The 243793-nt window shown below is 39.9% G+C and overlaps 1 protein-coding gene across 2 annotated transcripts; it reads right to left on the bottom strand.

Moving 5' to 3' along the window:
* Positions 1-957: 957 nt before the first annotated feature.
* UNC5D (unc-5 netrin receptor D) lies at positions 958-215884 on the bottom strand. 2 transcript variants are annotated; one of them, XM_080370205.1, is made up of 16 exons: positions 180400-215884; positions 101277-101495; positions 94385-94528; positions 89876-89979; positions 64809-64989; positions 63778-63945; positions 62322-62486; positions 50384-50569; positions 47951-48328; positions 46537-46621; positions 34514-34682; positions 32568-32795; positions 29607-29756; positions 24279-24443; positions 22213-22391; positions 958-19977 (listed from the first exon to the last, which is right to left on the bottom strand). In XM_080370205.1, exons 1-16 carry the CDS (start codon positions 180494-180496, stop codon positions 19773-19775), a joined length of 2823 nt encoding a protein of 940 aa, XP_080226331.1. In that variant the 5' UTR covers positions 180497-215884; the 3' UTR covers positions 958-19772. The 2 variants fall into 2 exon arrangements, with proteins under 2 accessions (XP_080226331.1, XP_080226332.1); XM_080370206.1 differs by having other exon boundaries at positions 50465-50569.
* Between the last annotated feature and the right edge of the window lie 27909 nt (positions 215885-243793).

Genomic DNA, 243793 nt, shown 5'->3' with positions numbered 1-243793 from the left:
TCAGTCATTGGGCCAGAAATGCCCTTCCAAATTGTCACGCTTAAGGGCACCACTCCGGGAAAATACAGACACAAATCATCCCCAAAATAAAAAGGTCAACTAGTATTGAATTAGTTCATTTACAGAACTCTGTGGAATTAGCAATGTACTCTTAAATGGCTTCTTGATTGAGGACTTTTGCCTCATTAATCCTAAAGAACCTATGAACACTGTTAAAGCCTAATAAAATAATGAATGAGACTTCAGAGGCCACGGACACATACTGCACTACAGAAGGCAACAGGCTACTTGTAATACGGAAATACACAAACAACAGTGGAGTGTCTGTCAAAGCAATGAGCCCTTTCTGTGATGAGAATGTCCCCTACTTTTGCTGTGATAAAGGCTCAGAGGCTCAAGTCGATGTTACCTCCAAATATCCAGAGTTCCCAGTTTTGCTAGTATAATCCAGGCAGTTGTGAGGCAGCTGTAGTAGGAGTAGGGTGTGTTAGCACAGACGTGGCCACGCACAACTTTGGGACCAGTCTGACCAATGCAAGGCAGTCATGCCCACAGATTTCTTCCGAGAGAAAATTAGTAGGATACAATATACTTTATCTCAGTGACTCCCTCCTCCTGTCACTGATGCAGTCGTTCCTCATCTAGTTTTCTCATGGCTTCTTACGTTTGCCCCAGTGGCTAGATCTTAAGCTGTATCATGGTCTTTTGACATTCACTATGAGCTATTTTAGTCTTCTCTTTGTTTCTCATTTCCCTTTCTTTCTTTCTTCCCTTTAATAAAGAAAGCCTGTTTTCGGTTTTGATCTTATTTATCAGAAGTCTGTCCTTGCTGATGTCTGTGTACTGTATCATTTGACCTCTTTCACTGGAAAAAGGACTCCAGGTAAACCTACTAGATTTTTCAAGTATTGGCCAGTTTAGAACTGCTGCCAGGTTAATATTGCATCTTAATATCAACATCTTCCTCCTCTCCCCTTCCCCCCACTCCCCTTACCTTCCTCACCTCTTTCAAAGAAGAAAGAGGTCTGTCTTGGGTGTCTAGATACCACCAGTTCAGCCGAATACTGCATCCAGTTTTGCACGTAAACCAGCATATTTACTGTGCGATGTTATTACTCTAATCTTTGTCTTTCCTCACTGTCTTCATAGATGCTGTTTGTGTGTGCATCTGACCTAGAGCTGCATGTGTAAATTAGACTGTAAACTCTTCAGCTCTGGGAGCAGGGCTTTTTTTTAAAAAAATTGCTCTGAAAATACCTCGGAAAATTTCTGGTGCCATTATGAATAATAATGAGGATAATGAGGCAATTTCCCTTGTCAGTGATAAAAAAAACCCTGAAAGTATTGGGAAGGATGGAGGGAGTTATTAGCGTCTTCTTGCAACTTATCCACAGTCAGCAGGAGCATTCACTTGACTTGTCAAGTAGTCAGGAAGGGCACTGTCCTGCTCCAGGTGCTCACTGCCTCCCACATTTCTGTGGCATCAACACAGCTGAGTGCATTGCTTCTCTATATATCTTCACAGGTAACACCCCCTGCCCCCCCCCCCCCCCCCTTTTTTTTTTTATTAATGTCAAAAGACATTTTCAGCCCTGCAGGGGACAGACAGCATTACCGTCTGGTCTCATGTTGAGTTATTAATTTAACCAAAAATTTCAATTTCAGATAGCCTGAGGTTAGTCTTCTGCATTGGCAGCCCCTCATCATTCCAATAGTGTCCCTAGTAATAACCTTTGCCTGCCTCATTACCTTTTTGCATGCATAATAGCACCATGTACTGTGGGATTAAAATAAGCATGGATAAAAATGGTGCATGGTTGTCTAGGTTATCTTATAGTGGTTTCTTCACCTGTTCAGAAAAATGACAGTCTGTTCAGCATGTAACTTATTCTTCAAGGAGTATCGGGGGTGGGGGGAGACACACTTTCAAAAGACTAACATCCTTTTTTTTTTTTTTTTTGTACACATCTGTAATCTCCGTAAACTGTATTGCAGGGTTTTAATGAGGCTGCTATTTGAAAAGATCTTTCTCCAAGTGTATTAGATGGCAAAGAGTATTAAAAAGAACAAGTAATTAGTGAAGGACAAAATGCAAGGAAAAAACTCACAGCATCTTTTCTGCAGTCAAAGTTTAATTGGATTTGTATCCAGCAAAACTGTTAAGTTCTTTTTCCCCATAAATGTTAAGTACAGAGGTTTCACCACTCTTATTACGTCCCCATAAATTAGTTTGATCGTAGCACACCCTTTAAAGAACAACTGTTGCTTCCTCAAAAAGTTTGTAAATCAAGCCTAAGCTTTATGTACTTTTTCTTCCCTTGAATTTTATTATTATTGATACTTTCATAAAACCAGGATCTGTGTGTCTTGTTTCTTACTACATCTCAGTTCTCTGAATCTGACACTTTTGTAGGTGGCTGTGATAAGCAGAAGATAGTGATAATGAGTAGTAAATAATTGCTAGATGTGGGCAAGCTTCTGAGAAGCAAACCCAAATGTTTCCAGGTAATGAGGGGGAAAATATATCTCTGTGTATGAGATGGGAATAAAGAAATTGAGGGTCCTACCTCCAAAAGTGTTCATCACCCAGAAATGGTATGAAATTTCTGAAAAGACCTCAGCTTCTAATTAGCACCTTTAGAAAGTCAGATTTTTTCAAAAGGCATGTGTGCCCCAGCAGAAGTGATGGTAACGTTTCATGTATTTTTCAGTTACGGCTGTTCCATGGGTGCAGACTTGGACGCTGTGCTTTTGGAAGGGGTGTAGCGCGTGCCTCGTGGGGCGCTAGGGAAAGCTGTGTTTTCCTAGGGGGGGAAGGGCAAATGTGGGTTTGAGGTATGTTTGTGTTTTTCCAGTTGCGATTTGCCTTAGGAGCCGCACGTAGCTTTGAGGATGCGATAGGATAAAATAAAGGGAGTTACAGCAGTCCAGTTGTGACTGCTTTAACGAGAAGAGTATTTGTGTGCGGAAGGGAATGCTGGGGGAAAAGTGTAAAATGGCTTTTGTTTTTCTTTGGTTTTAGAGGAGTCTGACCACTCTGGATGCATCGATAGTAAATAGCAAAGTCTGAGCATGTGCATTTCTTGGAAGAAGTTTGCTTTGGGGGAAAAGGTAAAATCAGAGCAGAAGGACAATGCCTGACTGGCAAGGAAACAGAGATAACAGGAGGAGGGAACTAATGGTATGACTGTGAGGATGAAAATGCCATGTTTTGTAGTGGGCTTCTCTTCCTAGGATATCCCCATGTATGTTAGGGAAATATTATAGTCATATATATGGAAGATAAGGAAAGACAGTGCAAGGAAGCAGCCTATTCCAAGAATCATAGATTTGAGAATTGATTTGATGTACATATTCCCAGGTTGGTAACTTCAGTATAAAACCAGCCTTCTCCTCCCTCTATGGGAGTTGCATAGGTCATGTAACGTATATCCATCTTAACGTGCTGTTATACAAAATCATGATTTTTCCATTCATATTTTATTTAAGGGATCATTCTCTTTTTGTATTTTTACTTCATTACAAAAGCATGATGTAAAATGACATTCTCATTTTTAACTCTCCTTTCAGTAATGGGTGTCCTTACTTTTCTAGCAACAGACCTCAATCTTTATGCAAATGTTATTCAGAAACAGTAAAACCAGTAGTGAAGACAGAAGAAGCAACAGCCCTGAAATGTGCACAAAGGAGAAACGTGTCTAAGTAGAATGATGCAGATTTTCAAATGCCTTCAACTCATTCCCGTATTAGAGAAGCTGCAGTGGTTTCCTTAGTTTTAAAGAGCAGTTCTTCGGTGTACATGGCTGTCAGTCGAGCAGCTCAGGCTACCTTGCACCTACCTGTAGCAAAAGGATCGAGCAGTTTGAACTGCTTTTGCCAGCAGTGTGTTGGATCCCCTCCTTTTCAGTTTGAGGAGAAAAGCAACTGCTTTGGTCCTTCTTGCAGACTATCATAAAGATGAGAAAATCGTGTATCTGCTGAGTCATTTTATATGGCTTAATCTTTAGAAAATCATATGGCTGCAGTCAAAAACAAATGAAAATATGAGGACAAGGTACAGGGGCACAGGAGTGATCTTAGACTCATTCTGCCTTTAACTTTTCTAAATTACTTTTTTTTCTGTTTTGCTTTGGAGTGCGCATGCAAGTGTCATGTCTATGTACAATGTAAATGCCAGCTGCTGAAATAGAAGTTATAGTGCACCAGAATACGGGTTGGGGGTGGGGTGGGGAGTGGGAAGGGAGCTGAGCAACACCACATAGAGCAAACACAGAGAGGACTTTGGATAAACATGCCAAGTGTGGTCAGCAGAGGAAGCTGAAGAGCTGGCAGGAAAGGTACTGATGAACAGTAACAGATTTGCCTCTCTGTGCTTGGGAATTTCTGTGCATCTGTCTTCAGTCCTCCAGCTTCTTTCCACTCTGCCTAAGAAATTTTAACTCCAGTCTTGCAGCCTCCAGCACTGGTGCATGGAAGTCTTTGAGGGGTCTGTGTTACTGAGTTGGAACTGGACGAAAGGAGAAATCCACTTAAGTATCTTTATTTTTCTTTTTAAATTGTTTTTATTTTACCCTGGTGTTGATTTAGGCATCTGCATCGGAAATTTGTCATAACCCAAAGATCAATAGTCAGTACTCAGCACTTTAAAGTGGATGTACATCATGTTTCATAGAAATACTTGGTTTCACTACATTCATTACATTCAAAACTAAACTAGTTGCAAAAACTCAGTTTTCTTACTACTTTAGAGTATGATTTTAGTTCTTGAAATCACCACAGGCAGCCTGGTGGCATAAGAAATAATGGTTTTAATGTGACTGAAGATACTTCTGCTGTTGTGATGGTAGAGATGCTCCCAGCCCTGCTGCTTTCACTGGTTTGCTGGAAAGTGTTGAATAATCAAATGGGTCCTTTCTGCTCAATTGCTGTAATTTATTGTCCCTCTGAATCCAGATTTTCTGAATGTTAATGAAAAAAATACCTACCACACCAGCTCATGCCATTCTTTTTTATGACCTTATTAAATCTTACACTTTCTTATCATGCAGTGACAATTACTGGAGTATAGGACAGAACTCCTTCTCTGCATCAGCCATGGCATGTACACTTTCTCTTGTCACTGGTACAGGCTGAATGATTTAGATCAAATGAGCAGTCTTGAGAGATATTTTTACACTCTTGACAGGATTATATAACAAGAGAAAGGCCATTAATAAATACAAAGGAATAAGCAGAAGGGAGAAGGCAGGTGAAGAATGGGGAAGTAAATCTTTAGATCTGTCACTTCATAATAAAATAACCTTCATGTTAAGATTTAATGAGCTGGTTATCCCACTAAAAATGGAGGAAAATACTGTCATCCTGCATATCCCAGGGATTTTTGGCACAAGACGTATCTGCTTACCAAGGCAAGACTGGAGGGGTTGGGGTGTGTGCGTGCACATACATACCCAGTGTAGTCTCTCTCCTTATTAGTGTGATATTTCTGCCTCTAAAATCAACCCAGCGCAGACATGTATGTCTGTGTCTGCAGGCAGAACAAAACTTACGCTCTCTACAGTGGTACAGTGAGACTAAAATACTTCAGTAAATGACAGTGTTTTATTTTTACATACTCCTAGAAAGCCAGTGTTACCTTCTTCCATCATGAGAATTTCTTGGCTCTTGTGTTGATTTCAGTAGTTACTTTTCACCTACTCTTTGCATTAATTCTGTAGAAAAATTATCCTTGTAGCAGGCATGATCAAGAACTAAGAGTCCTCATTCACAGTGAAGTATGCTTTACTACTAGATGATTCAAAACAAAACACTTTTAGTATTTCTGATATAAGGAACCAAACTTTTTAAAGGGCCTGCTTTAAAGCTTATTTTGAACTGTATATTCATCAAAAGGCATTTTTGAAGAGCTGAATGATTTATTCGTATGTAAAAGAGCCATGCAAACAATGTGCTTTGTCTATTACAATATGTAACTCACTGCCACGCTATAGAGGCACTTGTCAGGTGCTCCTATCTTATAAATGCAATCACAAACCAGTGTCTTAGCCATATTGGTTTTTTCAGCCTCCTTACCCCACTAAGAAAAATAGCACATAATTTTTTATGGCATGCCTGGCATAGCAGTGTTGGTAAATAATAAAGATCATCAGTGCTCTGAAGAGTGAAAATAATATGAGATAATATTTTTTTTTTCTCATTGTTCTGGAGGGTGGAGGAGTTAGAAGTATTGCTGTGTTCAGTTCGGAGTGAGAAATCGGAGGACCCCAAAATCAGGTTAACTGACATCACACACAAAACGTAGCGCAGAATTAGACCCAGCTGTCCTGAGTTCAGCTTGAGTAATTAGCGCTGTTTCTCTCTTACTCTCTCTTTTCCAGTAGGTTTTACTACCTTAAGCAAGGTCATTCTAATTTCTAGGCTAGCAGTATAATACCGTTCCACCGGGGAATTAAACATTAAACAGTATGGCACTTTGCAGCCACCAGCGCAGTATTGTGTTCAGGAAAGAGCTTTCAGCAATGCTCCATTAAAGAAAACAGCAGAGAATGCAGCAGTTCAAAGCGCTCGAGATGTGCCATCTGATCGGCCCTCTAGGTCCCTCCTCTCTGATCTCGAAGATTTTACACGGTGTGCTTTGAAGCCAGGTGGGGAGACCGCAGAGGCGGAGTGCTGTTTTCTTTATATTATCAATCACATGTTTTGAAATCAAGGCTAGGAGTCAAACAACATACTGTAGCAGAGTTCATGCTTCACTGTGTAGTACTTTTTCCTTCGAGAGGACAGAGGATCTTGATCAAACACTAACTGATATGCTGAATATTTCCAGCACAGCTTTTGGTGTCAGAGGATTTACCAATGTGATGGTGGCGGGGCTGTGTCTTACAAAGCCTGTCAGATTTTCTAGCACTCGTGAGAGGTTCACCCACACTGGAAAACCAAAATGCAGTTACTTCAGGGCAGATAGTTTTGATGCTACATTAAGTGTGAAGTTGATTGTAACAATTCCTAGTCCACAGACCTCTTCTTTAGAGGTGCAGCACAGTGAGAGGACCTTACCAGCCCTCTGACAGCTCTCGGTTTTCTGGGAGGGCAGTGCTTCCAAGAGCATCATGAAAGTTTTAATTGAAATGGGTATAGCAATAGATCTGTATCCTATAGTAATATTTTCTTTCCTTCTTGTCGCGTGAAGACAACCATGGGAAAAGTGGGATGTCCAATTGCTGGGTAATTGCAATGTCAAACATTGGTAATCTCTGCAAAATGTAGCCACGCGTCAGCGATTTGGCTTGCTTAGGGTGGGTTGGGTGGTTGGTTTGCCTTTTTTACCAACAACACTTTCTGTAGGACTGCAGGCATTGACCGTTACTTAAGGTTTGAATCTGCTAGTGGCTGCTGTTATTTAGTAAATAAAGCTGACAGGGGAAAAAGCAAACAAAAACAAAATAAGGGAAAATAGCCTTGAAGCCGTGGTAAATATTGGAATTCTAACTACATAAAATCAAACCAGTATCGCACAAGTAGAAGAGGAAAAAAAATGCAAAAAAGCACAAACCTCCTTAGCAGAGGACAGATTGGGATTTATTCAGTTTAGTTTAAATTAGTCTGTGGTGTTTGTAACCAGGAGTAGTTCTCTCCAGTGTTGCCTCCTGTCACAACAGAAGGGTTTGAGGATTTGAGTAAGCAACCAAATGGCCGTAAAACAAAACAAAAAATAAACACATGCAGGGAAAGAATCCATTTATCTCCTTATCTTTTCTCTTTCTACCAACCAAAGCCTCCTTCCTACCACATATTCTGTATCAGCTCCATGAACAGCTGTCGAGAACATACTGTACAAAATCTTTTGGTTTATACAGCAGGGCCCTGGGGAAATTTGATGTCACTACACAAGTCTGTGACCTGTTTGAGTGACCAGCCATGACTGTACTGTGAAAGCAGCTCATGGCTTCATTATTCCTCAACAGATTCCGTAATTATTCCTTCTCAGTTCTGTGAAGACAGAACAGGACTGAAAATTAGGCAATGGTATGCATTGTATGTTGAACTGAAGCACATTAGACTCTTTAGATGAGCTATCATACATTAAATGACCACATGCTCATTTTACTAGATAATGCTTCTCAAAAATAAAAAATAGTTTGTAGGAGGATGTTAAAAGTTAAGGAAATGATGTAACTTTGCAATTACATTAAACTTCATAATGCTACAATAGTTGAGTTGCAGGTGTTTTGGGGACTGGACAGCTAATTTCTTTTTTTATTTTGAAGTTGTCATTTAAGTGGTGTCACATGTTCAGTTATTGTTGGCATATTTAAGCTTGAAGTAGAATAAAAGTCTTTTGACGTGATACTTTGTTAAATGCAATCTTTGGGAATTGTTTGAAAATTGAATCCATTTTACATAAGGATTTCTGATATGCTTAACGATAGGCGAGTTTTGGTCCTTTGCGTTGAAAATGTTGCCTTAGTTTTTTGCATTTTCAGGATGGCTCCCCTTCCTGTAACGTCTTCCACACTTTTGTCAGTAGCAGAAAGGTGGGCATTAGGCTGGTGAAACGACAGGGACCGCCACTTTGTGCCTGGCGCTCTGCGGGAGCAAGGAGCATGTGTTCCTTGTGCTTCTCCGGGCGAACGCGGTGGGAAGGAGGCAGCAGGGTGAGCGGTCACGTGTGGGGGGTGGCAGCCTGCTTTGTGGAGTTGGAGAAGCAGTTCTTGCAAGACCAGTTTTTAGACCAACCCAATAGTTTTGCCTAGATCCTGTGATCTTCTGTAGGTGGAAATTCTGCCTAAATCTCATCTGTTAGGTGGTTTCAGAGCACAAAAACTTTCGTGTGTACAGTGGCTACGTAAATTCCTCTCGTTTTCTTGGTCTTCCCCATCTGAACTTGAGAGTGACACATTTTTGACGAAACATCCTCTAAGCCAGACTATGATTTCAGAGACCAAAATCACTTTACTAATCACAACAGGTGGGACCCTTGTTGTATTAAATAACATTTATTAGTCGTTTGAATTACAGTTTAGGTCTCCACCTTCTTTCAATTTTAGGTTTTGTCTTCTTCCAGCAGCACCACCCAGCTTTTACTACCTTCGAAGACAAATCAGTGCTTTATTATACTTGAGTTTGTGAGCTGACATTCTACCTGTGTTCAAACCAGGTATCTACAAACAGCATATGCTTTAATAAGCCCTAATTCTTCAAAAATCCTTAAGTATGTGCAAGATGAGGGGAACTGAGAGTAATTATTATTTTAATTGCATCAATAAAGATTACCTCCTGACGTTGGCAGGGGGAAGATACTGATTCTAAGAGTGAGTTAGGTAGCTGACTGTTTAAAAGAAAACGAATTCGTATAGTAACAGTAATACCGAGGTTCTTCGCTTATCTCAGAGTTCATCAAGAAACTGGCAGGGGAGGAAAGACGCTTGGGGGCAGGGGCGTACTTGGAGTCGTGTGGTGTTCTAAGTAGTTTGCACTAATGCAAAGGTGTGGGTTTGCGTGTGTTTTTTTTTTTTTAAGATTAGAGCTCTGCTAGGCTCAGTGCTCCGATGTGCTTTGTGCTCTAGTCCTCTACAGAGAAGATGGATAAAATGGGGGAGGAGAAGGTGAGCAGAGGGAAGCCGAGTATAGAGTTGGGAACAGAAGCTGCAGTGGAACACCAGTAGTCTCCAATCCCTTCCGTAACAGCTGTGTTACAGGTATGCTTAGCTGTGCTATAAATAAAGGGTACAATAAATAGGGTGTGTGTATTTTTCAGGACTAAGGAAGGGGGAAGATTTGTTTAATTTTAACCACACCTTTTCCTGAATTCTCCAGTGGTCATGCCTCATGGTTTCATTGTGAAGGTAGTTACAGTACAGGGCATGGAAGCAATGTGGATTAAAAATGGTGAAACCTGCATTCCAGTGGTTAGGGTTTTGGTATTTGTGGGTGTCAGAAGACATGTGGCGAGGACGCTTTTGTTGAAGTGTACTTTTCTAAGAATTAAGGCTTATTAAAACATGTGCTATCTGTAGACACCTGTTTTGATGCCAGTTTGGCTAGAAAAAGTTGGACCCTCAATGTATGGTCAGATGACTCTGTAATACCAGAAGAGGATGGTAGGAGGGGAGCTGGGGCTTTTTGCAAAGTGATAATCTGGTTCTCAAATAATCAAACCTTGTGAAAGAAGGAAAGCAATTTAATTTGCCCATCAAGAACAAAGAAGCCATATCTTATTACAGCAATTTTATAATTGAAGTAAAAAAGCAATTTCCTTTTAGGAATGCAAGATGCCCTTGTATTTTTGAGTACTGCCTCTATTTCTGATGTACGTGAGTGCAGCAGGGCACTAGGCGTGGACTGGGGACTATGGATGTGTGAGGGAATGTGGCATGTAAATAACGAGAATGCCACCCTGCTGCTGTGTTCAATGGAGACCGTAATTCTGTTCAGAAACACTCTGACAGCAGCCTCTACTTGCAGTATAATTTCTAAGTGGCTGTTCATTAAGTCACGATGCAGTGAACTTCTAACAATAACATACGTTATGTCTCTGCAAACATAATTAATCATGAATAATTTTACAATGAATGTCAAAGGCAGTTAACATGATAGTCCTATTTATTATAAAGGGTGGCCATTACATTATATGGTGTATGGTATCTGGGATGATAACAACTTAAATGCATGCAATAAAATGTTTGAAGGATATCTTGATTTATAACGTCTTGTCCTAGCATCCCTTGCTATGTATATATTAATCATACATTTTATAACATCTCACTTAAGGTGAGTGCCATATCCAGAGTCTCATTTTGTCATGCTAACATTATTTGTAGTTGATGCTTAGTTGTATGTGTTAACGTGACAGAGCGGTAACCAGCGTAGATCAAATCCATCCAGAAAAGGGCTATGTACTATGACTAGCAGAAAGCTAGGGTTTTGTTAAGATACTGGGATCTGGCTGGGATGGCTGTGGTGGGGGGTGTGACGAGGAGTGTGTCACTGTTCCTCAGACAGCGAAGCAAGGCTGACAAGTAGCTAAATTATAAAAACAAACCCAAAAGCCCACGGTGTTGTATTGGCTTGAGCCAAGGGACCGTTGTTCCCTGTGGCTTCTGCCAGCACTGGTGATGGCTGTGCATGCGAAGATAAGCACGGATGATACTTATATTCTTGCCACCTCCCTTGTCAGTTTGCGATGTATCGGTGATAGCTACTGAGAGGCTTCCTGATTGCTCTGTTGCTGACAGGGTATTTCCATTAAGTGGGATCTAAGGTTATGGGCACATCTGTATGGGGAGGATTAATCAAGACAATGAGTTCTTATCTGGTGCGTCTCAGTAAAGGGTATTACAAATCAAGAGAGTACATTGGCATGGTAAATGGAACAGGACACGTAGCTTTGTTGCCAGTGATCCAGCATTCAAGGTACAACCACTTACGGAATGTAGCAATGGAGTTACCTGCATTTCAGAGGGAATTGCCAGTGTATACACATACACAGGGAGGGTCTGTATCTTCCGTCTTGCAAAAAGCAGAATAATATATATTGCTTTTGCAGTGTGAAGGACAAAGATGTCCTCGTCCTGGAGTATTGTACATCTGTTCAGACAAATAAATAAGGCATTTTAGTGAAATACCTTTAATCACATTTTAGGTAGAATGTACTTGGCCTTCTTTGGGGCATAGTTCAGACTAGTATGAGAAAGCAGGATGATGTTCTTGAATTGTTTCAGTGTTGTCAGTAAACTTCACTTCTGGTCCTATTCCTGTAGCTTTTGCGGGTTTTCTGGAAAAAGGTGGCCAGTACATAGTTCTCCAGCATAAACTCCCATACAGCGCTCACTGTAAAACCAGTGAGGCATCCCAAAGCACTCATTTCAGAACATCTTGTTTTATCACTGAAATTAATGTGCCACTCGTACAGTAATCTAAGATGTCAGTAAAAGACTCTTTATTCATAAATAACTGATATGCAGTAGTTTACGTCTGTACATTTATCTTCAAAAGGCTACAGCCATACAGTTTTTGCAAACTCTACATAAAACATCCAAACTGTCCATTATTACTTTCTCAGTACAATATAACACAGCTGTTTGGCATTACCAAATATATATATGTATATATATTTATATATGTACATGTGCTGAAAAAAGAAGCCAGTGCAGCCTTTTCCAAGGAGTCTTTCCCAAGTATTTTACTGTACAACATTCAGAATTTACATTGATAGAACAAGGCACAGAAAGTGTGGTATGAAGCCAAGGCCATGCTTTTTATTTAATTATTTTTCTGTCTCTCTTCCCTACTCCTTCAGCTTCATACTAAAGAAAGCATTCAAACCTCTGCTCTTTTTTCAGTTCTAAACACACTGAAACCATGGGGAGGGAAGAATGCTCAGCCAAATGAGCAAGAACCAACATTTTCAGAACCTATTCACTGCGAAAATAAAGGAGCAGAAGAGAAAATAGGTCTCTCTAGAGGAATACTTGTGGTTTTCTCTTTTTTTAAAAATAATAATTTATTTTGTATTTCATTAGGTTGAAGTTCCCCCTCCCCTTTTCACCAAGAGGCTGGTCAAAACGTTGAAAATGCAATGGAAATCAAGTTAGCTCCAGTCCTGCGTAACACTTTAAGTCTCACCAGACTGACCAGCAACACATTTTACTTCATCCAAATTAACAGAAGGTGTACACGTAATGTTTTTGTACCCATGTATAAACAGAGATCAGCAGAGTCACAGTGGGCATGAATTTGATTAGAAGACGGGAGGAGGCAGCGACATCTCCCGAGTCACAAATTCTCTGAAGTCAGTTTGCTGTTCCCAAATATATATCAGAAGCATGTATATGCCACATCCCCGATGAGGCACATATATCTATCTGTGTGTGTGTGTGCATGTGTGTGTGTGTACTGCTTACTGATGCATCAGGGAACTTTGTGAGGTTCTGTAATGGTATCTGGGTTCTAGGCCAAAAGTGGAAAGAATGCAGAAGTCTACAGCTTAATTTAAAAAAAAAAAAAAATATTCCTCCCTCCCTCTCCAACTTCAGTGCATAAATGGGGAAAAACTGAAGGAGTTGCTTGAAAAGATACCATCACCGTAAGGTTAATATTCCAGATCTCAGTACGGGAAATACTAGGTCTTACTGTTTTTTTAAGCTGCAAAAACAAAGCTTCCGTCAGTTCTAAGGGAGTATTCGTTAGGAAACGTTCTTGTTTTCTATAGCAAATACACTTGCTGTTAGATCTGCCTTCCCCCTCCTGCTGTATCAGAAATAAACTTTAACCAGGCTCGGTGCAGAACACCCTTAACTTCATGTTGTGCTACACATTTCCTTTTGGGATTAGACAATAAGATTTATATACAGAGACCAGATAACACAGGGGTTTAACATCTTCTTAAATCTGCAGAAGTACATCCTTAACCAAGGTTATCACACCGGGGGCAGACAAACTAAGTAGCTGCTGACAAAACCACGGCTCTACAGTAGGTGAGTGTCTAATCTCATTAGATTACAGTACACCACATTACAGATCAGGGATGGGTCATCTAATCTCCCTATCCCTTAGCTAAATGTTCACAAGTGACTTCAGCTCTAGTTACCCTGTGACAGCAAGGCAAGGAGGCTACCCATTGAGTCCTGGCTCACCTGGATTCCCTTGGAAAGCACAAACCAGTTATTCAATACAACTGAACAGCTTATTTAAAAGCAGCTTTTGCAATAGCTTGAAAATTACAATACACCCCTACCCACCCAAGCCCCAGACAAGAAACACTAGTAGAATCTGTACTATTCACCTCTAATACAAAAAATATAGTGGCAAATTCCTAGACATTTATTTTATTTTTGGACAGAACAGTGAACATGGACAGCGACAGATTTTTCTTTTACTTGCAGCGATGAGTAGAACATCTGTTCAGTTTTCTGCATTGCGGACACTGTTACTATCAAATGATTTCGTAAGTGATTCTTTAATCTTAGAGTGATTTATTTATTTTTGTCCATTTTGGAAAGGAGATTTTTGCTACCATTTATGCTAGTATTGGCAATGAGAGAAAAGAGCTAGACTTTACTAGAAAATGATTAATGATCTTTTGCCAGCATATTGAGTTTTGTTTGTTGCTACAGGTATTGTGTGTTATATACCTAGTATTTTAAGTTACTGTCTTTGCTCAGGAATCCTTTATGTTTTAAGTAATTTCAAGTAGACAGCGATTATATAGCAAAGAAAGGATGTATGTGCCATTTTACGTGCTGCTGCGGAAGAACCGCCGGCCTCTTCTGAGGCAGGAATAGTGTCAAGGGAGTACTTTTACCAAGGCATGTACCACAAACGAACAACTGATAGAAAACATTCTTCACCGGGTTTAATGTGAAAAAGGTTCTTGGTGAATAATGTTAACTAGCTCTACTGCTGTGTAACAAGTGGGAGAACTTCCCAGGTACCATTCAAATCAGTAAAAGAAAGGATAGACAAATCTTCACATCATTCACAGTTGTTAAGAACTTGGAAATAATTTCTGGGTTTCCACTCAGTTAATTACCATACAAGAAATAATGCAGCCCTTTGCTTAAATCTATGTTTTACAGGCAGAAACACACTGGAGAAAAAAAAAATAAAAATCAAACCATGACCAGAAGTCCACAGCAGTTGCTCACTTGTTGTAGCTGCACTATATACATCAACTATATTTTTTGTAGTGAAAAATTTTATCTGGAATTGATCGGTTACTGCATGTTTTAAAACCCTCATATAGCACTATCTTTCAAGTGGAAAAAAAAAGAATGGACCTTTAGTATGGTGTTAATACCATGGAGTCCTATGACAAGATCCCTGTTCTAGTGATTTATGCTGAGTAAGCTTCTCTCTTAACCTACCGAGAGCAAGCTGTGCACAGGCCCACAGAGGAAGAGACCAGCTGTTGCCAGAGATAAAAATAATAACAAAAATAATTCCCTATATTTTAAGAAAATTGTGTCAATATCTTTTCATCTATTACAAAAAGCCCAATAAAATTTTTGTGGGAGTACATCTTGGGTTTATGGGACTTGCACTGGTAAATGAAGTTTGAATTTAAATCTACAGAGCAGGGTTCCTTTCCTTGTGGCTTAAAGGATTTTAATGTAAACTAGTAAGACTGCAAAAGCAGTGTTGTAAAAGCTGTACATTAGCTTTATGATGCTGCAGTCTGGCAGAGCTGTGAAGCACACCATTTTGGTGACAAAATTGTAAGTCATTTTTAAAACACAACTATTAGTCTTAAATGACTCACAGCACAGAAAATATCTGGGAAAGTGCTTAGGAAGATGAAAATATACTAGAGCAGATTCTTTGGTGATGTAAAATCAAAATGGCTATTTCACCATATCAGACTCGGGGCAGCTAGATGGAATCTTAAGTGTGTAACATTACATTTCTCTTCCTTTTACTTTCTAGTTTTTGAAGAGGTTTTAAAAATTATTTTTTGAAAGACAAAGTTTATAAAAGAGAGGAAAGGAATAGATTTTTAATTTCTGGCCTCTAATCCTTCTTCAGATGCTCCGACATCTGTGTTTTGGATCAAATCGTAGATAAATGTATCGAAATTTCCAAAAAATAGATGGTAAAAATGTGTTTCTGGAATTTTAAGATTCCTAATAATGATCAATATTATCTATTTATATAGCATTTGCATACAAATTGTAAATTATTCTGAGGGAATACCGTCTTGCAAACCATAGCTACAACATCCTGGGTCGGGGGAGCTGGCAAAAGTCAACTGCTTTCCTCTGTAGAAAATAGGAAGCAAACATTTAACATCTTTTACTTTTATTGTTTAGCTGTTTGTTGATATTAACAAAATCCATGTGGCTGCCTCATTTGTATGGTAGCAGATGCATTTACCTAAAAAACATTTTAATTTGTCCAACTCTAAAACCAGGACTGTGCATAATAAAGGGAGGAGAACTGGCATAAGCCTCTGTCAGTAGAAGTGCCAAGTACTATTGATATCCTCCCACGATGCTAATGTGAAACAACAGAAAGGGAGCACCTAAAACAGGCACGTCTGTACCCGACACGTCAGGTAATCAACAGGTGCAGTGGGGGAAAGGGAAAAGAAAAAACCCTGTAGCCTATTTTTCCACTCAAAAGTCTAACTTCATTTCTTATTGTCCAGCTTCTGCCTACCAATATTCATCGTTATCACAGAGAACAAATTATTTCCTTTTATGAATTTTTTTTCTTAATGATTTTTGACATCATCTCTGTCATCTCAGGTTTTTTTCAGCTACACATTTTTTCCTCACAGGTTTTATTTTCTGGCTGTTCGGTATGTATCAGCTCGAGTACTTTGCGTAGTGAAGTCCGTTACTGTATTCTCAGTTGTTCTGCACTCTCTCACGGGTGTTTCTTGTGGCTTTATGCTACAGCAAGATCTTAACTGATATTAATTGATATGTCTCTGATTTGATACTGAGTGTGGGAACAGCAAGAAATTGAGGAAATGGAGGAACTGCGTGATTTAGCCCGTATTCCTGTTGAAAAGCCAGTTATTGGTCACTCCATCTCCAAAAAGACACGGAACTAGAGGTGGTAGAATAACAGCAAGGATGTTCAAAGACTAGGATGGGCTAACCAGGGCTTTTCAGCCCAGACAAAGAGTGTGAGCAGAGATGAAAGGTGAGAGAAGCCTGTAAAGGCGTGTGTAATACGGACAAGGAGATTCCGTAGCAGTTCCTCAGCGTTCCTTCTTACAGGGAACCGGGGGAGCCCGGGCAATTGTCAGGCAGCACGTGTTAAACAAAAGGAAAGCTTGGGAAGGAAAGGCTGTTTGAAAAACGCAAAAGATGGTTGTGGCACTTGTGTCTCCCAGACATTGCACGTGAAGGCCAAGCTTTTCAGTGGGTTCCAAAGGGATCAGTCAGTTTTTGAAGGACGGTATCAGTGGATCTTAGCTACAGTGGTCAAGGTGCAGCCCCCTGCCGAGGAGGTCCTTTGGGACAGGGCACATTTCTTAACGCGGTTTCCCCAAACGTTCAGCCCTGGTCACCAGTAGATGCCACACACGGTGGCATTCCTGTATGACTCGGCTGTGCAGCCAGGTGAGCTCACATCAGCAATCAGGCTCGTTTGGTTACTGTTTCAAACCCCGTTTCAGTGGGAGAGAGGTAAGTAAGCAGCATTGTGGCATTTCTAGCCCACTTTTCAATACAAGAGTGTCAAAAAAGTAACAGGTTAGAAAAAGTCAGAGTTCTTGATTCAGATTCAGAAAAGTAAGACCAGTAACAAAGAAGCTGCTTTAGCAAAAGTGAAGAAAACTCAGGAAACAAGACCAGAAGGGAAACAACAATACTCCATTGAGCAATGTAAAATTAACATCTTACCTCTGGCCCAAAATTGAACAGCGTCTTTTCTGGCATTTTTTGCCAGTAGGTTAGCTCAGAGCCCAGACTTCATTGGATTCTGGGGTGCAGCCCAGGTACCTTCAGCCCGAGGACCCTGGCAGATGCACCTTGGGGGAAGTCAGCCCAGACAGCTGCTGGCTTCACCGACCATTCCCTGGGCAGAGTTGGGTGTCACTGTACACAGGGGTTTTTCAAAGCTACCCAAGTCTTGCTAGTAACCACTGTGTGTTTCCTGAGAAAAAGCTGTAAGTTCTGAGCTCCACAGAGCAGCTCTTCTTGACCCCGTATGCTGTGTGTAGCTCACATGTATGTAGAAAACAAGAGGAGAAAATACATAGAGCTCTTCAAATGACACGGCTGTGGTACAGCACCTGCAGGGTCATGCCTGCCCTCCGTTGTGGTGGCTAACCCAAGCTAGTTTGGAAATTAAACTGCGTCTGAGAAGCTGAGAACAAATTAACTGCTGGAGAGTGACTGTAGCTGGTTTCCCAGACAACAACAGCTCAATAAATCTCCACCGCTTTTCTGTGGATGCCATTCCTTTTTTTTTTTTTTTTTTTAATTCATGACATTTTGCCCAATGAAGAACAGGTTTCTGAGGAGGAGGACTGTAAGTCACTAGAAATATAATTCAAACACAGATAGAACCATGTGCTGCTGAAAACAGTGACAGCTTGCTGCCAAATAACCTGGTATTTTTGTCTCAGTCTTAAATATGCTTGCAGCCTTTATGATTTCCCATTGCAAACAGGAACTCGCATGTCAGGCTGCATGAAATACTAAAGTGCAGAAAATATTTGGGGAAGTCTAAGTATTTATAAAAGTCTTAAGACTATTCCAGCCTGCTGAGCTGGGAAAGCAATGAAATTTGCAATTTCAGATCAGCAAGAACAAGCAGTCTTACATCAAGCGCTGTTTGTCATACTTTTCCGAACTGGAATCCTGGGTGAATAAATAGTTTCAGGTTATTATAGATTTGCACACCAAGTACCTACCCTCAGCCAAAATGGGGTAATCCCGCCCCACCCCCAAATGCTTGTTTTCAATTTCTTGCTTTTCCATGAAGTTCCCAAACTCTTGTTTGTGTTCCTGCTTTGTACTGATTGTATTCCTATCACAAAAACTGATAGCCTAGGCACAGAGCTAACGAGCACCTTGGCTAATTTTAAAGAATATATGAGTAAAAACATTGGTTAAATTTGGCTCAGTACCAGTTCCACTAGGACACTCACAGTGACAGCTCTTTTTTTGGTTCAGTTGAAGTAATAAATTATTTTTGTATGAAATGGATAAAAAATGAGGATTCTCTAGCTAGATTCTGGGTTTGGTGGTGAATGCAATATGTTTGTAACTAAACCAAACGTAACATAGCCAGCTTTGTATCTTGTGAAGTTTCCAAATTGTACAATGAAATCAGGCCAATTTTTGGCAATACCATGTGGGGGTTATTGTTTCAATCTGAAACAAAACCAAAATTAAGCTGTGCTGATTGACTTCACCTTTACTTTTTAGATTAGCCCTAGAACATGGAGTAATAAAAAAATGTGTAAGCTTGCTAAAACAGGGCTGGCAATTTCCTGTGGTTTATTTGGTTATTTAAATCCACCCCCAAAGCAACATTTTTTGACTAAGTGAAAGTTTGCAGACCAAGTTAGAAAATTTATCTCTCACACACACTAATTTCACAGAGAAGGGTTCTGTTGTTTTGTTAACAGAATAGGCAGGAAAGCTCTGCAGCAAATGTACGTTCACTAAGTGATTAAATTTTTAAAAGAAATGTTTGGAATACACATGGATACCAATATAAATAGTTACGAGATCTAATTCCTCAAACATCTGAACAGGATAAGGCCAGATTTTCAGTTTTCCTGTAGAAAATGACAAAATGATGCTATGAAATGACATGTTAAAGCTACTCTTCAGGTGTGGTAAGTTAGAGATACAGGACAAAGGGGACTAACAGCCCCAAGATGACAATCCTTTAAACGAGGTTTAACCTCTAGTGGTTCTAAATATTCAATATCCTATTTGTTGATTTTCAGTAGGCATTACATTATCATTACAGTTTCCTAAATCCTTTACGTCATAATATTTACCTCCTATGGCTCTGTATCTCACTCCTTCCTGTCCCAGGAATGATAGCTGTGTAGTTGTGGTTTTGACATTAAAACGTGAATTTTAAGTGAGAGAGGACAGGGAGAAGCTTGTGTTTCCCTTATTAGGTGTAACAAGATGGTTTTTAATAGGGCTGCTTCTGCTCCTCCAACTGAAAACTGCATTGTGGAAATGAGTGTCTGCTTCCACACTCACGGTGCAGAAACCCTTATTTCCTCCCTGCTAAAGAGAATCTCTGGTGTAATAGTCAAAGCTGGCCATCAGTTCTTGAATGCAAAAAGGTGACTAAAGTCCGTTTTGTCTGCTGTAGTTGAAGTCAGGCTCCTCAATCTCAGTTTCTGTTATGTCTGAGATTTTGGAGTGTGTCCTTCCTATTTCTTCCAGGGCACAGGCTAGGGAGTCAAGGTCGCCGTCATGCTGATGTCGGGCTTCCCAGAGGTCCAGAATGACGGCAGACGGGCTGCTTTGTGTAGCAAAATAGGAGAGATTCCTGGAAGGAGGGGAGAAAAAGGTGAAACAAAAAAGCTGAGGAACAGTATCTACTGTAGCTACCTTGGATGTGAAAGTGCCCTCTGTTGTGGCTCGCACTACAGATGTGTTTTAAAAAACAAAAAACCTTCAGCAAGACCTAGATGAGATGAGTTGAGGGAACCCTCAAGGGGACACCCGGTGGTGCATCTATTCTTCACATGTCACTTGTTCAGTTTAGCAGGAGGAGAGTGAACAAGGACTTGAATATTCTGCTTTAGATAAAAGCTGGCCAGCAGTACCATCCTGTGTGATTTAGAAAGCAAGTCAGTTTTGGAAAGCATCATTAGTAAACTCTAGCAAGTATTTGGCAGGGAGAGGAATTATATAACTTTAATTCACGCTTGTGATTATGTGAAGATATGACATCTTTTAATTTTAAAATTTATATTTTATTAGCATGTAAATTCTAGGACTTTGCAGGGGTGATATTTGCAAAGGATTTGGTAAACCAAAGTGTTCATCTTAAACAGATTACACTATAATTCCTTCTATTTATGGGCTTTGGACATAATCATCCAAATAAATACATTAACTTCACATTCACAAGCATAAACATTATTTATAGCACATGCATTATGTATAGATACTTACACATAAATATGGGAAGAAACAGACAAGCCTGTAGCACAGAAAAGGGAATTTGGACTTGAATGCCATTGTTTGGTTTTTTAAACCAACTCCAAGATAATTAAATATTTGCTACTGACCATTTTTGGACTGTTACTCATCAATAAAAAACAGGCAGATACCACTTTTTTCCTCCAGCTTTGCTAATTACCCTTCCTCAGTACATTAACCTCTATTGGCGACAGAAAGTTAGCACCCCGTGAGGAGTTTGCACTCGCGTGTATGTGCAGGACAACTCCAGCTCTCAAGTTCCTTGTGGCGCTGACATGGATAGCTTCAGTGCACTGGAAGAAGTTTGCTGTCTGTCCTGAGGAGCCAGGCTGTTGCTCTGTGAAGTAGCACCTTGCCTTCGACAGAACTTTGGAATAGATGGGGGAAATAGGATGACACTAATGGATTACGCTGCACAGCAGCTACGTGCCAGTCTGTGAGGTCATGTATTTATGCTTTACCGTCTGGTTTTATAACTACATTTTGGGTTGTTTAAATGGCTCAGCTATCTATAAATTTGATTTTATATAAACAGATATTGCAAAGACCCTACCAGGTGTCTCCAACACAGACTCAAAAGGTAAAGGGCCATCACAGCTGTGGTCTTGCACCGGTCAGTGTAATCGCCTTAGCACGCTGCCCCGCAGTTCCCTGAGAAAGGGAAATCTCCAGCTTCCTCGACACGTGAGGAACAGAAACCAGAGATTGAAGTGCCTGACAATAGGTAGTAAACGCTGCTAAGTAAAGCAGAATTTTCTGACTCTTTCACTGCTGCAAGGCTATAAATTATTTTTCCTTTGGTTTGGGTGTGGTTTATTGAGATACCCTTGCATAGCAACAAGTCATTTTGCTTGACTTAAGTATTCCCCTACCCTCTTGGGAACATATTTGTGGCGATAGTGACAATTAGAAAATACAGAAAATATTTCTCTGAGTGAACTGCCTCCACCAATTTAATTTTGCGAAGCGGAAAGAGCAAAATAAGTAGTAAATTGGTTTTTACAGCATCTTTCAGTTTTAATAATCATAATATTATTACTCCTAAACATTAGAGCATGACTTTGTTTTTTTTTAAATATGCCTTTTCCTTAAAAAAAATAATGTGCAAAATATGCAATTCTTTTTGGAATACAAAATACATAGGTAGAAGCCCAAGCAACAGGCCATATGATTTTTTTTTTGAGAGAACATGCAACTCCTAAGTCCTTTAAACCACTGCTTTCATAGTACACAGCAGTGCCAAAATCCTTCTGCAGTCTTGTACTTTACCATGACCCCACTCTAGCGGGTGTTCAAAGAAAAGGTCCAGTCCAGAAGAAATAAAGCAACCTTAGTGGCAGGCATCAGGTGGGACAGGGCACATGTGTTTGTCCCAAGGAGAAAGCAGTTCCTGTTTTCAGCAGCTAGTTGTAAATAAAATAACGTATGAACTGCAGTTTATCCTTGAGAGTAAGTATGTTAATTACTATGCATACATCTTTAATACCAGCAAACAAACAAACAAAAAAACTGTAACGGCAACAAATTATTCCCCTTGCATATGTAAATGTTCACCTTTCAAAGTGCCTTCCATTACCTGTTAATGCTGTTTTTTTGTGCTAACATCTGCCAGTCTTTGCCTTTGGCGTTGGGTGTGTCAAATGTTGCACAGATTCGTTGTCTAATAGAGTAGGGGATTTTGAATGCTTTCGGACCCATCTGTGCAGGGAAGTTGCTGTCATCATGTGCAAAGAACGCAATGGTTTCTCGTTCATTCTACACGGAATAGAAAAGCAAAGAGTCAGTTGGGGCATCAGGCTTTTTGCCTGCCCGTGTTTGCAGGCAGCTCTTGCGGGCACCATGGCAGAGCAACACCAGGAGTCCTGCCGTATGCACCTGTGCAGGAACAGGGAACGGAGAGAAGGTTTCTGCACAGCCTCTTTGGAATGAGAAGAGCTGTGCGGGCAGACAGTTCTGTACTCTTTTTGCTGCCTTGTTATGCAGGGACCTACCTGCAGCGAGCCTGTCTACATACACCTATTGGTCTATCAAGTCTGCTTCTGGAGGAAGAAAGAATCAAACCTGAGATTCCAGCTATAGTTTGTAGAATTGATTGACAACAGACAATTAAATAGCTAAGAGGTATTTTTCTGATTTGTGAAGGAACTGCTAGAACATCACAAGCACTTCCATATAAAAACATTTTAAATAGTGTCATTTTCCTTCTACAAGTTTCCCCTTTTTGTTAATTTTTGTGTTACAGATGAAGTCCAATAGAGACTAGATCAAATGCCGCAAAAGCATATGGGTTCCTAAATTTTTAATTGCTTAAGCCTAAAATATGGACACGTAAATCTTTCATTCGTGACTTTTTTAAAAACACCTAAATTCTATAATTGTCTCAGTTCTTCCATATTAAGAAATCTCTTTGGAATCCAGGTTCTTCTGTAGACCTGGCCTATTCTCCTCCTATGAAATTATACCGGTCTTGTGTAGTAGTCACATTTCCATGCATTATTCGTTCCAGTGCAATGCAACATAAATATTAAACAACGATGCTATAGTCTCTTCATATAACATTTATGACACATCCCAAAAGTCATCTGCGCAAAGTAGTAGCAGTGCTCTAGATATATCGCGTGGTCTGACTTTTAAAATTAAATATGCAGAACAGTAGTAGATTTCCATACCCTGCACATGTGAGATAAGCTACTGCTACCTGGTTAGTTCAGGGAACTGTACAGCACTGAGCAATTCAAGTATTCAGTTGTTATTTTTATATTTATTTTACAGCCAAATAATCCTCACTCTTCAATCACTTTTTGAGATAGGCATGAGAAAGCCTTCTGCACTAGCAAATCCATTTTAAGACAGAACGGTAACATGCTCTGGGGACTTGTGGACAGATAGGTCCCTTTAAAAATATGGGGGGGGGGGGGGGGGGGGAGGCAGCTGCAACATTGCATTGAGAGAGAGATATAGATGGAATGACAGACATTTTTTATGAAGTAACAATAAAGAACCAGAAAAAAAGCTTGGCCATACTCTGAGGATATTTTTATACATAATGGTGTTTGTGGTTTTCTTACTCAGTTGCTGCATGCTCTGCGTAGTGCATTTAGCAATGGGCATATATCTTTAATCCAGAAGTATTAATCTGGATCAGTCAACAAAGATGCTCAATAATCTAAAAAGAGCTGCTGAAGCTTTCATTGCTGGCTGTAGGACACATCCCCAGCTTGCTTGACTCTGCTTTCTTTCGCCTGTGCGCAAGGCTGCAGTCCTTGCAAGACTGCGTGTCAGAAATGCTCCGATGGGTGAATCGCCCAGCCCAGCAGCACACCGGCCGCAGGCAAGCCCTCCGTCCGCATCTCAGCGCTCTGCAAACTATTAAAAAATGTTTTGCAAGAAAACTATTACCACCAGCTCAAATATAAATTATTTTTAGTGTTGTAGAATATCTGTGCTTTGATTTCTGCTGGAAATGAAATGTGTAAGGCTTTATATACTTGTTACGGTTTTGAACAGGCCATAAGAAACTACACAGAGATAGAAAGGCTAAAAATGGGGAGGGATCACGTCTCGTACTACTTGTACTCAATCATGTAACTCCTACTACTTAACAGCAACTTAACAAAGCAAAAAGGAGAGAGAACAGTTTACCTCTAGGATGGATGTCTGGATCTGCAGGATTTGCTCGTGGCCCTTGACTTGTCGGACACAGATCTTGCAGGACAGCTGCGTGGTCGCAGGGGTGTAGCGCTCCAGTGAGAAGGCACAGTGCAGTGGCTTCTGGCCGCTGCACCACACGCGGGAGAAGGGGACTTCCTGAGAGAGGAGCGTGTCCCACAGGAACGGGCAAGCAGGCGTGAGAGAGAGAGAAGTTGTGACAATCATAAAATAAGAAAAAAACTCCATGTTTTTTCTCTAATTGAGTTTTTACTAACATCCCTGCAAACTCAAAGCAGGACAAACTAGTAAATGACAATTCAATTGATAAACACTGAGATGTTACATTTACTGAAAACTTAGATTTCATTCAGTTACACTAATGACAAGAGACTCTCGTCATTAATGAAACTTAAGAAGGATGCACTTCGCTTACTCCTCCTAGGCAGGGACTAGAACTCTAATCTGTGTCTCCTTGCCATCAGCCTGTAACTACAGAATCCCAAAAATCCAGAACTTCCCATCAGAAACTGTACTCCCCCTGTAAGCTCATGCAGCCGGAGCTCGACAGCCTTTCTTCTGTATCAATGTTCCATCCATACTGAAACACACCCTGTAGTGTTTTTTATATATTTATACATAAATATTTTTTAATATATATATTTTTATATATTTATATATAAATATTTTTTAAATATATATATTTTTATAAAAATATATAAATTATTTACCACTGCATGTCACTGGGCAGTCCCAGTTTTACTTCTTACTTACTTCTTAGTTTCATCCTGTTATATTCTGTGACTACTTTCAGTGACTCCTCTACTTCAGCCAGAGGCAGTTTATGGGATGAATGCCCTCATCAAATGCTATATAGACAACTACAGCAATTAATCATCAGAGATTTCTGCTTTGGTTGCTTTGAGTTCCTAAAAATGTATGGAATAGACAGGAGAAGTACATAGGGGCAGCTAACTTCTGTCCTACGATTACTTCGTAAATACCAAACTTCTCTTACTGGTCTCCTCTCCTTACTGCTTTCAGAAAAATTCTTTTTTCTCTTTTTATTTCCAAACTGTCATCAGCTAAAAACCCACTATGGTGTTCCATATTGTAACCATGAAGGCATGTAAATAATAAAAAACATTAAACCAAACAAGTTCTCTATTAATTTCAAAATATTGGAAAATAGTGTAGAATTGGCAACCTATTAATATTTCATTTTATTACATCTTAGCATTCCTCCACATGATTATGGGACAGCATTAAACAGCTTCAATGAGCAATTTTTCTAACATGAGAAGAACTAGTTTAAAGATTTTTACGTTATTTTTTCTAGAGGATTATGAATTTTCAGATTGCTCTCTCCTTTTTTAATGCACTATTTTTAAATTTTAGAATTGATTTGAACAGCATGTGAAGCTGATTCTTCAAACAAAACGCACTAATTACTATATGCAGATTTAATCTGGGCATGCATTCTGCTTCCATTTTTCAGAGCTTTATAAAGGGTTAATAAATGACACAGACAAGGACATAAAAAGCGCTACCTGTAGGCATCTGTAATTCCTTCAGTATTTAACACTGGCAGTCATAACTGAGTGACCTACCAACTAGTCACTTGTCATAATTAGCTGTTTAGATCAAGTAAACCATGCACGTAACTCTCATGACCGGTTTATATACGGAAGCTCACCCAAGAGCTTACAGCTCAGAGAACATGCACGGCTTCATTCTTGCCTTCTACAAGCAACTTGTATTGCACCTGGGCTGTGACCTGTTCTCTGTCCCTGAAGAAACTCAGCATGCCCCGGTCATCTGAGAATATACAGCTTCAAAGATCAGCCTCATGCTACGGTTCAGTCTTGACTTTTTATCATTTATTTTTTTTTAACTAGGGAGAATATAGTCGTACTCGTAGCTGATGCGCAGTTTATGGTTTCTTAGGAGCATCTCAGACTATCGGTAATGTTGCACTAAGCGATAATGATAAACTCTGCATTTAGATCCTGAGGTGGTAGCAGTAGCAAGGTACCAACACTGATAAAGAAAACATTAGCAAAATATTAGAAGTAGAGGAAGTGTAATTAGATTTTTCCAGAGTAATCATCTCTGCTTTCAGTCACAGTGCAAGAATCACTCGGCTGAAAATTATATGAAACATAATACAGGGGGCAAAGCATGGCGGCACGATGAGTGCCTAAAGTATTCCAGAAATGCTTTCAGTTTTATTCTCCCTTTATAATTAAGTCCTAGCAGACTAGGGAATGTAAATCACCTCATAGCTACAGACAGACACGGGATCCTCCAAGAGACACAAGGTGCTAGGAGGACAGCTGCTTTTAACCCCCAAAGGTGCCCGTCTGGCTTAACATGCTTGTCGCAGCCTCCTCCTGCCCATAACCCAACCAGTTTTTAAGGGTTCCCCCCGGTTACTTGTGAACATGGTGGGAAGGATGCCAAGCACTCAGCATCTGCTCCTGCAGGACGGCCAGGACAAACAAAGGCACTTGGCGTAGTCTGGAGAAATTCTGACTTCCACCCAGCATTTACTGCTTTTATGCCACGGTTTTACGTGACTATTTATTCATCTATCTGTTCAAGCCTTGAAGCAGGATCTTTACTTATCCCACCCATTAACATGGAGCTTTCTTCATCATACTATCTGAGAGTGGTTTGATTTGGTGGACCAAACAGACAGTTACGGAATAGGCTCTTCAGTTGTTTGTGACAACCAGAAGCGCCAGCTTCTTTGTAAAGCATGGTATGTAGGAGACAAAGCAAGTACAACACTGGAAGAAGCTGCACATGAAAAACTATTGTTTTATACATAAAGAGGCTGGAACCAAATCCGAGCTGTCAATACAGCTGGGACATTTCACTGGGAGGGAAATACAAAGCCAGTGGAAGTTGTTCTGCAGTTTCTTTTAGAAACAATTATTATATTTCTCAGCTGTCCAAGTCATGCAAACTATACTCAATTATAAGATGTAAATACTTACTTGGCTTCAGTATCAGCACTGTGTGGGACATTTCTGTCAGCAGAGGTTTTGTACATACTTCTTTTTAACCCTGAGTGGCTGCTGGGAGGTGGTGTGCCTGCTACGATCAAAGCCTTCAGCAGGGCTGCCATGCTGCGCCTGCCTACAGCATGCGTGGCACTTGAGCATTCTTCTGTGGGTTATGGCTCCCTCATCTGACTTTTTATTTTTTGTTTTTATCTTGCAGCAATAAATTTAATAGCTGCTTTGGACTGCGCCACTTGCATTAGATTCAGTAAAGTGAGGTCCTTGCAACATGTGAAGATTAATAGAGAAATTTGCATTGGCTATCGTGTCTTGTTTTAACAGCACCCTGCAGTTCAGTTTTGACTGGAAAATCTAGACTATTACTTGCCAACAGAGAACAAAAATACCTGAGTTTAATAAACCACAAGCAATATATTTATTCATAGAAGTTATACACAGCATTAAGAAAAGTGCTGAACTGCACACAGAGTATTTCAAGGCCCCTGAGTCAGTCTCGGAACTTTGCACGCACCAGAGTCATAACCAGCAAACGAGGTAATTCCCCAAAGAAATAACAGCTTCGCAAAAATTATCAGGCAGAAGTAATCTTCCCTGAATCCTTAACTACAAAGAAACATGGAGGCTAGAGTAGCAAAACCTCTTTCTTTGGTTATCAGCAAAGTTGTTTGCACACAGCACGGTAAGTATTCTTTCCTGCGGGCCGTTTCCCTGCTTGATCACGCCATGGTGTTATTTGGGTTCTCAGGGGCTGTTCCTCCTTGGCTACTTGCAGCGCCTTCCTGCAGCAGTCGTGGCAAGTGCTACAGACAGGAATTTCTACTGCGTCCGATATAGGGGAGTGAAAGTGCTCAACTCTGAACCATTTCCTATTCTGTCGCTAGATCTGTTGAAAGAAGTTGCCTGGCTGCAAGAAAAGCATGGGGGATTTTTCACCAAAGCAGTCACCATGGCGAGAAAAGTTCGGTTAAAACTTCGCTGTTTTTTCCTCTGGTATGCTGGACATTTAACTAATTCTGCACAGGGGGCCTGCAGAAGGTGTTTTGTCTGCCTTCTAAAGAAGTCAGAAGAGACTGACATAAGATACTGCTACATATTTTTAGTTCAAATCCAGGTGATGTTTATTATGAAAGCAGTTTTCAGAAAACGGAGCCTTTCTAAATAGAGCTTTGAGGTTGAATTTTATACTATCATGCAGATTTATTCTCCAGGATTGGACAAGGGATCAAGAGACAGTAAAATAATCAAAGTATGGAGCTGTGTTAATAATAGGGTGTGAGGCAAAATTCCATTTGTTCTATAAGAGAAAACTCCCATGATTTTTTTTTTTTTTTTTTTTTTACTGCTTTGGAAGGTACTGGTTTTAATACAGTAGTGGGGCGTCCCACTGATCGGTTTGTCTTCTAAAATGAAGTTAAGGGAGTAGAATAAACAAAGCACTTAAAATCAAGCTGTTCTTCATATGAAGCTGAAAATGATGTGGTTTCCATAATTTCTTAAGCTGTAGCATAAATTATCCTTACATTCTTAATGATACAGTTATTTATCTGGATATAGATCAGGGTTTTAAGTTTCAGAGCCTGTTACACTCATGTTTTGGAGAACACAGCAACACATTTAAAACATCTTTTTTTGCCGAAATCCTGAATACTAGATCACTGTCTGTCTCTATGCTTCTATGAAAGGGGAGATTATATAGTCTAATTAAGTTCCATATTTTAAAAACCAGCCCAGTCTAAGTACCAGCACATTGCTTATAATTTCCAGAAACCCATATGCTTAGGAATTCTTCTTTTGTTTGATTTTTACTTTCCTGTTTTCAACAGCCTCTTTAATTAATATAGTACAGAAAAAAAAATTTGCTCCTCCTCAGTTCTAATTTTTAGTATATACATGCTGTAATTTGAACTCATGACATTTAAATGATTACATTTAAATGTCATTTTCAGCCATACGTTCACAGTTATACTGAAATCAGAATGACAAAAATCTTAAAAACCACCTTAATGGGTGATAAATTTTAACTGGAATATAGACCTTCCCTTGAAGGAAATTGAAATGGGGGAAAGTACAAGCTTGCATTTTTGTAAAATGAAAAATTCAAAGCATCCTGTTATATTTGAAATCTGTGTTTGTCAAAATCAGAAGGCAACGCTTTTCTGTTGCATACTCAAGAGAGTAAACCCACACCTTTCAAAAATAAAAGGGGCCGTTGTCTTATTTGGGTTATGCCTATACCAGTGAAAATTTTTACTTCCTCTGAATTCAAATTTAAACGGATAAAATTAAAAAGTACCTGACATGCAGTAAATGGTTTGATTCTCCAGAGGAAAGGAGGGATATCAAGGACAGATATCTGAAGACTGAAGGTGTTCCCTTTGAAATGCAAAAGTTTTGGTTCCTCCAGTAATTGTCCTCCTTGGAGCCTTTCATCCGAAACCACTTCCTGCAATGGCAGAGGAGGAAAGGATTTTTTCAGTATTAGGAACAAATAATATATCTAAAGGAAATTCATCTTCACGAGAGGTGCCTAGTTCACCTACAGCATATCGGGACACAGCAGTGGAGTCTTTCTCTTGTGGGCCAGATGGTGGGCATTGGCATTTATATTTCACCTCTGGAGTGAAAAGGTTGGTTAGGTGCCATCAGCTCTTACTGCCCGGGGTGTTGTGACAGTGGATGTTCTTTGGGCCACCTCGGTTCCGATACTCACAAGAACTTCGGACCAGAAGGAAACTTTACGGGACTGGCAACACAGGAGTGGCTGTCCTCACGTTTTGGGGTTTTGGGTCAAAGCCAGCAGTTTTTTTCTTGAAAGTTACTCATGTTTGATTATGACTTTTTTATTGTCCCACAGGATCACTGTTACAAAGGAGAACTCTACCAGAAGTTCATTACCCCGAGTCCTCTCTAACATCAGCACGGAGGGGGAAGCCTACGTCAGCCCATTTCCAGGTAAAGCTATTTCCCTCCAGAGGGAAAATGGAAACCAGTTAAACGGTGACATCATTGTAATTTAGCCCCTCGTCTGTTCTGGACAGAACAAAACTACCCTTGGTATATTATTTAAGCTTTTGAATAAAAAGCTCCTACAGGTTGTGTCTAGTAATCCTTAAACACTTGACGTACAAAGCTCAGTGAGATATTTACTTAATGGACTAAAAGGAAGATAGACAACATGAGGCAAGCTTGGTGAATAGTCTGAGCAGTTACAGATCGAGACGACAACAGTTTTGGTGAGAAAACAGTCTCAGGGTTTAAACAGCACTAGAAACACCACACCAAGGGTACACGTCAGACAAAATGTTTCAGATTCTCCTCTCTTGGACCTTTTCAGAATTACCGGACAAGACCCTGAGCAATCTTGGAAGGGCTGACTGAGCAAGAATTTACACTACAGCCCTCTAGAGTTCTGTTCCAACCTTAATTTTTATGTAATCCTGTGAATTTAAAACATCATAGTAAAAAAAATCACCCTTGCCTCTATTTACACAATATTTATCCCTGTACTGTTACAGTAAAAACACTAGTGAGGAAGGAAAGCTTGCAGAAGTCTTTAAAAATCAGCTAGCAAGCAGTCTTTCAAAATTACCTTTAGTCCACATAATTTATATAAAATCTGTGTATATCAAAGAGGTTTAGTGCTTGTCAGTAGCAAAGTTATTGTTAGAAGAGCTACAGGAATCATTGTGACCTTCTGAAAATATAATGACTGCTAGAGCTTTCTGAAACTGCAACAATGGATTTCTATTATAACCCAATTTACAGGCGTTCAGTTTGTGTTAACTCCCGATGGCTGGGTTTATATGGAAGAAGGAATAACAAGGGAGACTTTAGTTTTTTATTTTCAACTGCAAAGGGAGTAGCTTATTTCATATCTTTTCTCAAAATTCCCTGAATGTGTTGAATTCTTTTTTCTTAAATGTACCATAGTTCTATAAATACCGCTCTACCTTTAATAATGCATATGGTCCTCAATTCCACAAACATCAGCAGGACTACAGCAAAATACAAAGGACTTAGTTCTCTAACGTTTTTTGAGAGCCAAGAGATAGTTGCCCAGCACACTAGGAATTACAAAAAGGGCAAAGTCACCTATTGGAAAAGTAAGGAAAGTTTTTACACAGAGACAAGGTGAAATATGAAGGAATTTTGTATCTTGTATCAGACCGTACTGTAAAGGATTAACAGTGTCAAACAGAACTTGGTAAGCCCAACTCCAATACTTTATCCAAAAACATCTGTATTTTCCATGTTTACCATGTAATATTTACATTAGCATGAAGATGATGCAGCACACTTTAAGGGAAGTATAATTTCATAAATATACAGTTGTCTCATTATATACAAACACCCTGTTCTAATTTCTGTGAATGTGGAAATCTGGTAATTATGCTTCTAAGGATTTTCTACAGACTCATCCAGGAAAATACTGGTAGCCCACAAACCGTGTAAATGTTATAAGGGGTATAATTACAAAGCTATTGTAAGACTTCAACAATCCTTTTGGTGGCTTTGCTTTTATTAGAAGCACACAGACATTAGTGTGTACTTCATTAAGATTCATGTTTTATTCTGTTCGATAGGAATAGGAAGCAAAAATTCATCTGTAGCAACTGTCTTCATTTCCATTCCCAAAGGAAAATAATTTTGTTAAAGTGTCTGAGAATCAGCTAATTTTAATCACCACTTTGGGATTGTTTTGTGGTTTTGTTGTTGTTGTTGTTTTTTTAAAGGGGAAATGCACAATTATAATTTAATTTTTGTTTAAAAAGATGGCGAGGCAATCTTCCGTCTTGCTCAAATTGCAAACAGGAGAGGAAATCCTGAACTGACTAATGGCAATATAAGGGTAACGAGCGTGATAAATACTGTACACCAAATGATAATGACTTACATTTTCTGCCTGTAGCAGAGCAGCACTCAGTTCCAGACGCAAGCAAGCTCTGCCTGTGCCACGGAGCAGCCAAGGCACCGAGCCCAGCCTAGCGTCTTGGCCTGCTTTGTGCTGCATGAGTTTTGGTTAGGCTAGAATGTGGGCGGAGTGGGTTTCCATCTGACAGTCTGGCTGTCCTAAAGCTCTTGCAGTGTAAATCCACAAGTGAAACAGTGGGACTTGGAGCAAGTCACGCAGCAGCGAGATAACAAAAATGCATTCTCATCTGCGTGAGTTCCAGACTGCTGCTGTTGCCCAGGGACTATCCCCAGGAATAAAGGCATGTCAGTGTTCTATGGAAAAATAGATGAAACCATTTACCTGAAATGCACAAGGTGTGTTATCCATACAATATACTCTCAGATTGTAATCCAGAGAATTGCAAGACAGGCAGCCAAAAACCGCTACTTTCAGCTGTCGAACGGCACAGTCAGAGATCGGTTCTCCAATAAGAGCATAAGTTCCAAAGCTGTTTAAGAGAATGTGACAGGCATAAGGATCCAACAGGCAGTAGCAAGAAGTAGTTTCCTCTTCCACAGACATCACTTCCTGCAAAATGAAATTCAGGTTTAAAAAAAAAAAAAATAATCAATAGGCCTTGACAATAGGAGTCATGACATTATTTGTTTAATTTTATCCAGCTGGTATATGAAGTATTTCTGAGAGCCAGTCTGCACACTCTTTACTCATGCTGACCTCAGGGAAGGGGAGAAGGTAGACTTACCTATGGGAGTAACTGCTCCCAATTTAGCCCTGAGTCAGCAGTAGGACTTGGGGCAATATATTTTGCAGAATTCAATATGTACAGCATCTAATAATAATGATGATGCGTAAGCAATTTTAGCATGTTTTTTCAAGTGCTCTTGACTTTCTAGCCAATTTTCTTTCCCAATGTCAAGTTAAGAAATTACCTTGAAGACTAAAGTCAATAAGCAAACCTTGAACAATAGTTGGTATTTGACTTCCTTTCAGAACTTTCATTACAGTTGCATCTACCTTCATCAAAATCTACCTACCCCCTCTTCTGCCTTTCATGCTTAGTTCTGCATTACAGCATCATTAGATGAGGTCTTTGAGCAGTCTACAGCCTGGTGTTACCTCCTCATTAATTCAAGGGTGTTTGTAACCAACATTGATGGAGCTAAGGATTGAGTACATCTAAGTAGGAGAACTAAGCTGAACTTCAATTGGTTTAAATGAGAGCAACAAACAACGTAGTGGTTTAGGGGAGGAAAAGGATAGCGTGAGTTATGGTATCCATGAATATTTTAACAACTGTTTTTTCCCCTCACAATGCAATGAACCAAATAATTCCATCAGCAGCAGCGCAATAAACTCTGATTGACTATGGATTTGTGTCTAGTTACTGGGTTCGGCGGTTCTAATAACAGGTACAGCGAACACTTTACAGTTGGGAAATTCAGCACCTTTCCATCCTGTGTGGATTTCTGTAGTGCTTACTAACAGTTTGGTTCACGCTTTAGCTGTCCCTTTAGGAACATTATTAGTAGGCTGTCTCCCCAGATGATGCAGAAAGTTTAATACGTTTGAGACTGCTCCCTACCAAGCAGTTTAAGTCAAAGATGGCCAATGAGCTTAAAAAAAGTAGGTGGACAGACACAAATGCTAAAAGCCCATATCACAAATCTTTATTTCTCCAGTAAATCAGGATAAGAAAATACATGTTCAACTAAAAAAGCAAAATATTTTATTTAATGTACACTAATCCCTCAGAGGTTATGAGCACTGCATGATCACTGAATGCCTATTAAAATGATATGTACAAAGAGACTAGATTTTTAAATCAGAAGGATCCTTCTATATTATAATAAAAAAAAAAAAAGAAAGAAATTTCAAGTGTGTATTTTTAACTGGTTCCGGAACTTTCTTTATGTTATGATCAATTCCTGCATGGATATAATGATCTGTTCTGACTTGAGTCTCTTTGGGAGCTATGATCTATCTAAACAATATTTTTTAAAATAAATGGCTACTGGCTCCATTATCAAGTCATCTAAGAAAATAAATACTTTCTCATGTCACATGGGCTTGATCATACAGTTGACCCTTTTTTGCAGATGTTGGTAAAATAGTTGAAAACAGTTTAGCTGAATCTTAACAAAATGCAAAATATTTTGTTATAAAATTGTTTCTTTAAGATGTCTTTCTATCACTCACATAATCTTCGACCTGCACCTGCATGAGTAAGAGCAATCATGCTTCCATCATTAGTACAACCTTCCAAGTGGGAGCAAGGCTAAACGTACCTCCCATTTTCCTTGCTGGGTCCTTTTTTTCAAGTGAATATTCCAGTGCTCTGAACTGACTTCTGCGCAGTGTGGTATCGTCAAGGCAAAGGGGGTACTGACTGACAGATCCGAGGGGCCGCAGGTTACTTCTGGTCCTAGAAGAACATCTGTGCCTTCTGGCTGCAGGCTTTGTGCAGGGGAGAGACAAAAACAGCTGTCAGGCTCTTTTTAGCAAGGAGCGAAAACTTACTTTAACTGCAAATTTTAAAATATTTTAGTTAAAAGCTGAGTGCCTCGCTTATCTGTTACAGAAAAGGATAAGCAAGCCAATTACTGTGCTGTTTTCATGTAGAAGCAGTAACTGGACATGAAACAAAACTATTAGGCCACATCTACTCACATCGTTGGTTGGTCAGTTTAGGATTCTGGTCTTTACATTGAAATCTACTTAAATCAAATACAACACTAAAATTACTCTGTGCAAGTAAGCTTTGCTTTGTGCACCAGCTGGTAGTATTACCATCTAATTCTGCCTTCAAAGTCTGTCACGAACAATATTTTCACAGTAGCGAAGATAAAACAAATTATGGTTTAAAAACACAGTCTCATAAATTTTTCCAGATTGAGTGTGATCTCCCTGGTTTGAAAACACATTTATATTCTGCAGAATGAACCAGCTAGGTAGCTTATAGCAGACATCAGGGACAGGACTTCTTTGCTTAAATTTAGAAATCTGCAAAATAGATCTGTGCGTGTGGGCTCCATTACAGTCAGTGGAGATCCCATCAGCACAATTGAAGTCTGGGGATTCATCTAATCTGAATGTAATCGCCTGTGTTTGGTTAGATTAACTGCTTACTAAGGTATAAAGATGAAGTATCTGACAAGAATCTTCTTCTCTTTCATTCAAACCTAAATTTAACTCTGTCCCACATCACGTGTTTTCTGTACCTCTTACAATACCTGTGCAGAACCACTGACAAAACAGATGAGGCTCACTACTTCGACATTAAAACAAGCAATTGAAACATCTTCCCTGTTGGATGGGGTGGGGGTGTGTGTGTGTCAGGGTTTTTTTACACTGTAGTCCTTCATCTGGGTCATATGATCCCAATTTTTTGCTTCTAAATTAGTGAACATGTAGTTCACTCTTAAAATTAAAGCAAATGGTGCTTCCAGGATAAAAATAAGGGGAAGAACCTCAACCAAGATACAAATAAGAAGATACAAAAATAAAACCGAGATATAAATAAAAGGAAAATCCCTGCTTTTAAATTAGGATACACTTCCACTGCCATGCCACAAGCTAACAACAAGATAACAACCAAACCATCCTGTGCTGCCGAAGCCAAGCCCAGCACTTCATGGCTATGCTGTTAAATTCCAAGTCACCCAAGCTGGCCTGGATAATACATTTAAGTGAATGTAGCACTCATGTAGGCACACTTATGTGTAGCCCTGCGCTTAAATCAATCAGATTCCAATCCTGCAAATTGACTTTGCACATCTATCCGAGATCACCTGGGGGTAGCATTCTCAGTGGAACTGTAATGGTAGGTGGTCACAAAAGGCAGTTAAAAACCACCATGCTCGCTAAAGACCTTAAAAGTTCCAACAGCTTCAGTGACATCCCTTACAAAAGACTACATGTACAAGTATTTGTGAGATGCAGACTGGAATGAAAAAAAAAAAGACAAGATGCTAACAAAAAAAGGCCGATTCTGCTTTTGCTTTTTTCTTTTTCAAGTGTCATAATAAATGCTCCCCAAGCCTCAGTGCTTCTAAGTGCTTGTAGGATTCTTAGGCTAAAAAAAAAAAAAAAAAATCAAAGCACAAACACAGCCTCTTACTACAGCTGCCATGTTCCTCTTGAACAGCAGGTACAGTGAGGGGGAGGGAAGAGTGGAGAGCACAAAGCACATGGTGCTCACGCGCCTTGCTGCAGCAAAGTGTCTTGGCCGCGGCACTGACTGCCGCGTTCAGGCATGGGAGATTTGTTGAAGCGATACCAGAATGACTACTCTAAGCAAACAGTTCAAGCACAAAATGCTTTGCTTCTGCTTCTGCCTATGAATAACAATTTTTCACAACTCTTGCATTGCTAGGAAAACACTGGTTTTGCACAAAATACTGTCACTTAACACGAACCAGTGCTACCCTTTACAAATGGTATTTGATTTCCTTAAAACCCTTCCAGCAGTTACCCGGATCACCTCTCCTTCCGGTTAATCTAAGAAACCATTCAGTTATTTACAAATACAAAGAAAAATGTCTCAGGATTATCAGAAACCCTCAAGCCAACATCTATACGTATTTATTTTCCAGTAAGTTGTTCAGTTCATATGATTCCTCTCTGCTGTACCTTGGCAAAGGCTGGTGCCTTCCGTGCCTTATCTCTGTTCGATGGAGCCGCGGGAAGGGGGTAACAAAAGCACGTTTCCAGAGAGTCAGACCTTAGTTATTTAACTTGGTCGGTGCATTTCTATCCTATCTCTCTCCCAACACACACGTCCTTTGCCAGGTGGCTGCTGCTGACAAATGCATAAAATATGGGGAGGGTGGGGAGGTGGTGGTGGAGGGATTTTCCTAAAGTTACCTCCAGTACAAAGCTTGACACTTCATCTTCGATAACGGCAGCCAAGTAGAGATTATTTTGTTTACAGCATAACAGTCTTAGAGGATGTGAACCCAGAGCTTTAGATATGCCATGGTGATGAATCCCATCAGAAACAGCTCAAATTTTTCAAGCATCAAGAATGAAACAAAACAAATATACAAGACAAAAAAAGAAATTACGTCAATAGTGGTAGGAGAGTCCTGGTAGCAGCCTAGCAAAGCTGATGTGAAAGACAACTGGGAGGCACCCCACCCACCTCATTACAATAAATAAATTAAAAAAAAAATAAAATCCAGTCACAGAAATAGCATAGGCTCTGGTCACTCTGGTCCCAGCCGCTGCCAGCCTTCCTGTGTGCGATGGCTGGCTGCACGCATCATGGGGAGGAGAAGCGCACGGACGTGTGTGAGTGACCGACGACAAGCCCGTCTGAAAGGAGCTATTTAATTGCCTTGAGAGACTCATTCCCCATGTAGAACATATTGGACAAACATATGGGAGTTCTGGGAATTATTTAATGCCAAATGAACTGAAATCAGTTAATTAGATGAACTCTCACACTTGTTGCAAGTAGCAAGAGTCTTTCTGTGCAATAACTGACATGGCATTAAGACTCGCATGCAGTTCTGAGCCATTTATTAGGCAACACAGGCAAGAAGAACATCACCAAATGCGAGTGTTTAATATTCCCATTGTTGCAGGGCAAAACAAATCAATAACTAGCTCTGTCCCCTCAAATCCATCAAAATCAAAGGTCTGTAAGTTTTCCAGTAAAAGAAAGAGAAAATATTTGGTCACTGCTGCTGAGCAAGAATTAGTTGGTTTTTTTTTCTAAAAATACCGCACTGTAAGGAAACATTAGGAATTTCACTCCACAATATTCTGCCCTCTACAAAGTACTAGTAAAGAGGTTTCTTGCATTTAGAGCTTCATTTTCAGTTCAGAAATTGCTGCTAGAGGGACATTTGTACCTGAAGCCAGAACGCTGAGGAAATTCTCTGGGGAGGATCTAGTCCCTCCAGGAGAGGTCTCGTGCCACTCCAAGCCCCGCTCATGTCAGCTGCCAAAGCAGCTGCTTCTGCGTCTGTCAACCTGGCCTAAAGCAACAGCAACTGCTGCTACAGATGCTCCATGTTCTTGCCACTTTCTGCTGTGCACAGGCCCTAGCGTTGCAGGTGTGGGGGTACCAAGGCGTGTATTCCACCCCAAAGCGCTGCTCCATTAAAATTCTGTGTTGGGATACTGTGAGTGTTAACCAGAGAAGCAAGGAAGTGAAGAGGAAACAATGCTGAGTGTCCATTCTTCCCTCGACACAATGACTTTCAGAGAAGAATTTAATATTTGCCTTTCAATATTTACTCTCCCAGTGACTTATTACAAGCTTCTGCAGCAGGGACTGGCACATCCCACTCCTCTAAATGAACCGTGATACCTGTCTGGCAGCGAACACACCTCTGCCTGGCGTCTGGGTTTCTCATTGCAGTTCATCCCCGGATGGCAAAAATACCTGCTTTCAGACTGCCACAGACACTGAAACTCTGGTTTTCCCTCCCCTTTGCACTGACACTTACACACATGAATGCGACGTAAAACCAGCAAAATAAATGCATGGTTTAAAAAAATCAATTTGAAAGAGGAAGAGCATGATATTTAAACTATACACCCATCGAACCTGCAGTTTCCAGCTGAAATGGATTCTGTTGCTGTGGGTTGCATTTGTGAGATGAGAGCATTTTGCCTTCAGAAAATAAAGGTACATTATTTGTCACGTTCATATACCACATTGCTTGTAAATGCACACATTTATGAAACTTTCATTTTTCAAATTATGTAATTATGAAATATTTTAAGTCTGGGCAAGACCATCTGGATACATTCTGTGTACGCCACAGAACTCCAGTGTGTGAATAATATGTATAGGCCTTGGACACTGGGAGTTAGGTGTGCAGCAGAAATACATTCCGGTTTTCGTACGGTGCATCCAAACGTGTTCAGTTACCATTGAACCTTCACATTTCTGCTAAATTCCCACAAAACAAAAAGACAAAGAAAATGGGGGGAGTAGTAATATGAGACCTGGTCTTCACAGTCCTCTCAGTTTTCTTTTCTCCTATTTTTCCACTCTAATCTTCCAACTCTCATTTTGACCGTATAGCTGGAATCTCTGAAAATATTATTTTACAGTATTTTCATAGTCGTTGCTTCTCAATTAAAATTTTTTTACAAATATTTAGCATATAGCTGCATATTCACAATTTACAAAGTTTAGTCAATCTAAATTCACAAGTTTCTGTATGATACTAACCAACCACTAATATACAACTCCCAACTTTATGTTTGATGGCAGAATGCAGTGTGAGGGTTTTCTCTGTGTTCAGGGACCCAAATCCTTACAGTTTATACGAGCACATGTAAAGAAAAATATTTTTTTATACTATAGGTGACTAAATGGTCATCTTAATTAAGAATCACTTTGTTCTCATCTTTCCTTGCATTGCAGTGGGTATGGCATTGAAACATAATGTTAAAATGACAGCAGCACGTAGAGTGAAGTGTAAGAGAAAAAGTTTGCAATAAAGGAGAAACAGGAAAAAAAAAAAAAAGACAAACAGGAAAAATAGAGATATTTCAGGGCAGATTATGCCCTCTGTTACAGCTCCGTTAACCTTGTTTATGGAATACAGACCGCATTCAACACGGATACTGCGCTCTCTGGATAATTGCAGACCGACCTTTTTTCTCTGATACAGTTATCACACAGGGTATTTTAGAGAGCTTTACGTGCATTACAGGCATGTAAGAGAACTGCAACAAATCTGCCTACTGCTTCAAAGTGAATCGGTAACATAATTGGGACCAGAGCCCAGGATCCCAAATACTTGCCCATGCCTCGTACTGCCCGCCCCATCAGTAGGTTCTGTCATTAGACGATGGGATTATCAGCCCTCGGACTGGAATATCAAACCTTTCACTGCATCCAAGAACACCTACTTCTTCATTAGCACATGACTAGAAAGTGTAAAATCCAAACGCAGAACTAGATCAACCCTCCCCTGACTGCTGAAGTACACGACAAGGTTTCCCCCCCTTTACCTGAAGAGCATCAGGAAGTGGCAAGTTTTGGGGGGTAAAATACTGTCCCCAGTGTTGCTGACTTAGAAGAAATTATCTCTGCAGGGCTCAGCACATAAGAATCATAATTTGGCACCTTTCAGCCTGTCTCTCTTCAACACCTTCCTTTCTTACAATTCTATTTATATTTTTTTAAATAGAGTATTATGCTCCCTCTATAGAAAGGAAAGCTCAAAGCTGAATTGTCATGCAGAAGGTGTCAGTGCTTCTATTAATTTTGTTCCAGCTGTTCTCATCTTATTTCTAGACCCCAGTAAGACCAGTTACTCTGCCATAGCTGGCAAACATCTCTCTCTTTCGCAACAATCTAATTGGATTGCAGTATGTATTTTTATTTATTTTTCACTTCTGAAACCTCTTCAAGCATGTATTCTGGCAGCAGGTGGTTGTGCAGCACTAGGATTTTAAAGATGACAGCCACACACCAGACCTTCTGCTGGCTCTTCCATGAGGAACACGTGGGGCTCAGGAGTCAGCTGTTGCCAATGGATGTGCCATCTTTAGTAGAATCCTGAAGTATTTTGGTGCTGTCACCTGCGCAGAGCTGCTGTCACATCTGCTGAAACGCTGTTTTGCTTTTCTTGGAGAAATACACTTGACCTGCCTCCTTGGTGGGGAGAGTTCGAGATGGGGGGACGTGAACAATGGCCTGGGGGTGAGGAGTCCTTCCATGACAGTAACCTACAGGCTCTGGCTGGTTTGTGGTGGGACAGAACTAGCAAGAGGATCTCCCGGCCAACAGTACCAAAACTTAACATCCCCGTCCTGGTAACCAAGTGACAATTTCTGACTGCACAGAACCCCTCACAAGCTGCAATTCCCTGCAGCCTGTAACTAACCGCACTGATGCATCCTGAGGCATCTTGTTCAGAGAAGAAACCAGCAGACAGCGGTCTCTGGTCCAGCGGGGCTCTGCTTGGGCTTTCTGGCTTCAGTAGGAAGTCAGAATTATGCAAGGAGGCAAGAGACATTTCACTCTAATTCTTGCTTGGGCCAGAATCAATAGCTTTGTTGTTTCTTTCACAAACATCAATAAGCTGTACTTTCTGCCAGCATCAAAGCATGGACGTGGTGTTTGAAGGCTGAGCTTAGCTATTTTTCTCTGTAAGTAGTCCTTCAGAGATTCTTTAGGAAATTCTAGCTGCAAGAAGAGGATCTATGCAGTGAAGCCCCTATATGTGTCCCTAAAACTTTTTGGTTTGATGTCTTTTTGGTGGGACCACGAGTTCCATCACTGATCTGTTCAGTTACATGAGACGCTAAAGAATTTTCAAACCTGAATTTGATTTCTCTTTAGGGTAAATGAGTTTCTCATTCCACAGAGGATTGTATCAATTTACAGCAAAACCAGCTGATAATCTCATCACAGTATCTGTAGTGCACAGACAGGGATTTATTTTTTTTTTTCCCCACTACAAAGTGACAGGGAATTCAGCGTACCTCTGTCAGATCCCGTATCATCTCCATTCCTCTGCGTCTTTGAATGTGTATCTTACACCAGCCACCTCAATAGATAAATGAAGATTGGAAGTGACAGCTAACCCACTAGTCCTAAATAATCTAAATCTGACCAATTTGATCCTTATTCTGTCTCACACATTTAAGATCCATAAGGTACCTTTTACGGCGAGTTCAAATCTCTGCAAGAACAGTGGGCTTCCTTCTTCTGTGCACCTACTGATCTCGTTAACTTCCGTACTACATTCAATTCCATTGACCACCATACGACGTGGACAAGGTTTCATTCAGAAATTACAACTCAAGCAAATTAATTTTTAATGGGTGATACGTCTCTCATCTTCCCTACACGCGTACAAACCAGGCACTGGGGCTGAACGGCTGCACTCTGCCACCCTCAGTGCGCGGCGGCCGGTGGGCGACGCAGGGGAGGGCTCCCAGCTCGGCAGTGCCCGCGGCCCCCGCCAGGAAGGTCTGGTTTGTTCCACCCAGTTCAGGTGGGCAAAGGATACATCAGTCTTGTCTCAACTATGTAAAGAAAAATCCAAGTGTTTTGATGGAAAATGATGTTTGCTTTTGTCTCACTTGATAGAATTTCACTTTAAAGAAGGAAGGAAGGAAAAATCTCCCTGTGATAATCTTCAGTTGGGTTTGCTACCTCTGCTCCTGCCCACAAAAAAGGAAAACAGTAGGCAAAATTTGCTGCTTGTTTTTAATTAACCTATTTTAATTCATTTCTGCAGAACCCTCACGCATAAAACAGCTGGGGTGTTTTTTTCTTCCTTCCTTTTACATATTTTAATCTTTCATTGAAAATGATCAAAAACCTGTGGCAGCAGATGGGGATGGAATATAGAAGTTTTCACAAAGGACTGCAGATATCAGAGGAGAAAAAAAAAGATTTCACTTTAAGTTTCGAAAAATATTTATAGGCAGCTTTGTATCTTTCGGTTCTTAAAGGGCAATTCCAGCAATCATTCGACTATAAGTTATTGTAAGTAAATATTTACTGGATGTACAGTTATTTTCCTCTTTCCATGTCTCAGGTATACCCACCAATTTTTACAGAGCTTTTAGCTGAGTGTATATTTAAGATGAAGGAGATGAGAGAAATAACTGCTGTGGAGAACTATAACCAGCTCTCCCATCTCCAGTTGTTCCAGCCTGCCCTTGATTACTACTTCTGAAAAATGTCCCTCTCACAAGCACTCGAAATGAGGCTTCATCAGTGAACTGCTCCTCTCCTGAAATTATCCTTAATCAATTAAAGTATATACTACAGATTATTCATTTATCTCTATTTGGAATGTAAATTGTGAAAGGGTAGTTTGAGAAGGCTAGGAAAGTTTTTTAAGAACTTTCTTTTGGCAAAACCATTGTTGGAGTCACAGCTAAGTCTGGAAGTAAAGGTAGAACCAATAAATTCTGTCAGTGCACTTTAACTACAATTTGCCAGCCTCGTGCAGACTTAGGAGCAGCAGAAGGACCAAACATCAAAATAGATGACATTAATTCAGGAGAAGTTTAGATTAGAGAAAGGAAAAAAAAGGTCAGAAAATTTAACTGAAAAGCCTCAGTGGAACAAAGCTGCATTACAGAATTAACGAGCCCTGTTACAGAACCTGCACATAGCACGTTCTCAGCGAGTTTAACTTTTCACTAGGTGAAGACATGGTCTTGTACTTGCAGGGATGCACACAAGATGCAGAGATGCACACAAGATGCACCAACTGACTTGTGGCAACTGAAAAAGGGGGACTGCAGAGTGCATTTCAGTAGCTTATTTCAATTAAGTAAAGTTTGACTATCCCTGTCACTTGTCATCTGATAACCTCAAAAGATTTAGCAGTCATTTATGCCCCAGAGAAGGGCAGCAGAGAAGATTAATTTGTCCATGGCATGACAAATTAATGACATAAATAATGACAATAAAAAAAATGACATGAAACGTGGTCATTCGGAAGTGTGGAAGAGTAGTAGTACGTGACAGTTTAAAGACAAAGAACACCCTCCTGCTTCAGAAGCTGATCAGGTACCGAGATGTTCCTATAGGTTTCAAAGGGGACAGACTCTGCCTTAAATAATTTTTGTCTTTAAAACCATTCTTACATACCTTTAGTGAGTAGAGAAGTTTTGTTTAGCCTTTGAGGCTTACCTGCTGCAGTAGAGCTCTATCTAGCACAGAAAAGGGAGGGATGCCAAGGTGAGCAGTGCTGTAAAAAAGATGTAAATTGCAGTTTCTGCTGCCTGCAGTGTGAGTACATTCCTGAGAAGCCTCGTCCAGGCACTTGACTGACTCTACTTAGTCACAAAATGAAAACCCAATGTAAACAACAGGTCAAGAAGGTGAAGTATACTTAGTGGTAATGAAAACAAAGTCTTAAGTGATCCATACCACAGCCTAGTGGCACAACTTAAAGGCTGAGAAAAAGGTTTCTAAATGTTCTGTGTTTGCTGACACTTATAATTTCAAAGGCAACATCAAGGTTCCTTAAGCTGGGGCAGTGTGGGGAGGGAATATACCTGAACAAAGTACGTAAGCCAGAATGACTGTGGCTGGTTTTCCTGAGCATACCTCACTGAGAAGCTAAAAGGCAGGGTGTATTTACCTGTATTTTATCTTATTTTACCTGTATTTTACCTTATTTTACCTGCAGAAGGACAGAAATTCCTGGAAAACACAGGCAGGAAAGGGGGGAAAACCAGACTGATAGAGGGGTTCTGTTGTGTTGTCTGAACTCAGATGCTTGCGTGGGGAGAGGGACTGGGACAAGTACTTAAAACAGCAGGTGGAGGTTTGATGCAGACAGCACGACTAGTCATTAATAACACTAAAAGGTGTAGTAATTCGAGAGGTATCTTAAGTATTGCTTAGTGTCTAGACAGTAACTTGGGATCACGTTTCTGTTTTTCTTCCCTGTTCTTCTACTACTGTAATTTCAGACAAGATGTTTAAGAGGTTACTTCAAATCCCTTTTAGTTCTTCATGTGCAACTTGAGGCATACTGACCCAGTATTGGCACTGCTGGCCAGTCCTGCATCTCAGTCCAGCAACTAGACGCATGATTCAGTCAACAAAAGGTTGCACTTTTCACCCCAAGCTCTTCTAGTCCTTTTCACCTCGCCTCTTAAGAGAGTAGTGCAACCTGAGTATCTCTCAAGTCCCTCAAATTCACAGGGAACTTGCCAAGAACCAAATGCAATAGTTCTCTAAAGTCTTCACTTCAGAGTAAACTTACATATGAAACTAAATAACACATGCTTTCACCTCATGAAAAAAAAAAAACCACCACCACCAAAAAAAAAAATTGTCTTAGGGAAAAAAAAAGCAACCGTAGGTCTAAAAATGAAGAATATGTTCAACCAACCTTGACGGCTCAAGACTATGTCTAGCATTTCATAAGCTTTACGTTCCCTCTGAATCCAGGTATTAGTCTAGTGAGCATGCTACGCTCAGCCTGAACACACTCTCTTAATTTGCTGGATTATACTCAATTACATACCACTTTTTTAATTCTACTCTCTTGTAGGGTTTGATCAGTTTGCAGCTGAAAGCGAATGAACCAAGCAGGCACAGAGAGCCGAGCCTGGGCTCTGCTGCTGGGTGGTCTGTCAGGCTCAAAGACACAGGGAGCGCAGAGCACTGTGGTTCTTTATAATCCATGTTGTCTGAAAATTAAAGCCACTAGGAAGTCTTTTTATGGAAACAGCTATCAAAATCTACTAAACTCATCTCTTTCTCTGGCCACGTTTAGTCATAAAAATAAAGGGGAAGATCCACCCTAAAGCAAGTGACTTCGAGCCAAATCCCATTGTCTTTCCCATGCAGAATGAAGGCAGCCTGAAGTGATTACAGTGGAACCGATGACAATACCCACTTGTGCAGCTGGCAACAGAATTTAGTGCCCTGCATCTAACAGAACATTTTTGAAAGTTTTAAAAGCATCTAGAAATGAGCTAGGATTCTTTTGTACGACAGACATTTGCAACATACATAATGCACCAACATATAAAAAGCCACCCCTATGACCTCCATTTGCCAAACCATAGTTGTTCTCTTTGTTTCTTTTTTCCTTCTTGTCTTTGAAATAAATATGACAGAGCTGAAACCTTGCGAACATCAGTGAATATTAACTTGTCTATTTATGGAAGACCACCAGTATTTCAAACATCACCTTCCTGCCCCACTAGATGCAATGTTGAAAATACCCTAAGGATAAAAGTACAGTTTAATTTCTGCTTACAGCTGCTGGTGCTGGCAAATCCAGCTGGGGGAACAGATTTATAAACCAAAATATTTTTAGAAATGGTCCTGAGCATTCACTTACACACATCATCTAGGCTACCAAACATCTGTCATGATGTAACAACAATTCAGTACTTGCAGACCATAGGGTCATTCAAAGCGATGACCTGGATAGTGCATTTTAACCTCCTGCCTGCATATTATGAGAGTCTATAGACCCAAAGGTTCTAAGTAATTAATGAAGGCACCTGTGCTGTTAGTACACCTGTGACATAAGTCTGCAAATCAAAAATGATAAAATCATTGACTCAGTATTTAGCACTTCTACATCAGTCTCCTTGAGGTATCCCATCCTTTAACAGCATATGCAATAATTCCATGTGATTTCACAAAAGCATCACACAAAGATCATTTTTGCTGTCATTTATACAGATCGAGCATGTCTCAACAGTGTGGTCACAACCAGTAACAGGGAAGATGGAGTGACTCTTGCACATTCCATGCTTTAGACAGTGTTGGCAAGAAATTCATTAAATGAGGCAGTTCCACAGATAGCGCACACACATGTGTGTGGTTTTATGTCCTCACCTGGACTCCTTTTGAGTGATGGCAAGGTAGATTTCCCACGAACTCTCTTCAGGAATTGCTCCATGTGGTATCAGCAAACTGACTCCTACAAAAGAGCAAAGGCAGAACTTACCTTTGGGAAAGGCACTAGGTGTCAAGAACAATGCGCAACTGGCCTCTGATTTACAAGACCCAGAAAGGCCATCTACTAGAGCAGAAGAACGCTCCTCTGAAATAGTGGTTCTGACTACAACGTTATCAGAAGAAAGGAAAAAAAGGTTATTAATATGGTCCAAATAGTTATTAACATTTAACTGTCTTAGAGCCTGGAATTCTATAGATTCATAAGCCTAAAAACTTCTTGCTCCAACAGAGCTCTTAAGCGGTTACTTCCCATTCTTTTGTGTCCCTAAATGACACTCGATTCATAGTCAAGATATTACTGAAGGCTTCTCTTCGTCCTTGGGTACAGGCAGACTTCTTTGTCTACTTCACCACTTGCACAAAAAGGAATAATGTATGGAAACAAAAGGTAACATCAGCTGCTTAGTTAAGGCTCCCAGCAAAAGTATCCAACATCAGGAATTTTATTTAGCGTGATATGAACACAGTAATGTAGTGCAATATCCTGCAGGACTATGATTTTAACATCTTTTATTTGATTCTAATTTCATGCCATATGTTTTCGGCTAATTTAACAAACAATTTCTTAAGTCTAAAATATCTCTCCCGAAACTCTGAAGTCACAAAACAAACTCTACTTCTTACAGAATGCAAATTGAGCTTCTCTGCTGTGATGTTTCAGTGCATAGCCCAATCTTGAAATGCCAGTTGACTTTGAAGTGCCCCACTATGGAAATCTGTCAAGCTATTAAGCTAAAAGAAAGAGAAAACCAGAAAGCCAGGAGTAAATGCTAATGAGAGCCACACCAGAGTTTTCACGGAGAGCGGAAGCTATTCTCCAGAGACGTCTGTTTGTTAGATGCTGCAGACTTCAGTAACATAATGAAGTCTGACAATGTTAACGCAGTCAGACGTTGATGCATGTAGATTCTGCTTTGAATATGACCCCATTATATAAGATGCTGATCCAATATCAACCTCCTTCCTGGGGAGCCCTTCTTTTGGATCAGGATCCAAGTAAGCAAAAGCTTTGATTAATATGACTTTCATGCTGAAGACATCAAGAGAGGCAGCAATTTATAACAGTTCAAATAGGCATAATGCCTCTTCACTACTCATCCCAAGCTTTCTTCTGATCAGTCATCTCCTGTGTGGGCAACATGCTCTACTTCCCAAAATTTGTATTAAGGGAGACCTATTTTTTCTCCCCCCCCCCCCTTTTTTTTTAAAAACTTATAGAACACTACATCAGAAAAGATAAGTTTAATCTAGAATTATTTTATATGCTTTTAATGAGAAAGGATCTACCCACCTGTGTTTGGAACCACTAAACGGCCACCCAGGTGTCCAAAAATGGCAGTTGTCTTCAGCTCACTTGTTGTTGAAATAGAAGACAGGTTCTGAATATACGTCGCCTTGTTTCTAGCCTGTATCGTACCAAAAGCTCTATTATTCCCATGAGGAAAAGTTCCAGAATGCGCCTTTCCATGATACTCAGCCCTCTCTGTCACCCCTAGGGACACCATGAATGAACTCTGAACTTTGACTTTGATGTCTGACAGTGGGTTGAACAGTGAAGACTCTGTCATCAGCTCCTTGTCCATGGGATCCTGCAGGCAGATGGGCCCGCTGTACGTTCTGCTCACGGTCAGGTCAGGCTGCATGGAGGAGTTCAAAAGCAGGGAGTTACCTGGCAGAACGAAGCAGATCAGGGCGTCAATTACGGCACTGAGATGTTAAATCAGAAATCTCTTTCTGACCTCTGCACCGTCTTCTTTTTGACTTGCTCTTCCTGATAGCTCAGGGCTCAAAATCACAGAAGGCAATGTTGAAAAACTGGATGAAATGATGCTCTAGAACTAACGGGTACTTGATCACTATGTTTTCACACTTCAGGCAACTCCAGAGTGCACGAATCCAGGAATGAACTTGATTTTTGTTTTGGACTCAGGTTTGTGTGTATGCCTTTTTTTTTTTTTTTTTTAACATTATAACCCATTGGGTGAATACACGTCTTCCTGCAGACTTTCCTTGAGCTTACACAAAACGATAGCTTCGTGCCTGAGGGAAACCAGCTTGAAAAGAAAGTGGGACAAGAATAATGTAGGAAAAAATATCCATTTTGGAGCATTTTAGCTCAGAAAACACTCTAAAAAAACCAAAGGAATGGATATCAGATTTAGGGCCTGAATCCTTTAGCTGGTTTGACCTTTTTTTTGTTTGTTTTTGTGGTTGTTGTTTTTTTTTTTTGGTGGTGTTAGTTTTGTTTGTTTGGTTCTTAGTAAATAAAAGCTTTCTGAAGTAACTAATTTTCTGGAAATTATCTGTGCTGTATCCTTGAAAATCTGATCACTTTAAGGGACTGCAGGCTGGGTTGCTAACATTATAAATATACTTCTCTGAAGAACAAAATTTGGGTCACACTAATCCGTTGTTCATATGTCAGGATTGTGCTCTCTTTTCTCAGCAAACTGAACAGAGAAATGGCCTTTTTTTCAGCTGAATTGTTTTGTTTACAAATGCTTTTACTTAGAAAACCCACAGACAGAGAACCCAAAGTGAGTGAAACTGAGCTAACAGCATCCTGGCATGAGAGAAGTTAGCCTGCTCAGGCATTTTCAGAGCATCCAGAACTAACGTTTTTGAACCATTAAGTCAAACAAACAATTCTCCAGACTCAAAACAAGACTTTCAAGGCAAACTGAACAGCAAAGGAAAAAGTTGCTATTTGAGGCAGTCATTGAGAATTACATGACTCTGATTGAAGGCTTAGATTTTTAAATGAATGAGTAAACATCCTTCGAACATCCTTGTCTACCAAGCCCTTTTTCCAATTTCTTGCAACTTATGCCTGGCAAGGAACGTCTCCCAGAAAATAAAGTCACTGTCAAAACAACAACAACAAAAAACTTGCACAAAACAAACTCTGCAACATATTTTACTTCTCTGAAGAGAGAAGAGACATGGGGATACTTCCACACTCCACCAACACACCCATCCACTCACAGTAAGGCAGGTCTCTATGTTAGAATGTCAGTACAGGATTAAAGAGACGTATCATTTAAAGGTAATCAACATTTGTATCCCTCCCCACCTTTCTGACCAAAGGAAATAATATTCCAGAAAACATCTGAGTGCTGCTTTTATTAAAAATAATTATTTCTTCCATATTTTATTGTATTGTGACTTTTTGAAGTTTGGGGTTGTTTTTTTTTTTAAAAAAAATCAATACACATTTACACACATTTATTTCCCACAGACCTCAGAACGCGGGTGTTTGCACGCTAACAGCAGCTTATAAAAATACTTAAAAGTTGTGTTTGTCAAATTAACAGTTAAAAACTAATCACTTTTACTGCAGCAAAGAAAATAGGAGATCTGTAACTGAATAGGAAGGAACTACAGGCATGCGCTCTGGGTTTCTTTGAATTTGGTTGAGCTTTTTCTAAGTCACAAACGTCAGCGTGGAAGAAGCTAGTGACAGTATTTCTAAAGCACTTAGAGTGTGGTCAGGAAAGATTATGTGTTTGTCCAAGTTGCCATGAGAGATCAGTAGCAGAGACAGTACGAGACAGCTCTAACCACCAGATCGTGCTCCGTGCACTGCGGCTGCCCCTTCCCTGGCTGCCAACGCATCTGCTCAGCAATAAGCTGCGATGCCTTCCCACCGCCAGGCAGAGCAGGGGCTCAGTATCTCTGGGCAGTAGGAGCTCTGGAGAGAAGAAAATGAAATCACAACACTAACCTTGTCTGACTGTTTTAAAATTAAATGTCTGGAAGCCTCCTGTCAGTGCAGATGAATCAATCACATCGACGCCGTACTCACTCTGACTCCGTCTGTAAAGGGTGACGCCAACCACCAGCACAGCCACAGCAATGACTGCTGCTCCCAGGCCGGAGTACAGGGCAATGTCACTGGCGGTCTCGATATCTGAAAGGAGAGAGAGCGGGTACCACGTCAGCAGCGCTCACGAGGCCGTTCTGGCTGGCCGTGAGCAGAGGTGATTGTATGAGGCCCCAGATGTGGCCAGGGAAGTAACGCTTGGAACAGAAATGTGGAGCAGATCACAGCAGGATAGTGGAGCACAAAGGAACACTGAAAAGCAAGCACTGAAAGCATGAGCAAATTTCCTGCTGCATCACTCCGTACAGGCGAGCATACGTTGTTTCAGGGATTGCATCACGGTCTTTACAGTTGTTTGGTTTTTGTTTTTTTTTGGGGGGGGGGGGGTGTTCGTTTTTGTTTTGTTTTGTTTTTTTTTTAAATGGGGGAGTTGGACTGGTAGCAGTCAGGAGCAGAGCACTTGCCACTGAACCGCCTTCTGTCTCAGCAGCACACCCTGCTAGCTCGGGCTCCTTGCAGAGATGCGCCATCATTTCCCATTCCAGCCTGGTGGAGATCGTCACGGTCCCTTAAAGGGAGGACATGGGACAACTGCCGCTAGGGAGGGCTGCTTTGACTATCGGCACAAGTCTCAGCTATTGCCAGCTTCCAGGGACATGCAAGGTTTAAGTCTAAATTCTGGAGCTAAATCCAGGAGACCATGAATCCCCTGAAAAAATCGTAGTGAAGGTTTCCATGCCCCCCTCTTTATTTTCTGTGTGAGCTTTAGTATAAGAAGAAACAGTCCATCCTCTCCGCTCAGAGAGGGGCCAATTAGATCCCATGTACTTTCTCAGACTCCTCAAGCATCTTCAGTCTTTAAAAACAAGTTGGAAACCAAACCTTCCCCGTGACTGCACCCATGCATGCATTAAGCTTACAACCCAGTTTTCCAAGACTTCAGACTTTTACAGCAGAGAAAAAGAATTCATTGCTTTGAAAGAATGAATCCAAATGAAACCTGCAATATTATGTAATTGAATTATCCAGTCCCGCTATTCTAGATCTTCAGGGACTTGGGACCACGTACCATGAAATTAAATTACTTGGCAAGTACACTTAGTGGGTCCTTAGATAGTTCCCTTAATGCCAACCTCCAGTTTAGAGGAAGAGATAATCATGTACTCACCCTATACATCATCTGTTATCCTACTATGCGGTGCTTCTGCTGTCAAGTGAGAAGCACTTGGTACAGAGAGTGCATTTATTTATAATGAATGACAGTGACAAAAAATAACTAGGAAATCCAGACTACTCAATATCGGTAAATAAACTGCAATGTACAGAAACAGGGTAAGAAGTTAAATTCGGCATTTAATAAATAGCCAATTACTGAAATTACTTAATTAGTATTTGAGAGGAGGCTTCTGTTGTGCGTATGTTTTTCTGCAGAATTTCAGATAACTTAATTTTAGCTGAATTTTTAAAATGAACGTGAAACTTCAGACCATTGAGATGAAAGAAATGAGTACCTATGGGCAGCATCAGAAAAGCTAATTTTCCTGGCTCACCAGTTTCTTACGTAAATGAGATGTCTGGCAAGTAACAATCCCAGCAGCTGAACTGCCCAGGAGGGCGTGCGGGCTGCCAGCGGCGGTGGCCGAGTACCAACTGCTCTGACAGGAGCGCGATGCCGTATGAATTGCGGCGACGAGGAAACCCAGCGTGCAAACACTGCTTTAAGTGGGCTGGAGCACATGGGAGATTTGCTGAGAATAAGGCAATGTCACTGGTTTTTGTTGTGTGTTGTTTTTTTTTGTTTCTTTGTTTTTTTTTTTTTTTTTGTAGTTGGGCAGTTGAATCAAAATTAAAATAAACAGTTTGGCTCAAACATCCCTAATAGAAAACACCCTTTCCATCCCCATTCTCTAACCGCTCCCAGTCAACCCCAAATACAACAACACTCCAACAGCACATTCAACCCCAAACAGACATTTTGAAATCTATGCTAGAACCACTGTTTAGCCCAGAAAATACTTCTACAAAATTCTGTTGAATTTTCAAATAACCTCATACTGCAAAAGTTTTCCATTTTTAACATGTTTAGGATGTGCTGAGAAGGAGAGAAAAAAATAAATCACAAAGTTTCCATGCAAATACCAGCTTTCAGAAGAAATCCATCTTCTGTGGCATGTCACAAGTAATCACAACAGAATACACTTGTAAGTAGCTCTTATCCAACTTCTTAGAACATTACGATTGCCGCACAGTTCTACTAAAGAAATTACTAGAGAAAAAGACTTTCTGAAGCTTCCCCCCCTGATTTTTCCATGAGATGCCCCCTTGAAAAATGTTGTAAAGAGAATTGCAAGCATTTGAGGTTCAGATTTAGGAATTCTACAAAGCACGCCAGTAGCTGACAACGTAAATGCACTAGACCAACCATGGGAGATGCCCATGTTCTCCCACGCCAGATGGAAGAAGCAAACGCAAAGACAGGCCAGGCAGGCGGCCGGGCCGTGCCACCACCAGCCTGGGACAACCCGCCCCACTGCCCAAGGGCCTCTGGCACACAGGGCTCCCTCCAGCCTACTCTCGGATCAGGTGCAGAAGGAAAAGTACAGACATTAATGGCATTTCTCTTTCTTCCAATTGTCTGTTCCCAAGCTATATCGTTGTTACAGGGAATAAATTATCAAACTCTGCTGTTAACTTAATTTTTGTGGGTAATTAGTACAATGAGTAAGTCAAGAGGAGGAATGTTCTGTATCTCTGGTGGTAGAGGAAACCTAAGAGCAAGTGGGTTCTTCTCCTTTCCAGAGGGCTGTAGTGAGCTGATAGTTACTTCACCATAAACCACCTTTAGGTCTTCCATTTTGATCACTACTTTAAAACAGAAAAGTGCTGCAAATTTGAATTACCTCTTCTACCTTCCTCAGAAAATAAATTATGAAGTCTGAAACATGCAGAAATAACCTTTCAGTAAAAAATTAATGCATAGTGGCAACAGGTAGGAAATATAGGAGTTGATCTTTCCCTATCAAAACCAGAACATAAAACACACCTCAAGTTCTCAACTGTAACTGCAATGTATTACTCTAAATCTGCTTAAATAGTTTAGCTTCTTCTTTTCAATTGCTTCAGGTGTCAGGTAATTTAAGTTTCATACTTTTACAAATGTACAACACTTGCACACAGGGGTACAAGATGAGAGCAAGAATACAGAATTTAAAAAAATGAGAACAGTCCAACTCAAGCAAAATTTTTCTGGAGAGAATTTTGTTTTCAGTGACTACACTTAAGTATCCCTAGAACTTGAATTTGACACTTTTCTATAAATCGTATTATTAAAAACTCTTACAGTAATTCTTTCCAAATTATCTTTAATAAAACGGTCATTGTTCTGTTTCCTAGAAGAACTGGAAGAGTTATTCAAGTGCTCCCATAACTATTCCATTGCACGGGGAAAAAAATCGCCCACAAACCCAAAGTAACTATTTGAGAGGAAAAGGATATCCTTTTCAGAATTCAGGAGATTTTTAAATAGCTTTATTTTAAAAGAGTAAAACAAGAGTGACATGGTGTTCCTTTTCCTTTGAATTGTGCCTATGGAATACAACTGCTTAAGAAAGTGGACTTGCATTTTTTTTTAGGATGTTAGTATTTCTTTAGAAGCAAATACTGGGTTTTTTGAAGTAATTTTAATCTTGTCACCTTTCTGTCTTTTCTTATGGATAATTCCTCTTATGGAAGACTAAAAGAAAGTAAGAAAAGCATGGCAGATTTGGAGAACGGGGTAATTTTCTGCTTTTGTTTTTTCCCAGAAGGGAACAAAGTGAAAAACAAACAAACTAAAAAAGAAAACATTTATAGTCAACCAATTACTATTTAATGAACTGTATCCTCCCAGCCCAGAGGAGGTAGGGACTCTCATAAAGCACTACGATTTTTATACATTTCAGTTACAGGATACATGTTTGTGGTAACTGTAGCCTATATTTCACTCCACCTCCTGACACTGTTACACAACATTTATTGAAAGCACATTTGATGGTAATGAAGTTTCTATTAACTATGATTAAGTTTCATAAAGCACCTGAAGATAATTTAAGATGTGCAGGAGCAGAAAATGAAACATTTGGTTTAGTACATTAGGAAACATAATTGATTAAATTATCTCATTTACAGTAAGTGCTTTCCAGGAGCTATGCAGGGCATACATTTCCCCCCATCTGCCATCAGAGTTTGCTCGGAGATTTCAAAGATTTTTCCAGCTTCCCATCCTCCCCCATGTCCCTGTCACTCTCACTTTCGGTACCCCTTAGCAACTTGAAGTCCATTTCTTCATATCGCCAGTCTTTGAGAACAAGGATCAAAAGTCAGGGAATCATGTAAGAGGTTATTTAGTAGAACAGGCTGTTTCTCAATTATCGTCATAATTGACTTTGATTTTGCATCAGTGATGATTCATGCAGTCTTAAACTAAGTTCCTGTTTTGCTGAGCAGCAACAAGCTGTATTATATGTTTCTAGCCCCACAGTTATAAAGAAACCCTTTAATTCTCCTAGGTATCTCATATGCTTAAATCAATCCCAATAAAGTTACTTTTTTAATAAATCAGAAAATAAAGCGATTTGACTGATACTTTTTCAAGATTCTCTAATTAAATGGAAACTGCACAGATAAACTAAACGATACCAATTGCCTGAGCTAAGTTACGACACACACCAGTTGTATGTGACCAGTTAGGGATGATTCCAGTAAGACAAAGACAAGACAAAATTAAAAACGCTTAAGCAGGCAAGACAGCCACAGCACCTTTTTAAGTATCTACATTTGATTCTGTCTATCCTTAGAAATACTTAAGAACTGGAAATGTAAAGGACAAATACTCTCATGCAAGCGTTCTGTGCGTTTGTAGCTGTTAATGGGTGGTTATCATGCACCTACATGACTACACCGTTTCAGAGCCGAGAGCCTCTAAAAAGTCATGTGCGTTTCACTCACCAAGAGCTGTAGCCACCTGGGACAATAACTATGCTCCTCTACAATTACTATTTTCATTGCATCCCAATTTCGCTGCAATTTGGTTACGTTCCTTTGTAACTAGTTATGGAATTGTCTGTGGATTACACGGATTTCAACCTGACCAGTTCCTTTATGAGCCTTTACAGAGAGCGGAGGTCGCTGGGATCTGATAACCAGCCAGGCTCCCTCTGAGCCAGTACGAAATTCTGCTGCAGAGCGGTTTGACGCTGCAGCCTGCAGCGTGTGAGCTCCAAGGAAATACAGTTCAGATTAGGATCTCCAAATGTTTTTCTAATGATTTAGGGCCCAAGTTCCATAAAATTTCAAATAATCTGATCACCGTATGCCCCTATATCCTGGAGGAGTACGACTTAAACCCTACATATTTTATAATACATAATAGGAGATTCTGTCTTCAAAGACGATACAACCAATTGCATGCATTACTTCTCAGTACAGGTGGATTTCTTGTTTTAAGTCGTTCAAAGGAATTAAGCCAAAGAGTCAAAAATCCTCAAATCCTCAAAACTTTGTGTACTGTTTATGAAAAAAAAAAGCAATGTCTTTGCTTTAAAACAGAAAGGCCTCACAGAAATTGTGGTTTTGATGAGATTGTCTTTTTTTTTTAAACAAAACCCAAAATCTTTCAGTTAGTTAGTTCACTCCAAATGTGCTGCTCTAAGCTAAAATTCCACTGAAATCAATCTAAGACTAAGAAACAAAGAGTGCAGGATAGAAGCCCCCCCAGGCAGGATAAAACCAGTAACTATATGCTCTTTACAGGGTAAAAGAATAGAAACACCCTTTACCCGTTGATAAATGGAGGCCAAAGTGAGCTGAACAAGATCAGAGCGAGCTAGTCCTGGAAACAGATTTGAACCAAGAAAGCCAAACTCCTATATTATATTCTTTTTTTCTAATTACAGGTTCTCAAGAGATCAATTTCAAGGTAAGCATGCCTTACAGGGCTCCCAGTCAGACACAAATTACTAAAGAATGGTCACTTTTCTATTTTTAGTCTAAAACTTACGATCACAAAGTTGCTATGAAGATGCTTTCAGTAGATGTGAAAGCCTTTCATATAACCTTCGGTTTCATTTATCTCCTAAACAAATAAAACAGAATGGCAGAGAAGATGAGAAAAATCATATTTACAAGAGAAAAAAAAAACCAAACGAACTTACTGTGGGATTTTATTTCATGAAGAGGTTTTTTATCTGAGAGAGAGAAAGAGAGAAAGAGAGAGAGAGAGAGTTGCACTTAATAAATTTACATGGAGCATATCTATTTCCCATATCGCTTCTGTCTAGCTCTATAAATGAAACATTTTCTCCTTGTTTGCTGACAATATGAATATTTTATGTTGTCCATATTTTTCCCCTTCATCTTTTTTTTGCCCCCCTAAATCTCTTTCAGGATGCTTCTTTGCAGTAATTTCTCACTTGGTTAATTCAAGTATTTGTTAGCTTTGTTGGACACTTCTATTTAGAATATTACACATCTCAGCAATAAGGACAATACTTTGAAGTGGATCACTTGGCAGTTAGGAATTAATTATTTCTTTGTAAGATGGATATACGGAAAGGACACTTAAAAAGTAATTTATAAAATATGAAAATGTACTATATATTCACATCTATGTATCTAAATGTACACCAATAATGACATATGTGTGTGCATATAAAGAATGTACAGCATCAATATACTATGATAGATATACAAATATATTATTAAAAAGTTTTTCTACAGTAGTGCATCTCTCAAAAATGATGCTTCTCTGTCTCCCCCGCAATAAGCATTGGGGTTATCGTTATAACCCGGTACCTGAAAAAGCCCCCCCGTAGCCAAGGGGAGCTGGGGCTGGTGCAGCCCCGCAGCGGGCCCGCGCAGGCTCCATGTAACGAGCCACTCTCCGCGCCCGTCGGCCCCACGGTCCGGGGGGAACATGCCTGCCGTGCCCGAGACCCTGCACATGAACCCAGGTCCAAGCGGGGCTGTCCCCCCGCTGCTCCCCGCTACCCCCCGCGCTGGCGGCTCAGGCTCAGGCGTGGGCAGCCTGACTGGGAACTTCCCAGCGCCGTTCGGTGAAAGGTGGTCTGAAGAAAACAACACAACACTAAACTTATTTCTATAAAATTCGACAAAGGCTAGCAGTTCGGCAGAATTATACTAGTCTATTAGACAGAATAAAATGCAGAATATAAATCCTTAAGCAGATAGACTATATCAGTTTGTAGGGGCTTTGTGTTGTAACGAAAATCCCTTTGAGCTGTTCCCTGATTTATCTTTTGGATTTCTTAATGTACGAAGGAGCTGGTACTGGCTACCTCTGGAGGGGTGTGTGCAGGGAGGGTTCTTCTTGAGGTGGTTTTTATTTCTGCTAGGAAATTATGTACATAAACACCAATAGTGTCAGACTTGAGCTCTGCAATAGAAACAGACACTTCCATGCTGCTGACATAGTGCTATCTACAGAAAACTGCAACAGGATTGAAACGTGTCCGCCACATAAACTGGCGGCATTGCCAGATCCAGCAGCCTCTGGGCAATATTCAGTGTCACGGCTGGTTGAAAAATGGAAAACAAAATTATTTGTGATTTATGATGCATTAGTAAAAACATATTTATAGTTCATCTGCTTCTGGCCTACTTGTTTGTTTCTTTTGGGGGCACTGGAAAAAGAAATCAATAGGTTTTGAAGTTATTACAAAATAACTTTAAAGCAAGGAGATAAAAGTAAAACAAAAACCTCTACAAACCCCTCTCTTTTATTAAGCAAAGAAAAAGCTTTCACCTCTGCAAGACAGAGAGAAATCCACCATGGAAAAAGAGTACTACCGAGATTACTGGTAGGGAATAAACGATGGAAGAGCAAATAAGCAAGGATCTAGTACATTATTATGATTTGGGAATAAAGAACCTGAAAGTAGACCCTGTTTTATCACCATGCCATTTACTGTCTCCAAATTTGAAAATTCAAGCTAATGATTAGTACTTTTTCTGCTAGCTCTGAATCAGGCCTGAGCTTTCCATCCTGGTGTATTACATTCTCACCTTTACTTTCATTTAAGTTCTTATTTGTTAACCGAAGAAATGTTTTGTTTCTATGTTTGCCTCACAAAAGGAACAAAGTTAACAAGTTCTGCCTGACAAATAACCTCCAAGAGATTAGTTTTCTGTAGCACAGTACTGCATTTCCCTCACAATTCCCCATGGGATGAGAAGCAGAGCAGAAAAGGCACGTATTGGAAGGTGAACAGGGGAAAAAGATTTTTAAAAAATAGGGTAATTGCATCAATTCTTATTAGCTGAGAAAGCTATTACAGTCCTAAAAATAATTTGACACAAGTATATACATACAGCACAACCTGTAAAGGAGCTATAGTATCGCACTCCAGGACGAAAGAAACAAGAGGAACTTAATACTTCAGTCGATCTGAGTGCCTATGGAAATCCTCCTGCCAGAACCCACGCGCTGCCTGTCCCTGCCCGCCGCAGCAGCAGCAGGAGACGAGCTTATCTCAAACGTAAAGAACCCGCAGCTGGCTGGCTAACGGGGGCAGCGTCCCTGTCGCCAGCCTCGAGCATCCCCTGCTTAGCGCGGCGCGTTCCCTTCCACCCGGTGCTGTTACCTGGGAAGGGTAACACTGACAACATGCTCAACTTCAAATGACACTGGAGTAGATAATTTTTCCACGAAATACCTGGAGATCAGTTTCTGATCGCAACATTAAGTGAAAAATCGCTGGCGTGTGCAGCAGAGCGAAACCGTCCATTATATATGTCATTGAATTAATTGTAGAGTTCAGAGTTTCCCTGTCTCCCATCTCGCCTTGTAAAAGGAACAGAAATGCCTCACCCGGTGAGATTTCTGCAGGGAAAATCCAGCAGCAGCAGATTCCATGCCCCACCCCCCCCACATTCAGCATAAACTGAGAATTATTTTTTTTTTTATTTTAAATAGTATCAGTTTGATGTCAACATATGGATCCCTAGTAGGTTTAGAAGTTAAATGGCTTTTCGCTTCAGTCATAAAATGTGGGGTTTATTACTTATGCCACTTATCCTTTGTAAAATGATTTTGATAGTTCATTTTCAACACAGAAGTTATGTTTTACAGACTATGTGTTTCGCAGTTGACACTAAGATGATTAAATCTGTGTAAAATTTACTCATATTTTAAAAACTGCTTTTTGTATCTTTTTACCCATAATGATCCATTTCTTTGTTTTACAGGCGGCAAGTTCTTCACACGCATTGTATTAAGAACATTTAAAGTCTATTAAAAGCATTTTAAGTCCCATGTGTAGAAAAGTGATTTGCTTCTGAAAGAGAAAGTTTTTGCTATTCCAGACATTTGTTTTCAGACATACACATCACTTCTGTTTGCACATGGTTGTGCAGAATAGTTATTTTCTTAAAATGGCATCTATAAAGTGATTCTAAATATTGATGAAGAAATTTTTTTTTTTTTTCAGAAAAGACAATGATGAAATCTCATGCTAGTTCAATCGATTTCAACTTGTTGGGGCATTTTTCTTTTTTACTGCAGTGCCATTAGGTAAGTTAGTGGTTCATTACTAACAATATTCTTTGCTCCAGTAGCTGTACAAACTCAAAGCAGAGGGACAGCACCTGATCCAAAGAGCTTGATTTTGCACAAAGCATATGACAGACAATGAAAATAAGGATTAAAAATTTAGGTAGTTATTAAAACTCAGTTAGTTGCCATGTTGTAACTATTCCGATAGCTCATCTATCAAATAATTAGCCCATGTGATACAATAGCTTGTTGTTGGTACAACAGTGCTCAGAGATGAGACTGTACCTGAAAGCAGCTGTGCTACAAGGACTCGAGGAGTGTCAGTGGTTTCCCCCATGGAACGAAGCCATCGCCATCAAAGTGAAATGCACATCATCGACTCTCAGTGCTTAAACCACCACAGCTCTTCCCCAGGCCGTGCGCTCCCTTCAGGCTACCAAAATAACCATCACACTGTATTTGTTCCTCTACCTCTAAAGCGCAAGTGCAGCGTGGAAGGTGACAGCACTGAGATGCAACTACCCGACAGGAAAGGCTGCTGCTCTCCAGGGTGGACAGGTGATCTTTACCGTTTTTTTTCGTGGAAGCAGTGCCCTGAATAGGGCCACCTCTCATTAACTGCTGAGAACCACAGAAGGAGCCAACTAGATGGTAAGTCAACCCATGGCTGTCACAAGTAACGGTGACTGTGCAGACATCAGCTGCATCTTGTCATGCCCCTTTCAGCATATCCTTCTGACTGCCTTCCAACGGATATGCTAATCTGCACACATGAATGGATTCTGGATTTATCAAACCATCTGCAGGGAAGGGTGTTCATTTAATGTATAGGAAGGAGAAAGACCTCACAAAACATCATGTGATCACCACATTGGTCCTCAAAAGCGGAATGAATCGCAGCGCTTACAAATTCTCACTAGTTTTTCTTGTCCTTTTGAATACTGAGGCTTGTCTGCCCGACACCTTGGAGCTGGAGAGCTGGTGCTGTTAACCCTGGAAACTTTTAAGTAGTTAGAGCCATATAGCAAGGCTGCTGGGTATCCCCTCCCTCCAAACCCAAACAAAGTCTTACTTAATGTCTCAGCTGAGGTACACATGTTTCTGAAGCCTGAATAAATATACAGGATACTGTCTGCCATTAAGAATGCCTTTAAATCTCAGGGCAAAGAAGGGAGTTCATTTTGTTTAGAAAATTATTTTCCTCATCTCACCAGATGTACTCCACTGAGGAACTGGCTGGGCACAGTGGCTGCTCCTTCCTCTCTGAAGCTGGCAGCCAGTGTGAGGAGGGTGCACGTGGGGGAAGGCCAGAGGCACGCACACCCCTGTGAACGCCTGCGTGGTGGTTAGGAGCACAAGGCTTGGGATTTATAGCCATATTCCTCTGTTGCGTGCACCATGGTGGAAGAAGAAAACGACTGCTGGGCATAACATGAACACATATATGCAAAAGATCATGAAGGAAGGGTAATGCAGTACTGTGGAAACAAACAAAGAGGACCACTTAAACAGAAGATTAAAGTAGACATGTCAGTTTACATCTCTCAGCCCCAGCATTCCTGATTGCTCCCGTGGCTGCTATTTCATCGCTAAAAAACGATGAGTGGACGGTATCACTCTATGAACAGGGAGCAGCATTCAGTGCAGGAACAAACTTGCAAATTTCTTGTTCCTTTTGAGATTCTGCAGCCGTCCCGGGTATTCTGCGACTGTGCAGCTGCAGGGCTGATTTTCTTGGCTCCTGGTTTTTCGCTTATAGTAGCAACTACCAAATGCCAGATGCTTTCCAGACATTTATGATGGGCAAATCCTTTCACAGGGAACTCACCACGAAGTAGATTTGCCTTTATTTAACTTCTGTGTTCAAGACAAGAAATGCAGCAAACTTCCATCTTAAAAACCTCTTGCACCAAGAATATCTTTGTGTTGGTGCTTTGCCAGTTTACTTGGAAGAAAAGGTAGAAGGCTAAGTAGTACATTCTGTGAAATATGTTGCAGCAGATGGCCGTAATTACACATTGCAAAAAAACCTTTATTTGGATTTTTAGAATCATCTGATAATTAATAGGTAAAGTATGTGCTACACAAATCCAGTGACTCAGAAACCACTGTGAATTTCAAACTTCACATATGCAACCCTCTGAAAAAGATTATTTTTTCCACAGTAACATTTTGGCCAGAAGAGCTCTCCTCACATGGCTGTGTGGCCGATATGCCACATTACCTGGATTACAGTACACGTTTTAGGCTGTACCTCCTAAATCCAGTTCAGTGCTACCTGTTACTCACCTTGAATGCAAAGCCCTTCAGTGCAATTCTCTGACTCTTGACTCAAGCCCTCGCAGTACTTTCCTCCGTTTCTTGGAGGCGGCGCGATACATTCCCGAACTCTCAGATGCTCGCATTCTGGGCTGCACACAGACCACTCGCTCCACACCTCCCAGTTTCCATCCACTAAATGGGGAGGAAGGAAACACAAGCATCATCACTCACGTCAGCTGGTGTAGCGAAGAGGTCCTACCAACAACGCTTGTTTCATGTTCCTCCTCAGGTCCCAGCAAGTAAAACAAAGTATAATTCCCAGGAGAAATAACTACAGTTTTATCAGATGTGAAGTTAAAATCTAGCATTAGAACATACCACCTCAGGCATGCAATATGCAAGCTTTTAAAATAGCACCAGGATAGAACATTCTACAAATACAGTCAATTAAAACTGCAGGAGGAAACACTTCCTTTGCCACCCAGTCATTAGCTCCTAATGTTTCAACACAAATTCTACCTTAAAACAGGCTGATGTAGAGAGCCCACACATTTTCCTACCAGAGAAATGATGCTGACATTTAAAAAAGCAGGAGCATAGCTGGCCTTGTAGGCTGCTGGCTAATGCCCTGAGCAACACAGCGGATCGGTATGTTGCTTTGCTGACTGGTATTTACAGCTGTCTCTGACCCCGTCCCAAATGAGAAGGGTTCCCACAGTTCCCTTTCTTTTTCATGCATAAATCTGATTGAAGGACAGCGAGATGAACACAGAGACATATAAATGTAATACTAAGTTCTTTAAATCCCAGTTCAGGACACGTTGCGTCTAAAAACTAATAAAAGCTAGAAGAGAGATTTGCCAGAATCCAGACAAGTTACGCAGTGACCACAGGCAAATGTAAGTCTCTTAAAACATACATACATACAATCCTCCTGTTTTCAGCTGTATATGCAAAACACCAATTCCAAATCAGGTAAGGGAGGTTTCAGGTGAACAAAGGAAATGTACAGCGTCCATGGATGTAACACCAGCCTCCACAAATACCATAAGCTCGCTTTCCAAAGGTTAATCTACTTGCAAGCTAAAGAGCACCTTTTAAGTCAAGTTCTCAGCTTAGGCTTCTATGTTTCTCTTTCTAGCGTTACTAACATCACCTCCCCTCTCCCCATACCCCCACCCACTTAGATGATTTTTCACATTACATCGGTTGCTGTTTTGTTATGAGTATTTCATTAGCTTCAGTGTAAGTGAAAGCACCGACAAAGCGCTGGCAGATGAGGCCGCAGGTGCTTGTCCCTGCTGCTCAGGCCCTGCACAAGGCTCTGAGCTGTAGACTCAACAAGGATGCGAAGTATTTCCAATTTCCTTTTTGACCTCAGTGGGCTCTTCAAAGCACAATTGTCTACCTGGCATGTCAAACTGAAAGAGCTCTCCCTTAAGCGTGACATCCAGAGTTATTCCTTAGACTGTGCGTATCTCACCAGGGCAAAGAGAAGTGCAGGTAATTTTCTGCACTGACATTCCTTCACAAAACGCGCCTCCGTTGAGTGGAGCAGGGTTGGTGCAGGTCCGCGATCGCTTCTGCCAGCCCCGACCGCACCGCGCGTTGCAGTTTGACCACTCGGTCCACGATGACCAGCCTCCGTTAACTGCAAAACACAAACATGCTTGAGGTTGCGGTGGGTGTGCTGAAAGACATCAGCGAGTCTGACCAGATCATTTCATTCAAAGGCAGAATTTAGTTTTTACATTCTACAGGTAAATTCCAAGCTGAAGTAGAAGCATTGCTGCCTATCAGTACACACCTGCCTAAAGGCTGCGGTGTCGAAGAACACGAATGTTTGTTTTGGAAGAGTAATATGCTGAGAAGTGCAATGACTGATAGAGTCTGGGAGGGAGGTAAAAGCAGGCATCTCAATTCTCATAAAATACGTTTTATAGAAATAAAGCTTTATATAAACTTTATTATAATAAAACTTTATATAAAAGATCATAAACAACACCTATTCATTTTTTAAAGGGTGATTTAGTAATGCTCTGCCTCCACCAATAGAACGTCACACGCGGTAATAACCGTGGCGAGCAGCAGCGGCTGGTAATAAAGCAGCGGTTCCGCTCCTTTGTCCTTTGCCACGTAACACCCAGTAGTCACCGCAGAAGGAGAAGGGCAGCCCTTCAGGTACCTCCTTCAGGTAACCCCTGGGGACGTGCTTCAGGGCTTCCTGCTACACGCGCGGCTTATTTAGGCGGGTCAGCGTATCATTGGATCTTCTTAATAGCTGAAGCAAGGATTGTTACTGTTGCCATAACTTCTGGGAATCCACCCCAAACAAAGTCGTAATTCTAACCACTCTAAAAGCAGGCGTGACCTCAGCCCTGAACAGCAGAACTGAAATTCATTGCAGCAGGAAGGAGGTTAGCCATTTGATTTTGTACCAGGTGTATGTTAAAAATATAAAGTACTCCAGCAATAAAAACACACACATGGATTTTTTCCATAATTATCACTGACCATACACCACAACTGTTGCAGACATGCTCCTTCTCTTGGCAACAATGTTGGCAGCCATGCAGGTGTAGTTCCCAGAGTCAGACAGACGTGCCTGTCGAATGATGAGGTTGTGGTCTGCTCTGGTGTCAATGTTCTCATCCAGGTTGGAATCTATGGGCTCCTCATTCTTTAGCCATTCCACCTGGGGAGGGATGGAGCAGAGAAGAACATGAAGTAGGATGAGATGGAAATCTGCAAAATCGTATTTCAGTGATTTTATTATAATTATCTTTATTATAAACATTAAGGAGAAAACATTTGGCTAGGAAGGGATTCCCAAAAGGTAGACATTCACAAATTCAGAAAAGAAACTAGTCCCCTTCTGAAGACCCTGGAGCTTATTAACAGAGGCACACCAAATGAAATGCTAGGACATAGTAAAATAACCTTAAAAGTACAAAAAGAAACTGGCAAAGAGCACGTTCAGAGTTGCAAGGGTGAGGATCATAAGGAAAATACTATTTTTGTTCTACTGGGAGGAAAGGAAAAGGAGATGAGAAAGAAGAGGACAGGAGAAAAAAGGAGGAGAACAATTAATCACACTTTTCCTTGTGCAGTAGGCTTCAATATTTAATCCAAGGAATCAAGAAGTGCTCATAAAAAATACTGGATCATTCTAGTTGAATGCATTTCATTTACCTCCTGGTTCTCATCACCGTAAGTATTTAAGCTTAAAGCTGAAATAATTTTTCTAAAATAATTTGCATCTTATTATTTCCTCTGTATCTGTTCTTGAATCTATACCGTGTGATTTGGTTTTATTGTAAATATTCATCTATTCAATTGTTGTCCTAATTAGGAGAGCCCTTTCGGCTTCCCTAAGAGAATGAAATAACAGGGGTAGAAGTTTGTAAACCTGTAAAGCTAAATGAAGGCACTTGATGTCTTGGGCTAATGACCTCATTAATCTGCTAGGGAAATACTTCCTTCGACTCAAGGAGCAGGAGGAGAGACAGGACCAGCGGAGATTAGCAGTCCAAGTGAAAGTCAGCTAATGATTGCCACTTCCCCCCCCCCCCCCCCCCCCCCCAAACCTCTTCACAGTTATGCCCTCTAATGGATTAGGGTAACACGTAATAAGAATTAATTCCACTTTTTTGAGAGAGAGAAACAGAAGGATGAAATTGCTTGACATCCCACACAGTGGAAGAACCAAGTCATCATAAAAGATTCCCAGTTTACATAAACATTAAACCAGAGACCACTGGTATTTGTTGTCAAGGTACATAACAGCCATGAAATGCCATGTACAATACGTGTCAATACATCTTCTCTAGTTGACCATCCAACCCATCTCTGAGTAGACCCAAGAGTTATCTGCAAGGCATTTCTCTACTTGAAACATTAAAAAAAACCCCCAAAACAGTTAAGGCACGCTAAGGTGCTGTTACAAAAGTGAAAAATTAAAAACAGAAGGGGAATCCACAGATTCTATTAAAAGACTGAATAAATATGAGTTATTTTAATAGCTTTTCTAGACCTGAAGGAGGTATGGCTGTACCCTGAAGTCAAATACACTTCTCAGTACAGATGAATAACCTCGTTTAGGAACTTGTGGAAGGGCTCGGAACTTTGTGGTAATAAGCTTATGGATTTGTTAGCTACAGGCATTCATTAGCACACTGCTCTGCGCAGATGGTCTGCAATTTGTAGATTTTCCAGTTTATAAACAAATCTGCAAAAGCTGACCATCAAAGCCAATTAGATTTCATGCCAGACAGCAGGTTCCCCTTCCAGCAGCATCAGTCATTTTGGTTAGCTGGGGACAGGAGGTGTGTGACCGACACATCCATAGCTTCTCACGTCCCGGCACTGCAGCGGTCAACTGGGAGCTTACCTTGAAAAGAGTCTGCAGCTGTGGCACTCTTATCCTACCTACACGGTGGCTATGGAATTCAACAGATTATTTTACACATCTATCAAAAGAGGCTTTACCTGAGAATGAAGTACTCGTATTTCATACTGGAAGTAGTTAAAAGATTTTAGCTCTTTATACCCTTTTTCCCAAACCACAGTTAACCAGAAACGGTAACAGAGACAGAACATCGCCGTCCAAGCAGCCAGGCACACCTGTCCTTTCTGTATTCTTACAAGGCTCTGCCAGAACGCCACTTTGGTTTTCCTCTCAAACCTTTTTAATGATTTTTCACACAGTCTCCATCACTAAAGTTTAAAGCACTTTTGTACGCTGCAGTGCACATCAGAATAAACATTTAGAGTGAAGCTGCAAGGCAGTGAGTTTCTAAGGTGTGCCCACGGCATCACAGGAGGCAGCGCCTGGCACAGGTACGCTTATTTAGGCAAACCCTGAGGAGACTTTTCACCTCTCTGTGCACCTCTGTCTCACTGTGCATTTGCTTTCCTTAGTATTAGGAGATGCAAGCATGCTTTGTTACGGATTTAACACACCCAGTAGCTTAGGCATCCGAATTTCCATTGCTGGACAAGCACCCTAGGCAGTCCCGCGGCTAGCTCTCATACTCACCGCCTCTCATCCCCCAAGCTAAGTGACACGGCTGACACTTCCAGCTGCATTGACCGCAGGTGGCCAGGCACAGCCCTGGAGAAGTAACCAAACTGCCTTACTAAATCCAGTAACGCTAACCTCTTCCCTTAGTAACAGCGATTTGAATGCATTACATTTTCCTTTGGTCTTAGTAAGATGAGGAATAACAGACCAGTCCGGGTTGGAAGGGACCTTTAAAGATATCCAGTTCCAGCCCCACTGCCATGGGCAGGGACCCCTCCCACGGGCAGGGACCCCTCCCAGCAGCCCAGGCTGCCCCCAGCCCCGTCCAGCCTGGCCTGGTACCCTGCCAGGGATGGGGCACCCACAGCTGTTCTGGGCAACCGGTTCCAATCAAGTAATCCATTTATCATTCAGTTTCCCTTTTCTGCAGTTAACTTTAATACTAATTATCAGAGGGGGTTTCAGCAAAGAAACTAGGAATGCAATTTAAATTATGGAACAGCAGCAGTAGTATAAATCAAGTGACAGAAATTCAATGGTCGCAGTCAGAATTAAACTCACTTTACATGCTGTGTAATGACAAACACAGTAATGTCCAAAGAAATGACTAACATCTAATATCACCAGAGTTCATAATTTCACAAGTATATTTACAAATTTTGCATTTTGACACTCATCAGGTCAGAGGCTTTTGCAGGGTGGCAAGGTGGGGCACAGAAGTGTTTGGGGTCCTCATCACACGAGCACCGTGGGCTATTTTTCCTGTGGACAACTTTTCCAGGGGGGAGTGCACACTGATCTGTTGTGCGCCGAGCCTAGGACTGCAAGGCTTGGTGAATGAAAAACATTTACATTAAAGCAAAGCATTTAAAAGAATGATGATCACAGCGAAGGGAGAACATTAAACAGACAGAACACAAACATGAAAGTGTTGAGAGATGCACGATCAAAAGATGATTTATAAGTGAGGGCATGCATTGCCTTTTGCTTCTTATCTGGAGGCTTGACGACACCGTGAAAACTCATCTCTAATTCCAGCCTCCCCCTCCCTTGAAGGAAAAACAGACTTATTCGAACTCATTCACTGCCTTTGCCTCAGCAGACAAATGCTTTCAAAGATGGAGAACTAAGGGATGAATTTATAGGAAGAAACTGATAGAGTCACGATGACAAAAGGTTGTTGTTGCTTGCAGTGATGGAACCTTTGGAAAAATTCAGTGCACACACAAATACACACCCCCACCCACCCCCAACCAGGCAAAATAAAGGCAAGAAAGAAACCTAAAATGTCTCTGTGCTTAAATGAGAATTGCCAGCCTGCAGTGGATGAAGAGTAGACTCAGAACTCATTAGCATTTAACTTCCCTCGCTTTATCATCAGTGGAGGTCATACAGTTGCTTGTAACACAATGAAATACATTTCTTTTTAAAATACAGGCTGTCTGATGATCTTAAATCTTGAACAAGACTTGAAAACTGCTATAATATGCCATAAGTTTATATAAAGATATCTGATTTTTCCCCCTGACATTAAATCTGCTTGGAATTAAAATACCCCCATCAATTTCTAACAAAGGCTAATCACGTAATGATCTACCAAAGAAATGCAGAGGCAGATATGGATTAACTCAGCGACTGCATATTGGGTGGCAGCAGATGAATTAGCATAATCATAAATTTGTTCCAATTACAGAAAGCAATTATCAAAGACCAGCTTACAGCATTATCAAAGTAAAATCAGTTAAATACACCATGTCCTAGGTAGATTATGATGGGAGTTACCAAACTCTTTTTCTTTAAAAATGAAGCTTATCACACCTCATCCGTATTTCTGTCTCCTGTATACACATCAGAGCAGCCTGTCAGCCTCACATCGCAGGAACACAACTGCTGTTTGAGCTGCTGCAGGTGATGGAGTCGCACTGTGCTTAGCATGTGCAAAATAATCTGTATGCATACAGATACTACGGACATACATCTTCTAGTTGCCATGTAGCAAATTCAAACACTCTAGGGAGTCACAAATATCTGTGAGAATATTGATGAAGGCAGAGCCGAGCTAGAGACTGTAGGAAAGCCCTGGCAGAAGTTGCTACGATGCCCTTAAAACTGCCCACTTTATGGCATCTGCGGGAGCAGAATGCTACGCCCCAGAATCTCAGCTGCTCTTGAGCCTGATGGCAGTACCACCAGGAGCACTTTACTCCATGCTGACAGGCATGGTGTTAGGCCTTACACAGACATCACCTGTCTAATTCAAGACAAAAGCTGAGTAACTCCAGATGAGGAAATACCATTCTTCTGGCTACGCATTACTCCTCCTTTGCCAGATTGGAGAGGGAAGCCATACAGCTGTTAAAGCTTTTGTAAGACTAAAGAATATTCCTACCTGCAGTAACAGAAATTACTTTTTTCATTTGGTTGATTTTAATACCAGACTTACTATTTAAATCTTAGAGATCAGAATAGGTCAGGTGTTAGTTACAGACCTTTAATGATCTGATGCACTAAGAGTTCTTCATCAGTTGCTCAATCTAATTTAAACATCCTGGAGCTGGCTGCCCATGACCTAATTTTCTGTTCTTTCTTGCGTATCTTGTTTGAGACTATAAAGAGATTTAATACCCAACAATACACCTCAGAGTTCTTGTGGGCACACATGATAATTTTGTAGGTCAGAAGACAAAAGACCTTAGTACTCCTGCTTTTAAATTATACTATCCTGCCCTTTAAACACATCTGACTTTCTCAGGTGGTCAATAAATAGAGTACATATATATCAAAGATAATACAGTTAGAACGTCAGCTTCTCTTGAAGAAAGAATCAATTTCTTTCTCGATTCATGATAAACGGTTCAGGATTTTAAGATGGGAAAGGTGAACACCTGACTTACAGCAGCACAACTGTCTCTTATAGCATTGCCAATTTACAGATTTTAAATTCCGTCACAGATGGAGAAAGTAGTACACAAATCCTCACCCCTCCTTTAAGCCAAAACCACTGTTCGTTATGTTCTTAGAGAACAAGCCAACGTTCGTATCTTTTGGATAAAACTGTTTTGTCAATCCCAGATTCACGTAATATTTTACATGCGCGTACAACAGACCAGTGTTCAGCGCTTCGGGCAGGGCGTGCAGCACAGAAGCAGGTATGCTGCTGCTCGCCAGGGTGCAGCCGACACCCCAAGGGCAGCTCGCGCCCCGACACCCTCTGTTTCCCTGCAGGGACCGTCTTTCAGCAAACCAGACACAACCAGAAGCAGCACACCAAGGAGGATGACCAAACAGCGAGTTTACAAGTGACAATGACAGTAAATATTTCTCAGATATTTGGTCACACCTGACTAGACGTTAATTTAAAACCAGTGATCTGAGATGAAGTGCTTTGTAACCCCACATTTTGTCACTGCCTCATATATTTTTCAGGCATTTTTTTTTGTTCTGATTTCTTTATTCGCAAATTTCTCCCCCTCCATACATCTGCCTACTGTAGCTGATTGTCTTGTCATTACTAACAATAGCTTTAACTTTGCAAGGGTCAGACCCCTGGATCTGGTAAGAAATATGATCCAAAAGACATGTTTAGTGTGAAACTGTTAAAAATACCTGCATATGTTAAAGATAAATGCAAAGATTCCTGCTGCAGAGGACAAAAAAAGTGTGGGGGGCAGAAAGGGTTGGTGGTGGGGAGATACCTTGACACGTAGACCATTTAAAGAAAATGTAACAAGAAATGGAATGTAGGTGCATTTTTACGTGTGTCCTTTGTCAATAATACCTGTTTCACATACCCATCATCTCTTTTTTAATTAAACAATCCTCCCCCACAACTTTCAACATATAGAGAGGAATAAAGTTTGCACATCAAACTTTGACCTGACAGAACCAAGCTACCCCAGACTGACAAAGAATCATTAAAATAGGTAAAACTTGGAGACACCTCTTTGAACGTTAATTCTGCTTGCACTGCTGTAATGGCAACTGCAGAACGGTGAAAAATTACCTCAGTGTTGATTCCAGTACCAGTTTTGCTGTTGCCCGTGAAGATACTTATTAATTCAATATAAATAATAAAGAAGGCATCTCTACTTGAGCTTTTAGCTCCCCAAGAACAAAACCAACAGTGCTGTATATACAAAAGAACCAGGCAATACCATATTTTCCCCTCTGGAACATGACTTCGCATTAAAAAAGGAGAAAGAAAAAGGCCGAGAACTTCTAAAACTCGGAACTATCTAATTTCTAGCTGAAAGCTTTTTTTTTTTTTTTTTGTAACTGCAGAAGAAAACATGATTGAAGCCAATTTCTTTTCTACAAAAAGGTTTATTTTCATAGGAAATGTTTGCAATAGATTCTCCTCCAAATCACGATTAACAGCAGGTATATCAGGCTCTGACACTCTCGACTGCCTCGGGAGCAGGCAGACAGCATCACTGGGGTAACGGTACCTTTTATGAATATTCCCTCCCACACTAATCAGCTCAGGCCTCTGGCTAGAAAAAGTTCTTTCTATCTTATCATTGATTGAGGTCTCATATTCCCCAATCTTTAAAAGACTTATTAAAAATGGCTTTTTCAATGACCTATAATGTTTAGTGGAAGACAGCAAGATACATTCCTTTTAATTCCTTTCAGATCTAGCATGAAACTCCTGTTTCTGAAAATTCAAGTGTGTCTAAGCTGGAGAAATCTTCCTTAATGTTACAGTTAGAATGGATGAATATAATTGGAGCACCTGCACTGCCTACAGTGATGCATTAGGATGGCAGCATATCTTTGTTACAGTTTTATTTTGCTTTCTGCTCTAAGACTCAAACAAATAAGTAGCAGAAGCCACCATCAGCATAAATCATCATGGGAGATTAATATAAAAAACAAAGGCCAGTTTGCTGCATACAAACCATTCATTTCTACCTTTATAATCACATAGTTATTTTATAGACACAATCAAAAAACATTAATCTTCCTTGCTAGGAGCCTATCGCTAGCAACACACAAGATGCAGGTCAACTGTACCTGCTGCATTTTTTTAAATTAATCCACTGAGGGAATACTGTTGCCGAATCGTTTAATCACAGTGCTGTCATACTGTTCTGGTAAGCATATTTTTCCTTCATTAGGTTGAATATATAATCTCATTACATAAATCTGACACAATAACTAACTCATAAATCAGCCTGGGCTTTTACTGGTTGTAGTGTGGAAAGCAGCGCAGGAATCTTCTCTCTGACAAGATGCACTCAGTTGTTGCAAGAGGGATCACCTGAAAACTCAAGTGCTGCATGCTGCTAATACACATTTTCTTTCTTATTATTTCCCTTTATGTGGCATGTAGCTAGTGTATTTGCTGCACAAACCTCCAACAGCAGGGAAGCCAAGAGCGATGATGCTCGCTCACGGCACCCTCTATGCCACAGCTCACACTACGAGCTGTGTCCAGTTCACAATGACGTTGGCATTTTTTGTGTGCTTTAAAATCACAACCAAAAATTCACATTGCTGAAAAATGCAGAGGAGGGGAATAAACACAGGATGGGGTGAGTCAAAATGAAATTAAAATATGCTTTTGAGTAGGTATAATGGGAGAGGTGACAGCCTGTGTGTATACGTCAATTTATAATGCTAAAGGTGGGCAAGGAGTTGACTCAGACATGCTATTTTAAACAAATTGTTATAAAGATACATTGCTAAATATGCCATTACTAATGGTACACTGCCTGATTGTCAAAGATATAATCAGATCCCCTAATAAATTTAATCTTTATTCCTATTTTGGGAGGAATAAGTATCTAACATTCATTGGAATACTGTTTTTTTTACCTACCTGCAAAAATTATGAATGAATCAGCATTAAATAAAACCAAAGGTTATTATGTGGGCTTACATGGTAGTTTTCCAGTGGGACAGTGCACACAAATGACTTGACTTCAATTATTTTATGGTAAGCAGAAATAATCTAGTTGAAACTCAAATCCTAGTCCCTTGACTATAAAGCTCAGAAATATGGGTAAACAGATGAGACTCATTTTAGGGCTTTTCTTTTTCTAAAGAACTCAGAATCTAAGGCTATACGGTAATCCACAAATCTTGTTTTTAAAGTATGCAATGCACACCCAGTACTGTGAACAAGGATGGTTAGCAAGAAACAAACAGCTAAAGGCTCCAGGGATAGCATCATGGTGCCACACAAGTGAGGCTGTACTTGTTTTTCAATGCACAGACAATACAAAAGCAATTATAAGCGTGGTTGACACTGAAAAACCATTTTTAGATAAGATTATTGGAAATTATGTTGACAGTGTTTTGCTAACATGGCATCCTCATAGGCAGAATCACATTTAGACAAAATTCTTAGAGATAAGAAAATAATCACAGAAACCTTACAGTAATTGAAAACAGCACAAACGGAGATCTCTCTTCTTGCATTTCTAACTGCTTCTGATGAAACAGCACCACACGGCACTGCAAGAACCCAGTACTGTCCCTACCCACACTTCAGGTTGTTGCTCTCAAGAAAACTTAGAAGAAAGGCCCAGGTCTTTGAAAACTGAATGTCAGGAGCATTGCTCAGGTAGTGTGAATATGATCCTGCCTAGAAGTACAGTCTCTATTTGCTTTCCGTAATCACACCTGAGGTTAGCTGGTTAGTTGTCATTAGTTTGGCCGGTTGCATGGCCTCCTCACCTTGATTGTCACAGCAAGCTCTGTACTCCTGTTCCAACTGTTACAGCAAACAAGGCTATAATTTTACTGTTCTCAAGAGTTATGGTGAATCATCAATACATAACGTTGCTCTTTTTTTGTTAGTAGCCTTCAGATATGATAATTTCAAGAATATAACTGATAAGACCAGCTAACAGAAATATCCTTTAGATCCATTAATGAATCATCTTTTCCTACATATTGGAAAAAATATTCAAACTCTATATTTAAAGAAATACAATGGTTAGTTAGCTAATGTGTAACATTTATGCTGCATCACTAGATGCATACTAAATGCAACTGAGCACCAGATTCACAGCTTCCTGCTTTCTCTTGTAACATTTTTTGCAATTAAAAAAGGTGTTGATCTATGTCCAGACAGGTACAACATTCCCTAAACATTTAACATTATGGCATTTTCACAGTACCCTAAAGGTATTTATTCCAGATTATAAAAGGACCAGGCCAGGTATATTGCATCAGCAGAATCTGAACAGAGAGAACCCTCCCTACATTAGACACAAAATGCATGTTGTATAAAGAAACACAATTTGAATAGGAACAGGGAAGCGATAAGAATCTTGGAAAAAAACTGAACATAAGGGCATATACACATCTCCCTTGCTTCTGGGAGAAGACAAGCGGTTGGTCAGAAAGATCAACATATTTGGGGATTCCTGGTCTTGAGAGGGAGACAACTTGGTAGAGGAGCTTCCTTAGCCATAGAAAGGAAAATTCAGTTGCACAGAAATTACAAAAATAAAAAGGAAAAGCAAGAACAGCTTCAAGGGTGATTTAAAGAAAAAATACTACAAGGACATGGCTTCACCACAAGATACTTTCTAGCAGAAGACATTTGAATCTGCACTACAGTGTAGTAAATACGGAAACACTTTACTCCAAGGACATGCTGCATTTTCTCCTCTCACCTCTCCCCTCCTCGATTAGAGCACTTGTCACAGGTGACAGTAAACCGGCTGCTCTTGCTATAACTGTGAGGTGCCATTTAGCAAAATGGGCGCTGATGTGACAGGATCAAAAATCGCTAATGCAGTCTGGTTTACTTCGTGCAAGCTATGCCCAGGAGACGTTTTTGTCCGGGTGAGTAGCAGTGCTCTCCCAGAACCCGCACTCAGTCTAGAACTGACTCCTAGCAGGTTTGTCCCACTCTCACTCGATCCTCCCTGCAGTTCTTCATGCACCTTCCTTCCTTTGCTCCAACACAAACCGTACTTGGCATCTGTTCCTGACATCTTGAATGACTTTGGCTAGGAAAAACAGAACCAACTCTAAAGAGAAGCTTTCTCTGTAGCTTTGAAGACGTCCTATATCCTTCCTGCCTGTTTCCGAATGTATAAAATAGGGAAGGTTTGAGGAACGCTCTGCCATGCTTCTCTTTCACTGGCCCTTGCATCTTGTCCTTTCACAACAGCCCGCTCCCCAAGCAAAAGATAGCAAATTACTGAATTCTAGTTGCCCACGTGAGATCGTCAAGACTTTGTTAAAGTACATAAATAAACCGACAATCAGAAGATAATACAGCTTTCTACCAAATAGATTTGATCCTCACAAACCTTTGCTTTCAGCATTCAGATTCAGAAGTTTGAATCCCATTGAAAAGGGAATAAAAGCAGCTGCGCATGAAAGTATTGTGCAAAACGTTCTATATGCTCTTCACAGACTCGAGATACAGCAGGTTTGTTGCATCAGAAAGTTATAAGTATCAGAAGCCTGCCAAACATGTTGAAAATCTAATCTTCAGAAATCAGGGACAAAAAACCCAACCACCAAACAAACCTCTAGGCACTGCCACAGCGCTAATAAATAATCCCAGCACTCAGTCCTCTTGCTGACCACAACAACAGGCCAGTATTGATAAAGCCTCCAACTATCTTGTTCAGTCAAAACATACAGTATAGTTTCCAGATGCTTGTAGACTCTCACGCAATTACCTTTATTATTTAGAATTACAAACATAATGATAAAGTCTTGTAACTCATCCTTTCATGTTCAAGCATTCAAAATTAAGAACATTTCTGAAAACAGTACCAGAAAAATATATGCCACTGCAAAACAGCATGTCAAAGAAAGAAAAGCCCCAAAGCACATCTCTTTATAAAAAGGAATTATCTATTCAGGGGAACTACAAAGTTATCTCACACCCCCACCCCCCACCCCTCATTTTAGCAATCTAATTCAGAAATGTTTTGCTCCATCATTTTTATTTCACAGCCTCAGTACCTCCTGGGTATACTGATTCACTTAGAACAAGTCAAATCTCAGAAGAAAAACAAACATTTTTTCTACTGGAGGAAAACACAGTACACAGTTTGCTTGCTCGCATGAAATCCATCACATATACTCATTTTGGAGAGAACATCCAAGGGTTTTTTTCAAATAAAGAGTGTATGTGCAGGGGCTAAGATGCTTCCAATAGCTGCAAAATGTACAAAATCAGCAAAAGAGGCACCTGGAGATATCACTAGGGAGACAAGAAGTGAGCTGACAAATGCCATTGTTTCAAATAATTGGTACCGGTAAAAAAAGGGGCACAAGGTAAAAAATGAAGTGACACATTCCGTGCTTTCAAGCAGCACAGTGGCAGAATAACGGAAAGAAGTATAATCTCAAACTGCATATTAGGATGGCAGAAGGCAACAAACACGGTGTAAGTGTTCCTCCTCTCCCTAGCAGCTGGTCTAAACGGGAACGCCGAGGCTGCAGCGGCTCCTAAAGGAACAGCTCTCAGTCAACTCGGCAGCATTCCGCATACTCGTGGTAAAGTACATGGGTTGAAACCATGCTAAGTATCTATGGATTCCAAGACGAACCATAGCTGGAACCTAATTATCTTTTTTACTAAATGATAAACATGTATCAGAAGCAGTTTGCACAACACTGGTATACTGGGTATCTCTTCTGGCCAGCAGACGTACCAGTGCTGAACAGACAGACTGCATTTAGGCACAGCCATGAAAACTGGAATTCGGTGACATCTGTGTTACAGAGCGAGAACAACTGTTGATCTAACGCATACAGAGCACACATCAATAGGTGAGTTTTATGCAGCTTTTATACAGTCTGTGACTCCCTGAGATCGCTTGCATAGAACGCAGTGCATTCTGTATATGAGGCCATGGAGATTGGGGGGTCTTTTATGATAAGCTTGAACGATGGGTCACAACCCAGGATACATGAAAAGTGCTCAGGGCATCCCTAAAAAAAGCCACTTAGAAATTCCTCTTGACTCAAATACTCAGAAGGCATTACTTTATCTGCCCATGATGTCACTTTGTTAACACTGCAGTTTAAAACAATGTAAGACAGTCAAAGTCTTAAAATACATTATTATATGCAGAGGCTCAATAGCCAGCTATGTGTGACTCGCAGCACACCTGGCCGACCTTGTTTGCTCATTCAAGTACGTTTTAAAGGAGATGTTTGTTTGCTACTCAGCTGTCTGCAGTGGAAACAAGGATAAACATGAGAAAAAAAAAAGCATTGTGGGCCCTCTAACATTTCAGAGTTGCCAACATCCAAAAAAGAGTATCCAAAATATGTTCAATGTTAAATAGCTCATCAATACAATTTTTTAAAAAAAGTGATTGTAACAAAAAACCAGGGAAAAAAATAAACTCACCATTAATCTAAGTGGCACCACCAGATATCCAAATTTATGTAACTGGCTGTGTTACCCTGAAAGGCATAGAGCTAACAAAACCCACTAAAATGTGTGTAATGTATTTAAAAGACTGCCAGTTCTATGCAAGACCACATCCTTTTTATTCCCCACTTACACAGAATAACTGAAATCTAAGGCTTTTTATTTTAGCATATTGAGCAATAGCATTAAAGTGCTTTTTACAAGCCCTGATAATCACAAGCCTTTTGGCTTTGAAACCTGTTCTTTGTTTGAACCTCTACAGAGTATTACTCCAGGCTCTATACTGTGTGTATTACAGCTGCTGTTGTAATACCTAATCCATGATCTAGGTTGAGTTAAAAAAAAAAAACACAAAACACAAAAACAAAAAAAACCACACACCAAAGTTCAGGGTGTTGAAGATGAAGTACTTCAGGAAAAAAAGACAGAAATGTAACGCTGAAGCAGACATTTCTCTCTAAGAAGACAGGTGATGAAGGGGAAGGAAGGATACTAGATTTGACCAAAGATGAAACAGCATATAAAATAAACTGAATCTTGATTCTGGTTGTCTGTTGTCCACGCTTCTGTGAAGTAGTCACAGGCTTAAACAAGAAGTCTTTAATTAAGCAGATGTTTTATAGAATAAAGCCCTACATATTATTCAATTGTCATGTTCTGAACACAGTCCGTCCACACCAGCATGTCATGCATTATCCATAATAACTGCACACTTCTCAGTCTTTGCTAGATGTGAAAATAAGCAAAATCAAAATCATGGAGTTGCTCTTAAAAGCAGCTAAAAATCTGAACAGGGCCCATCTGCGTGTGTGCAACGGAGAGAAATGGCAGACTTTTAAAATGCAGAGCAAATAACATTGGAGAAGAAATTACTAGAATAATTGAGCAATTACGAGTAAGTTGCCACATGGTTTTGGTAGAGCAGAATCAACATTTAGAGGTTGTTCTGTTGCATTCGGTAAGGTATGCTGAGAACTGATAAACGGAGATTAAAGGGAAGGTAATAAGGTACTTCTAAAACCTGTAAGGACTCTCCAATAGAATTTTATGTTCAAAGTGGGTTCAAAACTGCTTTGTCCACACACTCAGCCATTCAGTTTCATTAGCCTAGTAACCGCTGCTTTAATCTGTGGTATTTTTCACTGCACATACTGTGTTGGATAATGTCTAATAATAAAAAAAAAAAAAAAACCAAAAAAAACCCCCGATTTTTTTTGGATCCTTGGAGGAGTAACAGAAAAGAGGCAGGAATGATGTACATACCTGGAAGAAATGCCTATTTCCCCCAGCTAAATGAATAACTGGGCTTCAGTCTGCAAGTGGTGCTGCAGTTACCAGAACCTTCACTCCTCAAAGACACAGGCAAATTAAGTCTATGAAAAATCACAATCTGTTCAAGGACTCACAAAATGTGATTTGCCTCTGGAAACGTTCCTTACACTCAGATGTGTGTAGTGACTTCCAAAGTGATACCTGTACCTCACAGTTCTTTACTACTTTATGCCAAAACTGATCTTACATATGAGTGTTTTCCATGTAGAATTTTAAGTTAATTATTTGTGCATTCTCAACATCTCCAGAAGATTTTGTGGGAGATATATATATACTGTCATTAAAATGTTTTCTAGAATAGGGGATTTCCCCCCCCGACATATGAGCACTGTAAAGGTATACTTCATATAGAACACCACCATAGAGCATACATACCAATTCGACCATAACGTTGAGATCTTGTATGTGCCACCTGGTTGTCACCCAAATAGCCCGAAGGTTACACGTGGCTACTCTTAAGTGTAGCGCCTCAGAAGACCTTATTGATCATTTTAATACCTTCGTATCCTGTAAGGCTGACCTACTAACCAGCCATCACAACATAGCATGGACTATTTCAAGGTGAATGCATCTGTTTAGAGCCACGGAATCGGTTAGGTTGGAGAAGACCTTTAAGATCAAGTCCAGCCGTTAACCCAGCACTGCCGAGCCCACCACTAAGCCATCCCCTAAGCACCATGTCTACGCGTCTTTTAAAGATCTCCAAGGATGGTGACCCCTCTGCTGCCCAGGAAGCCTGTTGAGACATTAACAATTACAATTAAACTTGGATTTGTCATACAACCAGCTTCTTTTCCAGAAACAATGCTCCTCATTAACAGTTTGGAATAATGCCTCGGTAGCAGGCTGAAGATCTGAAGCGTAAGACGACATTCCCTCCCACGGAGAGGGGGTGCTTTGGAGACCGCAGTGCATTAATGGCATGTGTGCTGCCAGCCCGCTACAGAGAAACAGCCAGGGGTTCTGAGATGTTGAAACCTACTTTTTGTTACTAACAGTAAGAGTTAAGAGTTTGCATAATTCCTTCGCAAAGCAAAAGGAATATATTTCTTTCACTGTTGCAAATGCAATGACATCTAGTTTTGTCGTGTCTAAGTTAACTTAAATTTCTTACAGCTTCCCATAACTTTGTGATTTTAGAAATGTGAATGTTGGCTGCAGTGGTTGCTTAAAAATACAACCAGTCCACAGAAGAGCTTGCCACGTAGATAAATAATAATTGAGGCATATTGCACATACCTGAGCTCCGTCCTGAAAGTGAAATGTTTTCAGTGAAAAATGAAACACTTTTACTGTATTTGCAACTAATATACCTTAAAAGTAAAGCAAATATTGATATTCCAGACACAAGACCCAGGATCTATAACTAACTATATAAAATGCATGCTGTTTGCATTTAGTAATCATACTCTGTTTTCTATAACTAGAAACAAGATTCATCGAGGACTATAATTCACCAGCCTTTTTTGCCATAGTGTTTTACTACAATACCATTATCCTGCCATATTACATTTTACTGTATGTATACAAGTCCCATAAATACACAAGCCTATGTAAAATAGGCAGCAATGACTCTCAGTACTTTTGGAATACTTGCAGCTTTTGAATTTTATGTGGGTTTCACATTTTGTTGATATGTTTGCAATGGAGTATGTACTGCCCAGAAGAGAAATGATTTTTGCATTTCCATTAAAAGCTATAGCAGTAAATAAACCATTGGAACTCATGCAGATATTCACTGGAACATCTACAGCAGTCCATTAAAATGTCAAAATCTGTGTTAAACATTTGAAAAAGTAGCACTGGATGCAGCACATTTAAAACTTAAATATATGCATATATTAAATGATAAAGATATTTTAGAGTATTCCACAAACCTCTGCAGAGCACTCAACACAAGTTTACACTCATCAGTAATAGTTTAGCACAACAGCTGCCATTTTATTGAGAAAAAAACCCACCCCAAAACCAAAAACAAAATCAGACAGTTGATGCAGAAAGAGCTGCAAGTTGCTAATAATGCTCAAATATGAGCTATTCAGAGATTTACACTCAGAGAGTATTCATTTATAATAAAAGGGATTTAGAATAAATTTTAAGGTCAACTTCTGCTCAGATTTGCACCTCATGCATCACAATGGACTTCAATACTGTTACAAATCAGGCATTTCTAGTTGGGAATTGGCTCCCTGGAACCAATACCGTATTCAGCACAAAGCCGCAGGTCCACATTAAGCACCGCAGCATCGGCCCAGTAAAGATAAGCAGAGTCTAGTAAGCTAAAGATGTTGTGGTTTGGTTCTATTTATTTGAAAGCCTGAGGTTTATGAATGCTTACCTCTAATTATCATGGCTTAGATGCCACTTCAATACAAAGGGACTGGCATTTCCAAGCAACAGTATAGGTCTACACTACCAATGACGACAGAATCTATCAAATTCACCACAGGCCAGCTGTGCACATTTCAGTGGCTGCTCCAGAAGGTGCTCCATTTTACAGGACTATCAGTTTCACACTCTTCCTCAAATTTAAGACATACTAAGTTCACATTAAACCCAGGTCTCGGGAAGGTGATAGAAACTCCCTCTGATGGTTAATTTCAGCACAGAACGCAGACGTTCGCTATCAAATCAAAGAAGCATTTAAAACTCTGATTATCAAGTCCACTGAATTCAACAGGACCAACCCTATGACAGCTTGAGAAATTTAAAGCCCTTTTGTCACTGGTGGAAAATTCAGCAGTAACATGCCTCCAGCATACCGCAACACCTGTCTAAGATTACTAGCTACAAAAGCAAGCACTTTTTTTTTTTTTTTTTGGCTCTTGCACCAAAAATCATTACTATTTTACTCTCTGAAGCACTAATAAGGTTGAACATAAGGAACAGAGATTACCCTAAACTTAATTAAATGGATATTAGTTGAGTATTATCCAGGTTACAGTTCAAGATTGGTTTAACAACAGTCATGGAGTGCAACATTATGACTATTAAGAACCAGAGAGTAAGAAGGAATTACCGTCAGCGAACTGGAGAGGATGTTATAATTTATCCTGTTTGTTGACTCTGTCCCAAACCATCAGGATCTATTAGTCATATTGATTCCAGATGCTACACCTAAGCAGGTACAAAGCTGCTCAAAATGACAGAATCAAGTTGTCCACATTCTTCATTGTTTCACTTTGAAAGTAAATGATTGTGTCACTGAGAGGCAGTGACTCCAGTGCTCAGTATGTTCTTAAAATTAATAGAAAGAAAAATATCCTTTGGCAAGAGTACAGGAAAACACTCCGGTGTGATTAGGGTTACCAGCCTGCCAGCATTACAGATATGAAATCATACCAAAGCCGCTTTTTATAGTCAAGGTAATAGGTATGAACAGCACTATATCACGTTAATGGCAGGACTGTAATACATAGAAAATAGCAGTACAACATGTATTCCTCAAGGATGAGGGCTTAATACCTGTTTAGAATCTCACGGCTTGCATCTCCATTGCTTTGCACTTTGCCTATCAATTTAAATCTGAAATTTGTAAAAAGTGGCTGGGTGAACTCGACTGGCTGAGGCCCCAGATGTCTTTAACTCCTTTAAACGTCTTTGTGATCTTAATGCAAAGGGTCACAGAACCTTACGTAATGTGGTAGCACCCAGAACTCTTCCCATCAGACTGTACATGGTGTCAAGCACAAAGATCCCACCACGGTTCCCTGGCCCTGCCACCCGACCCACGCAAACGCTGTTTTACACCCGTAGGGGCCCCAGGGGAAGCCAGATTTATGCTGAAGGTGAACAAAAGAAAAAAAGACCTGGAAGAGTATTCGCTTTAGAGCAGAATGACTCAAACACAGGAGGAGGAAGGAGGAGAAAGTATTAGAATGAAGAGGAGACTGAAAATGCTGATACTCGGCATATACAGAAAAAGCAGCAAGCTTGTCAAATGCAGCAAAACCAAGGATCTGTTTTTTAAGTCTTCCTCCACCCCCATTCCACCAAAAGAGGAGTTTCAAGAAACTGAACAGAACAAAGACTAGAGAAAAACTATTTAAAGGAAAACTAAAAGGTCAGCTGAGAAGATAAGGAAAGAATATGTCAGGAAATTCACTTGAGAAGATGTACAGGAGAAGAAACAAAAGGTTTATATATTGTACTCCACAAACCAGCCCTGCCTAAGCAACACCAGAATTACATGGACAGAAAGCAAAATCGAGCTGTACCACTTGCCGACTGAACCACACACCGAAGCTCTGACTTCAGCGCATTACTACTTGCACGATCCCAAGACGGAGCACACAACTGCCTCTTGATAAACCTTTTCCAGGATTGTGATAAACGAAAACGCCTGAGAACTTGAGAAGCAGGGGTGGGGAAGTGAACAGAGACTCCCGAGCTCCGTTAGGCACCATGCAACTCATTCCCTGTTTATAAACGCGCTCAGCTATGCCTCATTGCCTCCAGCCAGTCTTCATTTCACATTTTCAAGGCTGAACTGTAGCTGTTTATAAGCCACACACAGGACATGAGAACCTGGCTAAAGCTGAATGTGAAGTATATTTTATGCAAGGCTATAGGTTAAGGATATGCTCTAGAAGTCATCTGAAACCCAAGTAATACTTTGTTGGTGTGAGACAAAGAACTGCGCCATGAAAAACTGCTGTGTCTTCCTAGGAACAATGTAAAGTAATAAACTAAACTTACCCAACAACAACAACCACCAAGCGCAAAACACACACAGAGAAAACTTAGCACTGTGCACTGGGAAAAAATAATATAAATCAAGCACTGTACCTCAATAACAAAGCACTTTTTATAGCACCTGAGGTCAATGGTCCATGGGGCTGGCTGCCCACTAGGACCTGCAGCGGTATCCGAGCGATGGGCTGTCCCAGCCACAGAGCCCGGCGCATGCCGTGCGCGAGCCCAGCGTGCCGCGAGGACTGGACAGGCTGGTGCACCTCACCTCAGCTAAGCTGCTCTGCGCAGACCCTGCAAGCTGCAGCAAAGGTTTCCAGGAACAGACGCTGGCGTGTGAAGGAAGGCTACCGCAAAGGCGGGCCAGCAGGTAGCGCAGCTTGAAGAAATGCATCATGTATTATGTCACTGTCAAATGCGCCGCTTTTAAAAATGTCTTTTTAATAGAGAGAAGCCATTCTTCCCTTCACAAATTTCTTCAAAATGTTCCCAAAACAGCAAGCTGTGTATAATGAGCAAGGTTAGTCTTGTGAAAAGATGCAGATAATCAGCAGCAGCAAGGCTAAAGATGTTCTGGCAAACTCAGTATTCAACTCCATGTTTCCCGAGCGGAGAACTGAGCCCTCCCTTTCCTCTCATTTTCATCATGCCAATGAAAATCAGAAATACTTTCTCTGATATCCACGGAGTGAAACAGTCTTGGCAATACAGGAACTGGGCCCAGAGATCCAAGCCCAAGGCACCCACCTGGCAGCCCAACAAAAATGACCAGCAGACGAGGATTCATCAGGGAGTTTAGCTGATTTGTACACCGTGCCGCAACTGCCTCTCCGCATACACTCCAAGCTAAATGAGGCCTCTATTGCATACAATTAATAAACATATCTATGCGGAGAATCTGTTGTGGGATTGAAAGCCAGAACTGACTCTTCCCTTGGCCAACTCTGCATCAATAGTGAAAGAAATGGCTCCGGTCCCATCAAGCCTGTGCCAGCAGAGACTCTGTTATATTTAAATCAACATTTGCCACAGCAGGGAATTATCAGATGCTCTACTTAAATTCAGTTTTTTATGAGTTAAACAGCAAAATAAAAAAGAAAATCCAGCATTTATTTGGGTTGGGTGCTGATGCCTGCAAGCACAGCTGCTCACCAGCTCTGTTTCGCTTGCCATGTGAATGCATAACAAGAGGATTTTAAACCTTTTTCCAGTTTGCCTAGCATCAGGATTTGGGTTTTCTTACTCTTACTGCTGTAGCAATGCACCCAGAACGCCCCAGCCCCTCAGCAACCTTGCAAAGCAGAGATGTGCACAATTTTCTCATGTTCCCTTCTTTGCAGAGGCAAACTCTAGAGCTGGAAACCTGCAGACAAAGGCTGCAGAGACAGAACTACAGGGTGGGCTACAGCGTGAGGGCGGCTGACCTGGACCTGCACATAAACTGAAAGGCAGCACGTTCCAGGAGCCGAGCCATGGTGCTCCAAGAGATGGTATGAGGTCTTACCACATTCAGAGGTAAGGGGCCTGTCCTGCCCATACAGAATTCAAAGCAGTTTCAGAATTTGCCAAGGCTTCTGAACGATTTGAGAGGGTCAAACAACGGGGAACACCTCAGCTACTCTGTTTCCTTGACTGCTGTTCCCACATGAGGTTTCGTTATCGGTAAAATCAGGTACCTTCAACAGTGTTTCATGCACAAGAGATGGACTTTGGCTCCATGAACTGTGTAATCAGATTCTTGGAAAAAGAACGTAGATCAAGAGAGATGCTCCTTTATGTCTTTTACTTAAGACCTAGCAATGACACAAGCAATGAAATTTGCTGCTAATGGTGCTCCCGATTTGTGCCTGTACAACATTAAAGCTGAATTAGAACACTGCCGTTCTTTATTTGTAATCTTCCTTGTTTGCTTTCACTAATGTGCTATTCGGCTTAAAGACTATTTACTAAAACTGAGCTGTATAAAGACCATTGACAATGTCACATGAGCTTCCATTATTTGTAAATTAATTTACACAAGCCAAGTTTTAAGCCATATACAGTTTAGATACATTTAAACTGTGGATCCAAACCTTTAATCTATATCCTCCTAACTCCTTTTATACATATTGTGTGTGGAAATTAATGCATATAAGCAAACTTAATCTCCGTATTTTCATTGCTACTGGTGACGAGATACAGAAACTTTACTCGTTCTGGAACAGATGGTAGAAACAGAAATTTCTCCCAATGAAATTAAACTTGATCTAGAGCAAGTTGCTTTAAAGAACCTCTCTGTGAGGTGTGGTCTTGATCTCTGTCTCATCCCTGCTGTCCCACCCCAAAAATAAATAAAAAATAAAAATATTAGTACTGAGAGGCACCACTGGCAAAAACGCTTACTGTGATGACAGCTCAGGAATTCTCAGATGCTGCCACTCAGTTAAATGCTTTTTTTCTGTGATAAGAGGTTGCCACTGATGGCACATAATGGCATAAATACGCCTGGGAAACGCTGATCTATTTAGTAACGAGTTCCTCTGCCTACTAAGAACTGCTGAGATCCACTCACGCAGTTTTAAACAAGCACCAGCAGTGACTAAAGCCACTTAGGTGAAATATTTGAGAAGTGACTAGATATGTGGAAAGGAATAGTGGGGAAGAAGGGCTCGCCCATTCCTGGCGATTCTGAAGATACTATTTTGTCAGCCATCACTAAAAAATATCCCTGCTTTCCACATCTTGTAGGACTAAGGACAGGATTTTTCATTAAGAACATTTACTTTTAATGCTTCTATCCTTGGATTTAAGAAATCTTCAGCACCTCTAAGATGCAGAAAAACAATTCCAGAGATGAAGATTTATATTCTTGGTAATGGGGCAGACTCACATAAATAATTGGGCTGAATCTGAAATTTCATTCCAGTTGTAAAGTGTCTGTCTCTTATTAAGCTGCAGTGCATGATTAGAGGTTTGACTGTATCAGTCAGTCACAGCCATTGTCAGAAATAAATCGCTAGATTAACTTGTGACTATGGCAAGCACAGGAAATGTGTGCTCTTCAGGAAAATAATGTTCCTGAACTTCTGCACTTGATAGCATAATCAAAATCTTCCCAAGGGATTCAGACAAATATTGGCATGATAACATTAAAGGGGCTGGAGTCTCCTATCCATTTTGTTTTCAGTTTGCATTTCCAGGTCCAGGCAGAGAATGGATTAAACAGACAAACAAACAAAAAACAATGCCACAATTAGCATCTATTTTGCATCTAATGAAACAGAAGACGAGCTTCTTTGTCCGTAGTTATTTCAAGCCTTATGTTTTCATCTAGGGCTTCATCCAAACTCTAATGAAATCAGTTCTTGGATCAGAACCATAGATTTGTTGCCAGCACAGGGTCTACACTTCTCAGTACCCACAAAACAATTATTGAGCAAGACTTGCTGGCTATCTCAGTTATTTCTCATCCACATGTTCTACAGAACAGGTCATTTTTAACTTGAAAACAACAAAAAGAGTTTATAACCTCAAGCTTACTGCCACAGACCAGAACCATTACTTATTTGAATCTGGTACCCAGTTTCTGAAACACTGAATTATTTCCAGTAGACTGTTTACCTTGACGAACACAGAATTAGCCTTGTATCCTGAGCCTTTATGTGAAATTTAATTGTCCAAAGCAAATATGACCTGTTAAGATTTACAGGCTTTATTAGCAGCAATAACAATTTTACAAATCAACATCAGTAAATCAGGGTTTATTGAGAACTCCACAATTTTTATCTGTAGAAAGCAATTAAAATGTCAGTTTTTCATTGGATACAATTCCTAACTTTCACAAAAGACAGATATCCTGTTTAAACATTGAGTGTAAAGCAGTGTATTTTGAATAATTCTAAAATTCTCAGTAAAAACCAAGCAGTGCTGACTGAGAATTACCATTTTTTCCCCAAATGGCTGAATTCCAACAAAGACAGCATTTTTGGCTACTTAACTATACAGAAATTGGAAAACAGTCAAAATGTATGCAACCAGTTCAGCAAACCAGACTTGTTGGGTAGAAGTGTACATATCATTATTTGTTTCTTCAGGTCTCAAAGAAAACAGATTTTATACAGTTTTTCCACTTTTAGCTCACCTTTAAATGCTGTATTTTTAGAATTAGCAAGAAACCCAAACTGACAGACACGGTAGCATGCTCTTCAGACCATGAAAACAGTCAATGTAGGAAAATGCACTCAAATCTCCTAAGGAAGGTACTAGGATCCTTATCACATCAAGGAACATTCCTTCAGTGACCATACAGCGCAATGCAAGTCACAAGGGGTACTTCAGCCTACAAAGCTTTGAGAGAGTAGATTAGGCAACTGAACAGAAGAAAATTAAACGGTGGTGTGTGAAAGGGGAAGGGAAAGAAGAGGAAGACGACCAGAATATGAAGGTGCTGGACAAGGCAGAGTTCCCCCATGAAAACTGGGCTGCCAGCTCCCAAGGCTGACACACCGCCAGGACTGCAGGGCAGATACATTTCCACAGCTAAGAGATCTTTTGCAGTCCAGCAGAGGCCATATCACACCTCATTTCACTTCGTAACTGCTTGTTTCCAGCCTTTTTCCTACAACTCTGCTCTTGATTTGGGGCGTTTTAGTAATAAACATTCACTTCTTTTACTATAAAGTCTGTCTAGTTTTGTGGAACAACGTTAACCAGGGTGAAAGGAATAAGCATAGCGGAAGGTTTTACCCGAGAGATAGCAAACTTATCTGAGAGAGGATACGCTGGCAATCTGGAGGGACATGCATTCAGAAAACCTCGTTTAGCAACGTACAGCGTTCGAGAGAAAAAGGTCACCGAGGTTGCCAGCTGGTGGCTTTGGGGAATCTCCACAGGCAGTGATTACCATCCCTTCTGCAGAGAGCATGGGCAGGGAATCCTTCACAGACCAAAGATGTTTAGGCAATTACACTTTTGGAAATTTGTCGTCGACAAAATAGATATATTTACCAAAATACAAATTTCAATAATGTTGGCAATTCTCTGTAACGCAGCATCCATTTTTTGAGTAACATAGGAATAAAAATAATGCATAGCTGCAGAAATCTGAGTGACAAGAGTAATGCACATTAGATGCCTAGAATCAAATTCATCTGCTCACCATTCTTACTTCTAACTCATTTTCCTTTTGGTCTTTAACACTTTTACCTGATTTTCAGTGGCTTTAGCACCCTAGTTTGCTGCATTTCTCCTCTCTTTATTTTCAATGGCATCTGCTCAACATGCTTCTCCTTAACTGAAAGGACACATTTGGAGCTTATTTTTCCCTACTTTTTTTGTTCTTTCAATCAGAACATTCCACAGCAATTGTGGAAATAAGGGGCAAAAATAACCTCTGAGTGATACTATTTCTCTTACTCATCAGCACATGCTGACGAGCACGCTGCAGTGTGCAATTAGGAACAGGCACAGTGTTCCCGGGGCTGCACTGCAGCCTGCACGTGGTGACTGCAGCACACCCAGGTACGCAGGAGATTGGAACTACAGGTCTCAGCTTTGCCATGGCAGCACTGGCTCCAGACTACCACCACCAGTCTGCTTTTGATGGGTAAGAACAGTGTGATGCCATGCTAGCTTCTACCGGATTATTTTTTTCTTTAATGCCTCCCTAGCAGATTTTTTAAACACAACCCACTTCCTCCAAGAATAGTCTGGCTATTATCATTTTAAGGCATCCCTATTAGTTTCCTGTTAAGATTCCGCTCTGTTGACAAAAAGCATGTTTAGAGCTAAGCAAAAAAACCCCAAATTATTATTTGCAGCCGATTTTCTCTCTCCAGCAACGATTTATCATAATATTTTCAGTTTTAATTTGTTTCATCTTTCAATGAGAAAAGTAATTTCTGAGATAATAAGTAACAATCTGTTTTTGGTTTGTAAACATAAAACTTGCAAATTGTATCAAAACTAGGATTTTTTTCAGCAAACATTCCTGAATTTTGATAATAAGCTGTACTTCTTTAAAACATATCATCAAAAAAACCCGTATTTAAAGCAGGCTGCGAGAGAAGAACACGGTAACCAACACAGGAGCTTGAAAACCACATGGTAGCAAAGCCCTTTTGCTTCCCTGCTGGCTTGTCACCAGCCCGGAGGCATCAGCCACCAGCAGTGACTTGCCCGAAGCCTCACCTCAGCTGCAGGGACTCCCTCGGGTGGCCGACAGTGGAGAACGATCATCCCTTCGATAGGAACCTCCTTCCCTTGTGGGTCTTGCTCAAAGTTTTTCCGTAAATCTGCAGAGTTTAATGCAATAATTCATTATACCTCCAGAAGCCATTACTCCCCAAGCAGTACTACACAGGCTGCAGAATCGAGCAGCAATCCCGCTTTGCCATATTCTCCTCTTAAGTGCGTGCAGAAAGCGATGGGCAACAGAGAGCTACACATTTTTCCCTAGGCGAGGGGCTGGGGGACCCCATCATGTTTAGCTGTGTTTCCATTTCTGCACCTTTAGAAACGATGTGCGTGTGACTACAGAGACAATTTCAGAACCCACAGCCCCGGTGGCTGCAGTTGTACATTCCATCCCTCCAGCTCCTGCCTTTCCAGAACAGGACAATCAAATGCAAGAACAACCACGTGGCGCTGTCAGGGTGCTGTTAGGGCCAGCTGAATGAACCCCAGACTGGGTGAAAAATTTTCCTGGTGTATGCTACTTCAGAAGAGTGCCAGGGTATTTTATACAACGTTCTAAGCTAGGTGTTTCGTTTAGATCGCCGACGCACTGCACACTGTAGGGGAAGGAAAGGAAGGGCTGAGCCATTCCACACGTGCTGAACTGGCCGATCACAAGGTTGCTTCGTTTCAGATAGGCGGCCCAGCCAGGCATTCCGGGTAAAAACAGGGTGAATTGTCTCAGAGTCACACTGGTGTGGCCACAGCACTCCTGTGTACAAGTGCCTGGGCAAACCAGAAGACACAAAAAGGAAACCTGTGTCCGATGCCACTGACCTACCCCAGGTACACCAGGAATATGTAAAGTTTTGCTTGCTACGCGCTACGCGTGCTTTGAGAGTTAGGAAGTTTCCATTGGACACACTCATTTTCTTCAAACAGTGTCTCAGATTCCACAGTGTGGATTTACTGATTTAATTTTCTCCATTGGTTACATTTCAAGAAATAAAACCCCTTAAACAGCAGAGGCTCTGGATCAGTTACACTTCAATATATTTTACAAAATACATTAAGACTTATTTTAGCAAGCTGGTCACTGGAGAAAGATGCACACGGTGCACGTATTCTCCTTTTTATGATTCCTTGCTAATGTTGATTTTTTTTTTTCCTCAGAGATAACCAATATCTTTTCCAGTACTCTATTTAAAAAGTCATTCATTAACAGTCAGGCTGCAGTTGTGCCTACAAATGCCTTTATTAGGATGAAAAATGGAGTAAGATCCATCTTCTCATTTTCTCTGCATTCCACTCTATCATAAAGAAATACTTACCTGCTTTTTCAGAGAAATATAAAGTGCTGAAATGCTTTGGACTTGACTCACAATTCAGAAACTCTATGCTTTAAGCACACACACACAAAAAAAAAAAAAAAAAAAAAAAAGAATAAAAAAGTCGACACTACCACAGCATGCATCACAGTGATAGGTGCTGTGAAAAGTTATGGCTTCTGTGTGCCATCACGGGTTAGACCTACACATCCTCATCTCTGGTCCTCTACAGGGTACTCCCTCACACCGAAATCCACGCCCCAGATTAAGTAGCCGGGGTGTTCAGCACGGGCAGGATGACAGAGGTCCATGAAACGCTCTGCCCTGGGAACAGTGCGGGAAGTTTACGGGTGATGGTTGGCAGCTACGATTTTTTTCTGTCTGGGGTACTAACAAGTCCCATCATCTCTGCACTCGAGAATTGCTGTTCTTTTCATTAAAAAAAACCAAACCAACTAGGCTTCAAGTAGAAGTAGCAGAGCAAATGGCCAGTACAGGAACGCAGTTCTCAGGTGAAACATTGAGCCCCGCTCAGCACCGTCCATAAAGCAGAAATGAAGAGCGCTCTCTGGAGCGCCCGCTAGGTTAATGTGATATCTGCCGTTATGGATGGCAGCTGGGGAAGTGGTTTGCGGAAGAACTGGTACCACAGCGATGGGTTTAAAAGTCCCAGCACACTGCTCCACCTGCTTCTGCTCATTCTGATTTTTACTCGTATTGCCATATTATGGGGTTGGGAAATCACAGTGCAGAGAAAAGTCAATAAAAATTCAATTCAGAATAATAGTCCTTTGCAGCTTAGTAATACAGGGGAATTATTAGCTCATTCAGTGTTATGACAGTTAATGCAGTAAAATAAAAAAATTGAATTTACACATATTTACACATTTAAACTAAGTCAGCCAACAAAAAGATCTGTCATTTATAAAATCAAGGAGTTGTTACATTGTCCTATTACTTACCTCAAATGTTTATTTTAAGTTACCCTCTTAAAAGAGCATAATTTTAGAAAGATTTATCAAGAATTGCTAGAACACTGCCTGATACAGTTACCATTCAGAGTTTCTTGCTTGAACTTCCCTGACCCACTCCTCCACCCCCTCATCTCCTTCAAGAAGTATTTCTCCCAGTTCTTTGCAGGTTGTTGCCATCATTTCCTTGGACACGTTCTTTAAAGACCTGAACTGGTGATTTAAAGGAAAAGGGTTCACAACAGACTGGGGGGAAGTAATTTCCTGAATTCTCTGCTAGTGCAAAAAGATGGTTTCAGGCTCTGATTCTGCTATAAAAATGTAGCAGATCTAATTGCAAGGTAAAAATTGGATGAGGCTTTGAGTATCTCCACAGCCTCATAGTAACAATTGTATTTGGGTTCTGTCTTTTTTATGTCCCTTCTGCTATGATGGCATTTATTGCATTTTCCATTTTTTGCGTCTTTCCAATAACGATCTGTTGATTGTGAGTTGTAACACTCCAGCACACTATTTCAGATTTGAAGAACAGAGATAACAGAGTCTGAACGCTTCCTCTGAGGACAACGGTTGTCCTCTGCTCCCCACTGTATTAAAAATTCTGGAATGAGTCTCCTATGCTCAAACAGATAAAACCAAATAACCCCCCTTCCCTCATAACTCTTTAATTAATCTACAGTGCTGTTACTTAAACATTTGTCAGCCTAAAAGACCAGAGTTACTCCCTTTGTGTAAAGTAGCAAGTAATGGTGCCCCCTAAGCCAACAGCGACGGCAGCTGCCGTAACCACGTGGCCTTCTTCAGAACCACTGCTGGTAATAATGACCATCCCTGTTTGGTGTGACTAGAAAGACGTACATTTTAACTGAGTAATTCACAGTTCTGCACGGTGGAATTCCTTTTGAATCCCATTATGGCAAGCAGCAGGCACATAGAATCCTAAGTAGCTTAACAGCACAGTGTAACTATACAGGGTCCAGTTTTTAATACCAGATGTCACATGCAACTGGCTCTGAAGTCAAAGCACAAGGCCTGGTGGAAGGATATGAAAAAGCAGATGTTAGCACCTGGGAACATACACCAGCCTCAAATCCACCTCTGTCTCCCTCCAGTAACCTTCGGTCACAATGGGGTTGGCAGTGAGATGGAGCAACCCCACCACCCAGAGGTTCCCAAAGAGGACTGCTGTCAGCTGTCTTCCCACACCAGAAGGGCTGATCCTGTGTGATGTCCAACATGGGAAGCACATGCTGGGCTGGTCGTTTCTTCATTATGACACAGGCAATATTATGGGCTGATTTTGAAAAGCTGTTGTCCAGTTTTCCAGTCCAAGGATGAGGCAATAATACTTTCACCTTGTTACAAGAAGGAAGTTTTTCCGAAGCCACGTTAACTTGTCTGAATGACAGATTCCACCATCTGATGTAGATTTCACATCAGCTACATAGTTAAAGAAGTGGAAGACTACCTGCCTTGCTTATGAACAATTCTTCTATCTTCACTAGTGGCTCTTGTAAATGCCTATATGAACAGCATTTAAAATTATTCTTTTCTAAAGAATGTATGCTTAGTTCCATTGAGGAATGACGGTGTTTCTGAAGCAGTCTTACTTCTGTTTAAGATGTTTGGATCTCATGTCCTCAGAAAAAGGAGGGAAGATATTTTTTCCTCTACTGATTGGAATTATTCTGTTTTTCCTACTTTTATCTCATTTCCCCCACAGCTTATCATACCTGAAGACCAGCGATATGTTTCGATATTGAAAGCCAGATTTAAAATACTATATGACAAAAGCTTCTAATGTATTCTTGCCTTTTTTTTTTTTAAAACGAAGTGTAGCAGGCAAACATGGTCAAATAGTTTTTCTTTTTTTTTTTTTTTTTTTTAGATCAAATGGGAACAAAAGGGCACTTCTAAGGGGATTTTCAATTTGCATTAACCTTTTCTATTATATTGCACTGTTGTGACACTGTGCACAATCCAGAATCTCTGAAACAGATTTACCGAGTGTAAATGCAAATCAATCAATACACATTAAAATAAAAGAGAGCTCTGAAAACCCCCCAAAACATGCATGCTTCCCATGATACTCCTACAGCAAGTCATAGGGAGGGCTTGCAAATACAGCACTACCTTACCAGTATCCATTTATATTTAATCCTAAAGGAACAGTGTGTTTCCATACCTTACAAAACCTGGAATAGCAGAACATTTACTCTACTCACACGCTATGCGGACAGATGCCTTCCTACTCTTCGAGGTCCCTAGATGGCTCCACGCAACACATTGACACCAGTAATCTTCTGGCCCATGAAAATCTTCCACCTGCTGTCTCGTCACGTTGATGAAAACCTCTCGAACTTTCAATCCTGAAGGGGAAAGATACAGAAAATTAGCTGATACAGGCTATCGTACTTGGGCATAAAGCTAAGGTTAACCAAACCTTTTCTTTTAATTAAACAATCCCATTTTTAATCAAGGCAAAGCTTTAATTACTTTGACAATAATATATCGCCACTAATTAAACTCTAAAAGCTGAGTAGGTCATAGTGCATTGCGTTATAAGAATTACCCACCCACTGTGGTGTTTGCAAGAACTTAACGCCTCCCCCTGAAACCTTGTCTCTTCTGCCTTTTTCACCCAGAATGTTTATCTGGAATTTTATAGTATAACATACAGTAAAAATGTCTCCTGTTCTAACATCTCAGTGCCCTTGAAAACCATTCTGAAGCACCCTGGTAGGCCCCCAATCAAGTCAAACAGGCAGAACTATGCACGTATGACAGGAACTAATCAAATGCCCCACTGAATTCAGCCTGTTCCAGCCGCTGCTGCCGCGGTTCTGTCCAGCAGGCATCTCCTTGCACGTGGGTCATGCTGCAGCAGCCCCCTCCCCCCAAAAGCTAAGCTCAAGCCATTACAGCCTGGAAGGAGGAGAAAAGAAAGAGAGGGGAATAAATTTCACAGCTCACAAATGGGAGATGGTCCCCTTTGCCACCCCGTCCTTCTGGGAAGCAAGTGAAGCAGCTACAAACCTGGAAGTCTTGCCTTTCTTAACACTCACAAACAGAAGCGTGTATTACATCGGACAGATATCTTGCTTATTTTATGCAGTTTCCCAAAGATAACCTTGCTAAATTCATCTGCAGTGCAATGTTGCTGCTGTCTACTTCAAATTTGCTTGTTGTCTATCAAAATGGATGCTTAACCCTTTCCTGGGGTAGGAATCAGTCACACCTAAAGAGCTGACAAAGTATCTAAGGGAATAATCAAGGCTAGCCAGGAGTAAAGATGGGAATTTTTCTTAGCCTGCTACCAGTTTTGTAATTGCCTGGGCACAGGTGGAGTTGGGCAGCGTTGCCCCTCAGACAAAGCTTGAAGGTACATCAGTACAAGACACCAAGAAGCCTTGTAAACCTGACACCTCATTTTATACACTTGGGATGTTTGTCCTATCTGCAACTACCTTTGCATGAGAACCTCGGGGAGAGGAAATATACTCCAAGCCTGGGTTAAAAGGCATTAGGAATCATTTGAAAGAGCTAGTCAGAAAAACATTAATTTGAAAATAGAAAACATTCATGCCTACTACTTTCTTCTTTCTTCTCCTGTGCAGTCCCAAGATACTTATTTCCTCTTCACTAGAAATGAATGAAAACTCAATCTTAAAATATTTCATGCCTGTGAAGTTTATAAAGCAGCAAGAAATTTCTAAGCCTGAACTCCATAAAAATTGGCTTCCACTTAATCTCAGGCATCATTAACAGCTGGGTATTTCACTTCTGAAAGGCACTAGGAAGTCAGCGCGTTCCTCTGGTAAACAGGAGAGATGCGGCCCACTGGGGATGCTCACTGAAGGGGCAGGGAAGGTCAGACAAGCTTTAAGTACTATAAAGCAATACAAAATTTTTGCTGCCTTTCCAGCAACAGGCGAAGGGAATTTTTAGTTCTTTCCATTTAGCCTGTTTGGCTTGCTATATTTCACAACAATACCTGAAGACATGGACAAACGTGGGACACCTTCCCTAAGTTGTAGCCATAATTATTTTAGTCACTCTAAATATTTATTCACTCTGTAATAAACAAACAGAGGTTTCCTTGTTGGTTTTATTTGCATTTTGGTTTTTTAAAATATGTCGATGCAGTCTTCAACAAAACTGTTTACAAAACGTCCCTTTATTTTCTGACACGGTGAAAACAAGCCATTATGAAATAAACACAGCACATGGAACTCAGCAGTTCTGTCAGAAACTCCCCTCCTTGCTGACATACTGACTGTAGAATGCACGACGAAAATGCATCATCTCAAACTGAACATCCAGGCTGCTCCGCCAGCGATGACTCCTTGGATTCTTCAGTCACACAACCATTCTGTAGAGGGATCTTCACAGGTTAAGGATAAGAGCAGCTACAGTTAATTTCCATTAGAGACCATGAGTCCTGGTGACCTGACGCAGCAGGTCTTGACTGGCTGAAGATTTGGCACCCCACCATGCTATAGGACAGTGACAGACATACACTTTCTTCTTAATTACCTACGGCACATCAAGCTGTGTGCCTGAACGACTGCAACCCAAGCTACAGCGCACCAAGCTCCAGAGCCTCCAAATCCCAGCTAACCTGCACCCTTGTCCAACACGGCTGCAACCCGCCTACGGACAGATTTCTTCGACACAGGTGTAAACGCATCAAGCCCTTGACAAGCACCGACCTTTCCAAGCTGGCCCGTCTCCAGTCAGGAATCCCTGCTCCGGCACCCCGTGAGCCGACACGCACTGCTGTGCAGCCATGCACATCGCATCTGCCTGCGTGTCTCTGCTGCCTGTACACACAGCGCTGCTCTGTGTGTTGCTGTGAAGGTACAGCCGCTTGCTCTACCCAAGTACCTCTAGCTATTGTGCCATCCCATCATCAGCTTGTTCCCACCGTGACCTCTAAGTAGCATCTTCCAAGGCAGAGCATACTCCTCGTCACCAGCCGCTAACTGCAGCCTTGCTGACAGCGCTGGTTCTGCTACACCGTCTTCTCAACTCTCCATTTCTGAGCTACTCTAGGAATCTTTGGAAGCAGCAAATAGTAAGGAAGGTACGAGAACTGTGTATCATACAGCTTACTGGTGCATCCATGCTTACAATGACAGAATCTTTACTGATACCAGACAAAAACAATCATCACATGATGATGATTTTCTTGCGAAGCAGAAGCCATTTCTGGTCTTACTGGTTCTGAGTAGTCATCAGTGAATACAGGCATCTACAGCTTCAGATTGGTTAAGGTAGAAAATTCTCCAACTGAGTTCTGCCATTCATTGACACCTTATCTAATTAATCTATATAGTAGCCTGTATTTTCTGAGGCAGCATTTAATGTGGTTTGAATCAGGCAAGCGAACAGCACATGCTTCTGAGAAGCTGGAGGTTCAGCATTTTGAGAATAGGACAGGTAGGAATTCAGGTCCTTTTAAAGGTCTCTCAATTTGGCAATAGACAAAATAAATGTATCCAAAATAGCAGAATCACAGAATTGTTGAGGTTGGAAGGGACCCTCTGGAGAACATTTCATCTTTGGGGAAAGTTATGTTTTGTTTATGGAGAAAGTACACCCATTTTCATTTGTTTTAGAAACAACTACAGAAAGCAAACCTATTGGGAACAGAGACATATTCTTCATTTATCATCCCTATATTTCACCAACAAATATACTCACCTACCCTCTGCATCCCAAGAAATGCCAGAAAAATTGTTCATAGAAAATGACACAGAATGAAAAATCCATGCAAATAAAACCAGGCATATAATAAACAAGAGCAACATTTTACCTGTGACTTGTATAACTCTAATAAGCACTGCAAGTCCAACCCTTTAAATTATTGTGCAAATTATAACCATCATCTTTTGTTATACAGTACAGCCTTACAGAATATAAAATTATGACTATGGTACTGATATGCTAATAAGCTTTCTGCACTGTTGGATGGTTTAGCTGCAGATAGACTAATGCTGGCAGCAGATGAATAATTGCTCTCCATGTACTAAACATAACAGAGCTGCACAGAACTTCAGCATTTGTCAGCTTTATTTGTTTAAATGAGAAAAACACTGACAGCAGTTATTGTTGTAATCCTTTTATTTATCAGACAAGAAAACTCTAGTTAAGTCTTAGCAGGTCTGATCCTCTGGTGAAACTGAAAAGTTGAAATATTTGCAGACTAATTCTGGGGTGCATGCTGCAACGTTCAGGCAAGAACAATAAATCTGAAGGAAATTAATCAAACCATAATTATTATATTTTTATCACAGTAGCATCTACTAGCTCAGGCTCTCACTTTATGAAGCAGAGTACTCGGAGAGCGCCAAGCTCCTGCTCTGCCACGTTTACAGAATAAACAGAAAAGGCAGGCTACGGATCACTATCTTTTCTGCAACTCAGGAAATAAGGCAGGAGAGGATGAAATAACTTGGTCTCTAACTGACCGACTGCGGCAGCGCAGAGATGGGAACCTGCGCCCATCGCAGCTGCAGCACGTGTTTTCTTGCCTGCACTGATTTTCTGCTCAAACAGCAGCAAATCCACAACAGCAGAGACTTCAGCACTAACTCTTTGAGCCCACCTGGACCCCCTGCATTCTCAGGCAGCCAGCACGTGCTGCAGCCTGTAACTGCAAAGCTTAGAAAGCCACAAAAATCCTTCCTCTCTGGCTGCTCCTCCTCTTCAAATTAACAGTGACTCCTGTGTTACTCATAAGATTTTTATTTCTGTCCTATAAAAACAAAATCATGCAAATTGGATTCCATGTTCATCACACTGACAAAATACACCCGTTGTCTACCAACAGCTGTCCTTCCTGTCCTTTTCTGTGTACACAACACAGTGCTGTAGGTAAAATCCATCAGAACAGCGTGCCTTCAAGTGCCATTGCCAAGTACTTCTTGCATATGCCTGGCTAAGAGCTTGCTGGCAGGGATTTATAGAGATGCTAAGATACATTTCTTGTATTCAGCACTAAATTCCCTCTTGTTTGGGTTTCTTGTTGCTGTGTTTCACCACTTTTCTACACATCTCGGGATTTTAATCCCATAACAAATAGTGGAAGGATGGAAAAGGACAGACCCATTTTAATGTAGTGTAGCCTCCCTTCAGTGAGCACGCCAGAATCACACCCTGAACCAGAGGCACCATTCCTGGCATAAATTCTAGTGCAGTTATTCACAGATGGAGCCCACGCAGTACGCAGAACGCTCTGCATGCTTGGTAACAGACATGTTTATGCCCCAGATTTGACTCCAGAAATGAGGGCACTGCCAGGATGCACATTAATTCTAAAAAACCCCAATAGTCTGCTATTTACTGAAGGCTAAGAAAGAGTTCCAAAATAATTTATGGGTATGGATACACCATGGTGAGAGAATATCCATGTCTGTCCTTCAACATTACACTGTATATAGCCTTTACTTACATTTTTGTGTCCTGAGGACCATTTTGGCAGGTTTTGGAATACACACACACTGCACTATCTGGACCGCACTTGTGTTTCGAGAACAATACTTTTAGGTTTAGCTCTGTCCCTGGGCTAAATTCAGATCTGCAACATTTATATTCCAGATCTCACTTGCTAAGCCTGTGCCTCCATGTCCCAAACCTCAATGTACCTGGTGTTATTTAAAAAAACCCACCTAATGTTACTTTATCTTTTTTTTTTCCTGTTATTAATCCACGGCTTAGAAAACATAATTGCAGTATTCACAAGACAGATTTTCATTAACCATATGGAAGAAAAACATTTAGGGACGACATTTCTTCTACATTGATTCAGCAGTGCCTTTAGAAGTAAAGGTTATGCCTATTAAATTATTTTCGAAAAGGTAACTGTAAAAATTAAAATTCATCCAGATTAGCATTTACAAAAAACCTTTAGTATGAAATTTCTTCAGAATGTGTCACTTAAAGAATGCCAAACACCACTTTAGGAGACTAACTTCTTTTTAAATGGCATTTTTTTCCTCTAAAAAGGAAATTCTTGTATTGATAGAGAGGATGTTATGCATACACTGCTATTTCCAAGACATGGAGTTGCCTAGCAATCCTGGAATTTAAGAAGGAGAGAAAAGCAATAACAAAACAGAATTGTGAAATTACAGGACGGTGCAGCATTAAATTGGTTTGCAATACTTACCGAGATGCTTCTAAATGAGAAAAGATATAGGGTGTGCTGGGAGCATGATAAAATCTGTTGATCATTTTCAACTTTCCCCCTTCTCATTCTCCTCTTTTAACTACACACTTTCACAGAATGGATTTCTCCTACCTACCAAATAGCTATCATGCTTGGGGGTGAAGGCAAATTTCAACCACCACATTGGTGATTCTTCATGGTTCATCCTGACAGAAATTTCATAAAAGCATATGTTCCCTGGTTTCTAGTTCCCACTTTAAATTACGCCATTGAAATACAGAGAACTACCTTCCCCTCCACAACTGTTATTTTCTTTCAGAAAGCTCACTGTCTGTAGTTAGTGTTCCATCGGGCCCTACATCTCCCCTTGGAAAAGTTGTTGGTGCATATCCAGTTTGTTACAGTCCCTGTGTAACACCTCTGACATCTACAGTCATTGTAATTCCCTTTGCTCTCCCCATTTACACTACGCTGCTTCTGCCAGGATCTGCATTCCCCCTCTCTGCCTGTCACCTCTGTCCTTTTCTTACCCCCCTCCATCCACTGCTTTCCCTTTTGCATTTTGGCAAACTGCTTCTCCCAGCTCTGCAGAGCCACGTCTACGTGGTACATCACAACCAGATGAGCTGGTTTTACAGACACACCAAGCCAACCAAAGCACGCTGCCACAGCTGCCCAGCAAGAGGCTTGTGCTGGTACACTGTGCCCTCCTGCCATGGCTTACTGGGTGCACTCAGGGCAGAGCGGACACTGGCGCGTGACCCTTGAACGGGAGCCAGCTCCTGCTCCTTTAGCTCAGTGCAAGCCTGCAACCATCCGCTCAGTCGCATGACTCTCCCGCCTGTGCACCTCTGAACGCCATCTCCTGTTCTTTGCTCGGTTTTGTACGCTGCTGACAGACACTGCCTTCAGATACATCTCCCGAAGGACAACTTAGCCCTTACCTGTAGTCTCATCCATGCTTTCCTCAGACACGTGCTCATTTTGATGGACCCATTCACCATTGCACTTGAAGAAAATCTGCATAGCTGGCATAGCTTTACAGCGTAAGACAATGGGGTTGCTTTTTATAATGTAGGCATCATCTGGTTCCTCCATAAAATGAGGCAGTGTTCCAGGAGCAGATGGGATAGACTCTGGAAGGGCTTCACTGTTATCATTTCCTGAAAGGGAAGGAAAGGAAAATACACATTTTTCATATTGTTGCACCCTTTGTATCATCTCATGTAATTGATTAAACACCATTTTGGATTTTACTGTGAACTAATTTTACTAGAGAAACACCTGTAGAACTCAACAGCTGTCAGGATTGTGCTTTGCAAGGAACCTGACACACATACACACACAAAAATATCAACTAATTTAAGAGTAAGAACCATCAAGGAAATGGACAGAAAAAAAAACAGTTTTCTGATGATTCTGAAGCATCATCGCTATTGTCGATTTTATAGATGGAGAACCGAGGCACAGAAAGATTACATGAGTCACCTGAGGTCACACAGATAGCCTGTGGAAGAAGTAGAAACTAAACCTTGCTCTCGAGTGACTGCCCAGTGCCTTAACTACCAAATCTTCCTTCCTTTCATGAAATTTATTTTCCTTCAGACAGTTGCTGCAGATTTAACTACAGAGAAATATATTGATACGAACAGCATTACTGTAGCACTCCAACACTGGAATAAGTAAACTGTGATTTCATACCCACTTAGAGGAAGTTTTCAATATGCTTTTACACTGTTCCCATTTACCGCAGCCCCTTTTAAGGTGATACAGAAGTGGAAAAGTGGTTTCTGTAGGGCCAGAAACTGCAAGACAGTGAGCGTTCTCAGCTTGTATCGCAGGCAGTAGGATCCAAGGGCATTTGTTCCGCAAGGCATAACCCTAGGTGTCTTATTTTCTGAATTCCTGTGCTTAGACATGAATTTAGAAGCACTGAAGTACAAGATTTTCCTTTACTGCAGCTCTTCTAATTGAGTCAAATCCTAGCTGCTGCTCTCAGAACTGGGAAATTCCCATTGATTTTTAGCAATGCTGGGATTTATTTTAGTAGTTTTTTGAGAAAATTCAGAGAACAACAAAAAAATAAGTCAGAAGGGATCAGTGTATGAAGGAAGATTAGAAAGTACTGAATACACACAGCGTAGTCAAATGATAACAGGAGGACATGGTCTATATGCAGATGAAAGGGATGCAGAGGAAGAGGAATAGCTGAGGGCAATATGTGTGATTTAACCAAAAATGATGAAAGATAAGTTGTGATGATATGAAGTAAGCCTAAGAACCTTCACAGGCCTAGTAGATTACGGAATAATGAAAACATACTTTGTCTGTATTAAAAACAGGTATCACTTAACACTCAGTATATCTGCGTATGCAAATAAGGCACTGTGTGTGTGCTGTGAAATCATTACGATTTTCAAATGAATTCAATGCTTTAAACTGCATTCATAGTGTATTTTATAAAATATTATCATAATTTTTAGTATTTTACTACTAAACATTTATGCCAATTTTCACCTTGTCAATCTTCAGTAATACTGTGTCCCTGCAGGCTTTATTAAGTCCATGCTTTATAGGAAATAACAAAAATGTCATTAGAAGACTTTGGAAAGTCTTGAAATCCCATGCTCCCATCAATGCTTTGAGTGCTTCACAAGGCAGCAACACGCTGGTGTTGAGGAAGAACAGTGGACAATCGTTCAGGCAGAGAACTTAGAAGAACCCATTGTTATTCCACCAAGTTTGCAATTCTGGGCAAGAAGCAAAGGACGAAATCCCAGCCCCAATGAAATTAAGGGCACAATTCTCCTTGCAAGTGGCATCCAGATTTAATGTTATGGCTTTACATTATTTTAAAGTGTTATTGATGAGAACCTGAAAACCACAGATTCTTCACCTCTTGTAGGATTGCCAAGCTGTTTTCCAGCTCACCTCACCAACAGATAAATTGAGGGAAGCACAAAATATTTTATGTTATCACCAGCAGAGCGGTTTTGGGCTGTGGAAGTGGCTTGCTCCTAAAGAAACATTTAACATGAAGAGGTAAGTCAAGGTGCATCTTTCACTTAAGTGTAACTGGCAATACATTAACTGCCCTTGAAAACCAAGCCAACAAAGACCACAGTATACAAGAGGAATGATTTTCTATAGCCTACCCCCAACAGGCTCACAGATAGTTATTACTGTATATTTGCATGCTGTACAAATGTAATTGCTTGAATTCCCTGTTGCACGACATTTTATAATCCAGATGAAATCAGTATTTGGCAGGAATTTACTTCACTGAGCACAAGTTTGTGCAGCTGTTAGCAGGGGTAAGCAAAGCAACTCGGTAGCCTGTCCTGCGTGAGGTCAGGCTGGAAGGCAACTCTGTGCCTGTAAGAAAATTCACAAAGGATTTGCATTCCCTGCTTGTTGTTTATGGAGATACTGCTTTTCTCCATATGGCTACCTAATCAGACAGGGACCGCAAGGACACCCATTCAATGTGCTGCGATATTTGGGAGTTTTGCATCATAAATATTTAGTGTGATTTATGATACACAAGACTTACTTTATTGGCCCCTTTATCATGCTTAAAGGTAAGAGTCACGCAGCCATATTTCAGATACATTAAAATAAATACTCTTCTGCATTTAAATGTTGCACTCTAACCCTAATTAAGATGCCATTTCTTGCCATGCACACTCTAACCCTAATTAAGATGCCATTTCTTGCCATGCACACTCTAACCCTAATTAAGATGCCATTTCTTGCCATGCACACTCTAACCCTAATTAAGATGCCATTTCTTGCCACGCACACTACCAAAATGTTTGATGACGAGACAAGATGCAGTGTCTACAGCTCCCTGGGACTGGAACAGGTATGACCACACTCTGAACAACTGCCAGTGTCTACTTAAGCCACAGCTAGAAGAGGGAATTCATCACTGAATTGAGAATGCATACTCATGTCCATTTTCAACAGTTTCCTGATGCCAAGAGTGAAGTTAGATTAAGAAATGAGGTATTTTTTCCTTCACTTTCAAAGGCCACCCTTTTCTTTAGCCTTACTTTTTTTTCATCCATGCTGCATCTTCTACTAGCAAGGACTCCTTTCCAGCCTTGGAGTCTTTCCAGCTTTTATTTCAAAGCTATATGTTCTTACCAGTCTGTATAAGTGTGTCCTGCTAAAGAAATGATAGACCTGTACAGAACTTCTCTCTGCGAAGGCTCTCCGAGTGCTTTACAAATCTTAAAAACCACAGAATAAACTAGAATACTTTGCTATAGCAGAAATGTATTTGTTTCACACACGACCATATCAAATGCATTTAAAAACAATGTTAAGTCTTACCTCTGAAACATTCCTGTTCAATGACCATAGTACAACAATTAGTAGGGAAAAAAAACCCCAAAACATTAGCCCTTGTACAAGCTATCCACCATGAGATGCTTACGCAGTGGTGTTCTGCAATTACCTTAAATTGCTTTGGTGACAAACACTGGTAAGATGTACTTTCTCTTCTGGTATCACCTACCAGATTAACAGACTCCATATGTGCATGCAGGCATGACAGAGCTGAAAAACGTAAAATGTTCTTGTTCTAGGGGATACTTCTCTCATCCCACTATTCCACTAGTTGGTATGTTGCAGTAAACCTAGAACTCCTCCCCTCAGTACACTGAAGTTCATTCAGTCTTACTGCAGTATCAACAAAATTCAAATTTGCTACATCCTTCTTCCTGGATTTTTGCAAGTGTTGAAGGGCAACCTCTGACACACTGGTACCGCTCTGTGCTGACCATCACTTTTCTGAGCTGATGGGCCATTTCCTCAAGACCACAGGAAGAACTGGTCTCATGACTTCAAACTGCACGGGCTAGCGTACTGCTCATCTCGATGCTACTGCAATCGGAGGTCATGCAGCAGATTTGTACAAGCTTCAGGGAAGGGTAAAATTATGTGAACAAAGAGACTAAAGAAAGGAGTATTTGGCCCAAAACATGTCATGGTCAAGTCCTAAGCAATCTGGCCACTGCCCTCGATAGCAGAGCAAGATCAGACTATTACGAGGCATTTCAGTTCTCTCTAAAAACAATCCAGAAGTACTTAGCTGAAACAGGAAGATTTATTGAGCCAGCCAAGTCTGTATGATGGAACTCGCCTCCCTCACTGATCATGTGAACCGAATGCAGTGCATTGTTTCAGAGGCACACTTCTCAGAGATACACTACAGAATCTGAGCACTCCTGAATATAAAATAAAGAAGCCATATTTACATCTCTATGACTATACATGATTAAATATGTAAATCACAGGAGCTGTCACAGACCATAATCGCATCAGTGCCAATTAGATAAACTGTAGGAAGATAACATCTAGACTGATGTTCTGACATTCTAAGGACCAGATACTGCCCTAAGCAGATAGAAAAAAATCCCAGGGTCAAATCCTAAAAAATATTATTCAGAAGGCTATTACTGATGTTATATAAATATACACACGTTTCATGATAAATTGTATTTTAGCTGAGATAACTACAGTAGCTGCTGACCAAGGCAAAGCCTCTCCTAAGGTATACTTAATACTTGGAAACTTAATGCATCTCTCTTTTGTGCATCATGTTTTTTGTAGCCTAACTTGTATTCAAATTCATCTGAAAGCCTACTGGAACTTTGCAAGGATTCTGATTTCAGCTTATTAAGGTTTTCATTTATAACTGTCACTTTTCAAGATTCAGACCATTCATAGTTATAGAAAAATGGCTGGTTTAATTCAACAGTGAATGACAGAAGACCAAACCATCAAACAATCCTTGTATTTTTCATTCCTGGAAAATTACCTTTCAGGAAGTGCTTTGTGTTTTATGTTCCGCACACTAGTCCAATAGGGACTTTAAATCTTTTTATGACAATAATAGAAACAAAAAATAAAGGAGAAAAAAACCTTAGGAACAAACACTGGATTCTTCTATGAAATAAATATACTGCTGTTAGTTGTCAGATCACATTAGAAAATCTTCATAGCATCAGACCTGAAACCTTCAGTATTTCAAAACTGATCAGGCCATAATTTAGAAGTTAAAGTGAGATTTTAAAACAATGAGAAAATCCTGAGTTCAAAACTTTTTTTTTTCAAATTAAGAATTATTAATAATAAGTAAGTAGCATTACTTTCTATATTTTTTAAAAAAAAAAGTCAGAAAACTTGCTGGAAATAAATGTGAATAATCCTTTTGTAACAATCATCCTCATAAGGCAACTGCATCCCTCAGTGCGACCCATCGTGGCAGATTCCATTATCACCACCATCACCATTCACATTATAGACCCCAGTACAAAGTGAAGTATTCTCTAACCCCGTTATCGCTCCACCTCCTTCCTCCCACCCTTGCAAGAAAGAACACAGAGTTGTCTTCGGGTTGGAAGCACAGATACAAAGACTTCTCCTAAGTTTCTAAACACAGGCCCTTTTAAAATTTGGTGGTACAAGAAAAACAAAGCTCTAGACAGAGTACCAAACCTGATTATTTTCCTACCTTAGCTTCCTCCCACTTCTAATTAATCATTCCTAAGATCAGAGGATCCCTGCTTTCCCTTTCTGCCTGTGGGAATTTTTCTTTGGGTTTTTTTTTTTTTTTTTTCTAATTTATGTAACTGCCCTGAAGACTATTTCCTTTATTAGCTGTGCCCACAAGGAGACAAGAGCCATTTTGACATAAAAGCATTCCCTCTGACTCCCTTGTCTTGTTCAAAAGTTTTTTGCCCTTTGCTTCCTTTTTCCAAGTCTGCTACATTTATAGATCTTGGCATTAGCATTTTATTTCTTTGTCAGTCTTTTGGATATTTTCTGCACTCCAAGGCTCACTCCCCTACAGACAATTTGTTAGGAAAAAAAAAAGCCTTTCCCCGGATGTAACATCCTAACCACTCCTTTTGCACAGGTCTGTCCACTAATTGAAAGACAGCTGGTGATAACCGAAGTTCTGGACACGCTTTCTGCCCTTTCCATGCATCTGATGCTGCTGATGCCTGTTGAACTCTGAACCACCTGCAGTCATCATTTTCTACAAAACTAAATAATGTCGTATTCTACACGTAAGCTTGTTTTCACAAGGAAGTCAGTAGATAAAAACCCTCATATTACAGAATATGTAAATTCTTTATGCGTGGAATGGTTTCATAATGGATTTTGGGTCATTGTTTAGTCAGAAAAGCAACTTAGTGCGATTTGTCTGTGTTCTTTTAATCAGATGACCCTGTCCCATTGCAACAACGGGGGTTTTTTGGAAGTCACTCAGATATTGATGGAAATATGGGATTTTGTTGCCCACATAAAATCCTTTAATGCCTTTGTTATTTCCTCTAGTACACGGATTTACTAAAGCCTGTAGGGACACATTTAGCAAAGATTGACAATACAGGAACAGTAAGAATGGTCAGTAATATAACAGGCACGCTGATGAGTTTCACTGCCTGAATTCTTTTAAACTCTATACATCGAAGGGGAATCCAATTACTACTTATTCAGCACTCCTGGTAAATGATACAGAACTGCTTAATTGGTATGACGGCCATAGAGCACCTACTGTACAGCCATTTCCATTTGCTGCCGAATCTGTACCAATATATGACAGATCTGTGGCCAGGCAAAGAGGCAACAACTGACGTTCTGTTCCAGACCCTGCAATCTCAGAGTTGGTGTCTCCTCAGTGCTTCCTGCTTTTTCTACTTCAGTATATTCCCCAAAGATATAATCTTTAAATGTAAGAGGAGTGCCTTAATTTTTTTTAAAATGTTTTTAACTGCATTCCTGTTTTTTCTGGCTACTGTATAGCACAACGCCAGATCTAGTTTTATTAATGCATATGTCTGCATGCACCTTCAGTGCCTGCAGCAATGCACAGATTTCTATATATATTATCTATGTACTGTGATCACTACTATGCTGATACTACATTTGTGGTACACATTATATGCCTCTTTCAATGCACTCCATTTTATCTGTGCAACCTGACACATAATGGCACACAAATGGAAAACTACCATGCAAATTGGTTCTCCCCTTCTCCAAAGATACATACTTTTCAGCAAATTCCAGAAAAACTTCATAAGACTAGGAAAGGGAAAGAACAAAATATTTAATTCACTGCATTGGGGATTAGGAAAAATAATCTTTCATATTCTAAGAATATTTGATATTTAGTTATGTCCTGTGCTGCATGAAGTTATATGTAATATGCTGAGGAAGAAAAATGTCCTATATCTGTTTGGTGAGCATGTGTGAATGATGCAAAACTATGGCATCCAGTGAGGAAATTCTTGAAAACTGTTAACTACATATGGCAAAAGCTAAAAAACTTTCTTCCTCCTGCTCCTCAACATTTAAGATCACAGTCAATGTGGGAAGGCTATACTACAGTCATCTCTTTTACCAGCATGTGATCCTGTTGAGGGACTCACTCATGAGACACAGACTAAAATTTTCAAAATTGTTCCAGTAACTCGGCCTTCAAAGTAATTTCTGTTACCAAAGGAACTACCAAGACTTTATCCTTGATGCCTTTAAATATTTGTACCAACATCTCAGCCACTGGTGACTCTCATCATACATGTCAGAAATAGTCCTCATGCGTTCCTAGTCCTGTTGGGAAAGACAGGCTGGAGCTGGGAATGAAGAATCCACACCGTTACCAGTTAGTGGTTTTCACTAAACGAAAGCAGAAGACACGGTATGAATATGCTACAGCAAAACAATGAGTAAAGAAATCAGTACTGCTTATGTTCAGACACATTCAATACCCCGTGTTATTTTCCAGCAGATTCCACATGACAATGATTTGCTTAAATGAAGAATATTTAATTCAGTAAATAAATATATTAAAAGCAGCTTGGGAAGAATATTTTCAGAAAGAAAATGTGCTTATACACCTGTAAGTACACTATGCATTCACAAGTAAGAACTACAATGTGTGTAAACCTTTTCTCATTAAAAATTTTCCCACAATGCCTATAAAATTTCCATATAAGGTTTAATGGATTAATAAAATCTGGATTTAATTTAATCAGTAATTGATTCAGGGGACTCTATGGCATTAAATTTTACTGTCGGTATGATCTGATTAAGCATAGCTGTATTCGCTTACATTTGTGCTACTATGAATTACGTCTACTTTGTTTTGGTACATGAACCACGTTATAAAAAACTGGACAGTTTTAGAAGGAAACGTCACTGTGTGTGAAAGGTATGGAAGCGAGAACCCTTCTTAATGTGACTTCTGTGCCTAACCAAAGGTTATAAGATACCTGAAGCACCTCCAGGCATATGGAACAGGTAATTAGCACTGAAGCATGTACATATATCATAAATATATATTTAGGGTCATTTTTCTTCCCCCCCTGAGATGTTTGTTCACTTCTCAATTCAGTAGGGCCTGAAATCATAATTAGACAATATCCCACAAGTATAAGGTAATAATAAAGCATCAAAGTGGAAAAACATAAAGTGTCACTGATGTTTGAGCTGAAATGACTTTCTGATAGGAAAACAGAACAATGTCAGTGTAAGCCTGTAGAGACAATACACCAGTAATGCAAACCCGGCGCTGCTAACAGACATCTGCATCGACAACAATCTCCTCTGCAGGAAACACCACAATGCCAGTGGAAATGAATGTGATGTCGGTAAAAGCATCTGTCACCTATGCACTCCGCTTCACTGGTGCCTTGGCGCAGGGCGCAGCTGAGCAGGTGTGTACAGCACATGAAGGGAAATCTTCCAGAGGAAGACCTGGAGATTCAGCCTCATCCCGACATTCCAGTGTAGGACAGTGCACTTAAGGAAACCTCCCACTACCATGTGGCAACTGCCCACCAGGGCTCCGCTAAAGAATAATGCTTAACGTACCAAACACAAAAATAATTACCGGCTATATGTGAGATACACGTGACCTAAGAGTATTCTGGGTTTGCTGTGACACCGAGGCAGAGACAACTGGAGAATTGTCAAGCAGATGAACTTGCTTTGGAATAAAAAAAAAACAACTCTGCAAGCAGCAGACATCAAAATAACGTATATTTGCACTGGTTCTCTCTGTTTCTGTGTATTCTAACTGTAGCTTTTACAGTTGTGAAACACAAATAACCTAAACCCCAAAGAAATTAAAACCCAGGATCATCTTCCATGATCAACTCTGCTTTTTTGAAAAAAACCTGGCTAATAGCACAGTGAAGATTCTAAGCTGATAAAATCATATTACAGTTCAATTATATCTACTCAGTTTCCAAAACGGACTGAACCTTGCGGCAAAACTTATGGCTTAAGTGTTAAGTACCTACCAAAAATGTTGTGAGGAAAAACCCTCTTTTTGATGATGTTTTTATACCCAGGAGCAAGGAAGACTATGAACAGTTTCAGAGCATTCTGCAAAGCAGAGAGAATTTGGAAATGCCTTTGAAATCAAATAATAAGCTGCCTTTTTTTTTTTTTTTTTTTTAACTGGATATTCACTCTACCTTCCAAGGAGAGGGTATTTCTCCTGTTTCCCAGTTCACATGTAAGGTAGTTGCCACTTACCTTTTTAAATGGGTCTGAAACCTATCCCTGCTTGAAAAACTTGAGCGTGGCAGTGAAAACCCACATGCCTCCGTAACTAAGTCAGGCACTTAAAAGGATGGGTGTTCCTCTGAACAAAAGGATTGCCTAAAAACACACTACTTTCTGTAAAAAGTAAAAAAACACATGATGACTTCTGTATTTCACATCTTACCAAAGCCTCCTAAATTTTCAACACATGTTGAAAGTCACAAGTGCTGTATATACATCTCAGCAAGCCAACTTTTGATATCAGTATATTAGTTTCATCAGACCCTCTTGCTTCCTATGGATATAAAGTATAAACTTCCAGCAGCTGTACCATAATCCTTCTCATCAAATATTTGGGCGACAGGTGGAAAATTGTTCTGCCAGCTGAGGAAGACAAAATCCATTCCTCCTGGCAATTTTCTGCAATGAAAACTCCAAAAAATGAATGTGCAATAAGTTGTGGAAATAAACCTAAAATATTATCACACAAAAGCAGTGTGCTCAGAATCTTTAGCTGCAAACTAACCCTGCTTATCTGAATTTTAAAGAATCTCATTTCTTCTTCTGTGTGCATAGGACTAGATATTAAGCTGGATGCTTCTACTTGAAACTATTAGTTATCTACCTGGTGGATTTTTTTATTTTTTTTTCATTTTGCTTTCCTTTGAAATGCACTGTGGCTTCTCTGATCATTAGGTGGGGTTTTGGGGTGGTTTTTTTGCATGCATCAAGGAAGTCTGACAACAAATCTGGGAAGCACATATTATCAGTTTCATTTTACAGACGGGTAAGCAGTCAAGTCTGAAAATGAACTATGTGACTACGAGCAAGCCATGAAAACAGGAAGCAAATGCCACAGAGCTGTTCCAGTACACAGTAAACCCATGCTAAGCTGCAGACACTATTCCCCTGTTACTTGGAAGGCTTCGGATGACATTGTCTCTAGCTTGTTAGCAGGAAAGAGGAGTGAAAGTCAATATATAATCATGGAAATAAGCTGTCGCAATAGGATTAAAAATCAAGACAACTGTGAAGTATACGATGCATACTTTTAAATGCCTGGTCCTCTATTCACTTCAACAGTCCTTTCCTACGTAACCAACTTCACCTCTACAAAGCCGTGAAAGGTTAAATGCTTTTTCAAGAGTGATAAAACAGACATGCAAGGGAAAGGCACAGTGCACAAAAGACTACCCACAGACTCACAAGCAGCAAGTGGAACTATCTGGAGAATGACAGAATGACCTGCCACAGTAGTGAGCAACTGAGTGAGCCTGCTTTAATAATTCACTGCTCCTTGGCCAAAACCCCATGAGAGCTAACCATGTACACACTGCTTGCCCATTACAAGGCAAGGCAACGTGTTAGTCTGACCACTGATTCCTCTCACTGACAAGGAACACACATGGAGCCCCTTAACTGGAACTGAGCAGAAAAGCTGTACATCCTTCATACAGTCCGATTTCTAGTATTTCTCTGAACAAACCCTTCCCCCCCTTCACCAAACAGCGGCAACAACATTACCATCCAAATGTCTCCTCACACAGAATCCATTGGAGAAAGACCCTATGAAGTCAACACAATTTTGCTGTGACTATTCTTTAAGAATACAAAGCATTACTCCTTTCACGAGCAGGACTTCTTCCACGGAAAGGATTTTTATGCTAATATATGTGAGGCCATTTTCTAAGTCCTCATTTATTCCATTTTCCTTACTTTTTAATATCTTATGAGCTTTAGCTAAGGGCTCTATACTTTTGACAGAAAGCAAAATTTAGTTACATTTATTTATATAAAATGGAATAAAGTTTAAGAGCAGCACACCTTTATACACAAATTCTAGCCTCAATTCTCTGATTCTGTCAAACAACCCAAATAAAAAGTACTTCTGCAGCTGTACACAGGGCTACACTTCCAGGTGTTTAAGTGACTGTGACAAAGCTGATACCTACAATTGATCACATCACCTGCACTGATCAAGAATGAAAGCAGTCACCTTCCACCATCTCCACCGACTCTTAACACTGACCATAAACCACCAGCTCACTTCATACTGCCAGGTCCTGGCGGGTTTATCCAGCAGTTTTGGCAGAGAACCAAGGAAAGAATGGTACGTGGAGAGCAGCTCCCATTCACACAGCTAGAGTGGGCCCTTTTTATTAAAAACAAAAAAAAATAAATGGAAAAGAAAAAAATAAAAGCAACACTTCAGCAGCACCACCTTCCCTCTAGAATTTAATATTCGGCTGACATTGCTGTGCCCTCTCTTTAGCCATTTCATGAGAAACCTACAGCTCAATGAAATTCATAGAAGTAACTTTCCATAAACCACACTGTTAATGGGTTGCAGGAGGGTAGGGCATTTATTTTCACCAATGAAGATTAATACGTTCATAAAATATTAGTGGTCTTTCCTATGCCAACAAAGATGAATGTGTTATCCTATTGTAATCGCTTATGTATTCTAAATCTATTTATATCTAAGTTATACATATTTATAAAAATGATATATTGCATTTATTAAATATTAAGTGGATTACAAACTTGAAGAATCTTTCATATATTCATACATTTATTTAACATCTAGATTTTTTCCTTAAGCAGTACACAAGCAATATAAATCTTTAAAGGAAAAAAGATTCTCCAGCATTCTAAATAGATGAATCTGTAACAGTCTTCCAGCACGCAATGTGTGAAGAGTATTAAGCTAGAAGAAAAAAAACAAAACACACTACTTTAAAAATTCTATGAGAAAATATGTGGTAATATCAGACTTGTACATGTAAAGAGGATCAACTGGATGAGGACGACAATGTGTATCTGGCTAACAAACAGGACTGAAAAGACCAAAGCCTCAAGGGATTACTGAACGACCTCAAAACAACCCTGTAATTCTCAGTACATATCAAACACCTACTATCACATGCCAGCTACACAGGGTTTGTCTTCAATGGCAATAGCATTAGTTATACAAATTTTAACAATGGTTCCCTGGAAATATGTCATATTTATCAGGTGGTTGTAGGGAGAGAGGGGGGAAGCTTTGTTATCCCACTGTACAGCCGCGTATTTCCAGATGGTGTAGTAAGACCACCAGATGCGTCACCTTTGGGGCTGATCACCTTTGGGATCAACAAATTGCCTTGAAGATTCAGGCTTTGTTGTTGCCTAGGATACTTGGCCTGTTTAAGGTGACAAGAAATGAACTCTGAATAAATTAACCAGTATCATTTCGCTAACTGATGTTCCATGTGCCTCAAAGGGCTGCCAGCTATAACGGTTGCCATTGAAAAGTCAAATATTTATTTACAGTTTCTACACTATGAGACAGGTCTTGCATGCAGCTGGAGACAGTCTCTACTACAATTCAGCACAGAAGCACAAGATAAAGCAGGCGATATAAAAGCGAGGGAAGGCTTCCCTGGAGTGCTCTACTTGGATTTTCTGTAGATTTAGAAGATAGCTCACATTTACATTGAAAGCTATACATGTAATTCTTCCGCACAGAAAGGCAAATAAACTGTCTTGCTAAAGTCTACATTTTAGGGTGTTTTAGCCTAAGGACATTTTTAGAACTTTAATTTTTCAGTTTACATATTAAAAAGTACCTTTGAACTTCAAGCGTTTATGACCCAGAAAGGGAATGAATTAGAACCAAACTACAGCAAGGCTAAAATGCTCATTTTGGTCCTCAACAATGAAAGAAAAATAGTGGATTTTTTCCACCTGTAAGAACATTAGGAAAAAAAAAACAACCAACGATTATTTTACTAATGATACTAAGAGTGCAGCAAATAAAATATGAAACTGCTTGGATTCCTTTCAACAATAACAAATAATTCACCAACAGAAAGTGAATTACGTTAGGATAAAGTTAATGTGTTTATTAACGTAAAAGCCAAGGGGAAATGATCATAATGTAACTTATTTTTAAATATCACCAACTCATTTTTATTAGTACCCAGCAATCTGCAGAATGCATTTGAGCCCAAATCTAATCAGATACGCGCTAACAGCTCTAATCTGCTGCTCTCCTTCCACGTTCCCACCCCCCAAAGACTGAAATCAACTTTGAAATTATGAGGATGGGATTCTTCAGCTGCTAGTACTGCTTGAAAGACACTCCACCTTGATTGCTCTCCCTTGATCGGCAAGACTGTAATACTAATTTGGATCAGCTGCACTGCGATACAGCAAAGAGAATAACTTCCATGGGCAAAATTAACCTGAAGTAAACTAAAAACGCCGATTTCTCTATAAGTGATGAGTGTAAACTAGGATTTCTCCCAAGTACAATTACTGACTTTATGTCTCCTCTTACTAAACCCTGGGCCAAAATACAGTACCTGCTGATGCAAGTACTTCTAGCTCAGCAACAAAGCAATAATAAATATAATGAATTCATACCCAATTCATACTTGCACCTGTGCTACAATGCTTCGCTACAGCAGCATTTTATTTACTGAATGAGCCACAGAGCTCTTTCCTCCAACTTAATTCACAAATCAGTTGTTGTTATTAAGGCTAAAGGCTTTGATATGCCCAACTACCAATTCAACTGCTGGAGGAGATGCTGACTACAGAGCTATTCTCATTCTGCTTCAAACTGGACTACAGACAAATTGTTGTGTTGTTTGCAAGCAAGTGATAAGGCTGCTGTTCAACTGCTGATAATGTATTAAAAAAGAGGGGGCAAAAATAAACCACACATATGCCAGACTGTTCTTCTCTTAAAACTACTGCAGCATCAAAGCTGTTCTGCAGACAAATGTCAGTTTAATTTCTTTTGCAAATGTTTGAGGGGGAAAAAATCCCCACCTTTCTTCCTCCACCACCAATTGATAATGCATACAATTCTTGACAACAGATGTTGCACAACAAGCCACATCAAGTTTTTTTCTTGGCTGCCAGCACAAGAAAGCTAGGCAGTACTTGTTTAATGCTATGCTCACAATCTCAGCAGAGATCTTCCCAGCCTGTCCATTTAAACTCCTCAAAGCCCTGCATCCCTGTAAGAAAGGCAGGTATTGATGACCCATTATTCTCAAACACCGTGGGCACGCGAATGCATTGGAGCCAAGAACAGCGAGTAGCATACAACATCCTTTGAAACAGAAAACCAGAAAGATCAGGGAATCCTTATTTGTCAAGACTGATGTTTGCATGAATAAAGTAGGATTTGTCTCGAGACAGTTTCTAAATATGCAAACATTAACAACTAGCCTTATTATTTCTAAACTCAGATAAAAATACTGTTCTTCTACAAAAATGTATGGAGATCCTACTGGAGATTTTCAAAGCGTTCTAGAATTGGATGTTTTCATAACTTAAGTTTCATATTAATAAATACTATCCTTTATCTTCTGTTCCTTTAAGAAAGAGCATAGAAACCTCAGGTTCTGTGCCGAATGAAAGTTAAAAAGCCTTCCCTTGTAATTCATATTTAGATAAAACCTGCATTAATACTATGAGAAAAGCCTTGAAAATAGGTGAATTGGTTGAATATAAGTTGCTATGAAACCAGCTCAAACCTACTTAGTCAAAAGGCTCATTTTAGTACTTGTCGGCCCTAAGATTACTTAAGCTTCACCAGTGTGGAGGCGATGCCTGATTTGGCATTAAAACCTGGCAAGATCATGGTTTGATCCCAAGTAACTCAAGGCAGCCATCCCATCCAAACCCATGTGGGTTATCACATACGTAGGAGCTGTGATAACTAGGGATAAGACAACAGAGATCCTGAGCGGTATGCCTATAGTGATTTAGGCATACTGACCTCATTCTGTTCAGATACCACTCTTATACCTGCACGCACTACTACTAATATCAGCAAAAATATTGTTCCCACTTGAAAAGTTGGCATTTTTCATTTATTTTCTTCTTTTGCCTTGTACAGTAACCTTGCTGTGAATCAAGCAGCAAAAACAAATACCAGCCACTGTCACAAGGACACTACAGCATGGAAAAAAGTGGTATGGTGTTTAAATTGTTAACATCTGAATAGACAACAGCACAATTCCAAATACAAAAGGAACTTTCCCTCCCACACATTCCCTTTTTTAGCTATAGCCAGCTACCAAATACATGAGTAATGTGGAACAAAACGTTAATCACAGAGCTTCTTTGGGTTTATTTAAAGGTACTGTTTTATAAAGGTATAAAGTAAATTAAAACTGGGTCCTGACCTGAGAAGAAACAGATACAGGGACTTTTCTGCCAAGTAAAATACATAACAAGGAACAGAAGTAAGAGGAGGTTGTATTTCTTTCCTGGCACGTACAAACAGCTCTCTCCATCTCCTCCTTAGCTAACATAGTCTCATATAGTCCACTGTGTCCAAAGGTATGCTAATAATTTTAATTACATGCAGTTATTATGTAATAATATATTATTACCATCTTTTGTTAAAATTCCTGCAGTTCTCACTGAATAAGCCAATCTGTTACTGTTAATTCCTTCCAGGAAAGTAAAAGAGGTTTTCTTTTCAGAAGTCATAACAAATTCCCTAAAACATAACAGTAAATACAGCATTTTCAGCGCACAGCGTTCACCAGCAAACATTCACCCTGTTATTTTACTAGTCGTAATGCTATTAAATAACAAGTATGTTCCTACGACTGACAAATACAACTTCCAGAAGAAATGGATTAAAGAGAAAAAGATGATGCCCTAAATTAACTCATCTGCTACTGAAACTTCTAGGTTTCTCCTGATAAAGTAATGTTCCTTCCTACTGTGTTCACAGAAGACAGTATTGTGCCTGTGAAGAGATCTGGGTTCAGTTAATCTTAATTACTGAGGCAATGATATGGAAATGGTAATTTGAAAAAAACACAAGCTAAGAGAGAAATACAGTTTTGTTTCTTCTAGCCTAAAGTGAGAAAACAAGCTCTTAAAAGATATGGCCTTTATTTTATTTTAATGCTGATAGCTTTTGAGACCACTGCAGCAATGCATGCATCAAAACACAATTTAGGTACACTCAGTATCCGAGAGTAAGACATCACAGTGTGATTCTCATCAACTGAGTCTTAAATCCCTAATGATCTAATTAAAGTTGGACTAAAGAATGCTGTAGTTATTTTTGCTTCTTGAGGTAACTCAACCTTTATAAGAAATTAGGTATTAAAATACATCATCCTAACTATAATATACAGTGCACAATTTAGATAGGGTTTAGATGAGAAGAACACCAGATTTCCACACTCCTATAAAATACAGAATGGCAAATCTCGTTAGCTGTATTTGCAAGCACTTCCATTTCTTGTTGCACTTCACACAAATTAAACAGAGAGATGAATTAGATTTAATGATGGATCCTGAGATTCTGAAATTTTATTTTATTGTGATTAGGGAAAAAGCTTTATCTGCAGCTAAGTAATACCAGTTTTGGAAGCAAACATTCCCAATGCTTTTTTCTTACCAAAAAATGAGGTATTTTAAATACTATCCAGTTTATGAAGTATACAGTATCCCTCATAACGGGAAAGACCCAATTAACAGATGTTTTCTACATATGGAGAGACCTGAATTTTTTAGATCTTTCTGTAAATTCCAATCACAGCAACAAGTGATATTTCAAATATTCTAACGTGCAGCAACTGAACATAATACGACAAAGGCGGGGTGGGTGCGTGGGCGTGGAGGGAAGCCAGTGCTATGGGCAATCTTAGCGCTTTCACTCTAACGGATAAGCCTGTACTGGCTATTAGTTTTATATCTAAATACTTTTTCAAGGTATCCCCCCTGCTTCAAATATTGTATGAAATAGACACATGAGTGTCTGCACCAGCTAAATGAACTAGACACAAAGAGAGAAGCAGGACAAGGACATAGTACAATACACATCTTTTACAGTTTATTGGTATAGTGGCACTGCAGACTGGTCAGTTCTTCATTAACCCACCTGCCATGTACTGGTCAGCCTTCATCCAGAGCATTGCTACCCTTGGCTGTCACGTACATAACCCAATCTGTCTAGGTACTATAATTCAAATTCTGAAAGAGCAGTTCAGATGAAAACTCAAAGGACAATCCAGAAACAACCACATTCACATATTCCTGTGCTCCCTCTCCAATTAAACGAATGAATTCACCAAGTCAGACATAACAGGGGAGGAAAGATAAGGCAACACAAGGAAAAAGAAAAAACAGGAAAATTGCTCCAGAAGGAACACTGGACACAGTTACCATTAATGTTCCAAATCAGCACAAGTTATCTCCATCCAATTGTACTCCTGACACATGCTGCAAGTGAGAAATAATACAATACCTTCTTCAAAACCAGATTGGCTTGCCATATCCACATCTGCTGAAATACCTTTTCAGGAGCATCTGCCAGGTTCTTCTCAAGCCCCAGAGGAAATGGAACCCAATTAACGTGTGGTCTTTACTCTTAGTATTTCCTATTGACTATGCCAACTTAATCTGGAGTTGAAAGCTTGGATCCATTACATCCTTCCTTCTGGCTCCTAAGTATCATGGAACCTCTTCTCTCAAGACAGACAGCATTTAAATTCACACGCTTCCTAACAAGTGGTAACCAATTAATAGGTTGAAAACTGAAGGCATTAAAAGCCAGGAGAATAGCTGTGCTTACTCACCTTAATATCACTATTTTCAAAGCATAATCTTAAATCAATCTGGGTTTTACTATTATTCCGCTGAAAATGTCCTGTAGCTTTATTGGCCAGCTTGATTAAGCCAATACATCTGCAGTGTCACAGCCTACAGTAAGCAGATGTGCTCTACAGATTCAAGATTTACTGCAAAGAGTATTTTCAACTTTAATACCTTAGTGAATTTCAAGGTATGACTGGGGCTATTTTCCCACCCAGTATAGCCTAAAATTTGCAATACATACTAGTAAAAGATCTAACCTCCACAGAACGTGTACTATCTATACACGTATATAATTAAATAAGAAAAAGCTTATAAAACACACCTTATAATGTATTGTATATAATAACAGTGGTCGTTTAAAAAAAAACAAACAAAAAAACCACCCCCAATAAACCAAAAAACAACCCACACACAGAAAAGATGAAAAAGATGCATTTATGAGAATACAATGCATTAGCATTGCCCTCCTTTTCAGATTTAATTGCTATCCTAACCTCCATGCAATTAAAATTGAAATAGTAAAACATTCTAGCATACTGTAATATTATACACATAGCCCTGTGAGGCATTTCAATTTATTTATGTTACTGTAGTTCTCATAAGCTGTTTTCTGCACTACAACATGGTAAGATTTCTGTAGTGCCCTCCAGTTAATTGTTTGAACAAATAAATATTTTGCAATTCTACTTTAAGTCTTCTTACAATGAGGTATCTTTTCCTAAACCCTGGAAAAAATTAAGGAAAGATACCCTACCTGAAATGAGAGAGTAAATACTTTCAGTTTTCTTGAGCGTGCCAATCTTAAAGATCCTTCAAACAGAAAACCTAAAAAACTCATTCCGCAACAGCCATAATGATCATGCAACACAGCCTAGAAATACCTGACAGATCCCAAGCCCAAGGAAGCGGAGTTACTGGCGGATCGGTAACACAACCCTAGTGGGAACACCTCTGTCCTCAGCTCACACGATGCTCACCGCGCACCGCGTGGCTGCTCTGCTCGAAGCACCAGCCCCTGATGTACCTGGTTGGGAACGGAGAGCAAGCTTCCCTGCAAAGAGCTGTTCCTGTGGTCAACGGGATACACCTCGAAGGAATGCTTCCTACTGTGGGCCTTGACAGCGACTGGAACCATTTCACCTTTTTGACAGGCTAAAGCAAATTCGAATTCAGATAAGCTTGTACAGAAACCATCCCCTATCAGCAGAAAAGAACAATCTAAGGCGTTCCAGATCACAGCCATGGCAGACAGCTAGCTTAGCATCTCTTACCAAAATGAAATTTCTGTAATAACTTGGCACAGAATGATTTCTCATTCAGTTGCTTACTGATTTCTTAAATAATTTCACACACACACACACCCCCCAGCTTACATTTCCTTTAGGATGACTCAGAATCCAGGGGCGGTAACACTCCCGTGTGATTCCAGTGAGCCATAACTAACTTGCCTCAGTTTCCTGTAACTTTTGCTACCTGGCAGCTACTGTCCTAACCATGAAGTTAAACTACCTCTGTATTCAGCTACCAGTGGCGGAAGAAACAAAAGAACCCCAAAACAAAACAAAAGAGAAAAAGAAAAGAAAAAAAAAATCCATTTGAAAATACTCTCTCGAGAACCTCCTACACTAAACGCCCCTACAGCTGACAGTTCTGTGCAGCACAAAGATTAATAATTTTCAAAACCTGACATTTTCCATCTGAATCGCATGCTACTTTGTGAAAAATCTTTTCTATATCCTGCTCCATGCTGCTTTTCAAAGAGAAGGGCATTTTAGGCTTTGACTGCTTTTGTCATGTTAAAGACCTAAAAAGATTTACAGCTGTTGGCTCTGCAGCAAGTTGCTCGTGCTGCAAACATGCACTTTTGGGTAATACTGGCAATCTCTATTTGAATAGATTATCCACTGATGATGTTCGCTTGTACTGAAATCTTCGGACTGGCAGATACACACCCGAATTAATAAAACTCACCCACCTTTTTCCCCTTCTTCCACGCAAATGACTTCAGGCATTCACCAGCACTGCAGCTTACCCTTGGATGAATTTCATTGTTTTCTACTTGGTCTACCCATGTGGTTTCAAGCAATTTTACCAAATGCTGTGTGTTCTGATCTTTTACAGTGCAGAATGCCTTACAAAGAAGCCTACGGCCAGCTGCTCTCTAATGCAAGCTCTGGACCCCAGACCATTTAGCGACATTACAAATTCCTGCATTTTGAGTAAGGAAGCATTTCCGAAAGTGCCAGGCCAGCCTCCTGAGAGCATTTATCCTCTAAGCAAGACTGGAAGAAACTTTGAGGTGGGCTTTTTGGTTGATGTTTAAAGGAATATTTTTGCTTTTTCTTTTTTTGGATTCCATGAAAGTAGAACCTCATCTGCTCTTACTCAGTTAACAACCTCTATTTCTTTACTGCATGGGAAAAGCAGCACTATGACCCAAACAGCTTTTCTCACAGATAGAAGGCTCTCGGGAAAGAAGCCACAGAGCGGTGATTTTCCTTAAGTCTTGGTAAGGATTGTACTACTTCTTCTTGCAGAGGACAATGCAGTCCCTTCAGATTCCAATTCACAGTTCAGTTTTTCTAAGCTGTATTACTTCTCGTCCAATAATACAAGACATCACATTCTTCTTCATAACTTACCCCAAAATTGCTCGTAATCTTTACGCAGAACAAGCCAAATGAGTAAACAAAGCACCCATTGTACAGGGGTTTTCATGCCATTAGGAGCTGGACTATTTCAATTTTGAAGCAGAGGCTACCTGATGGCTTGAGAGGCAGTGTCATTATATGTAATGCAACCTACAAACTAAAGTACTGGACTAAATCAAGAACAGGTCAGAAATACAGACTCTGGTACTGAATGCTGTATCATTTATAATGCCCATGATAGGCCTGTATAACCCATAGCTAGAAACCACACCTGATAAGAAAAATACTTCCCCCCCCCGCCCCCCCCCGGGGAGGTGAAGAGGGCTAAATGGCCACCTTTGTGCACTCCCAACTCAAGCCCCACTCTCAAAACAAAAAGCAGCAATAACATCCCAGAATACTTCCATTTTTTCCCCAGCATGTCAAAAATTATGGAGTATGACATTAAAATCCATCTCCTTCAAACTCTACAAACATGATATTAAAGTTCAACTTCTCAACGTTAAAAGGCATGATGCTTTATTAGCTATAATAAATGTCAATTTTCAGTTAGCAATTTGATGAGTAAGACACAAATTACATTGACAGCTGAACCCACTTAAGTCCAGTATAGTTGGGGTTTTGTCACACCTCACCTGCCAAGACTTTCACTCGCAGGTAGAGCAACGTCCTGGTGAGGGACACAGTGAAAAATGGGAAGTTGATCCAATATATGCCCCTAATTCCTTCATTTACCATTTAAAGCAGCACATATTTATACCCTGCAAACCCTGTTTGTATTTCTATTCAAGTACTGTTTATCTGATGACCTCTAATTATCAGTCTGCAAAAGGAGAAGAGATGCCACACTTCCAAGAGAAATATCAGCACAAAAATCTTAAAAGTGACGTTGGTTAGTTTCTTCATCATTATGAAGACACTAAGTGTCTAGAACCTTGTTTTCCTGGTACTATGTGAACAGCTAAAAATAAATTCAAACTGATGACAGTGAAACAGCATTAAGTTTCCAATTTAGCACAGAACAGCACTCATATCACTTTTAAAAAGTCAATGAGATTTAAGCACATGCTTGACTTACAGCTTATGCTTAACTCATTTGCCAAGTCTAGTTAATCTGAAGAATTGCATTCTATCAGTGACTGATACATCTGACCTTCCTGAAGCTGGTATCAATTTATAACAGAATATTTAACTCTTAAATAGGAAGTTATTTAGATACATGAATGAGAGTTTGAGTCAGTATCATCCCTCTATACGCCTCCGCCTTAAAACACTTAGGATCAGCAGCATGGAAAATTGCACTGATGAAACAGACTCCCTGCAACTTGTCTGTGCTGTAATACTGGAATTTTTTATTGCTTCCCAGCTTGATCCCATTGATCTATATCACAGGAAACAGAGAGAAACACAATACTATATATATACACACACACACACACACAAATACAATATATAATACACAACATATTAAAAAAGACAAGTACCTATTACAAAAGCATGGCAAATCTATTCTGATTTGCCTCAAACCTCAGCAGGTTTGTCATACACCTAGAAGTAGCTCTGCTAAATCAACAAATACGCATTTCACATTGGGAACTGAGAACAGAAAGAAATTATACTGATGACAATCTTTTTATTAATAATGTACAAAGCCCTTCCTCAAAAATCTTCCATAGCATGTCAAAGTCAAGTAAGCATTTTCAGTCTTTTTTTTAAAAAGCAGAACAGAACAAAGCACAGAGGTTTTTATCTTCCCTTCCAAATGCCAACTGATCCTAGAAAGTCTTGCAAACGCTACTGTTGCCTTACCTTTAATAAGTTAATGATGTTGAACAAAAACACTGCCACAGATAAATGACTCGCTGAACTAAGTCAGAAGAGATGACATTGACAGCTAATCCCAACACACTGACTACATCCATCTATTCATTTATGTGGTCTCCGATAATGTGGTAGCTGACTACCTTCCAAAAGAGCGACTGCAGTGAAACTTCCCTCTTCCCACTTCCGCAGCAGGAGGCAAGCCTGATTAATATTATTCCAATTATTATTATTAAATTTTAGGAAGAAAAAGGAAGTAAAATAGCCATAAAGCCCTCTATTCAAATAGTGGCAAGTTCTTAAAAAAAAAAAAAAAGTCATGCAATTATAGGAAAAAGAATGCTATGTTAAAAAAAAAAAAGTAATAATTCCACTGGGATTCTGATCAATTCTTTTTGTACTTAACATCACAAAGTTTTCCAAGACTGTGAAGAAAACAAGGTTTTTAACTTCCTAAAGTCTGCATATTTGATTCCTATTTGATTTTTGCTTTAAGCTTCAGTAACGTTTGCTTCTTTCTGTATTTTCCCAGTGTTGGAAAACCCCATAAATATATATGTATAAATATATACATATATAAGAAAAAGAAAAAAATTGTAGCTAACACTGGCCCTGTGCATGAGGCAAAGAGATTAGGTTTCAGTTTCTGGCTTGCCAGAGAGAAAGTGAATGTGGGTTTGAGCAAGTACCTTGTTTCCGAGCTTCAGTTTCTGATCCGTAAAATAGCACTTCGTTCTCTGTGCTTTTTCTGTTGCAATCTCTTCACAGGAAAGCTCTCTTGTCAGTACAATGACTTGCATTGCTTAACACAGCATACTGTAATTTAATTATGTTTGGAAACTGCAGCATACCAAATAAGAAAGCCATTATAGCAGTACGAAAGGAAATGAGCACCACAGAGAGAACAGAACAATAATAAGTAGAAGTGCAAAAAGCACGTATTTTGAAAAATAAGGATTTGAGTGGGGATTTTCATTGTGTTTTTTTAAAGTTGGGAATCTGCAGCCAGCTCTCTAATTAATGCTTGCATTGGTGCTGCTTGTGAACTATGAACATAGATACAATGGTTGGATCACACAGCTGCCAACATTCTATTACTTCCTCCAACAGTTTCTGCAAGTACCTAATATCCTCAGACATAAACAACAAGAATTCAATATAGAAGTATTTTGGGCCTCTTCACCAAAGCAATAAGCTAAGTAAGAAAAAGAACTTGCATTTCAATTCAGAGATGACAACTTCTCTGGTGAAAGTAAATCGATGCATACAATACAATTCCAGACTATGAACTGTGTTTTCAAACAGAAGTTCTTGACACCACCTGCAGCACAAGATACGCACACAGCCCAAGCGCTGCACCACTGAGTCACACGTCACTGTACATGCTACGTGAACTGTGGAATGAAAGAGAAATTGCAGGGAGGTGAATGGGATTTCACACAAACCTCAGCACAACACCACAGCCTTTTTGGAAAAGTCATAAAATTAAGGATTTTGTGCAGGGGAAAAAAAAAAAAAAAAAAAAAAAAAAAAAAAAGCATCGCTGTATTGGGTTTGCACAACAACATTTTGATAGCGGGGGAATACAGGGGTGGCTTCTGTGAGGAGCTGCCAGCAGCTTCCCCCACGCCCGATGGAGCTGATGCCACCGGCTCCGAGACGGACCCACTGCTGGCCAAGGCCGAGCGCGTCAGCAGCCACGGCAGCGCCTCAGGGATAACGGATCTAAGGAGGGAAAAGCTGCTGCACAACGGCAACGGCAGCTGAGGACCGGGGTGAGAGTATGTGAGGGGAGCAGCTCTGCAGCCCCCAGGTCAGTGCAGGGGGAGGCAGGAGGGGCTCCAGGCGCCGGAGCAGAGATGCCGCAGCAGCCCACGGTAAAACCCATGGCGAGGCAGCCTGTCCCGCTCAGCCCATGGAGCCCACGGGGGAGCAGATACCCACCCGCAGCCCCTGGAGGACCCCATGCTGGGGCAGGGGGATGCCCGAAGGAGGCTGTGACCCCATGGGAAGCCTGCGCCGGAGCAAGGGAAGAGTATGGAAGCCCTCCGCGAGAAGGAAAGAGCAGCAGAGACAATGTGATGAACTGACCGAAGCCCCCATTCCCCGTCCCCCTGTGCAGGAGAGGTGGGCGGGAAGGTGTTTTAAGATTCAGGTTTATTTATTTTTATTGTACTCTGATTTGATTAGTAATGAATTAAATTATTTTTTTCCCCAAGGTGAGTCTGTTTTGCCCATGACAGTCATCAGCAACCCATCTCTCCCCATCCTTCTCTTCACCCATGAGCCTTTGGTTGTATTTTCTCTGCCCTGTCCAGCTGAGGAGGGCAGTGACAGGGTGGCTTTGGTGGGCACCCAGCCTCCAGCCAGGGTCAATCTGCCACAGTAGTTTTTGTACGTTTGACCAACTAGATGAAAACACGTGCCACTCCAAACTAAACTATTAACTTTTAGCCAGTTTCCACATTAGGAGGAAAGAAATAGTATATCCCAGAATCTGCCAGCCTACAGTTACCCTCACCTATTTAAAAACATACACACACGCACACATAACATTGCACCTGACACCTCGTATCTAGTAAATGATCACAAACTGGATCTAGAGTGCCCCAAGCCCCAGCAGCCACATCCTTTCCTCATCTTTTACAAGAAGCACTGGGAAGAATATGGAATTATTCAGGAACTATGTTCAAATGCTCTGTTAGCAATATTCTTTTCATATCTGCAAGATGATAAAAATCACTTGTTACTTCATTGCTGTTTGAGTCATCTTCTCCCTATGAAAAGCAGCATTATTAATCTAGTAATGTTTATCGCCAGCTCCGTGATTGAAAGCCCCTTTGTTCCAAGACTTGAAGATTTATTTGTCAAGTCTGACAGCTCTGATGTGGCCTTGCAGTGAACATCAGTGTTTGAAAAGGAATTTATAAAATCATGAACTATAAGAAATAGCCAAAATCATGGTGAAGCATGGTATTTGAAATAAGGAGACAAACTAGATACCTAGATAAAAATCTGCATTTCCATTAAAGACTCATTAAGATGACATGAAAGCATTATGGAACACTGAAATGCTAGATCTCACATGTGTTTAACATATATCTCATAGATTTTTATAGAAGATATATGTATCTCTCTAAGTTCCATCTAGAAATCGTCCATTCTAGATCCTGAAAAATCAACAGATATAAATGGGACATAGACGCTTAGTGTAAAAGATAAGATACAGTCTTTGCTCTTGCCTGTGTAGTAAAATTAGTGGTGTTATCTTAGGCTGAATTTAAATACATGGGTTTGGATAATAAGCCCTTGATATGATTAACCTTATCACATTTTCACAGTGCAGTATTCTGACATATTTTAAATAATTTTCTTAATCTGAAAACTCCATAATATCTTGTGAGAAATCTAACCTATGGGCACAGCCAAGCCCATAACCATTCAGTTACATCAGAATCTAATCAAAAGCAAATAAGCCAACTTCAGTAGATTCACAACACACAAAAGTCAATGCATACATCCAAAGGAGTGTTACACACTGGATACTCTTAAGAAGTAATATTTAGGCAACATTTGGTAATGTATTCCCATACATAATTGCATATAACATAAGCACAGAAATTATGAGCCACCAGATCCCTCTCTGGTATGAAGTTGCATAGCTTCATTTAAGTCAGGAACTGAATATACAAATCTTTTTATTATCCACAGACAGGCTTATAGATTTATATACATCTATAATTGGCTTTAAGACTGGACTTGACGTTAAATCTGAATCTGTCAGAATCTCCATTATGAGACATACACAAGCTTGAGTGTAATACAGCAATAAGAGAAGCTGCCAGGACTCTGCGTATCTAGCTGGACTTGGACACTCTCCAATTCCACCAAAAGCTGTTTTGTCAATGCAAGAAGAATAAATCAGAGAAGATGTATTTCACCTTTCCGAAAGCCAAGCAATCAGCTCATCCATCATCTTCCATCAGTAAGAACTTTAGTAAATAGAAGCAGAATAGGAGTCGATAAAATATGCTTAAATACCACCCAGGCCTTTACTTGCTGTGCTTTTAATTTGGTAAATAAATGCCTTCCGTTGGGCACGCACCCTAGAGTCTTTGCCGTGACGTAGATTAAGTGCTCTGTTAGCATTGCATTGCTGAATGGATCTCAGAGGTATAGCTAACTATAATGGCCTTGAAACATTCAGCCTAAATCTCCCTGCTGCTTAATTTCAAACATTAAAAGGTGCATGTGGGGGTAAGAAAACTCTGGAGTTAAAAATATAACCCTTTTTATGGTTTTATTTAATCTGTTAACTACACAAACAAGAAACGTGAGTCTTACAGGCAAGAAGCAGAAGTGTAGTAATATCCAAGAAATCTGGTAAAATATATTGTTAATTAAATTGAGTTTAGCCCCAAAAGACACGTTTTGTCTCTTTTTTTCAGGCTTAATTAAGAATAATATCAAGGGGGGGGGGGGGGGGGGGGGGGGGAGGGAAATTCACCATGAAGTCACCATGTATGAATTAAGCAGGACGGGCAAGAAAAGGGGCTTTCTGTCGTGAGAGTTCTTGCATGACTGTGAGGACTTCTCTTTCTGAACATCTGTTAATTGATCTGTTTTTAAAGAAATGCATACTAAATGCTGAATATTTAGTTAAGTTTTTATTATGTTTATACAAAATCTAGTGCCCTGTCCATAAAGCGTAGTGAAAGAAGGAAAAAGAATGCACAAAGTCTTGATTTTCAAAAGCACTCAGCATCCGTGGCCATAACTGCATTTCAGAAGGATCAGTACCAACTTGGAAAAAAAACCAAGCAAGTGACAATCGACAGCGTCAGGTATAGGCAATATTTGGACCCAATCAGCCAAGAGGCTGGTAGCAAACCACCAGGTTCTGAACATTTAGGCCAGTAAATGAAATCATAGTTGCTATGATCATGAAACCTATTCACACTTCGGTTGACTGAATCGTAAAAATGTTCGCGTGTGTTGCTGCTTTGATTTTTTTCAGACTTTTTTCCAGTTAGGCAAGTGAAGGATTTTTACAAGAAAGGACTGATGTTATTAGCCATCTCTGAGGGACTGGTGACCAGAACAATGCTGCACTCCCTCCATTTCCAGGACAATCAACGGTAGCAGTGAGCTCCTTTAGATCACGCTAGAAGCCATCATCAGTTGATGGTAGAGTAAGAAGAAGCAGAGAAGCCCAGAAATTAAAATGGAAAATGGTAAATAGAAAATTCACTTTAACCTCTATCTACCAAAACAAAACAGCAACTACAGTCTCTTGAGTAAAATGATTTCTTTGAATAAAGAAAGGATGATGGAGACAGGATGGTAAAGGAGAAAGAATTTATTTATAGTTAAACCAAAATACAGTAAGTAAAGGGGAGATGCTGACAAGTGAAAGCATCTCTTTTAGTAGATGCATGTGATTGTTTCTAATGTACTGTTGCACTTCAGAAGAAATACAGGCCATCACGTAAAGAAGACAGCACACAGTGACAATACCTACATAGTCAATGAGGAATTTTTCACAGTGAATTCACAGATTTTGATGGACATCCAGTGGGCTTTTAACACCAATTTATTTTGAGATGGGGCTTAGCAAAGCTGTGCCAGACATATGCTATTTGTAGAATCTTGTTTTCTGCCATTTAAATGACCTTTACTTCACTACTGTTTGCCTGTAATCCATACCTGGCATAATACTGAATTATTAATCGCAATGCCTGAAGTCTGGGCAAAGGCTATGTGAATGCCAGGATGCACCACAATGCATGCTCAAGGAGGGAGGCTCAGAAGAGGTCAGATCCCATGAAGGCCACTGGTACAGGGCTCACACTATTGCAAGAACAGTAAAACACTTTGGATACGGGAGGACAGAATGCACTACTTCATTTTGTCTCTGGACATGCAGGGATCCATTAGCTATGCCACTTCTCCAATTAAGAATTTTACAGAGGTGAAGAGTAACCTTTTGGATTTCATTGTAAAGACTGGGCATAAGAGCTTCCTGGTATTAAACAGCATAACTGCAACTTGTTCCTAGGGTAGGAAGAGTTTTATTTGCAAAATCACATTCTAACTGTCATAGGGTGGAGGTTGTAAAGCATTGTGGGGTTTAGTATTAGCCAACAGGGCTGCATGCCCTAGGAAAGCATATAGGCATTGAAACATCAGCGAAGGGCATTTAGCACAGCATGAGACAGAATGCCAAAGAAATAGGTCAAAGGAGGAAACTACAACACTATCAAGACCAGGATTTATCTAAGGGATTTCTACAGTTGATTGGCATCACCCACCACAGTATAAGTGTTCTTTCCGTTCTCCTTACTACCACACTGCAGCTGCTTCTGGCTCTGCCAAGCAATGAGCTGAAAGATTTCTTTCTGGAATTGCATAACCAAAATGCCTAAGTGTCTTTGAAAACACACAACTGCTTAGTTTCTTTATATTGCTGGCAGATTTCATACATAAATTACCTGATGTTATGGATGCTTCAAGAGTCACTTCTTTTTGTTCCCCACATGCTTTCCTATTATGCTTAGTAATGCACTAACACAAAACACACGCATTGTGAAGCACCATAGGGAAAAGTAATAAAAGTATCAGTAGGGAAGTAGCAAAATGAGGAAGGGCGGGGGAAACATTCAGCAATCTTTAATGAGGTCCTTCTGGTCTCTAGCCACGGCTTCTAAGAGTAAAGCAGGGTTTTTTTTTTTTTAATTAAAAATCCTTAAATATAAACTTGATCAAACCTCAGTTTTTTAAGGCAACAATACACTGCTTCTTTTGCAAGTGATTTTGATGTCAAAGAGCAGTGTACGTAACAAATCCCATCTTTCTCATTTTTATTAGATTTCAATATGTAATTCTGAATTTTAAATTAGTCTTATGTCTGGAATAGACAGTCATAACCTTGTTTGTCCTTTTTTTCTGGTTCAAGAACAGAAATTTTCACCTGAGTACAACTTTCTAACCGGCAGTGGCTTCTTCTATAGGGTGAGAAACGTGTATTTCAAAGACAAAAAGCATAAAAAGAGGACCATAATCACAGTCTCCTGGCTGAGTAAATTTCTCTATCTCGATAACCATGCCCACCAAACTGAGCAAACGCTTAGTCTGTTTTTCAAAGGACAAGTCAAGAGAATAGCTGAGGCTACAAAACCCAATGTAGAAGATCAGGTCAAAAAAAAAAGTAAGTTGCACCCCTGTCTCTTGGGTCACTGGGGACAAGTGACTATAAAGTGCACATGAGCTTGCTGGGGAATTTCTGTCTGAAAATGCTAATTTGTTGAAGCTGCAACTGGAATTGCTCAGGGATTTGCTCTTCTTTCCCCTTGCCTGTTGGACCTGCTCCAGTGGAACCTGTTCCATGTTATATGGTTAATAAAATATGAATTGAGCAAGAGAAAGACGAGGCTATTCCAGGTGAGGCAAGTAGGAGAAAAATTCAGCTTCCCCACACTGCCAGATAATATCCCACCCCCTGAACTTTTCACTACGTTGCAGTGACAGCGTGGCTTTTTGCGCTTTTGGTTTGTAACACGATCTCAGATGAAGCCCTCTAGACACTGCTGTGATCCCACCAAATGCCAGGCATTTCAGGCCAAGCAAAAGACAGTAGGTAAGAGTTATCAAGTATTTCTTGCACTTAAAACAGGATTCATTGCTTCCTGTACAGAAGGCGAATACCCTTTGCAAAACACAGACTTGATTCAGCAATACAGGCTCAGCATCTGCACATGCAGCTCAATGACAGATTTTCTCCCCATACACACCAGAAGTTCTCTCCCTCCCTCAACACCACCTCTCCTGATGCTCCGTTGAGCCATTCCTCCTCTCCTGCTGTTCCACAGAACTTTCCTCTTTGCCATCAGTTGGTTCTTCCATAACCTGAAACTCTTGTTACTGCCCCTTTTCCTTGTCCCCAGAAAGTAGTCACACTCACGGTACTTTTTATCTCTTTTTAAAACCAACATAAAAACTTATCCCTTCCTCCGTAGCGATATAAACAGGAAAAGCTAAACATGGATGCTCTTAGGAGAATTCAGATGGCCTGGCCGAGTTTGTTTCCTAAAAGTCACATTTTATGGGAACTATATTATGACTGTGAAATATCACCTCCTGGTGATGACACAGCAGGTAACAAACTGCCTCCTACTGCCAGGATAACAGCTGGGAGCTATTAAGGAACAAGGGACACAGAAAGGATAGGAGTGCAGCAGAAAAAGCATGCAAGAATTGCTGCCTTTTAATACTCATTAGTACAAGACTGAGACAAAGAAAGGCATTTTTCAACTTCATAAATACTTCTGACAAGATGCATCTGGAATAAAATAATCCACAGTTCTGTGAAACTGCTGCCAGTAGCAGGCAGGTCTGTGATGGCAGCATTCCCCCTTCCAGGCACCAAGACCAGCTGCATGGACAGGGCAGTCCTATACCGAAATCCCGAGACACGTTGGGTACAGCCATGGAGCGTGAGCAACAGAACAGGAGTAACAGAAGGGAAAATAAATGCAAGGCATGAAAGAGGAGCTGACAGCAGGATAGCTTGCTAGGGTCTCCTTCTCATATGCTCCTCTTCAGAGTGCCAGGTCCCACAAAACCTACCGAGACCCTGTTCAAACCCGCTTTTTTAAGGATGCATTGCAACAGCTATCAGAAATCTGGCCTTACTTTGCTCAGTATCAAGAGCCCCCAAGCGCATCGAGTCAGAACTTTATTATGCCAGGATTAGGAGAAAAGGCCAACAGAACACTCGGCTGCAGTATCTACATCTGGATCTATCCTCTACAGTAATGTTTTCCCTAGAGTCCACGTGCTTGATTAAAATTTTGAAACCTGACATTTAATGCTCGATGAAAAACTGAATTCTCTCCCCTGAATAAAGGAGCTTCTTAAAAGGAAACAGCTAATTTGAAATTATATTTTATTTTCTTCAATGTAAACTGTTACAGGTTTTCAAGTGGCTTCTGATAGCTGCTGCTTATATATCAAGAGAATTTCTCACCATGTTACAGTGGTTTCCCTTCCAAAACAAGAACAATTATTCTGCTTGCAGCACACAAAAACTGTTCTAATTGGTTCTGTCATCTTTTTTCCTTATTACAATCCTTTTCTAAATATCAGTGTTGTTAATATTTTTCTACACCTCTTACTAAGTGTCCTCTGATTTCATGGGCCTCTTCATGTCCCTGTCACCTGGTTTAGAAGCAACGTCTTCCATGTACGCCAAAGGACTTGCCCATCAAGAAACCAGATTTTCCCACCTGTGGAATGGCAACACCCATCAGGAAGACAGAACAGGTCGGAGCAGGTGGGACTGGCCCCTTCCTCTGCTGGAATCTGTCATCATGGACCTGCTGGAGCCCTGATTTCAGGCTCTGAGTTAGGAAGTATCTTTTTTAGAATTGGCACGCTTTCACCTCTGCTGATTCCATGTGGGATGGTAGTGTTTAGCAGAAGCACAGAACAGCCTGTTTAAGTTTTCTAGCAAGATTCAGAGTTAACCTAACAAAGCTTTCAATGCTGTCGGCACCTGCAAAATATGACTTGTCTGGAAATTATATTCTATTTAGCACATTACCAGGTATAGCAGGCTACAGATTTTTATCTCAGCATGCCTTTCCTTATTTTATGTTGTCCTATTATTTGTGACTGGGTAAAAGTGTCATGTCTTTATTTTAAAGATGTCATGCTATGGGAAAAACCAAGGTCGACAGCTAAACTCAAGAATTAGAACACCAAGTTTTGTTTTTGAAAGCTCTCAGTCAGCTGCATGCACAAATCACCCACTGTTCAGCACCAGCTTTATGTTGACCTTACATCTGAAGAACACTGAAACACAACAAACCAACTCCATGTATTATAAACACTCCCTAATGTATTACAGTTACTGTGAACTTATTTAAATCGCACTTTGTTTATAGTTGAAGAAAAATTAGTATTTTCCTATGTATTTAAGAACCACCCTGTACTTTGTACCTTGAAGTCTCTCTATCACTCAGCATCTTATCCAGCTCAAAAATCACCAAAGCCTTTGCAGCTTCTTAGAAATGAAAAGCACTGATCTCCTAATATTAAAAGTTTATTCAGATGAAAAATTTGCTCATTTGCCAGAATTTACCATCAGCTTGGTATTCATGGGAATAAAGTATCTGCAGACAGCAAATTCTCAGATATTTCACATTTCACAATGAGTGTAAACAGTAGCCTTTTGAACAAAGTATACTCTGGACACTTCAAGATTCCATTTATTTTTCCTCATCCAGGACATGACAATCAATTATATAATCTACTCCATAATTTACTACAACCCCAACCCCTTGTGCCTGTGCTGCAAAAATGGGTTCTATGAATTGTAAAGAGTACAGAACAATTGACAATTTGCTCATAATACTTGACATGTTTGAAGGTTTGGAAAATTTTGAATTAGACATGTTGTATGTGCGTCCCCCCTTTAGCATATCCAACTTCCAATGGAGAAAACGAACAATAAAGTTCAGTCTAGCACTGAAAGTTGCTAAAATGATATTTACATGAAACAACACCCCTCCTTACTCTCAAAGGTACATATGATTCAGCCACATTTATCTGTATGAGGAAAAATATTGAATGGTAGTGTTCTATTTCCAGAAAATACTCTTAATAGTAGGTATCACACCTCAAGAGCAGAGTGCTCGCTCTGTTTGGTGCAGTAGCTCCCAGTTGCTCCCCCTCAGCCCCTGGAGACCTTCCCCAGCACTACGCTGATTATAGCCTTTTCAGCCCATTTAACTGTCGAGCCTGCTTCCCGACAAAGCAGTGCTCGCATCTGTATTTTTTGTAATGAGGTGATCCTATACTAGGTTCCGGACAGACCTATAAAGGCTACCGAACAACAATTAACAGGATAATGACTATGAGTTACCAGTTTACACCAGCAAAGAAAATAATCCTATTTTGGGAAAGCCAAATGACTCCCCGAATGATTTTGACTAACGACACTGTAATTTACTGTAACCTCCAAGTTTAAAATTTTATTCCATTCACATGTTTCCAAATTACACCAGAATTGTGTTGTTTGCACTTTTAATCTTGTAAAAACTCTCTGGCAGCCATACACATTCCATGGGGGAGGATTCCTAATTTATGTAAAGTATTACAGAAGATGATCTATATGACAGTTTGGTATAAAATGCTAAATGCAAGTCATTACTCACTGAAGATAATTTGAGAGTATTGTGTCAGGGGAGACATTAGATTACAGCGGATAAAAAGTAGGAATAGGTATTCACATATTTATTCATATTTGCATAATCAACTGAAGGAGATAGTGGATGTTCTCTTGGGCCCAACTAGCATACAATGAACTGAACAACAGTTTGGAAACTTTCTATCATTTTTCACACTATCAACACAATACTACTTTTTTTTTTTTCCTGGTCTTGCAAAGAGAGATGCAGTTCTTATCCCAGAAATCAGTGCACTCCTAGATTCTGTTATTGCTTGCAACTAGCAAAAGACACGGTGTAAGCTGGATGCTGACTAAGGAGATGTAAGTGGTGCAAGGCCATTTTGGTAGCCTGCATGATTAAAGTTTCTTTCTTTATTGCTTCAAATCTACAGTTGTAGGATTTACCTCATTCTCCACCATGGGGAAAGGGTACCCCACATCTCCTTTCAAGCGTTAGAAGAAAGGGTAGCAACACAATAAAACTAAGCAATACTTATTTATGTGTCTATCCATGAAATTCATGGCTGTTTCTGTGCTTTATGACACACAACCCAGGGACTTTTGCTGAAGTGGCTAATGAACATATCTGAAGAGTTTGTCTCTACCAGCTGGAAACTTTATCATCTTCCTCTTCAAACAGAAGCTATTTATTTTATACTTCAGAATGCGACATTCAAAATTACAAATGTCCCACTGCAAATTATTCCTTTTCTTCCCCCCCCCCAGACTAACATACAAGCTCAAATGCATTACAAACCAATTCTATTCACCAGCTGCACAGCTGGGTTTACAGTAGTGAACATCAGCATTTTACCTAGGCAGTAGTTAATGAGATATCTGGAAATGGCACCCACACATCAGCAGATTTAGAGCAATTTCTCCCAAATTAACGACCTGTCAGAACCTCACAAAAACCCAGAAAGCTATTCTTTCCAGTTCTGTTAACCAGCCAAGAAGAACTACGTGGCTCCCTGTCCCTCCACTCTTTCCCAGTTCTCCCTATGCTTATTCCAGCTTCCACAGCCTGAGGGTTTATTTTCCCGTGGAGTTTCTGTACTCAGAGCTCTGTTATTTTAATGATTCTGTCTCCTGTTGTGCCCTCTGTCACAGCATACAGTTTATACAACTCTTTTTCAAATGTCTTCTAGAAAAGGAAGGCTAGTAGAGCTGATGGTGTTTTGCCTTTCTTGGTTCCTTCTGGTTGTGATTACCCCAGATACACAAGCAGCTCCATACTTCCAGTGCTCTAATAAGCAAGTTTAATTGAAGTGACAATGCTCTTATTGGGGCACATTACTGTTCCCTGCATCTCCAAACTTAGGACTACATTGGTCAATATATAATTGGGGTAGGGAGGAGTCAAAGGGGGTCCTGTGTACATCCCTCTAAGACAGCAGGATCCCTCTGCAATGCATTAAAAAAGATTTAGAAGGAAGAACTAAATCCTCTGTGCAATTGCAATGATGCTTTGGTGCATATAGGTACTCCCAATAGGTATTTCTTACTGTTTGATAGGACAATGTATCTATCTGGCCCAAAGAGACCCTTGTGCCACTAACATGCTTCTTCCTGAGCAAATAAGTCATTTAATAATACACTGAACTTCGTCATCACAATGCCAATTGTAGATTTCATTAAAAAAAAAAAAAAATCAACAATAACATGCAGTTCATCTTGCAGATCTAATGGCCAGACTGCAACTGCAGAAAAAGAACCAACCTCCTAATGGTGAAAAAACCTACTTCATTACCCTCCCTTGGCTATTTAAATACAGGACTCTGTATTTAAATCCACTTAAAAGGAAATAAGAATTCCATTCATAATGTGTAAACTACTATTCCAACATGAAATGCTTAGGCAAGAATGTAATTGATTTTCCAAAGATAGAGGATTTGGTTGGGGAGAAGAAAGCCCCAAAACCCTATCCACTACTGGAAATGTTTCAGAGAAACACCAGCAACTGTAGGCTTCTTTTCCAAACCTGTTGGTTACACATAACACCTCAAGAGGAGGTTTTGGGGAACTTTTCCTTAACTTTTCACCCTACTGAGTGACTGAATCACTTTCAATATAGTTTCTAATATATAAGCAACCTTTTTGGTCCAGTTGTTGCCAAGAAATTAATGAGGCACACACCCCACACACCCCAACTGAATGACTTTCTTATGCAATTCAAACATGAACCTTCTTTAACATAACATCTCTCAATAGTTTTATTTGTAATTTAAACAAAATACACCAAAGCCAAATACATTTTAAAGTGTCAAACCTAGAATGCTGGCAAAGCATTCTACATACATACTACAGTGTATGCATGTAGAACGTTGGCAGCAAAGTGCACATCTCACATTTTTAAAAAGTTGCACACCACGCGTACAATCTGACCAACATCTTTGCTTCAGCACTTGTTACACGCATGCTAATATAAAAAGTCATCAGACAGATTTACAAGCTTGTATTGATATACCCTTAGATAAGCCAAGTTTGAAGTCTTATGACAACACTAGTGTATAAATAGATTATCTTCTGTAGAAGACAGGGCTCCATGCTTTCCCCAAGACAAACCCCTCTGAACGCTCCGGAGCCATCCTGCTGCTCTCTCTGTCACATAGGAAGTGCCACAGCCACCCTTGCAATTTCTCGCTGGCATGCATACATTCAAACATAAAACATTATCCACAGTAGTAAATGTCATTTGCAATATTGGCTTTATTTTTGTTTTTAAAATCCATACGTCTAGAGGATGATATACTGACAAGCGGATATTTTTTAGTTAGGTCACATTTCCATTCCATGATTTCACACCAATTCATAGATAACTTAGGATAAGTTAGGATTTAGACTTCAGCCTGGTGAACTTCCTTAAATTACCCTTTCACTTTTTTAAAATAATGTAGGCTGCAGAGGGTTAAAAGCTACAGTTTTCAGCATCTAAAAAGCCTACAAACATGCAGCTTAACAGAGTGTTTCTTGGGTAGGTGGTTGAGCATACTGAGGAAGCACAGATGGTGTCTGGTGAATAGTGCAAATTCGGATATCTGTGAGCCAAAATAGACACAACCTGAATTTCACTTATGTTTTCACTGATTCCATTGGGCCTTGCTGTCTATGAAAAACACTGGGACAGAAATTCTTCCATTCTTACTGGTCCAGCATAGAGTATAGGAAGAGGCACCACTACTGCTGCAGAGCTCCCACTGCAGGAAGACTTGATATGGAACCTCATCAATCTCAAGGAGATTTTCAATCCGCTATTCAAGGCTATGCAGGACAAGACAGAGCTGTCACGGACAGTTTGCAATAATGCGTTCTCCAGTATTTTTTCCAATGCTGCCCAGAAAAATCTAGAAATGTTTTGTATATCATTTTAGTACGTTTAAAAAAAATAATCTTTAAGTCAAATTTACTTCAGATTTATTTTGACCTTATATGAATTTATATTAGTGCAAAGAAATGCAGCGAGTTAGGGATTGTGGGTTGAATCTGCTTTTACCTCCTGATTTTAAGATCTGTTTGCTAACTTCTCCCATATTGTTACTAGACAAACGTGAGAAAAGAATATTGAACACTGTCATTGACAAATCATTGAACACTGTGTATTTTTTCCCAATATATCACAATAAACATCTGTGATAAGTAATACTATACCAGCAGCAGGCTGTTAATACACACACACAACACATTACTACTACAGGTTTAATGTTTCAGTATTTCTCAAGCATTGACGGTAGCATGGGAGGCAACACACTGAGATGAACTTGAAAGACTACTTGAAAAAAATGCTTGAATGAATGGCGCTTTCTTAAAAAAGTAAAAAAAAAATAAAGAAACAAACAAGAAAAATAATCCAAGCACAAGCTACCTGCAGTGCACACCCGTGTTTCCTTTCTGGAACCACAGCAAGTGGCTTGAATCACTCACAGACTGAACAGAAATCATTTTCAGACATATTACATCCACATAGCTTCCCTGTCAGTCTTCCTTCTTGTCCCGTCTTTTTCCAAGCCCACTGCTTTTGCCATCCCTTACCAGTCTTTTGTATTATAAAATAAAATTAAAAAAAGAAAGAAGTGCTCCTTCAAACATCATAGAGCTCCTTAAAGAAATCTCTGCCTACTTACACTGTTCCAAGGTGAGCATTCCTACCATGTTTGAGAGAATTAAATGTAACTTCTTAAATTTTGTTTTACTTGGAATAGCTGCTGTCCGCACACCAGAAGGACTGCGGACAACCTCGGCTGGAATGACATTCAGAGCTCAGGACAAGTCCACCCACCAGATGGGAGATTAAAGTAATTGCTCAAATCCAGTTTTGAGTGTCTGGCTTTTGGACACAGTATCAGCTGCTTAAGGCTTTGTGATTTCACTGGGATGAAAAGCAATAGTTCTATAATTTTGTAAATGAAAAGTATAGACAGATCTGAACTAATTTCTCCAACATCAGTTCTGTAAGAGTATTGTTTTCTAGGAGCATTTTGGAATAAAATTTGCACTCCTGCTCTTACGTCTGTTAGTTTACAGCTCCAGGGAATGTTTTACCCAGGTTTTTCCCTGGTTTCATTCAACTGCAGCAGATGAGGTTTATACATGAAGGTCCCAGTACTCTCAGACCCTCATACACACAGAAATTTTTCACTGGTGTTTGGTCCCAGTGAACTCACAAGACGGTAGTGCAATCATTCTCAAACAGTAATGCAGACATTATGGTGAGATAAGATACACAACCCAAAAAAGGCAGATTAGCTAAACCCATTACGGTTATACAAAACCCAGTGCGATGGGGAACACTGACAATGGTCCCAAATGCAGCTTGGTTACTATGGCTGGTTGAGCTGCTGGCCTAGGACTGGGATTAAAACGTTTCATTTTATTTCTAACTTCTTTACTGTCATAGGCAAGGGTTTTCCTTACGATGCCTCCTTTCTCTTCTGTTCTTTCCTCTTCCATACTTTGGCAAGCTGATGAGCAAGTCTGTTTTCAAGCTTGCAAAGGCTTAAATGCCATTTCACATTTCAGAGAAATTTTGAAACATTTTATGTTTTCAAATTGGAGAACAAGTGAAGCACTTCAACTTGTTTTCTCTTTTTGTAAACAAACTGCCTAGAAAACTCAGCTTAGAAGTTTTGCTAATTAAAGAGTTAAACCTTTGTTTCCTGCACTAATATATTTAGTATTCCTTGGAAACTCAATAGCAGAGAATGCAAGTTACATCATGCCTGTTTCCACCCAGAGGCACTTGGTAATTTTAATGCATTCAGAGTACGGACTTAATTGCATCTTTCACAAAACACATTAGGTTTTGTTTTAATATTATTACTGTTGCAAGAAGTTCTGTAATATTTGAGCTTTTTCCAGCAGACAAAAATCTAGTATTTGAGAAGTTTTCTAAATTCTTTAACATCCAAGTTAAAATTAATTCAGGAGGAAATGCTGGCAGGACAATTTATTTGCAAGGAAAAAATTTTAACTCTGATAAACTCAGTTTGAAATATTTCTGACTCTCAACACAGTATTTTCAAGAGCTTGATTTCATTTTCTAGACGGCAGAAGCATACATTCTACAAAACAACCAAAGGAATATCAAACTTATTTCATAGCCAAGAAACAAAAGTATCTCAAAGCTACTTCATATGCTCTGGTGGTCTGGGGGTTTTTGTTGTTTTGGGTTGGTTTTTTTTTTTCACACGGGCTATATCCATTTGCCTGTTATTTACTGGCAGTCAAAAAAAACCCCAACAAACCAAACGCAAACCAGCTATAAAAATAGTTTGGGTTTTTTCCTTACAAGAACACTCTGAACAGCAAATACGCATCAAAATTTCAGTGAAATTACTTTTCTTCATATTCTAATGACTGTCTAATTTTAACCACTCAGTATTCATATGCAATTTCTAGACAACTGTATTGGAAAGGCATCATATATTTTAAGAGTATGACAGAACAGTTAGTTAAATGTTGTATGAAAGATTCATTGTAAATTAAAAATTAAAAAGTATTCAACAGCTCAAAAAAGACCCATCTGTTACTATAAATTACTCTTTTTTTCTTTATCTTAATGTAACCATATGCCATGGGATAGTAACCAACATTAAAGCATTCTCTTCAAATCTCTGTTTAGGATTAGAGCATACATAGCTAACTCTGAACATTTAGCACAGTAAAACACATATTCTGCATTTTTTTCTAAAGGTCTATGACGGAAGCCTCAGGATGACTTCATGACAAGAACATAAATCAGAAACAGTTCATAATTACTGTACAGGGGACATGTGGAGAGCGCTGTTCAGCCTTCAGCCCCAGAAGCTACAGTTGGGTATGGCAGGGCAGGAACACTGGTCGCCAGAACGACTCTCCCAGCCTTCCAGAGCTTCTAAAGCTTAAACCCTTTAAAGGCACGTCTGAAACACAACTTTGTAAAGATCTGCATATTAGGATTATGCAAAATCTGCAAAGATTAAAAGGGATACTCAGAGCAAAGGGAAGCACAGTCAAAACAGAAACAGAAAAAAGCTCATGAACTACTTCTCAGAAAAACTTCTCCAGTCGAGATCTTTCCTGCAGAAAAAGATTTTCTGCATGTGCTTAGTGTTTCATGAAGTAGAACTATTGCCAAAACTTGCAGCAGACTACATCAAAGAAAAAGAAAAGGCAAACTATGCTTAGCCTTGAGCTATCAGACAAAAAGACAAGCTTTTCAAAATAGCACCCATCCTCCAACTGTTAGTATTTAAAGTATGCACCACTGCTTCTTCACTGTCACTTTTACTTCTTCTAACCACATTCAATTAATATAACTGCACTATCCTGCACTACAGTTACATCTCCATTTTATTATGTAGGCTTAGAGTTTTGTATCTTCAAAGGATGATGGGACAAGCACTACCTCTTAGCTTTCAAGAGGTAAAGGAAGTTAGAGATACAAAACAAAACCAAAAACCAAAACCACAAAAAAACAAATAAAACCCCCCACATGCAAAGGAAGACCATCTGGATATCTTGTTTTATAAGCATCATGTTTTAGATTTCTGACATCATTTTAGGTAAGATAAAAAAAGTCCATTCTGCTACCACATGACTATTATTCTTACCACTGTTTCAAAAATGTCAGCAGAAAAATAAGAAATATTATTTTGTTTCACAGGAAACTCATACTCTGTCACACTTTCATTACCGTATAAGTAAAGGCACTATCACTGTGGTGTCAAGCAGGCAATCTTAATGTCTTACATTAGTTATTACATATAGTTATCCTCTCTGGTATGTGATAAAGCAAGAATGCATGACTGCTGATATTCACTGTTATGACGAGTTGAGAAAATAATTTCCATTAATCTGAAGTGATTAAAGTTCATTTTGCTTCTGTCTGCTGCACATCACAGAAGAACATATAATATGCCTGAAGTTTCTCCAACACCCTGTAATAAACCTGCGCTGAGTTCAGTTTGTTTAAACAGTGCTGTAAACGTTCACATATAGCCATGCAGTGTTTTCCCAAGTAACTGAAATTAAATAGACAAAAATTCCCTTTGGACGAATGTGAAACAGTACACCCTTAAAAGACTGCCACTGTTAGAAATGCAGATACACAGACAGGACAATCTTCTTGCCTAGCAATGACTAGAAATGAACCGACATTGTACTAAACAAGGCAAATTGTAGAATATGGGCACAGCCAGCATTCTAGAAGAATGCAAACACCACCACATCCACCTAGGCAGTAACTGTAGCCAAGTACAAAACCACATACCATGCCTTCCACAGCATCAATTTAAGAAATAATACTAAAAAACCTTTCAAAAAACAGAAACAAGACCCAGGGATTTGACCAACTTCCAGTTTTGCTGTTTTTTTTAAATTTAAAACCCACATGAAAGCTCTTAAACAAGAAAAAGATGAGCTTGATAAGCTAAGTACAAACTGATCCAACATTTTTCCTGAAGAACGCATTTGAATCCTAGTAGTGTTAAAGCCTGACAGTGAAGGATCGGTACAGACAGAAAGGAACATGTCCCTCCCTCCTTAATCTCTCCATAAAGATTTATCTTGTCATGTCACCATGAGGCTGGACGATCTCAAAAGCCAAGTCACCGCTCACCAGCCCGGCCAGGGTAACAAGTGACGAGATTACAGACTGAAACCTACCGAACCAGGAACCACCGCTGTCACTGTGCGGTCTGTGAGCAACTTTGACACTTACTACGCCCAGAACTATCATGGGCCAATTATCACTCTTGTCGTATTTTAAGTCATATTTTTTACCTGAAAGCATGACAATAACCAGCCTTAACGACATCAAAAATATTACAGGAATAAAACACCTTAATACACACCCACCCGTAAAATCCCAAACCACCCCAGTCCCCCAAAACCCCTACAACCCATCAACCCAAAGAAACCCGTCAAAAAACCTTTATTCCTATCATTCAGCTCGGTGATATCTAGTAACATTTTAAACTTTTAATTTTACATACAATTGATAAAGCTGAACACCCTATATTTTACTCCTAAGTATGAATGAAAACCAACACAAGGTCATCTCCACAGAGGTCCCCATCCATTCTTGTTAGCTTAAACGACAGCAATTCCACACCTGCATACTCATGACTTCTTACTTAAAATCCTAAATTAAGATTTAATACTTCTTGCCAGTGAAGATGCATATACTGGGCTAAAGAGAAAATAAGACAACAGTCCTGCCTCCTCTGCAAGGTCAGGTCATATGGAAAGACTCCTCTTTCAGGGAAATAACATTTACAGCAAGCCCTGACTGCCCTTCAAAGAAAAGGAGGAGAATTACTGGAAGGAATATGTCTGTGTGTTTGTATAGTAATCCACGATGAGGGTGATATAAACACACAAGCCTCAGTTAGGCTCTGTTTATGCTCATCAGAAGTCTTCACAACACTACATGTACAATTTAAAAATAACCTGCCAGTGATGGGAAAGAAGAAAGCTGACAGGGGTAAAGATGAGTTGAAGACATAAATGTTCACTTCCAAGTGTTAATGCAACACATGTACTACACACTTACATACAGCTTGTCTCAGATAAGTATGATGTGTATTTTAAATTACCCAAGTTTTTGTTTTTCTACTCAGGAGAACACTGCAGTAAGACTTCACAGGGCAGACCCGGCAATATAAAAAAAAAAAACTTGACTGTTTTGCAAGATGTCCAAACAAAGTTTACCATGGATTTACTGTACTGCTCATGCCAACAGAGCAGACAACTGAAGGCAGAAGCAAACACCACAGTCTCTTTCCAATGGAAAGAAGCAAACTTTCTTAAAAAAAAATTTCAGATTAACAGGAGGAAAAGCTTTCTTGACAGTGAGAACTGAGAATGGGGAAGTTTCTCTATGGAAAAGTGGTGGGGACATCACCGGAGACTGTTGATGCTACTCTAGATACCTTAGAAAGGGTTCTGTAAGGAACAATTCTGCACCGACAGCCAGCATGAACTAAGGTAAATTACAGGTGGAGCCTGAAACTACAGCTCTCCAGCTAAAAGTTATGTGTATGTACACACCAAATTGCACATCTTGAGGAAGGATCATCTAAAGCAGACATGAAGTGATGTAGGCTTTATGAAATTCAGATCATTCATATTCATTAATGTAACAATAACAAGTAATATTAAACCTGCTTCTCAAAAATGCATCCAGTTAGGAAAGGTCAGCAATGAAAGTGAATATGCAGGTGGAACTGTAACATCGTTACTATTAAGATCAGAGATACAACAGCTTTGTGTCCACTCTCACAGCTGTATTATTCCCTAGTACAAAAAATGGTCAGCACTGTAATTTTTTAAAACATTTTACTATTAAAGTCTAAACTATATTCAAAGCATCAAATGACACCTCCACAAAATGTGCTTTTCCAGCCCCCAACACAGTTTAAAAATAAATTTTGCATCTGTTAGCATTCTATTTCTGCATTATAAAAATAGCAGGAAAAATCCTCAAAATTTTAAAGATAAAATGTTCAATTGAAGATAATGCTATTGCATCAGTGCTAGATAACTGTTCACAGAAGCTGAAGATTCAATGTTGTAAACCTCTTTATGAGGCTTTAGTACTTAGAAATGAAATTGTAAATGGGGAAGCTTAGATTGCTTTGCTTTAGAAAATTGTTGCCATTAAACAGTTTACAAAGAGCCTAGTGTTTCAGCATCATTATCCCCAATGTGTCAAAGTAAGCGGTTTCACAATATTTAAAGCACTCCCGACTTCCTCATAAATATCATTTATATTCCAAGGCTGCTATTCAGTGTATCAAGAAATATCATTTACATTCCTCTATAGTTACATAGCATGATTACCTGAACAGATATACCCTTACCTGACATAAATAATGAAAAAACAAAAGGCCACAGCTGTTTAAAAGGTTTAATAACTAACATAGTATTGAGTGTTGCACTGCAGTTTGCTTGTTTTATAAGCACAGAAAATATCTCAGTGTATATAATCTGAAAAAAATTGTTCAAGTTCTTTGGTCACTGTGTTTACAACTAACTTCTAGTTGTATACATAGGACTAGTACATACTGCAAGGGATGGTCAATAACATGTAGTGTGTTATTTTCTACCTTTCTAGAATTTCAGCTAAGATTTGCTGCATAAACTAAACTGACACTTCCTTTACTTAATTCTATTATAGCTGAGCACCATTTGCCACCCAACCTAATATCAAAAGATGCTGTTGGTTTCTGTGCATCACACCACTGCAAGTACATGTGCCTGGATATGCACACATCTTGGAATTTAGATTTGGATTTATCCTTCAGCTTCCCTATCATCCATTCCCAAATCTACATTTCATTCTTTGGACTGCTGACATTCAGATGACAGTGTTGGGTAATCAACAGCCATACTGACAGATCATCAGAATGGCAGGTTACAGTACAGGATACACAGTGAATACAAGGTTAAACTCTGAAGAACTGGGACAGGAGGGAAGGGCGAGAGCATCATGTGAACCACCGTCACAGCAGCATCTGCACACATTAACCCACTGGCAGGGAGGAAGCCAAAATCCCTGTTCCAAGACATCAGTGTGTCTGTAGTAGGTCTGTAGTAAAAACTGTCACTTTACATCAGTGACCTCATGATCCGGGGAAGGGAGAGAGAGAGAAAGACATCAGTTATATTCCAATTAGAGAAAAAAAGCTCTATTTGGAGCACACAGGATACTAGAGTCTTTAAGTTGATGAACCAGACTTCACAAATCCCCGTGTGCATGGAACTACTAATTTCAATTTGCTCTCTGCCTCTCGCGTGGACAACTGGTATAGAAGCAAAGGCAGGAACAGGCACTGACAGAAAAGGGCTATCTGTTAGCCATAAATCGAGAGGCACCTTTAAGTAGACACTCATCTTCTTAATACAAGCAAATGAATACTACAAGGAGCAAACCAGATGGTTTAAGTAAACTGTTATTGCTACGGAAAAGGCTGCTTGCTGAGAAAATCTTGACACAGGTCAGATAAATTCTTCCAGAACGTATTAAGGAATCTAAATGCATCAAATAAGGATAGACAATCTGCTATCTAAGTTGTTTTACAGGCCATTTCTCATGAGCTACATTGCTGACCCAATAATTCACTTTCAAATGGTGACAAAGGGAAAGGAAAAGCACCATCACATACAGCCTAGAACAGGAAAGATGAGGTTGAAAGGGAAAAATATTAGGGAATGAAGAGAGGCATAATGACAGAAATACAAATGTAGAAGATATTTCCCAGAAAACTTCCAGAAGTAAAAATAACTACAGGAGATTTCTTCACTGAGAAAGTGAAGCTTCCTTGCCCACAAACATCTCAAAGAAACTGATGTGAAACAAGCAAAATTCATAGCTCAAGTTGCTGCACTGGGACGGTCCTCTAAGACAAAGTAACAACATAGCATTTGTGTCACAACGTGGTCCAAGCAGGCTTGTCGCACTCAAAAAAGAAAATTCTGCGTTGCTTATTGCATCTGTTCCACTGTGCTTGCTTTAACACGACTGAAGTCAGATGCAGGCTGCCATGTAGGAAGCTTTGCTAACAGGTTGTGCTGTTACGTTTCTCCTGATCCTACTAAAATTTGTGAAGCATCCCATGAAAACTACCACCTCCCTGGGCAAAGCATTTTACCACCAACTATGGCTAAGAGATGCCTTCTGAGCAAGAACAGCATTGAACAGTCAAGAATATAAATAAAACTTATTTGTTGATCCACTGTGCAGCGAACATTTTATGTCATAGTCTTGTTTGATCTCATTCTCAAAGACTACTCCATAGCCAGTTGTTCCTACAGTCTTATTTGCAGAACTTACTATATTTAAACTGTTCTGAAAAGGTTTGTATGTATGGCAAAATAAACAACACTCAGATCGGGATGACAACCACAGATCAGTCTGGAGTGGATTCTTCAGCTACAGGACCAACTGAGGATTAAGAAAGACTAACTAGTTTGTCTTATAACAGCTTGTTAAAGTACATCTACCTGGAAATAATTTTGTATCATTTTTTAATATAAACTCCATTTATTTCTACCATGCCTGTTGGTAAGTTTTGCTAAGGGTAACAGAATATGGCGTTCTGCTTTAACAATGGAAAGAAGCATGGATTTAAGGAAAAAAAACAACCAAACAAAAGAAAACTAAGGAAGTAAACTGATTTTTGCAAAGAACTATGAGAAAAGCTGCAAAACTCACAGGACAGTTTAACATGGTAAAAATTAAGCTGTAGTCCATTCAGGCTTTTAAAAGGTATCACTGTTTTACAAACAATTTATTATCTTTCCACTAGCCCCCTTTTCAGCTTTTCCTTTCTTGTATAATCACTAGAATAACACAGGAAAGAAGCCAAATCGTTTTCCTGTTTCATATATTACATGTTAAAGCTTCTGTGAAATTATGAGGGGGGAAAAAAAACAAAACCAAAAATGCAAAAACAAAACCAAACCACAACAGATTTGTAGTCTTTAAGGAACTTTTTAGCTCCTTTGGTTTTTCGTTTTAAAAAGTTAAATCATACCAGCATATGATATATTTAAACTTCAAATAACAATTATCTTTCTAATAAGGTGATTTTTGTTATATTACCTTAAAATTTTGGACTCACATGGTTCGTAACATCCCATAAATCATTATTAAATCACAGCATAATACAGAAGTCACTTTCTCCATGTTTCAGGGAATAAATTTAATTATTTTACTCTAAAATTTACGCCCACATATTTTCATCCAAGTCTAAGGAGACAAGTGAACCTCAACTAGTGCGTCACACAAGGAACGATGCGTGCCTGATTAGGGACAAGCATTAGAACTCTGCTGAAAATGATTCTGGAAATGGCCACCTCTGCTTTAGAGAAGCAGCACTGCTCCATCTTAACATACAGGTCCTTTCCCTCCCATCACCCTTCAAAGGCAAAGTCTCCTCCTTCAATTCTCCAAGCGTTGACCTGTGCATTTTACAACTGCCATGCTTTATGAAACATTTTAAGGCAGTACAGCCTCCCTGTGCAAATGCAAACACAGTAAGAAATGCTTCTATCAGTTCACTCCCTCAATTACACCTGCAATAGCACACTGCATAGCATCAAAAGCATCACCTATGTCATAAATATATAAATAGTGTCTGCATGAAAGAAGATAGGACAGAAACACAGATATTGCTTTATTTTCCAGCATTCATGACTTCTCTCCCTACACTCTCCCGACTGAGATAAAAAGAAAAAAAAAAAAAAAAAATCACATGGCTAACCCTGTGAGTGTCCAGCTCCTCCTTCCTTTCCATGTCTTTGCTACTATTCTACTTGATTTTGCCAGGAGCAAAAACAACCTGGGGAGTAGCTACAGAAAAAGATATTTGTCCCATTTTATTTCTTTACAAGACGACATCCAAGAGAAATCCAGCAGTTTTATATGTTTGAGGGGAGAAACCCATCTTTCTGCACAGATGTGCATCTTTTGTCATTTGGCAGAGCTGAGGCAATTCAAGTCCTATGACTCTGCAGAGAAACTCAATTGCTATGACATCCCAAGGCAGTTTCAATTTACAATTAAATTGTTACAATACAGAGGTTTGTTTCACTGCATCACTGATGCAAATTCCTGCGCACTGGTTAGTTTAGGGGGTGAGCCTTCTATACAATTCTTCCTGTTCTTGCCCATCTGCTTAGCCTGGTTTTCCACCTTATCACACCTGCCACGCTCAGTCCCACAGGGCTTACACAGGAATTCTTCTCCTACTTCTCTATACAGCAACTGCTTAGGAATAGCGTGGTTTGGACCCAGTGCTATAAAGGATAAAACAGTATGGCAGCTTTATAAAATCAGTCAAGATTCTCAAATTTATCCATTAACAGCACAGAAACCCTAATCGCTGCTCAACAGGAGCACAGTGTTTTACTTCCAAGCATTCGCAGAACACCACATCTTTCTAGACTCTGAATGCTTCTTTGTGCAACAGTGACACTGACTACCTGATGGAAAGCACAGCGCTTGCATTCCAGGGAACTCACTTCCCACAGTGATACTAGTTTATTTTGTAATCTGAACCAAATGATGCCCTTTCAGGTTCCCCATTTTAAAGGGGGTCACACTCTCCTGATAATAATCTGCTGCGTAACACCAACACGTTACACAAGCTACATTGCGCATGTAAGTAATTAATTTATTAACAGTCACTGTTACTACAGTGTGTAACCTTCTCCAAGAGCAGCAGCTGTGCTATCTCTGCTTTCCAGTTGAGAAGTTACCATTGTCTGAAAACCAAGTCCTTTAAGAGAGTACTTCAGAAGGTCAACACCTACAGCTTCTAATCAAACTCTGAAAACATTATATTACTTTATAGAGGCTGGACTGAAAAGAAAAGCAATTGGTATTGACCTTTCAATAGCATACTAAACTTTACCCAGGCCTCTTAGGACAACCTTACAACTGACCTGGTTTTGCTCAATTTCTCTTGAAAAGCAACAAACATTACATAAGCAAAGTGAAAACCACACAGTTTCTTCTGTAACATCGAAGTAGATTAAGTAAAACAAACACATAAAAGGCTCAGAAGAGTTGTCATAATTCTAATAAAGTACTGTTTTAATAATCCAAACTTGGGTATGTCTATAGCTACAGATGAGCAATGTACACGGCCAATTATGATCACATGGAACAGTTCGTAAGATTTGCCTTCAGTGGGCAAGAACTTATATACATTCCCAAGAATGTTGTTGTTCCATATACATTAAAAAAAAAAAAACCCAAAACCAAAAACACTAAACAGCCAAAAAATGAAAACCCAGCCTGCTGAAGACAGGGCACTTCAGTCTTACTCTCTGTTCAATTAGGTGAGTGCAGCCACACTGGAGAACAGAGCAGTACAGTGCTGACCACTACAGTTACCCAGTGCTAAGAAGTAAGCAACGCATACCCTCACATTCTTGACACCACTAATACCATTCAGCATTTGACAGCCCACTCAAAAAAGTAAAATGAAAGAAACACTCATGTATCACTGGACAAACACAGTATTTATATTCTGTGAAAGATCTGGAAATTTAAAAAAAACAAACCAACATTATACAGGTATTAGATTTTCACAATTGACCTACAAATCAACATTCCATGTTTCTAAGCCAATCTTCACTTCCAATTAGCTATTTTATATAAGATGGGTTGGATTAAGTGTTTTCACAAATTCTCATCTGTTCTTAGGAGCTACTGGATGCCAAATAGGTCTTGAAAAAAACCTGATTGATAGCACTTAACTTACTCAAAACCACTTACAGTAATGCAGTCCTTGATTCTATTACTTCTCATCTTCATGTTCCTCAAAATCCAGGTGGAATAAGGGGGAAAAAAAATCTAGCTTCTGAATAAGTATCAGAAGACTTAAATAAAGTAAAAGAAAAGTACACAGAAGCTAGAGGAAGCCCTAGATGTCCTAAAATCTACTTTTTAATCATTAGTGTATTAGCCAATATACCAAAGGGTGTGGCCTACAAGACCAAATAATTTGATCAATTTTTATGAACCAATGAGGCCTTACAAATGCTGAGAATCTAATTCATTATTTGATCTTTCTCACCTTACTGAAGGTTGTGTTTCAATAAACAGACTAATAGGGAGATACCTTTCATCATATAGTAAATACACAAAAACTAGAAAAGCACAGTTGAAAAAATCAAGCATAATGAAGTAATTAAAATTATAATCCTTCATGTAACTCTTACTCTTTATAGAACAGACCACATATGTTTTCAGTGATTCCCTATTTATTCATCCTACCTATGCTGTATCATCAGAGCTCATACAGTGACAGTGGAATATACAAAGAGGATGCTTCATCTAAATCCAAACAAGATTAGAAATACAAACCATCAACGAGATACATTTTTATCAGCAAATTCTTTCACACAGACTCTGTAATTTTCTCCCGTTTGATCCTTTAATATTAAAGATGCTTTGTGCTTCAAAGATATTAAGTCAAGGACTTTGTTTCTAGGCTTCTAACAAACCTTTACTGCCAGAGTGCTATATCATAGTGAGTTTCCTACCAGAATGAAACCTCAGTGCTTCAAGAGGGTTGTTTTGTTTCTTAATACCACCATCAGTTATAGAGCTCTAAAATCTAAACTTGGATTAACACTGATTGAGTTTTGAAATGTTATTGATGAAACCACTGTTTCATGCAACTTAGTCTTACAAACATTATTTAAATTACACGGTTTTGATGGTAATTTAAATAGTTACAAATGAATAACAATTTAAGAGATCAACAAGTACCTCAATTGTTTTTAATTTGTACATGACAAATATCTTCTCAGAACAAACAGAAGAAAACAGACAGGCACAAATGTGAATTTTCAAGAATAGATGTTACCAGGTCAGGTTTTCACTATTCTGATACTGTCCAGATTCAATTTCATCTTGAATTGAGTAATTGGTTCATACCACAAATAAATTGAAAGGCATGTACAAGCACTCAATTTCTAAATAGTCAGCCCTTCTTTTAATCTTCTTTAAGGACAATAATTATTTTTATCCTCAGAATTGTGTTTATCCTCCTCTTTCCAGCTCACAATGTAACAGTATTTTGAATAGGAAGAAGGAGACAAACAACAGCAGAGACTTCAAGGAAAGAGCAGCTGCAGAAAACAGGCACTTTCAAGGGATGGAACAACAAACACCAAGCTACATACCATTCCCCCCAGGGTAAATGCTTTACTGTATGACAGTGTGCTGCACCTACACAGTAATTTTTAACCAGACATCACTTCACCCCCATTTTGTATAAAATACTGAAAAAAACCCCTAGAAAGCTCAAGCATCAGCACATTAAACAGGCCTGTCATGGTTCATATCAAGTTCAGTTTCACAGGTCTTTATATTAAAGCCCCCAGCACTATCACTATACGGTAATCAAAAAGCTAAACTGATCCTTTCTTCTATATATATTTCAAATCTTCAAAACACAGGTTAGAAATCTAGACATATAATTTGTGGCCTTCTCTACACAACATACGGAGCTTGAAAACAATTTCAGATTAGATCTTAATGGAATTACACCACTTTAGTTACTGTTGAAGCAATAAATGCAGTAATCCTGGACAGCATCTCTTCACCCGGCAGTTGCTGTGCAAATGACGGGGCTGCCATTTGCATACACCGTGCTTTAAAGGCCTTAAGGCTCCTTCGGAACAATCCAAATTGAGCTCCCAAAGTTCTCTGCTACATTTAGATGGTTTCAATTACTGTATATACCCCATGGGCTGCAATTGTGTTTTCTTTTCTCCTTGCAACTCCTAAATCGGTGATAATGTAACGTATTCTCTCACTCTGAAAAAGGATCAGCTTTTGGTATGAGGGGATTTTACCTGAGCTAACGTTCATTGCACCCATATTTAAAAGCAGCTCTGGAGCTCTTATGCTCTTACTCAGGAACGCGCAGCCGTTCTTGAAACAGGATTCACGACAGCCATTTGTTTAAGTGTGGCCTAGAATCAGAACTTAAGACGCCTTTCTAAATAGAAGAGAAATAACAATATAGAACGGGTAAGGAAAGATTTTGTTTGCTCTGATCATAAATATTTGTTAGCACAGAAGTTTTCACCTGCCATCCTAGCAATCACCTGGTCATCATCATTCGAGAGAGAGAGTTCTATTTACAGATGTTTTATGCATACATCATGCTATCAATAATGGAAGATTTTACAGCACATTTGTACATAAATCAAGACTCTGGCAAAGGTTCTATTCGTAACTCTCAAATACACAGCCTACCCTTAGCTACTACAATGTAAAACAGGCAAATATTTTATAAAAAGAACACCGCTATAAATTGCCGAATTTCCAGCTTTCTAAACATTTTGCTACCATAGCTCTCCTGAGAAGCTGACTGTATGGATTCTTCAGGACAGCTTCCAAGAGCTTAAGCTTAAATAAAGAAGAATAAAAAACGATGTTACATGCATTTGCAAGAGCTTGCAAAAATGCAGTCATCATCATCGTCTATAAAACATTTTAACTGAACACTAATTTAAACAAAACCTTTGGCAACAAGCAGCTTTACACCCAACTCACTGAAATAGTGCTTCTAAAGCCAGATTTATCACTGAGTTGAGTGATGGCACATGCCAGAAAGATTTACCTTTTTTAGATTAATCAAGTCATGGAACAGGAAAGTTTCTTGCCTAAGGTCATCGTTAAAATCTATAAAAGCAGAGCCAAGCCTCCTGCATTTCAGTCAGAGCCAAACCTCCTGCATTTCAGTCCAGTGCTTTAACCAAATAACAATGGATCCTTCTACATATATAAGCCAAAAACTATACCGTAAAGTAGCATTTTTGCATAGATTATTTTTAAGGTCTACCTGAAAATGCCACTTGCATACCAGTAAAAAGAGAAGAAAAAGTCGTAAGAGAAAAAAAATCCAACTTTTTGAGCAAAGTGGAAAAGGAGGCATTTCTATGGTTGCTACCATGTTTGTGTCTCAATGCACTTCAAAGTAGCAGTGGTAGGTGTGGATATACACAGCTAGTTAAAATAGCAGAGAACCACCACTTAGACGAAGCTGGCTGGCAGTTCTGATTATCTTCCCCTCAAAGTAAAATCACATATTGTAAAGAACAGCTCCTTGATTTTAACCTGATGCGTTCCACCTCATACTTCCATGAACACTAAACCCTTCTTCAAACTACCAATTCCACACCCTTCCTCTCTAAGGTACCGCAGCACTCTTCACGCTACTTCCATCAGGTTGTCTTTCAATCTCTCTCCAGAGAATAGGTGTCTGCGCACTCAACAGGTGCAAAGGTGCGGAGCAAGAAGTGCTGCGTAATACCAATTCACACCAGCTGAGTAGCACTATTTCACTTTCAAAAACTCAATACAGATATTAAAGGCAGCAGTCAGGAGTGTCTCTTCCCTATCCAGGATGAAAAGAAAGCACTCTTGTTTTGCAACGAGAACCTATTTTGAAAGAGAAAACTTCCTACGTTACCTAAAACAAGCACTTCAGCTTGACTCTAGGAAGAAGGAGGGGGGAAAAAATCAGACAGACATAAGAAAAAAAAGAGGAAAACCCCTGTGCTGCTAAGTTTAGCTACTCCTTTTCACTTGACTAGATTATGGAAAAACGACTGTCAAAGCCCAGACAGGGACTTGGGTATTTCTTAACCTGCCATTTAGAACTCTTTTGTCTCACATCAGCATTCCTGCTTTCAAAGAGAGCGGTACTCAGAAAATGTATTTTTGAAAGACAGCGCTGAATGGCACAGCTGTCAACAGTTATGTTTTCACAAATTTCTAACCAGCATACAGACTTCCAGACATCATTCCACACAGAGCTATACCATATATTTTTGCACCTAGGGATGCTAGTAGGTTTGAAGGGACAAACTCCAGAAGACAAAACGTAGGCAGGGGATTGCCAGAGTTGAAAAAGACTGCCTTCTGGATTTACTGCCCACAGCAGCACACACTCACCTCTCACACTTGGTGCTTTCCCCCTCCTGACACGGGTTGTGTCAGAGCTCAGCCTTAGCAGGGTGAACGAAGCAGCAAGACTTCAAACAGCCCCAACCAAAAGAACAGGAAAATAGCACAGGGGTTGTGTCATTTTCTTCTACAGACTTTTCAAGACTCCGCGCTAAAGGGGTGTGAACTGTAAGGCCACTTTCATCAAAGCTGAATAGTAAAGACAATACTTAAAAAACAAGATGAAAGGAAAATTTTCAGGACAAGAAAAACCCGAGAGGAAACACTTAAGGAGTTAAATACATGGGTAGGCAGAGGGCAACAGAGCGATACCGGCAATCCTGAGCTCTGGCTGCTTCCCAAAATACAAACCTTTGGAAAGTCTCCCCATTGTTAGCTCATATAGGTTCATTTGAAATATTGTAGTTGTCGTGAGACACTGAAGACTTCTTCAAGCAGATGGACTCTTAGAAGTGAAGCTTCTAACAAAATAACAAAAATTACCCAAGTATCAAGCTTAATACGGACAAACAGCTCACAGAAAAATGAAGAAAAAAAGGTGGGGGGGGGGGGGGGTGTGTGTGTGCACGCGTGTGCATGCGCGTGTGCGTGTGGAGAACAACAACAATATTCCAGGTAGGTTTTCTCTCCTCTGAAGAACACAAGTTACCCATACCAATTATTACAAGTGCACGTTACCTCTAGCACTCGCTTTCCTGCTCTGTAACCTGGTAACAATATTCCTGGCTGGAGCTTACAAAGCAAAAAAGTTACTGTGGAGGTTTGAGTTCACTGACAATAAATGGGACGTTTAGGGCATTCCAGAATGCTTCGATCTGTCTGTAAGAAATGACGATGTGTTAGCAGTGTATGTTTCCTATCTGTAACAGTAAAATCTGTTTCCAAAAACAGGTTTTGAATGTCCTTTTTTCGTAACAACAGTGACTGACTTGACCTCAGTAAACAATCTACTTCTCATTAACACGGACACTTAAAAGAGCAATTCCAGTATCAGTTCACATCAGGTTAGGTGCACCCACGGAGCAAACTGGTACCGGACTGTAACAGTGTCTGTTAACATGCCGTCGTGATTCATGTGTACAATGAGAAACTAGGAAATTATTTCCAACTTTGGAGCATTTGGCAGATTTTTGTTTCTAGTTGCATATTATGACAGGTCCTATGCTGAATTCTTTTTAAAGGATTCTAAATCCAATTCTATCCAATGAATCAGAGCTCTGTACTTTATTCAGAGGCTTTGTAGATGAAATCTAAAATGATCTCCAGCCATCAGGAAGCATGCACTAGTACACAAGGCATTGAAATTATTTTTCATCAAGCGAAGAATATCCTATGGACAGATACTTAAATGACTGCGTAGCCTATGGTCATAGTTTCTGACATTTTCAAGCGACAGCGAGTGCTACAGGCAGTCAAAGCACAATTACGTATCTGACAATTATGTCATCATGGTTAAGCAGCTTGGATATTTTTGCAAGCCTTTGAGAGGAGGTTGCAGAGCAGAGGTCATAGTTTATGAAATTCATTGACAGCAGTAATCCTTCTAAAAAACCCTTAATTCACATGCAATTAAATCATTCTTTAAATGGGAAAAAGCAAAACAATGCTCTTCTAGCAAATGCTTCTGTAATTCACTTCTGAGGCCAAGTGCCCTCATCTTTCCACTTCTCCTGGTCTGCAGATGGCCTGTAACCATCCTCCAGCAGTAGAATCTGGGGTTTGTACCTTAAAGGCCCATCGCTGAACCTTTCTACTAGCCCGTGGGGAGGCAGCTGTCACACTGCTGTACCTGGCTGGACACAACAGTGATTTCAAGAGGTCAGACAGCAGCACCGTTAGCATTCTCAACGATTTCAGTGAAACTACATGAAAAATCTTCACTGCGTTGGTCAGACTCTCTTTGTATTCCAAGCAATAGCAACAGAGCCACCAGAAAATTCAAGATTCTGTTTTTTTTTTTTCCTGCCAAGGTATCCTATTCCACAGCTACTGGAAGACACATTGCCAGTCACAGGGAGATACTGTGAAATACCTAGCAAGGTATCATCCTAGGGCCGTGTACAAAGAGCAAGAGAAGCACGACTGAGTTCTCAGGCAGCAAAGCCACAGACCACAGCCCTTCTACTTTAAAATTTCTTCCATTAACAGGCTGTAGCCAGGAATGCTTCTCCCAAACTGCCTGAAAAATTGCCAAGCTATCAGAATTAAAACATTTTACGTCTTAGCAGGCACATACATGGCCTAAGACATTCCCTCAGGACAAAGCTCAACTACTTTCTGTTCTGGCAGTCTTACAAGCGTCACCTTGGGCACAGAGAGAATGAACCCCTTGCAGTATGTCTGGTGTATTCACACTGCTACCAAGTATGCTCACACAGGCTGCTGGGAGACAGTCTGACGAACGGAAGGGGAACAGAATGCAAATACATTCAGCTGCTCCATCGGCCAAACACTCAGAATGGTACAGACTTACGCAATGATACATTCCAAAATGATTTGGTGAAAAGTGACAAAGTTCCAGATCAATACAGCTAGTATGATGGCTTCCAATAAGGCCAACTATTCCCAAGGCACTAAACTAAAGCTGGTAATTCCAAGCAATACTCTTCATGACTACAAACCCAAGCTACACTTATTCAGCTGACCTAGTAACAAAAAAAAACCAAGACAAAACAACACCCAAAAAAAGAGATACCCAATTCCCTTAACTTCTATAATCCTATTTAAGCATATGCTGGATACTGGAAACATACAGTCTTCTACAGTCAAGACACAAAAGTCTCATTTTATGGATTTCAGAAGAACTCCGAGAACAAGCAGATTAATCAGGAACATGGTTTGGAACATTCTAATAAAAATTCCTGCAGCTCTTCCCTCATGTCACCCATGTTTTTATCTTTGACAGTAAATCAATACTGGCTGTTAATTCAAAGCATAGCATTTATGTGTTTGCACACGTTTACATAGAAAATGAGGGGCAGTGATTTCCCAAAAGCTATACTGCTTTTTACGAAAAGCAAGAAGTTAGATTTGTGGGACTAATTAAGCATAAGATGACTTCTTTTTTGATCCCCTTACACTGTATGCTAGCCTTCAGAATGTTATTGTCAGCACTGAGGCATAACTCAGGAACTCAAAGCCACCTTATAATCAACTATGGAAGTAATATGGAATAGATCTTATTCTGAGTGTATGTAAAAAAATGCAAGATCAATCATCTTCAGGTAAAGTAGCACTATTGTGCCAATTACATAAAGTATAATTAACCACAGAGGATAGCTGTCTTCACAGCATTTTGTAAATAAAGGTTTACTTCTCATCTGCCAAACCTCTTGTGGTTAACCAAACTTTTTTCAAGTACATTTAGATTATCTGATCTGTGGTAGTTTGCATCACACGTACACCAGAGTCTGCAGAAGAAAAATAATGGATGCAAATCCATTCAACAGTTTGTTTGAAAATCAAGTGTAAAGTTAAGAGTCTGCTGCCCTATTCGTTGTGTCAACCCACAAATCCTCAACCGTCTGGTTTTAGATAATATTCTGCTAAAATATTAAAATACACATTAACAGGGTAACACTAATCACTCTTCAAAAAAAACCAACAAAACATAGCTATGGGACTATTGATGCACCAGTTCTATAATACAACATCCACACTCAGCTTTTTCTCAGAAAGAAAACAGAGTCTGGCCAAATACTTTGTTTTCTATATAACTTAAAATAATACAATTGCCAAGGACATTAGGGACAGCAATAAACATAAAATTAGTAATTTCTTTTGCTAATTGTGGTGAACAGAGCCACTAAAAATACGGTATTTTGTTAAGACTTTAAAAGCCAGCCAGTTCTAATTTAAAATCCTCAGAGCTTCAAGCTGCCCATTTATTTCACTTTCATGAAGTATTTGCCCCCCTTCCAATTTGTCGTTGCATTCTCTATTCCTGTCAAATCAAAAGCCTCTTTCTGGTCAGGCTCTGGCACAGCTGCCTAGAGAAGCGGTTGGATCACCATCCCTGGAAGTATTTAAAGGTGTGTGGACGTGGCGCTTCAGGACATGGTTGAGTGGTGGGCTCGGCAGCGCTGGAGTAACGGTCAGACTTGATGATCTTAAGGGTCTTTTCTGACCTAAACAATTCTGATTCTCAGAAGCTCTGCCTTCCATGAACTGAATCTATTTCTACAGCTTCCAAAGTAGCCTCCTGCAAATGATTCTAACAACTTTCTTTTGTTCGTGACTCAGTACATTACATGAGTAGGCTTCTAGGCCCAGCACTGCAAGACTAATTGGTTTTCACCATATATATAATAGAAAAGCTTGTAACATTCTCAGTCATAACTGTAGCAGGATAAAAAAAAAAAATTAAAAATGTAAATAGGCCTGAGAAGTCACATACTGCAGATGTAATTTAGGAGAGGCTATTTTTATACTTTAATTTTAATGCAATTTAACATATTGAACTAAAAATGGTTCCTTTGAGATGCACTGCAACATTCCAACTTTAACAGCTTCTCAAGTCTGAATGATAATGCATTGAATCTTAGCTGTGTGCCAATATTTTATTATTTAAAAAGTCATTCTCATTTAGGTTTTGATCCATTTTATGTTCCTTGACACAGATTAAGTTATTACAAAATTAATGAAAATTGTCTGCATGACAGCAGATTTTTTTCTTTGGGCCTGCAAATATAATTATCCACCCACAGAAGAGAAGGAAAAATGAAGAGAGGGTCTCTATTACTGACAGATACTGCCCTACATTTTTAACATAGGGAAAAGAACCTGCTGTCAAACATGCAAATCATTTCCGAGTAAGCACCTTCCCAAGGGACCACGTTTACAACAGATAAAGTAGTAATTGGGAATGCAGCAACTTTTGTTGTTATATTAGCAGGAAACAAGGCAGCATCAAAGCAAATCTCTGGTGAGGCTGCAGCATGCAAAGTCAAGTCTGTGGCAATTTTCCCTGCCAATCAAAGGATTTCCTCTGGATTTCACAAGCTTTGTAAGCCAGACCTCCTCATGAGTAGATCAGCGCTCCTCCCTTGAGGAAGGCAAACTAATATCCTTTGGTTTTAGTACGAGAAAGACAAGGAGAACTATGACAAGGGCGGACATCACATACCATTAACAAAGTATGAAAGAATACTGTTTACTACAAAAAGAAGAAAAGTCATTTAGCTGACCATTTGGCTTTCTTCTATATTCTAGAAATCAGAAACAACCAGCTTTACCTCTAGAAAGCATTATCAACAGTGGCAACTAACAAGGCAGTCAAGACATGACTTCGGATGCTGTAAATACATATAATTCACATTAAAATGTCAGTACACCGCACTGTACTGTTACCAGCACACAATCCTAGATATCAGTTAGAAACATTTACCAAATGCATTCACTAAGCTATCTTCACCTTACAGATAATAAAAAGAAAAAAAAATATTCTGTAGCCTGAGTGTTATGCATTTGGATCACAAACAAGACTTCATGTGATTCCCTTCCCTAAAGCATTATCAGCCTTCACATCACCTTTCTGAACACAGGGAGGCTCTCACAGAGGTGCGGTTGTAAGGGTGACCCACAACACCTGACCTGCAAGGACAACAGAAAGTCTCCTGCCTATTCATTAAAGAGAAAAAAATAGGAGTTAAAAGGATGGGTTTGTACAACATCTTGACACCTGGGAATGATGAAGTCTAAGAGCAGTTGGAGGATCACAGGGACAGCTTCCAGAGAGAGAGCCCATAGCACATTCAGTGCAAGGATAATAAGCATAAAGACTTCTGAAGTGAGTTGGTTTGGAAAGTAATAACTAAGAAAAACTGTAACATTCAACAGGCTCTATTTTTTTTTTTTACTTTGTTGTTTGGAGTTTTAGAAAGTAATATCCACTTACAGATGCAGAATTGTTTGGGGTGACTTAAGGCTATTTAATAAAATTCTGCAATAAAACTATTATAGAAATATGTGATCAAGACAGCTAATACACAACTTAAAACTTTTCACATATTGTGAAACATGTGGAACATGTCAGGCCTAAAGCTTGTACGGTCACCTGAAAATGAAACTAATTCAGGGAAAAAACTCTACAAAACAATCAGCGCCCATCACGGCATCGCAAAGTGCACGGGCACATGCTCCCTTGCCAGTACCTTCTAATCATACACATATTCCTGAAGTCCACACAACAGCCAGCTTTATGTTCTATTCACAACCTGCTCCAAGTCAGATCTAAAGCCGTTGTCCAAGAGACAGAACTGATTTCAATAGTAAAATTTTCGTGAGTTATATGCTTTCTTCTCTCCCCCATCTCACAAGCACTGAAATCCTTCCCCAAAAGCTTTAAGCTGAAGAACCCAAGTTAAGAGCTTGAAATGAGGAAACCAGAGGCTTATTGTGCACAGCCTCAGGAGTTATGCTGATCAGAAAAATGGCGATTAGAAATCGAGCCCATGCTTCTGGATAGTACGTTAATGCCATCACCAAAGTACCCACACCCCCGCTCGCTAGTCTTTAGTACTGTTTTCTTTCCATCTTGCTCTCTCTCCAGCTTCTGGCCTATCACGCTCCTATTTACTACATTGGATATACCGCAGCTCACAGCAAACAAGATGCGTTTAGCCTTTAATCTAGCTACTTTCTAGGCAGAATGCCTACATGAACTCCAATGTCATTTAAAATTGCTCAGATGTCTCCAGTATTGGTGAAGGCCATTTGTGATGATAATACCATTAAACAGTTGTCAAGACAGATTTGAGAGAAGTCAGCAGTTTAAGGTTCCAGAAAGTGTTTTTCAGCCTTTTATAAAAAGCTAGGGAATCTGTAAGACAAAGATATTCTTTTGAAGTTTCTTTTAAAAATGCAGACATTGAGACATGACATTCATATTTCTGATAAGCAATAATTTATTAGTTCACAGCGTTACTAAGAATTTCTCAAACTTTTTAAAAGCCAGCACTGTTCTGTATTTTTTATCTCTCACGGCCAGACTGATACAAAGAACTGTCTGATAGCGATATTCATAGGTGAAAGGCATCTATTTAGGTCATCTCTTCTGCTTGCCTTCAAGTGCAGAATTATTCCTAGTAAAACATTATTTGTATTAGACTCTCCGGGGCTAAGATAAGTCAAAAGAGGACAAAAGACATACTGGCTGTGTTTACCTTGACACTTTAGCAACTGTAAGGCATCTCTGCAGACCAGACGCAAAAGTTATGCATGCAGAGACCCTGAAAGCATGTCTCAAGTGCCTGTGGCTGCAGAACGCCTTTTCAGGCTGAGAATTCTCCAGATGTCTCTGTGCTCTCTGAAGGTGCGTACGACTCTAGACAGTCACGGAGGATACTGGGAAAAAAAAAGACACCATGTGGCTGGAAGGCAGGAGGGACAGGGCTCATGGCAGGTTTACAGTCTTCTCCATAGCCTTAAAAACCACCTGCATAGATAGAGTGAATGTATCTTCCTGAGCGTGGCCTGATGGCTGGGAGTTTCAGCACACTGTGAGTTTAATTCCTAAGTTTTTGTAAACGTTTTGATAAAGGACAGTTCTAAGGAATTATTTTTAGAAAGACAAAAGTAATAACTTTGCAGATATTTGTAGAAAACTGCTTTCAGAACACAAGATAAAATAAAAATTATTCTCACCTGCCTACTCAGCACCAGCTGAATTCTTTCTAGAGCAGTACTCAAATTTGCAGCACCAACAAACAGCAAACTACACATTCGTAACTCAAAACTTTTATAGGTTACTTTTGTTTTCTGTATATGATTTATAAACATACACACATATACGTAATGCTTTGTGTATAATATTTAGGAAGTCTCATCCACAGAGCTGCAGCAGAAAACAAAGTCTGATGCAGTATCAGTATCTTGATCAAAGGAGTATGAAATTACCATGTAGCCTCCTTACGATAGCTTTGGAAATTTTTCTCTCCAAAGCTCTCTGATAAAGGTGAAAACTAGGAAAACTGTTTCTGGAAGAAACACCATACATAGACAACCAAATTAAAGGTAATCATGACAGACTCAAATGAACTCACTTTGGAATTAGTGCAAGATGATTTAGTTTGTGCAACAAAACCAAACTCATGCTATAAACCTAGATGAAAGAATTAGAAATACGTATGCAAAAATGCAAAAAGAGGTGCAGTAAGTCAAAGAAAATACTCTATCTGCCTCAGTCTTTCTGAGTTAACGACGGAAAACAGAGGATGCAAATCTCATTGATAACTCAGCAATCCAGTAAAATAAGGAAATTTCATTCAGACTCTTTCCTTCCCTGCTCCAAAACTTCACAGTATGAAGTATTTGAATAACTACTAATATTTTTTTTAATAATTACAGAGCAGTTGATAAGCATACTGGCATATACAGAAACGTCTGCCAAAAATCTAATATAAAGAAATTCTCCGCAATTTTGTAATAACAGTCAAATACTGAGACTACTGAGGCAGCCAGACATCTTAGGTTTTACACTGTTTTTTTAAAGACAACTACCACTTCTAGAGAAACAGTCATACGACAAGATCTAGATATGAAGAACCTTGAGGTTTGAATTGCTATTAATAAAGACAAGAAACCAAACACAGTTTAAGAATGTTGTGACATTTAAACAGCAGGGCACCGTGCTTTTTTGCTATTCTAGTCATGGTAAAAAGCCACTCAAATACTACTTCACGGGGCAACTTAAATTTAGGAAAAACTATTAATAACAAGGAGTTACTATGTAATTTTACAGAAGGAGGAGGTATATGCAAAACAATCATGTCTCAAAGAAATCTCAGAATAATAATCAGCAGAAAACCTGTTCACAAAATACATGTAACAGAGATGTTCCAGCACTCAAGAAATCTCACCGAGAGAAGCTGGGAACATAACCCAAAGTCTCCTGAAAGGTTTTAGTAAGCCAGGGCAACACTGGGATTTCACAGCAGAGTGGAAGACGGACAGAATATTCTACAATATCAGGCAAGATCATAGTCTAGGTCACATGTAAAACCACAAATAGAACCCTTTCTCTACAGAACATAATAAATATCTTTAAAACTGCTATTGCAGGCCCTGTTGAAGCATGTTACGGGGTGGTTTATGTCCTGATTACATGCAGCTGCTTACACAAAGTCCATCTTTTCCTTGTCAGATGGATTTCTTCTGCAGCTAATTGGAAGCCAGAGAACTCTGCTTGTGAAAGCCAGCAGCTATTGCAGCCTGCCTCCACTAGAATTTGTCTTCTGAAAGTATAATGAGGTCATTTTTAAAAGATGCGAATAAATGGAGAGGGGAAAGAGGAGGAGAATCCAATGAGCAATGAGACAGTCCAGGTTATTAACTAGCATTAAGATGAGAGAAAGGAGGTGGTACTATTCAAAATCCACACCTTTGCTCAGTAGTTGTTGCTGTGAACACAACCAAAACATAATACTGGCAATTGTTCTTCATTTGGCAAAGTGTGATGCAGGCTAGGAGCAATTTACAGGCTACAGGAAGTTAATTCTTTCTTTATTCTCTTGTATATTACAAGTACAGGTCTACAAGAATGCAACGGTGTTTTTTTCCTGTTTCCTCCATTCAGAACAGATGAGCAATGCGCACAGTGTTTCCTTCAGCTATAAATAAGTGATTATTGCTTTTACTTGACATTTGTTTTGCATTTTCCCATCAATGTCCAACCCAGGGAACTGACTCCAGAACCTCCCCTCTGAACGCCACGTGGCACACGCTCTGCCACAAGTAAGTGTCCTTCCATAAAGTAAGTACAAACCAAAAAAAACTAAAATGTAAGTGAATATTTGTTGAAATAGTCCCCGCCAGTCTTTCATTTCTGCTGTGCTCAAAATTCAGGCTAAATCAAGTAGTTTACAGGCATCTACTGGAAGATATAAACCAAGCAAGAGAACAGCTTCAGCACATGCACTTTCAGTGTTTCATTAATTCAGTAGCTTCCTAGCTTATTCCAGTGTGGAAGAAGACTTATTCTTTATAAACATAAGGATTTGCTGCATAGTATTCTATGAAAATTTAGGATTGAGCTAACAATTGTACAGCTTGCCCAAACTACTGCAGTATCAGGTTCATTCTTTGTATCCCTGCAGTACTGAAGAATGAGGGAGAACAACAAAGGAGGAACCAAGGCACAAATAATGAATTTCACTTTCTTAAATTTCCCTCTAGACCATCGCTATCTGTTAAGAGGAAAACAAACCATAAAGGGTGATCAAGTGCTCTAGACAACCCACTGAAGGTAGTCTAAAGCCTTACTCATTGGCTGAGCCCATCAACCAGAAAAGCCTTGTCAGACCAGATCTAGATGTGCTGAGTTATAGGTTACAAGGGGGTAATCTCCTAAGAGCAAGATAAAGGGGATTTCAGTTTAAATGCCGATTTCATTATGTGACTAAGCACATTGTGTATTCTCACATCAGCATCTCAGTTATCACTTCAAGCATGGAAAGCAGACACAGAATCAAGGACAGCAAATACTGATTATGAACTCAGTTTCGTACTGTAGCAGACACACTACATTTAACATACATGCTCACAATGAGCAGCCTACGAGGAGTACCACCACCAGCAGGACAGTTACAACTTATTAATTTATTGACTCATCTTGCGCAAAGGGAAGGGTGTCATAGATGTTTTAAAAATGTATTGTGATCATTTCTATAGACGCTACGCAGAATAACAAAATAACACAGCATGTTGGAGATTTCTATTGTACCCCAGCTTTTCAAATGTATATGTATTACCTTGTTGAATTCTGCACAGATATACAGTTAGGTGTTATACTCCAGTGGCTGGAATAAAATAGTGGAGGTTTTCTTAATTTTAACCCACTGTACAACTAGGGAGGTACTTTTTATATCACTACTTACATTCACCCAATTATGAAATGAATATTTGGTAGAGACTGAATTTACCCGAGAGGTACTGACCCTGTTTAAGTAGTGAAGTTTTCATTTCCATCCATCAAGAAGCTTGTCTATCATTTGAAAGCAAACAGGAAGATAAAGAAAAGACTGCAAGTAACCATACTATAAATGAAATTACTTTCATTCTTACTTGCCTCAATGTCACTCATGGAAACCAAACCTTTCTGGATGCATCTTAGAAGTCACACACAGCAAATGAAGAATTGCTGAAAGATCCACATATCCTCCTCTGACTGCTGAACTGGAGGTAGGAAATATGTAGGCAACTCATACACCTACCCAACTGCATAATCTTCTGTGAATCCTGTAGATCTCTAGTCTTCTAACCAGTCCCACAAAAACTATGCACAAATATGCAAATGTGTGTCTGCAGGACCACTAACAGCTACCCAACTTCTTCAATTAAAGTCTTAAAAGATTCTTGACATGATAAAAAGACACTCTCAATTGTCACCTTGTCATTATCTTCTCTTTATGAAAAGAACTCACTTTGTGTTGTTACTGAGAAATTTGTATTGCCAGATCAGTGGAATAGGTTACTACAACAGTAATAGCCACAGGAGATTTGCTGATCTCCAGCAGAAATAGCTTAAAGACAATGCAGAGGTCAAAATCTGTTTTCATAAATACAAGACCATCACCTCAGTACTCTGTATAGGAGTCTATTCATGGAACAGTCTAAATCTTTATTAATACTTGCCAGTGACAAATCTGTTTTACTGGGAAGCCACTCAACAGCCAATATAATACATTCACCACCTAAAAAATAAGGCTACAATCCTTTGATCAACCCTATTTGCCTCTACACTTGTAAGCAAGTTCTTCCAGACAATGCACTAAAGCAAAACAAGTACCCTTGTTTCCAGTATTTTAGTATTAAAAACTATCAAGATGCATTGTCGGTGGACAGCTACGTAGCAATAAATATTACAAAGCAGTCTACACAAAAAGGGTTGCAAAGGTGACTGTAGCCTGCTTAAAGTCATAGCGCTACTAGCAAGCGGAAATCACAGATACATTAGGACAGCAGCAGCAGAATGCTTAGCTGCCCTGATCAAAATCCAGCTTGCTCACTAGTATCTTGTACTTCCTTCACAAAACCAACACACATGTAACACTGTTCTGTACCAGTATTTCAAGGACAGCTGGGGAATGGCTGAAATACTACATATGAGTTACCCACTTTTTCTGCATTAAGGAGACATAACAGAGACAAGGAATTGCAATAGAACTTCCTTCACTAACAGAGAAAGCGGTATGTTGCAACATCCCTTTTGAGGCACACATCACTATCAAGAGCAAAAATAATAGCTGTGTTTCATTGCTATGATACGTGCAGTATCAGATGCTTGAGCAGAATTTCATGAATTGTTTTTATTAAACCACTGAGACAGCACTTTAAATAGCCATGAAGAGGGTTTCTCTTACTGCTGCAAGAACAGCTTGGGCTTAAAACAAGTTCTGTGCTTGTTCCTAGGAAGGGAAGTTATTTTATTTATATAGATTGTATTTCCTCATCCTCATTCCCTGTCTAACTGCTATCTCTTTTCAATCTCAGATCCAACTTAATCCCACAGAGGCAAGAGAAAAGAAAATCTTCAGCCTAAACCAAGAGAAAAGCACTAGAAGACAAACAAAAAAGCAGCTAACAAATAATGAAACAATGTTTCCACCTGGAGGTTTTTAGATGTCAGCTACATTTTGTTGAAAATACTGGAAATTTGAAAGTCACACTGGAAACTCCATGAAGTAAGCATGGTGTGTGAGCACAACGCATGTCGCAATAGATAATAAAGGATTTCACCACAAAGCTTGGTTAAATAAGAAGTCTCGATAATACACATTGAAGTGTTTTGAAGGATAGTGCAATGTGTTCAATTCATTCACAGCAAAAAATCACCCTCTCTAGCTTGATTTGAAGTTTTTTCAAGAATGCACTTTAGCATTACCAAGCTAAAGTAATTATATAAAAATGGAAGCAAACTTCCCTCAGCTGTGGCAGATCTCATTATAACAAACTACTGTTTATAGTTTATAGATGTTATTTATTCCATATGCACTTGACTCCCCTTTATTAAGTGATCCATTTCTCTTGCATTATCTTATTAGAGATACCTATTTTAGAGGCAAAAGGTTGCTTGGAAGTAGCAACATGCCTATGTGGGAAGGGAACTTTTTCTCTCCTTCCTTCCCCCTCCAACATTACTGCAGGAAAGAACAATCAACTGTGGAAAGACTGGAACAGTTCAATGGGCATAAAAGAGGTACTAGTAATAAATTAGAATATTGCAGCCCTCTTTATGGGTTTCAGACATTGCTTCACAACTGATACCACACATGAATTTTAAGCTGGCTGCTGGGTCAGGCTAGCTCTGGAGAAGCACGACAAGCCATTACTATGCATCATCATCAGCTAGGGCTTAATAGTGAGCCTTCACCGCAGAGAAATACAGCTTGCTTGCAGGACACTGGAGCCCAGATCAGAATGAGTATCTCCTAAGTTACTCTAGCAACAGTAGAGCTTTTTGCTCTCCCAAAAGTTCAGATTCTTTGCAGGTGGAATGCCCCTTTACAAGTACCTGTGCAAAGATCAACCCCATCTAAAGTAATCAGAAGCCAACTTAGAGCACAGGGTCCCCATTATTATTATTTATTTTTTTTAATCAAAGCTTGTTTCTACAAGTTTCATTTGAGGCTGAGTCAAAATTCATTGCTTCCCTTTTTGTGTGACATGTGACATTCCTTCTGCGTGACATGGCAAAAAGACCCACAGGGCAGCAAACTGTAGTCCTATGTGTACAAGCCAATGTTTTGGCTGGACACGATATGTCATTCTGTCACTGGCCAGCTTAAAAAAAAAAACAAACACACAAGAACAACAAAAACAGAAAGCAAGAATACGCAGTTGTTTACTTCCAGATGTACTGCGCACTGAAAAAAATGAAGCAGGTACTCCCTCACCTCCGTAACAACTCTTGAATTAACGGGGTTCCTTCCTGTCTACCCCATATGAAAAACAGCTTGATCCCCTATAAAACATTTTATACCTTTAACAAAGCATTATAAATCTAGATCAACTAAAGCATTTGAAAAGAAAAACAACAACCAAACCTCCACTGTGTGAGCTGTGAGCATTCTGTGGATTTTTACTGTGTATGCCTGCAAAGAAAGCAGGGGTTAAAAATACGAACCAAAACCAGGCAAAGTCCTATTTTCCAGTAGCAGCTTTTTCTACCTTCTCATGTGAAGTTGCTTTAGAGGTGAAGTGTGACAGGCCAGGATGACGGAACGTTCCAGGTTGCATGGTACTGCAGCAGGTGCAGTACAGCTGAACGCAAGGGGACCGCAGAGCGGTTGTTACTTGTTTCCATTGTGACAGGTGTATCTTTTGTCCCCGCAGGACTGAGGAGACTGTAACTGTAACTGACATTCTGAAAGCACAAAAATCTCTCAAGAATAGTTCTGCTAGGTTCTTAATGGCTATGATTTCATTGAGGGGGGCTTGTAGGCTGGCTAACCACCACCACAGCAGGCAGCAGCAGGAGTCTGAATTAGCTCCAATACATTTAGTCTTATTTTATCTTTTATGTGAGGTAAATCTCTAAAGAGAAACAGCAAACAGTCCGCACAATGCCAGAACATCTGGGCAGCAGAAAGAAGGTCCTTCACCTTTCACCTCCGCTACCCCTTCATTCAACTAGAAGATGCCAGAGAACATTTATAGAGTATTTCAGTAACAGTACTTTCAAAAAAATATGGAGGGAGATCAGTCAGTTTTCTGTACCCCTCCTCCCTTTTACTAACATTGCTCCTGCCCTTTGAAAAAAAACAAAATCTCTTGAGTGCTTTCATATCTTCAAGGGGTAAAAGTGCTAAAGAGCATGGCTGTATTTCAAACACAAATGCACAAATCAGTTCATGACTGCTGAAGCTGTTCTACTGGAAATGGTAAAACCAGCCAGCTAGAAATGTCACACAGTTACAGACACAACCTTACATCAAAGCAATAGGTGATGAGAGCTCAGAACACTGTGGTCACCATTTACAGTGTTTTACTAGTCTGCTCCCCTCCTACCACAGTATTCCATCACTGTTCAACTTGTGAAGGGGTCTTGCTCTTACATTTGTCAGCTTTTCTGCATTTAATGTATTCATCAAAAAAAACCCTTGGTTATTAGAAACAGCAAACTAGAGAAAAGCACTAAATAATATTGGAAACTGAAAGTCCTTAAATTATTCACAGATTTCAAACAGTTTTTTAAGTACACCGTGGCATTTCAATAGCCATGTAATTCAGTCTGACATCATAAACTACAGCACTGTGATGCTAATTTGGGAGATGATTACAGCTGTAAGAGGTTGATTCAGTCTTCATTTACACATAATCTGTGGTTTGTCTTATGAAAGGACTAAGGATCTGCTAAATTCTAAATTTTAGGGGTGCATCACTCCACCCAGATGTAGCTAAAATAATTCCACTAACCAAACAGTAACAACACCTCATTACAACTGACTAGTGGTTAGCATCACTGAAAACTTTCTAATTTTTACCTACAACTTACTGAAATATCATATATGCTGCAAAATCTCATGATAACCTTCTGACGAAAAATTCAGCATGTAATATGATAGTGAGATCTTACTTGCTGGGACTAATATCTATCACCATACACTCTCCTTTTACTACTGCACTTCTAATCGTTGAACTGCAAGACCTTTGTGAGGGCATTATTATAGTTACGTAAGTCAAAAGATACAGCCCAGGGCTCTCACTACAATCAGGGAGTTTCTCCACCTACTATGTACTCTTCTCTCTCCTCCACAGAGTTTGTATGGGGAGGTGGAAGGAAGATACAAGTGTTCGTGTTCTATTTCTTTAGGGCATCAAATGAAGTTATACCAGTTTATCTCTTAGAAACTTAACACATCGCTGTCCACTTCAACATGTGGATGAAGATATGATGGCTCAGAAGATAAGAAACGCAATCTTCAGGGCCTTTTCCTTACACTAGGGTACATCAATGGGAATTTTGCTACTCATTTTATGGAGTAGGAAGAAAACCATCACAAGGGTAACCCTGATTTTTATTCTCACTATTCCAATTTCTCATTAATTCCTTAGGAAGGAAGCAAGGAGAGGTTGGCACGTCAGTTGCTAAATTACAGCTCTCAAGCTTGAACTGTTAAGCCATGTTTAGTACAACTCAAAACAGAAAACACTACACAATCTTTAGGAAGAATTAAAGATACAAGAATGAGAGCTTATTCAGGTAATTGAAACAAAGTTATCAAGCTCAGCATAAGGCAGGTACCACGTTACTAACTCCCAGATTCAATCAAAATAGAGCAGGAATATTTAAATTGTAGTCTAAATTAGATCTGCAACAATCTTCACAGAAATAGGCAAGTCAAGTAGCAAAGTTATCTTTGGAAAAAAATCTATTAACCATAATGGAATGATAATCCTCTTAGATTCATTGATGCTGACAGATTAAATACTTTAAATTCATCTTTTATTTTGTTAGCTCATTTGACACAAAATAAGTCCTACGTTTTTAATATTATAGTGGGAGTAGAAGGAGTTTTGCTGTTACTGTGGCAAATTCAGTAATAATGGAATGCCTCTGGGTATTCAGTAGAACTATAAACTATGTTACCAGATGACAACTGGAAAGGACTAACTTGCTTCCACTTTCAATGTACTACCACTATTTATTAGAAACCAAATTAATTTTACTGAATTTGCTTTCTATTTAGAAAAAGCCTAAAAAGCTGGACTGATAACAAGAAAAAATGCACAAATAAACATGTTTTCCTTATAACAAAGTGTTAAAAATAGGGTTACATATACAAAAATAGGGTTACATATACTGCCAACCTTCTGCTCCTGAAGTCAGGCCGGCGTACCTCCAACAATGGAGCAGCCTGAAAGCTCCAAGCAATCCCTCCTCCGTTCTCCTCCGAGAAACCACCGTGCTTCAGCAACAGCAAAACCCCTTACAGCAATGTTTCTCAGTCCCAGATGCAACTGCCAGACAGACTCCCCAAACTTACATACAGACAGACCCTTTGTGCTCTACACGAAAGCCCTAGCTACAAGATTACTTACTGTCCTGGTATTTTACTCACAAAACCTTTCAAAAGGCTAGTTTCATACTTTGGTTGATCAAAATTAAATGTTGAGACCTGGAAACTTTTCATTATACAAAATTATTCACTGCATAGCCCTTTGCAATAAATTGAGATGTTAGCATTCACTCAAAAATAAATAATATATACCAGGCCTGATACCACTCTAGCTTATTACAGGTCCCAAAATCTCAACCAACATCAGAATGAATGCAGCAGGCAGAAAAAAAAGACAAATCTCCAGCATCTCACTTCATGTTACTCCATCTTAGCTTAAGATATACCAAGTCACTTCAACCTTGGATCTACACATTTGACCCATTGATTCTATCAGGATTCTATAGTTTATAATGCTAAATACGCATTTTTTTCACTGCTGTACTTATCACCAGAATACTTGTCAGCTCCTTTTACTCTTTTTATAAAAGGGAAATCACTTATTATTTGACTATGAGCCATGTAAGGAGGCTGAAAGTCTTAAGAACACACAATTTTCCAGGAAAAAAAAATATCCAGAATTATAAAGCTATTTTAACAAATCTGTATTATTGCAAAATTACTTTGCTCTGAGAACTACACGATGTGAATAACAACATTCAGAATTTTATCTGGAAGCCTTCCTTTAGGATGTACTGCTAAAGAGGAATGACATGCATTAAGTATATGCACCGGCTACTGCCTTCAAGTGTGTCCCCCCTACTCACAACTGACCTGCGGTACAGAGTTCCGACAGGCGAAGTGTTGTTAACCGCTACCCAACACAACATTTTCATTTCAAACAGTCCATGTTCTTTACAGCCAAGTTAAAAGACACAAACCAAAAAGTTCCAACTCAAAACTAGCACTGTATGTGTCAGCAGCAGCAAATACCTCCTGAATCATAGAACGGTTTGTGTTGGAAGGGGATCTTAAAGCCCACCCAGTGCCACCCCCTGCCACGGGCAGGGACCCCTCCCAGCAGCCCCCAGCCCCGTCCAGCCGGGCCCTGGGCACTGCCAGGGATGGGGCACCCACAGCTGCTCTGGGCAGCCCGTGCCAGCACCTCACCGCCCTCACAGCACAGAATTTCTGCCTAATATCTCATCTAAGTCTACCCTCTTTCAGTGTAAAGCCATTACCCCTTGTCCTATTGGACAAGAAGGTAGAAGTTGAAATTAATATTTCAAAGAGTAACGGCTTACCACAGATCTTTAGCAGTTTTAAATCTGGCCTAGAACACAGCTAACCTGAAGCATCTGTCACCATAAAAGTCATAGACACATCTGTGGAACCGCAAATCAGATATGGCTTTACATGAAAGGTTGAATTCAATTAATAGAGCAAATTTGTTTTTCTGTAATGCAATTCATTAATTGGAATGGTGCAAGTATAGAAGCAATTTTGTGAATAACTGTTCACAATTTATAAGAAATCTCCATGTTTGCACTTTTTATGTTCACTGTCTGCCAGGATTCAAGCAATTCAATTCCACATGCAGAAACGCTCACAGAAAAGAAGTTTTAGATCCACAAAAGCACTTTCTGCTGAAAAAAAATTAAGCATATCTAACCACACAACAAGATAACACTTCTTTTAACCATTTACACATGAGCAACCTGCAATGGTATTTCAGTTTTCTGTGCAGCGAGTTGAAGAGCACTAAAACATGCACAGTACAAAATCCAAAATATTTGGTTTATCTTCTACAAATAAAACTCTCATCAACCAGAAGCAGAATTTTCTCAAAAAGCTTTTTGACATTCAACACAAGTTAGACATAAAAGCCTGTTAAATGTTATTTTAATTCTCCATTCAGCCTAAAGACAAAAAGCAGGTCTCCTGGAAAAAGGCAGAAGCAATTTTTTAAAAGTTTTCCTCTTGTTGTTCCTATTGCTTTTTCAAAACAGGCATGGATGCAACAAAACAAAAAAGAGCTCGGCTATACTATTTCCATTCATTTTGACTACAATTTTTATGTTTAGACACATTCAATAAGCTCTATCTACAGATTAATTATGCACTTCTATTATGGCCATTCAAGTATTCAAGCATCCATTGGACCTTCAAAGTACAGAAACCATTTACAATTACGCCCGAACCCTTACTGGGCCGATACTGTACACAGGGCCAGGGAAGTTAACTCTCACCACAAAGTCACTTTCTGCAAGGTTACACACCGGTCAGCTCTGGAGCTGCAACTAAATCGCAGGTTCCCTAGTTCCCTAGTCATGACAGTTGCAGAACTGGTAATGACTGCAATTATACAGTCCAGACAGGACAGAAACCTGGTCTGTAGCATTCACAGACTGGCTGCTACAGCTTTGTGCCACCTCCACCTTGTAAAGCTGCCTGGCATGCCCATTAAAGGCAGAGATTTTACTCAAAACATTTTTTTTCTGTGAAACAGTAGATGCGTAGAGCACATACTTGGCATCTAAAGCGAGCCCCTTCACAGGCCAGCTTCCCCTTGGATGGCAACCTAGTCGTGGCCAGCATCAGTTGGATGCAGAGTGGCTAACCAGCATTAGGACTTGCCAGTTTGCATTGGTCTTCCATGGGAACTGTCCAGACACAGGCTGCTTCTCCTTCAGTGGCTTGCAATAGGTTTGTGTCTTTCGAAAACTCTTCAGGACATTGTTATCTAGAAATTAAGGTCATTGGCGGCTCATATTTTTCTCTTTCCATGACACACTAAGCAGAGGTTTCCAACGAGATGTTCACAGTAAGAATTTCAAACATGTACGGTAACACTTCAGCAAAGCATATAAAGGGTAGGATAGCTGTGTGCTGAAATTCTGTTTACGATGCATGCATGTAATCTCACATATATATTCTTGTCTGAAAAACCATGTGAATACATCATTGTTCTACCTCAATACAGACACAGTATTGCACAAAGAATACCTTGTATAAGTAAATTAATTAGATACTGCCTATTCATCCTCTTCAATAATCCAAAAGCAAGCTAATTGCGGAATAAATTCAAGCCATGCTAAGCTTCCTAACGGAAATATTTTAACCTAAATGAACTCAGTGCATTAGGGCTTCACTGAGGTCTATAACTTTCTAAAATTCAAAAAAGAAACAGGCAAAAACCAGACAAAAGCACCTACAGCAGTAATCGGCAGAATACTCATTAGGGTACATCACATTTGAGTGTAATTGCCCTCCAGAATCCCCTGCATGGAAGTTCCTATAAAGCATTTGGCACTAAACAGTATCAGGCAAGTAACTGCACTCCACCAACCAGAAGCCTGCAATAACGGTTTCTTTATTAACAGAATTTTTTTTAATGGTGTCAAAGAAGGCCACAAAAGGGTGGGTGGGGAGGGGAAGACGGTTGAAAATGTCATTGATCATAATAATGCAGGTGAACTACAAGGTTTAGATTACTTCAGCTTGTACATGGTATTTGCATCTTCTAATGCCTACTTGCAAGTGCTCTGAAATGTGGTTTATTGACCTCTAACAAGATATGATGAAGCACAGAAAAATTCATACTTGCAAATACTCACGCTTTAAGCTAAGGCCACATGATACATGACTATAAAAGTTCTTTAAAAGAATAAACAGAAAACGAAACATTTTTGTATTTTATAGAAATGAATCTGACCATCTGCTTCACTGCAACAGCAGCAGCATCTAAAAACAACTGAAACAGCAGCCTCTGGTGTTAAAATTCTGTTCTTTTTCCCAGACTCCACCTTTCAACAGAAAGCAGGACTCAAAATACAGAAAAGATACATCAAGTGGCCCTGTGGAGTCACTCGCACCATAAGTAATTTTCCATCTTAGCATACACCATACTATTTGTATTTGCCCTCTGCAATTCACTGTGGAAAATATCACCAGATTAGCTTCTATTCTGCCCTGATGAAAATTCATCTTGATACGAGTCCTCATACTGTAATGAAGACAGAATTTTTTTTTCATGGCCCGGAAAGCTCATTTCACCCCTGTACATCTCAAGCTTTATTCTCTACGTCTGAAGAGACAGAAATTACACATCTCTTGAGGACGTATATGAACAAGCACGTGTGTACAAAGGATAAGCCAAGAAAAACCACCCCTGCAATACACCACCTTAAAGGGAGAAATTATCCTGTCTTTCCAAAAATTAAGTATTTTCACAGAGATGCATGTGTTAGAAAGCACATGATGGAGGCTGTGCACACCTCGCTTCCAGGACAGGATCACATGCATAGCTCTTCAGGATTTTGTTTGAGTAAAACACAGAAAACTTACTGCCATTCTGATCTGTGACATTCCAGAAATTCATAGTATGCTCCCTGTGCAAAGCAGTAATGTACTCAAGTATTATCAGAGTGCAAACTAAAACAATCCTCATAAGGATTATCATTCTATAAGAGACAAAACCAGAGCACATTCATGTCTTACACTCAAAAGGAATGTTCAGACTTTCCCACTCTTTCCTATGTTACAAGACAGCAATGAATGCAGAAAAAAATTCAGGACTGAACAGAAGCCTTAACAAAACTGGACAATGACTTGAAAAAAGATACACACATAGATACTTTATGAGTTCCAAAATGTAATGTGACAACTTCGGCATCCTGCACCCAGATCTTTAGAGCCCCCAGATTTCCTGTGGTTTTAGAAAAAAATTATTTCTTTTGAAACCTTACTGAGCAATGCTATCCCTGTCAAACTGAGCCTGTATCATTGTGAAGATCTCAGAAAGGTGATAAACTGTTTAGTAAACAAACCCACATGTAAAGGAAGTTTGTTTTCTGAATAGTTACAAAGTTAAGCAATACAAACATTGACAGAGAAACCCATTTAACACAGGACACACTTCAACCCTGAAGGATGGCTCAAAGCAGAACATGTGGTTTGCTATTGTAATGAAAGCTTTGTTCTAACAAACCAAAAATACAACATTATCTGAATAGAGTGATTTGAACAAAGTCATAAAAGAGATTCCTAAAGCACCCACGTCTTGCCTTAATTTTTGTTTACTCCTATGTCACTCATTAAGAATATTTCAAGTCTACACCTAGCTGAGATATTAATAACATGCACACTTTAAGATCAAATAAATCAATATGCTGACACAGTGTGTATTCAGTTGGGGCTGGCATGTCAGGAATATTTCAAATAGTAAACTGTTGAATGTACTTACAAATAATCAAACAGCTTTACTCTCAGCAGGGTATCAGGAACAGAGAAAGAGAACTTGAGACAGTCTCATAAAGCATCAGAAATAAAATACTTTCTTTTGGATGCAGAAATCAGGACACCTAAAAAAACCCTCCCTACTCCGTTAATGCAGTGTAAACTCTGAAGCAGAGCTGGCCGCAGCAAATCAACAACATTCCTCAAATAGAGCACCAGTGATAGCTCCTACACGGCTCTAAGCTGGTAACAATGAAGTACTCTGCAAATATGGACAGAATTCTCAGACACGCAAATGAAATTCTAGCCCACTTGAAATAAATGGAAGCTCATCTAATTTGCACAAGGACATTATTAAATGCAAGACAAAAGGTACAATCAGGACACAAATAACTTGCACACCAATCCTGTCTTCACCACTAGATTTATTTCAGCATCAATAGAATTTGCTATTTTTACTTTCCTAAAACCAGCATTATTTCTCCAAGAGCTCTCCTGTCCAGAGGCTGGTTTGTTGTCTTGTTTGCTAGATGCAGAATAATACTTCAAATATGCAGCTTTCTGGACTGCATGTTATCAGTGCTTTTTATGTTAAAAAAAACAATTTAAAAAAATACTGCAAAATTTTCAGGCTCAAAGGAGATACTTGCTTCAACAGCTTACTGCCCACAGACCCACCCATATTCCATTAGGTAGCTTAGTGAAGCCTTTTATCATAATAAAATCAGCAGCAATATGCAGTGGCTACCAAGCCGTACAGTAAGTGCCATACTATTGGAAAAGGAAAATCCCTAAACAATGCTTGTTTAGAACAAAACGTACTCAGATCTAAGCCCAGCATGTAACACATAGCTTTAGGCTTTAATATCAAGACACAGAAGAATACTAATGTTCATGTTTTACAGACATCTTTATTCAGATACATGCAGCCCCAAATCAGTTCAATGCATCAATTAGATAATAAATATTAGCGACTCATTTTCAAATTACCATAGTGTCTTTGTAATTTTCCCTGTAAAATAAATGCCCAAAGCTATATATATGTATATTAATTCCAATAGATCTAAAATGCTGTGTGAAGGGTATCTACAATCATTTCTTTTTTGAATCCCCATTCAGAATAGAATGCTGGAATATAATGTTTCAAAGGCAGCTTTTAAACAACTTCATAAACTAAAATCTCACAGCTCAATGGGTTGTTAACTGCTTAAGCCAAAGCTACAAGTAAACACTATGCAACATCACAACTGACAGACTGCAGGCACCAAACTGATGAAAAAAACACTGTTCTTCCTCAGAATAACGTCCAAAACCAACTCTGCTCCAGTCTAGAACTTGAAATGTCCTGTGTGGCAGATTTTAATTAAATAGTTGAAATTTTTTCCTTAACAGCAACAGAAGAGCCACCCTGCTACACATGACTTGCAGTATGAAATTTCAGATGCTTACAGGGCCTGATCCTGACCGTACTTCACGCAGTGCAAAACTGCTACGGAGTTGTACCAGATGTGTAAAACAAAAGGCAATAACCACCTCACACCACTAATACACATGCATTCTTTGGCAGTCACAGGTGTTTCTTGACAAAAGTGCTAAGAAATACTAGACTTCATTTGAGACTCATTCATTTCACTGTTCTGTGAAGCGTGTGAGGGTTTTGTTTGTTTGTTTGTTTGTTTGGGGTTTTTTGGGTTTTTTTTCCAAAGAACCACCAAAAGGCCATATTTTATCCGTTACACAGGAGCCTCTCAGAACTCCCCTCTGCTGGACCAGTCACTGGACTTGACAGAGCACAGCAGGCAAGGGGCCAGCGAGGCTCCCAGGAGCTGTGGCCAGACGCCACAACTTGCCAGCTGCCCGCGGATGAGTTCCTACACAGAGCCCAAACCCAATAAAGCGCACACAACAGCAAATGGAAGCACAGACACAATGGGCACGCAGAGAGCCCTCCGCAGAGGTGCTAGCATCCAAACAGCGAGAGCAATCTTTTAGGACTTAACAAGTCCGATTACTCCGTTCTGTAAAAATAAGCCGTCTGTAAAAAACGTATGATTACAGACTCAAAATACAGAAACTATGTCTTACCAACAGCAGAAGGGATAAGGTAACGCTCGGTTGCCCCCTGCTCCCCAGGCACCCCCAGGACTTTGACAAGTCCAGCAGCGCCAGCCCAGGTGTCAGGGATGCCAGCCGGCGAGGAGCTGCCCGCATCCTTGGGCTATTTACCCTAAAGAGATTGTGTCACTCACGTGATTTACCAGGGAAAAGTTTAATTAAAAAACCAAAGGGCTCTGAGCATCTCAAATACCTCACAGGTACGTTAAAAAATACACGCGCTCAGGTGTATGCGCACCCAGCCTCAGGCGCTGGCGTTCTCTGCCAGGTAATCAGATTCTCGCTGCCAGACATCACCCACCGTCCCCAAGCCCACCATTTCGGGACAGCCCCAAGTCGCCAGGGCTATCGTGACTATGTCACGAAGACGGTGCCCAAAGGATCCACGCACACGCTGGATTCCCAGGGATGCTTGTGCACCTCAGCCTGGAGCCCTCCCTGCCCACGAAGCCACCACTCGCGGTACGTTACCTCGGCTCCCGGGGTCGGAGGGACCGGCGCCACCACCGCTCCGGCCGCCGTGCCCCTCGCTCCCCCCGCACGCAGCTCCGCCCGGGCCGTCCCGCCGCAGCGCACGGTGCCCCGGCCCGGGGGGGGGGGGGGGGGAGGGAGGGGCCGCCCCGTCCCCGTCCCGGGGGGCTGGGGGGGGTCTCTCTCCCTGCCGGGGTCTCCCCTCAGCCCCGCAGGCGACAGCCGTCGGGCGCGCGCCCCTCTCCCCGGCCGCGGAGGCGCGGGAAGGCGCACGCGGCAGCACCGCCGGCGCGCGCGGAGCAACCGGTGGGACCCCCCCACCCCACCCCCACACACACGCACCCCGCACCCCCCTGCAAACTTGCCGCCGGCACGGCTGCGGGCTGCCCGGCCGGGGGGACAGGCGAGCCCCGGGGGCGGCGGGTGCCCGCTTACCTCGCAGCGCTGCCGTCCAGCTGCAGAGCCCCAGCAGCAACAGCAGCCGCCGCTCCGGGCGCGGGGGGCAGCTGCTCCGCGCGGCCCCGCCGCCCATCCTGGCCGCGCAGCCCCGCGCCGCCGGCGGCGGGAGCGATGCAAAGCTCCTCGCGGTCCCTCCGGAGCCGAGCTCAAGCCAGACAATTCGCCTCTTTTTTTTTTTTTTCTATTTTTTTTTTTTTTTTGGTGGGTTAGGGGTTTGGTTGGCTTTTTTTTTTTTTTTCCTTCCTCTTCCCCCTTCTTTCCCCGCCTCCCCTCTCCCCCCCTCCCCGCAGCGGCGGGAGGCGCCCCGCGCCCGGCCGGGCGAGGCGAGGGCGGGCAGTGCCGGTGCCGGTGCAGCCGCTCCGCTCCGCTCCGCTCCCCGCTCCAGCCGCCGCCGGCTCGCGAGCGGCGCGCGCGCCCGCAGCCCTAATGAGCCGCCCCGCCCCCGCAGCCAATTAGGCGCGCGCTGGGCGGGCTCTGCCGCGGCAGCGCGGGGCCGGGATGGTTGGGGGGGTGGTTGGGGGGGTAGTTGGGGGGGTGGATGGGGGGGGGGGGGCAGGTGCGCCTCGAGCCCCCCCCGCCTCCCCCCGCGGTCGGACTCGGACCCCGTGCCCCCTCCGCGGGGGTGGAGGCGCAGCTGCCCCCGGGCGCACTCTGTGCCCGACCCGTGCCGGGGAGGGGGACACGCTGCCCCCGCTCTTCCCCCGTTACAGTCACACACCCCTTAACCAACAACAACAAAAGAAAAAAGAAAAAAAAAAAAAAAAAAAAGGAAGTACTACTGTTAACAAGAACATGAGGAAAATACTACAACAGCCATCCCCCACACTCAAAGCAAACACATTTTGTGCCATCTTTATTAATATTGCATGGTCCTGTGATCAAAAATTCTTTTTCTTGCCAGGAGTGTCACTGTTTCACTCTCCCTTCCCCCCCAACTAATTGCATATAAATATTTTTATTGCATACCTGATAAGGAAGGATGACACACATCCAAGCAAATTATAAGGCCAAAAAATCACCGGTTTGCTCAAGTGAAATTGCTGCTGTTCCTACTCTGGATAGATTTGATCGATAAGAAATCAGAAATCCAGGGTAGCGCCCGGAACAGGGAGGCTGCCGGAGCAGCCCTCGACCAACACACCCCATTCCGGGCATTAGCACGGTTGTCCTTACCCTAGGGGTGGGGGCAGAGTGGGGGAGGAAAGGGAAAAATGCCACAGCGGAACTTGGGGTGTCAAGTGCTTCAGTGGGATGCAAAAGCTGCAGTAATAGAGCAGAAAAAGGTACAAAATGAGGTTTCAGACTAACAAAGTATCTCACCGTGAGATTCCTACCACGCTGCAGGATTCGAACAAATGGGTCACGTTTGTATTATTGTGACTAAGTTATTGCCGTGGAAGCCAAACACGGAATAGTCCTAGCCAAGCTATTACAACGTTCATACCCCTGAAATACCATGTTTGCTATCCATTTCCTTTTCTTTTGGAAATAAACTCTGTTTTCATCAGGTGCCAAGACCGCAAGAGTCAGACGGCAGGGTTTATTCCCATCCATGCTTTACACTCGAGCAATTGCACTGAAGCTCACTCTGCTCCAGCTCCACAAAACCTAAAGCGTGCACATATCTCAAGTTGAGGGGGACTCAGTTACTATTTACAAAATGTTCTGAAATCCCTGACTGATAAATTCAGGAAAAATGCAGTAGGGTTAGTTACATATATTTAAGAACAAGGCTTGTCAATTGGTCCTCCTGCAGGCTAGCTTTGTACTGTTTTCAGGAGAAAATAATTAAAGCAAAAGGAATTTGTAAACAGAATTTTAAGAGGAAAAAAATCAATATCCCAGAACATCACATCAGAAGATCTTATTCCCTTTCCATCATGTGTTTGCTAGACTTCAGCTCACAATGAAGAGCAAAGCTGCAAAGGCAGAGAGCAAATATATGAAAAATACATTTTCTTCAACAGCCTTTTAGATCATTCTCCACATTCAATGGGTTCCAAGGAAAGGAAAAAACCCCACAAACACAAAACAAAAAAACATTGGGGAGCAGAACTCAGAAGCTCCACAGGAAAGTTTTTAAACGTCAGAGCATCTAGCATACTGCCTTTAAAGTCTTAGCGTGTCAGCAACATAGTGCTATTTTCTAGCACACACATACAGCCACTTTTGCTTCAAGCTTATCTAATTATCTATTTTTGCCTATGCCACCAAGTCCGTGTTTGGTGCTCTAGATAAAAATATCCAGCTCTCAGTTTATAATGCAATTATGATTGGGAAGAGAGAGCAAAAGTAGAAAAAAGGGCAACAGCTGGTAACTCCAATCAGTGCACTTGGAAACATAAATAAGAATATTCCACAAAGTTAAAATCTCAGGGCAGGGGAAGCACGTGGCAGTCTGAGCTGGTGAAATCAGCTAAAGATGAAATTACACGTCCTTTAAGCACCGATGCGCACTGATAACGCACAGCACTTTACAGAAACAAAGCTAGATATATGCTATGGCAGCCCAACGTGCTGCTGTATTTCTATAAATGGGGACTATTTACACAGCATTTCAACAAGTGGAAAGTCACAGGGAAAGCAAGAATCTACTTTTCATACCAGGGTGTAAGCAAGAATGAAAGCTAAGACAGGAATCGAGCCAAAGTGGATTAATGTCATCAATGGAGGAAAATTAAGAAAAATTAATAGAGAAGCTGAAAATGCTGCAAGGAAGACATTTGTTCTTCTCTAGCACTTCAAGGGTTAAACTTTACAGTAAGCAATATTCATTTTCTGACAAAGTCTATATTCCACATCTGGGATTCTAGACTTCCTAGAATTGGAAAGTCTAAAGACTGGTGCAGCTGCTGAAAACAACATAAACAGAAATTAGAAAAGAGAAACAAAGAAAACCAAAGCAACTTTCTTGAATACCTTAATTGCATCAACCATATACCCAGGCAGCAGGAAAGTGCCTACAGGAGGGACAGGCAGAATCTGTAACTGAAAGCCTCAACTCTGATCTCCAGCTCTGCCCACCACCTCACTCAACAGATGCTTCTAAGCACATTTTTCCCCACTTCTCTGCATCTCAGGTCACCTCTCGGATGTGCCGTTGAGCTGGTTGCTGAAGAGATTTCTACAGTCTTCAACCACATTAACTTACTAAACATACAGCACTTGACAACCGTGAAGTAAATTCTTCTAGCTAGAATATGTCAATACCCTAATAATTTTCAATAAACTGTACAACTACAGCCTAAAGGAGTAAAGAAAAATAAAAAAGTAAATCACCTCCTCCACCTTGGAAGCTCGGCAGAATGTTCCAGCTGAGTTTGCAAAGGGGCTTTCGGTCTCTCTCTCTCTTCTCAAGAGCAACATAAAAATTTGCAGCCAGGTGATTACATTTTGTTTCTTATTTGATGTATGACCTTGGAGTAACCCACCTGTGATTTGCAATAAATCAGAATGCACCTCACCTGTTTGTCAGATAATAAGCTGGGGGAGGGTCATTGCTGACAAACTCTCAGGAGCAGATGAAAAGACAGCTGCTTCATTTTGCAGCTCTTGCAAATATAAACATACCTGAGATGGCACTGGAATCTGCTAGAACGTACTATTGTTCTGCTTACCATATATAATGATAAAAGGAGAATAAATGCTTCTAAATCATTGATGTATATCACAGAGAACATTAGACACATACCAGTTGGCACTAATGCAAGTATTCACATGCGTACAAGAGGCAACTCACTCAGGAGCAAGCAGGAACATCCAACTGTAACAACAAATAAATTGTGCAATTATGTGAAGCACTTTGAGCGGGCTCAGTTGTAGTGGAAGAAGCCAATAAAAAGAAAAATCCTACTTGCTTTTAGCATATTTCCAAGATTTATCCTTCCCCTTCTCTCTCTCTCGCATCCTAAACAAAATGGGATCTGAAAAATGACCCACAGCCCCAGAAGAGCCCTAATTCTAAGCAAGTTGTGATACTACCTGGTTTGATTCAGCAGTACCTACAAGCCCCCAGTCTGATTACACACAGAAATAACATAGGGTCAAGCCTTTGTCCTCAAAATGCATTCCATTGAATCGGGTGTTTCATTTTATGGCATCAGACTAAAGAAATGGCTCCAGTCTGTGATAATGTAAGAAAAAGAGGAAGTCTGGGCTCACATGATTTATTACAAGTTCTTGCCATGTAGCAAAGGTAAATGTGGATTAAATTCCCCTGTGGTAGCTCTCAGCACTCCCCATGTACTGAGAAGGCATTCTTTTGGTCTGAAGACCGAGGTGTGCGTGCATGTGTCAGAAGAAAGGAAAACAATCCAGTTTTCTCTCCACTGCATTCCAAACATAGAATACAAACAATGCATTCGTTCTGTAGATGCTAGTATAAATGAAGTGCTTTAGCACCTGAAGGACAGGAGAGCCGCCATCATACGTGTTCTAAGGCTGTACAGGACGTATGAGATGGTATTAGTGTCTTAAGGGTCCCTATCTTCCACAGTGTGGTTCAAGATACTACTTGCTCACAGCAGTTATAGCTTGATTTTGAGTTTTCCACACATTTTGACAGTAGGGTCTGTATTTGGATCGCCCAAATGTAAAAGGAGTGCTTCCTGGACCACACAGGTGTGCTCTAGATCATTACTGAAGAGTAACTCCAGCCTGATACATTTTCAGTTGTGGAGATCTTTCAGAGTCCTACACATGTATTTTATAAAGCAATCCTAGAGGACACGAGAGCAGGGCTCAAAAGGAACTAGCCAAACTGATGGGCAAGAAGCACATCAGTGAATATTAAACCCAATATACTGTGTAAGCAACCTCCAGTCTGGGAAGAGCCTGTACATCAATGGCCAAATTATGAGAGCATGAAAAGTATACTATACTTTGTGTAAGCGTGTAGTACTTCTCTCAGAGATGGGTTACAGGGCAGATGAACCATTAAGAGTCTGACCAGCAAAGCTATTCTTATGCACCAAACACACAGGGGAAACGGATGAGTGTAGCATTCCACAAGACATCATGAATATGCAGAAACACAGCTGAAATTCAACCTGTTCTTTTACCTTTGCCCTCAAGTTTATGATAGTATATAGCTGCCTCTGTGCTCTTCTACAGGGCTGTCTCTGAACAAAATACAGAGATGGATGTATTAGTGAGGAGCTTTGGATCCCCTGACATTTAAAGAACACTGTCCCTTATCCCTCTCCCTTTAAAGAATGCGCTCTGCCAGGCCAACAACAAACAACAATGGCCAGGTATTAGTTCTATCCAACCATTTCTCCATCTCTGCAACAAGGTCTGCCTCAAAAGCTCTTCCTAAGCATGGCATACCTGTTCTGCCACAGCTGCTTTCACTGCGCGCGTCATGCAGGCAGTTCTGTGCGCTGCCAGCCCCGTGAGAGCTGGGATATTCGGTGGGCAGAGCACGCAACTTCAAAATGAGGGTCTTGCATTTCCACAACTTATAACATAGACATTTAAAAAACTACAGTATATAAAAGAACCGTTTTATCATTTTCTTCTCCTCTTGTGCAATGTTCCTCGCTCCTCGCCATAAGATCAGGGTTGCAAGGATGCGTTTCCTCTAGAACTGTCTGTATCTTTACGTGACTTTGTAAAATCTTACAAAATAGTACGACCTATCACCCCAAGCACAACAAAAATATTTAGCAGCAAGATACAATACTGGGTCCAGAAATGCAGTACTTGGAAACAATGGCTAACGGACTGAGTTGCCATAGCATCTGCTATACCAGTATCAAAACATAACATATACATATGATGGGGCAATTAATCAGTCAGCCACAGCCTGCATATAAGCCTTCCATGAAGAGTTTCATTTTCAGTTGCGTTTTACAGTCTCTTAGCGGTATTCTAGTAATTGAGAGTACATAAGCTAAAACCAGATCATCTACGTGTTTTCAGTCCCAGCTTTGTACCTTTTGTGCACCGTTGCTCACATTGGATTTGCAGCTTTGCATTAGGACATCTAGGGGCTGAATAATTTACTGTATATACACACATATCGGAATATATTATTTAGATTTCCTGTCAAAAAGCTCATATCTACTTTTCTAAAGCTTAGTAAGACTTACTTCAGAGAATCTCAGGATTTTTGCATTATTCTGTTCTGCAGTATAACCCCGACTCGTTGCTGGACAGAGTACCATAAGAGTGACAGGTACGTATGCCAATTTCTGCTTTAACTTCCATCAGGAAATCACAGTAGCATGTTTACCTCCAATTCATAACGTAGTCTCACTATTTGCAAGGAACCTAACTCTGCTTTGCTTTACTTCAGAAAGCTTTTTCCTTATTCTACATTTTAGTAAGTTGAAACGAGAGTGTTGCTTTCAAGTTTTGTGTTATTTTATTTCCATATAAATAAAACAGTTATAGAAATACATTTATTCCAAAGGATAAACTTCAGCTTCCTCAGAAATGGGGTGGGAGGGAAGCCTTAAAAAAGCCCATGATGTTATTTTAAACAATTCTGTCCCACTTGCTTTAAAGTGAAGTCAGCATTTCAGCTGTCACAAACCATCATTTCTGATGAATTAGTCTATCTTATTTTTAATTTTTTTAGATTTAAAATTAAATGTAAACATTTTTATATTGATTAATCTAAGATGAAATACAATACAAACTATTTGCATTTTCCTGTGTTTACTCATTCCAAAAATCGACAGACACCACACAGCAAAGTTAATCTGATAAAAAGCAAAATGCTGAAGTGGTTGGCTGTGCATACAAATAGGAAAACATGGATTAACATGCCAAGGGGGTGAGGAACATCTGAACTTCACTAATCGATTTTAAGAATCATAAGACCCAGGCATTTAGAAAATGTCATAATCTTAATACCTAATTCACTCCTTGATTTGCAATTTGGAGAAATCAGATGCACTTGAAATTTTACCTGCAGCACTTCCTTCAATTGGACAAAGAAGAATGCCTACTTGAGCATTAATTATTATTTTATTTCCATGCCCTTTTAGATTTCTCCACATAAAGCAATACTGATCCCACCTACATTCACTCGTCACACATCCAGGCATTTTTCTTGTGGCTGCAGCTGGATTACAGGCAGAGGGTAGTTATTCAATATGCTCTAACCTCTGTACAAAGGGCTCGGGCTGCAAACGGAAAGCACGCTTCACCGGTACTCCCCACCTTTTAAAGTCACTCACTGAGTATCTATTCCAGACTTCGCATCCTGGCTCAGATCTTCCTGTCTGAACTTTTACTTGGAATAGGAGGTGCACGACAATAAATAGATGATGCAAGGGTGAGATGCACATGCATTAGAAGGTGTGCTTTGAGAGCAAACAAAGAAAATCAAAAGCAGCAGGACATTAGACAAGCAATTCAGGAGCTTAGCTATCTGTAATTTGTGGTTAAGAAAAAAAGAAAAAAGGTTACACGTTCAAGCAGTAAGAGACTATCTGAGAGATTCTTCAAAACATTGCAGACATTGCTGTGCAGTTCAGAGCTGGCAGGGATGCTACTGTCTGTGAGCAAGAGCGTAGTTAGAGGGCAAGGGACAAGAAACACTGGGCAAGTCTGTTTCTGTTCTGCCAGCACAGGAAAAAGTGAGTGACATGTCTAGCTATTTCAGCCTCAGTCAGAGGCAGCGTTATTCTCAAAAAGCTATTACTGAATAAGTTCAGAACCTTCTCATCAAGTGGGAAGTTATTGCCACCTTTTTTTTTTTTTTCCCATCCAAACTTACACAGCACTGAAAAGCAGAATCCACCAAGACCTTCCCTCTGGCAATTAACCAGTGAAGGCTGAGAGATATTGAGTAACTACGCACGACTGCAGTCTGGTCATCAAATGCAGATGGATAGAACCACAGGTCATAAGACAACAGAAACACATAAAGGAGTTCCTTTATAACTGGAGAGCTGAATCTCCCCCTCACTCCTCCCCACCTCCCCCCCCAAAAATCAAACCAAAACAAAACCCAAAACCAACCTGAAAAGGCCAGAAAATCCTTGGATGGAACCTGGCAAAGATCATCAGCTAACTTGCCAGGTAAGAGGCTTGTGCTCCAGACTAGGGCTAATGAGCCAGTCTGAGTTTTAGGCTGGACGTTGCCATGTTTCCTGCGAAGCATGAGATGCTTGGGGAAAGATGCTGAAGCAGGCACTGGTCATTTACATTGTAAACGTGTTTAGCTTGATTAGGGACACTTCACCCTGCTTTGATTTGCCGAAACTATTGGACTAATCGCACGCAGTTCCTGTCTCCCCTTTTTGCTAACCAGTGCGTGAAGCCTCACGGTGAGTCATGAGAAATGGGAGATTATTTTTACCCTAATTAAGTGCAATTTTGTCAGAACTGGAAATACACAGGTGTCATTATTAAGTTACCTAATTGTGCCTCTGAAACAGCCACATAATAATGACTTTTCAGTAACGAGAGGAAAAGGGTGAAGCGTACTCTTTTCTTTATTATTTTCATTTTAATCTCTGGCACAAAAGCAGAGGGCATCCACCTAGTAACTACAGTTCTGAATTATTCATAATTAGTCACACATCATGAAATGCAACTGTTTTACGATCTCGGGTGTGAAAGACAACAAGTAGTTGAGTAGTTCCTCAACTATTAAAACACTATTTCAGCTACAAGGCAGTGAAACAATAGAAGCCCACTTCGGTGCAAGTGATACCATTTTCTGGAAAGTGGCAGTTAACACGTATCAATCAAGTACCAAAGAGCTAGCTAAGCTGTTCTTCCCATTTAACGTGATTAGAAGGCAAAGGACCCAATTATTGACAGCTCCTACCATTCTCATGAAGTGTGCTTGCTAACCTCTTGCCACTCCCTGAACACTGCTCTGGTAGATGACTGCACTGGTTTCTGCTGCTAAGTACACGTCCCTTAGGCTGTTTCCCAGGCTGCAGAAGGGTGGAGGAACCTGCCCATGCACGGTTCTGGGGACCACAGCAGGAATGTGGAGAACCTGATAAATCATTCCCCGACGGAGGTCACTGTAGCAGAGAAACCATCATGCTGTAGCACGTCCTGCCATGGAGCCACCCAAGTTCTACCACAACACATAGGTCTCTTGCTGGGAAGATTTTGCCCTCTTCCAACTCAGTTGTGTACATACAGATGGAGAAGGAAGCTGCAGAAGTGTAACATAGCACATGTCTAGAAGAGTGGCAGATCCACTGGCCGTCCACTCACTTCTACAATTGCTTGAAGATTTTGAAGGGAAAAAAAAAAAAAAGAGAGATATTAAAGAATCTCAAACATGTTAATTAAGAAAGGAACTAAGTATCTCTTAGGCAACTGTAATTTAAAAAAGCACATCAAAGGATCCATATAACTCCACTGCAAGATGAACAAGTGTTGCGTGGCAGGGATGAGGTACCATTTCAACACTGACAAAAGATTTTCAGTGACTTTCTACAGCTGAGCAAGTGATGCAACTGTGCAGAGAGATGGCAACTACACAACCATTGCAACCAGCTCCTGAATTAAGAGGAAATTCCTGTGAGAAAGACTGTTCAGACATCAGCTTCTCCCACTTTGTAACAAAACATGCCCTCTGATAACAGACACATACTTGTCAGTCACTTATTTCTATGTTTCAGCTTCAGTGCTTTTTTGTATAATCGTGTTTTTTACCCAGTGTTTAAATGCACAGCAGAACAAGAAACCCTGTAATAAAAGAAAATTTACTTTCAGTCCTGTAGCCTGCAGGTGATGCTTGACACCGAGCAGCTGGCTGTGAACAGAAGCACTTTTTGGCCCCTCTGCCCCAGCTCCTCGTTCCCAGCCTCACTACAGACCAAGGGCCATGCCAGTACAAGTACTGGAAAAGCCACGTCAGACAGCAGATATCAAGACAGATACAGATGAAATATGCCACTAAGAAGGGTTTTTCTTCAAATCAGATTAATTCCCTGATGTGGTTCACCACATAACAGAAACGCACGGTGCCAGGAGTGGCATGTGGGTGGAGATGACAGGTCTAGGTCATAAAATCCTGCTTAATTACTGTATAGCAGTAGCTCAGCCTGCATGTTCAGGAAGGGGCAAACACGGTCCTTCAGCACTGCAATTACAGCATATTCCTAGATCAGGAGAAGCACAGCATATGAGGGTGTCACTGAAAAGTCCTCTGACAAAGCAGATTTTGCGACATAAGCTCTCATTTTGAAGTTGTAGTTCAGTTTCCTTTTTATAAAAGTTCTCATAGAATATAAATGAGAGTTCACTGCTGGACAGTGCCAAACATTCTGAAATTTTGATAGAGAGTTTTATAACCAGCATAGAAGATTTGCTGTATTTTGTTAAACCTGTAAGTTTCCCAGCACAATTCCTAACATGACAAATTCAGATAGCCCCACAGGCTTTTGCTCCTATTAAGCTTTACAGGGTTTTATTCCTATTACTAGTATCCAATAATAAGAGTACACTGCACACAACTGTATCAGGCACACAACATTCATGGCCTGCTAGCAGTCATAGCAAATTCTGCAGCATTTTTCTGAGCTTTCTAATTCTGGGCTAATGAGTCTGTCCAGACTCACACCCTGTTTACTTTCTCAGAGGCAGAACCGTTGCAAGCTAGAAAAAAAAAAACAACCAAAACCCACACCACAAAAACCCCAACAACAACAACAACTAAAAAACCCAAACAAACAGAAGAAACGAGAAGTGAAAAAAAATACGTGGCTAATATTGTTCATGTAATGGGATGACTCCCTCTACCTCAAAATCATTCATGATACTAGATGCTCTTAAGCTGGGCATTATCATCTTTTCCTCCCCACCCTGCAACATCTTCAGTAGACCATTTGATGAGGAAATCTCTCAGAAATTAAGCTAATGTACTCAAATAGTTTACAAAAAATAAATAAATAAATATCCTGCATATATACAGAAAATGACATCAGTTGGTTTAATAGGCTGTGGTGACAGTGTTCACATTTTCAACTTAACCCAATGTTCCTTGCCTCCCGTGTACAACGCTATCAATACCGGTAAGAATAACAGCACTCTGACGTTAAAGCTCGCAAACCTGTGACACGACTTCACTGTCTAATTTGTCTTGGGTCCACTTTACAGGGTTTGTGCAATTTAGCTAAAGTGAAGATGAATCCCACTCTATATCCCCTATCGGCCTGCAGTGTTTGGAGGCTGCTTACTGGAATTAACTCTTTCTGTTGTTTTCAGCAGGTGTGGACAAGTGGAAAACACTGTTCTGTCCTTGCACTAGATAACAGCTAGCACAATGCTTAGCATACGTTTTGCAGTATCAGAGAACCACCCTATAGGGATGTAGAAAGCAAGCCTGCCTGTCCACCATTTCAATAATCTCTTTAACATCCAACTGCTTCTTTTTCAGAGGAATTAACCTATTCCACCTGTCAAGAACAGGCCATACAAATGCTTCTCTGGGGTTTGACGTACACATTACAGTGAAAACCGATAAAAGGCTGCACAGGATTTAGTAGACCCTCCTGCAAGCGGCACCAAGCCCTAGGTGTTTTTTTACCACCTCCAAAAGATTCTGCAAGTTACTAAAATCACAGTGACATCTAGCAGATTGAAATGCAAACGGGCCCCAGGTGCACTAAGAGCAGTCCTTCTAGTACCGTGTGTACAAACCCTCCCGAGCACCAGTAAAGGCCAGTAAGATCTGCCTCCCTGGTGCACAGACCCAATGGCACGCAGCTCAGAGCCTTGGCGACATCGGAACGTCACCGGCAAGAACACTCAGTGATGCAAACCACTGCACCACCCAAGCCAGACTCTCGGCTGAAGTTACCTGGATCATCTGGACCTTTCCCGGGAAGTTTGCAGTCGAGGTAGAGCCAAGCAGCACGGCAGCACAGCGGTGCCGGGGCTGGCGGCGGGGGAAGCAGCAGCACCGCGACGTGGCCCAGCCAGCCGGCTGTCACGCGCTACAGACTTAATTATGTTCTCAAACAAAATACAATGAACTCTGTCACAAGTAATCACACAAGAGACCGCAAAGGCAGTGGCTTAGCGGGAGTGGCCTTCTGCGAAAGATGAAGGAGAATTTGCTCAGGCTTTAGGGAAAACTCCCCACGCTCTGAAAAGAAAGAAGGGGAACGCAGGGGGTTTTGCTTTTCTTATCAAGACCTGACTTCATGTGTTGGGTGTTTTACCAGGAAAACTTGTTAACAACAGAAAAGAAATTTCCTCTAATCTTAAAAGTATCTTAAGGATTTACAAACACATGTGCTTTAGTACATGAAAATACATCCCTATATTCAAGTGCTGGCAGAGAGACAGAGGAGGAAATACTTTGCTTACAATATATTTTTAGTATTTAAAGCATGCACATTTTATGTTTTATTTGAGTGCAATTTACCTCTGTACTGGAACTAAGCAGTGCATAAAACTCACCCGTAGTATGATTTCGACCCTTTTCTCCCATAGTTCAGGTATTTGTCATTGCAAAACAATTAAAAGAATTGAATGCATTTCATCACACACAATTCTTCTTTCACTTTTATAGTAGGCAACAGGGCCTACAAGAAGTATTTCAACTTCTGTAAGTGGATTATAACTCCCAAACAGGTAACAAACACAATTATGACACTGAAAATGGAATTTCAACCTAGACAAATGAAAATTTAACTCTCCTGCTCCTACTCCACTTCTTGAAGAACGATTCAAGGTCAAACATTCCCTCAAAATTCATGGATAAGTTATCTGAAGTCACTGGTATTTTGTTTTGGTTTGGAGGTGGGCTTTTTGGTTTTGTTTTGGTGTTTTTTTGTTTTATTTTTATTCTTCCTTATAATAAATAGAAGAAAGAACACTAGGCCACTAGGCTGGGCTGCAGGAGACCACTAACCTGGTTGAAGGCTTCAGGGCAGGTCAGTTCACTCCAAGTCACATCTCCCCTCTGGTTTCTGGGGCTCTGTTACACATTTAAAGCCCAGTGCACTTGGGTCAGGCATCATCTCACACTTTGCATAATTTCTACAAAGCAAGGCTCCAACTTTTGCTTGGAGAATCTAAGTGTGACTGTAATATAAGTCCAGAGAATGGGATAATTAGAATCATATCAATTCAAATATGACCTTTCATTGCAAAAGATGTAACACAACAAAACCCAGAGCACATACTGAAGTACATAGTTTTGAGATGTGTAGTGCTTACCATGGAGTTTTTCCTTTAGCCTCCAGCCAGGGCACTTCATGCTTTGAGTCTTCTTTATGCCTCCAAGCACAAGTAGCTGAAGTAGACAATTCCTTGATCATGCTATAAAGAAGATTTGCGAGGAAGGGAGGCAGAAGATGACAGTCCAGGTAAAAAAAAAAAAAAAAAGTAGATATTAGAAGCACACATCATATGATAAAAACTTAAAAGTAAATTGCTTTGAAATACAGATTTTTACTTTCCTTAACAGTTAAGATACAATAATATTAAATAACTGCTGTCTCAAGTTAGAACTAAAGGTTAAAGGATAGTAATTACTGATTATTTAAAGGGTAGTTGTAATGAACTAAGATAAAAAGACATGTCACATTTCTAAGCCAAATACTATATTTTAAGCTGCAAATGTGACTCCAACCAGGTATTACCAGGAGACTGCACTTGGATTAGAGGCAAAGCTGTGACTTGCAATAAAGTTCTTACAGTAACAGAAAGTCTACAGTGCTTCAGTTCACAGCACAATTTGTGCTCTCCAGATCAGAACACAGATGTTTTTTAATAGGAAGTTTGTATTTCACATGCAGTTAAACACACTTACACATATATTTTAACAAATCCAAGAGCTTTGCAGAGTAAAACACAAAACCAATTCTTCCAGTGTTCTGTAAGTGAAATTTGCACTGCAAGTGACATGACCTTGACATGAAAACATTTAAAACCAATCTAATTATTGTGTATTACATTATAGCACCAAAGTAGAAAATCACATCAGGCTTTCAGAACATGATATTCAGCAAGGGAATAAACCCTATAAATTCAGGAAGAGAACTACTTTGAGTGATTTTCTTTAACCTCTGATTTCAAAGCCAATAATAACAGGATATAAAGCACTTTTATTTAGCTTTTTAAAGCTACAAAATACAAAGGAATATAACACAGCAAGAAAAACTGCTAAGATTATTAGGAAAAATTCCTTCTCTTAAGAGGTTTCTATCAGGTGGTTCAAGGCTTCAAAAGTATTAACTTCAGCTTTGCTGAGTAAAAGTAATTAGTTTCCCTTAAGTCAGCTGATTTCTGGTGTCTTTTCATCCATTGTCATCTCTTGTTATTTAGGACATCGTATAACTAGCCTTGATCGTGTCATGGTGTTAAGAGAATGAAATTCCAATTTAGAAGATGCTTAGTACTTGAAAAAACTTAGAGTGTGTCAACTTGCTTAAAGGTAGATGCCTGCTTTGATGTGTTGCTGTGTCACAGTTGCACCTTCAAAGACTGAAAACTTCCAGAAGTTAAGAGATGACTGCAGCTAGCTAGCAGCTTTGAAAATTAGGTTTGACATCAAGTCCTGCACAAGCACGCTGTCTCCTAGGACTTCTGGGGCCCCTTGCTGGTTAGGAAGCTGGGGTTACAAGGAACCAACCCTTTCCAGAAGGGAATTGTTACTGAAAAAATTCCTGTTCTTTCATCAGCTATCAACATTATCACAATCTCGGCAAGGTCCGTAACCAGCAGTACAACACTGTCTCCTATTGATCTTTGATGGACAGGGCGAGGGAGAACAGGCTGTTGTCAATATGAAACTGAATTGGGGAGTAGGAACAAGGACTGCAGAGTTCTTGAGATGGCAGATGGGAAGAGGAGGTGAGGCTCTGCATATTGCAGATTTTTTGATAGCCAGCCTTTTGCTACAGATAAGGCAGGACTCGCTATCCCTTGCCTGATTTCTCTAGCAGCAAGCATTAAGTAGCACAAAGATAAGGAACCTTCGCCTGGCTGGGGGTTACTATTGATTTGTGAATTCTGATATGTGAACTTTAAAGAAGTTGGAACTTTGACTGTATGGGGCATTCAAGAGTGTGTTCACAGAGCTGCCAAAAGCTTCTCATCTACCTAAGCACTCAGCACCAGCACAGATCTGATGTAAGGCGCCGAAGAACTAGCTTCAAGTTATAAATCTACTTGTGCACTGTGTTGTGCATAGAATATGTCCCCCTCCCCCAGCTGTTTTTTCAGAGCCAGGCAAATTCAGTCTTTCATAATTTCTGAATTGCAAAGTTGATGAACCGTGAGTAGAGGACACTGCTTGTTTTCCAAACCACCCCACTACCTTAGAAATACCGCTTACGATGCTTATTTCTTTTGTGATAGCATGCACAGGCTCGAACCACATTGCCTGTTATATGCAGCTCAAACACAGAAGGTATTGGAGGAACAGCCATAGACTTGCAAGGAACTCCGATAGTCTTGTGTTCCACATCACAAGACCCGAGGTTCCCATCACTAATGATGGAAAGGAAAGGCGTAACCCCTGCCATTTCAGTTTTGGCCCATTTTGGGACCCATCAGCAGGGTCTATAGTTCCTGCATGCCTTCACAAACAGCTTACCTTAGACCATGCAAGTGCAGTAACTGCAGCAATAGATGATTAATATGTCAGCAAAATAGTTCTCTGCCTTCTCTCTAATACCAGATGAAAGACATTTATTACCCTGTCCCTGACGTTACAAAGATGCCAGACTAGGGAATCTAACCTCAGCTGTCCCATATTGTCATTTTAATTAAAGCCATATCCTGTAAAATGCTATATGCTGCTGAAGCCCTGATAAGATCCTATTATCAGAAAGGAGCAAATTTGTGATGCTATCTGGGCCAGCCCATGATTATCTGCCAGAACAAAAGGAAATGTTATTAAACAAACTCCGTTAGATCACTGGGGGACGACAGAGTGAAAACCACACTCCAACGAAATCCCTTATTTCTCTGGGGTCACACTGCAGCATGTAGTCACTGCTCTGTGCTGAAAGCCAGAGCAGAGAGAGCAAGAGGAGTTGCTGGATGCTGTTTCCCTGTGGAAAGTTTTGTTCCTTTCCTGTAATTTATTAGTAGGAGAAATACCAATTTTAATATCAATTAACTCCTGGGAGATGACAGGTTCTTAAGTACATTTTCAAAAGTCTCATTAAAAACCAAAGTGACTGTATTTGTTTTTCTAAATACAGCCATTAGTTTTTAGGACACAAGGAAGAAAGGGTTACAGCATCTCTCTTACCTTTAAGGTTTAACGATCTCCTGTGGAACAGAAGCAGTAGGAGGGAATTGCCACACTGCGGTTTCTATACTTTGACTTTATTCTTTCACTTCTCTGACTCAGCCAAATAAACTGACAGCCCCCTCGAGGTGGTCTGGTCTTTGCACAGCCAGAACAAACACTCAGCAACTCCAAAGGAGGCAGAGCTGTGTCGCAGCCCTGGGTTCCCGCAGGTTTCTTGGTGTCACAGGCACCAAACCCAACCTTTTCTTTTTCAGGTAACTACATCCGTGCATCCACAAGCCATATTTGTTCTTCCAAGCAAGCACAGAACTAATGCAACAGAGCAAGCTGGTGTGCCTACCCCATGCTGAAAAGCCATGCTTCTGTGACTCCACAGCTACTAACAGACAAGTTCTGAATCAGGGAGGGAAAAAACCCATAAAGTGCAGCCTGAGTATCTTTCTGATTTTTAATTACTCTGTCTGTTACTACACGAGTAGCAGGAACAACCCTACCACGCTATTCAGCTAATTAAATATCCTCCTCTGCTGGGGAACCTAAACAAAGAGCTTAAACTACTTTGGGAGTGGTGTTGTCTGGGGTCTGTACAGATGATCACAAACAGCTGAAGCACTCTGGCTTCATTAGTTACCATTCATCAGCTGAGCTGCATTAACTCCCTCACCATGCTCTCTCCCCACAAGAGAAGGCAGTATCTAACACCATCAGGTGGCTTAACGCGCACACACACAGCTGCCTCTACTTAACTACTGCAATGGGTGGAAAGCACCTGTGGACCCTTAAACATAGCTCAGCTGGAGAACAGGAGTTCCCTGCCTTTGTGGAGTTCCTGCATATCCTATCTCCACTTATCCAAAGATAAAGCAACAAACCTCCTTTTTTGGGAACGGAGCTCCTCTTCCTAAACTTATCTTTCCCCTTCTACTAAACTCAATAGTAGTCCAACTAGTAATAAAAGGCTACTAAGAGGGGTTCATTCAGACCCCAAATAATTTTCAAACTGAAGATGCATGAGAGAATACAGTTTCCTGGTCAAATGTTAGATTCAAGGTGTCTGTAGCTTCTCTAAAATGCATTGGTTTATCTCAAAAAAAATCATGAAAGGAAAGTCACTAAAGGAATTTGGCAGCTGATAATGATATTCACAATAAAATAAAGAACAGTAGCAGGTATATTATATAAATTAATCAGAACTTAATGAAGTAGTCTTCAAAAAAATAGTTTTATCTTCCTCATCCATATGTATTTTGATAGGATAACAAATGCTGATACAATTTAAAAGAGGTACGGGTTCTGTTTGATGTTTCCGTATTTCTTTCTGAGTGCAGCAAGCACCGGAGCCCTTCCCTGGCTGGCTTCTCATTGACAGGCGCTGCAGCTGCTCCAGCTACCGATGGAGGAGAGGGAACCGGACAAAGCTGGCCTTCACTGATGGGAGCAAGTGTCCTGAACGCCTGAAAGCACAATACTGAGTGTCTCACAGAACTGAGGTCCTGGGGTTTTGTTTAAGCTAGATCGCAGTTGTAATGCTGGCGTCTGGCTTTGACGTCACCTACGCATAAGTGAAATAGGGGAACCCTTGCTGCTTTGTCCGCTGGATTTGTGCTGGGTCTCCTGCTCAGACCCTGAGGTTTTCTTGACATTTTTTTAAGTTTGTGGAAACAGTTCAAACTAACAAACCCTGAAAGTATTGCTGTTGTCTTGCAGCTGGCCTTGCCAATCCTTACAGCTGAGGCAGCAAAAGGCCCTTTTTGAATCCATGTAATGTGCATTGTGAGAAGAATTCTGAAGTTTTCACGAGTGCTAGACACAAAGACATCAGCATTTGCCTCCTGGTGGTTCAATGACGAGCTGGGAAAGGCTGCTTTTGGATTTCATCCAGGAATATTTGTACCAGGAGTTGTTGGTAGCATTTGTTCTCTATACCATATCTGAGAAGCAACAATCTATTACAATGACCCAATTCTGGTTGCAGAGATGCGGTCATTACTAAAATAAGCTTGCAAGGGGCTGTAGAAGCCTTGCAGCTCTATTTTACTTAAACTGTTTGCCATTCTTCCTAAAATTGATTTTGACCTAAATAGATTTTTTGTTCACAGAGTCTTGGCTCTGGTATCTCTCCTTTTACTGACATATGATGCTATTTGACCCGTTTAACCTTTACTTCTATGTGATCTAAACAGTGCATGCTTTCCAATATCTGTCTTCAGTCATGAATGTTATCTTTTCACATGCATATTTTTCCTACATTATTTGGCTTCAAGTCCCATATGTACAAGTCTAGTTTATTCATTCATCCTAGTTCCTGTCACCAATACATCAGCATTTTGTTCTTAGTGATTGGCTAGGGAAAATAGGAAGAAAAAAAAAGTCTTAAAATTAACTTGTATCACTTGTGTTTTGCAGACACCCTTCTTTTCCAAATCATCTCAAAATATGTGTAATACAATTTGTGAGACAGGGCAGCTGAGCTCACAGCCAGCCAGAAACTTACTAAGTGCCTGGAAAGAATCTCTTTGGTAGGATGCTGGTTGACTGTGGCCAGTGTCAGCTGCATCAGAGAAAGGTGTGCATGTTCCAGACTCCATTTCAACTGTCCATTTTAATTTTTGGTTCCAGTGATTTCTTACAGTAATATTTTGTTTCTTGTGCCCTCGCTTCCAAATTTATATTGTAGACAAAACATAAACAGCCAAAGGAAGTAAATTTTCTAATTTTCTCTTAGCCTGCTCCTAAGTAATATTTAATTTTATTTAATACTAATATTGAAACTGAATTTTTAATAGAGAAATGCCTCTACATTTCAACTAGCCTTGAACACACATTTTTTGTCACAATCTTCAACAAAAGCGTAATATCTAACCAAGCATCAAGCATTTCTGCATATTCAACTTCACTGGCTATGAAAAGGTGAGAATTCTGTATGCTCAGCTCTAAAAACACAGTAAGTCACCTTTAATTCTGAAGCAGTTTTTTAAAAATACACAGCTTCCTCAAACAAAAGAAAGGGAAAGCACAGACAGATAAATTGCAATTGCATACAGTATAATTAGCCAGGATATTCAGAATAATATCTCCTCTTCCAAAAAGTACCAGGGGACCTCAGCAAGTTACACCATCTGCTTTTGCTGCTGCAGTTGGCATGTGTGCACCTGGTTTAGAAAGCTAAGTAAGATAAGGATTTACATGTATATCAGTAAGAACACCTACTGAGAATTGTATTTAAAATGATGGAAATAAAGAGTTAACAGAGAGAAAAGGGCAGGATAATATTTCCTCCCTCTAACTGGCTGACTCCAGGATAGATGCACACACAGGCGGTTACTCGTTTCAGCCAGGATCTCATCCTGTTGAGAGAACTGATCCCCACATTGGATGGCTCATCCATGAAGCTGACATTTCCCCACCGTGGAACATCGTGTCACTAGCACAAGACAGCAGTAAACCGAGCAGCTTGGCAACAACAACAATCTGCCAGCTCTACTCTGAAAATACCAAGACTTTATCCCTTCCCCCTACCGAAGCCAGCAATGCTGTGCTTAGCTCATACAGTGGATTTCCCCAGGTGAAATGCAGATGGACAGAGTACGGTACAAACCATAGGAAGCCTAGGAGATAATTACCCACTGCAAGGACCAGAAGCAGCGCAGATAATTCAAAACTACTTACCAATTCCACTATCAAAAATAAATAAATAAAGCATAAGCTGCTCCAATTCATTACTGTTTATTCATCCTTTGAGTGCACTACACACAGCTGTTAAATGGCCAATAAATTCTCCCCATTGCAGTCAGCAGTCCTCAAATTCAGGAGGACTGCCTTGGCAACTTTTTTGGCAACACCTAACGTCAAGCCGTTTTTGCACAGAGGAACAGAGCAACCGCTGCTTTGGACTGAGCTCAGGACACAATTCATCCCATTTCCTTTTGCCAGGAAAGGTGTCGACCAGACATTTTGCAGCATCCTGGGGAGCTACTTTGGAGTAACCAGAAAACAAGGAAAACTTGCTTGTCATTTATGCCAAGAAATGTGAAGGCTCATAGGCCTTTTAACATGGTTTTATGTGACTGTAAGTGCTCTTATTTAAATATAATGCCTTTAATATCACATATCAGAATCATTTTAGTAAGCATATCCAACATGTCACTGCAAGACGAGTTATTGACAGAAAGCATACTTGAATGGAATTTTAAGGATATATTTGCTGCTTCTCATGAAGACATTTCAGAACTATCAGTTCTCACTGATAGTTCACACTCACTTGCTTACACTCAGGCACACAGAACGCAACAATAGGAACCTATACAGAATCTGTCTTGATAAGAAAAGCAATTAACCACCCTCACTGCATCACCAGCTGAGGTAATGTGTTTACTATAAACAGAAGTATGGCTAAACTTAATGAGAATTCCCTTTGATTTCTCATTTCTTAATTTCTTAAACCAGGAAGGGAGCTCCTCATACAACACGGCTTTCTTCAAGCATCCAAACTGATCTCCATTGCTACAGAGCAGTAGAGAGAAAAGCCAAAGGACAAACTACTTTTTGAAGTAGGTACAAACTTTTTTCTGTTTGTGCAGTGCATAGTTATAGACAGTTATATAGACACACACAATATTACCATCACTGTTATTAACGTTTTTAATGTTGAGGCGAAGAAAGGGGTAAAAGATGTTCCTCTGGCCCCAGCTCTACCACACAGACAAGGCATGAACTCAGGTGAGCCCCTTGATCGCTGTCGCTGTGCCTTTACCTATAAAATGAACGATCATGAGACTATACCCATCATCCTTTGTCTTATCTATTTTAACTACTTGGTAAACATTTTAACTCTAAGTGCATGCAATGAGTAGCGTTGAGGGACCCTACTAAAGCTTTTTTGCATGATTTTAATACAAAAAACCTGATGAAACACCTAAGATTATTGGCAAAGTTGGAATATAGAAAAAGTTAATAAGAAAGGCATATCCATGCATATAATTTCATTGTAACCCTGTGAAAAAATCCCTCTGATAAACATGTTTGAAGCAAGAAAAGAGGTTATGAGAAAACGAGGAATTGAGCATTTTCTTCAGATTTTTAAAAAGATTGGGTAATAAACATTCCACAAACCCAGGGCTCTGGAACAGACAATGTTCCTTAGAAAAAAAGGCTTGCTTTCCATTTCATTTCACCTTTTGAGAACAGTAATAAATGAGTGGGAGAAATGTATTCCAAACCCAAAAAGAAATAAAGGAGCCCAAACCTAAATTTACCAGTGGTAACATTTCAAAAAGTTAATGAATAAAACCCTCCATCATTTCCCAAGGGAAACACATGGCCACAGTTACTGCATCAAAGAATGTTTATGTTTCTACCTGACTGCACCAAGTCTTGTTCTTGAGATGGGAAAACTAAGGAATACCCTTTGAGAACACCCTTTGGGAACACCCTTTAGGGAGTTCCCTTTGCTGCTGATTCCCAGTAACTTCCTGTGAGTTGGAGGGACTGAACACACACGCTGGCAGCAGCGTGTATCTACTGTGTTTATGCACAAGAATCCTACAGCAGACTTATTTACAAGCACTCTAATTTTTCTGCTGCAAACACAAACTCAGACCGCAGCTGCTCCAGCACTGGGAACCTGATGCAGACAGCCTGCCGCCTTCTTTGTCTGTATCACTCCGTCAGTTTGTTCAGAACCCAACCAACAGCACCAGAAATGCTAGCCCTCAGCAGGGCTGTCGGTGTGCTAGCGCTGACATGTTGAACATGGGGATATGACAGCAGTGCGTTTTTAGAACATTTTCATGTCTTCGCTAGCTGAAAAGCCAGCTATCAAAAACACAAGTAAAATGAAACAAATCTTTTTTTCAAAATAAAATGTGGCTGCGGTAATAGAAACGTGCATGCGCACACACACACAAGTTTAAACCATTTTTTTAAAGTGGCATCAATATTAGAACTCTGCGCAGCCTGCCTGTGAAAAACAAATTCTTAGCAATTTTGGCACTTAAAGTGTAGTTGTCACCTAGCTATATACTTCAGAAAACTCTTTTCTGTTTTAATCACCTTTTGTGGTGTTTACAGATCCTGCATAGAAGGATGCCAAGCTGAAGCACCAATGTCCATGTGTGAATCCAGCTGGCACTGATACGGGATGAAGCACAACCAAATTTAAGTATTACCTGTCCTCTGCTTATCTAGAATTAGACATCATTAGGTGTCAACTTAAACACTGTAGAATGAGAGGGGAAATCTCTCACCATTTTTTAGAAAGCTCAGATGCAATTTAGTGTCAAAAAATAAGCTTTTAAATCTAGCTTTTGAATTATTTTAAATATAAAATTCCTCAAAATATCTCTGAGGAGGCTATTCGGGAAGCTAAGAATTTAAGAGCGAGATGCAGAGCACTGCCGTGATTAAAAGGCAAGGAGTAGAAATAAAAGGTCAATTTTCACCGTGACCAAAGGTTAGAAGTCAGATGCTACCAAGTGCACATTTTGTTCAATATATTTATAAATGAACTTTTTGGCAGCCACTCAGAAGAAATGCTGCATGTCAGTCATTGGAGGCTTCTAATCTGGTTCTTCTCATTCTTTCTGTTTACCTAGACATAGATGCGAGCTGGCTTTTAATTGCATTTTATGCTATTTTTTTTTTCCTTTGGTCTGCCTGATTTAAGATTTTAATGAACATTTAGAAGCTCACCACAACATGAAGTCTTGAACTTACCCAAATGAGTGACACAGCTGCTTACAAAATATGTGCATAAACAAAGTCTAATCATGTCTAAAAAGGCAAGCCTGTAAAAAGGAGAGGAAAAGCAGAGAGACTGATTAACAACGCTAAACAATATCAATAGCCAAGATTTAGAAAACATGGGTGAGAAAAAACGGGATAGTTGCACTTGATATTATTACCCCCATGATCAAGAGTCTAGAAGCAGGAACAGATGTTCTGAAAAAGTATCAATTTTATCCACTAATTTAAACGAAACCCTCTCTGGAGGGAAATTACCCAGCTTGCTTGGGCTCTCTGCACCAGTTGGCTATTTAGTGAAGGCGATGACATCCAATTTTCATGAAATCCATCTTGTGACTGCTAAGGCATCTCTTAATCCAAATCGCTGAAAAAAGTGTGATAGTTTTAAAGACAAAACAGAGACCCTTACCCTCATCCGCAGAATAAATAATATGAAAACCCTGGCCCGACTTCTGTCAGAGACCACATTAATTCTTTCTGTTACCTCATCCCAAAATAGCCTAGCGTTCTGGCACTCTCACAACACAGGAGATAAAGCGTGCCCTGCTCATTCACACTCCCAGCAAGCACCATGTGTTTCATTTAAGACTTTTAAATGAATCAGTAAGCCCTTCACTAACAGTAGTTATTCTGGTAAGTTAAGAGAGCACAAATACTAAGCAGGGTTAAACACAGCCATGTGGTGAGCACAGTACCGGTGTCGGTATAAATCAGAGGAGGCTCCACTGACTTCTGTGGAACTAAACGCTCCTTATTTCAGTGTGAAACTAACAAACAAAAATAACAACAAATTCAGACAATGGAAAGCTGTCATCAGTTAGGTTAATGCAAGTCAGGAGTAACTCCTGTGACACTCATCAATGCAACTTTCTGAAGCTTCGCATTTCAGGCAGAATTAGTACCAATTTTCTTTCCAATTGACAGTCACAGATGCAAGGGATTGGGTGGACAGGATCTCAGTTATTTCAGTATAAAATTTGAGATTAAGTCAGATCACATCTTGAGTTCATTACAGTTCACATTTTTCCTGGATAAACATTGGTGCATTTGCTGTTAAGAACCAATACAGACAGTTTATCTTTTTAAGCACAAACACAAACAACTAAATCCAAGTGATCATTCCAGCATAAGTGGTACGTGCCACCTGCAAATTCATCTGTTACTGGTACTGTACATGGAAGGCATGTGAATGATTTTTTTTTACTATTCTCTTAAGCCATACTTTTCTACTGACTCTCAAAGGAAAAGTAGTAGTAGGTAGCCATTTCTAACTGTAAGTCTTTAGAAATGCAAACTGAATCCTTCCTTTAAGCATTCAGTAACTAGTGAGTAGGCTGTCTTTAATTGCTCAGCATCTTATTTTAATAAAGCACAATCATGAGATTATAATGATGTGAGTGAGTATGGGTGTTAATTCCTCACCTACCATCAGACTACATGTTTTGTTGTATGAAAAAGAGATGAATTGCTGAAACCCAAGTATTGCCAAGGTATCAAAATCACAATTCCCTAATAAACTAAACCTTCAGAATTCAAGAATCTATTTAGCTTGAGTTGAAGGATAAGACAAAGTGAAACAGTTGAATGTCATTAAGGAGCAGGACAGGAAATAACTGGCCTAGAGATTTAGCTATCAGGAATTTCAGGTTTTAGTATGTCTGTATATGTTAAATGTATAATGTAACATACGTGTAGCAAAATCTTAAAACTTGATGTGTCAGTACTTTGCTCATCTAATACTGCTTTTTGCACCAGAGCATTTTGTGCAAGAAAGATTCTAATTTTCTATTGAACACAGATGTGATGCTACATGAAGTGATAATGAGAGAGGCATAAAACCAAAGGAGCAAGACCAGCTCACTCTCTACATGTTCTAATGCCCTCCCTTTTCATTCCCTTTCTCTCCAAAAGATTTGATTTCTATCTGTTCCATTCCATTGAAACGAAAACAAAAGAATTAAAAATAACCGTATACACTAGCACATTACCTTGTAGAAATAATTCAATTAAACTTTGATAATAACAGCTTGTTGACATGGTTAGCCACTCAGGGGATCAAGAACTATGCTTTGGAGTGAAGATGTGCATTTTGGGTCATTCTTGCTACAGCAAGGAACTGGTTTTTTTTGCTTTTACACATGAACGCATATAACCCTTTGGGGAATGTTAAACCCTGTCAAAACAAAAGCATGCAGATTTTTAAGAAACAGTTGTGTGAGCAAGTAGGACAAAATTTATAAAGAATAAGCATAAGAAAATTCAGTTTGTGTTATAAAACGGAGTCAGAAAGAAGTAATGGATTTTGCAGTATTTTTAATGTGTATATATACACATATACATGCATATTTACTTGTTTCTTGTTCATAACATATGTATGGGTGCACTCATAGGAACTGAAGTCATAATTCTCCCTATGATTACTGTAATGCTGCTGCAGAAAGCCAGCAGCAAAAGATAATCCTTACTACATCATCCAAATTCCTCGAGCCCAGATCTCCTTAGAAGCTGGATCATACCCCAGTTACACACTCATTTTTTTCCTTCGTCTTCTTACAATACATCCTGCTTTATCTGTTTCCTTCGGTCTCTTTCCATCTCTTTAATTTGTGTTTATGAGAAGTAAGCAAGCTTTTAAAGGCTTTAAAAAGTTAGGCGTCATGCTTTTTAAAGTATTTCTGTTCTGTGCCTCTGATCAAAAACTTTTTCCAAGGGCCAGCCCAGTCGAGCAATATGCATTACCCGACCTTTCACGTGCATACCTAAGGCACCCTGATCTAGGGGAACAAGCAGCAAGCTGGGTACCAAGAAACTCCTGTTAATAACCCAGCACTGTTGCTCAGGTAGCAGATCACAGCATCCTGTCTAGGGTGCAATTTTACTCTTGAATGCACAGATAGTGAAAGGGAACTGCAAGCTGTAAAGTCTGGGGTTCGGAGGAAAGTAGAAACCTGAAGGTTTTTTCATTTTCTTTCTTGCCTTGCCTCTATTCCTCCTGCCGCCTGTTTTTTTTAGCATGGATATGACACAGCAGGAGATTTATCCAGCCTACCCCCCTGTTCATGGTATTTTAACCCTTCCATGGTGCTACTTTAAAATAATCGAGTGTTGCTCAGGTCCCCTGGGCAGAATCCTTCCAGTGCAGGAAGGATGCTGCACACATGGGAAAATGCTTACAAATGGCACCATAAATCCAACACAGAAGCTCAGGGCTGATGGCTGGGAAGGCTCAGCTCACCTCTAGGCTTGGGCAATGTCTAAGGAAAAGAAATCAGAATTTCACTTTGGAACTCAGCGATGTAATATTTCCAAGTCCAGTTTTAGGTCCCTAAATTAATAGTTACACAGGAATGAATCATACAGCCAGCACATTGACAATTACTAAAGGTAGTATCGGTTAGGAACATTAGAAGAGAAAGGGTTTTTTTCCTAACCAGTGTTCTCAAAGGAACAAATCAGTTTCCTATTCCATTCCTCTGACACACACACACACAAAAACCTCCCTAAGGGTGTAAATACAGTGAAGAAAGCAAAACAAAAGAAATAAAGTCCAAGCACTGCCCTCCACATCCATCCCAGCTGACCCTTCAACTGATGCCTGCACTTCCCACTGCACTTACTTTATCTGTGAGTTCTTGTACGTGCTGACTCCCACCCTGTTCACTAAAACAGGCATGAATAAATATTCCACATAAAACAACACAGCATGATCAAGGGAGTTATAAAGTGGTTTTTGTTTGACATCTTCAAATTAAATAAAGAAAAATAAAACCAAAGAGACTTCACACAAACTATCCAAGCATCTTTCATTAGTAAACTGCAATGACTTCTGGCAAAACTTAATCTTACAGCAGTGTGTGCTGGGCAAGGTGATCTGCGTAATGAAGTGCTGCTGGCCAATTTGTTTGTCAGAGGCAGTTGGCTATAAAAGTGCTATGTTACTTTCCACTGCCTTTTATTTTGGTACATTTGCTTCCCATTTATAAATAGTATAGTGAAAACAAATTTTTTGCCCGGTTACTCTACCACCACCAACACTCTGGCACCACAGCAAAACACATGTTCATAACCAGGCTGCTGTTTGAGGTGTCTACATTAAAAAGCTCACACTGGAAGGATTCATCCCCCCTAATGTGAGGCGCACCTATGGCACAGAGCAGCACATGGGCTGCTCCTAGAGAGCACCATTTCCACAGGGGGCTGGGGTGTCCCACGCTCATGCTCTCTGCCAGAGAGCAATATAATCCTCATTTCCAGTGGCTGGAAAGGTCTGATCTCCCGATGACTCTGCAGTCATAGAGGTAACAACTGTGTGCTCATCCCCAGTAGCGTTCCCCTCTGCTCAAACCTGAGATATGTTGGCAGGGTAAATAAGGAATTTTGGATGGAGAGAGAAGACGGGGGATTTGTAGCACTGCTACTTGCTCTGGGTTCACAGCAGAGATTAATACAGTCTATGTTTTTTAGAGCTGCCTATTTGGAGTCATTAACTATGCCTGACTTCCTGCAGACACATTCTCCAAAACTAAATGAGATGATACATATTTCCCTATCATGATGGGGTGTCAATACGGTAAAGTTCCATGATGTGGTTTCTGATAGCAGACAAGCTTATTCATAAATTTTTCAGCAGCTATCATCAAAATTAAAACCAGTGTGGAATAATTTCAGAGAAGCATGAGAACTTGGGGTTTTTTTCCTGGATAGTATAAAGCAGAATTGCCATAGGAGATACTTCTGACATCAGCAGGCATTTTAATTGTCATGAGTGTCTGTGGCATATTAAAAATATTATATGAGAATGCTAATGCTTAACAGACTGCAAAAGACATTTTTCCCAGGGTTTTATAACTCTGGATTGTAAATTAAAACCATCACAGGAGGTAACATGCAATAAACCCATGAAGACACGTGCATATCATATAGAGTCGGTGATGGGCCAAGGACTTGTTCCTCACATATCACGAACAGTTACATTTTCCAAAAGTTAATTTTCTTCATAGAAAGCAGGAAAATTGTGTCTTTTGGGGATGCTCTGAATATTTCAGCTTCTTACCTATTAGCTCTGTCAAACGAGACATTTACTGGCAAACAGATATTGCGATGGGGACATGGTCAGAGGTGCCTGTGCCTCAGCTCTGTTACAGTCCCACCACCAAGAATCCCTTCCCACCAAGACAAGGGGCAGAGGCGGGTTGGTATATACCTGGTATATACTGCTGGGTAGGAGTCAGACCAGCACTGAGCAGCATCCTGGGTCATGCCATCCGTACACAGACTGCGGTCAGAGACCACTATGCAACTACTGGAACTTGACAGTCAACATCAAAGCAACGGGTCCTGGCTAAAAGCAATAAAGGTTTATCACCTTCCCGGCTTCTTTCAGATGTGCCATAACTGCACAGACAAGCTCTGAAGAGCAATATCATCATATCACCAATTTAGAAATCTCTGTCTAATTTTAATTTAGCAGGACAGAAAGGCTTGAAATTTCATAGTGAAAAACACTTGAAAAGATCAAGTGCTTAAAATCCCTTAGTGAACACATCCATTTACTAAGAAAAAACCCCAAATATTCAGAATACATAACCCAACAAAGAATCTACATCAGTTGGACATTCTACCTATTACAGAACAGAGGAATCTTACAGTTAAATTCCTTTTGGCTTGTACAGCTTTGCCTCTATAACTTTTAAACCCCTGAAAGAACATAAAGTTAAAATTTTAATGGTATTTCAGCAGAACCTCTTTGAATTTTGTATTAGATCTCAATTTAGCCTCCAGTAAAGCCTTTAGAAAAAAAAAAATCTGATGCTTAAAAATGTAATAATCATACAGGAACCTTCCAAAGTCAGCATCAAATAGAATAAAATATATTTTATTAATGATACAATTCACAAAATTACTAGTCCTGCCACTCTCTGCCCACAAGAGATACTTCCTCTGCTGTATTATATTGCATATACATTAGCTACTGGTGTTTGTTCTGTATGATTTAACCTCCTGATTGCTTTGAATGCTTAATGAACTAGGCAGCTTTCACTAATGATTAAAGAGACATTGTCCATAATAAGGACGTTCTAGTCAGGAGTCTCCCCTGTAAAGTCAGTAAGAGATCACTCTTCATTAGGTCAGCTTCAGTCTAGATTAACACAGATCCAAAGACTAAAACCAGAGAGAGAACTGGAAAGACGCCCGAGTTCAGCTGAACCTGTTGATGCGCAGAAGAGCGGGCGACACCTGCTACTGAACTGCAGTGCTGGCTTGGGCCCCGTCATGTAAACATTTAATGACAATGTTTTATAAAGGCCAACTGACTGACATATCTAAAATAGGGGTTTAATGGTTTATGGAAATGTATAAAGCAATAAATAAGTACGTTGTATTGTATCTTCACTCATCAACATACTCTTTTACCAGGGATTCTTCTTGCAAGTAGCAGCACTAGAGAGCCCTGTAAGAACAACTCACATTGATGATGAAATATTAGGCCCTTTTATAAATATGTTTTATAGAAAATCGCATATTGCAGAATATGGCTGATACTCTTTACTTGCCAAAGAGCTCTCGAGTTACTAAGCAGTGATGTCTGCCTTTTGTCTGGCCTCTGACAGGGGAACAGAGCCTTCCCAAGCTGGGTTGTTTTCCTAGTTAAATGTATCTTGGGTTCTACTCCACTTCAGCAGAACTGACTTACTCTATATTGGATGCTGTCCATGCTGAGATTTATCATTTAATTATAACAAGGAACACTGAGTAAATCCCAGTTGCTTGGGGAAATTACTTAACAGAAATGTGGGATTCTCAATAAAACACTGGGAACTTATTGCTTAGACATCATCTCAAGGTCTCCCCCCTCCTTCTTCAGCTTTCTGTTTTCCCAGCAGAAGACAGGCAACTAATTATGAGGAGCATAATACATTCCAGAGGAAGTCTGAGAAACATGCTAGGAACAGACAAAGGGCAAAGGCGTTAGAAAGCTTTCTAACATCTTCAGATTATGAGAAAAGGAGATTATTTGCTACCTTTTGCCGGTAATTCTTTCTTTACTTATATCACCTGTTACTTGTGTAAATTGTTTTGACAGGCCTCTGCCACACTAGATCACTCGAAATAGCAGCACGAAGTATTTAGAATAGATTTACCGTTCTGCGTGCCTTCTGCACCTCTGAAAAATAACTGTGCCACTGTCCTGAAGAGGTAACATTTAACACATTAATTGCTGTAAGGGATGACACAGGATGTCACAATGTAAAATGCAAAACACTTTCAGATACACTCCGTTTGCTTTCAGGCATTCTCTTTTATCTGTGGGAAAGGACTCAGAACCTAACAGATTATTGTTTCTATCCTGAAACCCCCAATATGTAAGGAAGACAAGAACTCTTGTCAAATTTTGGATAGTAACAACTAACCACATCATGTTCCTCAGGGTTTCTAAGGGTAAAACTGAGGCAACTTCGGTCTATGAAGTTCTGAAGAGCAGAAAACTGCAAAAACAAAGACTGAGTTTTAAAAAGCATGAAAGTAATCAACTGCCCAACAGAATGAAATATTCTGTTTCCCCCAAGGTTCACCACAAGTCAGAAAGACACAGTGTTATCATGGGAGTGATTCTGAGCAGTTCCTGACTGTTGCATATCCTGGTTATGGTATGCCTAACAGCCTGCAAACATTCTCCGTGCATGATTAGGGCAAACAAACAGAAAAAAAATTAGAAAAGAAAAGGACAGATTTACAAACATTTACGCACTGAATGTCAAATTTGAAAGAATAAGGAAGTCTTTTCTTTCCCCCATGAATACTTACAAAGCAGCAATTACATGCAATTGCAGTTTGTAATATCTCTTCTATTGTCTGTTTTTTCAGGCATCCCTTCCTATGGGTTTGCAAACGGTGCTACAAAAAAAAGTTAAGGAGCTATAAAGTATGAGAATAATTTATCACAGAAAATATGCCAAAAACACAATTAAGAGAATTGGTTGTTAATTTAAAGCATGACTGCAACCGGGTCAATACAAGAGATTGCAGTTAAATATTCACCCCTAGTTTCCACATCTCACAGCTGCAGAGTCAAGGGACCTGTACAGTTAAAAGCATCATCCAATAGACCGGAATCGTAGATTCTTCCAATAATTTACTTTGGAGGGACCTCTGGAGGTCACCTTGTTCAATCGCCTGCTCAAAACAGGACCAGAACATGAGGTTTATGGTCCTTATAAGCGGTGATCATCTAAAAATTAGGCTGATTGCACATTTTGACCTCAAGATAGAATAGTTTGGAGGAGTTTATATCTCTTACTCTTGTAGCTTCCAATATCAAAGAAGAAATCAGAGTTCATTGTTGAAAAGTGAATGGCTCTTCTGAGAACTGCAGTCACTGGGTGTATATAAGAAACAGCAAAAATTTCTCTATTTCTCTCTCCAGCAAATGGACAAGAATATAGGGTTAAGAAAAGGAAGGGAAGATAGGGATATAGGGGAGAAGAAAATAATTTAAAATCCTCTAAAGCAAGCTAGTACTTCATGCTGCTAGAGCAGAGGGGCATCAAGGCACAGAACAGTCAGTCTCAAATTGGAAAGACCAAGCAGACTTAATGCATTCATATTCCACATGTGCTCTCTGCATGCTTCTCACTTTATCAGTAAGGTCTCTGTGAAAGGCAAGGCCACATGTTGGTAAGTCTGAGAGTATCTTCTATTAGTTAGGGCTGCAGCAACACTTCAAAGCAACTGGGGTGCTTGATGATTAAGTAGGTTTGGCTGAAGAAATCATAGTCCTTTCAACTTTATTGTGATAACGTAATTTAGCTCAAGAAAGATCTCTGGTGAAAGCCTTACAGTAAATAGGAGGCAATTCACAAATACAACTCATTTACCATCAAACACATGCCTCAGTGGACAATGTTCTTGCTTGCTTGAAATCCTGCTTGTTAGAAGTACTCCCTTGTGTAGTGATACCTTTACGTGCTTTGCTAAGCCTTATATAATGCATTTATTCTTTTGGAAAAGAGATAAAAATCAGCGGGTAGAATAAACAGTCCAGCCTAACTGCCAGAGATTTACCTTACTTTACTTTTAGTTGACCAAGAAGTGACTTTCAGACAAGACGACACATGGAACAGGTGAACTTGCATTCCATCTCTGGCTTTGTCTTACTGCAAAGTAAATCAGAAATTCAAGTCATATTCAGGAAAACTTCATTGACTCCAATTACAAACTTGCAATGTTAAACACAGCTCTCATAAGCCGCCTTGCGTGTGGCAGACCCTAATCCTTCATTCAGGGAAGCTCTGCAAGGTCAAAGGCATAGATGAGATTACAAGGTCAGCGCTCTTGGCGCGCTCAATCTGAAAGACAGTCAATTTGAAGCAGATGGTTCTGTGTAAAGACCAGGCAAGATAAAGGGCACTATTGGAATATAAATGCTTATTGTTATTCAAGTAAACAGATGGATAGGTCTTTGCTGGATCAGGGCCACTTGTAAAACATTTTGGAATTATATAGTTGTAAAGCCTGGATTTTTGATGATAGAATGAAACACTAAATACCTGTTAGAGTGATAGAGCTAAAAGGAAATGTTCTTCTTCACACAGGTTATTAAATAACAAAGATGTTAGTAATGAAGAAAAAAAGAATACTTATTGTACTGGAAGGAAGAGTGTTTTGCAAGAAATTACAAGTTCAATTCCATTTTGGTCCTTGATGGCCCATGCAGTTTGCCGTCCGGTACAACTTCTACATGCGAAGTGTCATGATCCTCATCCAGGCACTTGTCAGAAAGGAGTTTGACAAGTTCCTTTTCTTTCCAGAATGTTATTCTGATTTTCACACTTAATTCATTGCTCACGGTGTCTACTAGAGAAGATTTAACACACACAAGTGTGAAATTGTGCTGCTATTTAAATAGAAGGAAGAAACCTAAACCTAGCATGGAAAGCATTGACTATTTATTAGCTGACATAATCCACCATTAATACAATGTCACTTTAATTGAGTTATTTTTCCTCTTCCTTTAAAGGAGAGCAAAAGCGATCCATATTTGGATGAATTGAAGCAATTCTCCTCTGTGAGAATAACTCCACTCAACTGTAACTGCAGTTGTGGAATTTTAAGTGGGAAATAGAGATCTCACATAAATTTCCCTCAATATAGTCAGACACCATCTTAGATAATTAGGACTAAGACATGGGCCGTACTATTTTCAAAGACACAGAAGGCTGAGTTACACATTTTAGCTAGAATTAAATTTGAACATAAATGTAATGTAAAAATGTTTTAGACTGACAGATCTTAGATGTTCAGTCACATAATGAGCCCCTTTTTTTTTGCAGATTTGCTACCAGACATTTTAAAAGCTAGTAAATTCAACTGTTTGTAGCTGACCTGGAAAGTCTTGTGCTTTTAAACAGTTTCCCATCACATATCGATTATTAAAAGTATTACATATTTATCATTCAATAAAGTTTCCATTCAGCTAAATCATAAATCCCACCCATTGATCCTCTTTAAGAATTAAACCACTAGTATGTGTACCTACAGGACTAGAGCAAAAATGATGAAAAATAACAAAGGGGCTTAATTAGGCATGATTGTGCCTGTAGCTCAATAAAAATGCACAAGCAAGGAGCAAATATCATTACGGGCTTTTCTCTTCACAATTTCCTTTCCGTAAAAAATACTGGTAACCTAGGCCCTGTGTGGGCTTATTAGAGTAAGTGGTTAAAGTAACACGCTACATTTCTTTAGAGGACTCCTGCACCTGATTATAGGGCACTGGGTTGTTTATAAAGATGTTCATGTGTGTGGGCAGTTGAAGCTTCGAATTTCAAAGGAAAATGTAAGAGATGGGGTACAAAAGGACTGACAATAAACGATTGACTTGTGTTTAGTGAAATAACTATGCTTAACTCTATTACTTTTTAATCTGTAAAAGGTTTTAAACTGTTTTATGACTGTATCAGTTTCTATCCAAGGTATTTACATGGCCTCATTACCATAGTAATCTGCATACCTAGAGTCTTTAATGTATTTATGTTCACATGCTGAGAGAGAGAAGTGCTATTATCACTCAAAATTCTCACGCAGAGATTGAATTATTTCTTTCAGACAAAAGAGGGAAACTACAGCACAGTAGGATGCTGAGACCATGAGATCAAGGTGCCAGGTTTCAATCCCTTTGTGGGTCTGGAAAGGAGAAATGAGAGAGGAAGAGGTCAAGCAGAGCTACACTGAAGTGTTCTCAGTGTGTTCACCAACACTTGACATTTATGGTAAAGCTGTAAAAAAACCCCCTCAGATTATTTGACTTTGCTTGCTGTCTATGACCAGTGGACTGCACTGCCTCACATACAGTATGATTTAATCCAGTCAGCAAACACCAGCTCTGCAGCCTACCTGGTCATCAGCTGTTTCACACCATCTTTAGAGAGCAAACTACGAGTGGAAAACATCTTGTCCTGGTCCATATAGTTAAGATTTTCCAGCCCTATCCCTTTTCCTTTACAAGAAGTATTTTGAGAAATGCTGAAAGCTCAAAAAGGAATCTCTGGCTGGCTGACTATCTTAGAAATTAATACAGGGAGAGATTTCACAGAGTTATTTTTTTTTTTCCAACTCCCTTAAAGATTAATGTCTACAGTCTCTTATCCCTAGGTACATTCAGTATAATTCATTTATATATTTATAAAATACCCATCCTTTTGAGAGTGTTTGCTGCTAGAAAGAATGTAAGTTAAATGTAAGTTGGATTTAAACAGCCTCTTTCACATTCAAGGTGCTCTTATCCACTTTACAGTAATGGATTCGGTGCCATCAGCATGAGGCATATACATGCAAACAAGCAAAGCACATAGTCACAGACAGCTTTGCACGAAGTCGTGAGCTCTAGATAACTCCTGTAATTGGAGGCAAAATACAGGAGAGGCCACAGTACTGTAATCTCTATAAGGACTATTACATTGATAAATCCTTGGGGTGCAATCAACAGCAAAGGGCTTCTTCCAGTTCTTTACATTTGGGTACACTCCTCAGAAGAAGCATCTTCCATTGTTGATGGAACTGGGAAATTAAGAGCTGCCTTCGTGTCCTGAACCTGTCACAGATCTGTGGTGTGAACTTGGGCATTTCACCTTATCTCCATTCCTCATTCAGGAAGTTCCTATTTCATTTCAAAAGAATACTTTTCCTCCAGGACTCTTGAAAACAGTTAATCAGTTCCATTCTTAGAGCATCATCCAGTTTTCCTCTTATCTCATGTCTGTATCCAACTGTTGTCAGCTGGCTTATACTTACTGTAAGCTCTTTTGAGGTTAAAACCACACTTTGGTTCTGAGTTTGCAGTAATTTCGTTGAGCAAAGAAACTCTTAGGCTGAATGAAAATCCATAAAATATACGTCTTAGGAAGTATCACAAATTACAACACCACGGCCAAGATTTAACGAGCATCTGAAGACAACAAATCTTGGCTCCAGACCTGAGCTAAAGTAATTCGTTATAAACAACATTCAGTGGTGTTGCTCAACACAACAAATATTCTTACCTTCTAGTTAGCTCGCTCCTTACATTCCCTTTCCGTGACGCATTTCACACCTTGAGAACCAGTGCACAGTTGAAGTCAGAGGAGCAATGAAAAGACGATGCAGCCTTGCTGATAAGTAGGGGTAAACCTGGGTATAACATCAACCCCTATGTCTACACACCTGCTTTCAATAAAGGACAAAGCTTTTTACCTATTATTTTCATTCTGTGATACAAAATGAAGTGTCTTTTGCTGCTCAGCTAATCCTTACACTGTCTTGGAGAAGAGATATGTTTTTGTCACTTCCTCATGCTGATAAGACTTGTATCAAAGTTGTGGGGGAATGAATTGCAATTTTTCAATTTAAGAAACTGCTCATATCAGCCAGAGTCTTAGTTAAACAAATCCCTTGTGAAACAAGAGATAAGGTGCAACATATTTGTCTATTAAACAGAAGATTTGTTTCCTGTTTCCTGCAGAAAATAAATATATTAAAATTTCTTCCAGAGTTCATTGATAATAACCTACTAAATAGTACAATTAATGTGATATCCAGTCAATTAGGCTGAAACAACTATTTGCTCTGGTCTGCACTTAATGTTGATAAGTTGACAAAGATGTCTCAAGCACTCTCTCTAGAGCATTTACTTGATCTCTACACTGTAATACTTTGCTGTCAGTATCTGTCAGGTTTGAGTCCTGCCTGCATTAATAGAGATACACAGAAACACTATATAGCACATAGTAGTCACAGGATCCACAGTTTTAAAATGGAATTCATGCTGCTGCCCATTTACTGGATTATACTTGCTGTAATTATTTTTATACTGGTGTGTTATATCTTTGTACGAGTTTGCCTAGCCTGTTGCAAATTAATTTGAAAAAGGATAAATTACTTCTGAGTATAGCTGAAGAACTTGGTGTTACTGTTTGCCAAAAAGATTCAGACAGAATCTGTTTTCCCTTGTCAAGGTAAACAAGGTGTTTACCCTGCTATTGAGAACAGGATTCCAGGGTTCTATTCCCAATTGTACTTCTTATTTCATGTATTACAATGGATTGTTACAATTATATTTAAAAAAATAAAAAATTAAAAATGCATTACAGGGAATGAAGTTTAGAAAGCACAAAGTTAACACACAGTTCTGTGTTGCTACCCAACGCTACTAGAATACTCCTGTTTCTTCACTGTCATCAGCAGTCAGGAAGAGAAGTCAACTGTATGATATGACACCGAGTGGCTTACCTGCATGCTTTGTATTGGCTGGGGACAGGGAAATTATTACATCTTCTTTGTGAAGCATCCAGCATTGTCTGCTGTCAGAGACCAGGCACAGGGGCACACAAATCATTGTTCTGTTCCATTCTATTTCCCTTTATAGCACTCGGTTTCTCAGTGATAGCCTGGCTCTTCCATTTGAGTCTGAAATGAGAGCCTTCAAAGCAGTGAAGTATGTCAGGAAATTGTCAAAGGGGATGGACAGAAGCGGAGTGCAGGTGCCTTCTTAAGATACAGGCAGTGCAAGATGATCTGCAAATTCAGGTATCATTCCTTTTGAATGCTAGGTGGATGATTTTATTTTAATCCACTGATGAAAGGGTCCGTGCACATATTAGTGGTCAGAGGTTTATATGACCTTGAGGAGAGCAAAAGATCAGAGTGCTGCAACTAATAGTCTGCAACGTACACATGCTGAATGAAAATTTGTAAAATGTACCCTGGTCTCTCCCTAAGTCAACAATCAAAGCCAGCTATTGGTGGCTTTGGACCACTCACTTCATAGGGTAAAAGACTATTTCCAGGATTTACCTTCTCAGAATTCAGTGTTTTAAGAAAAAAGTTTAAGAGAAAAAGAAGAATTAAGCATTGTTGTCTGTCATATAACAACCTTGCCGAGTGAAATAGGTAACATCGTGATAATTTTTAAGACTCTAAGCAGTTTTCATTATCCAGTTATTCCAAACACTCTCAAATAGTTAGCTGGAGTTGTGACATTGCAGTCCCCGTCACTCTCTAGTTATAACCTGGCTGGTCCTCAGCTCAGAGGTTTGTCACATAACCTTGTGCACTCATCTGGATAAAAGGACTTTGATCCTTACGGCGCAGAACTCACAGGCATTCAATTTCACACCTGTGATACAAATACAGAAGAGCGGCAACAGCCAGACTGCTATCTTCCTTTGGAAAATGTGATTAAGTGTTTCCACCGGGGTTCTTTAGAGGAAGGAAGAGCTAAAGAAAAGAAGTTGAGATGATATTTTCAGTGGGTGAGTTTGTAAACCTGCTGAATGAATCTTGGGCAAGAGGGACAAAGCTTTCACTGAATACTTAAGAGAAGACTAGCTAGAAAAAAACACGTTAAATAAGAATAAAAGTTGGCTGTGTGCAGAGGACTAGCATAAGACTTACACACCACTTAACACCCGGATCATTCACCAGAATAAAACCAGAAAATGTGCATTGGCCTGTTGAATACCTTGTATGGAAAAATGAAGATTAATATGTCATTTCCAGCAAGGCCCCTAAACAGCAGGAGACAAACCACCCTACAAGAATCACACCACCCGACGGGTCTCCTCTCTGTCATGTAATAAATGAGGGTGATAGTCAGGGCTCCGGCACCATATCTGTGGTTGTTTTAAGCTCTTCCCATGTGAGGCCATACTAAACTACACCGGTTTGTCTGCATCCATACGTTGTACTCAACACCTGCCTACCGATGGGAAGCGGTGACTGAATTCCTGGTTCTGCTTTGCTTGTGCTGCTTTGGCTTTACCTATTAAACTGTCTTTATCTCAGCCAACAAGTTTCCTCACTTTTACTATTCCAGTTCTGTCCCACATCCCACCGCAGGGGAGTGAGCGAGCGGCTGTGTGAGGCTTAGTTTCCAGCTGGGGTTGAACCATGACAACCTAAAAATAATTATTTAAAGGAGTTTTTGAGGAAAACATAGCATATCCAATATGAGGAAATCGCACCAGATTCACTCTGAATTCTAGTCCTGCTTAGCCACAACAATAACAGCATCTTGTGAAATGCAGTAACATCAGGTTTTATCACCATTCCATACTGCTGCTTTTTTTTCAGGAAGCAAAGCTGTATTTTCAAGTATGGGTGCATCTGAACAAGGCACAAAAACACCACTGGGAGTGATCTGATACTCAGAATTCATCCCAACGCTGGGAGCTGAAGGAGGAAACTTTAAGGTTGTTTCTCTAAACATAATTATGAGACTCATTAGAGGAAAAGTAAGCAGTAGTGGAGCGAATTATGAAAAGAGAAATATTGAAGGCAATTTTTCCATTACCTTGTTGGCTTCCAAATACAGGGATTTCAGCAGGTATAACCTCAATTTCTAGTGAAATGGAACTGCTCTGTCCATATTATCTTATTGCATTAAGTCTCCTGCAGATATCCATTGTGACCTTTAACAGGCTGATAATCCATGCCAGTGAATGACAGATCATCCATCAGTTTCCTGGCAAATGCTGATCTAGCAAATGGGAAGAGGCAGAACCTAGCCTGAACCTTTTTTCACTTCACAAAAAGAAACCCCACAGCAACACCCAGGCAACGCTGGTGAAATAGCTTCACACGCTGGGAAATACCGTCACTATCAAGTTGTTCAATGTGTCTCCAATACTGGTGGCCGGGACAATGAGTTCACAGAATAAATGAATGCTGTCCCAAACTGATTTGAAGATCAAAAAGTCTGCAGGGCCAGGATCGCACGGATGTTCAAACCTAGCTGCAAATAACGCCCTGTACTTACCCTGCACAAGAGACCCTGCAGGAGCCTTTTGCACCACTTAGTTGCAGAGTGTACAGACCATGTTTTATCAAGTTCTGGTCTGGTATCAGGGTTGCTTCCAGCTTTTATCTCTTTGCATTCACATTTGCTTTTTAAGTACAAATCTGACCATTTATATTCTTATTACTGCCTAACCTTTAATTTACTCCCTGGTTACCTCTGAAGTTCAGTGGCAATTCTTTTGTGATTGTTTTTTAGTTCTAGCACCAGGCTGTTCAGAACTGAATGCAGTACTTCAGGTTCCGTGAATGCAGTTACTCCTGTATTATAAACAATGAAAGGGGATTTGTTATTAAGTTATTTTTGGTGTGGTTAAATTTATTTCTCTATTTGAATGACTGCTGTATTTGTGAAGGGCTGGATTTTTTTTGGAGACTACCACTTTATGTTCTTTACAAATTAAATCTTTCACAGTTACCACAGTGTTATTTTTATTTATTTATATTTTCTTCTCTTTTCCAGGCTATTTAGAATAAACTGCTTTCCACAATCCCAGGAGAAAATCCTTCAAAGCTAATGACCTTGTTAAAGTTTCACTCATCACAGTAAAACGTCAAACAAGGTACTTTAAGGTGGTAGAATTGTGTGGCAAATGTATCTTTTCATTATTATTTAGAAAAAAAAAATCCAATAAACCCACACCTACAGGTAGGTATGCCGATTCCATGCATTTAAATGTCATTCTTGCCCATTTCTTGGGATTTTATGTCAGGTTGAATATAACAGGGTCTCTACCAATGTAAGTTAACAGAGCTGCTTCTGGAACTAAATATAATTTTCCCCTGGATTAACGTGCAAATGCAGACATTTTTCCTGAAAAATCCTCAGGATTAAGGTATCGGTTTATTTTTAGACAACCACTCACGTCTCAGGGGGTACATCTTAGCTAGCTAGTGTTAATTGTTAGCTTTCCCCCCCCTAATGACCCAATGAAAACTATACGTACAAACCCACATATGCCTGACAAGTACTTTTCTGGTGTGTGCGCACTCACCCGTATCTGCCTCCAGGCATACATGCAATGCTGCCTTTAAAATGGGATGGAAAAACTAAAGTTCTTACAGATCTTTAAGGATTTTATGGCATTCTTTGTAAGCGTTGACTTTTAATCCTATTAAAATATTATACCCACATCTCTTTACATTTTAATTATAATGTGGAACGTCCAAGAAAAGGCTTTGAGAACACATAACAGACAGAAGCTTGAGGGCACCTTTGCTTGGAGGAGATGGGGAAAAAGCTCGCTGTTTATTTGGCCTGGCAAAACTATAGAATTCATAGTCGTTGTCATGACCCCACGCATTTCTTTCAATGGTGATGGCACTCAGATGATTTAGGTTTTGTAAATTTTACATCAATTTTCAGGTTGACTCACGAGAGTTCCCTCAGACCACCTAAGCCTTATGCACAACTTACATTCTACCTTGCACCTATACCCATGCCAGAGCTCTGTCTACTCTTGCGCAGGTTTCTAACAGCAGTGACATAAGGAATCATCTCCCTTTCCAGACTTACCACCAGTTACAGGCTGCAGAGGCAGGAAGTCAGGAACCTCAGAGCCCCATATAACACAACACGTCTAAACTCACAACTGTGACCCGGCAGGGTTAGAATACGAGGTTTTCAGTGCAGCTCATCAGTGGGCACCAGTAGGTTTAGGAGAAAGAAAAAAGGAAGGATGGAAAAATAGGGCTTTACAAATCCTTTTTCTATGTTGACACCGTTGGACTGCTAAGAGTATAGCTATTCATGCAGTTTAGATGGCATGCAGCTGTGGATCCAAACACCTTTACACTTTGCAGATCTCCAGATTCAGAACTTTTGTTACTTGAACCATCTCCAGAGCTGAACATAATTGAAGTTAGGTAGTGATTAAATTCCTCGGCATTGCATGCAAGTGTAATGTGTTAATAAAAAAGTAATTGCACCTTCATTGTTTCAGCAGGTTTGGCTTAATTACATGGCAGTTATATTTCTCTCTACTTATTCACTCTCAGCGAGGGCTCTCCTTACCATCTGCTGATATTTAATTAATATATGCTAAATGTCCTACTATATTATTAAATCTCATTTAGAAGTGTCCTTAGCATCTCAGTATAGGACTGCCTATATTGCAGGAGAATGAGCAAGGACCTTGCCTTGTATTTAAATAATTTAGATAAAAGAAGGCTCATTAATGAAAGAGAGGTGTTATCTTTCCCTCTAGAAATGAATAAAAGGGGAGGACAATTATTCCAGAAATGTAATGAAAACCCGGAGATTTCCCACAGGTAAAATTTATCTAAAAATCCTTATACACTACCAGATCTAACGGTCCTTCCGGCTGATGCAAGGCAACCCCACTAATTGTAATATTTGTGTTGCTCTTCATCACCGGAGAAAACAACAGATTCAATTTTGGATTTGTGAATAAAATAGAATTAAGTCTTCTTACTCTCAAGTAACAGAAGATTTGCACTGGGACATAACATGAAGTCAGCCAGGATAAAGCTTGTATTTCTGAACATCACTTCCCTGCACAGCTTTATTTTAACCCTCTTTGCAAAATATCACCAAGGAGATTTTACATATATTATTGCATAACTCAGCAAATCAGTTAAAATATCACTGCATATAAAAAATGGTTAACAAATAGTGACGTATAAACGTGACAGAAACAGGATAAAATCTTAAGGCTCAGAAATAAACACAATGGCCAAGATTTTTGAAATTGTCCATGGGTAAGGGAGAAAAGGAACTGAGCTTCTAATCATAGCTGCAGAGGAATGGGAATCTGAAGTCAATTCATTTCGCTGCTTTCATCATTTCCTCACAAACTCATATGGTTGAGGCAGAGATCCAGCTGTCTCCAGCAGAACCATGATTTCACATATCAAAGACCTCTGCAATAACGTCTCACTTTTTTATCAACCAAGCAAGTAGGTTAATTATTTGTCATTACCAGCTGAGATCATGGCACAGCCCTAGCAATACACAATGTTTCTTTGCCCAACAAACTAAGCAGAACACTGATGGAAGGAAAAATGAATGGAGGATGTGGGAACCAGACAATCATTTAAACTTCCTCAGAAAACAGTAAGAATTAACTTTTGTAAAACTAGAATTTAAATCAGCAACAGTACCAAAGTCAAACGCAACTCAAATAACCTACTTACTTCACGGTTTCCCTTTGGGACAGTGTTTAACAAAAGATATTAAAACCTGGAAGAGTTATGAATGCAAATATATTAACTTACAATATTATTTGTATTCCAAAATTCTTTTTCCATCTTTAAAAATGCTGACTCTAGCCTTTTTTTTAGCAACTGCAGGTTTGTCTCATATTGTTTTGCCAAAGCTGTTGTGCAGCATATTTCACGTGGAACAGGAAAGAAGGCAAGTACTCCCAGCCATTAAATATCGTCTTGTACATGAGAACAATTAAGATGGTTTGAAGTTGCCTCTACTTGTATCTTACAGGTCTGATGCAAAGAGATGAATAGAAAAATTTCCACTGACTTCAGAAGGTTTTCGTTCTCTCTGTATAAATAAATATAATTCCCAATGCTTCATTTCCCCTTGAAAGATTACACTTTTAATAAGTCATGCATTTAAAAAGGAAGGACACAGAATTTTAATAAGTAACTTTTCTTAGCGCACCTTACAAAGAATGTAATTAGATAAACCTATTAATAGCTAAAGTATGAAGTAGTGACAAACTAAACGTCCATCCAGACCACGACAGTTCTATACATACAGACTACAGAAAGTTAGTGGTTTTAAAATGATCCCAACAGAAGCAAGTTCCATTTTGTTTGCATTTTAGCCAAACCGCAGTGGCTCTAACAGCTCAACCATGCTAATGCTGCTTAACCTTACATGGATATTTATACTCTTACCTCTGTAGAATTCTCTTTAAACAGGTTTTGAAGCAGCTTCCACACTCCTGAGGCAAATTACAAATGAAATCCATGAAGAATTGGCAAGCAGCTTCCTACTACTCTGAACAACTAATTATTTTACAGTACCTTTCAGATGGCTTACACAAAATAATCTCTCTGATATTCAAGGAGTCGAGGCTTGGTAGAATTTCCCTGATGGGCTTCACTTGATATGCTTTGGGAGTCTCCTACATTACACATTAATGCTGGAAACAGTTGTTGGTTTTTGTACTGCTTAATTCATTACTTTGTTTTACTTATGCACCTCCTACTCTCTAGTAGTACAGAAATGTTTCATTTACAGATTTAAATCCTGAATATTGGTGGCTGCTACAGTAAGTAAGTGGGCATTAATACTAGCAGGAGAGTGACTTAGTGTACAGAAGCATTGCCATATTTAATTAAAATTCAACTCCTGCTGGATTCACAAAGTTCTCTTAAGAAAAATTAGACAAATAATGGAGAAATAGTAGCATGGTACTGTATATAAATCACTGGCGAGGGATCAGACTTTGGTTCTAGTCTTGGTGTTGCTACAGAGTAATGAGCCCAGAACCACATAGTTAAAAGTGAAGAGATTTAGAAGTATCTAAGTGATGCAAGATCCTTATTCCAATGCTAACAGCGACTCAGACATTTCAGAGACCATGCTTTCCTGCTGTTTGCTGACTTAGCCCACCAAATGCAGAACAAGGTATGAGTTCAGTAGCCTTTAATATCTTGTTAAGTTACAGTATCTGATCCAAGACATCTTGGATCATGTGCCAACGCCACCTGAAGTTTAAGGATGTGCAAAAAATGAAAAGATAATTTGCTTTTATTGGCACTGTGCAATGCATGTGTGTCCACAGGTCCATGCTTTCTAATATATCTCAACTGCTATAAGGGTAAATGCTACAAGCAGGTTTTGGTGACTGCAGAAGCCATAAGGCAGATTAATCATACAAGCAAAGATGATTTTATTGGTATTACCTACGGTAACAAAACCTGAGGGAAGAAAAAGTGGAACATAAGAACAATTATATCTAACAAGGTCTTTCAGGTATGTCTATGGGGATTCAATGCATATTTAACTCTGGTTCCATAATTTGTCTGTTGCTGTTTTTGACAAGTACCTTCATTTATCAAAAATCTCTTAGAATCTACTACTATCAAATCATTACATTTATTATCTGTCTTTTTGAGTAAAATAAGTGCTAAAAGGTGAAAACAGCCTACCAGAAACTTGGTGTTATCCATTCCTTCCGAAAATAGCTAACAATGCATTTCAGTCAAGATCTGTCTGTACAGCACCACACACTCATCCACACAAACAAACTTAAAGCACAAATTTCCCTAATGTATCTTACAGTCCTCTGCAACACCTATGACGCATTGACTCAGATGTGTTACTCTGCTGCTATCCCCTAAGCAGCTTTCCATGTTTTTGTTTACGTAGACTACTCTGATATTCCTGTCAATTCTTCCTGTCTTCCTATGGGGTTTTTTTGCTGAACGGCTTCATACTCAGCCCTACAGCTTTTCTAGGCCACCCCTATTAGAACCTCCAAGTGGTTTTGGCAGTCTACAGATATGAAGGGGTTTGGGCTTTTTCCTTTTATAGAGCAGTTCCAGCTATCCAACCTGGGTTTTGCTCATGGGAAATGAATTTAATTCAAGGTGCCAAAATATTTTGGATCTTTAGATGACTGCAACAATCCTCGTGTTATGAGTTGTCTCCATACTGGAAAAGTATCAACAGAAAAATTTCAGGAGATTATTAATCTTTTTAGAAAGCCATTTTTCAGCAGTCCCTTTCAGAAGGGTAAGGCTAATATATTTACTTTGCTTTTGATGACTTTTGATTGTGCTCTACTTAATAAAACAGTTGGAGTATTTCCATTCACTGTTTTGCCTTGGTAACACCCTGTCACATAGATCTTAGAATGTTTTTAGAAATGGCTTCTGTTTCCTCCTTTTCACCTGCTCCTTCATTTCCTCCTTGAGCAGTTCACAACCGTCCCACATTGTTCCACAGCTCATCCCAAAAGCGATTCCCTAGCAATGTGGTTTCAACACTGGCCCACTGTACACCGTGAAGAAAGAAGATATCTCATAAACAGCTTGTCATCATAACGTTAAATAAAAGACACAGAACAGTTCCCAAAAGAAAGAAAACCCTCATCTATGACATTTCACATTCATTCTTACCCATTTTCATAAGGATCACTGGTTTTGAGGGAACACTTAAAAATAATAATCTTGATTTAATTATACAATGTAAGTGAAGAGGTAAGGATTAGCAGCTGATTAAAATGCTTGCAGAAAATAGTTACGAATAAGTGAAGTAATCCTTCAAGAGACCTAAGGCTGCATCAGATAAATTTTGCTATGGAGATTGCACCCAAGCATTCAGCAAGGCTTCTGGCACCATTTTGTCAAGAGCCCAGATTTATTTAGGAATCAACGGGATCTGACCTGCACTCACACAAAATTGTAGTCTAGAGGACAAAATAAGACCTATTCCCCAGTTCTTTCCACCAATATTTAATAATAGAGTGTAGACTTTTAAGAGCTTTTGCAGCTGCAATTGCAATGCAGAGTTTTCCATAAGATATTTTATTAATTAATCTTATTTACTGACTCACTGAGCAACTGCCCTCTAGCTTGCCCTATTCCAGCTTTAGGAACAGCTTCACAAAGTTATTAGATATTACACATTTTCTATTGCCCTTTCCTTGTGTTTTCTTTCATTACTCTGAGCAGGCAGAGATGCACTCTGTAGGGTGCTCCATGATTTCCCTGCAGCACAAACACGTTCCTAATTGGGATATTACTTCAGGAAAGTGAGCTATGAAAGGCTACATACTGAATGCCAGAAAGGCACCCTCGCTCCTGTTTCAACCTTGGTTACAAACTGACCAGCAGATTTTACTGTCTGGCACCTCTTCAGAATTCTGAGGCATTTTTTCTGGTTCCCAGGTCACAGAGATGTTTATTTATTTTGCAAGCACTTAAGATGGTTTAAGGCACTGCTTGTTCTTATCTTTATACCTGAGCTGACAGAACAAAACACCTTCTTCCTCTTCACCTCTTCAGGGTCATATAAATTAACATCAAATGCTGATGAAAGTGGGTTTATCTCATTTGGGTGATTTTGTGCACTAGCAGTTTAGTGCACACTGTTCTGCGGGCTGTTCTGTGGAAGGGACTCCGAAACCTCCAGCTGACAGCCACCAACAGGCCGCCGGGCACTTCAGTACCTCTGACTAGTCCAGGTAGCTCTGGAAAAGAACATGTGCACTCAACCCTGAAACCAACGGCTACAAAATCCCTCACTTGGATATAATGAAATTTATCTTGAAGCCTCGAATTGGACTGAATGCCATGATGCCGCATACTGAATATGATATGAACAACTATTAGGGCACAATATCTGACTTCAAGGAGTTTGCAATCTAAGCAGACGTGACAGACACTGATGAAAGAAAAAAAATTGTATGTTCATAAACATATAAGGAAGAAATCCTTAAAGAACATAACTGACTTGCCCAGTGTCACAATGACCTCGGAAGTCAAGCTGGACATTTAGCTTGCATCTTTCGATTGCTAACCTACCAGACAGAAAGCATGAACATCAGGTATAAAATATTGCCACCCTGGCTTGGTAAGGGTTTTCAGGAAATAATTTGAGGGCAAATATATACGCATACTTTGCACCGGGGAAGATAAAAACAGAAGATACAAGGCAATGAACAGTCAGATTCTTACTTTTAGAAACGTGTTGCTGTTGTAACTTGCAGAGAGAGGCAAATAAGAAAAACAAAACAACTCTCCCAGTAAGTCTTACAGAATCTGGTAGAATTGAAGCTGACACGTGACAATGGAAACCAGCCACAGAAAAACCTGCATTCTTCTAATAGTAAAGAAAATATGTCGTGATAAGGAAACCAGTATTTCTCCAGGAAACAACTCTTCCATTTCACTGTAGTATTTTTCAAACTTCCCCAGCCTGAACTAAGCAATTTTTTTTTTGTCTGAACAAAGTGATTTTGTTTAGAGAAAGGAGGAAATTCAGTAGTATTTCTGCCACCTTTTCATGCTTTTTCCAGTCATTGCAGTTAATCTCTTCCCTTGTTTCTCCTGCCTCACATCCTATTGCAATCATGTTTGCATAAAAGTTCATAATGAGGTTTTCACTTGAAGAAACCTGGGACTTTTCTAGATTTTGTCCTTCTGAAGAATCTTGTAAAACATTATAAATGCAGGTAGAAAATTTTATTCCTGATAAATAACTCTCTGGTCCTTCCTATTTCCTTATAGAACATTTGTTCTCAGTGAAGTTTTATAAGACTCTTGCACAGGAGAAGGGTTTAGTTTTAATTGGCATCTACAACACCAGCTTCACTGCATAAGATGCCAGTTCAAATCCATCGTCTTTCATTAAGCCTAGCCAAAGCCCTAAAGAACTTGTAAGTGCACCAATGGATCCCTTGAGAAATAGGACAATGTTATTTGAATATAATTCAGAAAGTCAGACAATCAGCCTCTCTGTCACTAGGCAAACAGTTTAGCTGTGAGTGATGCTCATGAACAGCAATAATTTAATTGCACACTGAAATCCATGCTTTCAATGCTCCAGTCCTTCTGATTTGAACTACTACGAAGCAGGGCTGCAGCCAACATGAGAACCATGCTTGGGCTTCTTTGTGCAGTTGAAAGGCAGAACAACTCAGAACAAAGATGCTGCAGTTAGTGCTCAGGGTAGAAAGTTCAGTCTAAACAGAGAATTAGTTGCTGTAGGAATGTCTTGCACCTCTTGCAGTAAGCAGTCAACCTCATGCAGGGTTCTCCTGGCAATATTCCCTTCACATTCAGCATCAGAACTGACCAAAGCAAACCCTGAAGATTCCCACAACAGTGGAACCCTACCTTTTTTGTTTGTTTGTTTTGTTGTTGGTTTTTTAAACAATGAGCCTTCCAGCTGAGAATAAGTGGGAGTGCAGCAAGGTTTTTTGAACTACCCTCACCTTAATGATTGAAGCTTGTGTACTGCAAGAAGCTGTAAGAACACAGAGGATGATTTTGTTTTCTTTTTAAAAAGAAAACAAGCTTATCAGCAAAAAAGAACATTTTGCCTCCATAGGGTATTTGGAAATTCTTGCAATACCTAAAAAGTAGAACCTAAAATCTATTTAAAATTACTTCAGTTCTAGAAGACAATTTCTGAAGCAACGAGAATTACAATTGCTGTATTTCAGAGCTGTTCCAGTACTTCAGGAAAAAAAGCCTTTCTCAACATAAACGTTCAGTGTTTCTAGCTAAACGGTTATTTCTAATGGAGGCACAGAAGCTTTTGGGCAGATTATTACATTAAAACTAAAACAATAATATTGCCCTGATATGGGTACTTTTAACATTTGCAAAGTGAAAACATTGAGGTTTTTCAATGAAAAGCATAAATTGTAACCATCATAGGGAATTCCCACCTATCAGGACAAGTGTTCTGGAGAGGAATGCACAGCACCGTACAATTATTCAAATGCATTTTCAACACCTAATTGTCTGCTGTCCATAGACAGGAACACAGATACCTGCTGTACAGACACCTCCCTAATCATCAAATTACTTGATGCGCTGTGTGAAGTTTTCTTCACCTTGAAAACCTCATCTAATTTCCAGGCTTTTAAGGCTTTTACAAGACTTCCACTTAACAACAAACTACTTGTGGAATTGAGAATTTTCAACCTAAGTAATTACTTCTGTAATTTTATTTGTAGGGAAATCATAAATTAAATATATTTATTGCAGAGATATGCTATGCTAAAGATTTAATGGCAAAACACATTATGCAGCGCACTTTTTTTTTAATAAAAAAAGCATCTTCAGGTTATTCAGTTACATTTTTTTTCTTGGTTTGGTTACAAGGTTCAATCACAGAACATCTTAAACCCAAAATGGAAAGGTGACAAGCAATTTAAAAAAAAAATAAAAATTGACCACCTCCTCTGTTTTTATAAGCAGTAAAAAAATAGTTTATCTTGTCAAAACCTGACAGGATAAAGAAAAATGTCATGAAGAAATGACATCAACTCTGGTTCTACAAGGATGCATACTGCAAGCAAAACTCTGGGAAAGGATCTACACGCTTCTGACAGGAATGCAGTCGCACAAAGAAATATCGGGTGCTTTAATAAACAGACTTCAGCATCAGAAAAATGGTGGGAGTTGAGATTAGTTTGCACTGATGGTTACAGTCACAGTAACACAAAAGAGATTGACTAATTTGCATAAACCAGATGCTTGCCTACTCCCTGTTTGAGGAAAGATCCACTAGACAGACAGTGGTAGCAGATCTGTTTCAGCAAGTCTTTTTTCCTCGCCCTCAAAAAGAAATTCTGCTCACGTGTACAGGGTTCATTCTGCGTGGTGTTAGACGCTCAAAAGTTCCCAGGCTGACACCACAATGACCTGGGTGATCTACATAGTCAATGGAAGTGGTAGCAGTCCTCAGCTCTTAGCAGTGAGTAAAATAGGAACTGCTAAAGGATGATTCTGATGTTAAATTGTCTGAGTTATTCCCTCCATTGAATACAGTTTAAAACTACAACTCTAACTAAAGCACTTCAGCTGATGTCAGACCAGGGATGAATCATGGATAATTGTGCTTTTCTTATTTTGTCTTCTAGCAACTTTCCTTGCTGTGGGAAGGTACTGCATTGATTTGGGGTGGGTGGGTCCTGCAGGTAGGAGTCTGGTAGGACAGCCCAAGCAATGTGAAAGAATAGGTATCAGGGGAAAAGCAGTTCAGGAGTTCTACAAGTTAGGGGCTGACAGGAGAATTATTGACCTCAAGAGCCCTTCAAGTTTTAGGGACACAGTGTGGTGTGTGGCCATTCTGACAGACACTGTGCCAAAGTAATGGAATCTGTCTAGCTAACATCTTGATAAAAGTAATCAGAAAGCAAAGACTGAAGTTTCTGATTAAATGTGAAGAAATTACAAAAGTTTGCTGCTGAACCATCCAAGCAGCTGCAACTATGCAAGCTACACAACTAATGAGGAGTTTTGGGTACATATTATCATGAAATACTTTGAATGTGTGCTTGTAAGCAGCCAGGAATGGATGCAAGAGTATTGGGAGGGGAGCAATAGTATTTTCAGAATGCAGAGTCCTTACTGCTGGAAGGGAAGAGTATTAAGGAGTTCAAAACAGGTATCACTCATAGTCTGGAAGTCTATTCACAGCTAATTTCTCTAAGCAAAGTTTTAAACATGGTATGATGATGGTTTTTACTTGCAGACAACTACATTGATGAGATCAAAGATCAGTTCTATGAAAGCCTGCAAACAGTGACTGATCGCATGCTCAGATGAGCCATATGTTCTACAATGGTGGTTGCTGTTTCCAGTATTAGTGCTTACAATGCTCAGAAGAGAAAGGAATACATAACAAAATCCAAATGATGAAAATAATATTGGAAGTGGTTCTGGGATCACAGCTTATAAATGATGGTACAGCATTCCAGAAGAAGCCACACACAAAACAATCTGGGTTTCCCCAGATGGAGTCACCAGAAGCCAGTGACCATATTTATTACAGAAGAACATTAAGACCAATCCTTCCAAGTGTCAGAACATAGAAAATAACTTACATTGGAAGCAATCATCTGCGTGGTGACACTAAGCGTCAAACTCCAGAAACACAGAACTGCTGAGAGCATTGCAAAAAGTGACGTGATGAGACCTACAGTCACCATTTCAAACTGAATTTGAAGAACAGATATCAGGCACTTTAAGACTCCCAACTACAAGTTATACCACAGTAGTCAACGTTAGTATGACATAGTCTTTCATGTTGGACACTGTAATAGATGTCACAATAACAGGTGTACAAGGTCAGGAAATCAGAGTTCTTGTAACTGAGAGCATGTGGAATCATATGAAAGAAAAAAAACAGGCCAAAACAAGGAACTCCTCAAAACAGGGAAAGTAGAATGGAAAGCAGCAAAACAGGGAAGATGGAAGAGGAAGCTATTCATCAGAAAAAGCTGAAGAGGTGCTGTAAGAGATAAGAATAAACACTCTGGACTCAAGGCCACTTTAACCGGTAAGCTGAAAAGAGCAAAAGGTGCTGGCAAATACAAGCAAGGAAAGGCTTCAATGGAAAGAGTACGTAAATGGGCAGAAACACTTTAAGGCCGGTTAAACAGACTCCACTTGGTTGCCTGTGTTGTAACACCTTTAGTTAGGCACTGTACTATCTCATGTTGCAAACAAAGAAATGGAAGATATAATTAGAGGCTTAAAAGGTGAGAAAGCTACTAGCAAAGAAAGCCATTGTGAATGCTAAACAAGGCGATAAAAGCACTGTTGATATTTTGGAATTTTTCAAGGTGTATTAGCGGGAAAATGCTACAGAAAAGTGGGAAAGTGAAATCACCACTACAGCACAGAATATATACTCAGTTTGGTAAATTCAGATCTTCTCATAAGCATCGGTGTCAAAAAAATAGGGGGGAAAAAACCCCAAAAGAAACCTCACTGGGAATATCCACATTGCAGAGCTATGCCAGTAAAGCAAGTTTACTTTGACTGGAGCACTGTTTTAGGACACAAGGAGAAGGAAAAATGGACATACTTAATTCTATGTAGCTTTAAGACAAGAATGCATGAAAAGTGAATAACATTGCAAGACCTAGCCACCAAAAATCTAGATTATAGTATCATTTCAAATACTGCCTGCATCTTAGCACTAGGACATACAGAAGCTGGACACAAAAAAAAAAAAAAAAAAAAAAAAAAAAGCAGACAACTATTTTTGAAGAACAAGTTACATGAATACTATGTTAATAGATGGAATGCATTTATCTTAAGTAAAAAGTTTGAGGAAGAAAAGTTTGATTAAATCTTTATAACATTATCTAAAAAGCCCTAAATCTCAACAACATAACTAACACCTCAGGCCTTGGAAGGAACACCAACAGGGAAAGAGGGACTGTTCAATTAACCCTTTCACTGAATGCTCTCTCTTCTGACATGCCTTTTGAAAACCACCTGTTTTCTGCCTACCTTCCACCATGTCTGCATGTTCAGGTGAAGGGGCTGCGTAGCTGGGATTACTGAGTCCAGTTTGGAGCCTGAACATGCCCTTTATCTGAGGTCCTCTGATACCAACTGAACCATTTTTCCAGCCTGCATATCCCCAGCCTTAATTTGTTTTAATGGAATTTGGAAGATGCTTTTAACATTAAAGTTATTGAACTTGTGCTTAATATCTTCACTCAGTTGCATTAAAAGGTAGCAGTGTACTCATCTGTGCAGAATCCCAGGATCAAGGCCCCAGTTTATATGATACCTCTAGCCCTCGCTACCCATGTAGAACCAACAGCATTCACAAAGCTGGCATGCCACTTATCCTTTTTTATGTTGCAAATTAAATAGACATGCTTCACTGCTGTAGCTCAGCAAACTGGAGTGAAAATTCACCCTTGAATGTACAAATCAATTTTGGTTTATATTTTACTCCTGGATGCTGGGCTACGACACTGACAAACACAGCGTTGCTTGACAAGTATCTTTTAGAAAACGGGAAGGATGAAATATGGTGGAGGGGGGAAAGGCAATTCCTCTGTGTTTTCATTTACAAACTGTTTACTAAAACATCTAACATCTCCAGCATGCTCTGGTGATTGGCATTATCTGCAATATGCACATAGCAGCTGCGCAGAGATGTTGCCTTCCCTCTACCCCCTCCTCATTTCTATTTTCCTGTAGATGGCAAGCAAATGTCTTCCCTTTCAGAGTGTTAAAAATCAGTAATATAAGGGAGCAGGAAGACTAGCAGGCTGGCCATTCATTCCCTATGAATCATCCTGCAATTTCTTAGTTTGACAATTGTGCCTCACATATTTTAATATCAGTTTTGAAAGAAGAAAGCAAGTCAATTCATTCCTTAAAAGCTCCCTGTAACTTCAGCTCGCTCTTTACTTATGTATGAAACTGACTTGGGTGAAAAAGGTTAGCGGCAGATGAATTTCAAGTTTCAGAGCTCAGGAAAGGCCAATAAAATGTGCAATAATCTTAATGTTTGGGTTTCACTGAGCTGCAAACACCTTTTATATTAACTGATAAAACACCACTGATGTTGCAACAGATACTTTGAGTTTTAAGGAGATTTCCTGAACTCCTTTGTAAACTTTGAGCTACCCAGTACTCTTTTCATCTGGCAAGCAGACTGGCAATCTATACCCTTTAGGTTATCACATATTTAGATTCTTAAAGCATTCAAGACATTGAATTGACATTCAACATTACCTTTCTACTTGCATAAAAACACAGTACGTTCTGTATGCCAAAAGACATGTATTTTGAGTCACAAAGAAAAAATAAGTGGGAATAAGCTGGAAGTTCTTTGGGCTAAATCCTCTCTATTTTACACTTTTTATGCTTGCAGATGCTCAAATACAGGGACTTTCATTTTCAAAGTTACACCTGATTCTTTAAAACAAGCACTGGTAAAGAAATGAAATCTTCCTTACAAGGTCAAAACCAAACAGATCTAAGCAACCTCGTCTCCCCAGTCTGAGCTGCAAAACCTTCAATAAGCTCCTGGAAAGCACCAGCACTGGAAGGCATAGCTGCAGAGGCTATCTGTCAAGCACAGGATGCCTCTTGATCCTCCAGCCATAAGAGAATGAATGAATGATAAGAAATGATAAGAGCAATGAAAGGCTTTCTGCAGCTTTTCTTGTTTCTGACCAGTTCCTGACCATGACAGGTTCTGTTTCTTATGAAGTGGCTTTTTTTCTCTTCCAGAAAAAAAATGATTTGATTACACCAGAAAACAGAAGAATGGCTTGGCTGGACTGAGCATGCTGGCATGTCTGTAACGTCAGGGGTTATTTAATATTCTGACACTACGCACCCAAATGCATAACTCCCCTGCAAGGCCCAGTGTAAAAAGCCTGCTCCAAACAAGTCATAACACTGAGTTCAGTACAAAGTACAGTAAAATTTGCTATCAAAGATTGAGTATGAATTACTTTGAGATTTTTCCATGAGATAGTTGGATATGTATTTTGGACCAGATCTCCTGCTGATATAAGTCAGTATAACTCAGCTAAACTCAATGCAATTACATCTGTTTACTCTTGGAGAATACCTGAGGCTCTCTCTCACAGGCAGTGAGTTAGCAATATTTGCATTTGCCCAGTTAATGGTGTAGTTTCTCCTGATCATCATTTGTGAAATTTATTTAAGTCATAATGAATTTGGCACAATATTTTGTTATTTTTCTCTTGTAAAGTTAAAATAAAAGCTCTCAGCCACTGTGTGGCCAAGCACAAAATTGTTGTGAGGAATAAAGGAAGGGGTTTTGCTGATTTCACTGCTCTCCAAAGCAGACTAATGTCATTTGGATTAAATGATCCAGAAGCTTTGTTTCTCCTACTTGCCTGCACTTATGCCATCATCCTGTGTTTTTCGTGTTCCCACACCACTCTGAGCAACCCAATCTCAATGTACCAGCATAGGTAATATTTATCATATGCAAGGTCATTCCTTGGTTTGATTTTTTCATGCAAATGCACAGATAAAAGTATCTAATATTGGGTTAAGCTGTACTCCCTCCTTTCCTCTCCTTCCTACCCATCACCTCCCACAGTTACTTTACATGCTGCATTCAGCAGCAATGGGTCTGAAGAACAGCACTGCCAATCCTAGCACCATGAGGCTTTTCAATGGATCATAAAGAATGCTATAATAACAAGAAAAACAGCTTCCAGGAAGAGAGAGGGAGAGTTATGGAGGTGGTGGAGATACAGAGATCCTCTCTCCTGTAAGCCAGCCACACTGCCCTGCCCATAAAGCAGGACATAACAAGAATATCAAACATACCTGAAAGAAAGGACAGGATTTTTGATTCCCTACTTACACAATCCATTCAGAGATTAGAAAATAGATATGGGTTGTTTTTCACACTGCAGGATTTCTGCAAACAGATCAGAAGAGGAAAATTAGCAGTATTAAATGCTACCTCTTAAGTAGGCTGAGCTCATTCATTGCCAAGCTACTAGCAATTCAGTTCAATGCCTGCAAGAGAGCTATCAATCACAAGAACACTTGCTTTTGTATCTGTGCTAAAATCCATATACTTCCACTCTATTTTCTGTTTTATTATATTTGAAGCCATAGTTCCATAGATCATCTGGATGTCTTTAGTGCAGCCATCATCATTTCATGAGATGAAATTACATATATAAAATCTCTACTCAGACTGCATGTCTACCATGGTTATCTCACACACAGATCTACTTGGTAGGACAAAACTAAGGAGTCCCACCAGTTTGAAATTCTCCTCCTTTCTCCTTTTTGTCCCCACTAGCACCAGCTGGCACTATATGCTTGCAATCACATCGTGAGGTCCAACGCTGGCAGCACACATTATCACATTACCTCTTCCTAGTTTAAACCCACGATGAAGCCATTCACACCCAACTGCTGCTGTTTGGTTGTGTCTGGCAATATCTGACGGAGGTACGTGGAGTCCTCAGTCCCCAGACGGAATAAGCATCACAAGTTTTCTTCAATGAGGAATGTATTTCTAATCCTTATGACTTCACAGAAGTGTTTGAAAACACCGGCTGAGCAACCAACTAGTCTACAATCTAGAAAGCAAGTAAGAACTTAGCACTTGAAGTAAACATATGTAAAGTTTATAACCCATGACTTTAAAATTTCAGAGCTTGGTTAATACTGCAACCCTCATTAATTTAAATTCAGGGCTACTACTCAAATGCAGTTTAGTGCAGACCAGCCAATTCAATAAAAAACAACTGATAATTGCCACAATCACTCCCTTTCCGGTGTCTTTTAAGCTGAATTTGCATTGGAAAGTTCCATATCACTTCTTTTTTTTTTTTTTTCTTCCTGGGGTATATGCATAAGCGGGGAGGAGCTCAGAAGGATTATGTGGTGCCTGAAGGGATTGCCAATATCTGCGTTTGAGGAAACTGGAACCTTCAAACAATACATCAATTTGGAACCACCCACAGACAGCCGCAACTTCAATTCATCATTTACTTTCTCAGGAAGAAAGAGTTTTCAAGAAAGACAATTATGGATGAGCACAAGTAGCTGATAATTGGGGTTAAAGATTGTGCAGGTAATTTGTTACCTACAAGTCTCTCTTCAGAGCTGATTATAATTGGAAATATGTGAAATAATCTTGTCTCCTGAGTTTATTGGATCTTTAGTTTGGATTCAGAGGAGAAGGTTTAATCTAGGATGTACATATAGACATGAGTGTAGTTGGATTCTATCTAAAGCAATGACTGCAGTTTGAAAGCTGTACCTTGTCAAACTAAGATTCAGAACCACAGAAAACAACTATCCTAAACCAACCTCAGAATAAGTTTGCACACACACCCCCGATACAGAAGTTTCAAAAATCAACAGCATTTCTGCAACCCATATCTTCTTGTACTGAACAATGAAAGGTCACAGTAATCATTCCCATTTACGGGGAAAGCAAGTGGTTGTGGAGATACTACCTGAGATTACCAAGAAAGAAAACTTGAGACTCTCAGTATGGGAATTTCACCAACAAGACACAGTGCCCCTATTAAATTTGATCTATTGAGCAAGGATTAAACTGAGTTCTCCCTTTAATTTTATAATCCTTCTTATGTTACATTTTGCATGAAGCACATCTTATGGATTTAATGCATCTTGGCAGAGCTCATTTCTCGCAGCGAAGACAACACTGAGCACCAGGAATGAGCACCACTGATAAAACACTCTTTCTGCCCCAGCATATTGTTGGGATGCTGCATCTGGCCTGTGTGAATGGCATTCATTATAGCTGGTACACCAAGATAATGATATGCTGCAGCCAATTATGTCATTCACTTGTGTCTTGCCAATTAGCTCTGCCTGCCTGTCTAGCTGGTTCCAGTAAAGACCGTTGCCAAGACCAAGAAAAGAAACATTCTTTAGCCTTTGAGAATATGCATAATGCAGTTTTAGTCAATTTTCAGCCACCTTCAGGAATCTCAGGGCATAGACAGATGATCACAATCAATGAGACCAAACTTTTTTGGACAGCACCAGCTGAAGTGCATTTTATTTGAAGTAAACTGGTGCTTTTCAAAATAATTCAATGCTATACTGCAAAATGACAAATTCTTATTTACATAGAGACCCCTTTATTTACTCATGGCTATCTTCTAAAATGGATATATATTTCTTTTGCAGTCAAAACATGTTCTAGATATATTGTTAACAACAAATCCTTGGTACTACGATCATCTGTATCTCCTGTGAAGGCAGTTGCCAGACAAGGCTCTGTCCCAGTGTTGCTTAAACCATCTGTGGTGTAAACAGAAATTCAAAAAATCTCATTTATATCTACAACTGCACCACCACAGGGACACACAATATACATTTCTTCCATAATAAACTGACAGAATGAGTTTGGAGATACATAATTCAATCACAATACAGCAACACTTATCTTATTACTTAACTACACCATAATGTACTATTCAAAAACACATATACACTTGTACACACACAGATGTATATCTATGAAAGAAGAGCAATAGATATAATTAGTGTACTCCATAACTTAATGACCATTAATTGCATTTATAGCTGTGTAAGAGAAATTAATACTACATGCAGACACAATCAGATGTCGACCTTTGCAAGTAAATGATCAGCTGTGGGTGTTGAAAAGGAATCTCACTCACTACTCCCCAATTACAACACACAACTTATGGGTGGGAGTATGTGGAATAGATTCTGTGGCTGTAGCCTTCTATGTGGAAGTTATGTATATGTTCAAAATTAAGCAAACATTCATTACACATTACATCAATTCATCAGTACATCTTCCTGATCTGAAATCTTTGCATCTCAGTCATTCTCACTTGTAAAATGGGAATTACAATACGTTTCTTCTTTCTCTTTCTTCTCTCCTTTTCCTTTAATTCCTTCTCTAACCCCTCATTAGATAATTCATTGCTCTTGCAAACTCATCAGTACGAGAACTTTTTCTGACTATATACTTGAATATATTGAAAGAACAGAGCTGTAAGGCTCACAGGAATACAAATAATAAAGTTATGGTACAGAAAGTAGAGACTTCTTGGTTTGAATCATTCTTAGAGACTAGATAAAACAGTGACACGACAATTCAGATATTCCTTTTTTGCCAGCAAAAACCTGGTTGTAGATATATTCTAAAAGCTTAGCTGTGGTCAAATAATAATTTCCAGATCAACAAGCCTAATGCAATATTCATGCAGGCTCTATACTTTAATTATGCCAAGATTGTAAGTTTAATTTAATATTAGTCCTGCTGCGGGTGTTCAGAGGTGGGCACTTAAAAGAATGCATGTCCCTTTCAATCAGAGCTTGTAGAAACAGGACTTAATTTACTGCTGCACAGCATAGTGATTGGGACATAAAAGGAGTATGACTTAAGATCGTTCCAAAGACTCAGTAAAATTTCAGAAGAGTGGCTAGGAATATTTATGTTTCAGTAGCATTTTTCCAGAGCTAATTTTGTTTCTAATGTACCTGCTTTTTTGCCTCTTATTTTCTTCCTCCAGAAAATATTATGGTTATATAAGCTTGTTTTTATTTTTCTCTACATGTCACATATGTCTGTCACAGATGGACTGAAAACTTTTTACCAGATTTAACCTTAGTTTGATAGACTGGGGAAGAGTATGAGGGACAGGTTATATGAGAGTCCATGCTCTCTGTGATCATTTCGGGGGGCGGGGGGGAAAGAGAGAGAAGTGCTGCCAACAGAGAGATGTGACTAGGCATCATGGATAGAGAAAGAGACAACATGGACAGATAAAGAAATAAACTCGATGCTTATAATGAGAACAGTGTGAAAAATAGAAATTACAATATGCAAAATTCCAAGCCAGTTCTCCACATTCTTAACCTCAGCATGTCTGCGCGTATTTACTGAACTCCCATTGTCATCAAAAGCCTTATGCCCCAGAAGCAAAACCCAGTTAGGCATCCCTTTGCAGTACTGTCTCATCTGATACCGTATAAAAGTAGCAATAACAATGTACATAACGGGGGAAAAAGAGAGATGAGTAATTGTGGTGGATGGAAAATCACAGACAGATTAGCAAGATCACAGCAAGAGCAATCATTTCTGTCATCAACAGAGAGAATTTTTTCAGGAAAGGATAAGAGGAGTTACTAGCTCTGTCACCGTTATCTTCGGCAGGATATTGTTACCTGTCTTAAGGCACCAAAAGAGTCTACCAGCATTCGAAAGTTATGTGCAATACATCTTTTTAAACTAATCAAAACTTCACTGCTCTAGCAATACGTTAAAGCATTTAAAGTCTGCCCAGAGTCAATAGTAATTACAGAAATTTATCATGGTTGCCAATCATGCAGTTCCAACCCAGGGTGCTTGTTGTTGCTAAACTACAGTTTGTCAGCCTTGATTTATTTCTATAGGACACCAGCCCCCTTGACAGCTGGAAGCAGGACTGCTTACAAGATTGGACAACAGGCGTTCCACGTGCTAGGAAATGTTTCAGTCAGGTGGCTTGCTTTGGCTTCCTAAACAGGCACTGGGACCATTTTCAGATTCTGATATTTGCTACACAGGGGAGCATGCTAATGGGTTCTCTTAACCAAATACAGCGCACAGAATAACCTTCAGTGCATCTTCACCACATAGCAGATGTTAAGTGAATGCCTCAGGTTACAGGAATTTCATTAAACGTGAGAATCACACCTCTCTCTTATCAATATGAGCTTTGCCAATAAAAAGACAGGTCTTCCTAGGGGAAAAATTCAGCCCCTGCTTGGCCAGGACTTTATTCTTCTCTTGACTCTCCCCTCAAGCCTTCAGACTGCAAGAATGATACAAATAAAGCGATACAAATCTCTGAGCATCCATAGGAAGGAAGGACAGAAATGAGGGATAAAGATGTGGGCAAAGGCACTTACAATAAATTAAAGCAGTTCTGTAGAATCTTTTCTTTTGTATTTCACAAGGCAATGCCCTTGAGCTTACATTTCCATAGCACCTTCATTTTCACACAGGGCACAGTAACCTTAACGTTATCTACCCATTTATAAACCCTGTGCCGGATCCTGACCCTGTGCCAGCTTTACACTTCTGCGCGCTGACACGTGGTGCGGATGCCCTGTGCACAACACTGACTGAAGAACACAGGGGCATGAGTACTAAGAGCCAGAACAAAGGGAGCTGAAGGGTACCGGGTATTCTGAAACTCTGGCTAATGTTAAAGTAAAAAGTAAGATGACCCAGACAATTCAAATGGCGTAACTGCCTCTTTCAGCTTCTGTGTCACTAGTTGGAAAGCAAGGCCAATGTTTCAGAACTGATCTGTACAAATATTTCCATTGAAATAACATAAGCATAAAAACATTTTTCAGCAGACAACCATTTATCTGCTTAGCATATTTCATTGGGATATTTTTGATGTAAAGCCAGCTTTTTAACAAGCAACATTTTGTAAAAGTTTCTCAATTTTTCTCAGAATTTTAAGTATTTAGATGAAGAGGTGAAAATGAAAGTATGAAATTGTTCAGTCTTTGAGCAAGTGGGAATGAAAGCTCCCTGTTACTGCTCAAAACACACTTTCATGATAAGATTCGCAGCCTCTTAAACTCTTAAGTTGAAAGGCAACAGCATAATCATCTGGACAGATGTGGGAATAACAAAGGTCATAAAAGCTTCATTCATTAATTTTTGTTTCTAGCTCAAAACTGCAGTATGAGCTAAACTTTTTCTTAGAAAGACACAAAGTCTTCGTTTAAAACCTAAAAACTAGGGATAATTGACCTTGGCCTCATATAAAACTTTACCTCTGGAGACTGAAGTTCCATTCCTATTTCTTTTAATAAATTTAAGGCACATTTTAAGTGGTTGCTGTGCTGATCATTTACCCTCCTTTGTAATTAGATGCAATTAGGAATTACCCTCTTTTGTAATGAGATGTAATTATGGTTTCTGTGATAGTATACCACCCAAGGCAATCTTCCTCTCACCCCTCTGTGTTTACAAGGGATTTTTTTTCTGATTGTTCCAACTAAGGGCTGTGGACCTTCTAGGGCCCTGCTGCAATTAGCTGAATGGCCGTGAACGAGACACACGGAGGAGCATGCACAACAGCTAACCTTCCAAAGGCTCAGAGAACATTCAGCAACTCAGTCCTGCTTCAGGTAGCTACATTAACTGAAACTGCCCTGTTTGTGTGCGCGTGTGTGTACGAGTACACGAATAGGAACGATGTGGAAAAGAACTACGCTAAAAGCGTGATTTTAAAACAATTATGCAACTGCTTCTTTCCAAACTTCAAAACGTGCTTGAGGAAAGTGTGACATAGTGTGTAGACTTCCACAGACATTTTTAAACTCCCAGTTTGCTGCAGCCTACATATTTTGCAATTAATGCAGGTAAAATAAGATTGGGTCTGAGATAGCCTTTAAAGAACACAGTCATTTCCATGGGGCACTTCCACACTTTCAGATACCCTCTTCAAGTATGTATCAGCAATTTAACACCAAAGTAGAGCAGTGAATTCCTGTCAAATGTGTACAGAATGATACAAATGGCAGCAATCATACCTTTTTACACAAGAATCAGAACATTAAAAAAAAAAAAAAGCTTATCTAGTACTATCTTGTATTGTCTTATTTTGTCCTTATCTTTGTGGTATCTGAATATTCTCGCGTATTCAGATGTATTAATGAAGTAACACAGGTATTAGGGTCCATCACAGAAGGATCATTCTTTGTTTCATTCTGTTATGCCTTAGGAAAAGAGACTAGCATGAAAGAAGTTGAAAATTATGGGAAAGGTACAAAGGAAGTAGTAAACACGGCAGGTCTACAGGACTCGAGCTGTAAGCAATGGTGTTGCACAAAGCCTTCCTGAAATAAGGGTGATAATTTGAGAGTATGATACCTAGTATATCAGAATTTACAAACTTATTGTATACGATTTACTTCAATCAATATGTAATATACATTGAAAGTGAATAGGAGAGGGATTTTTATTTAATTGTGAATATTATTGCATTAATTCAGGATACTGATGTAGTCCAAAGTTCTTTTCTGAGTGAAATCCCTCCTAAGAGGCATTTCTTCTGCTCTTACTTGGTCACTGCTTCTTCTATAGAACAGACTGGCATGATTAATCCAAACAAGAGGGATTAATTGGACAACCTTCTGTGTCCTGCGAGCAGCTCAGGGAATTGGCAAACTATTATCTGCTCAGATCTTCTCTTTCATCACATGAATCTCCCTGCCTTGAGCATCACTCTATATAAAGCAAAAATGGAGTGGCTGCAAAGTGTCTCTCCTTTTTATTTATTGTGAGCACTTCTCAAAATATGTATCCACTTTATTATTTTTCTCCTTCCAGCCCAATTAGTCCATGTTCTCACAGCTGATTTTTCTTTGTAATTCACTTATTTTTAATTGGTGTGGAGTTCTGTGCTGCACCAGTTTTGCAGAAATGAAATATCTGAAGAGCAGTTGAACTGTGTCTCTTTACGCCTCTATAATTTCTCTCACCTCAGAAAAAAAAATAGTGCTTACTGCCACAGATCAGTGGATGTGGAATGCCTTGAAATTTCTGGGACAAAACCAAATGCCATTTCTAACCGATGCAGTTAAGCCAAGGGGTTAAATTCAGATTTACATTATCAAAATTTGGGAAAATGCCAGTTCCAACATTCTGACTGTAAAGTTACCAAGTTGTGCATATGTGGGCTAATATTTGTGCACAGTCACAGAAGGACAAAAGCTTTCTAGTATTAAAACCTTTTCATTTTTTTGCCTGTTGCTTATGAGGTCTTGGTACGGATTCAGCAGTCAAACTCTATTAATGACCGCTGTTAGAAAAACCTTGTATAGTATTTCAGCTTTTCACTCTGATACAACCAATATGTGAAGTTTAGCCCTTTCATCCATTCAGTTCTGCTGTTACTAAAAATTACTGTCTGAGTTTTTGAGGTCTAGTCCAAAAAGGCTTGCTCTAATGTCCAATGGAATTAGCTGGAACCATTCTGCTTACTTTAGCTGGCGTTACATCAGGCAGTTAATCACATTCCTCCCAGTCACCAGAAATCCCATTTACCCTTCTGGATTCCTTTCCCTCAGTAGGTGAAGATG

This window comes from Falco punctatus (genome assembly GCF_963210335.1).
Source record: "Falco punctatus genome assembly, chromosome: 20".
Classification (NCBI taxonomy): Eukaryota; Metazoa; Chordata; class Aves; order Falconiformes; family Falconidae; genus Falco; species Falco punctatus.
This window is presented reverse-complemented; position numbering and strand designations above follow the sequence as displayed.

Coding starts and splice junctions, on each gene's coding strand:
- UNC5D (XM_080370205.1), bottom strand. CDS start 180,496: ATGGGCGGCGGGGCCGCGCGGAGCAGCTGCCCCCCGCGCCCGGAGCGG. Junction 62,487..63,777: donor CTGCACTTCTCTTTGCCCTG/GTGAGATACGCA, acceptor CTCCCCATTTAG/TGGATGGAAACTGGGAGGTG. Junction 34,683..46,536: donor ATCACTCAAAAGGAGTCCAG/GTGAGGACATAA, acceptor CCCTGCACAAAG/CCTGCAGCCAGAAGGCACAG.